This window comes from Melospiza georgiana, chromosome 17 (genome assembly GCF_028018845.1).
Source record: "Melospiza georgiana isolate bMelGeo1 chromosome 17, bMelGeo1.pri, whole genome shotgun sequence".
NCBI lineage: Eukaryota > Metazoa > Chordata > Aves > Passeriformes > Passerellidae > Melospiza > Melospiza georgiana.
Window position 1 is genome coordinate 14,236,228 of NC_080446.1, and position 243,858 is coordinate 14,480,085.

General features: G+C 58.2%; 5 protein-coding genes across 11 annotated transcripts; 3 read left to right on the plus strand and 2 right to left on the minus strand.

Annotated features, from left to right (window-relative positions):
• The first annotated feature begins 8,089 nt into the window (after positions 1-8,089).
• Positions 8,090-182,094, plus strand: DLGAP4 (DLG associated protein 4). 6 transcript variants are annotated; one of them, XM_058036412.1, is made up of 14 exons: positions 44,533-44,619; positions 108,667-108,757; positions 119,046-120,063; positions 120,588-120,641; positions 127,152-127,369; positions 131,779-131,893; positions 134,553-134,603; positions 135,657-135,903; positions 173,209-173,570; positions 174,869-174,960; positions 175,386-175,795; positions 177,620-177,711; positions 179,250-179,402; positions 180,465-182,094. In XM_058036412.1, the coding sequence occupies exons 3-14, from the start codon at positions 119,113-119,115 to the stop codon at positions 180,678-180,680; spliced, it is 2,961 nt and encodes a 986-aa protein (XP_057892395.1). In that variant the 5' UTR covers positions 44,533-44,619; positions 108,667-108,757; positions 119,046-119,112; the 3' UTR covers positions 180,681-182,094. The 6 variants fall into 6 exon arrangements, with proteins under 6 accessions (XP_057892396.1, XP_057892395.1, XP_057892397.1 ...); XM_058036413.1 differs by lacking the exons at positions 44,533-44,619; positions 108,667-108,757 and adding an exon at positions 8,090-8,153; XM_058036414.1 differs by lacking the exon at positions 134,553-134,603.
• A 4,183-nt stretch (positions 182,095-186,277) lies between these two features.
• TGIF2 (TGFB induced factor homeobox 2) lies at positions 186,278-191,111 on the minus strand. Its single transcript, XM_058036411.1, has 2 exons — positions 190,896-191,111; positions 186,278-186,790 (listed from the first exon to the last, which is right to left on the minus strand). The coding sequence occupies exons 1-2, from the start codon at positions 191,094-191,096 to the stop codon at positions 186,278-186,280; spliced, it is 714 nt and encodes a 237-aa protein (XP_057892394.1). The 5' UTR covers positions 191,097-191,111.
• A 5,351-nt stretch (positions 191,112-196,462) lies between these two features.
• Positions 196,463-205,748, minus strand: MYL9 (myosin light chain 9). The gene is made up of 5 exons (XM_058036192.1): positions 205,675-205,748; positions 204,153-204,227; positions 198,759-198,962; positions 197,557-197,718; positions 196,463-197,243 (listed from the first exon to the last, which is right to left on the minus strand). Exons 3-5 carry the CDS (start codon positions 198,940-198,942, stop codon positions 197,071-197,073), a joined length of 519 nt encoding a protein of 172 aa, XP_057892175.1. The 5' UTR covers positions 198,943-198,962; positions 204,153-204,227; positions 205,675-205,748; the 3' UTR covers positions 196,463-197,070.
• A 3,742-nt stretch (positions 205,749-209,490) lies between these two features.
• Positions 209,491-215,260, plus strand: RAB5IF (RAB5 interacting factor). The gene is made up of 4 exons (XM_058036149.1): positions 209,491-209,619; positions 210,987-211,090; positions 212,849-212,978; positions 213,540-215,260. Exons 1-4 carry the CDS (start codon positions 209,491-209,493, stop codon positions 213,579-213,581), a joined length of 405 nt encoding a protein of 134 aa, XP_057892132.1. The 3' UTR covers positions 213,582-215,260.
• Positions 215,261-219,313: 4,053 nt separating this feature from the next.
• Positions 219,314-238,244, plus strand: GGT7 (gamma-glutamyltransferase 7). 2 transcript variants are annotated; one of them, XM_058036277.1, is made up of 15 exons: positions 219,314-219,544; positions 222,306-222,532; positions 223,992-224,143; positions 225,341-225,455; positions 225,962-226,029; positions 226,734-226,807; positions 227,243-227,436; positions 229,442-229,529; positions 230,535-230,662; positions 232,989-233,077; positions 233,848-233,991; positions 234,576-234,693; positions 235,193-235,330; positions 236,662-236,761; positions 237,679-238,244. In XM_058036277.1, exons 1-15 carry the CDS (start codon positions 219,367-219,369, stop codon positions 237,840-237,842), a joined length of 1,977 nt encoding a protein of 658 aa, XP_057892260.1. In that variant the 5' UTR covers positions 219,314-219,366; the 3' UTR covers positions 237,843-238,244. The 2 variants fall into 2 exon arrangements, with proteins under 2 accessions (XP_057892260.1, XP_057892261.1); XM_058036278.1 differs by lacking the exon at positions 219,314-219,544 and adding an exon at positions 220,770-221,788.
• The last annotated feature ends 5,614 nt before the right edge of the window (positions 238,245-243,858 follow it).

Below are 243,858 nucleotides of genomic sequence, written 5' to 3' on the forward strand. Positions count from 1 at the left end.
TCCCCTGTCAGAGCTGGGGCAGCTCTCTGCTGTCATGGGGCAGTTTTTTCTTTCTCTCTCCCACAGCCAACCCTCCCTCCAGGAGATCTCTGCTGTCCATGGCCACTGAGTGTCCCTGCAGGGCTGATCCAATCCCAGCATCCCATGGGGAGATGCTCCGCCCAGGGGAGGAGCCAAGCATTCCTGCCTGGATCCAATCTGAGCCTGGCACAGCACAGCAGCCTTTGCCCCCTGCATTGCCAGAGGAGCAGCTTTCTGCTGCCCTGCATGGCCAGAGGGAGCCCAGGCCCATCTGCAGCAGCCCTGGAGCTGCAGAGGAAAACTCCCCCCTTGTGCAGGATCCCTGCTGCAGCAGAGCCACAGCTGGCACTGCAGGAGGGCTGAGCCCCCATGGCATGGGGCTGGGACACCCCCCTGGCACACAGGGGACAGGGCCTGCAATCACTCTGTGTTTTTTCTTTATTTGTAATATTGCCTTTGTATTTTTAATTTTTCTAGTAAGGAACTGTTATTCCTGCTCCCATATCTTTGCCTGAGAGCCTTTTAATTTCAAACTTATAATAATTCAGAGGGAGGGGGTTTACATTTTCCATTTACTGCCTTCCTCAGCAGACACCTGTCTGTCCAAACCCAGACAGAAGGGCAGCAAGGAGCTGGACATGGGGCCAGCAGTCAGCCCCAGGCTCCTGGGACAGCATAGCTTTCCTTTCCTCCTGCTTGGCCTTCCTATTCTATCCCCAAAATGTGCCCTGTGTGCTTTCTGTGCCTGAAAAACACAAAAAAAATTAAACAAACCCAAAACCCCCATGGCATCTCCACACTGCAGGGAGATAATTAGACTAATAATGATCCATGTTGTAAGTGATTTTAAAAACAAAGCACAGCTATTTCTATTTCTATTAGGCTTTTATAAAGCCTTTATAGGCTTTTATGAAGCTTATAGTTGGCTTTTTTGGGTAATTAACTCCAGGCCTGTGGGATGCTGATGCTGCACCTCTGAAGAGCCCTATCCCCCACCCCATCCTGCAGGGGACACCCCAGCATCCCACCCATAAATCCTCAGGAATGATGCTCCCAGATTCCCCCTGCACTGGGGTAGGGCCAGTGACCCCACAGGTTGTGTTTGCTCCTCACAGCCCCTGGAAATTTGACTTCTCTTGAGGGAACTCCAGCCTGACACCTGGAATCTGCATTTTTCCTCTCTCCAGCTAAAGGCTTGGTCTTTGCCCAGCTGTCTTTTCCCAAAGAACCCTGCAAAACAAGGAGCAAGTGCTGCTTTGTCTGTGCTTCAGCCAGGAATTGGATTTTGGACAGAATTTGGAGATTTTGGATAGGCCAGGAAGTGCTGAAGGATGAGAGTGGAGCAAACCCAGGATTAACTAAACCTGTCTAATTAGTTTTGTCCATTATGCGCATGATGGAAAAAGGTTCCTCTGTTAATTATTGAACACTTTGGCCTCACTAATTAAAGGATCATTTTATGGCATAGGGGATGTAAGACCCTAGGAAAAAAAAGTTCTTTTTGGTCTGTCTATGACAGAATCCAGACTGGTTTGGGTTGGAGAGGAACACAAATCCCAGGGATTTGTGAGGCAGGGACACCTGCAGCAGCCCAGGCTGCCCAGTGAAACATCTCCCACCCTGCCCAGCCCAGGCTCTGCTCTCACCTGAGGGAAATCAGGCAGCGAGGTCCCTTTGATAAGAAACCAGGCAGTGAGGTCCCTTTGATAAGAAAGTCTTTTCCAAGGAAACTGGGAGAACTTCAAAGCAAATGTGTTTGGCGTGACCTGCCAATCAAATGTCTCCTGAGATCAGCTGCAAGGAGACAAGGGAGGCAGAGGATGGAGAGATGAGCCTGGCACCACGCTGATCTGACAGGGCAAACCCCCCTGAGGGGCAGAGCCCCATGCCAGGCTGTGCTCTGGGGCTGCCCCGGTGCCCATCTCCTCTGGGTGGGCGCTGGGCACCCCCCAGCTGGGCACACTGAGCTCCCTCCAGTCTGAGCTGGGTAAACCAGCACCCCCAGCCACCCAGCAGCTGGAGCTGCCTGCCCACCCCTGCCTGGCTCCATGGATGACAGTTTCATCATTTTTTTGGAGCATTTTGGTTTGAATTCAGTCAGGTTGTAAAAATATTCATTTTATCCCTAGCTCAGATGTGGAAATTGAATGTCACTTGGAAGCAGAAACCCAGAATTATTCCGTGAGAAAATGCTAAAAAGAGGTTCTGCAAACTTCAAAAAATAAACTGGGGCTGTTTGCTTCTGTGAGCCCCGTGCTGGCCATGCCTGCTTGGCAGGGGGGCTGCACTGGGGCTCCCAGGGCCTTTCCTCCCTCTCCCTGTCACTCTCATGGAGCAAGAGCACAGAAATACAAATGCTGAAGGCTCAGATGCCAACATTTGAATTTTTAATCTCCCCAAAACTGCAATCCAATGACACGGATTTAAAAAACTAATTTCTTTTATTGCACTTTTCAGTGGGTTGAGTTTTTCATGCTCAGACTTTCCCATGGAGTCACTTTCTCCTTGCTGGGCTGGGTTTGCTGTGGCCCTGCCCAGAGGGACCAGGGGCCCTGGACAGGTGACCCCAGGTGAGCCAGCTCCAACACTGCAAACACCACTTCCCACAAGGAGCACCAGCTGGGCAGGGCTGGATGGGACACTGGGAGGGAATTGTACCCTCTGAGGGTGGGCAGGCCCTGGCACAGGTGCCCAGAGCAGCTGGGGCTGCCCCTGGATCCCTGGCAGTGCCCAAGGCCAGGCTGGATGGGGCTAGAGCAGCCTGGGACAGGGGAAGGTGTCCCTGCCATGGCAGGGGTGGCACTGGATGAGCTTTAAGGTTCCTTCCCACCCAAAATATTCTGAGATTTGGTGATTTCCAGGCATCACTGCCCAGCACAGGGCCCAGGGAATGCAGGGGTGCCCAAGGAGGGGCTGTGGTCAGGCTGGCACAGGGTGCTGGCACTGCCCTGGCACAGGGGCTGCCCGCTGCTCAATGCCCTCATCCCCACACCCAGCCCCCAGCACTGCCCTGTGCCGTGGATTCCCACCCCACTGCCCTGGTTTCTGTGCCTGGCACCCTGGCACCCTGCCATGTGCTCCAGGGGAGCTTTCCTCTCTCCTGTTTCTGGGTCACATCTTCCATCTCCCTTCTTTTCAGCTGGCATCTGCCTTTTTTAGCTGGATGCCTCCTGCTCAGGCCCTGCTGTGCCTCCCTGGCTCCTCCCTGGCACAGCCCCAGCTCGTGCCCAGGTGCTGGCACACTGTGGGTATTGCCATGCCCCCCCAGTGGGAACAGGGTACAAAATCGCAGGCTTTGGGGGGGCTGTGCAGGTTTTGGGTGCATGGTTTTAATTAGAAATTGACATTTCTAAGCCCGTGGCTGCCAAGCAACGAGCATCCAGCAGCTGATCTCTGCTGGGAGATGCAGGGACCCGTGTTCCCAGCCTGGGCAAGGGCCAGCCTGCCCCTCCTGCACGGGCACTGGGGACATGGGCAGGGGCACTGGGTGACACCCAAGGCACAGGGTGACCCAGGGCTCCATCGCCCCAGAGCCCTGTGTTCAGTGGGGTGAGGGTGAAATTCCCCACCACAGGAGCTGGATGCTCTGAGCCTGCAGCTGATCCCCCCATGGAGGAGCCCAGGATTCCCAGGGCTGAGGATCTGACCTGGTTCAGGGGGCAAACAGGAGTGGGTGGGCTGAGCTGGCACACCTGGGGCCATGGGGACAGGGCAGGAGTCAGGGCACGGGGCACAGGGGGGTTTGTGCACCCTGCTCTGGCCCCATCCTCACACAACAACCACCCTCCTGCTCCTCTGCTCCTTCCAGAAGGGATTCCTGCCTCCCACCAGCCATTGGCTCACTGCCCTCCTGGCACTGCCCTGCCCTGGCACCTCCCCAGGCTGGCAGCACAGGGCAGCACCTTGAGCTGGGCTCCAGGGGCAAAGCCCTGTGAAGATCTGGTGTTCAGGGCCATCCTGCAGGTGCTGATGGGCACAGCACGACCCCCTGCCCTGCCCTGGTGCCCTGCCCTGCCCTGGTGCCCTGCCCTGGTGCCCCTGCCCGGGAAGGGAAGGGAAAGGGAAGGGAAGGTTTGGGAAGGGAAGGTTTGGGAAGGGAAGGTTTGGGAAGGTTTGGGAAGGTTTGGGAAGGTTTGGGAAGGTTTGGGAAGGTTTGGGAAGGGAAGGGAAGGGAAGGTTTGGGAAGGGAAGGTTTGGGAAGGGAAGGGAAGGGAAGGTTTGGGAAGGGAAGGGAAGGGAAGGTTTGGGAAGGGAAGGTAAGGGAAGGGAAGGGAAGGGAAGGTTTGGGAAGGGAAGGTTTGGGAAGGGAAGGTTTGGGAAGGGAAGGTTTGGGAAGGTTTGGGAAGGTTTGGGAAGGTTTGGGAAGGTTTGGGAAGGGAAGGGAAGGGAAGGGAAGGGAAGGGAAGGGAAGGGAAGGGAAGGGAAGGGAAGGGAAGGGAAGGGAAGGGAAGGGAAGGGAAGGGAAGGGAAGGGAAGGGAAGGGAAGGGAAGGGAAGGGAAGGGAAGGGAAGGGAAGGGAAGGGAAGGGAAGGGAAGGGAAGGGAAGGGAAGGGAAGGGAAGGGAAGGGAAGGGAAGGGAAGGGAAGGGAAGGGAAGGGAAGGGAAGGGAAGGGGCTACAGCTCCTCAGTGAAGCTGCTCCCCAGCCTGCTGTGAGTGGGACAGCACCCTGAGCTCCTGAGCTGTGCAGGGAGGACAGGAGCTGCCTTATTAAATATCCTTCTGTTCTGGTACAGGCTCATTTCCTACAGGTATCACTCAGAGCTGTGCAGATGCCACATGCACTGCACAGTGTCCAGCTGTGTCCTCATGCCCAGGCCATGGTTTCCTGCTGTAAAATCCTGCAAACACCCCACTGGAGCAGACTGGTGCTCTGTCTGCACATCCAGCAGTGGCAAACAGTCCCAAGGCAGTCCTTAAATACACCTGAAGTTCCTCCCCCAGAGGGTGCTGGCACTGGCCAGGCTCCAGGGAATGGGCACAGCCCTGAGGCTGCCAGAGATGCAGGAGGGTTGGGACACTGCTCTCGGGGATTGCTGGGTGTCAGTGCAGGGCCAGGACTGGATTATGGCTCTGGTGGGTGCCTTGCAGGACATTCCTGACTCTGGCTGCAGCCCTGCCCTGAGGGGAGGTCCAGCAGGAGAGCTGCAATCCCTCCTGTGCTTCCTCCTGGGGCCTGACCAGGCTGCAGATGCTCCTGTGCTCCCTAAGCACCTAATCTTCCTCCCGAGCCTGTGGGATCTCAGCACCTCAGGACTGATGTGCAGTGACCGAGACCACCCTTGGGGGGCTCGGGAGTCCTGGAATGTTGCCAGAAGTGTCTGGTGGCTGGACTTTGATCCTGCACGGGAGATGACACCTGTATGAGGATGGGAGGATTTCACTGGGTGAATGGTGAAGGGATAAGTTAATTAGAGAGTGAAACACAGGGTTTAAGATTTCTGTACAGGGGGGTCTAAAGAAGTAAGATGGAGGAATTGGGGCATGTCCTGTCCTCCTTCTTCTTCTTGGCCTCCATCTTCTGTGGTGATGTTGGCACTTTGGGATTGGTTATTACTAAAAGTGCACAGGTCAATAAGGGTAAAAGGTATTGGGGAAAATTGATAAATATTGTATACATAATTTTGAGTATAAAGATAGGTGACCGCCCCGGGGGCTCTCAGTGTGCTCATGGCTGGCTGCTGTGCAGACCTCTGTCGGGCCGAGAGAAAATCTTTTAGATAAACAATTAATAAACACAGAGACCGAGAAAAAACCTGAAGCCTCTTCTCGTCCTTTGAATCGCGGGCTGTCCAAGGCCACCCCGGGCGTTTCCAGGTCACCCAAACAGCCGAGAAACCGACAGAGCCCCACTGAGCCCTTCCCTGCAGCTCCATCCCATTACTGCTCAGTGCTCCTCCCCGAGCACAGACACTCCAGCCCTGCTGGGCTCGCTCCTTGGCTCATCCTGGGTGGAACTGAATTTCACATGGGACTGCTGCAATGGCTTCCATTCACCCTGCTGGGAATTCAGCCCTTGCTGTGCCCTGTTTTGTGTGTGCTCCAAGAACGGGGCACAGGACATTTTTCATTCCAAGATCTCACTGACTGCAGGTGCTGCATTTTGTCTGCATGGAACATGTCTGTCCTCAGTAAGGCTGGCGGCTTCCACACAGGGCAAGAGCCCCTTGATCTGCCCAGAGCTGCCCACAGAATAAACTCCCATCTGTGCTCAGAGAGAAGTTCACATTTCTCTTCAGCAGAGCCACATGGCCTGGAAGGAGCCACTGCCTGCTCAGGAGGAATTCTGGGACAAAGGGTAGCACAGGCTGCTGTGGCAGAGGTTCCTCCATGTGGCCCAGGCTTTGGAGGGGCTGCCAGGTCAGAGCAAGGCAGGGGCAGGGGGACACTGAGGTTCTGGGCACCAGGCTGCCCCAACAGGCTGCTGCTCACCAGGGTTTGACTGCAGTGAGGAGCACAGAGGGCAAGATTTGACTTGTGAGAGGTTTATGGGCAGGAGAGCAAAGCAAAGCCAGGCTGAGCTTGGCCTGCTGGGGAGGAGGGGGATGTCTGACCCACCAGGCACATCTCTCATCTCTCACAGCCCACCTCAGATTTCCTGCCCTTCAGCCCTCAGTGGTCTCCAGAGGTACCTGCAACACCCTCAAGTGCAGAAGGCTGCAGGATCTCCCTGGAGGGGCTCAGAGCTTGCTGAGTCTGGGGGAGCCCAGTGCTCAGTGCCCATCCCTGTTCCTGCCCCTCTGGGGGCTGGGAGCTCTGCACCCTGCTCACCTGCAGTGCCCTCCCCTGCCTTCATTCACCTGTCCCCAGCTCCTGGGCCAGCCCTGGCTGTTTGTCCCACAGCCCCAGCAGTGCCTGGGCATGCTCAGCACTGTGGCCATCCCTGAGCACTGCCTCCTTCTCCTCTCACCTTCCACTCCACACATTTTCCCCAGTCGCTCCCCAGCTTCCTGGATGGAGCCAGAGCCATTGTTTCTCCTGCTGGCACTGAAGATCTGGCCCATTGTAACTGAAGTGGCCATTGTCACGTTTGACCCACTCTGTCACCCCTGGGGACAGCAGCAGTGCCATGCCAGGGGAGCTGTTCCTGCCTCAGAGCAGTGACTCCCCCAGCCTGTCCCCAGTGACACCACCAGCTGAGCCCTGCCATGCCAAAACCTGAAACCGAAGGGCCTTGCTGTGACCTGGGGGGAGGATCACACACTCCCTGTGCCCATGGGGCAAACCATAACACAAATCCCAACCTGAGCCAACTCCCCAGCTCCAAACAGCTCCTCTGGGAGTTGCTCCCCTCTCCTCCTCCCTCAAGGAGCCTGTTCCTGTCAGCCCTCCCACACAGCACCCTCCAGAAGGGCTGCAAGGGCCCCTGAGGTGCCAGCCCTCACCCTCCTGTGCTGTGCCCTGCTGCAGTGCTGGGGCTCTTCTGGATCCCCCTGTTTCTCCTGGCAGCACCTCAGCTCCAGCCATGGGGACAGCCTGGTCACTCCTCCCCCTGCTCTGCTGTCCCCATGGGCAGTGCCAGGCCCCTCAGGTTTCAGCACAAACATCTCTAAGGCTGGAGAAATGCCCTTGGACTGTTTGGATTGCTGCCCCAGCTCCCAGGCCTTCTCTTCTCCACCCCCACACTCACACTGTCCCTGCCTTCTGTCCCCCCTGGCCCCGTGTTCCTCCCAAAGGTTTCAAAGCTCTCTGATTTTATTCCTGCTCTGCACACACTCAGCCATGCTCAGAAAGGCTCAGAAAGCCTCTCTGGTGCCCTTCCCTTGTTTCCTACATGCCTCTGCCATCCCTGCCTGCCCTAGGCCTGGCTCCCTGTCCTGCTGGCTGCCTGTCCCCTCTCCCAGCCACGGCTGGGGATCCCCAGCACCCACCAGCTCCAGCCACATCCCTATGGTGACTCCCAGCTCCCCGTGCTGTGCCAGGCTCCTCTCTTCCCCTGACGCCCAGCCAGGCTGCCATCACTGCAGGGACAGCCCCTGGGCCTGGCTGAGCACAGAGCCACCACCCTGATCCCCGGGAGGACACGGGCCCTGCTCTGTGTGTCCCCTCATGAGGGACAGCCCTGGAGCCCAGAGGGACACACGGTGCTCAGGATGCTGAGTCTGGCCCAGTGCTGAGCCCAGCGAGCTGAGAGGTACGGGATGGACCCGGGTGGCTTTGGGATGGACCTGGGGTGGCTTTGGGGCTGGTCCCAGGGTGGCTTTGGGATGAACCTGGGGTGGCTTTGGGGTGGCCCTGGGGTGGATTTGGGGCTGGTCCCAGGGTGGCTTTGGGATGAACCTGGGGTGGCTTTGGGGGTGGACCTGGGGTGGCTTTGGGGCTGGTCACGGGGTGGCTTTGGGATGAACCTGGGGTGGCTTTGGGATGGCCCCAAGGTGGCTTTGGGGATGATCCTGGAGTGGCTTTGGGGATGATCCTGAGGTGGCTTTGAGGTGGCCCCGGGGTGGCTTTGGGGTGGCCCCAGAGTGGCTTTGGGGACGGTCATGAGGTGGCTTTGGGATGGCCCCAGAGTGGCTTTGGGGACGGTCATGAGGTGGCTTTGGGATAGCCCCAGAGTGGCTTTGGGGATGATCCTGAAGTGACTTTGGGGATGGCCCCGGGGTGCCTTTGGGATGGCCCAAGTGTGGCTTTGGGGATGGCTCCAAAGTGGCCTTGGGGACAGCCCCGGGGTGCCTTTGGGGATGATCCTGGGGTGGTTTTGGGATGGCCCCGAGGTGCCTTTGGGATGGCCCAAGTGTGGCTTTGGGGATGATCCTGAAGTGGCTTTGGGGATGACCCCGGGGTGCCTTTGGGATGGCCCCAGATGCCTTTGGGATGGCCCCAGATGCCTTTGGCACTCCCAAGGGCCCGGGGGGCACAGCCCCAGCTCTGTGCGTGCCCAAGGGCAGTGGAGCTCCTGCAGGGGCAGCCTGGGGCAGGGAAGCTGGAGGGTGATTCAATGACAGCCCTCCCTCCGTCTGCTGGCGGATCCTGCGCCACGCCCCACAAAATAAAGTTCTGAAATGTGCTGCCCATTGCCCATCCTTGCTGTGCAGACACTGCTCTGCTCCCCCTGCAGCCCAGCCACGCCTGAGTCCCTCCTGTTGTGCCATCAGTGCTCCAGGTGTGTCAGTGCCTCAGGACAGCCCTCCCCTGCTCAGGGACATTGGGACATTGCCCTTGCACTGGGGCTGCCCCCAGGTGCCAGCCTGGCACTGAACCAGGGCTCAGCACAGCAGCTCCTGCAGAGATCATTTCCCCTCTGCCCTGAGCTGTGTCACCCTCCATTGTCCCTCCTGGATCACCAGGAATGAGATCCATTTGTCTTCACTTGGAGAAGCCTCTGGAGCTGCCTGTGGCTTTCCTGCAGGTGCCCAAGCCCCTCTTCACTCTGGTACAGCTGAGAAATGGGGCTTTGGGCTCCTTCATAGAAAAACCTCCCCAGCTGCCCTTCATCCATAGAATCCCAGAATTCCAGAACGGTTTGGGCTGGAAGGGACCTCGAAGAACATCTTTGTTACAACCCCCCTGCCCTGGGCAGGGACACCTTCCACTGTCCCAGGCTGCTCCCAGCCCCATCCAGCCTGGCCTTGGCACTGCCAGGGATCCAGGGGCAGCCACAACTTCTCTGTGTCAGGACCTCCCCATTTTTACAGGGAGTAATTTCTTCTTAAACATTATAAAATAATTAATTCCTTAATGTCTTCCTAAATCCCTTTCTCTTTTTCCTCCACACGGCCTTGGCTGGGCTGCTGACTGAAAGCCCAGCAGGGGCTCCTGCAGCCTGCCAGGGCTGCTCCATGCCCCTGGCACTGCACCTGGCCTGGCCTGCTCAGGACACTGAGTGACTTTCCTGAGCAGCAGCCACCCAGACACTCACAGTGAAATCAGCAGCAAACATCATCACCTGTGCCTTCCTTTCCTGTCCTTCCAGCACTTGGAGCAGCCATGAGGCTCAGGATAGGCAGAGGGATGGCAAAGCATTGCTCCTCATAGCCAAAAGGTGCCAGGCTGCCTGGTGCCAGCCCTCCATGCCCTTGGCATGGCTGGAATGCCCTGCCCTGTCCCCCTGGGGTGCCCTTCAGCACCCACCCAGCTCCTGCTCTGGCTGCCCCAGTGCCTCTGCCCCCCAGGCTCCACCATGGACAAATAACCTGGAAAATTACAGTTTAAGAGGAAAAAATTACACATTTTGAAGCTGATAGCTTTTCAGAGAGGGGGGCTGGAAGCATGAGGAAAACCTTCACTGCCCTGCAAAGGGAGCCAGGCACCCCTGGAATTTGGGAGAGGAAAATTCCAGGGTTGAGAAAGACTTTGGAGGGTGCAGAGAGCACTGTGGGGCTCGTTGTTCCTCTCTGCTGGGCCATTTCCCCTTAGGGATGAACTGAATGGTCAATTCTGTATTCAGGACTGGGAAGGCAGCTGCACTTTTGCTGAATCTGCTACAGGAAGGAAAAAAAAAATCTGTATATTTCCATTTTCCTTAGAGAATGAAGCCTCTTCCCCAGAAAGCCAGCCCTCCATTTGCAAAAGCACCCGGGCAAAGGGATGGGAAAATGCCCGTGGTCGCTGCTCCCACCCCGTGCTCAGCCCCAGGCCGGGCTTTAGGCAGGTGCAGGCACTGACTGCAGAGGTGTTTCACAGAGCTGAGCAGTCCTGGCTCTGATCCCTCACTCCCACGGGGCAGCCCTGGCCAGGCATCCCAAACCAGCAAAATCCAGGGGTTTGGAATCCCCTCTGAAACCAGCAACACCTGGATCAATGCCTGGATCACTCATTGAGGGCAGTCTGGGATCCCTGGCACAGGGAAATCCAAGAGCTCTTGCTCGGTTCCTGCCTGGACCCATGAAGGCTCCTCAGCTGCCCTGCACACACCTCCAAGGGCAGCCAGAGGGACAGGCTGGTCCCCAAAGAGGCTGCTCAGCCCTCCCGAGGGCAGGGCTCTGTGCCTTGGGCATGGGAATGCCCTCCTGGCATGGGAATGCTATCAGGGCATGGGAATGGCTGCATGGGAATGGCATCCTGGCATGGGAATGGCATCAGGGCATGGGAATGGCATCAGGGCATGGGAATGGCTGCATGGGAATGCCATCAGAGCATGGGAATGCTATCAGGGCATGGGAATGGCTGCATGGGAATGGCATCCTGGCATGGGAATGGCATCAGGGCATGGGAATGGCTGCATGGGAATGGCTGCATGGGAATGGCATCAGGGCATGGGAATGGCATCAGGGCATGGGAATGGCTGCATGGGAATGGCATCCTGGCATGAGAATGCTATCAGGGCATGGGAATGGCTGCATGGGAATGCCATCCTGGCATGGGAATGGCTGCATGGGAATGGCATCAGGGCATGGGAATGCCATCAGGGCATGGGAATGGCTGCATGGGAATGGCATCAGGGCATGGGAATGCCATGGCTGCATGGGAATGCCATCAGGGCATGGGAATGGCTGCATGGGAATGGCATCAGGGCATGGGAATGCCATGGCTGCATGGGAATGCCATCAGGGCATGGGAATGTCATGGCTGCGTGGGAATTCCATGGCTACATGGGAATGGCATCAGGGCATGGGAATGCCATGGCTGCATGGGAATGCCATGGCTGCATGGGAATGCCATCCTGGCATGGGAATGCCATGGCTGCACGGGAATGCCATCAAGGCATGGGAATGGCTGCATGGGAATGGCTGCACAGGAATGCCATCAGGGCATGACAATGCCATGGCTGCATAGGAATGCCGTCCAACCAGGAGAAAACACCGTGGTCTCAGAGCATGTCAGAAATCTCAGAGCACGTCAGGAGCAGGCACTGCCCTTCAGCCCAGTCCATGGCAAGGTCACCTCCAGCCCACGGCAAGGATGTCACAGGGCAAGGATGTCACAGCCCATGGCAGAGTCACCCGCAGTCCATGGCAAGGTTGGGCATGGGAATGCCATCCCACCAGGAGAAAGCACCCTGAGATCCAAGAGTGTGTCAGAAGCAAGCACTGCCCTGCAGCCCAGCGCTGGCAAAGTCACCTCCAGTTCACATCAAGGACATCCCAGTCCATGGCAAGGACATCCCAGCCCGTGGGAAGGTCACCCCCAGCCTGTGGGAAGGGAGACACACGTGCACCAGAGCGACCAAAAGCCCTGAGCAGAAGAGGAGCAGGAAGTGAACAGTTGAGCCTAATTTGTGCGAGGCTGTAAATGAATTTCACTGTGGCAGATGGTCAGTGGATTATTTTCCAGAGGGTTAGGCAAGACCCAGATTAGGAAAAGCTGAGAAATTTTGATGTGGCGTGCAGGACGTTATCCTGGGGCTCAGGACCCTGTGCGTGTGAGGGGGTCCTGACTGTATGTGAGGGTCAAGGGGCCCCGCCTGAGCAAAGCTGGGCTCTGCAAAACTGCAGGTGTGGGGCCAAGCGTGCAGCCCCCGTACGCCGGGTTGGCAACACCACCAAAAGGTGCCCCCTGAGCTTTCCATGCCCCTAAAGCAAAGCTCCTGGCTGGGGAGGCTGGCGTCCCCCGGCTGGGTCAGCCCGGTCTCAGGGGGCACACCTGGGTTGGGCAGGGGGGCCGTGCCCTGCCCTGGCTCTGCCCGGGGCCGTGCCCACCGCCCGCAGCCCCAGCCCCTGGCCGGGCATCCTCGGGAGCGGGGCTGGGGCTGCCGTGCCGGGCTGGGCGGGGGGTGCTGCGCCGGCCCCGCTCCGCTCCCTGCCCTGATTTCCTGCTGGAAATCCCAGAGTCTTCTCCAGATCCAGCTCTGGTTTTGGGGGCAGCCATCTCCCTCTCCCTCTTTCCTCTTCCCTCCTTCTGCTCTCCTTCCTCCTCCTCTCCCTCCCTCCTCTCCGCACTGTGCTCTCCGGGGGCTCTGGGTACCGCTGCAGCATCGCCAGCCCCCTCCATGCAGGCGGCTGGGGCGCGGGGCGGAAGGGGAGGGCTGCGGGGGCCAAGCTGAATGAATGGGCATCGCCTCGGTGCCGCTCGAGCCTCCGCATAGGGGCGAGGCGGCCGCACCGCGCCGCGGGCAGGGGGGCAGCGGGGCCGGCCAGCGGCCGGGGCCGGGGCCGGGGCCGGGCCGGGCCGGGCCGAGCCGAGCCGGGCCCCCCGCCCAGCCCGCCGGGGCGCTGCGAGCAGCGGGCGCTGCCCCGCCGAGGGACCCGCACAGCCGGGCCAGGTGAGGAGGGGCTGCGGGGGGCGCCGGGAGCGGGGCGGGGATGGACGGTGCGGGGCCAGGGCACGGGCGGTGCGGGGAAGGGCTCGGACAGTGCGGGATGGAGCGATGGACGGCGTGCGGTGAAGGTCTGAGAGGTGCGGGAAGGAGCTGGATGGTGCGGGAAGGGGCCGGCTGGTGCGGCAGGGGTGGCCGGACGGTGCGGGAGGGATGGCCGGACGGAGCGGGGTGTGTGGCCGGACGGAGGGGACTGTGTGGCCGGACGGTGCGGCAGGGATGGCCGGACAGAGCGAGGCGTGTGGCCGGACAGAGCGGGGCGTGTGGCCGGACGGTGCGGGAGGAACGGCCGGACGGTGCGGGAAGGGGCTGGCTGGTGCAGGGCTGGGCTGGCTGGTGCGGGAACGGGCAACAAAGAGTTAAGTGGCTGCGGAGCAACCGGGCTCAGCGTGTGTGTGAGTGTGTATGTGAGGGTGAGTGTGAGTGCGGGTGCGTGTGTGTGAGAGACATCCCGCACCCCGGGGGCGTGGCCCAGCGCACCCCACGCGTGTCCGTGCGGGGCAGCGGGCGGCCGGCTGCGCTGCGGGCTGCGGCGTGGCGGGGCCGCGGCTGCGCAGGGGTGCGGGAGCCACGGCAGAGCCCGGCCCCGCCGCTGCCTCGCTGCTCCCCGCATCACCAATATCACCAATATCGCAAACATGTGCGTGTGCGGGAACCCCGGCCCGGCGCGTGTGCGGGGACCCGCTGCGGAGCCGCGCCGGCTGCGGGAGCCACGGCACAGAGCCGGGGTCGAGCTGCGGGGCTGAGGGCGGCCCCGATTCCCGGTGCGTGCCCTCCGCAGCGAGCCGGGGCGGGGGAGCGGCCCCAGCCCGGCCGTGCGGGTGTGCGCGGCCCGCGCCTGCCTGTGTTCCCATCGGCGAGCGTGTCTTCCCCTCGGATGTGTGTGTGCTCCGCTCTGGGTGCGTGTGCATCTCTTGGATGTGCGTGTTTTCCTCTTGGATGTGCGTGTGCTTCCCTTGGATATGCGTGTTTTCCTCTTGGATGTGCGTGTGTTCCCCTTGGATGTGCGTGTGCTCCCCTAGGATATGTGTGTGTTCCCCTAGGATATGTGTGTCCTCCCCTTGGATATGTGTGTGTTCCCCTAGGATATGTGTCCTTGGATATGTGTGTGTCCCCTTGGATGTGTGTGTCCTCCCCTAGGATATGTGTGTGTCCCCTTGGATGTGCGTGTGTTCCCCTAGGATATGTGTGTGTGTCCCCTTGGATGTGTGTATGTCCCTTTGGATGTGTGTGTGTTCCCCTAGGATATGTGTGTGTTCCCCTAGGATATGTGTGTGTTCCCCTAGGATATGTGTGTGTTCCCCTAGGATATGTGTGTCCTCCCCTTGGATGTGTGTGTGTTTCCCTTGGATGTGCGTGTGTTTCCCTTGGATGTGTGTGTGCTCCCCTAGGATATGTGTGTGTCCCCTTGGATGTGTGTGTGTTTCCCTTGGATGTGTGTGTGTCCCCTTGGATGTGTGTGTGTCCCCTTGGATGTGTGTGTGTTCCCCTAGGATATGTGTGTCCTCCCCTAGGATATGTGTGTGTCCCCTTGGATGTGTGTGTGTCCCCTTGGATGTGTGTGTGTTCCCCTAGGATATGTGTGTCCTCCCCTTGGATGTGTGTGTGTCCCCTTGGATATGTGTGTGTGCCCCTCTGGGGTTGGTGTGCCCCTCTGGGGTTGGTGTGCCCCTCTGGGGTGTGTGTCACACACACGCGTGTGCAGCGGTCGCTGGTGATGTCCCTGCAGGTGTGCAGGGCTGGAGGTGTGTGCCAGGGAATGCTCAGGGGTGCTGGAGGGAGAGGGCTCACTGTGTGAGCACGCCTGGGCCCCAGCCTGGCTGCAGCCTTGGGGGTCTGTGGGCACCTGTCCCCATGTCACGAGTGGCCACTGGCACTGAGCATGGCCTTGACCTGTGTTTGCCATGCCTGGGATGTGCCCTGTCCTTCCCCTGGCAGGGATGGTTTGCAGTGTGTGGGCAGTGGCTGCGGGCAGAGCTCCCTGACCCTCAGCCCTGTGCCCAACCTTCACCCTTCTCCCAGTGGGTTTTCCCATGTAAATGTGCTCCAGGTTGCCCAGAGCTGGTGGGGCTGTGGGCAGTGGAGCCCATGGGGAATGGAGCTGGCTGGCAGCGAGTGGCAGTGCCTGGCAGATCAGTGCCTGCTGTCCCTGTCCCTGTGTGCCACCCCTGGTTCCTCTTCAGCTGCACCACGGGCTGGGATCAGTCCCAGGGTTGTGGTTGGGTGGTTGCACTATCATTAGGCTTTTGGAGGGGCAGACAAATGTCCATCCCCGTGCCAGTCCCCTGCAGGAGAGAGGTGCCACATAACAAACTCTGCTCTGGGCCTTTGCCGTGACGCACTCTGGAAGCTCAGGGCCAGGATGAGGCCCGGGCAGGAACGGGATTCAGAGCCTTGTTGCCATCATTTCCATTGGAGCTTGGCACCAGCATGCCTTTGAGGAGCAGAGCCCTGCTGACTTTCCTGCCCCCGTGCCTGGTGTGGGGCTGGCACCTGCATTGCCAGGGGCAGCTGTGTCCGTGTAGAGGCGTGGGGCTGGCATTCCACAGGACCCGGGCAGCCTGGAGCATTTCCTGCAAAATGGACTCTCGGAGCCTCATGAATCCACCTCCACTGCTTCTCCTCCGAGGAAGCAGAGCACAGAGCCAGCCCAGGGGCTTCTCGCAGGAAGCTGTCACCTGGTAGGAGCCGCCACTCCTGCTCTGGGACAGGGAGCTGCCGCCTGTGCTGGCAGGAAAACAGGGCTTTTCCAGCTGTGGGCTTGGCAGATGTGGCTCCGTGTCTGCAGCAGCCCTGCTCCCTCGCTCCTCTCCGTGTCCGTGACGCACAGTACGGATGGAAGCATGGCTGTGAGTGGTGAGGAACAGAGCAGCTCCAGGGAAACGTGCCACTCTGCAGCAGGGGACTCCTGCACCTTCCCACACCCTCATGCTGGGCCCGGTTTCACCCTCCAAGCATCAACATCTGGTGAGCCAGAAAAAAAATGTAAATCGAATAACCATCAGGAGTAATTGGAGACCCGTTTGGAAATTGGTTTGCTACCTGCATGCCTCCCAGGCAAGCTTTTCCCTGTTAACCATTGTGCATCTTTGCATGAAAAACGAGGCTTTATTTCCAGCCTGGGTAGCGGCAGCGCAGCAGGATCGGGATGAGCACGCTGTGTCCCCTCTAATCTGCCCACAATCAGCACCGAGCGCTGCTGCCACGCCGCAGAGATGGAGAGCCCTGGATCCAGATGGCAGCTGCCTCCCCGCATCCTCCCGGTGCCATCCGCAGTGCCGGGCAGCAGCGCAGGGCACAGTGCAGGGCACAGCGCAAGGCACAACATGGGGCAGCAGCGCAGGGCGGCAGCGCAGGGCACAGTGCAGGGCACAGTGCAGGGCACAGCTCAGGGCACAGCACAGGGCACAGTGCAGGGCAGCAGCGCCAGGCAGCAGTGCAGGGCACAGCGCAGGGCACAGCGCAGGGCATCAGCGCAAGGCACAAAACAGGGCAGCAGCGCAGGGCATCAGCACAGGGCAGCAGCGCAAGGCACAGCACAGGGCACAGCACAGGACACAGTGCCGGGCAGCAGGGCACAGCACCGGGCAGCAGGGCACAGCACAGGACACAACGCAGGGCACAGCACAGGGCAGCAGTGCAGGGCATCAGCACAGGGCAGCAGCGCAGGGCACAGCACAGGGCACAGCACAGGGCACAGCGCCGGGCAGCAGGGCACAGCACCGGGCAGCAGGGCACAGCACAGGACACAACGCAGGGCACAGCACAGGGCAGCAGCCAGGACTGGCCCTGGCATGGCTCTGGCCCCGACTGGCACCTGCGTCCCTCATTTGCTGCCCAGCTCAGCCAGGGCCGCCAGCCCAGGGCAGTGCTGGCCTGCCAGGAGCTGGGCTGGCTCCCGTTTGCTCCTGGATGGGCTTCAAGGAGCTCATTCCGAGCTCGTGGGGTTTTTCTTGCCCTGTTTCCAGGGGAAATCCTGCCCAGGATCCACAGCTGGCTGTGCTTGGCCCAGCCATGCTGGGGTGGGCAGCCCCCAGCTGCAGCCCCCCTGCCCCTCTGTGCTGGGCAGCCGGGGCAGGCTGAGCACTGCCCACCTCCCACCAGGAGCCTCTGGTCACACTCACTGAGGCAAAGGGGCTGCAGGAGATCTCAGGCTGTCACTGGGGTGCTCAGGGGCAGTCATTTTGGGCACTGAGGCTGCTTTGTTATTCTCATTTCAGGAGTGTGTTTAGCTCTGTGCAGAATAAACAGAGGAGAAGGTTGTGCTCAGGTCTGTGAGGGAAGCCCTTGGCTCAGGGTTGGAGGTGCTGCTGGGTCCCTCCAGCAGAGTTTTGCTGAAGCCACACTCCGGAGGTTGGCACCAAGCTCCTGCAGGCCGGGCTGGGCCTGTGCGGCTCTCCATGGCAGGGTTTGCAGATGTCTGTGTTCCTCACCTCGTAGCTGCCCACAGATCTGCTCTGGAAAGTCCTTTGTGTCCATCTGTGGGCACAGACTGCGGCTACAGCAACCATGCAGCTCCCAGTGCACACTGCTGTGGGCTTTGTGTGTGACCCCTGGTTTGGGTGTGCAGGAGAAGGTCCTGAGCCTCTTCCTGCTGCAGAGACGTTGTAGAGGGAAGGTTCCCACCATGCTGAGCCCTCCTGTGCCACTCTGGCTCTGCTCAGGAAGGCTCCCATGGATGTCAGCCTTTCCTGTGCTTGTCTGGTGGCTCTGGACCATGGGCTGTCAGGAAAATTGTCTTTCATGAGAGCTTTGCCTGGCTGCGGCTCTTGGCCAGGAAAGCAAAGCTGCTGCAAGGAGGCACAGCACAACTTCCAGAGCTGTTGTGGAGATCTTGTGGTTGAGGATTGGAACTAGATGATATTTAAGGTCCCTTCTGACCCAAACCAGTTCCTGATCCCATGGTTCTGTGGTCTTATGGGGTTTATGCCCTCCAGGGTTGAATGTGATGAGGGCAAAGAGACAGACAGCCCCAAACCACACTGTGCTGGCTGTGGGATGGTTTAGATATCCCTGGGCTTGGCTTCTGCAGTCCCTGGGATGTGTGGACCCTTCTGCATATCTCTTGATCGACTCCCACAGGGAAGGACCCCATTTCCTCAGGCCTCCAACAGCTTTGGGTTTGGTGTCTCCTGCATCTCCCCTGCTGTCCATGGGGCTGCTGCTGAGGACTCAGAGCAGCTGAGCTCTCTGCAGGAGCTCTGAGGTGACACTTGTGCTGAGGAGGAGTGGTGAGGCCTGTGGTGAGCATCATGAGAGTCTCCTTACGTCAAGTGTTTAATATCCCAGTCTCTGAGCTGTTTGTCTCGTGTGTCTCCGCAGGACTGGGACCACCCACACCATTTTCCCTGGCAGGTGACAGACGGGTGACAGCACCTGGCTCCAGCCATTCCAGGGGGGCTGGACAGCCTGCCTGGGGGCGGGGAGCCTTGGTTCCCCTCCCCCCTGCTTCCCTCTCAGCTGGGCTGAAGGGTTTTCTTCACCCAGTGTCTCAGGGCCTTGGTAGAGGAGCAGGTGCAGGAGGTGTCACTGATTCCTCACGTTGGTCCTGGGCTGGCCCAGCTGATGGTCAGGAGTCCGCAGCGAGCAGCTTCCCTCCTCTGGGAGAGCTGGGAAATCCCTGCAGTGAGTGTCCCTGGGGTGTTCAGGGCATCCCCTGGTGCCCTGAGGAGCCTGTGTTGGTGCCTGCTGTGGTGTGAGAGCCCCTCTGTGCCTGGGGTCCCCCTGGCGAGGCAGAGATGAGCTGGTTGTGTGTCAGACCAGAGACCTTGGCTGCAGCCACAGAGACTCTCAGGGTGTGCTTTGGGAACCCCCTCATTCCCTCACCCCTGTGCTCCTCGGCTCTCTCTGTGCCCCCAGGTCCTGCCCAGCTCTTGCCCTGTGCCCACTGCCCGCAATCCGAGCTGGCACAGCCCTGCCGTGCTCTGCTGTTCCTGACCCTCAGGCTGAGCCCTCCCGGGGTGGGCAGGGCTGTCAGCACAGCAGCACCCCAGGGTATTTATAGATAATGGTATATTTATATAACATTATTTATATATTTATAGATAATGTTATTCCCTGCCAAACTCCCGGAAATGGCTCAGTGTGTGTCAGAGAGAGAGGGTTTGAATGGCTCCGCTCTCACTGCGGGAGCGAAGGTGACGCTCCCTCGCTGAGCCTGACAGACTCATCCTCCCATGCTGGAGGTGGGATGGGTGGCTGGGTGGCTGCTCTGGGGCTGGGCTGGGCCACCGTGGGCTTGGGCAAGTCCTGGGCACGGGCACCACAGCCAGGTGGGACAGGGACCTGCTGCCCTGCCCCAGGGCCACCTCCCTCCTGGGCAGAGCTGCTGGGGCAGCCAGGGCTCAGGGCTGGGGTTAGGACTGACCCAGTTGATGGACAAGGCCCTTTGTCCAGTGATTTTCTTGTTCTGAACAGTTTGAGGCAATTTTCTGAACAATCAGAAAAGGCTGGTTTGGCATTTCCTAAATATCCCAGCCTCCTTCCGTCTCAGCTGGGCACTGCTGATGGTTTGGGCAGAGCTCAAGGCCCAGTGACAGTGTTAGGAGGTGTTTCAGCTGGCTGGAGAACGGAGGTGCAGTTCTCAGCTGTCCCCTCACAGCCAGTGGAACCATTCCCTGCCTGCTGTGGGGAAAGCCTCTGGGATGGGAGCACGGATTTCATGGCAGGCCAAGGTTGGGGTTGTGCTTTCCAAGTAGGATACATGGAGGGACATGGACAGCCAGACCTTCACAGCACAGAGGTGTGTCCCGCCCTGCTCAGCATGCAGTGACACTCCCTGAGGGGGCGATGCTCATGGAGGGGATGATGCTCTCAGAATTGCGTGCCCTGCATGATGAGAGAAGGGATGGGCAGGGATGGGGCACCCAAGCTCCCCATGAGCTCCTCGGTTCTTTCCTGGCCCTGGGCAGGCTCGGGAGTCCTGTCCCCAGCCTGGGCTGGGGCTGTGAGGAGGGGACAGCAGCCCCCGTGTCCCCACAGGAGCGGTGGAGCCCGGCTGGGCTCAGAGCCCCCCATGTCACCTGGGGACAGGAGGCTGCTGCAATCTGGGGCTCCCCAGCTTTGGGGCCCCAGGGAATGGAGCGAGGCCTCAGAGCTGCAGGAGCCTCTGCCCATGTGCCCCATCACCCTCATGTCTGCGGGGCTCTGTTTGAAGCTGCGGGCTGGGATAATCTTCCCCCATCCCTGAGGAGAGAGCAGCTCCTGGGGCTGCTGCCCAGCCAGGGCCGGTGCCTGGGGGTCGGTGGCTCCCTGCAGCCCCCCGGCCGTGCTTCCCACAGGCACAGCAGCCAGGCCCTGCAGAGACAGCTCAGAACGGGGACCGGCTGGTGTGGAGAAAAACGCCCTTCCCACACAGCCCAGCCTGTCGTCCCCTCCCGTGCTGCTGTGAGGAGCTGCCGCTCCCTGCCGGGGCTGCTGCCCTGCGGGCTGGGCACGCCTGAGCCCCAGAGGGTGCCGTGAGTGTCCCCGGGCCCACAGGTTCCCTTTGCCTCCCGCCCTGGGGGCGAGGCCGCTGCGATGGGCCTGAGGCACCGGGCCGGGCTCCTGCCCTCCCCGGCACGGCTCCCAGCCCGGCTGCCGGCCCTCGGCCCTTCCATCCCGGCACTGCCCCGGCACTGCCCTGCCACTGCTTCCCCGCCTGGGTGGCTGCTGAGCCGAGATCAGCGCTGAGGCTCTCCTCCTCCTCCTCCTCCTCCTCCTCCTCCTTGCTGCACTGTCCCTCAGGACGGACCGTTCAGCCTGCTCCTCCTCCTCCTTTTCCACTTCATTAGTGAGTCTCTCTGCACTAGGAAGTCGTGATAGCTGCCGGGGGAGCTGGCGGGGCTGTGGAGAGCAGCGGGGAGGCCCCCAGCCCCGCAGCCGGGCTTGGGGATGCCGGCACTGGGGCTGGGATGCTGCGGGGCTGCCTGGGTGCTGGCTGAGCCCCGGCACAGCTCAGCAGGGCTGGGGGAACACTCGGGGCTCTTTTGCCCATAGGCAGTGGCAGCAGGCAGGGAAAGCAGCTTGGGGCAGCTCCAGCTGCTCTGCCGTGGTTCTGTCCCATTTCTGCCATCCGTGGTGCTCCTCCTTTGGGGCTGCCGTGGGCAGGGGGTGGCCACTGATGCTCCCACACAGCCTGTGCATCCCACAGGAGATTTGCACTGGCCCTGGTGGCCTTCAGATCCCGAGGGCTGCACGTGGCAGAGCACAGGGTCCTGGGCAGCCCCAGCTCGCGCCCAGCGCCCGTGCCCAGCACGTGCCCGCTGCCAGCAGCAGTGTGACACCTACACGTGGTGCCTCACCAAGGAAGCTGGACTTTGCAAACACGTTCTGTGGGCATTGCTTTAATTTCCCAGTGTCTCAACACTCTCCCAAAGCTGAGAAGCTGAGATGGTTTCTCCTCTGCGGAGAGGGAGGCTCCTGTTGTCGCACTCTCACATACGCACGCATCACACACTCACAGGGACTCTGATTCCTCTCCCTTCCCACTTTCCTCCTCCAAATGACTTCAAACACTTTATGAAAATGTTATTTTCTCCCAAACTGTTGCCTTTCTGCCTTGCTCTCCTGAGAAGCCTGTTGGCTTTCCCTGGGCTCCCAGTGTGCAGGGATAGGGATGTCCCTGCAGAAGAGGGAAGTTGCTGGGCTGCTGAGCAGTGCTGAGGGGGCTGAGCTATGCTGGGGGGCTGAGCTGTGCTGGGGAGCTCAGCAGGGGGGAACACCAAACCTTCCTTCACATCTAGTGGGGCTCATCCTTCCAAGTTGCTCTGATTGAATCACTGAATCCCAGAATGGGATTGAAAGGACCTCACGGATCATCCAACCCCATCTGCCTGCCCTGGGCAGGGACACTTTCCAGCAGATCAGGCTCCTCCAAGCCCTGTCCTTCCTGATCTTGGACAATTCCAGGGATCCAGGGACAGCCACAGCAGCTCTGGGCCGTGGGTCGCTGTACCAGGGCCTCCCTACCCTCACAGGGAAATTTTTTTCCAAAACTCCAATGCAATAGAGCAAATCCCTTCTGCAGAGCAGTGCAGTGAGGACACAGCTCAGAGGTGTTGTCCACGCTGCTGTGGGGGTCCTGTTCTCCATGACCACATGGGCAGATGGGCCAAGCCCCATGGCAGCCTGAGCTGCCCAGGCACGCCCTGTTCCCGTGTCCATGGCAGGAGCTGTTCCTGTGTCCATGGCAGGCCCTGATCCCCTGTCCATGGCAGGCCCTGTTCCTGTGTCCATGGCAGGAGCTGTTCCTGTGTCCATGGCAGGAGCTGTTCCTGTGTCCATGGCAGGCCCTGATCCCCTGTCCATGGCAGGCCCTGTTCCTGTGTCCATGGCAGGAGCTGTTCCTGTGTCCATGGCAGGCCCTGATCCCCTGTCCATGGCAGGCCCTGATCCCCTGTCCATGGCAGGCCCTGTTCCTGTGTCCATGGCAGGCCCTGTTCCCGTGTCCATGGCAGGAGCTGTTCCTGTGTCCATGGCAGGAGCTGTTCCTGTGTCCATGGCAGGCCCTGTTCCTGTGTCCATGGCAGGAGCTGTTCCTGTGTCCATGGCAGGCCCTGTTCCCGTGCCCATGGCAGGCCCTGTTCCCCTGTTCCCGTGCCCATGGCAGGCCCTGTTCCCCTGTCCATGGCAGGAGCTGTTCCTGTGTCCATGGCAGGCCCTGTTCCCGTGCCCATGGCAGGCCCTGTTCCCCTGTTCCCGTGCCCATGGCAGGCCCTGTTCCCCTGTCCATGGCAGGCCCTGTTCCCCTGTTCCCGTGCCCATGGCAGGCCCTGTTCCTGTGTCCATGGATCTGTTCCCGTGTCCATGGCAGGCCCTGTTCCCCTGTTCCTGTGTCCATGGCAGGCCCTGTTCCCCTGTCCATGGCAGGCCCTGTTCCCCTGTTCCCGTGCCCATGGCAGGCCCTGTTCCCATGTCCATGGCAGGCCCTGTTCCCCTGTTCCCATGTCCATGGCAGGCCCTGTTCCTGTGTCCATGGCAGGCCCTGTTCCCATGTCCATGGCAGGCCCTGTTCCCCTGTTCCCATGTCCATGGCAGGCCCTGTTCCTGTGTCCATGGCAGGCCCTGTTCCCGTGTCCATGGCAGGCCCTGTTCCCCTGTTCCCGTGCCCATGGCAGGCCCTGTTCCCATGTCCATGGCAGGCCCTGTTCCCATGTCCATGGCAGGCCCTGTTCCCGTGTCCATGGCAGGCCCTGTTCCCGTGCCCATGGCAGGAGCTGTTCCTGTGTCCATGGCAGGCCCTGTTCCCGTGTCCATGGCAGGCCTTGTTCCCCTGTTCCCGTGCCCATGGCAGGCCCTGTTCCCCTGTTCCCATGTCCATGGCAGGCCCTGTTCCCATGTCCATGGCAGGCCCTGTTCCCGTGTCCATGGCAGGCCCTGTTCCCCTGTTCCCATGTCCATGGCAGGCCCTGTTCCCATGTCCATGGCAGGCCCTGTTCCCGTGTCCATGGCAGGCCCTGTTCCCGTGTCCATGGCAGGCCCTGTTCCCGTGCCCATGGCAGGCCCTGTTCCCGTGTCCATGGCAGGCCCTGTTCCCGTGTTCATGGCAGGCCCTGTTCCCCTGTTCCCGTGCCCATGGCAGGCCCTGTTCCTGTGTCCATGGCAGGCCCTGTTCCCGTGTCCATGGCAGGCCCTGTTCCCCTGTTCCCATGTCCATGGCAGGAGCTGTTCCTGTGTCCATGGCAGGCCCTGTTCCTGTGTCCATGGCAGGCCCTGTTCCCGTGCCCATGGCAGGCCCTGTTCCTGTGTCCATGGCAGGCCCTGTTCCCATGTCCATGGCAGGCCCTGTTCCCGTGCCCATGGCAGGCCCTGCTGTCAGAGCAGCCCTGGGCACGCCGGGCCCGGGCCAGGCTGGAGCTGGAGCTGGAGCTGGAGCTGGAGTGAACCCTCTGCTGCCGGTGGCAGGGGCTGACTCACGGCACTCTCCAGTCACAAGCAGATGGATGATTTGATCACCTAGCAACCGAAATAAGTCTCGGATTAAACCATCATCCCCCTGGGTGGCAGGGGCCAGGCAGCCCTCAGCCGCTCCTCAGCCCCTGGGCTTCCCTGAGAGGGGCTCGGGGCTGTCCAGTTTGCAAGGTGGGGAGCAGGACCATGCCTGCCACCCACACCCCGGCAGCAGGGGCTCAGCTGGGCTCAGCTGGGTGCAGGGAGGGAGGGATTCCCCAACAGCAGCTCCCAGGGAGGCCCAAGGGGCATTCTCCAAGAGTGCACAGAGGGACCAGGTCTCTGGTACCCTTTGGACAGGCTACTGGCAGTGAGGAGCACCCAGAGATCCTCTGTCAGGAGAGAGAGGCTTGTGCCAGGACCTCCAGAGGGAAGTTTCTGGGAGATTGAACACAGAGAACTTCGGATGGGATCCGCTGACCCCTTGTCACTCCCTCCACCAGCAGCTCTGAGTGTCCTTGGCTCCAGCCCAGTCCTTTGCCTGCTGCTGTCCAAGCCAGAGAATGGTCCCAGCATAGCGTGTTCATTGCAGTTGCTCCATCAGGGGCAGGAGGGGTTTGCTCCTGGCAGAGCCCTGGTGCTGCCTGAGGTGCCATTTACCTCCTGATGGCTCCAGCCACCTCCAGAGGGTCTTGGCACAGGGCCCCTATCCATGCCCCATCCCTGACAGTGCCCAAGGCCAGGTTGGATGGGGCTTGGAGCAGCTGGGACAGTGGAAGGTGTCCCTGCCATGGTACTGGGTGGGCTTTAAGGTCCCTTCCAACCCAAACCATTCTGGGATTCTGTGATCCTGCCACAGCCCTGAGGGGGATGGGCTCTCCCACCACGGGCACAGGCTGAGCTGAGCTGGAAAGTGAGTGCTGGACTCGGAGAGGGGCAGGAGGAGGTGTGAGGGCACTGTCAGGTTTGGGGTGCCCATGGTACCCATTGGACTCAGGGCAGTCCCTGTGCTGCAGAGCCCTCCGTGGCTCCAGCAGCGGTGCCTGTGGCAGGTGGGGCACTGGGGACACAAACTGCAGTGTCCTGTGGGTAGTGGGGCACTGGGGACACAAACTGCAGTGTCCTGTGGGAGGTTGGGCACTGGGGACACAAACTGCAGTGTCCTGTGGCAGTGGGGCAGTGGGGACACAAACTGCAGTGTCCTGTGGGATGTGGGGCACTGGGGACACAAACTGCAGTGTGCTGTGGGAGGTGGAGCACTGGGGACACAAACTGCAGTGTGCTGTGGGAGGTGGGGCACTGGGGACACAAACTGCAGTGTCCTGTGGGATGTGGGGCACTGGGGACACAAACTGCAGTGTGCTGTGGGAGGTGGGGCACTGGGGACACAAACTGCAGTGTCCTGTGGGATGTGGGGCACTGGGGACACAAACTGCAGTGTCCTGTGGGAGGTGGAGCACTGGGGACACAAACTGCAGTGTGCTGTGGGTGGTGGGGCACTGGGGACACAAACTGCAGTGTGCTGTGGGAGATGGGACACTGGGGACACAAACTGCAGTGTCCTGTGGGAGATGGGACACTGGGGACACAAACTGCAGTGTGCTGTGGGTGGTGGGGCACTGGGGACACAAACTGCAGTGTCCTGTGGGAGGGCACTGGGGACACAAACTGCAGTGTCCTGTGGCAGGTGGGACACTGGGGACACAAACTGCAGTGTCCTGTGGCAGGTGGGACAGTGGGGACACAAACTGCAGTGTCCTGTGGCAGGTGGGGCACTGGGGACACAAACTGCAGTGTCCTGGGGGAGGGCACGGCTGCGCTGGCTCCTGTGCCCACTCTGGTGTTTGCACTCCTGTGCCCACTCTGGTGTTTGCACCTTGTGGCACTGTGGGGAGCCCGGTGTGAGCCAGGCCAGGGTGTGCAGGGTGGGATGGGGACCCCAAGCCACCCCAAGTGCCCCAGAGCCAGCAGCCATTCCTGCCCAGGGGAAGCTCCATCGGGGCTGTGCCAGGCTGTCCTGGGTGCGGAGCTGTGCCAGGGCTGTGCCAGCGTGGCGCTGCCGGCCCAGAGGAAGGCTCAGGAAATAGGGCAGCCCAGTGGCAGCTGCTCTTTGTGGGACACACTGATATAATTAGCTGGGACGCCCTGTTCCGTGCCCGCAGCCCTACTTTGGTGGCACTGCTGGTCCCAGGGAGGGTGAGCCACTTCCAGCAGGAGCTGCCTGCTGGGCTCCCCCTCGCCCTCTCCTGCCATGTGTCCTCTCCTTGTTGGCCTTTGGTGGCTTTGGGACACCCTGTGACCTGCAGGAGAGGTCAGGGAGGGGGTGGTGGGAGCTGGGTCAGCCCCTCATCCCACCTGGGCTCATCCCACTTCCTGACAGGATTGAAAGGGTTGAAAGGACCCCACAGACACCCAGCCCCATCTGCCTGCCCTGGGCACGGACACCTTCCAGCAGAGCAGGCTCCTCCAAGCCCTGTCCATCCTGATCTTGGGCACTGCCAGGGATCCAGGGACAGCCACAGCTGCTCTGGGCACCCTGTGCCAGGGCCTCCCCACCCTCACAGGGAAGAATTTTTTCCAAAAATCCAATGCAATAGAGCAAAGCCCTCCTGCAGGGCAGTGCAGTGAGGACACAGCTCAGAGGTGCTCCAAATCCAGTGCCTGCCACAGCTGCAGGACATGGGACTGGCCTTGGAGCCAAAGCCCCACAGGCAAACCAGGGACTGGAGGGGTCACTCTGAGCCAGGCTTTAACCTCAATAGAGAGCATCCTAAACTGCATCTGGAGAGCCCTGAACACCCATCCTGGTATTCAGAAGCACCCATGCCTGAGGCACCAGCATAGCTGAGCATCCCTGCTCCAGAGCATCCCACATGTCCTGGGCTGGACCCTCCAGAACTGCTCATCCCCATGAGGATGAGTTTTAGCTATTGGGGAAATAGCAGCTGGAGCTGTCAGGGAGGGTTGGGGTGGATATAAGGGAAAGGTTCTTCCCCAGAGGGTGCTGGCACTGCCCAGGCTCCCCAGGGAATGGGCACGGCCTCGAGGCTGCCAGAGCTCCAGGAGTGTTGGGACAGCTCTGCCAGGGATGCCCAGGGTGGGATTGCTGGGGTGTCTGTGCTGGGCCAGGGGCTGGGCTCGTGATCCTTGTGGGTCCCTTCCCATTCAGGATATTCCATGGTTGTGTAGGAACTCCTGCTGTGTGTGTCATCAGATCCATCCAACCTGGCCATTTTTGCCCCTGCCAAGAAGGCAGGAATGTGTTTGGTATCCCCATTCCTCCAGCCACCTCCACAGGGATGGGCTCAGACCATCCAGGATCCCTCTGCCAGGTTCCATCGTGGTCTGGGGTGGGTCTGTGGGTGCTCCAGGAGATCCCATGGCCTGTGGCAGGAGTACCAAGGCTCTGTGGACAGAGGCAAATGTCAGAGAAAGCCAAGAGGAATTTTATTTCCACAAACATCTGTTTACACTCAGCTACTGGTTTCCATTGGGGCTGGGAAGCTGCTGTGAGCTTCCTGCCTCAGAGGGGTGTGAGGGGACATTCCCTGTGCTCTGGCAGGAGAGGGGCAGCAGGGAGAGGGGCAGCTGCTTTGACATCTCCCCTGTGGGCAGGGAGTCACCCCCTGAGGGGTGTCTGGGCTGGGGGCACATGGGGACATTCTCCATGAGGACAAGTCACAGCACATGGTGGCCTTTGGGGAGCTTGGTGGCAGGAGGAGCCCTGGGTGCCAGCCCTGTGCAGTGCCCAGAGCTCTGGGGTGCACGTGGGGCTGTCCTGCCTCAGAGCTGGCACAGGGGGGGCTGGAGCAGCCTGTGGTGAGGCCCCAGGGTAGGAGGGTGTTGGGAACCTCCCAGGTTTTCCTGAGACCCTCTGGGCTGTGACAGAGCTGAGGGAGCAGTGCCAGAGGAGCAGGGGAGGCAGCAGGGTGGGTGCTGCTGGGGGCTCCCATGGCACTGGCACCTCCTGCCCTGCCAGTGCTGCCAGAGGCCAGGGCAGGCTGGAGGGAGAGGCAGGTTTGGTTGGAAAGACAGAATGGTGGAGAGCAAACCACTGGCGTGGCTGGAGAGGACTCAGCTCCGCCCTGGACCCAGCTCTGGTACCCCTCAAAAGGGTCTCAGTGGGGGCTTTGTGGGCAGGGAGAGCCCCAGGCCATCCCTCATCCAGGGATCCCACACCCAGGGATCCTCACCCAGGGATCCTCACCCAGGGATCCTCACCCAGGGATCCTCATCCAGGGATCCTCACCCAGGGATCCTCATCCAGAGATCCCTCATCCAGGGATCCTCACCCAGGGATCCTCATCCAGGGATCCTCACCCAGGGATCTTCATCCAGGGATCCTCATCCAGAGATCCTCACCCAGGGATCCTCATCCAGGGATCCTCACCCACGGATCCTCACCCAGGGATCCTCACCCAGGGATCCTCATCCAGGGATCCTCACCCAGGGATCCTCATCCAGAGATCCCTCATCCAGGGATCCTCACCCAGGGATCCTCATCCAGGGATCCTCACCCACGGATCCTCACCCAGGGATCCTCACCCAGGGATCCTCACCCAGGGATCCTCACCCAGAGATCCTCACCCAGGGATCCTCACCCAGGGATCCTCATCCAGAGATCCCTCACCCAGGGATCCCTCACCCAGGGATCCTCACCCAGGGATCCTCATCCAGAGATCCCTCACCCAGGGATCCTCATCCAGGGATCCTCACCCAGGGATCCTTCACCCAGGGATCCTCATCCAGACCATCCTTCACCCAGGGATCCTCACCCAGGGATCCTCATCCAGGGATCCCTCATCCAGGGATCCTCACCCAGGGATCCTCATCCAGGGATCCTTCACCCAGGGATCCTCATCCAGGGATCCTCATCCAGGGATCCCTCATCCAGACCATCCTTCACCCAGGAATCCTCATCCAGAGATCCCTCATCCAGGGATCCTCACCCAGGAATCCTCATCCAGAGATCCCTCACCCAGGCATCCCTCACCCAGGGATCCATCACCCAGAGATCCTTCATTCAGGGATTCCTCGCCCAGGGATCCCTCAATCCCTCATCCAGGCCATCCCTCACCCAGTTATCCCTCACCCAGAGATGGATCCCTCACCCAGGAATCCCTCACCCAGAGATCCTTCATTCAGGGATCCCTCACCCAGACCGTGACAGGAGCCCTCAGAGCCCCTGCCTGCCTCTCCTGGAGGAAATCTGTCCTGTCCCTGGACACGTTTGAGCCTCCAGTGCTATTGCTGCTCCTGCCAGGCTCTGCAGGTGGGATGGGAAGGTTTCTGCTCAGCTGGATGTTTTTGGGGAGGTGGCTGTGTGTCCTCCTCTGCAGGAAGGAGGGAGCAGCTCCCCAGGGGGCTGCTGGCGCTGGCACCTGGGCTGGCATTGCTGGCAGGGCACAGGAATTCCACAGGATTCCCAAGGAGAAGGGAGGAACAAATCCAGACCTGTGTGTTTGAGGAGGTCATGCCAGGTTTAAATCCAGCTCCAGCTCTCCTGTTTGAGAGTGCTGGGAAAGGTGGAACTGGAGAGGAGCCAGAGAATCAAACCCAGGGCACCCTGTCCAGGAGTAACAGGAGATTGGGGAAATGATCCTTATCTGGCAAAGCAGTCAGGGAGCTGCTGGGGGCTGGAGGCAGCCCCAGCACAGCTCCTGCTGAGAGACTGCCTGGCACCATGGGCTGGGATGGGAGCAGGGGGCACAGGCAGAGCCCAGGGCCAGGGGCTGTGCTGGGCAGGGGCTTCTCACCACCCCCTGAGCACCTCCTTCCGCCAGCACCATCTCCTCCCCAGCTGACAAAAGACAGTATCTGGTTTTTTCCCTGAAATTCACTGTTTTTCTAACTTTTCTCATAACGGGAACAGAGGATCTTGCTTTTCCTGGCAGGCCATGGATCTCCAGGTGTAACTGGCACAGTGGAGGGGCTGCAGCCTGCTCAGGGATGTTCTTCCCCCAGCTGCTTTGCTGGGAAATAGGTGGCTGCAAAAACCATGCTCAAATGCTGTAAAAATGTGGCTGCAGGTCCTGTTCTCTCTCAGCTCATATGTTTGTGGGCATAAAGAGCTTTTAGAGGTAGATTAACTTCATTAAAATGGAAAGCATTCATTAATGGCACTGTAGCTCCTCTGGTGATGGCTGGGCCCGGCTCTGTGATGAAGCTTTTCCTCTCTGGGTGCCTGTGCCTGCACCTGAGGCTTCCCTCTCCCTTTGCCTTCCAGTGGCTTTGCAATCCTGTGCTGAGTGATGCTGTGCCAGGGCTGTGCCAGGGCTGGCCCAGCGCCCAGGGGCAGCAGGCTGGAGAACCCAAGGGGGTCCCAGTGAGCTGGAGGGCCAGGGGATCCCTGCCCTGGTGCCCTGGGGATGTGGTTTGTGCTGCTGGCTCTGTGCTCTGCCCCATGGGAGCTGAGCCTCCTGTGCCCAGCCCTGGGGTGGTTTGGAAGGGCTGTGGTGCTGGGGAATGGATGAGTTTTGGGAAGGCCAAGGCTGTAGAGCTGTTCCTGAGGTGTTCCTGGGCCCCCCGGGCTCCTGCCTGACCCAGAGTTGGTTCCTCACCCAAGAGAGAGGGGCCTGGTCCTGTAGGAGCTACAGGGGACACAGGGGCCCTGCCAGGGACAGCGAGGGCTCTCCTGGCTGGGGCAGTGTCCTGTGCCTGGGCACCGCCTGAAGGAGGAGCCCCCACACACCTGGCATCACCCAAAGCCCACAGCCCCCATGCCAGCAGGCGGGCACAGGGCTGGGGGCTCCTCTCAGAGCCATGACCATGCCTGGCACCACCAGGGCTCTCGGGGAGCCCAGCCCAGCACGGAGCTTTGCTGCTGGAGTCCTGCCCAGGCAGGGGCAGCGTCTGTCACACAGCAGCCGGGGTGCCAGGGAGCTGCGGGCTTGTGCTGCTGCCCATTCCCGGGAAGGAGGGAGGCTCTGTGTGCCCCCACGGCCGCCGGGGTGGCCCCAGCCCGGTGCCAGGCTGCCCTTCCCGGCAGCAGCAGCGGCAGATCCGATTTGCCGGCCCCACTAAGCAGGGTTTAATTTTGTTAAATAAATACAGAGTAATGGCAGCGGGGCTGGGAGCCAAATGGCCCGGGGACATCCTTGGGAGCGGGGGGGCTCTGCAGCGGGGCAGGAGCGGCTCTGGGAGCGGGGATGGGGTCGGGCAGAGCTGCTGGCGGCAGGGATGCTCCGGGGGGTGCCGGGCGCTGCCGGGCTCGCTGCTGGAGCAGATGTGGCCGCTCACCGTGCGGTGCTCGCGGCCACGCTGCCTTCCCAGCCATCGCTAAATGGCTGCTAAACAGCACTGTCAGAGGCACACTCATCTTCCCGTCCTAATTAGTGGATCAGACAGTAATTTGTAATCCCTTTGAATAGGAGGATCGGAGTGTCTCGCCCTCGAGCCTGGGCAGCGCGTGGGGGTGGCAGCGTGGAGCAGGGCAGGGACGAGGGCTGTGCCCAGGGTCCTCCTGGTGCCTGCAGGAATTCTCTCTGCTCTCAGGCTCCATGAGCCTTCTGCTTTCTTCGGAGCTTCGGCATTTTCACTTCTCTTTGTGGTACCCAGCGCGGCGTCCCCAGCAGCAGGGTCACCTCCTGCTGTCCCCGCAGTGGTGGCAGTGGCAGGGCACTGTGCCTGGTCACCAGGGCCCTTTGCAGCACCAGCTGGGCATGGCCACACTGCGGCTGGGATGGGCTGGGGCCAGGGTAACCCCCCCGGGCACGGCCATCCCAGCAGGGCTCTGCTCTTAGGTGTGCTCGTGTTTGTGCACTCAGTGCTCAGGATACAATGAGCCTGGAGCAGAGGCATGGAAAAAAGCCAAAAGGTTGAAAAACAAGAAGTGAAAGAAGAGGGATTGAGGCTGTGAGGTGAGCGGACAAGGTGGAGAAGCTGAGCTGGGCTGGCCAGAGCAGCGTGTGGAGCGGGAGTTTGGTGTGAGGCCGCGGCTGAACCGTGTCAGAGCCTCTGGGTGGGCCTAGGACAGAGCTCAGGAGCAAGGCAGGGCTGGGGAGGGAGCTCAGGAGCAAGGCAGGGCTGGGGATGGAGCTCAGGAGCAAGGCAGGGCTGGGGATGGAGCAGCACTCCCAGGGCTGGGGATGGAGCTGGGTTCAGGGCTGAGGATGGAGCTCCCAGGGCTGGGGATGGAGCTGGGTTCAGGGCTGGGGATGGAGCTGAGTTCAGGGCTGGGGATGGAGCTCCCAGGGCTGAGGATGGAGCTCCCAGGGCTGGGGATGGAGCTGGGTTCAGGGCTGGGGATGGAGCTCCCAGGGCTGAGGATGGAGCTCCCAGGGCTGAGGATGGAGCTCCCAGGGCTGGGGATGGAGCTCCCAGGGCTGGGGATGGAGCTGGGTTCAGGGCTGGGGATGGAGCTGGGTTCAGGGCTGGGGATGGAGCTCCCAGGGCTGGGGATGGAGCTCCCAGGGCTGAGGATGGAGCTGGGTTCAGGGCTGGGGATGGAGCTCCCAGGGCTGGGGATGGAGCAGCACTCCCAGGGCTGAGGATGGAGCTCCCAGGGCTGAGGATGGAGCTCCCAGGGCTGGGGATGGAGCTCCCAGGGCTGGGGATGGAGCTGGGTTCAGGGCTGGGGATGGAGCTCCCAGGGCTGGGGATGGAGCTCCCAGGGCTGGGGATGGAGCAGCACTCCCAGGGCTGGGGATGGAGCTGGGTTCAGGGCTGGGGATGGAGCTCCCAGGGCTGGGCATGGAGCAGCCCTCCCAGCTCCCAGCAGCTCTCCTGCTCTGCAGGAGCCCTGGACAGGACAGTGGCTGTGGGGCTGAGCCTGGGGAAGGGGACAGGCAGTGGTGACAGCGTGGCCTCGGGTGCTGGGCTCACAATCAGCTCTGGGTTCCGGGGCAGGGCTGACAGGCAGGGTCAGGCTGTGACAGAGCCGGGGCAGCAGCAGTGGGACAGGGTCACAGTGCCCTCGCCGGGGTGTCACCGAGCAGCTCAGCGCTGGCCGTGTCTCTAGCGCCAATTAGCTGGGGAGAAGCACAAGTGTCCTGCATGCATTGACCTTTAGAAACGCCGCGGTTCGGGAGCAGCCGGGCAGCTCAGGGAGCGGGGCAGGCACGGGCAGGGTGCCAGCCCTGGGGACACGGCCTGGGCACAGCCACCCGCGGGCAGGCGGGGCGCACAGCCGTCCCGGAGGTGCCGGTGGAAGGCAGGAGCAGTGACTCCGAGGAGCTGCCCTCTCCTGCTGCCTTTGCCTGCCTTCAGCAGCGTGCTAATGGCAGCAGTGACTCACCGCGCTTTTCTCACCGCTAATGACGAGCGGGGCTCCGCTCGCTCCGGCTCACACAAACCCAGCCTCTCTCCCACATTGCCATTAGCAGGGCACAGCCGTCCAGGGCGTTCCGAGAGGCCAGCTGAGAGAAAACAGCCGTGCTCCCCCAGTCCCAGACCCCCACAGCTCCCCCGATGCTGAGGATCTGCTCCAGAGCCAGAGGGAGGAGAAAGGGGAAAGGAGAAAGGGGAAAGGAGAAAGGAGAAAGGAGAAAGGGGAAAGGAGAAAGGGGAAAGGGGAAAGGAGAAAGGAGAAAGGAGAAAGGAGAAAGAAGAAAGAAAGAAGAAAGGAGAAAGGAGAAAGGAGAAAGGGGAAAGGGGAAAGGAGAAAGGAGAAAGGAGAAAGGGGAAAGGAGAAAGGAGAAAGAAGAAAGAAAGAAGAAAGGAGAAAGGAGAAAGGAGAAAGGACATGATTTTGTGGGGAGGCTGCAGTCACTGGAGGCTTCAGTAGCCACATGCTCCACTTTTGGAGCTTGTTCTGGTAACCCACCCACAGCTGCACCCCAAGACGGGATAGTGAGAGCCCCCAGCTCCTGGAGGAGCAGCAGGAGGTGTCTGTGGGATGGAGGAGCAGCATGGCCAGAGCAGGGAGTGAGGAGCCTCGGGAGCTGCTCTCACTGCAGTCCCTGCTCCTACAGAAAGTTGTGGGTCAGGAGAGGAGAGCTCCTTTGGGGGTGAACTGGAAGACAAGCCTCAAGCCAGGCCTGGCTGTGGGTGGCTTGCAGGTGACAAAGCAGAGGAGCAGGGTCACCATATGGAGCACGGCCACCATGGAACAAGGTCAATATCCAGAGCAGGGTCATCATGGAGCAGGTCTCTGTCCAAGGAGCAGGGTCACCATGGGGAGCAGGGTCACAGTGTCACATCACCCCAGAGCAGGGTCACTGTGTGGAACCAGGTCACCCTGTGGGACAGGGTCACCCTGTGGGACAGGGTCACCGTGTGGGACAGGGTCACTCTGTGGGACAGGGTCACCCTGTGGGACAGGGTCACTCTGTGGGACAGGGTCACCCTGTAGGACAGGGTCACTGTGTGGGACAGGGTCACTGTGTGGGACAGGGTCACTCTGTGGGACAGGGTCACTGTGTGGGACAGGGTCACTGTGTGGGACAGGGTCACCATGTGGGACAGGGTCACTGTGGGACAGGGTCACCGTGTGGAACAGGGTTACTGTGTGGGACAGGGTCACTGTGGGACAGGGTCACTGTGTGGGACAGGGTCACTGTGTGGGACAGGGTCACCCTGTAGGACAGGGTCACTGTGTGGGACAGGGTCACTGTGTGGGACAGGGTCACCGTGTGGAACAGGGTTACTGTGTGGGACAGGGTCACTCTGTGGGACAGGGTCACTGTGTGGGACAGGGTCACTGTGTGGGACAGGGTCACTGTGGGACAGGGTCACTGTGTGGGACAGGGTCACTGTGTGGGACAGGGTCACCCTGTAGGACAGGGTCACTGTGTGGGACAGGGTCACTCTGTGGGACAGGGTCACTCTGTGGAACAGGGTCACTGTGTGGGACAGGGTCACTGTGTGGAACAGGGTTACTGTGTGGGACAGGGTCACTCTGTGGGACAGGGTCACTGTGGGACAGGGTCACTGTGTGGGACAGGGTCACTGTGTGGGACAGGGTCACCCTGTAGGACAGGGTCACTGTGTGGGACAGGGTCACTCTGTGGGACAGGGTCACTCTGTGGAACAGGGTCACTGTGTGGGACAGGGTCACTGTGTGGGACAGGGTCACCCTGTGGGACAGGGTCACTGTGTGGAACAGGGTCACTGTGTGGGACAGGGTCACTATGGGACAGGGTCACTGTGTGGGACAGGGTCACTCTGTGGGACAGGGTCACCGTGTGGGACAGGGTCACTGTGTGGGACAGGGTCACTATGGGACAGGGTCACTGTGTGGGACAGGGTCACCCTGTGGGACAGGGTCACTGTGTGGAACAGGGTCACTGTGTGGTACAGGGTCACTGTGTGGGACAGGGTCACCGTGTGGAACAGGGTCACCGTGTGGGACAGGGTCACTGTGTGGGACAGGGTCACTGTGTGGAACAGGGTCACTGTGTGGTACAGGGTCACTGTGTGGGACAGGGTCACCGTGTGGAACAGGGTCACCGTGTGGGACAGGGTCACTGTGTGGGACAGGGTCACTGTGGGACAGGGTCACTGTGTGGGACAGGGTCACTGTGTGGGGAGGGTCACTGTGTGGGACAGGGTCACCGTGTGGGACAGGGCCTTTGTTCAGTCATTCTCAGATCCCGAGAGGAACACTGCCCAGTTCTGTGGCAGAGCCTGTCCCACAGTGTGCCCAGCTCACTGCCCAGCTCTTGCCCCCACCAGGACCTGCTGTTGGCTGCCTGCTGGTGGCAGAAGGTGCCAGCCTGACCCCCGTGCTTGGGTGAGTGTCCCCCACACCCCCCACACCCCCAGCCCCTCCTGCAGTGCCAGGGCTGTGAGTCACGGAGCCGGGATGAGCAAGAGCCTGAGGCATCACACGGAGCCTCATCACTGCCGTGGGCTCGCCTGCCAGCCTGCCACGCTTGTCACGCTCCCCGGGGACGAGTTGGTGGCCCCAGGCATCACTGGCAGCTTTAGGCAAAGCAGGGCCCGGCCCAGCACAGGTCCTGCCTTCCCTCCTGCACTCTGGGTGCAGTGGCAATGGTGGCAGCAGCAGCGACAGTGGTGACACCAGCAGTGGCAATGGTGGCACCAGCATGGCACTGCGTTGGATGTGCCAGGGTTGGTGGCTCAGCCCCTGCTCCCCCTGTGCTGGCAGCACACACAGCCCTGGCTCCTGCAGAGGGGCCTGGGGGATGGAAGGGTCAGGGCTGTGCTGGGCTGGCTGTGGAGCCACTGCAGGAGCAGGAGGTGAGGATGGAAATGAAACGGTGCTGGGCTCTGAGAGGAGGGGAGGGGACAGGAGCTCTGCCTGCTTTCCTGGTTGGGGACTGGAAGGGCTCCCCACCCAGCTGAGCTGCTCTGTCCATCCCCCAGGGTCACAGGGTGCCCTGCCTGCATTGTGGTGTGACCCTGCTGGCACCCAGGGGAGACCTGGGGCTGTGGGAACAGAATTCTGTGTGTGCCCATCGATCTTTGGGTGCTGGATACATCCAAAGCACTCCAAGGATGGCTCTTGTCTGTGCTCATTCCAAGTTCCGAGGGATTGGAGGGGTCAGCACTTGGTCCCTGGGGAGGTTTCCTGGGGCTGGAGGCTGGAGCCAGGGCTGCTCCCAGGCTGGCAGGGCAGGGCAGGGGCTCATCCTCCATCCTACCCAGGAATGTGTTGGCTCACTTGGATCAGAGAAACCCCTCCTCAGGCAGAGAGAGCGGTGGAAAGTTCTGGCGGCTCCACAGGCCCCAGGGCAGGGCTGGAGAGGGATGTGGCATGTGGGGGTGCCAGGCTCATCAGGACAGCCCTGGCACCTGCCCTGCCAGCAGATGGGGGCTTCCTGCAAATCCATCCTCACACTGCCTTGGGCCAAACCTGGGGTGGAGCTGCTTGGGTTGCTGTAAGGGGGCACTTGGCAGCTGCCCCGCACCCTGCCCAGGCTGCAAGGTGGCACCTTTGGGCACAGGGACCTGCCAGGGCTGTCCCCAGGGTGCAGTGGATGGGGGTCAGTGGCACCCTGTACATCCCTGGCTCAGCCACTTGGGAAGCCCAGCCTGTGTGTGTGTGCTGGACAGCAAGAATTCATTTGAAGATGTCTTTTTGCCCCTTTCTCCCTGAATCAGCAGACGTGGGGCAGAGCTGGCTGTTGGTGTTTGGCACACAGGGCTGTCTGTTCATTAGCCTGACATCACAGGGCTGTGTGACGTGTCTCCAGTGGCAAATGTAGCCCCTGGTCTCTTCCCTCTATTGCAGCAGGGCAGGAGGGAGCCCCTCACGGCAGGGCCTCGGTTGTTGTTTTAAGGCAAAGGGATGTGCAGATGTGAAAGGGGGAGGGAGATGGGGGCTGTTTGGGGAGGAGTCAAGCGAGATGTAAGTTAGAATTAAGAAGGAAATATTTCACAGAAAGAGTGGTCAGATACTGGAATCATTTACCCAGTGAGGTGGTGGAGTCATCATCCCTTGAAGAATTCAAAAAAAGACTGGATGTGGCACTTGCTGCCATGATCTAGTTGAACAGTTAGAACATCGGCTGGACTTGATGATCTTACAGGTCTCTTCCAGTCTTGAACTTCTGTGATTCTGCGTGATTCTGTGATTCTGTGAAACCCCCCCACACAAACACAGCTGTGCCACGGTGGGCTCGAGGGGAGGGCAGCAGCCAGGCAGGAGGAGCTGCTGAGCTCCTGGGAGTGGGGACACACCCAGTGTGTCCCCTGTGTGTCACTGCCGGAGCCCCAGGCACTCCAGCACCTCCACACCGAGGTGTTTGGAGGGGGCATTTCCCCAGGTGCCACAGGAGCCTGGGAAGCTGCTGAGCCTTTGGCACCAGGACAGGAAGGTGTGAGACACCTGGCCAGGCACTGCCCTGGCCCTGGCCCAGCTCCTGAGGATGGGCAGCACCCAGGACCCCATTCTCTGGAGTCCCTCAGCATGTCCAGCCCCCAGCACTGCCTGTCCTGCCCTCCATCCCAGCAGGGCGGGGGGCAAGGTGCCAGAGGTGTCCTCACGTCCCCCCTGTGCCACAGGAGGGGATGCCCAGCTCGTTTCCACTCGTGTCCCATCACTGCCCATGACCTCAGCTGGCTCCTGTCCCTCCTGGGGCCAGCCAGCCCTGCCTCCAGCCCCAGGCTCTGCCTGGCAGCCGTGTGCCAGCTGACAGCTCCCTCCCATCCTGGGGAGCTCAGGGCTGTTCTGTCAGATGTCCCCAGGGGCTGCCACCCCAGAGAGCTGCTGTGTCTGCCTCCTCTCTGCTCCACCTCTCCCCACACCAGGGAAGACAGGCTGTGACAGTGGCAGTAATGCCACCCTAGGTGGCTCCCTAAAGGACCCCAGTCCTTGCTCCTCCCGAAGCTCTCTCCACTGAGCCCCCTCTCCTCGGCACAGCTGGCAGGGGATGCAGCCAGACCTGGCTCAGGGCAGTGCTGCCAAAAAACCGGGGTGGGAAACTGCAGGAGAAAGATCTCCAAACCTGAAAGTGGGAATTTCTGCAGGGAGGGAGCGCTGGGGGTCCTGGGGGAGGGGACAGTGACCCCCAGCATGGCAGGGAGCCACAGGTCAGTGTTCCTGAGCTGGGAGAGCAGAGCTGGCAGCAGGGCTGGAACTGCTCCTGGGGCTGGAAGTGTTCCTGGGCTGGAAGTGTTCCGAGGGCTGGAAAGGTTCCTGGGCTGGAAGGGCTCCTCAGGCTGGGAGGGCTCCTGGGGCTGGAACTGCTCCTGGGCTGGAAGGGCTCCTGGGGCTGGAAGTGTTCCGAGGGCTGGAAAGGTTCCTGGGCTGGAAGTGTTCCTGGGCTGGAAGTGTTCCTGGGCTGGAAGGGCTCCTGGGGCTGGAAAGGTTCCTGGGGCTGGAAGGGCTCCTCAGGCTGGGAGGGCTCCTGGGCTGGAAGGGCTCCTGGGCTGGAAATGTTCCTGGGGCTGGAAGGGCTCCTCAGGCTGGAAATGTTCCTGGGGCTGGAAGGGCTCCTGAGGCTGGAAAGGTTCCTGGGGCTGGAGGAGCTCCTGGGCTGGAAGGGCTCCTCAGGCTGGAAGTGTTAATGGGGCTGGAAGGGCTCCTGGGCTGGAAGGGCTCCTGGGCTGGAAAGGTTCCTGGGGCTGGAAAGGTTCCTGGGGCAGGAGGAGCTCCTGGGGCTGGAAGTGCTCCTGGGGCTGGAAGGGCTCCTGGGCTGGAAGTGTTTCTGGGGCTGGAAAGGTTCCTGGGGCTGGAAGGGCTCCTGGGGCTGGAAGTGTTCCTGGGGCTGGAAGGGCTCCTCAGGCTGGAAGGGCTCCTCAGGCTGGAAATGTTCCTGGGGCTGGAAGGGCTCCTGGGGCTGGAAAGGTTCCTGGGGCTGGAGGAGCTCCTGGGCTGGAAGGGCTCCTGGGCTGGAAGGGCTCCTGGGCTGGAAGGGCTCCTCAGGCTGGAAGTGTTCCTGGGCTGGAAGTGTTCCTGGGGCTGGAAAGGTTCCTGGGGCTGGAAGGGCTCCTGGGGCTGGAAGTGTTCCTGGGCTGGAAGGGCTCCTGGGGCTGGAAAGGTTCCTGGGGCTGGAAGGGCTCCTGGGCTGGAAGTGTTCCTGGGCTGGGAGGGCTCCTCGTCCCCCCTGCTGGAGGATCCTTGTCTGCCTCGGGGGAAGCCCAGCAGGCAGAGAGGCTCCTGCTGTCCTCTGAGCAGCCAAGGTCGTTTCTGGAGCCGGTGCAGATGCCAGCTGCCACGTGGCCCGTGCCCGCAGGAGTGGGGGTAATTAGCTGGAAAGATGGTCAGGCAGCATGGGAAATGGGAAATGGGAAATGGGAAACGGGAAATGGGAAATAATGGGAAATGAGAAATGGGAAATAATGGGAAATGGGAAACAGGAAACAGGAAATGGGAAATGGGCAAGGTGAGGAGGCAATGGCGGAGCCGTGCCTGGACCGGCGGCTTTCTGCTCCAGAGATGCCTCTCTGTGCCCAGGCCTTCCCCCCAGGCTGTGGGGAAGTGTGGGCACAGCTGACATGTGGCTGGGGGCTGGCACTGGGTGCCCAAAGCAACCTGCATGTCCCCACAGCACCCTGTGTGCCTCCACAGCCTGGCCAGCCTCCCTGGCCAGCTGGGTTTGTTCCAGCTCGGTGCCCTCAGTGCTGGAGGAGGGAAGAGCTGAACTGACCCAAGTGGGAACATGGAACAGCCACGCTGTGGGAGGAACAGGCAGCCATGGCAGTGCCCTCTGTAGTACCAGTGCCCCACGGCCATGGCAGTGCCCTGCAGCAATGGCAGCATCCCTCAGCAAGTACAGTGCCCATGGTGATGGCAGTGTCCCTCAGTGATGGCAGTGTCCCTTGGCAGTGGCAGTGTCCCTTGGCCGTGGCAGAAGTGGCAGAGCTGCTCCCTGGCATGGCGCCACCTCCTCCCTGGCTGTGCCCAGTGGTTCCTGCCTTGCTGCTCTCCAGCTCTGGAGCTGTGCTGCTCTGGGGGCTGGAGCTGGTGCAGGGCTGGCTGTGCCCTGCCCCCTCTCCTGGTTACATTTCTGTCGGGTTCAAGGGGAACCTGCTCCAGGGCACTGGCACTGGGGCTGTGTGTACCCTGGAGGTGACTCAGAGCCCAGGGCGGTGTCCCCAGGCTGGGCACACCAGGTGCTCTGTGCTGCCTGACTGGACTCCTGCAAAATCCCAGCCTGGGCTGTCGGTGCTCCAGGGCTGCTGTCAGAGATCCTGGGCATGGTGATCCTGGAGCTCTGCTCCATGGCTGGCTGGGGGCTGCTGCCCCTCTGCTGTGTGCCCCTCACTGCCCAGATGTGCTGCCCCTCTGCCCTGTGCCTCTCACTGCCCAGATGTGCTGCCCCTCTGCTGGGTGCCCCTCACTGCCCAGATGTGCTGCCACTCTGCCCTGTGCCTCTCACTGCCCAGATGTGCTGCCCCTCTGCTGTGTGCCCCTCACTGCCCAGATGTGCTGCCCCTCTGCCCTGTGCCCCTCACTGCCCTCATGGTGCTGGGCATGGCCCAGGGCATTTCTCCAGGCAGTGATGTCCAAGCCTGAGCACTGCCATAGCCCCTGTTCCCATCCCTGGGACATGGAGGCTCCTGGGCTGCTCCATCTCCTTGCCCTCATGTGTGGGACCAAGGGCCATGAGCCAGGACTTTGGGAGAGCCAGGCACACTCCCTGGCTCTTGTCTTGGCTCTCTGGCATCTCTTTGGCACAGCCTTGCCCCTCCATGCCCCATGATGTCCAGCTGCAGGCAGAGGGGGTGCTCACTGGCCATGCTGGGGAAGGGCTTGGTGCTGATGCTGTGCGCTGCTGGGACCTGCAGCGTGTGGGGGCATTCACAGTGTGTGGGGACAGCCTGGTGCCACAGTCCCCAGAGTGCCCACTGTCCCCAGAGTGCCCACTGAGATCAGTCTGCTTGTGGTTATCAGTCTGGGAAACCTCCTGGAGAATGCTTTGGGGTCTCCTGGGGTGTCCAGGGCACTGGGGTGAACTGGTTTGTTAAGGAAACCAAGTGGGACGGTGAGCTGCTGGGGCCAGCTGAGTGTCAGAGCTGCCAGGGAATGGTTTGGGAGGCTCTGGCTGCTGTTCAGGGATGGGGAACAGGAATTCCAGCTGTTGGAGATGCCTGAATCCTGAAAGAAAAGGCAGCAGAGTGTGGGAAGATGGGCCCTGGGCTGTGCTGGGAGGGTGTGGAGGTGTCCTGGTGGTGGCCTCATCCGGGCAGAGAGGGTGGCACAGCGCTCTGTGCCTTGTGATGGGCTCCAGTGACAGCTGTGGAGAGGCTGGCAGGGACAGGGTCCCAGAGGGGATGTTGGGGTGCTGGAGCTGTGATGTCCTGCTCTGACAGTCTGACCCTCCTCAGGTGGGCTCACCTTGGCTCCTCTGCTCTCCCCCAGCAGGGATGGGACCACCCCAGAGCTCTGCCTGGGGGAGCAGCCCCTGCTTTGGGTGGGGCTGGGTCTGCTCAGCCCCTCCTGCAGATCGGGCAATTGGGAGTTCTTCTGTCTTACAAATTCAATTTACTTTTCTCTGACCCAAATGTCTTTCCCACCTTGCCAAGGAAGCATCTGATCAGCAGCAATTAGCAAAGCAAGCTGCAGTGCCTCGGGGAACACTCGGCAGATGTTCGGGAGCTCTGCGGGGGCAGGGGCAGGCCCTGGCAGGGCAGGGGAGGCAGCACTGGCACCTGGGCACCTCTCCACAGGCACAGCCTCTGCAGCCAGGGCAGGGGATGAGCCTGGGAAGGGTCCAGGAGCAGCTGAGGGAGCTGGGAAGGGGCTCAGCCTGGAGAAAAGGAGGCTCAGGGGGCCCTTCTGGCCCTGCACAGCTCCTGCCAGGAGGGGACAGCTGCTGCAGGGAACAGGGACAGGAGGAGAGGGAACAGCCTCAAGCTGCACCTGGGGAGGTTTAGATTCAATAATATGGAAAATTTCTTCATGGAAAGAATGCTCAGGCACTGGCACAGCTGCCCAGGGCAGTGCTGGAGTCACCATCCCTGGGAAATGTTCAGAAAAGGTGGCTGTGGCACCTGGGGCCATGGGTTAGTGGTGGCCTTGGCAGTGCTGGGTTAAGGGCTGGATTCAATGATCTTAGAGGGATTTTCCAACCTTTATTTTTCTGTGATTCCAAGCCCCCACGGCTGCCCGGGTTTTTCCTGTGGTTAGATCTCAGCTCACCTTGCCTTGCTGCTGCTCACCAGTGCATCCAGGGAGAAGCTGGACTCGGGCACTGCCTTCCCATCCATCATCAGTGATTCTCTTTTCATTTGCTTTTTGGGCTTCACCTTTTTAATCCAGCTGTCTCCTGCCTTACAAATGTTCTTCCCTCAATTACTTACACCAGGCTGCAGGGCCGGTTCCATCCATCTCTGGCTGAGCTGGCAGAGCACAGGAGGGGCCACCCCAGCCCCTGTCCCCTCCTCCCCAGCCTGCACTGGTGTCCAGCTGTCCTGCCCTGGCAGGGGGGGCCTTCCCTGTGCTCTGAGCACTGAGCCCATCCCGGGGGGCTCCTGCAGGGGGTGGGAGCAGGCAGCTCCCCTCCTCCTTCCCGGGGATGCAGGGGGACCCTTCCCCTTCCTGTCCCCCAGTGCTGCTGTGGGGATTCTCTCTACAGGCACACGGGGAAGGTGCCTGCCTCTCCCAGAGAGCGAGCTGGAGAGCAGGCAGCTCCTTCCTGCCCTGTGGAGCAGCTTCTGTCCCATCCCATCCCATCCCATCCCATCCCATCCCATCCCATCCCATCCCATCCCATCCCATCCCATCCCATCCCATCCCATCCCATCCCATCCCATCCCATCCCATCCCATCCCATCCCATCCCTGGGAGGTCCCCAGGAGAGGATGGCTCAGGGGGAGGAGCAGAGCCCTGCCATGTGCACTGCGCCTCCCAGCTCCAGAGAGGCACTTCCAGAGAAGGGATCCCGTGGCTGCTTGGGGCTGAGGTGCACTCGGGACTGGTCCCCTCATGGAAGGAGGGGCTGGAAGACACATCCCACTGGGCACCGTGCTGTCCTTCCCACTTGGGATTCCAGCTGCTGCCCTTTGGAGCGGTGCTCTGGGGGCTGTGCCCTGTCCTGCAGCCATGCAGAGCTGCTCAGCTGTGGCAGGACATGTGGCAGGACCCTCCCAGGTGCCAGGGCATGGCACAGCCATCTCTCCCTCTGCCAAATCCCAGACGAGGGACCAGCCCCACCATCCCTGCACCAAGACTGCTTCATCCCCTCCTAATGCTCTTATCTTCAAGGCTCCTCTCAGATTAAAGGCCCAGCAGCCAGTTCCCTCCCTGGATTTATTGCAATGCAGTTTTCTTCCCCTAATCTGATCCGGGTGTAAGCTGCTCTTTGGGAAGTGCATGGGGAGGACAGATGTGCCTGTGCCTGCTGCAGCAGCCAGGCTGGCAGAGAGCAGCAGGGAGGTGCCCTGCCCTTCTTGGTGCCATCTCTGGCTCTTCTCAAGCCTTGAACCCCATTTCTCCTCAAACTGCTGAGAGCAGCTCTGTGGAGCTCCAGGTTGGTTTGGGCCCCTCACAACCAGAAAGACCTTGAGGGGCTGGAGCGTGTCCAGAGAAGGGACCGGGGCTGGGGAAGGGCCTGGAGCACCAGGAGCAGCTGAGGGAGCTGGGAAGGGGCTCAGCCTGGAGAAAAGGAGGCTCAGGGGGGCCCTTCTGGCTCTGCACAGCTCCTGCCAGGAGGGGACAGCCAGGGGGGCTTCAGGCTGTGCTCCCAGGGAACAGGGACAGGAGGAGCGGAAATGGCTTCAAGCTGTGCCAGGGGAGGTTTAGCTTTGGGTATTAGGGAAAATTTCTTCATGGGAAGAGTGCTCAGGCACTGGCACAGCTGCCCAGGGCAGTGCTGGAGTCACCGTCCTTGGCAGTGCTCAAAAGGCGATTGGCACCTGGGGACAGGGGTGAACATGGTGGCAGTGCTGGCTGGGTGTGGTAATCCAGCAGGTCCTTCCCACCATAACAGCTCTGTGCCCTGAGCCCGGGCAGAGTCTGGGGCATACCCACAGCTCCCTGGGCTCACGTGTGCATTGTCCCTCCACAGCCCAAGGGTCACCGAGCTGCCACCACCCAGAGCCGGCACATGGGCCAGCAGCGTCCCCCTGCCCGCCGCGGATGACGGCAGCGTCCTGCAGCAGCTGTGCCACCCACGAGAGCTGTGCCACCTGCAGCAGCTGTGCCACCCAGGAGAGCTGTGCCACCCACGAGAGCCACGCCCAGCCCGTGAGTGCTCGGGGCAGGACTTTGGGGACACGGGGTGGCTCTGGGGGTTCCGTGGGTGAGGGGCACGAGGAGGCTGTGGATGCTGGGGTTGTGTCCTGTCTGAGGTGCTGCTCTCTGCCCAGTGTGGCAGCAGACACACTGCTGGCAGGGCAGGGGCACAGGGCTGTTAAGGGCACAGGGCTGAGCTGCTGTGAGGTGCTGGCAGTGCCCCAGCGTGGGGACAGAGGGTGGCTGGATGACACTGCTGTGGGCACTGCAGGGCACTGTTGCAGGTGTCCCTGGGGCAGGGAGGAGAGCCCAGAGAGAGCCCCGGACTTGACCCAGGTGGGGAGCAGACCCACAGCCCAGCATGGGCTCCCTGGGGCTCCCTGGGTCTGCCCTGGCCGTGCTTTGCCCTGGGCTCTGCCCCCTCAGCCTGGGCTGTGCCCCCCGAGCTCTGGGCTCGCTGTGGGCATGCTGGGCACGAGTAGGGTGCAGGGGCTCAGCACCATGACTGGCCAGGGAATGTGCCAGCCCAGGGGAAGCCTGTGTTCCCCCTCAGGAAAGGACAGGGCTCTGGGCTTGGGCAGAGCTGTGGCCGCTGCTGGTCCATGGGGAAGGGACGTGTTCTGAAAACACAGGCAGGGTGAACACACAGAGCAGACCTGCAGAGGAATAAATCCCATGGCTTTCCTGCATCAGGAAAGATTTCCCGGTGTGTTCCAGAAGGTAACACCAGCTCCATCAGCCCAGCCCACCCAAACACACAAAGAGTTTGGATCTGGCCTCCCAAGGAGACAAGATGGGCAGAAAACCCAGTGAGCACCCAAAGCGTGTCAGGGGATTGTCCTACACAGCCTGGCAGCAGCTGTGGGAGCCCAAGGGCTGGGAGTGCTGCAGGGGCTGCTGTGGGAGCCCTGTCCTGATCTGGGTGCCCTGTCCTGCTGTGGGAGTGTGACCATGTTCACAGGGGTCTCAGGTTGAGGGAAGAGACGAGGATCTGACTCCATGTTTGTGAAGGCTGATTTATCATTTTATGATATATATTACATTAAAACTATACTAAAAGAATAGAAGCAAGGATTTCATCAGAAGGCTGGCTAAGAATAGACTAGGAAGGAATGATAACAAAGGTTTGTGGCTCAGGCTCTCTGTCTGAGCCAGCTGGGCTGTGATTGACCATTAATAGAAACAACTAACATGAGACCAATCACAGATGCACCTGTTGCATTCCACAGCAGCAGATAATCATTGTTTACATTTTGTTCCTGAGGCCTCTCAGCTTCTCAGGAGGAAAAACCTTAAGGAAAGGATTTTTCATAAAAGATGTCTGCGACAGTGGGAGCCCTGTCCTGCTGTGAGTGCCCTGTCCTGCTGTGAGTGCCCTGTCCTGCAGTGCCACCAGGCAGAAGTAAAGCAGAGCTTCCCCAGAGAGCTCACTGAGTGTGGGGAGCCCAGGCACTCCCAGCCTGTACAGCGCTTCCTCCCTGCAGCTGCTGCTGTGAGTTGTGTCACACGATAATCCATGGGGGTTTTTGGCCAAGCTGATCTCTTTGCCCCTCTTTGGGCCAATCAAAGGGGTCTTTGCAGCCTTCTGGGCCGTTCTGGAAGAAGAGCTCTGCAGGCTGCATTCTGGACGGCTCTCCCAATATCAAGGCTCTGGCAGTGGTGCAGGGATGTGAAGGAGATTTGGGGATGAGGATGGAGGTCAGACACACACCCATGGGGTGGCTGCTGTGCTGGGGTGAGGATTCAGGCCCTGCCCAACCCAATCACAGCCTCTGTATGGCAGGGAAGCCTTCCTCAGCCCTCCTCCTCCTCCCAGCAGTGTCAGCTGGGCAGTGCCTGCTGAGGGCTGGGACACAGCCACACTCTGGGCAGCACCAGGGACAGGGACAAGGACGGGATGTCGGGTGGGTTTGGGGGTTCCCTGGGGGTGACATCAAGAGGCAGCATGAGACAAAACTTGCTTTTGGGATGTGGGAAGGAAGACCTGGAGCAAATGGTGCCAGTCCCCATGGGGCACAAAGGTGAAAGGTTCACAGGGCCGTGATGTCCTTAGAGTGGGAGAAACCTCTGGGAATGCCCCTGGGAATTGAGGGGTCCCCAGACCCCCTGGGTGGGACCCTAACACCACGGTGGGAGCAGCAGCAGCCCCAGTTCCCTGCCCCCAGCAGCCATCAGCTGCCTCCTTCCCTTCTCTGCAGCTGCTGGATTTCTCTCTGGGCTGTTTTTTCAATGTATGTGACACATGTTTGGTTCAAAGCGCTTAATTGCCTCTTGGGATGCATTTCATTTATTCATTAAGAGAGAAATTGGAGTTGTTGGGTTTGCTTTATTTTGCTATTTTTTTCCTTCTTTTTTTTTTTCCTTTCTCTATCCTGTAAGGAAACGATGATTGAAAAAACTCCACATATGCCTCCAGCATGTGTGTGCCCACCCTCTCTCCTCGGTGCCCCCCAGCCTCTCTCCTCAATTCCTTTCAGCCTCTCCTGTTGCTCCTGACCAGGAGTGGTGATCCGTCTGCAACCCCTCTGCAACCCCTCTCCAATCCCTCTCCACCTGGGATGAGAGGGTACAAGAGCCCTGGATGGCTTTGCTTGTGTTGCTCAAGGGTCAGGCCAGGGCTGTGTGCATGGGATATGCTCCTGCCCTGCCCGTGCCACTGGGACACCCCTGGGTGGGAATGGTGCCAGTTCCTGCTCTGGGGACTGGGAAAGGCCAGGATGGATGTTAAGGGTTGGTGCCTGTGGCCTGGGCCATGCCTTCAGAGCAGGGTCTGTGCAAGCAAAGTGCTGCAGATCCATCTCCTGGCTGAGGCCAAAGCAGGAGTCACACACCTGGGAGAAACCCCTGGGCACTTGGGAGAGGATAAATGGGAATTGTCTGGGATAGGCAGAGATCCAGACAGGCCATGGACTTGGGTTGTGTGGAGATCAAAGAGGAAACTGGACAGAGAGATGGCTGGAGAACAGAGGCAGGCAGGGATGGATGGATGGATGGATGGATGGATGGATGGATGGATGGATGGATGGATGGATGGATGGATGGATGGATGATGGATGGATGGATGGATGGATGGATGGATGGATGGATGGATGATGGATGGATGGATGGATGGATGATGGATGGATGGATGGATGGATGGATGGATGGATGGATGATGGATGGATGGATGGATGGATGGATGGATGATGGATGGATGGATGATGGATGGATGGATGATGGATGGATGGATGGATGGATGGATGGATGGATGATGGATGGATGGATGGATGGATGATGGATGGATGGATGGATGATGGATGGATGGATGGATGGATGGATGGATGGATGGATGGATGATGGATGGATGATGGATGGATGGATGGAAGGATGGATGGATGGATGGATGGATGGATGATGGATGGATGGATGGATGGAGGGATTTGTCCTAAAAAGCTGCCTGAATCCAGAAGGGTGTGGTGGTGGATGCTGGGGTAGGAAGATGGGGCAGAGCCAGACCCACAGGCTCCACTGAGGGCAGGTGGATCCTGACCCCACATATCCCTCAGGGCTTCATCCCAGAGGCTTTGGTGCCTGGAATCCTCCCCGGGACCCTGCCCCAGACATGGATCTGCTACCAGGGTTTGCTGTCCCTTGTTTTTACGGTGTGATGTTTTAGTCTTCCTCCTCCTCAGCTCTCATCAGCATGAACATTCCCACTAGGGTGGGTGGGCTGGGCCAAGCCTGCAGGAATTTTCTGTCCCTTGTGAGAGGTACCCCCCTCCCTCCCTGCATCCCCTTTGCTGGGTCCCAGTGCCCAGAGCAGGAAGAGCCATGGATTTTAGGGGCAGATCTCCTCCTGAGGGGCTCCCTGCATTTCCTGAATCTGGGCTCCACAGTGCTCCAGCCCTGGGCTGAGTCCCCTGGAAACTTGTTCCCTGGAAAGGAGGATGCTGTCCCTGGATTTCTCCGTTCACCAGTCCCTGAGGAGCACAAATCCAGTCTCTGTGTTCCTGGAGAGATGTGCAAACGTTTGGGTGGTTCCCAAACCCCTGGTAATGAGGGATCTCGTGCACCAGCAGATGTGGGGGTTGTTTCTCTGTGGGTTCTGGGAAGTGCCATGAGTCTGGGAGGGGAATGAGCTGCCAGGGGCTGGCAGTGTGGGCATGCATCAGCAGGCTGGGATTGGCAGTGGATGGCTTCCAGCATGGAATCACAGCTCTGGGAAGGGGCAGCCCTGCTCCTGGGGTTCAGCACCGACCCTGCCCTGCGCAGGTGAGCAGCTTGCCCAACAGCAGATGCTAAAATGGAACAGATCCCCCCAGCCCCAGTCCAGGTTCCCCCAGACCTGGATCCGTATCCCTGTGGCCCAGAGCCCCCACAGCACCAGACCTGTGCTCCCAGGGGTGCTCTGCCCTTCCCAAGCCCTTGTCCTGCTTCCCGCCAGCTGCCGCAGACCAGCGAGCCTTCTTCCCTCTGCCTTCTCCTCCTCCTCCTCCCACTCCCCAGGTCTGGAGGGAGAGCTCAGCTGGGGCTGTCTGTGCCAGAGACAAGCACAGGGAAATGGGAACGGCTGGTGCTGCTCCCGCCAGGCTGCCTGCCAGGGAAGCTTTGGCTTTATCTCCCGAGCCAGGCACCCTGGCAAGGGAACCAAGGCCTGCCTGGGGCAGGAGGAGGTGCTGGTGCTGCTCCAGACCCCTGGGCTGGCTCCAGAGGGGTTGTTTTCCTCCCGAGCAGCACTGCAGCAGTCACACAGAAGGATTTGCAATGCAGAGGAAACCTCCCACCCGCACGCGGCAGCGTGGGCAGCGAGCGGAGCCGGCAGCGGCTGCGCTCCCACGGGCTGGGCCCCACACCCTGCCCTGCCCGGGCACCCTGGGCCTGGCCTGCCTCTGGCACCCCTCCCTGCCAGGAGGGACCATGGGGACCCTCTGGGCACTGAGGACAGGGCTCTGCCCTGGCACCATGGAGGTGATGCTCTGCTCCCTCCTGCTTTGGGCTTCTGTCTCCTTCCAGCACTGCATTCCCTCTGCCCGCTGAGCAGGGACAGGGTGGCTGGCACAGCTGGCATGGCTGGCATCACTGAGTGCCTTTCTTGGTGTCCTGGGCATGGAGAGCACTATGGGGAGTGCAGGTGTAGGACAGGAAGTCTGGGCTCTGGGATCCAGCAGATCCGTGTGTGATCCATGGCTGGGTGTTTGGCAGGAGGAAGGGCCCCGAGGTGTCACAGGTCAGTCCCACATCCAAAGGCAGGACATGGCTCCTGGTGCCCTCAGGTCTTGCTGGGAGAGTGAGGGTGGCTGGTGGAGATTTGTTTTGCAGGGACTGGAGCGTCTGGTCCTCCGTGAACCAGGAATTCCACAGGACTGGTGGGAATTCCCACAGGCTGGGTGGGAGAGGGAGCCATCCCTGGCCTTGGGGATGTTGGTCATATCCTTTCCTGGGAAGGCCACCATGCTCTGCTCCTTGCAGAAGCTTCAGTGTCACCCGTGGGGAGAAGGACCGCCCTGCCAGGCCCAGAGGAGCTGTTTGTGCCCTCCTCAGTCCCTCCATGGGGCAGGGAAGGTTTGGGTGATCCCAAGGTCACTCCATTCCTGAGGCTGGGCTGAGGGACATCACAGCGCTTTGGGCTGCTGATCCTGGTGAAATGGGCTCTGGTGGCTCCCATTGCTTCCCCCTGAGCTGAGGGGGGTGTGGGGTGATCTGGAGGGAATGCCTTGGAATTTCTGGGCTCTGGGTGTCTTGATCCAGGCAGGGCATTCAGGGTTGAGCAAGGAGTCCAGAGCACAGCCCCATCTCCTCCCACCCTCATTGCCTCCACACCCCACTGAGCAGGAGGCCTGAGCCCCATCCTGGGCAGTGGAGGATGCCCTGCTCTGTCCTGAGCTGAGTCAGGGTGGGAGCTGCAGGGACCTGTGCTGGAGCACTGGGTGCCACTGCTGGGACACTGCAGGACACATTTCTGTGGAAGCCCAGGGAGGTGAAGGGGCCTTCCCTGCTCTCCTGGTTTGCCAGCACTGCTGGGCTGCTGGATGTACATGGCAGGGGCTGGAGCTAGATAAGCTTTAAGGTCTCTCCCAACCCAAAATATTCTGTGATTCTACACCAGGAGCTCTTCTCCCTCACAAAGGGTGGGTTGGCAGGAGGGGAGGAATTTCTCCAGCTCCTGAGAGGAGGCAGAGCCCCCCCCTGGAGAGCCCTGGGGAGTGGGACCCCCGGGATGCTCGGCAGGGCTGTGTTTTCCTGCTCAGAGCACAACTGTCAATGGCAAAAGCCTCGGCACAGACTCCATTGCTGAGAAACACTGTGGGCTGGGACATTTTGGAGAAGATTTTTAGCTGCAGCAAAGAAATTTGGCAGCTTGGAAGCAATCTAATCATCCTCCTCCCATATGCTTGGTGCTATTTAAAAGGGAGCATGTACCCGATTCCTTCCGACCAGCACGCTGACATTTCCACTGTGCGTTTGGAAATAAATTTGGCATCCGCTGTCAGAATCTCAGACTGAGCCCAGAGTGGCTAATTTGGGCTCTGAGTGCCTCTGCAGAGCACCTTTCTCTGCTGGCAGTGCCCGAGGAGCCAGGGCAGGGTCTGCTTCCCACGGGCACTGCCAGCCTTGGGGATGGGGGGCAGCAGAGACTGGGGCCTGGCAGTGGCTCCAGCCCTTCCCAGCAGCCCCTCAAGCTGAGGAGGCTTCAGGGTGGGGCTGTGCTGGATCCCCTGAGGCACAGCACAGAGGCACAGGGAGCCCTGAAGGCATGGGCTCATCCTGAGCCATGGCTCTGTGCTGCTCCGGGCCCTGGGCTCTCCAGAAACCTCCCTGAAACCTCCCTGAAACCTCCCTGAAATATCGCTGACACCTCCCTGAAACCTCTCTGAAACCTCCCTGAAACCTCTCTGAAACCTCCCTGAAACCTCCCTGAAACGTCTCTGAAACCCCTCTGAAACCCCTCTGAAACCCCTCTGAAACCTCCCTGAAACCCCTCTGAAACCTCCCTGAAACCCCTCTGAAACTTCCCTGAAACCTCTCTGAAACCCCTCTAAAACCTCCCTGAAACCTCCCTGAAACCTCTCTGAAACCTCCCTGAAATCTCCCTGAAACCTCTCTGAAACCTCCCTGAAACCTCTCTGAAACCTCCCTGAAACCTCCCTGAAACCTCTCTGAAACCTCCCTGAAACCTCCCTGAAACCTCTCTGAAACCTCCCTGAAATATCCCTGACACCTCCCTGAAACCTCCCTGAAACCTCCCTGAAACCCCTCTGAAACCTCCCTGAAACCACTGAAACCCCTCTGAGACCCCTCTGAAACCACTCTGAAACCTCTCCTGCCCCACACCCAGGGCTGGCGGGCCATGGAGGGGCACTTGGGGGGCATTTAGGGACCCCCAACTCCCTTCTCCTGTCACACAGCTGAAGGGGGGTGCCCCAGGAGCGTGGGGGTGACAGCGCTGCTCCAGCTGTGCTGGGCTCTGCGCTCAGCTCCGGCTGCACCTGGGAAAGGGGCAGGAAAAAGGCAGGAAAGGGGCAGGAAAAAGGCAGGAAAGGGACAGGAAAGGGGCAGGAAAGGGACAGGAAAGGGCAGGAAAGGGCAGGAAAGGAGCAGGAAGGGGCAGGAAAGGGACAGGAAAGAGCAGGAAGGGGTAGGAAAGGGACAGGAAAGGGCAGGAAAGGGACAGGAAAGAGACAGGAAAGGACAGGAAAGGGCAGGAAAGGAGCAGGAAGGGGCAGGAAAGGGACAGGAAAGGGACAGGAAAGAGCAGGAAAGGGGAGGAAAGGGCAGGAAAGGGACAGGAAAGGACAGGAAAGGGGCAGGAAAGGAGCAGGAAAGGACAGGAAAGGGCAGGAAAGGGCAGGAAAGGGGCAGGAAAGGAGCAGGAAAGGGGAGGAAAGGGGCAGGAAAGGAGCAGGAAAGGGGGGCTGCTGCCACCTGCCTTGGGGGGACACATGTGGGGACCTGGGCACGATTGTGCCCATCCCGCAGATGTGACAGCGAGGATGGCTCCTGTCCTGTCCCCTCATGTGTGACAGTGAGGATGGCTCCTGTCCCCATCCCTCATGTGTGACAGTGAGGATGGCTCCTGTCCCCATCCCTCACGTGTGACAGTGAGGATGGCTCCTGTCCCCATCCCTCACGTGTGACAGTGAGGATGGCTCCAGGCACGCAGGATGTTTGGAGGCTGTGTCTGGTGTCCTGCCCGCCTGTCCCTGGCTCAGGTCGGGGTCCATGGGCTGTCCCTAGAGATGACACCGGGTGCCACGTCTCTGAGCGGGATCTGTCCCCTCCCCTCATCCACAATCCCAGCTCCCTTCGGGTCCCCAGCCCCACTGAGCCCTGCCCTGGCCACAGCCGGGACTCAGGAGACACAGGGCTCTGAGCCCAGCCAGCCCTGGGGACGACCTTCCTCCCCTCCTCTTCCTCCCAGTGCTGCTGTGCTGGGGTGAGGGAGGAAGAGGAGGGCAGGTTGGGAACACCTGGTGGGATGGATGGATGGATGGATGGATGGATGGATGGATGGATGGATGATGGATGGATGGATGGATGATGGATGGATGGATGGATGGATGGATGGATGGATGGATGATGGATGGATGGATGATGGATGGATGGATGGATGGATGGATGGATGGATGGATGATGGATGGATGGATGGATGATGGATGGATGGATGGATGGATGGATGGATGGATGGATGATGGATGGATGGATGATGGATGGATGGATGGATGGATGGATGGATGGATGATGGATGGATGGATGGATGGATGGATGGATGGATGGATGGATGGATGATGGATGGATGGATGATGGATGGATGGATGGATGATGGATGGATAATGGATGGATGGATGGATGGATGGATGGATGGATGGATGGATGGATGGATGATGGATGGATGGATGGATGGATGGATGGATGATGGATGGATGGATGATGGATGGATGGATGATGGATGGATGGATGGATGGATGGATGGATGGATGGATGATGGATGGATGGATGATGGATGGATGGATGGATGGATGGATGGATGGATGGATGGATGATGGATGGATGGATGGATGGATGGATGGATGGATGGATGGATGGATGATGGATGGATGGATGATGGATGATGGATGGATGGATGGATGGATGGATGGATGGATGATGGATGGATGGATGGATGGATGGATGGATGGATGGATGGATTGATGATGGATGGATGGATGGATGGATGGATGGATGGATGGATGGAGGATGGATGGGGGATGGATGGATGGATGGATGGATGGATGGATGGATGGATGATGGATGGATGATGGATGGATGGATGGATGGATGGATGGATGGATGGATGGATGATGGATGGATGGATGGATGGATGATGGATGGATGGATGATGGATGGATGATGGATGGATGGATGGATGGATGATGGATGGATGGATGGATGGATGATGGATGGATGGATGAGGGATGGATGATGGCTGGATGGGGAACCCGTGCCTGGAGCATCCCCGTGCCCCCCCTGTGCCATTGGCCTCTCTCACGCCGCTGCAGCGGGATCAGAGCCGGTGAGCCGTGAGCTGAGCCCGCCGGAGCCGCTCCCGAGGATTGGGGTGAATTATGGAGATGGGAATCACGCAGCAATCCAGGCGTGGACAATGTCCTGAGGGGCGGCAGGGCTGGAGCTTCGCCATCCTGGAGCTTTCCTGGGATCTAATTAGTGCTCCCAGAGCCCCTCCTGGATGGGCTCTGTGCCCGCCCTCAGCCCTCACCTGCAGCTCTGGCAGTGGGGACAGGGGACACAGGGTGGCACAGGGGACACAGGGTGGCACAGGGGACACGGGCTGGCACAGAGGACACAGGGTGGCACAGGGGACACAGAGTGACATAGGGTCAGGGGCCATGGACACAGCCAGGGAAAGACATTGGGGCAGAAAAAGAACAGATCCCTCTGGCCCCAGGTAGGAGGTGGGAGCTGATGTCTCCCCTGGGCAGGCTGAGCACTGGGACACAGGGACAGGCTGGGACAGGCTGGGACAGGATGGGACAGGATGGGGACAGGCTGGGGACAGGCTGGGACAGGATGGGGACAGGCTGGGACAGGCTGGGACAGGCTGGGGACAGGCTGGGGACAGGCTGGGACAGGATGGGACAGGATGGGGACAGGCTGCAGACATGCTGGGACAGGCTGGGGACAGGATGGGAACAGGCTGGGACAGGCTGGGGACGGGCTGGGGACAGGATGGGACAGGATGAGGACAGGATGGGGACAGGATGGGGACAGGCTGGGGACAGGCTGGGGACAGGCTGGGGACAGGATGGGGACAGGCTGGGGACAGGCTGGGGACATGCTGGGACAGGCTGGGGACAGGCTGGGGACAGGCTGGGGACAGGCTGGGACAGGCTGGGGACAGGCTGGGGACATGCTGGGACAGGCTGGGGCAGGCTGTTCCCCTGTTCAGTGCCTGGCAGCCCCTGGATGGGCGATGTGCTGGGCTGGGAGCAGCTCCTCTGGTCCACAGCAGAGCTGTGAGTGGGGCAGTCCTGCCCTGGAGCCCCTCCCTGTCCCCTGAGGGTGACAAAGGCTGGATTCTTCATGGAGGGCAGAGCTGGAGCTACCTCAGGGTTCTGATGCAGAGGCAGCAGCTGGTGCAGCCTTGGGCCCACGGTGGCCCAGCCCAGCCCCTCAGGGCTCACTCCAGGGCCCAGGGCAGGCTGGCACGGAGTTCTGTGCCAGGCTCTCTCCTGGAGCTCCGTCCCTGCCCTCGGCCTGCAGGGACCTGCAGTGTGGGATGTGCTGCCTCGGGAACAGCCCCAGGAGCTCCTCGGCAGGGCCAGCACCCCTGGGTGCTCTGTGCAGGGATCCCTGCAGGTGCTGGGGAGGCTCCCCCAGGGCTGGGGCTGCAGCTCAATCCGTGCCAGGAGCCAAAGCCAGTCTGGGCTGCGATGGGGGATCCTGATCCTGGCCAGTTTACATGTCCTTGGCTGAGGAGCCTCTCCAGGCACACCCAAGGCCTTTGCCTGGGAGCAGGACAAATCCTTCCTGCTCCAGGAGACATCTGGGCAGGGATTCGGCTCTGGAGGAGCCACAGCTGCTCCTCTGGGCTGGTGTCTGCTGGGGAAAAGCCGCTGTCCTGGAGGGGCTCCCCGGGGCTGACCCCTTTGTCCTGCATCAGCCCTGAGCACCCAGCCCACCCTGCACGGCTGGCCCTGAGCCCTGGGGGTGCCCCAGTGCCACCACTGCACCCAGCTCCCTCAGCAGGCACAGCCCTGGCACAGCACAGGGGCTGCACAGCCCTGGGGTCACTCGCTGTCCTCTGCTCTCAGCTTGGCTGAAAGAGTTCAAGTTGGGGAGGAGTGGTGAAGGAAAGTGGAGAATCAGGGAATTATGGAATGCCCAAATGGTTTGGGTTGGAAGGGACATTAAAGTCCATCCAGTCCCATTCCCTGCCCTGGGCAGGGACATCTGCCACGGTCCCAGATTGCTCCAAGCCCTGTCCAGCCTGGCCTTGGGCACTGCCAGGGATCCAGGGGCAGCCACAGCTGCTCTGGGCACCCTGTGCCAGGGCCTGCCCACCCTCACAGGGAACAATTTCCTCCCAATATCCCATCCAGGCCTGCCCTCTGGCAGTGGGAGCCATTCCCTGTGTCCTGTCCCTGCAGGCCCTTGTCCCCAGTCCCTCTCCAGCTCGCCTGGAGCCCCTTTTGGGCACTGGAAGGGCTCTGAGCTCTGCCTGGATCTTTCTCATCCCCAGTCTGAACATCCTCAGCTCTCCCAGCCTGGATCCATAGTGAGGGGCTCTGAGTTAGCTGGCTCTGGGAATGGAGTGGTGAACCCCTTCATGTGCAACCAAGAGAAACACTGTGGGTCCAGCTGATCCCCAATGGACCCACACTGGGGGTGGTTCCTCATTTTCCCCTGCCCCACACCCTCTGCAGCGACCTTGGAAGAGCCTTCTGCTCAGGTGGCCTCACACCAGCCCTGCAGGGCTGTGCTGAGCAGGGCTGGGTGCCCTGGGCAGGGCAGGGGCTGTGCCAGCTGCTGAGGCCCTGGCACAGGGTGCCCAGAGCAGCTGTGGCTGCCCTGGATCCCTGGCAGTGGGTGGGGCTCCAGGACCTGTCCAGCCTGGTGGAAGGTGTCTGTGCCTGGAACATGGTGATTGTTGTGATCCCTTCCCACCCAAACCATCCTGGGCTCTGTAGGGCCCAGCAGGTGCTGCCCTGGCTCTGTGCCCAGGAGCCCAGGGAGGGCAGGAAAGGCAGGGAGGGCACAGCTCTGAGTCCTGGGGCCACAGGGCCTGAGGGGAGCCTGGGCACACAGACACAGACAGGACGCACGGACAGGGCACATAGACAGGACACACAGACGCACACACAGGACACACAGACAGGACACACACACAGGACACAGACACAGACAGGGCACACAGACAGGACGCACAGACACAGACAGGACACACAGACACACAGGGCACACGGACATGGACAGGACACACGGACACAGACAGGACACACAGACACACAGGGCACACGGACACGGACAGGACACACAGACAGGGCACACAGACAGGGCACACAGACACAGACAGGACACACAGGACACATACACACAGACAGGACACACAGACACAGACAGGACACACAGACGCACACACAGGACACAAACACACAGACAGGACACACAGACACAGACAGGACACACAGGGCACAAACACACAGGACACACAGACGCACACACAGGACACACAGACAGGACACACAGACGCACACACAGGACACACAGACAGGACACACAGACACAGACAGGGCACACAGGGCACAAACACACAGACAGGACACACAGACACAGACAGGACACGCAGCCAGCCCTTCCCAGCTGTGATGTGCACACTGCACTGGATGGATGTGCCAGGACTCAGTGAGCAGTGCCACCTGTCCCGTGTCCCTCTGCTGTCACTGCTGTTCTCAGCAGTGTTTGGGGGCTCCCTGCCCTGCCCAGCCCTGGGGTGCTGCCCCTCCCTGGCTGCTGGCAGAGGAGCCACCCCAGCTGCTCTTTGGGGGTACAGTGGCATCACAGCAGAGGGGACAGCGAAATCCAGGGTGGGCACACAGCCCAGTGGGGAAGGCTGGGGTGACCTGGCTTCTTTGACAGGCCTGGGGAGAAGTGAGTGACAGATGTGACACATGTGGTCTCCATGACAACCCACAGCTGGCTGGGCAGGAGCCCCAGGGGCAGCAGCGCCGTTTCCCTCCTGCAGGGAGCCCGGGTCCTTACAGATGCACTCAGAAACGGCCATAGCCCGATGTGCTGGTGTTCCCAAACCTCTGGAGATCAGCGAACACGGGATAACCATCCCAAAGGCTGCTCTGCTGGAGCTCCTGCCCCTGGCACTGTGTGCCATGGTCCCCCAGAGCTGGGCTGGAGGGTGGGGATGGAGGAGGAAGAGGGGAAGGAGAAGGAGACGGAGATGGAGAAGGAGGAGGAGGAGGAGGAGGAGGAGGAGGAGGAAGGGCTGCCAGTGCCAGCACACACATTCTGTGGTTTGTGCTGTGTTGTTGCAACCTGGGGGTCAGGAACATGCACCAGGCTCAGAGCCAGCTAAACAGCTGGGAATCCTAGGGAAATGCTAAAATGGTTTGGGTTGGGAGGGACATTAAAGCTCATCCAGTGCCACCCCTGCCATGGCAGGGACACCTTTCACTATCCCAGGCTGCTCCAAGCCCCAGAGTCCAACCTGGCCCAAGACACCTCCAGGGATCCAGGGGCAGCCACAGCTGCTCTGGGCACCCTGTGCCAGGGCCTGCCTACCCTCAGAGGGGAGAATTCCCTCCTAAAATCCCATCCATCCCTGCCCTCTGGCAGTGGGAGCCATTCCCCTTGTCCTGGTATTCCAGGCCCTTGTCCCCAGTCCCTCTCCAGCTCTCCTGGAGCCTCTTTGGGCTCTGGAAGGGGCTCTGAGCTCTCCCTGGACCTTTCCCTCCTGGAAGCTCCTCAGGATCACCATCTCCTGATGGATCCCTGCTCCATGGCTTCCCTCCCGCTGGAGCCTGAGGGATTCCTGAGCCCAGAATCCTTCTCGAGCTGTGCTGGGCCCTGGGGCGGCTGGCACAGACCCTGCCCCACCGTCCTGGGGAGGGAAGGGGCTCAGCAGCGAGAGCAGGAACACACAGGGACAGCCTCTGCAGCCCCCTGTGCCTGCTATTGCTATAATAAGTCTCAGTCATGTGTCTGGAAGGGCTGAAGGGAAAATCTATTTTTCTCCTGTTTGCCGGCTCTGCCTGTGACAGGGGCTCTGCGGGCACGGGCTCTGCGGAGCCGGCGCCGGCTTTTCCTGGTGTTTGTGTGGGTTTGCACATGGCAACGGCACAGAGAAAAGCCTTTTTTTTTTTTTTTTTTTTTTTTTTTTTATTTTGAAGAAGAAAAAGCAAATGTGATTGTGAAAAGCAGCTCGAATTTGCAGGGAAAAGCCGGGAGAGGGGCAGGGATGCAGACAGGGATGGGAGCGCGCTCTGTTCTGGCACCGCTGGGGTTCCTGCTCGTCCCGCACAGCCCAGCCTGGGGGCTCCAAGGACACTCCAAACTCCCCTGGGCAGGATCCTCATGGCCAGGGGCAGCAGCTCAGCCTCAGGCTGGAATTCTGCAGGGAATTTCTGTGCTAGAAATGACTCGAGTTTTCAATGCCTCAGCCCTCAGGGGGTGCCAGGGAAGGTTTGGATTCGGTATTAGGGAAAATTTCTTCATAGGAAGGCACTGGCACAGCTGCCCAGGGCAGTGGTGGAGTCACCATCCTAGAAGTGTTCAAAAACCGTGTGGCTGTGGCACCTGGGGACATGGCTTAGTGGCGGCCTTGGCATTGCTGTGTTAAGGATCGAATTCAATGGTCTCAGAGGACTTCTTCAACCTTAATGATTCCATCTTTTGGGAAGCTGTGGTGGCAAAGGGAATGGAGAGGTCAGGCTCTGCCAGGAGCTCCGTGCTGAGCCAGCAGGAACAGCACCTCAGAGATCTGGTCAGCTCTGGTCTCTGTTGGTCAGCACTGGTCAGCATTGGTCACTGCTGGTCAGTGCTGGTTAGTGCTGGTCACAGCTGGTCAGCGCTGGTCAGCGCTGGTCAGTGCTGGTCACAGCTGGTCAGCGCTGGTCACTGCTGGTCACTGCTGGTTAGTGCTGGTCACTGCTGGTTAGCCCTGGTCACTGCTGGGGCTGTGGGACAGTGGGTTGTGGGGACAATGGGCTGTGGGGACAGTGGGCTGTGGGGACAGTGGCTGTGGGGACAGTGGCTGTGGGGTCAGCGGGCTGTGGAGACAGTGGGCTCTGGGGACAGTGGGCTGTGAGGACAGTGGGCTGTGGGACGGTGCCACCGCATCCCCCAGCTGTGCCAGGCCCTCGTGCCCCGCTGTCCCCCCTGTGCCCTCCGTGCCGTGCCCGCTGTCCCTCCTGTGCCCTCCGTGCCGTGCCCGCTGTCCCTCTGTGCCCTCCATGCCATGCCCCGTGCCCGCTGTCCCTCTGTGCCCTCCGTGCCATGCCCCGTGTCCCGCTGTCCCGCAGCTCCCGTTCTGCCCCGGCTGCAGCGCCGCTGCCTCGGGAGCGCTCCCGGCTCGGGCCCATCGCGGCCCTCCCACGGCTGCTGCATGCGTCACTTCGTTCCCCTTCCTCACACAAGTGCCCTTTAGATATTTATACAGCGTTCTCCTGTTCCCCTGCAGCGCTGCCTTTCTAGGCCATACAAATGAGATTCCCTCGCTCGCTGCTGTAGCTCATCCTCCAGCCCTGCCTCCCTCCGGCTGCGGTGCTCCGGCTTTTTGCTTTCTCCTTCTCCTGCCCGATGCCTCTGTCCCCGTAAGAGCCTCCCTGGGAATTGTAGGGCACGCTCCTAGCACGGCATAAAAATAGGATTAGGAGCTGTTTTGTCCTGTGAAGGATTGTTCTGGGCTCCCAGCTGCAAATCCTTCTGTGCCCTGTGCCCACACGGATGGGGCTGCTCCGGGCCAGCCATGCCCAGCTCAGTGCCCACCTCCTGCAGCAGCCCCTGGCACTGGGGGGTCTGTGGGACACCCCCAGCTCTGTCCCTGTCCCTCTGTCCCTGTCACAGACAATGCTCCATGAGCAGCTGGACAGGGGGACATCGCTGCCTGCTCCACCTGCGCCTCCAGTGCCCCACACCATTCCTGGGGTGGCCCTGCCCCATGCCAGACCCCAGAACAGCCCCCGAGCCTGGCTATGGCTCTTGTGCCCTCCAAGTGCACCCTGAGCCCTGGATATGCCAAAAAACCTCTCTGCCCCACATCTGAGGGTGATGGTGTCCCTTCAACCCTCATCTAGGGGCCCCTGCACCCCTCAGTCCCACACCAATGCCACCTTGACTCCTCTGTGTGTCCTTGTTCCCACTTAACCTCCCATCCAAACACCCCTCAGAACCAGTCTGAGGGGCCCAACACACCCCTGACCCCATCTGTGAGGTTCAAACCCCATCTAAGGATCCAAACCCTCCTCAGCTCCCCACTTATGTGTCTCAGTATTCCCTGACCCCCATCTGTGAACACAAGCAATTCCCCAAAGCCCATTTATGGGACCCAAACACCCATTTATGTGTCTAACACCCCCTAAATCCCCACTTGTGGGTCCTGACCCCCCATCCCTGCCATACTTATGGCTCAGGGTGACCCAGGCTGTGTGGTCCCACAGGCGGCACCCCATTACTCGATGGTGTTGGGGTGTCACAGGGACTTCACCTCCTTGTTATGTCCTGGCACCTCTCTGGGACAGAGCTGAGGGTCACAGGAAGGGAAGATGTGGGGCCTGGCTGTGGGCTCTGTCTCCTCCCTGGCTGGGGGCCTGGTGTGGTGCCAGTGCTGGTGTGCGGGCATCAGGAGCTCCTGCCTGCATCCCCCAGGGTGCCCTCCAGGCCTGAGGCAGCCCCGGGTGGCTCTGGGGCAGTCCCTCCCCTGAGCTGTGCCCAGGTGTGCCAGCGTCCCCCGGGCCGTGCCTGGCACCAGGGGCACAGCAGAGGCTCCTCCCTGGTGCCAGACCCTGGGCCTGGTGACCCGTGGCGGGGTTGGGGCATGCTGGACTTGCAGACAGTTTGCTTGGCAGCACTCGGAGAAGGGAAGGCCTTGTAGGAGGCAGGGCTGCAGGAGGCCACTGTGCTGTGCTGTGTGTGCTGTGCTGTGTGTGCTGTGCTGTGCTGTGTGTGCTGTGCTGTGTGTGCTGTGTGTGCTGTGCTGTGCTGTGCTGTGCTGTGTGTGCTGTGTGTGCTGTGTGTGCTGTGTGTGCTGTGCTGTGTGTGCTGTGTGTGCTGTGTGTGCTGTGTGTGCTGTGCTGTGTGTGCTGTGCTGTGTGTGCTGTGTGTGCTGTGTGTGCTGGGCTGTGTGTGCTGTGTGTGCTGTGTGTGCTGTGTGTGCTGTGTGTGCTGTGCTGTGTGTGTGTGCTGTGTGTGCTGTGCTGTGCTGTGCTGTGCTGTGTGTGCTGTGTGTGCTGTGTGTGCTGTGTGTGCTGTGCTGTGTGTGCTGTGCTGTGCTGTGTGTGCTGTGTGTGCTGTGCTGTGCTGTGCTGTGCTGTGTGTGCTGTGTGTGCTGTGTGTGCTGTGTGTGCTGTGCTGTGCTGTGTGTGCTGTGCTGTGTGTGCTGTGTGTGCTGTGCTGTGCTGTGTGTGCTGTGCTGTGTGTGCTGTGTGTGCTGTGTGTGCTGTGCTGAGCTGTGCTGTGCTGTGTGTGCTGTGCTGTGTGTGCTGTGCTGTGCTGTGCTGTGTGTGCTGTGCTGTGTGTGCTGTGTGTGCTGTGTGTGCTGTGCTGAGCTGTGCTGTGCTGTGTGTGCTGTGCTGTGTGTGCTGTGCTGTGCTGTGTGTGTGCTGTGTGTGCTGTGTGTGCTGTGTGTGTGCTGTGCTGTGTGTGCTGTGTGTGCTGTGTGTGCTGTGCTGAGCTGTGCTGTGCTGTGTGTGCTGTGCTGTGTGTGCTGTGCTGTGCTGTGCTGTGTGTGCTGTGCTGTGTGTGCTGTGTGTGCTGTGCTGTGCTGTGTGTGTGCTGTGCTGTGTGTGCTGTGCTGTGTGTGCTGTGTGTGCTGTGTGTGCTGTGCTGAGCTGTGCTGTGCTGTGTGTGCTGTGTGTGCTGTGTGTGCTGTGTGTGCTGTGCTGTGCTGTGTGTGCTGTGCTGTGTGTGCTGTGTGTGCTGTGTGTGCTGTGTGTGCTGTGCTGTGCTGTGCTGTGTGTGCTGTGCTGTGTGTGCTGTGTGTGCTGTGCTGTGTGTGCTGTGTGTGCTGTCTGTGCTGTCTGTGCTGTGCTGTGTGTGCTGTGCTGTGTGTGCTGTGTGTGCTGTGCTGTGCTGTGTGTGCTGTGCTGTGTGTGCTGTGCTGTGCTGTGTGTGCTGTGCTGTGTGTGCTGTGCTGAGCTGTGCTGTGCTGTGTGTGCTGTGTGTGCTGTGTGTGCTGTGTGTGCTGTGCTGTGCTGTGTGTGCTGTGCTGTGTGTGCTGTGTGTGCTGTGTGTGCTGTGTGTGCTGTGTGTGCTGTGCTGTGTGTGCTGTGTGTGCTGTGCTGTGCTGTGTGTGCTGTGCTGTGCTGTGCTGTGCTGTGTGTGCTGTGTGTGCTGTGCTGTGTGTGCTGTGTGTGCTGTGTGTGCTGTGCTGTGCTGTGTGTGCTGTGCTGTGTGTGCTGTGTGTGCTGTGTGTGCTGTGTGTGCTGTGTGTGCTGTGCTGTGTGTGCTGTGTGTGCTGTGCTGTGCTGTGTGTGCTGTGCTGTGCTGTGCTGTGCTGTGTGTGCTGTGCTGTGCTGTGTGTGCTGTGCTGTGCTGTGCTGTGCTGTGTGTGCTGTGCTGTGTGTGCTGTGCTGTGTGTGCTGTGTGTGCTGTGCTGTGCTGTGCTGTGTGTGCTGTGTGTGCTGTGTGTGCTGTGCTGTGCTGTGTGTGCTGTGCTGTGTGTGCTGTGTGTGCTGTGTGTGCTGTGTGTGCTGTGTGTGCTGTGCTGTGTGTGCTGTGTGTGCTGTGCTGTGCTGTGTGTGCTGTGCTGTGCTGTGCTGTGCTGTGTGTGCTGTGCTGTGCTGTGCTGTGCTGTGTGTGCTGTGTGTGCTGTGCTGTGCTGTGCTGTGTGTGCTGTGTGTGCTGTGCTGTGTGTGCTGTGCTGTGCTGTGCTGTGCTGTGTGTGCTGTGTGTGCTGTGCTGTGTGTGCTGTGTGTGCTGTGTGTGCTGTGTGTGCTGTGCTGTGTGTGCTGTGCTGTGCTGTGCTGAGCTGTGCTGTGCTGTGCTGTGTGTGCTGTGTGTGTGTGCTGTGCTGTGCTGTGCTGAGCTGTGCTGTGCTGTGTGTGCTGTGTGTGCTGTGTGTGCTGGGCTGTGTGTGCTGTGTGTGTGCTGTGTGTGCTGTGTGTGCTGTGTGTGCTGTGTGTGCTGTGCTGTGTGTGCTGTGTGTGCTGTGTGTGCTGTGTGTGCTGTGTGTGCTGTGTGTGCTGTGCTGTGTGTGCTGTGCTGTGTGTGCTGTGCTGTGCTGAGCTGTGCTGTGTGCTGTGCTGTGTGTGCTGTGCTGTGCTGTGTGTGCTGTGTGTGCTGTGCTGTGTGTGCTGTGCTGTGTGTGCTGTGTGTGCTGTGTGTGCTGTGTGTGCTGTGCTGTGTGTGCTGTGCTGTGCTGTGCTGTGCTGTGTGTGTGCTGTGCTGTGCTGTGCTGTGCTGTGTGTGCTGTGCTGTGTGTGCTGTGCTGTGTGTGCTGTGTGTGCTGTGTGTGCTGTGTGTGCTGGGTGTGCTGGGTGTGCTGTGTGTGTGTGCTGTGTGTGCTGTGCTGTGCTGTGCTGTGCTGTGTGTGCTGTGTGTGCTGTGTGTGCTGTGTGTGCTGTGCTGTGTGTGCTGTGCTGTGTGTGCTGTGCTGTGTGTGCTGTGCTGTGCTGTGTGTGCTGTGTGTGCTGTGCTGTGTGTGCTGTGCTGTGTGTGCTGTGCTGTGCTGTGCTGTGTGTGCTGTGCTGTGTGTGCTGTGTGTGCTGTGTGTGCTGTGTGTGCTGTGCTGTGTGTGCTGTGCTGTGTGTGCTGTGTGTGCTGTGTGTGCTGTGTGTGCTGTGCTGTGTGTGCTGTGTGTGCTGTGCTGTGTGTGCTGTGTGTGCTGTGTGTGCTGTGTGTGCTGTGTGTGCTGTGCTGTGTGTGCTGTGCTGTGCTGTGTGTGCTGTGCTGTGTGTGCTGTGCTGTGTGTGCTGTGTGTGCTGTGTGTGCTGTGTGTGCTGTGCTGTGTGTGCTGTGCTGTGTGTGCTGTGCTGTGCTGTGCTGTGTGTGCTGTGCTGTGTGTGCTGTGTGTGCTGTGTGTGCTGTGTGTGCTGTGCTGTGTGTGCTGTGTGTGCTGTGTGTGCTGTGTGTGCTGTGTGTGTGCTGTGTGTGCTGTGTGTGCTGTGTGTGCTGTGCTGTGTGTGCTGTGCTGTGTGTGCTGTGCTGTGCTGTGTGTGCTGTGTGTGCTGTGTGTGCTGTGTGTGCTGTGTGTGCTGTGCTGTGCTGTGCTGTGCTGTGCTGTGCTGTGTGTGCTGTGCTGTGCTGTGCTGTGTGTGCTGTGCTGTGTGTGCTGTGCTGTGTGTGCTGTGTGTGCTGTGTGTGCTGTGCTGTGCTGTGTGTGCTGTGTGTGCTGTGTGTGCTGTGTGTGCTGTGCTGTGTGTGCTGTGTGTGCTGTGCTGTGTGTGCTGTGTGTGCTGTGTGTGCTGTGCTGTGTGTGCTGTGTGTGCTGTGCTGTGTGTGCTGTGCTGTGCTGTGTGTGCTGTGCTGTGTGTGCTGTGCTGTGCTGTGTGTGCTGTGCTGTGCTGTGCTGTGCTGTGTGTGCTGTGTGTGCTGTGTGTGCTGTGCTGTGTGTGCTGTGCTGTGTGTGCTGTGCTGTGTGTGCTGTGTGTGCTGTGTGTGCTGTGTGTGCTGTGCTGAGCTGTGCTGTGCTGTGCTGTGTGTGTGCTGTGCTGGGCTGTGTGTGCTGTGTGTGCTGTGTGTGCTGTGCTGTGCTGTGTGTGCTGTGCTGTGTGTGCTGTGTGTGCTGTGTGCGCTGTGTGTGCTGTGTGTGCTGTGTGTGCTGTGCTGTGTGTGCTGTGCTGTGCTGTGTGTGCTGTGTGTGCTGTGTGCGCTGTGTGTGCTGTGCTGTGTGTGCTGTGTGTGCTGTGTGTGCTGTGTGTGCTGTGTGTGTGCTGTGCTGTGTGTGTGCTGTGCTGGGCTGTGTGTGCTGTGTGTGCTGTGCTGTGCTGTGTGTGCTGTGCTGTGTGTGCTGTGTGTGCTGTGTGTGCTGTGCTGTGCTGTGCTGTGGGGTGTCCTGGTCCCTGATCCCTCCCAATGCAGGATTCAGTCCCTGCTCTGCCTCTGCCCCACGCTGCCAGGCTGGGCAGTGCGGGAGCATCAGCAGCTCCGTGGGGTGACAGAGGTGACAGAGCCCAGCAGGGCTCCCCAGGGCTGCAGCCAGTCCCACAGCAGCCACGTTCCATTTGGTCCCTATTTTTCCTGGAAAAACAGATTCCATCTGCAGTTGCTGCTGCTGTTTCTCCCTGGCTGTGGAGCTGAGTGCCCTGTGCCCGTGGGGTGCCCACAGCAGAGCTGGCAGAGCTCCCTGCCTGGCACAGACCCCAGCTCCCACCACTGCTCTGGTGACCTCTTGGGAGGAATTTGGGCGTTCCCATCAACCAAAAAGGTTCCTGTAATTCTTGCATCCATCATTGCTGGGGTTTGTCCATGGGTTCTGCCAGGCTGTGGTTTCATCCAGGTGTGCTCCTGTGCTGGCTGGTGCTGTGGACAAGGGGATGAGCTGGGGTTTGCACCCACTCAGGGACAGGGTTTGTCCCTGCCCCTCCTGCTGCAGGATTCTGTTCTCCTGTGATGTCTCCTTGTCCTTTCCTGACCCTTCCCTGTGGGTGAGCTCAGGTGTCTCATGGCTGTTGTCTGCAGGGCGTTGAGGCTCTGCAGAGAGCTCTGGGGGATCCCCCACCCTGCAGCCCCCTGCAGCATTGCTCTGTGAGCAGTGTCCCCCTCCTGGCACTGTGGGGCTGGCTGTGGTCACAGGCACAGGGGAGGGTGTGTGGTCCCAGTGCTGTGGGGCCTCAGGAGTCCCAGTCCCAGCTTCTGGGCACTTGTTCCAAGGGTCCCCCCAGCTCCCAGCAGGCACGGAGGGCTCACCAGCACTCAGGCCCTGTCACACCTCAGGGTGCCCACGTCCAGCACTCCTGTCCTGCCAGCATCTGCCCAGCTTGGCAGAGGCAGCCCTGGAGTCAGCACCAGCCTGGAGAATGGTTTGGTACCCCCCGCCCCAGCACTGAACACCCTGCAGTGCCCTGGGCTCCCACAGCCATTCCCACCTCCCCATCCCACCCTGCCCTGAGCTCCCAAACATTCCCACTGCCCCCATCCCATCCCATCCCACCCCACCCATCCCATCCCATCCCATCCCATCCCATCCCATCCCATCCCTCCCCATCCCATCCCATCCCATCCCTCCCCACCCCATCCCATCCCACCCCATCCCTCCCCACCCCATCCCATCCCATCCCATCCCATCCCTCCCCATCCCATCCCAACCCATCCCATCCCATCCCTCCCCATCCCATCCCATCCCATCCCATCCCATCCCATCCCATCCCATCCCATCCCATCCCATCCCATCCCAACCCATCCCATCCCATCCCATCCCATCCCATCCCTCCCCATCCCATCCCATCCCATCCCATCCCATCCCATCCCATCCCTCCCCATCCCATCCCATCCCATCCCTCCCCACCCCATCCCATCCCATCCCATCCCATCCCATCCCTCCCCATCCCATCCCATCCCATCCCATCCCATCCATCCCATCCCATCCCATCCCATCCCATCCATCCCATCCCATCCCATCCCAAACCATCCCAAACCAAACCATCCCATCCCATCCCATCCCATCCCATCCCACCCCATCCCATCCCATCCCATCCCATCCCATCCCTCCCCATCCCATCCCATCCCTCCCCATCCCATCCCATCCCATCCCTCCCCATCCCATCCCATCCCATCCCATCCCATCCCATCCCATCCCTCCCCATCCCATCCCATCCCATCCCATCCCATCCCATCCCTCCCCACCCCATCCCATCCCATCCCATCCCATCCCATCCCATCCCATCCCATCCCTCCCCATCCCATCCCATCCCATCCCATCCCATCCCACCCCACCCCATCCCATCCCATCCCATCCCACCCCACCCCATCCCATCCCACCCCACCCCATCCCATCCCATCCCATCCCACCCCACCCCATCCCATCCCATCCCATCCCATCCCATCCCATCCCATCCCATCCCATCCCATCCCATCCCATCCCATCCCATCCCATCCCATCCCATCCCTCCCCATCCCATCCCATCCCATCCCATCCCATCCCATCCCATCCCATCCCATCCCATCCCATCCCATCCCATCCCATCCCATCCCATCCCTCCCCATCCCATCCCATCCCATCCCTCCCCACCCCATCCCATCCCATCCCATCCCATCCCTCCCCATCCCATCCCATCCCATCCCATCCCATCCCATCCCTCCCCACCCCATCCCATCCCATCCCATCCCATCCCTCCCCATCCCTCTCCCTGCCCAGCAGCTCTCAGGGGTCTCTGCTGCTCAGTCCCCTGAAATGCCACCGTGTCACTGTCTCTCATCCCTGGCACATCCATGTGTTCCACCTGGGAAGGGGGGATGAAGAGCCTCCCCTGAGGATGAGGAGGGCTGCAGAGGCTGGGTGAGCCCTGTGCAGCCTCCCCTGGAGCCACATTGCACTGGGCTGAGCTGCCCAAGGTGGTGGGACAGCAGGGACACGCACAGGGCAGCCCGTGGGGCTTGGACACTTTACCAGAACCTTGGGGGCAGCCCTGTGCTGATTGTCTGAGATGCTCCAAAGTGTCCCTGTCACAGCAGCCTCTGGCCCAGAGCCTGCCTGGCTTATATTCCCTAAATTCACTCACTCTGCTCCATGATCTGGTGTTGTGCATTCAGCCCAAGGGCTGATGGATGCCCTGTGGGTTTGGGGAGGGGCTGCAGTGGGTTTGGCACTGGAGGGTTGGTTGGGCTGAGTGGGAGGCACTGGGGGGTGCCAGGGCAGGGCCTGGCTGTCCTTGGGGACACCAAGCATGGCCTGTCCCCCGTGGGTGCCTCAGCCTGTCCCAGCAGGGTCCCCTCCCGTGCAGGGTGTGGCTCCGGGGTGTCCCTGGGGACAGACTTTGTGCTGTCCTTTGTGCCCCAGCCCCACCTCGCTCCTGCTGCTCTCTGCCTGTTCACACCCCGCCACCCTCGTGCTTCCATCCTTGTTTCCCTTGAAGGAGGAATCTCTGAAGGATTTGTCCTCTTTAATCTGACAGAGACTCTGCTGGGACTTGGAATGTCTGTGCCTTCCCCTGGCTCTGACAGGGCCTTTGATGTCTCTGTTTAATTCCCTCAGTGGTGCTGGGGAGGTTCCTGCCTGCTGGAGAGGGAAGGGTTTACCCCCTTGACGGCCCTGTAAGCCTTTGGGAAGCCTTTGGAGCTGGGGACATTAATCCTGACATGAAAAACCTGCATGGACAGGGCTGGCTGGAAAAGGAAACCACTGAACTGCTGGGAAGGCAGCGGAGCTGGGGCAGCACCTGTGGGGCTGGGAGCCCAAGGACAGCACAAAGGGGAGAGGATGTGCTTCCAAACTCCCAGATTCTGATCTCAGTGCAGGATTTCACTGGCAGTGAGGCTCCTGGGTGAGCCCTGCCATGCCAGACCTGAATCCCTCTGGATTTCCACCTGGTGGTTCAGATTTCTTTCCCTGGCACTTGTGCGTTTCTGCTCTGGGGAGAAGAGCAAAATGAAATTCTGCTTCCCCAGCTCTGGCAAAGCTGTCAGCAACAATGGGAAAAGCACAGTGAGGAGCAGGAGCCTGGAGACCTGGATTCCCAGCTGGAGCAGTGCTAAGGCTGGCAGGGCACAGCAGGGCTCTGTGGGGCAGCCTGGGACAGCACAGGGACAGATTCTGGCTGTCAGGAACAGCCCTGGTGGGACAGTGGCTCTCCATCCCTTTGGCAGCACATCCCCCATCCTTGGCTTTTTTTGGACATAAAGCATCACTGCCAGGAGGGAGAGTGGAGCCCATCACTGCCAGGAGGGGAGAGTGGAGCCCATCACTCCACACACACGGGCAGAGGGATTTTCTGCAAGGCTGGCATGGGATAACAAACAGATCAGTCATTATAAACTGATCTGTGCCCCTGGGCCCTCCCCAGCAGGGACAGTGTCCATGGGGGCCTGGGCCTGTCCCCTCACCATGGTGGCACCATGGCATCCCACCACAATGGGGTTTTCCTGATGTCTGGAGAAGGCTCCTCTGCCCAGGAGGGACATCACCCTGCACACCCTGGGCAAGAGAGACACTGCCAGGGAAGGGCCAAGCCAGGCTCAGGCTTGGAGACAGGAGGGATTTCAGTCAGGAATGGGGACTAGAGAGGGCCAAAGGCTGTCCATGAAAAACCTCAGAGAAGTCAGGGACATGTCCCAGTAAACAGGGTCCTCCAGAGGCTGGTGAGGACCTGACCCACACATCAGGCGGTGGGAGGGGAGCTGGGGCTGGGCTGTGGAGCTGGTCTGGGCAGCTCTGTCCTGTCCCACACTGATCGACCTCTCTGTGCTCCCAGGACATGGGGAAGGGGCTGCCAGGCTGGGCACAGCTGGTGCCACAGGCACAGCAGCCTGAGCTGACCTGTGGGCAGCACTGGGAGCGCTGGAAGGGACAGCTCTCCAAAGGCTGAGTGCTGGTCAGAGGAACCTTCTCCTTGTCAGAGACAGGAACTGCCCTGCACTAAGGCCAATTAAATTTTACAGGCATCTAAAAATTTGAGTATCATCTCCTTCGCCAGAGCCACAAGTCCCTGATAAATATTTTATTTTCCTCCAAGTAAAGAAGCTTTGGGATAATTAAAGCAAACAATGAGTCCTCTTCTCCTGTGAGCAGGGGCAAGGCCGCGGCTTGTTCCCGGTGTTCCAGGGCAGGAGGAGCTCCCTGCACTCCTTGTGCTGTGTGGAGCTTTGGGAATGCAGCTCCCAGGGAAACAGGAGAGTTCTGCAGCAGCAGGAGAGGAATGAATGGCAGGTGGGGAGGTCACACCTCCACTTTTGAGAATCCATTTTTCCCTCAAGGGAAGGAGTCACTGCTTTCTCAGCCCCATCCTGCGTCCTCCGTTGGTGCTGCTCGCTGTTGCCACATTTCTGTTCACAGAGAAAAGCAAGGCACAATTCTTCCCAAGGATTTCTGAGATTCACATTCTCTAAACCTCAGAGAAAGGGAAAACTCAATTCTTATCACTTGCTGTGCCTGTGTTGCGCCACAGTAGAATGCAACATGGAGATTGTTTACCCAGAGTGAGGATGTTTTATTTCCTTGGCCTATCAGTGCCAGGAGTGTGTGTGACAGTCACGAGATTCAGTGCAGTGTGTGCAGGGTTAAATACTTAGCAGATTCAGTTTTAGGTATATAAAATAATATAGTATAATAATATATAAATAACATAGTATAATAAAGTAATTAATTAACCTTCTGATATCCATGGAGTCAAATACATCATTCTCTCCCCTTCACTGGAGTCACCTTTAATTTACAACAGCTCACTCTCCTCCCAGTGGGACATTTAAACAAAATTCTGCTCCAAGCTCGTTGTAGTGGGAAATGCAGCAGCAGTTGGAGATGCCATAGGTGGCACTTCAGACAAGGAAAGCTCTTCCCACCTGGCTGAGGCTGGAAGGGTTTTCTGTACTCACAGCCAGGGTTCTGTGCCAGGTAACCGAGCAGCAGTCGCTGCAGGAAGATGGATGTGGGAGAAGCAGGTGTTCCAAAGGATTCGTGTTCCTGGCCTTGGCACAGCTGGGCTCAGTGCAATGCTTCTGTCACAAACTGAGCAGAGGAATGGGGCTGGCAGGAAACACCATCAGGAGCCAGGCTGGGAGAGTTGGGAATGTTCCCCTGGAGGGGAGAAGGATCCAGTGCCTTCTGGTGCCTAAAGGGGCTCCAAGAGAGCTGGAGAGGAACTTTGGACAAGGGTCTGGAGGGACAGGACACAGGGAGTGGCTTCCCACTGCCAGAGGGCAGGGTCAGATGGGATCTTGGGAAGGGATTGTTCCCTGTGAGGGTGGGCAGGCCCTGGCACAGTGTGCCCAGAGCAGTTGGGGCTGTCCCTGGATCCCAGGAAGTGTCCAAGGCCAGGCTGGGCAGGGCTTGGAGCAGTTTGGGAGGGTGGAAGGTGTCCCTGCCATGGCAGGGCATGGGACTGGATGAGCTTTAAGGTCCCTTCCATGAATCATTCCATGAATCTGTGATTCTGTGAAAATCTTCCACTCACCCAGGTGTCTGACTGTGCCAGAGAGGGTCAGAGCAGGATGGATGGATGGATGGATGGATGGATGGATGATGGATGGACAGATGGATGGATCCATGGATCCATGGATCCATGGATGGATGGATGATGGATGGATGGATGGATGATGGATGGACAGATGGATGGATGGATGGATGATGGATGGATGGATCCATGAATCCATGGATGGATGGATGGATGGACGGAAGGATGGATGATGGATGGATGATGGATGGACAGATGGATGGATGGATGGATTGATGGATGGATGGATGGACAGATGGATGGATGGATGGATGGATTAATGGATGGATGGATGGATGATGGATGGATGGATCCATGGATCCATGGATGGATGGGTGAGTTGGTGTCAGGGATGGCCAGATGCCCCCCATTATCCCTCCCCCTGCTTCAACCAAACTCAGGACATGGAGTACAGGCCAGGCCCCTGCAGGCAAACCAGGCAACCAGACCCCAGCTTCCCCCAGACCTTCCCCATGGAGGGGCTGGTGATGGGGACAGAGCCCTGGCACTGTCCCCCAGGGCAGGGCTGAGGGTGGCACACCCCGGTCTGTGGCTGTGCAGAGCCAGCTCTGTGTACTGTGATGGGGCTTTCTCTTTCAACTTTTTTTTTTTTTTTTGGCTCTCTAGGATCCTGCTTGTAAAAACAGCCATAAAGAAGTTAAAACGCAATGTGCTGGCTCAGAGGAGTCGTTCAATATCCTTATTAAAGATCCGCAGTGCTGGAGCTGGAACAGCTCCTGGCGCTCTGAGAACACCTTTCATCTCACGAGTTCCAGGCATTTACAAGCACTAATGAATTAAACTTCATAACAGCCCTGTGCACAGAGCCCCAAACACCAATTATTCATCTGGGGGCACAATGCGGGCATTAAATAAAAATAATAAGCTGGTTAATTCTGCCTCTGCTCCGGCCTGGGGATTGTCTCCAAGCTGATTTCAATTCTTTCCCATTCATCCAGTGCTAATGGTCCCTGGCTCTCCTGTGCAGGGGAGGGGAGCAGGAGCTGCAGCAGGTTTGGCACTCGGGGTCTGAGCTCTGATGGTCTGGGCTCTGCTCTGCTCCAGCCAAGCACCAAACCTCAGCTCCTCACCCTGGCCCAGGAGAGCTCTCAGCAGGTGAACCATTTCATGTGAGTGCTGGGGGTGTCCTGTGCAGGGCCAGGAGCTGGACTCTACGGCCTTGTGGGTCCCTTCCAGCTAAGGAGTTTCTGTCATTCTGTGAGTTTGTGATTCTGTGATTCTTCCCTCTTGCATTGCAGCAGGTTCCCTGGGGCAGTGCTGAGAGGGGCAGAGGGAGCTGGTTTGGTTTGGTTTGGTTTGGTTTGGTTTGATTTGGTTTGTTTGGTTTGGTTTGGTTTGGTTTGGTTTGGTTTGGTTGGTTTGATTTGGTTTGGTTGGTTTGGTTGGTTTGGTTTGGGTTGGTTTGGTTGGTTTGGGTTGGTTCGGTTCAGTTAGGTTAGATTGGTTTGGTTTGGTTTGATTGGTTTGGTTTGATTGGTTTGGTTTGGTTTGGTTGGTTTGATTTCGTTTGGTTGGTTTGGTTGGTTTGGTTTGGTTGGTTTGGTTTGGTTCAGTTAGGTTAGATTGGTTTGGTTTGGTTGGTTTGATTTGGTTTGGTTTGGTTTGGCTTGGTTTGGTTTGGTTTGGTTTGGTTTGGTTTGGTTTGGTTGGTTTGGTTGGTTTGGTTTGGTTGGTTTGGTTTGGTTTGGTTTGGCTTGGTTTGGTTTGGTTTGGTTTGGTTTGGTTGGTTTGGTTTGATTCAGTTCAGTTAGGTTAGATTGGTTTGGTTTGGTTGGTTTGGTTTGGTTGGTTTGGTTTGGTTGGTTTGGTTTGGTTTGGTTGGGTTGGTTTGATTTGGTTTGGTTTGGTTTGATTGGTTTGGTTTGATTGGTTTGGTTTGGTTTGGTTTGGTTTGGTTTGGTTTGATTGGTTTGGTTTGGCAGCTGGTGGGGCAGACAGAAGGTCCTTTATCCCAACTCCTGAGCTCCAGAGGGTGGTGCTGGCTCTGGGAGGAGGGAGCTGAAGGCTGGATGCAGTGGGGACATGACTGGGCAGCTCTTTCAAAAAATCTCACAGAATCATGGAATCATTGGGTTGGAAAAGCCCCCTAAGACCATTGAGTCCAACATCACCCAGCACTGACCCACATCCCCAAGTGCCACATGCCCACATCTGTTACATCCCCCCAGGGACAGTGACTCCCCCTTGCCCTGGGCAGCCCATTCCAGTGCCTGCTCTCCCTTTCCATGGGCAATCTCCCCAGCTCCTACAAAGAATCCCCGAGCTGTCCCTGGTGCAGCTGAGGGTGACAGTAATAACTGGGAGCTGCCCCAGCAGGGCTCTGCTGAGGTGTCCCCTGCCCTGTGCCCATATCCAGCCAGTGCAGAGAGACTGGGAGAGCCAGGGAGTGATGGCAGCGGGCACGGATGGCACCTGGCACCAAGGGCACAGCAGGTCGGTGCCAGCCCCAGGGGCTGTGCCACTCTGGGAAATAGTTGGTGCCTGCCCAGGCCCCTGTTCCTATCAGGCTGTGCTGGAAGCTGGGATGGGTGAGCCACAGCTGGGAGGTTGCTGGGACACCTGATCTTGCTGGTTGGCACAGGGTGGTGGGAGTGTGGACATCAGGGATGCCTGCTGTGCAGGCAGGGGCTGGTGATGTGCCCAGGCAGGGCAGAGCAGCATGGGTCACAGCCAGAGCCACCACAAAGGGATGGGAGCACAGCAGAGCTCTGACAGAGCCACCATGAAGGGATGGGAGCAGAGCAGAGCTCTGACAGAGCCACCATGAAGGGATGGGAGCACAGCAGAGCTCTGACAGAGCCACCACAAAGGGATGGGAGCACAGCAGAGCTCTGACAGAGCCACCACGAAGGGATGGGAGCACAGCAGAGCTCTGACAGAGCCACCGTGAAGGGATGGGAGCACAGCAGAGCTCTGACAGCCCAGGCCAGGCTCAGGCTGTGCCCTCAGGACACTGCTGCACACCTGAGGGAAGATGTCCCTGCCCATGGCAGGGTGCTGGAATGAGATGAGCCTGAGTGTCCCTTCCAACCCAAACCATCCTGGGATTCTGTGACCCATGGATGTGCTCTGTGGTGGCCTCTTGGTGTCCGTGGAGATGTGAGAAGTGTCCCTGCTCCATCCCCTGTGGCAGCACCTCTGTGGGGCCAGGGTGGGACCCCAGGGTAGCAATGGCAGCTGTGGGGACACCATTGCCCTGTCCCAGGAGGATGGGCAGCCCAGCCTGGCAGCGGGGTGGCAGCACCAGCCCTCTGCAGCCAGGGGCTGCCACCTCACAGACAGACAGACAGACAGACAGACAGACAGACAGACACACCCTGGGTCCCCCTCTCAGACCACTGGGGTGATTCCTGGGCACACTGGGAATGGTGCTTCCCATCCCTTCCTGAGCATCCCCCCTTTCTCCTGGTTTCCATGGCGAGGTTTTGGGCAGTAATTACAAGAGGAGGATGCTGAAGTCAGTGCTGTGTTCACTTGTGCCAAGAGCGCCGTCCTCACACTGGCCATAACTGTAGCAATGAACAGCCAATAAAATAAATCTCCAGCTGGAGCCTCAGTCTGAGGTCTTGGAAGGGACAACATCAGAGGCAGAAGATCCCAGGAGCTGTCTGTTTTGCAGGATGTGGGTACAGAAATGCTTCGCCTGCTATCTGCCATCTCCCCGCGAGCTGGAGGATGCAGGTGTCAGATTCCTGAGCAGGAAGGAGGGGCGCGGCAGGGTTTGGGTTGCCGGGGGTTCCCGCTGCCACGGCAGCCAGGAAAGCACATCCCGGAGGGATGCTGAGCTCCCCCCCAGAGGCGGGAGGCAGGAGCAGCAGCCCTGAGCCACCAAGAGCCAGCAGCTGCCGTGGGATGGAGCAGCCGTGTGTTGCCGGGCTGCTGTGGGGCCAGGCACGTGGAAGGAGGGGTGACATCGCTGTCGCAGGGCTGTGCTGGCCCACGGGCTGCGGCTGGGGCTGGGGCTGGACGCCTCTGCTCTGCCCCAAAGGATTCAAGGAATGCTGGGGAGCAGAACCCCCAGATTACATCTCTTCTGCCTGGTCATTTCCATGTCACTGACCAGAAACCAAAATGATTTCTGTGCCATTCTGAGCATAAAGAAGTGTTTGGGAGCCAGGAGCAGAGTGGGAGCAGAGGGTGAGTGTGTGGAAGTAGCGTGAGATTAATTACAGGAGCAACAACTACGAGTGTTGATAAATCCCTCCCGTCAGGAGCGTGCCCGTGGTCCTGTAACTATCTGCCATTCTCAAGCTGGGATGAATGAAGCAGCTAATTGTTCACTGTGCTGAGAGCAATCCTCGGGGAGCAGCACATGCCATGGAATGAGTCAGCTCCATGCTGGCAGGGCTGTTATCAAATATTAGAATATTTAGCTGGGCGATCTCTCCCCAGGCTCGCAGCCTCAGAGAAGGGTGTTGTTTTCGTCAGCGTGTAAAGCAAGCAAGAAAGACATCAGATACTGTTTGTTTCCTGAGGAGTGGAGATCTGGCAAAAAGCAGGATCGTTTCACTCGTTAGTGCACTTGTGAAATGAGTCATGTGTGCTTCAGCACCGCTTCCAGAAACTTAATTGAAAGTTCTGGTGTCTGTTGTTGTACGGGGAGAACCATATGCTAGTGAAAGACAGGGCTTGTTTTTTATAGTCCAGAACGATTAGAACTGCATCAAAATCCCAACTGTCGTGGCAAGGTGTGGGGAAGAGCAGGGATAAATCTGAGAGGTTCTGCTGGAAGGATGTCAAAAACCTGAACACAGCAACCCAAGAGAGGCTGTTTGTGAGAGCCCAGCTTTGCTGGGTGCTGTGCTGGGCATGGGCAGTGCCAAATGCCCTGTGCATGGGGTGGGACACTGCCCCAGGCTGCCCAGAGCAGCTGTGGCTGTCCCCTGGAAGTGTCCAGGGCCAGGTTGGACAGGGTTTGGAGCAACCTGGGATAGTGGAAGGTGTCCCTGCCCATGGCAGGGGGTGGAATTGGATGGGCTTTAAGGTCACTTCCAACCCCAAACATTCCCTGGCTCAGTGATTCAGGGCAGCCCCTCCAGAAGAGGATGGGATGTGGGACACAGCCCTGTTTGCCAGGTGCTTGTGCTGCCAGGTGCTGGCCCATCTTTCACAGTCCTGGTTAATCATCCCATGCCATCCCATTCACCCTGCTTTATTACTACTTGCAAAGCTCTTTTGGCTGGAGGATGGAGTCAGTGAATAACAGAAACAAACAGCCCTGGTGCTGCTAGGCTGCAGCCAGCCACGGCTCCCCAGGAACCCAGGGAGAAGCTTCCTGCAGAGGAGCTGGGCTCCCTCTGTGACCACCTCACTGTGCCTGCAGCGTCCCCACAGAGCCCTGCAAGCAGCCCCTGCACCCTGATCCCGTGGTGGCAGCAGGAAACCCTGGCCCTGCCTGTGTGGTGTGGAACACTCCAGCCCTGCTGTGTGTGGGGTGGGTGAGGACAGCAAGGGGGACTGGGGGGTCTGTGCAGCCCCATCCCAGACAGACCCAGCCCCTTCCCATCTCACAGAGACACAGCCTGCCAAGCATCAGGGTCACAAGGAGCTCATTCATCTTCACAGAGGGTTACTGGGGTTTGATTGTTGGAGGTTTTCCCTGAAAGTGTTCAAGGGCAGGTGGGACAGGGCTTGGAGCAGCCTGGCGTCCTGCCCATGGCAGGGGATTGGAACGAGAGGAACTTTAAGGTGTGTGGTTCTGTGATTTAGTTGGGATTTCAGCCTGGAGCCTGCTGACAGCTCCATCACTGTCACCATGACCCCAGCACATCCCTCAGCTCTCCCGTGTCCCCTCCACCCACTATTCCATGTTCAGTCCCTTCCACCTGCGAGTCACCTTCAGCAGCGCTCTGACAGGTGCAGGATCTCAGGTCTCTGCTGAAACCCCAAAACAGCAGCACATCCCACACTCAGTGTCCTGGGAAAGGACATTCCCAGAGGGCTCCCCAGAGCAGGACTGGCTGCAGGACCTGTCTGCAGGATATGGTAGAGGGGAGAACCTTTGCAAAGCCCTACAGTGGGTCCAGGAGCAGGAACAGCCCTGGCAGCTGAGTGACCTGCAGGAGCTCAGCCTTCCCCTAATTCTGCATTTGCCTGTATCAGACAGAAATCCACATGGCATAACAATTTATGACATATGACTTGAACACAGAGTTCCTATGGTGAGAGATTTCTTCTTATTTCTTTCTCTTTCTTCTCCTCCTTTTCAATGTTCATCCAACTCAAAATCCTCACTTCCCACAAAGAGCCAAGGCACTTGTGAGGCTTTCCTTGAAAAATTATCCAAGAAAAATAATACAATGAGTGAAACTGGGGAAATATGGCCAAAGGGTTTCAACTTCCACAGAGGGTGACAAAACAGAATGCACTGCTTCTTTCAGCAGGCACAGATGCCAGACATCCTCAAGATACAAACCCCGTGGAAAGAGAAATGGATCTGAGCACTTCTTTTATTTTGGGAGGATGTTTCTGGCCCTCAGAGACTGTTTCACCTGCTCCTGAGGTCATTTTAGGTACAGGTCACCTGTCACCTTAACACCCCTCTGAGATCTTATGGGAACTAAAAGGCTGCTGGTATTTCTGGAGCTGGAATAGGACACCCAGCTAGGAGGGGAAAAGTTGGGAGGTTCTACAAGTTTCTGTCTCAGGCAGAGGAGTGAAATGTCACCTCTGAGGGAGGGACTTTGTATCCCTGTGCTCTGTGAAGGTGGGGGGGCTCAGGACCGCCTGGCATGGGCTTGGCAGGTGGAGTGATGACCAGAGTAGAAGAGAGAGTAACAAAAGCCAGGTCTGGCCCCAAGAGACAGGGCTGTGACCCTGCAGGCTGCTCTCAAGGCAGGAGATGTTCTGCTGGCCCTGAAAGCCCCAGACACAGCCCCCAAGCACAGCTTTGGGACCCACTGACTCCCTTGCTCTGCTCCTGATCCCATCCCTGTCACCTGCAGTGGCCACCCCTGGCAGGGCCCCGGCTGCCATCTGTCCTCAGGCTGTCAGAGGTCCTCACAAATCCATCATTCTCCTTGGAAATCAAGCTTTTCCTCTTCTCACGCTGCCATAGCAGGGCTGAGAGAACTCATCTGCTGCCCCTGCCCCTGTGAGAGCAGTGGGAGCACCAGCAGGCCCAGAGATGGGTGAGGAAAGCAGGGTTGTAATGACCAGAGCAGTCTGTGGTTCCAAATTTATATGTATAAATATATATTAGTGCCATCCTGAGCCATGGCAGTGCTCTGGGAGCACAGGAGGCCAGGGAAGAGATTGTCTGACCTCCTGCCACTTTGGAGATCTCCCCCTGGGCCAGCTCTGAGCTGCTGCTGACCCAACAGATCACAGGAGTTTGGGGGCTCAGAGGGCATGGGCTGGACATCAGGAAATCAGGAAATCTTCCCCCAGGGAATGGGCACAGCCCCAAAGCTGCCAGAGCTCCAGGAGGGTTTGGACAGCACTGCCAGGGATGCCCAGGGTGGGGTTTTTGGGTTGTCTGTGCAGGGATGGGGCTGGGCTGGGTGATCCTGTGGGTCCTTCCTGACTCAGGATATTCTGTGATTCTGTGATTCAGTCTGTGCTCCTCTGGAAGCACACAGAGGAGTGGGAGCCCTTCAGGAGAGGTGCCAGTGACATCTGGCAACTCTGGAGGTTCCAAACGCTGCCAGGACTCCCATGGAGGGAGGGAGTTCTGTCCAGCAGAGCCATCAATGCCTGCCTGAGGAGCACAGGTGTGACCAGGAGCAGCTGAGGGAGCTGGGGGGGCTCAGCCTGGAGGAAAGGAGGCTCAGGGGGCACCTTCTTGCTCTCTACAACTCCCTGTGACAGGAAACTGCAGCCAGGTGAGGGTCAGGCTCTGCTCCCAGGGAACAAGGGACAGGAGAAGAGGAAACAGCCCCAAGCTGTGGCAGGGGAGGTTTAGGTTGGATATTATGGAAAATTTCCTCATGGGAAGGGTGGTCAGGCCCTGGAAGGCGCTGCCCAGGACAGTGCTGGGCTGAGCAGTGCTTTGCCCATGTGCCAGGGCTCCTTCCCTCACTGCTTGGTTCATGCTTGTATCTTACAGTGCTTAGAAGGGAAAATGAGCCCAAGTCCATCAGGAAATGGCTGAGCTGAGAGTTGTGAAGGCCACAGGTGATCATTTCCCTCGCTGTTTACCAGCTGTGCATTTCCTCCAGAGCTTCAAGACAATGTTCTTGTCCTTCGTCTCCTTTGTGGAGACGAAGAAATCACGAAGAAATCACTGAGAAATCACACACTCCAGAGTCTCCTTGCTCTCACTAAACCTTGCCTGCTGTAGCTGGTGCACACACAGCCCAGGGCAGAGGTTTATTGGCCATTTGCTGCAGGCTCCATGGCCACAGTGATCTCTGGGTCTTGCTGACACAATTGCTTGGTGGATTTGTGGAGGAGACCTAGGAAAGTGAAGTCCCTGGGAGAAATCACCTGGAATGAAATTCCTGCCCATAGGCAGCAGGGCAAAACTGCATTTTTGGAGTGGGTGGGGCAGGGATTGATGAGGAATTGTGTGAGGAAACGTCATTCAATGATCAGCAGTGATGGCACCTGCCATTGATCCCACTGATCCCACTGATCCCACTGATCCCACTGATCCCACTGATCCCACAGTGTTGTCCAGATGCAGAAACACCAAGCCCCTTCAGCAAGGTGTCTGTGCTGGGAACCCAGCCTGGGAGCCCTGAGGGGGCTCTGTGCCCACCCCCAGCTCCCCAGAGGGCAGGGACGGAGCGTGGCACACGGTGCCATGGGGTGGGCTGGCTCTGGGGACACCTGGCCAGCTGCAGGCACGAGGCTGAGGGTTCTCTTCACTGCAGGGACTTTCTGTGGCTCACCAGGGGTTATGGAACTGCAGAGACCCAGGCACAGCTGCCATCACCTCCCTCCTAAGAGGGGTCAAGCCAGCTCCTGAGCAGGGAGGGTGGCCATGTGGCAGGAGCACTGGTGGCACTCACAGCCTGCTCTGGGGACGCCTGGGTGTCTTGCTGGCTGTTTCTATGAGCATTGCCAAGCCCTGATCAGCAGGGTCTCATGGGGATTGAGTCTTGCAGGGGAGCTCTGGGAGTTCTCCCCATGAACAGGGCAGTGCAGGGCTGTCCCGGAGCTGCCCCAGCTCCATCCCTGGGTGTTTGCTCGTGTTTCTGCTGGCTCCTGCAGTGGTCTGAGCCCTCAGCAGGTCTGGCACCAGGTGAAGGTGGTGTGGTGTGAGCTGCAGGACCAGGGTGGTTATTTTGAGCCCTGTGGAGTCGCTGCTGTCACAGCCCTGTGTCCCTGGGCTGGCAGGGCAAGGGAGGCTCTGCTCCAGGCTGGGCAGGGGCTGAGCTGGAGCCCAGCGCTGGCTCTCGGGGCCCTGTGCCACCCAGCACTGCTGGCTCCGCCGCAGCAGCGCCTTCTGCCCACGCTGGAGCGGATGGGGGGCACTGCCATGGAACAACCAGGGCACACCTGTGCCAGCGGGGCGGGTCACTGGGAGCAGCCGGGGAGCCGCTCCCTGTCTGTCACCGCTGGCAACGAGCGGTGACTGCGGCTGAATATGGGGGTTCCTCCCGTTTGTGAGAATAACCAGAAGTCCCTGAGCTCCGTGCTGCAAGCCGTGCAAACACACCTCGTGCATCAGAGCTGTGTCTGAATGTCAGCGACGTCCCCGGAGCTGCTGCGGGATCGGGGCTCGGCAGTCCCTGCGTGCCCCCAGCAGCTCGGGGGTGACATTGAGCGCGCTGTGACCCGAACAGCTGGCACGGGCACTGTGGCACCGCGGGCCCTGGGCAGGCAGGAGCCGGGGCAGGCAGCTGGCCACAGTCCCAAGGGCAGCCGGGCGGGGAATGGAGCTGGCAGGGGCTGCCGGGGGCTGCGGAGCCCCTCAGCCATGCAGGGAGCCGTCACCAGCCCTGTGGCCTCTGCAGACTCCAGGGCGGCTCTCTCCGTGTGGGATGAGTCCCCAGCCATGCCCTCCCCTCGGGCCGCTCCTGGCACGTTCTGCCCTGGGCACTCCTGACTGCAGTCCCAGTGCTGGCACCCAGCCTGCAGCAGCTGGGCAGCGCTGGGGAACGGGGATGGAGCAGCCAGAGGTGAGCAGGAGGAGCCAGAAGAAGGTGAAGGAGTAGTGCACATCTGGAAGGGAGTCCCTGTTCCTGCTCCAGGAATGTCAGGGAGCTCCATAGGGAGCTCAGCCCTCTTCTTCTGGAGCTGTTACTCCAGGGAATGAGCAAAACCAGGGATTATGAGGAGAGGCTGGTGCTCAGAACCAGCTGAGTGGGACTGGAAAGGAATCTCCAGCTGTGGGAGAATTTGTGGCCAAAGCCTCAGCAGCTCAAAGCCACCCCCTCAGCAGGCACTGGGTCTGAGAGGGCTGGAGGGGCTGCTCCCATTCCTGGCAGAGCACAGAGCAGTGCCCGTGGCACCAGTGCTGAGCCCATGGCACTGCAGGATGCCAGAGATCCTGGGGCAGGAGGTGAGCTGAGCACTGCTGCAAGGGACAGCAGGGCTGCAGGATCAGTGCAGGGATGTAGGATCAGTGCAGGGATGCAGGATCCATACAGGGATGCAGGATCAGTGCAGGATCAGTGCAGGGATGCAGGATCCATACAGGGATGCAGGATCAGTGCAGGGATGTAGGATCAGTGCAGGGATAGAGGATCAGTGCAGGATCAGTGCAGGGATGCAGGATCAGTGCAGGGATATAGGATCAGTGCAGGATCAGTGCAGGGCTGCAGGATCAGTGCAGGGATGTAGGATCCATACAGGGCTGCAGGATCAGTGCAGGGATTTGGGATCAGTGCAGGATCAGTGCAGGGATGCAGGATAAGTTCAGGAATTCAGGATCAATGTAGGGATGCAGGATCAATGCTGGGATGCAGGATCAGTGCAGGGCTGCACAATCAGTGCAGGGATTCAGGATCAGTGCAGGGATACAGGATCAGTGCAGGCATGCAGGATCAATGTAGGGATTCAGGATCGATGTAAGGATTCAGGATCAGTGCAGGGATATAGGATCAGTGCAGGGATATAGGATCAGTGTAAGGATGCAGGATCAGTGCAGGGATGCAGGATCAATGTAGGGATTCAGGATCAGTGCAGGGATGCAGGAGCAGTGCAGGGCTGTAGGTCAGTGCAGGGACTCAGGATCAGTGCAGGGATGCAGGAGCAGTGCAGGGATGCAGGATCAGTGCAGGGATGCAGGAGCAGTGCAGGGATGCAGGAGCAGTGCAGGGATGCAGGATCAGTGCAGGGCTGTAGATCAGTGCAGGGCTGTAGGTCAGTGCAGTGTTGAGAGCATCCCCTGCACCCTCCCCGTGCAGATCCTGCAGGTCCAGGAGGGGTTGGCAGCTCTGGGACAAGGGGAAGGACAGGGCAGGATCTCTCAGGGAGCAGCAGGAGCCAGAGCTTTGTCACCTCCGTGGGCTCACGAATGGCTCTGAGGGACTGGGAGGAGCCCAGGGAGCTGTGCCCTCTCTCCTGTGCCAGGCAACAGAGGAGGCTGTGCCATCCCCTCTGGGTCCCTCCCCTGCACAGCCCCAGCACAGAGCAGACCACGGCGGGCAGTGATGAGAGGCAGAGAGCTCTCACCCAGACCCTGAGTGTCCTCTGGAATTCCTTGCTGGCCTCCCAGGCTGCAGAGCTGCTGGAGCTTCCTGAGGGACACCACCCTCCCACCTGCGCTGCTCCTCTCCAAGAGGGGGCATTTGAACAGGGATCAGGGACATTCGGTGTGAGGAAAGTATTTTCTATAGGAAGGGACTTGTAAAGCACTTTAAGAGCGAGGGTTGTTGAGCCCTGGCAAAGCCACAAACCTGCTCTATGCATTCCTGTATGAACAGGGCACAGAGAGCCCCAGGAGGGGCTGGGGCTGCACACCCTCCCCACCCTGCTGCCACCTGACCATTGTCATGCCTCTCCTCCTCCTGGATCACAGCAGGCACAGGCAGGATCCCACAGAGGCAGAAGCAGAGCCCGGAGCCATCCCTTGCTGTGCCCTTTGGTACCCTGCTCCCTTGTTCCTCAGCTGAGCCAAGGGCTGCCCTGCACTGTCACCTCCCTGCCAGCCAGGTGTGTGCTGGTCGGGCGAGCATGGGAGCCCAGGAGCAGCCCGGGTGTGTCCCCACACAGCTCTGTCTGCCCACTCAGCCCCCAGTGACAGCCTGGGCTGGGCCCTGTCCCCATGGGCTGGGCAATGTGGGGCTGGCAGGGCTCACAGAGAGCCTCGAGTGCCACACTTTGTCTGCAGGAAGAGAAAAAGGCCCTGCCTGGGCCATGTGCTGGAGAGGCTGCAGGCAGAGCTGGGGCTGATGGAGGGACTGGGCCTGACAGCAGGGACAGGGCTGGTGGCAGGGCTGGTGGCAATGCTGGTGGCAGGGCTGGTGGCAATGCTGGTGGCAATGTTGGTGGCAATGCTGGTGGCAGGGTGGTGGCAGTGCTGGTGGCAGGGTGGTGGCAATGCTGGTGGCAATGCTGGTGGCAGGGCTGGTGGCAGTGCTGGTGGCAATGCTGGTGGCAATGCTGGTGGCAGGGCTGGTGGCAGTGCTGGTGGCAATGTTGGTGGCAGTGCTAGTGGCAATGCTGGTGGCAGGGCTGGTGGCAGGGCTGGTGGCAGGGCTGGTGGCAATGCTGGTGGCAGGGCTGGTGGCAGGGCTGGTGGCAGGGCTGGTGGCAATGCTGGTGGCAGGGCTGGTGGCAGTGCTGGTGGCAGGGCTGGTGGCAGGGCTGGTGGCAGTGCTGGTGGCAGGGCTGGTGGCAGGGCTGGTGGCAATGCTGGTGGCAATGCTGGTGGCAGGGCTGGTGGCAGTGCTGGTGGCAATGCTGGTGGCAGGGCTGGTGGCAATGTTGGTGGCAGGGCTGGTGGCAGGGCTGGTGGCAGTTCTGGTGGCAGTGCTGGTGGCAATGCTGGTGGCAGGGCTGGTGGCAGGGCTGGTGGCAGTTCTGGTGGCAGTGCTGGTGGCAGTGCTGGTGGCAATGCTGGTGGCAATGCTGGTGGCAGGGCTGGTGGCAGTTCTGGTGGCAGTGCTGGTGGCAGTGCTGGTGGCAATGCTGGTGGCAATGCTGGTGGCAGGGCTGGTGGCAGTGCTGGTGGCAGTTCTGGTGGCAGTGCTGGTGGCAGTGCTGGTGGCAATGCTGGTGGCAATGCTGGTGGCAGTGCTGGTGGCAGAGCTGGTGGCAATGCTGGTGGCAGGGCTGGTGGCAGAGCTGGTGGCAATGCTGGTGGCAGGGCTGGTGGCAGTTCTGGTGGCAGTGCTGGTGGCAGTGCTGGTGGCAATGCTGGTGGCAGTGCTGGTGGCAGGGCTGGTGGCAATGCTGGTGGCAGTGCTGGTGGCAGGGCTGGTGACAATGCTGGTGGCAATGATGGTGGCAGGGCTGGTGGCAGTTCTGGTGGCAGGGCTGGTGGCAGGGCTGGTGGCAGGGCTGGTGGCAGTGCTGGTGGCAGTGCTGCTGGCAGGGCTGGTGGCAGGGCTGGTGGCAGTGCTGGTGGCAGTGCTGGTGGCAGGGTGGTGGCAGGGTGGTGGCAGGGTGGTGGCAGGGCTGGTGGCAGTGACCCCAGTATTTCTCTCCTGGGTCCACGTGCCTCCTGGGGCAGTAAGGGAGCCCAGAGGTGCCAGCCCATGTGGTGTCCTGGAGGGTCCCAGCACAGTGCCAGCCCAGGTGTGTGCGTGCTGCTTGCACTGGGACAGATGAGCCCTGCAGGGCCAGCTCCAGATCGGGACCATCTGCTGGGGCCCTAATGACAAACCAGGTTCCTGCAGGTGCTGGGTGATGCAGTGAATTAAACCCAGGCTGGGCTGAGGTTCTTTGGGAGAATTATCTCCCAAAATCAGAGCTTTGTTGTTATTTGGAGAGAGGGAGGTGTTTACTCTCCTCCCACCTCTTCTGACTCAAGCACAGAGGCACAGTAACCCTCAATGCCCTGCCCTGAGGGGATGCTGCTGGGGCACAGGGATGGCTCTTCAGGGGGCCCAAATTGCACATTCAAACCCTGCTCCCAGCCCTGGAAACTGGGCAGCTGCAGGAGAGGCCTCAAGGCACATCCCAAGGGATGCTGAGCCTCCAGGCTTGTCCCAAGGGATTCTGAGCCTCCAGGCACCCCCTGAGGGATGCTGATTCTCAAGGCATGTCCCAAGGGCTGCTGGTGCCCTTCAGCTCCCCAAGGAGGCAGAGGCTTGCTGGGCACCAAAGCTCTGAGCTGAGGGTGGCTGCTGCCCTGCTGCTGTGCCCTGCAGAGACCACAAAGCAGAGGAAAATTTAATGTAAGAATTGGGGTTCCAGAAGCTCCTGAGTCACGGTGACGCCAAGGGCCAGCTGTGTCCCCCCAGGCCCCAGCTATGTCAGATGTGGCCCCAGTGTCTCTCTGGGATGGGGGCTGTGTGGAGCTGGACTCAGAGGGAGGCAGTGCTGCCTCTCCAGGAATGATGCTCTCGGGATGCCACTGAGTTCAGCCCTGTCACTTCTCTGCCTCCAGTTCCATCAGCTTCTTCAAACCCCCCAGCTGATGGGGGTCACAGAGGGCCCCAGGCACAGCCCCTGGAGCTGGGGACTGGGTGCTGCTGCTGGGGAGGCAGAGGGAGGCAGAGGGAGGTGAGGGACTCCACGTCCTTGCCCCTTGCACTTTTGCACAGTCGTGGTGCTTTGCTCTGCCTGTGGCCATGCCTGGCGCTGGCAGCTGTTCCTGGATAACCCCAGATGGCCGGGAAGCTGAGGCAGCTGCCAGCACAGACATCCCAGCTCTGCTCAGTGCTGCTGCTCTCCTGGGCCTGCTCCCCTGGGCCTGCTCTCCATCCCAGCTCTGCCCAGTGCTGCTGCTCCCCTGGGCCTGCTCTCCATCCCAGCTCTGCCCGGTGCTGCTGCTGCTCCCCTGGGCCTGCTCTCCATCCCAGCTCTGCCCGGTGCTGCTGCTGCTCTCCTGGGCCTGCTCTCCATCCCAGCTCTGCCCGGTGCTGCTGCTCCTCTGGGCCTGCTCTCCATCCCCGCTCTGCTCAGTGCTGCTGCTCCCCTGGGCCTGCTCTGCATCCCAGCTCTGCCCAGTGCTGCTGCTCCCCTGGGCCTGCTCTCCATCCCAGCTCTGCCCAGTGCTGCTGCTCCCCTGGGCCTGCTCTCCATCCCAGCCGAGCTGGAGGAGCCCAGGCAGCCCTGATGAGATGGCCCCACTGCCAAAAAACTACTTCATACTCTTGGTGGGAAAATAATTCTTCCAAAGGTGTCTTCAAAGAGTCAGGCAGTGTTTAGAGTGGGATGCAATAACAGGGTGAGCAACGGGGGACACAGCCTGTCCCGTGTCCTGGGGATGGAGCACACGTGTCCCCTGTGGAGGGAGGGGGTGGCTCTGTCTCGCTCATCCTGCAGATGGCTTGTTCTGGGATTTTTGCTGATCAGTCACTCCTGACCGTGTGTTTCCGCAGAGGAGCTGCATTCACAAGTGCCACAGCCTTTGCCTGTGTCCCAGTGGGCTGTGAGAGTGTTCAGCAGGAGCCCAGGCTGCAGCAGGTCTGGAAAGAGGCACTTTGATATCTGTGGGTCACAAGAGGAAACAGGAAAAGGAAGAAAGGACAGCAGGAGAGCTGCTTCTGAGTGGCCGAGGGCTGAAATATCATCCCATGCCCTGAGCGTGGCCTCCCTCTCACCTTTGCTGTGCTGCTCCATGCTTGGCTCAGGCCCCTCTCCTGAGCCTCTGAGGGGGATCCTGACTTCATACTCAGCACAGACCCCTCTCCTGAGCCTCTGAGGGGGATCCTGACTCCATACTCAGCACAGACCCCTCTCCTGACCCTCTGAGGGGGATCCTGACTCCATACTAAACACAGACCCCTCTCCTGACCCTCTGAGGGGAATGATGGCTCCATACACAGCACAGACCCCTCTCCTGACCCTCTGAGGGGGATGCTGCCTCCCCAGGTCTGCTCTGGCCTGGGCTCCTGCTCACAGCTCCCTGGCCCAGGCTGTGGGAGCCCACAGTGTCCCTGCCTGTCTGGCCATGCTGGTGGCACTGTGGCTGCCATGCCAATAACACTGTGGCTGCCATGCTGGTTGCACTGTGTCTGCCATGGCAGTGACACTGTGGCTGCCATGCCAATGACACTGTGGCTGCCATGCTGGTGGCACTGTGTCTGCCATGGCAGTGACACTGTGGCTGAGATGCCAGTGACACTGTGGCTGCCATGCTGGTTGCACTGTGGCTGCTGTGCCAGTGGCACTATGGCTGCCATGCTGATGGCACTGTGGCTGCAATGCTGGTGGCACTGTGGATGCCATGCTGATGGCACTGTGGCTGCCATGATGGTGGCACTGTGGCTGCCATGCCGGTGGCACTGTGGCTGCCATGCTGATGGCACTGTGGCTCCCATGCCGTTAGCACTGTGGCTGCCATGCCGGTGGCACTGTAGTTGACATGCCGGTGGCACTGTGGCTGCCATGCCAGTGGCACTGTGGCTGCCATGCTGGTAGCACTGTGGCTGCTGTGCCGGTGACACTGTGGCTGCCATGCCGGTGGCATTGTGGCTGCAATGCTGGTGGCACTGTGGATGCCATGCCGGTGTCACTGTGGTTGACATGCCGGTGGTGCTGTGGTTGCCATGCCGGTGGCACTGTGGCTGCCATGCCGGTGGCACTGTGGCTGCCATGCTGGTGACACTGTGGCTGCTATGTCGGTGGCACTGTGGCTGCCATGCCGTTAGCACTGTGGCTGCCATGCTGGTGGCACTGTGGTTGACATGCCGGTGGCACTGTGGCTGCCATGCCAGTGGCATTGTGGCTGCCATGCCGGTGGCACTGTGGCTGCAATGCTGGTGGCACTGTGGCTGCCATGCCAGTGGCATTGTGGCTGCCATGCCGGTGGCACTGTGGCTCCCATGCCGGTGGCACTGTGGCTGCCATGCTGGTAGCACTGTGGCTGCCATGCCAGTGGCATTGTGGCTGCCATGCCGGTGGCACTGTGGCTCCCATGCCGGTGGCACTGTGGCTCCCATGCCGGTGGCACTGTGGCCGCCGTGCCCACGCTGCAGGAGCTGTCCTGAGCTGCCTGGCAGTGCTGCTCTCGGGCAGATGCAGGCACAGGCACCCAGCACTGCTGGGGGCACACAGGGCACTGCAGGGAGCTGCAGCTCCCACCCTCCCAGCCAGACCCCAGCCCTGGGACAGCTCCAGGCTGGGTGGGGGCTGCACCTGGGTATGGGGACGTGAATTTGCCCTGCCAAGTCCACTGGGTGCTCCCTGCAGGATCCCAAATGGGATTAGCACTGGCTGCTAAACCTGGGCAAAGGCAGGGTGGAGCCTCCTGCCCTGGGGGGAGCTGGGAAAGGAGCATCCTCGGTAGCAGCGTGTGATGAGATGTCACATCAGCCCCCACAGGGACCTGGTGGCTCTGACCACCTCCATGTGTGCAGGGGGCAAGGAGGACATGGTCAGGAGCCGTTTCCAGCTGGTGCTCTGTGGCATCCCGATGTTGGCCTGGCTCTGGAGTGTTCTTGGTGAGGTCAGCTCACACTGCCCTGCAGTCCCAGCCAGCAGCATGAGCTGCCCTGAAGACAAATGGTCCCAAAGACAGGGCTAAGGAGAGCTCAATAAATTCTCATCTCACATTCACACATCACTTTGAGCAGCAGCTTGCCTGGCGTGCTCACCAGGCTGCTGTGCCAGTGGGACAGTGACACCCTGAGCTGCAGGAGTCTCCCACAGCACCTGCCAGCCCAGCACTGAGGGGCTTCTCAGCCTCTCCTGCCCTAGGGCTCATTCCTGAGCTTGTCCTTGGCCAGAACTGTTCAGTGCTGTGGGCTGAAGGGCCCAGGGATGTGGCTGAGAAAGGGAATCTTCCCAGCACTGTGGCCAGGTCCCTGCTGGGCACGCACCCACAGCCAGGGCAGGCAGAGGAACAGGAACAGCCCATCCTGCTCCTGAGGCTCACAGCTCAGGGACAGAGCCCACCTGAGCCTCCTTGGAATCTGCTCCCAGGCCCTCAGACCCCTGGGTGTGACTCCAGCACAGCCTGCTGCACTCACAGGCCACTCTGGAGTTTGTGAACATCTCCAGTGACCACATGGGATGCACCAGACGGGAAAACAAGCAGGCAGGACAGCCTGAATGCTTGTTCCTCCCTTTCTACCAGGATCCCTCCCTTTCCACAGCTGTAACAAGTTTTGCACAATCCCCAGATTTCCCCAGGGGACACTTGGTGCAGCAGCCCCCTTACCCTGCTCACCCTTTGGGGAGTTTCTGCTGCTCCCCCAGGGGGCAGAGCAAAGGGGTAAATGTTCAGCTGTGATGATTTAGAGGTTTTTAGGTCTGAGGGGGGTTTTAGGGGTGCCTAGGGGCAGCTGAGGCCAGCACCACCTCGTTTCCTCAGGCTGATCTCTGGTTATTCACATCCTTACACACTATCCCTGAGGGACAGGCACAGGGACACAGCAAGGGAAGTGTGACAGGAGGGTGTTTTTAGGTGACCACCCCTCTCATTTGAGGTGTTGTACTTCTCTACAGTGTAAATATGTGTGAACACAGGAGCACTGTAGCCCCCCTGCCCTGGAAGGGAATTTTTCACCCATCAAGACTCCTTATTCCGAGTCTGTTGTCAGATAATGGCACGAGGTAAATTGGTGTCTGTGGATGCCTGAGCTGAGCCCACCACCCCCATTCCATGGGAATGGATCAAAATGCCAAGGAGGCCTGGGAAGTGTCAGCCCTGCTCCCCTGTCAGCCCCAAGCACAGCAGCACTCAGCATCAGGCTCTGCCTGCCAGACACAGCACAGTGAGCACGTTAGTCCCTAATGAGGCCGGGCCCCACTGTGCCAGGCACACAGAAATCCTCATGCACAGCCTTTTCCAGCCCTGCAGGGCTTAGGAGCTCTCCCGGTAAGCCAGGCAGAGGAAATGGGATAAGCCTCACTTTACCAACAGGGAATTGAGGCACAAAAAGGTTTAAGTGACTTAAAAGGGATTTGGAGGAGAACATCTCCAGAGCCCAGGTGCAGAATCATCCCTGGAAGAAGGCGTGACCTTTCAGTGTCACCTCATTAGAAACGCTGGGTGGCACAAGCAGGAGGTGCCCAGAGGAGAATTGCTGCTGCCAGCCCTGCTCCGCGTGCCCCCAGCTCCTCCATGAGCCCCCAACCCTCTGTGTGCCCCCAAACCCTTCAGCTGCCTAAAGCTCCTCCATGAGCCCCCAACCCTCTGTGTGCCCCCAAACCCTTCAGCTGCCTAAAGCTCCTCCAGGTGCCCCCAGCTCCTCTGTGTGCCCCCAAATCCTTCGCTGCCCCCAGCTCGTCCATGAGCCCCCAGCTCCTCTGTGTGCTCCCAAATCCTTCAGGTGCCCGCAGCCCCACCATGAGCCCCCAGCCCATCATGTACCCCTAGCCCCTCCAGGTACCCCCAGCCCCTCCAGGTACCCCCAGCACCCCCGTGCCACAAGGCTGGTGGGCTGCAGGCAGCCCCTGGGGCCGTGGCCGGACAGGCAGCTGTGTCCCCTCCTGCTCTGCTCTGTGCCCCTTGCCTGTGCAGGGCCACACAGGGACTGGCCCACAGGGGCAGTGGTGCCTGTGCCAAGGTTGGAAAGGCACTGTCCTGCTGCCATCAGTGGCTTTGGGGAGGCAGCCCCTTGGCATGTGCCCAGGAGGGCTCTGGAGAGGGAGCCAGGCGATCCCAGGGCACCTGTGTGCCAGGGGCTCTGTCACCCTGCATGTCCCCTGCCTGCTGCTGGCACTTGAGCCCTCCTGGGCAAAGGGTTTGTCTCCCTCTCCTTTGCTCCCCCTTCTCGTGGGCACTGTGGTGGCTCTGGCTCATTGTCACAGCCCGGGGAATTGTGTCAGCCCGTGCCCGGTGTGTGGCCCGTGTCAGCAGGGGTGTGTGGGCACGGGCACACGGGGACAGCGTCCCTGCAGGGCATGGCAGGGGCTGGGGGTGAGAGGGGCTCACCTGTAGCAGGGTGAGAGCTGCCAGCCTGAGCAGGGACAGGCTGTGCTCCCCTACCCATCCTGCTGACACCCAGGGCAGGGCTCTGTGCCCAGGGACGGGCAATGCAGGTGGCACTGGCTCTGTCCCCAGGGACTGGCCATGCAGGTGGCACTGGCTCTGTCCCCAGGGACTGGCCATGCAGGTGGCACTGGCTGTGTCCCCAGGGACGGGCAATGCAGGTGGCCCTGGCTGTGTCCCCTTGGACTGGCCATGCAGGTGGCACTGGCTGTGTCCTCCCTGGCACAGCCCAGCCCTGGGCCCAGCTCTGCTGTGCTCTGGGAGTTCAGGAGTTGCTCTGCAGAGGGGCACTGAGGTGGGTTCAGAAATGGGCACAGGACAAACATTTCTGGGTGTTGAGATGTCACATTCAGCCTTCTGGAGAGCCACAGAGGGAGGAATTTGTACACACCTCATGTCGAGGTTTATTTGCTGCCTTCTGACTTTCCAAGCTGTTTGGCACCCCAGAGCTTTGCTGATTAAGCACAGCACAGCAGGCTGGGTGACCCCAGGAGCTGGGCATGGGGACCCCACGCTGAGTGTTCATGCGCCAGAAAGTGCTCTGGGGAGGAGTAGCCTGAGCTCTGGGCTGCAGGAAAGGTTTGGTCGTTTCCTGTGGAATGCAAAGCTGCCCTGCAGCAGCGTCTGGAGCTCGGCTGAGAGAGGCTCCGGGCTGCCCTCAGGGATGTGGAGGATGCTGAGCCCTCCAGAGGGGGTTCTGGATGGACTCAGGGTGTGGGGGGATGCTCTCCCCCCCAGAGGGGCTCTTGGCTGGGCTAAGGGTGGGGGGGCATCTCTGTGGTGCCCAGAGGGGCTCCTGCACCCTTGGGTCTGAATTGCTGTGTGACAGAACAGCCCCTGTGCTTCACCCGCCCAGGCTGGGCAGTCTGCAGGGGTCTCAAGGCCCAACAGCATCAGGCCAGGTACCCCCTCACCTGTGGAGCAGTGGCCAGCTCAGCTTTGCAAACCAGCATTTGCAAGGCAAAAAATAGAATTCTGCTGCTGTTTTCTTCCTTTCCTTCTGTCTGAAGGCCAGGTGGAAGGTGCTGTAGCGACGGTGGGGACAGGAGGAGCGGGGGAGTTGCTGAGAGCAGGTGTGCCAGTGTAGGCTGGGGCTGTGAATGCTGGTTCTCAGACACTGTTGGAGGCATTTGAGGCACATCTGTTGCAAATTTGGGCTGAAAGGCTTTGGCTGTTTATAACCTGCCTGTCCTGTGAGCAGTCAGTGCCTCAGGTGTGTCCCTGCCCTGCTGGGGTGAGCCCAGGGCTGGTTCTGACCTCCCTGTCCTGTCCCTGACCCAGTGGATGTGGCTCTCCATGGTCAGTCCCTGCTGTCCTGGCTGGGGCACAGCAGTGCCAGCCCTGCAGGCAGGGGTTCATGCCAGGGGTTCATGCCAGGGGTTCATGCCAGCAGAGCCTCGGGACACTGCCCAGTGTTCAATGAGGGCACTCAGCAGAGCTCTGAGCCCCAGCACCAGGGAGGATCCACCTGAGCACAGGAGGTTGCACAGGGAGCTGGGCACGGCTGCAGGGTGCCCACAGAGGAGTGGGCAGTGCCAGGGAGCCCTCCTGCCACCCCAGCTGCACCCTGGGGCTCAGTCACTGTGCCAGGACTGTGCCAAGCACTGGGAGAGGAGAACCCCCCCCCAGCTGCCGGGACAGGCTGGGGATGAGGGCTCACATGAATTCCCTGTGATTCCTGGAGCTGTGTGTGTGCTGAGACAGCTGCATCCCTCCTCATCCCACAGCCTGTCCTCCCACTGCACCTCAGCCCTGTCTGCCTCGCCCAGGGCTGCAGGAGAGTCCCTGTGCCTGTTCCCAGGCTGCTGGTGCCCACCAGTGGCTGCCACCAGCCTGCCCTGGCTGCCAGGGCTGCATTCCTTGGGGCTGGGTGCCACCAGCACTGCCACCAGCACTGCCATCAGCACTGCCACCAGCCTGCCCTGCCCGCCAGGGCTGCATTCCTTGGGGCTGGGTGCCACCAGCCCTGCCACCAGCACTGCCACCAGCACTGCCACCAGCCTGCCCTGGCTGCCAGGGCTGCATTCCTTGGGGCTGGGTGCCACCAGCACTGCCACCAGCCTGCCCTGCCCGCCAGGGCTGCATTCCTGAGCTGTTGGGTGCCACCAGCACTGCCATCAGCACTGCCACCAGCCCTGCCACCAGCCTGTCCTGGCTGCCAGGGCTGCATTCCCAGGCTCTGCCAGAGGGTGAGTCTGGGGGCTGGTTGAGGCTCAGGGGTAACTCTGTCACCTGTGGGCCTGCTGGCACATCTGTGCCACCTGCAGTGGCATGGGAGCTCCTCTGGCTCCAGCTGTTTCCTGATCCCCAAACTGGAGCAGAGGCTGGAGCCACCTGGGCACCCCAGACCTCGGGAATGTGGGCTGCAGACCTGGGGATGGGGGCACTGATGCTCAACCCATGTTCCCCAAGCACTGAGGAGTGTGCAGAGGCTGCTGGTGTCCCCACAAATATTCTAGGACAGGAAGAAACAGCCTCAAATTGTGCCAGGGAAGGTTCAGGTTGGATATTATAGAATGTTTCTCCATGGAAACGGTGGTCAGGCAGTGGAGGAGTCTGCCCAGGGCAGTGGAGTCACTATTGCTGGGTGTGGATGTGGCACTGGGGACGTGGGTTAGTGGTGGGCTTGGAAAAATGGTTGGATTTGATGATCTTACAGAGCTTTCCCAACCCTGGTGCTTTTGTGATTCCGTGACTCCATCCCCTCCCCAGATCACTCTCCTGGAGTGGCAAACTCAGATCTTTTCCAGCTGCAGAACCCTGGGCTTTCCTCAGCCTCCCACCTCTGGCCTCAGCTGTGCTCCAGCCTGAGCTGCAGACACTGAGGGCTGCACAGCTGCCTTCATTCCCCATTTGCTGCCACAGCAGGGACTGAAACTGAGACTCTGCCATCCTGGGCTGGCAGGACAGAGGCACGGAGGGAGCTGGGGAGCTGCATGCAGCCCTGCACACCTGTCTGGGGGTGCTGCCTGCCTCACTTTCCCCCTCTGTGGTGAGGGGACGGCTGTTCCCAGCTGTTTGCAGGAGGCACTGCAGGGACTGAGCTGAACAGAGGAGATCACAGAGTGCTTTGGGTGGGGAAGGATCCTAAAACCATCCATGGGCAGGGCACCTTCCAGTACCCAGGGTGCCCCAAGCCCTGTCCAACCCAGCCCTGGACAGGGATGCAGGGGCAGCCACAGCTTCTCTGGGAGATTGTGGAAGGGTAAAAGGGTGACTTTAGCACTCCAAGTCCTTGGTAGAGGCCCATGGCCACACTGGGAAAGGCTCTTCTTTCCCTGTGTCCCCTCCCAGGTGGGACAGGGCTGTGTGGGAGCAGAGGGGAGCCCAGCACTGCCCTGCAGAGCCCTGCCCAGGTGGGCACAGAGGGGCTGCCTGCTGCTGGGCTGGCTGTGCTTTGGGTCAGGGCATGGTAAGAATGGGATCAGGCTGCTAAAAGCTGTCCTGTGAGAGAAAGGACAGCCCACAGCTCCCTCAGGAGGGCCTCAGGTCCCTGGAGCGTGTGCTGGCAGCCAGGGCACACATCCCTCCTGGCTGGGTTTTGCTTTGGAAACATCAGGGTTTGGGGTTTCATCCCTCTGTCTGGGGAGGATTTTGGAGGTCCAGTGTCACCACCCTGGGCAGAGGGCTGTCCTGCCACCCTGCACATGTCACCCTCCCTTTCCCACTGGGGTTCTCCTGAGCTGCACCAGACCAGCAGCTCTTGGGGAAACACAGCAGAGCCTCCTGTGCTTCTGGGGAGCAGTGAGGTGTCCCTGGGCACGGGCAGCTGGGCAGAAACCTTCATGGAGCTTTTCCCCTGGGGAAGGTTGGGACAGGAGGGAGGAATTACCCCAGAATCTGCCTGTGTGTGCTGGGGAACCAGAGCAAAGCACATCCCCCTCTGCCAAGTGCCTGTGTCAGTGTGAGCTGGGGCTCCGGGACAGCCCAAAATCCAGCCAGTGCCATGGCAGGGCTCTGCCAGGGTTCTCCATCTCCAGGAAACCCCCCAAGGGACTGAGACCCAGGGCTGTGTCTCTGCAGAGCTGGGCAGGGACCGGGAGGAGCCCCTGGGCTCTGGTTTTGCCTTCCCGTGCTGCTGTGTTCAAAGATTCAGCAGCTCTGGTTCCAGGCACAGCAGGCAGAGCTCTCCTGGAAACAATTGGACTGGAAAGCAGCAGGGCCTTGGCTGGGCTTTGGGGATCCCACCGGGCTGGGGACCCCTGGGCCAGGCAGGGTGAGCCCCAGGAGCTCAGGGGGCTGTGGGACTCCATCCCTAAACCCTCGTGGAGCTGCATCCCTTGGCAGGGGATGTTCCTGCAGCCAGGGCCCTTCCCAAGGGCTGCCTGTGGGACCCCTGGGTGCAGGGCACACCTGGGCAGCACAGAGGGGGATCCTGGCACGCAGGGAGCCCCAGGAGGGTTTAGGGATGGAGGCAAGGAAGCACAAATGCAGGATTCCAGAGAGGCCAATCCCAGTGAGGGATCAGAGGCAGGCTGCAAATCCCGGGGATGCCTGCCTTGTGTGAAAGGAAGGGGCTGCAGCAGCTGCCTGCTGATGCATTCCTGGGTAAACACGGGGGTGGAGAAGAAAGAGCTCAGCTAAAGGACACAAGAACTGGTGCAGTGTTTGGGGATGTTCAGGCTGAAACCCACGGTTTGATTTTCCAGATCCTCTGGGGAGCTCACCTGCCAAACTGAGCAAGTCAAAATCCATTTTTTTTAAAGTCAATGTGCTTCCTCTCAATACCTCCCTCCAGGATGCCTCAGCAGCAGTGTCAGGGCTTCCTTCCATTTCAGCTAATTTCATGATACTTACAAAATTCCATCAAAGCTGGAATTGGAAACAGAATGTCTGTCTGTCTGTCTGGACAACAGGGCTCATCTTCTTCCTCCCATTCTCATCCAGTTTCACTGTCTCTCATATTTCTGCCACGTTCCCTGCTCTGCCCTGCACCCCCCCTCCATGGCAGTGCCCCTCCATGCCAGAGCACAGGATCATTCCTGGCACGTGCCCTGCCTGCCCAGCGCTGCCAGGAGCAGCAGGAGGAGCAGAGGAACTCCTGTGACCTGCAGGTTCTGCCTGTCTGGCATCCCCTTGGGCCTCCCTTGGTGTTTATCAGGTGTCTGGAGCAGAGCCCTGCCATGTCTCTCCCTCCCGAGGGTTGGAGGATTAATGAGTTGATGTTTGCGTAGAGCTTGGCAGGGAGGAGCCAGGTGGGAGGGTGGCAGGAGCAGAACTGGATCCCTGCATCCCCCCATCTCCTTCCTGCCCTCACTGAGGGTGGCAGCCCCTGTGCCCTCCCTGTGCCAGCTCACCTGGGGTCAGGGCTGCTGCAGGTGCAGGGCAGGGGACAGCCTGTGAGGGAAACCACTGATGGGAAAGAGAATCATGGAAAGCTTGGATTGAGAGGGACCTTTACACTCGTCTCATCCCACCCCCTGCCATGGCAGGGACACCTCCCACTGTCCCAGGCTGCTCCCAGCCCTGCCCAGCCTGGCCTTGGGCACTGCCAGGGATGCAGGGGCAGCCACAGCTGCTCTGGGCACCCTGTGCCAGGGCCTGCCCACTCTCACAGGGAAGAAATTTTTCCCTATCCCCTATTTCATCTATCCCTGCCCTCTGGCAGTGGGAAGCCATTCCCCTTGTCCTGTCCCTCCAGACTCTTGTCCAAAGTCCTTCTTCAGCTCTCCTGGAGCCCCTTTAGGCCCTGGAAGGGGCTCAGGGGTCCCCCTGGATCCTCCTGCCCTCCAGGCTGAACATCCCCAACTCTCCCAGCCTTTCCTCATGAGTGAGGTTCCATCCCTCTAATCTAATGTTTCACCCACAGGACTTTCTTTTCTTCTTTATTCCAATCTATGCAAAAGGAAAACAAACTCCAGTTGTTTCCCCAATTTCCTTTCAGTTGTCAGTGGTTCTGGGGAGATGCAGGAGCTCTCCCCTTCCTGGAGCAGAGCTTTCCTGTCTGAGCAGGGCAGGTCCAGCATGCTGGACAGCAGGGCTGGGATTTCCAGCTGGAGAATTCCCAGCAGCCCTGGCCAGCCCTGGCTCCATGTCACTGCACCTCAGCAGGGGCTGGGCTGGGCTGAGCAGTTCGTGTTGGAGCTGGTGATGTTAATTAAGAGGTAACGAGCGTGATGGAGATTTATTTTCAGGCTGTGTACTTGCAACTGATTATGCACAACTGGGAAATGGAAAATTGACTTCCTGCTCATTTTCCTGTCCTCTTCACAGCAACAGTTAATTATTGTGGTGGGCAACACTGCCCTGGATAGGCCTGGCAGGGAGCAGCTCTGCCTCACCTCCCTCCCTCCATCCCATACCCTGATCCAGGCAATCTTCCCCTTCCTTGTCTCCCTCACTCCCAGCCTGTGCAGCCTCAGGGAGAGGGAGGCTGATCGTGGCTGTGGGGATGTTGAAGCCTGGAAAAGCAGGGCTGTGGTCAGCCTGGCAGGCAGGCTGGGCAGCTCTGGGCTCAGCTCTGGGCACTGGGTGGGCAGTGCTGCCTGCCTGGCATCTCCTTCCCCAGCTGGAGCACAGGGCAGCTCCTGACAGGGTTCAGCAGGCTGCAGCTCTCTCCCTGTCCCCATCCTATGCCTCAGTTTCTCCTCTATCAGTGAGGGTGATATCCAGCAGGATGCTGGCACAGCCCAGACACCCAGAGCAGCAAATCCCCGAGCTGGGGGGCTTTGGGAAGAGCAGATTTCACTGCAGAGCCCTCTCTGTGCCACACAGAGATGAGCAGAGCCCTGTTTGACCAGCACAGCATCTCCTGGGGCTGCCAACACAGCCCCAGGACCTGCTCAGCTGCACACAAACCACACCAACTCCTCACGTCCCTGCTGGAATCCCACAGAATCACCCAGGATTTGTTATCGGGGAAGGAATCACTCAGGTTTTCCCTTTTTTGCTCAAATCTGAGTTACACCGACTGCTGCTGCAGCGGCCAAACTGCCGCACGCTCCAACCCAGCAGCTTTCCCTCTGAATTCTTGCAAAAGCAGCCCCTTCCCCTTCATGTTCACTCTCCCTAACCCAGCTCTGATCCACTCTGATTTTGAGTGGGAGTGATAATTGAGTGAGGCTGGTGGGGTTTGCTTTAGCCAGAGTTCATCCCTGTGCTGCAGCACTCTCTCCAGAAGCAGTGGCTCCAGTGGGCACAGGGTGCTCTGGTTTCCCACATCTGTGCAACGCGAGCCAGTCCTTGTCATGTTTTGCTCCATCTGGCTTTGCACACAGCCTGGCTCCCCATCTCCCTGCCTGGAGCCACTGGCTGCCTGCGTGCAGCAAACGGGGCTGTGCTGGGAACTGCCCTGGGCTGGCCTCTGCGCCCCACACTGCTCTCTGCAGGGACACAGACGATGCCAGAGGGGTGCAGCAGCTGCCTGGACAGGCAGGGAAGGGCTCTCCAGCCTGGCTGGCAGTGCCCCCCAGCCCCATCTGTGCCAGCCTCAGCCAGAGCAGACTGGGGGAGAACGGGCAGCACTGGGGGGCAGCTTTAACCCTTGAGCTCCAGGTGGCCTGCAAGCACAGCCCCACACGGCCCTCAGGCAGTGCCAGAGCCCAGCACAGCAGGCACCTCTAATGCTTTTGTAATCTGCTTTCTTGTCCGTGACTGTTCTCCCAGGAAAGGGAGGGGGAGGCATGATTAATTTTCATTAGCCTGGTAAATAATAAGCTTGTTTCCGCTAGTCTTGCCCTGTAATTAGGGCTCTGGTGCCAGGGCCCAGAGAAGGAAGCTGGGATTTGCTGGTGACTCATGGGAAGCTGGGCCAGTCTGGACATCCTGCCCTGGGCAGGAGAAGGGGAGAGGCTGGGACCCCTCGAGAGACAGAGCTTCCAGAGGGCACAGGAGCAAGGGACAGGGTCCTCTGAGGGCAGGGGGAAAAGGCCACCTTGGGAGAGGGAAAAATCTACCCAGGGAGAGAGAAAACCCCACCTAGGGAGAGGGAAAAACCCACCCAGGGAAAGAGAAAAACCCACCCAAGGAGAGGGAAAACCCATCCAAAAGCAGGCTATAAACCCATCCAAAAGCAGGCTATTATTCAAGGGAAGATGGAAGCAAATCTTTTGGCCCAGAGCTGGATCTTGCCATGAATGTAGGATGAGCTCAGGAGGAGTTCAGTGATGTGGAGTTGAGGAGGGGAAGGAGCACTGGGGCGTTTGCTCTGAATGTGGGGCTGGGTGAGTCAGAGGCAGCAGTGCCCAGGGGTGCAGAGCAGCAGGGAAACCCCTGCACCATGAACAATGGCAGCAATGTGAACTTGCTGCCCTGAGATCCCAGAGTCACAGAGCTAAGGGAGTTCAAAGGAGAAATGGAAAAGGCTGGAAAGGGTGTGGATGAGGAGAAATGGAAAAGGCTGGAAGGGGTGTGGATGAGGAGAAATGGAAAAGGCTGGAAGGGGTGTGGATGAGGAGGAATGGAAAAGGCTGGAAGGGATGTGGATGAGGAGGAATGGAAAAGGCTGGAAGGGGTGTGGATGAGGAGGATGGCCCTGCCTGCAGGGGAGCCTCAGGAACAAGCAATGTCCAGGATGCCACCAGCACAGGGCACCTCCAGGAATGGCTCCATCCCAGCAGCAAGGGGCTTCCCAAGGGCGAGCAGGAGCTGTGCCATGCTCTGCACGTGAGCCCAGCCCCAGAGCCTCCACGGGAGGAAGCTCCTGCCAAGGAATGAGCGCACAGCCCCATCAGGGAGCAGTGTTTTCCCAAGCCAGCAGATGCAGCGAAAACCCTCATTGAAAGAGCTGTTTGCTAAGGAAAAAACAACTGGCACGCTAATTAAAAGCGACTGATTAAAGGACTGAAAGGGAATTACTCATCGTAATCGTTAAAGGCAGCACCTGCAGAGCTCTCCCTGCTCTCAGAACACGAGCATCCTCCGCACTGCCGAGGGGACACGGCAGGGACACGGCAGGGACACGGCAGGGACAGGCAGGGACAGGCAGCTCTGCAGTGACGGAGCTGGGGCAGCCCCGATGGGCACGGCACGGCCCCTCCTCTGGCAGGCACCAGCGCTGCCCTGTGGCCAGCAGCCCGACCCTGTGGCCATCAGCCTGACCCTGTGGCCACCAACCCGACCCTGTGGCCACCAACCCAACTCTATGGCCATCAGCCTGAACCTGTGGCCACCAACCCGACGCTATGGCCATCAGCCTGAACCTGTGGCCACCAACCCAACCCTATGGCCACCAACCCGACCCTATGGCCACCAACCCGACCCTATGGCCATCAGCCTGACCCTGTGGCCACCAGCCTGATGCTGTGGCCATCAGCCTGACGCTATGGCCATCAGCCTGACCCTGTGGCCACCAGCCTGATGCTATGGCCATCAGCCTGACGCTATGGCCACCAACCCAACTCTATGACCATCAACCCGACCCTTTGGCCACCAACCCGATCCTGTGGCCACCAGCACTGCCCTGTGGCCACCAACCTGACCCTGTGGCAACCAACCCAACCCTATGCCATCAGCCCAACCCTGTGGCCACCAGCCCAACCCCACAGCCACCAGTGCTGCCCTGTGGCCACCAGCCTGACCCTATGGCCAGCAGCCTGAGCCCATGGCCACCAGCCTGACCCTAAGGCCATCAACCCAACCCTGTGGCCACCAGCCTGACCCTGTGGCCACCAGCCCTGTGCCTCCTGCGCACTGCCATGACCTGATGGCCGGCAGGCGGTGACATCGCTGTGACAGCAGCCAGAGCAGAGAGCCCAGCCCAGCCCAGCCCAGCCCAGAGCCCAGCCCAGCCCAGCCCAGCCCAGCCCAGCCCAGCCCAGAGCCCGGCCCTGCCCAGCCCAGAGCCCGGCCCTGCCCTGCTCTCCTGGCTCCATCCCTTGTGCCCAAGGTGCTGCTGTGGCCTCAGCGCAGGGCTCGGGCCCAGCTCAGAGCAGGGACCTGCTCCAGGCCCGTGGGTGCTGCAGCCTCTCCCAGGAGTCACACAGGAGCTTCTTTGTCCCTTCCCTGCCAGAGGCAGAGCAGGAACAAAGCTGAGGCTCCTCAGCAGGACTGCATGAGCGTGGGGCTTTGTGGCACCTGTGTGGTGTGTCTGACCCGGTTTAGGGGTTTTTTGCTGAATTTGGTGCGGCCATGTCAGGTTGTACCCAGCCTCAATGAGAGATGCTGCCCTTTGTCCCTGGCCAGCAGACAGGCAGTGTCAGGGACAGGGAGCAGGACAGATCCCTCAGGTGTTCCTGCACAGGAGAGCAGGGCAGCTCCCAGCAGGGCCAGGACACGGGGCATGGGCTGTGCTCTGTCCCCTGACCCCAGGCGGGAGCAGGACCCAGGGTTCCCTGGTGGGGACAGGCTGGGGACAGGCTGGGTGCCACAGGAGGTGGCTCTGAGCCAGCCCTTCTGGCCTTCTCCTCCCTCTGCAGCTCAGGCTGGCTGTCCCAGCCCGCTGTGCCCTGGCTGTGCCGCTCAGCCCAGGGCTGCAGAAGGAGCCAGCAGTGCCAGGGACAGTCCCTGGCTGGGTGTAGGGGCACCTGTGGCACTGGAAATAAGCCTTCCTTTGGCTTTGGGGCAGTGTGCCTCCATTCTTTTCCACAGTCACTCAGACTGGATATTAGGGGAAGTTTCTTCACAGCGAGGCACTGGCACAGCTGCCCAGGGCACTGGTGGAGTGCCATCCCTGGAAGTGTTAAAAACTGTGTGGATGTGGCACCTGGGGACGTGGGTTAGGGGTGGACCCGGCAGTGCTGGGTTAAGGGCTGCACTTGGGGATCTCAGAGGGATTTCCTGATTTTACTGACTCCCTGATTGTGTGACCATCCTCCCAGACACCCAGCTGCCATAAACTGAGTCCCTTTTCCAATAGGGCACTGTGACCCTGCTCCTCTGCCTTCCCTGGCTGAGGCAGGGTCTCCCTTTAGCCAGGATTCTGTACAGATGTGTCCAGCTGTTGAGCCACCGTGCCCTGCACATCCCTGGTGGCTGCAGTGCTCAGCACTGGTCTCTCCCACAGAAGGGAGCCTGTTTTCCCTGCAGATCACAGAGCTGCTGGCAGAGCAGCTGCCAGCCTGGGAAAGGCCCTGTGCATTCTTGCACTGTCTTCCTCTGCTGGAGCAGATCTGAGAGCTTTGCAGGTGGGTATGACTCAAAGTGCTGACCTTGCCTGCCGTGACATCTGATGTCCCCTGGCGCCCTCATTCCTCCCTGGAGTTGTTGATTTTAGCATTTGCTGGGTTTAACACTCCAATTATGTGACGCTCCCAGCCAGGATTCAGGAGCACAACTAGGTCAGATCCTTGTCCATGTGTGAGCAGAGTGTGTTATCAGGCTCCCTGGCATCGCTGGGAAGGCACTTAGGGAATTTCTTCTCTCCAAGTCCCTTGTCTGGACCAATTTTATTCTCCTCATTGTTATGTCACTCAGGTGCAGGCTCCAGTCCCTCCTGTTTGTTCTCCCTCACTGTTTCCTGTCCTGTGGTCTGTCCCACACCCCATGCCCTCGGGAAGCCTGTCCCAGTCCCTGCAGCCCCAGCCCCAGGTGTGCCCTGCCCTCTCCTGGGAGCTCCTGTCCCTGGGCTGTGGCCCCAGTGGGGAATCCCTGCTCACAATTCCAGGCTGCCCAGCTTACAGACACCCCTGATGGCCCTGGGGAGGGGACGTGCCACCCCTGGGTCCCTCAGCAGGAGCACTGTCCTCCCTGCTGGGGCACAGCTCTCTCAGTGCTGGGGAGAGGCTCAGCTCTGCTCCTTCCAGCTCCTTCCAGCTCCTTCCCCCGTTCCTGCCCTGGGGTCTCAGGGCTCTTTGCTGCTGTTCCCATGGCAAGGACAGGTAACCCCCACCCTCAGTGCCCTCCCCTGCTCCCAGCCAGGGCTGCTGGCCTGGCCACGCTCCCTTCTCACAGAATCCTCAGCTTGGAAAAGACCTTTGAGATCACCAAGTCCAGCCATCAACCTGGTCCCACCACAGGCACCCCTAAACCCCATCCCTGTGTGCCACATCCCAGTGGCTGCTGAGCACTTCCACACCTCCTCCCTGGGCAGCCCATTCCTGTGCCTGGCCCTCTTTCAGTGAAACTGTTTGGTCTAACACCTAATCTGAACCAGCTGAGCAGAGCAGAGTTTATCTCAGTGTTTATTTAGTAAATTGGTGGCGGCAAATTTAATACAAGACCTTAGCAGGAGGGAGGGTGATGTTTCTTTCAAATCAAACAGATTTCAGGCACTCAAAGTCACTCTCTGCAAAGTCTTCTTCCTTTAGGAGATGTCCCCAAGGTCTGGCAGGTTCCCCTGTGTATAAAGGAGTGCTACTGTCAGGTCCCCACTCTGTCCCCCAGGTTCCCCTCAGTTGACATTGATGTGGGGTTTGATCTCTAGGAGTTGTCAGGGTCGATCTTTTGCCTCAGCTTCTCGCTGACTTCAACCTCCATCTCCAGCAGGATCAGTGTGTGTTGTGCTTGTGCTCAGGACAGCCTCCTGCCAGGAGAGCAGGGACAGGAGCAGGAACAGCCCACTGCATGTGCTGTAACCTCATTTCCCTGCTGCCCTGCCCCAACAGGACCCTGCTGACGAGGCATCTGCGTGGGAGCCTTGGCCTTGGGGAGGGGAGCACCTTCCTCACAGCTCAGCAGGACTTCCCACCTCCCACCTTTGCTCCATTGTTCCCTCTGCTGTTTTCACACACACATTTTCCTTCCATGCCTCCTCAGAAGGATCTTAATCCTGCCTACCAATCTCCTGCCCTATGCTCAGCCCTGCCTCACCTGTGCTCTCCCCTCTCTCCAAGCAGCCCCTTGTCCTTCCCTGGAGGTGCTGCCCCCAAACATCCTCCATGGTGATTCTTTCTGGGATGCCCAAAGGAGCTCAATGCATTTGTTTTACCCAGAGAAATGGTGCAGAGATTACAAAAGCACACAAGTATTTATTTTCATGACTTCTCTTGCTGGATTTGCACACAATGGCATTATGGCCAGTTTCAGAAGGGTTGGCAATGTCTGTACCTGATCTTTGAGTCTGTAAATGCAAGTGTTGGAGAGGGTTCAGTCTGGGGACAGCAGCAGGAGGGGTGGCAGCAGCAGGAAGGGGTCCTTGCTCAGCCCCTTGCCATTGCTGGGCACCTGCCTGTGGGGCTGTGCCCTGCTCCTCACCCTTTCCCCCTGCCCCTGTGCCAGGCCTGCTCATGCCCCAGCCCTGCTGTGCTCGTGGGGTCCCTCAGGGACTCTCAGCCTTTGCACGGAGCTCTGGGTCCAGCTCTGGGCTGGCTGCCAGCTCCCTGTGCCTGTTCCCTGGAACGGAGGCTTCATCTCCTCTCAGGTTTACCCAAGCAGCCGTGGGTGGTTTGCTGAGGCTCGTCCAAATCTGGAGGAGAACAGGGAGGAGCAGGAGGTGACAGCCCAGCCTGGGAGGGTCCTCTCTTCTCAAAGGGACCATCCCAAGATGCTGCTGTTTGACTGTAACATTCCACAGGATTTTCCCTGGAATTAGATCCCAGCCCACCTGCACCTGCCCGGCTCTGGCCTTGCTGTGCCCTGGCTGTGAACACACCAGGGTGCCCTGGAGTGGCAGAGGGGGAAGGACCACCCTGCCCTCCTCATCTGCTCACTGGGCTGAAACCCCACTGCCTTCCTCAGGAGGCCCCAGCAGACTCTGATGCTCCATATTTCATCACCAACCTGCAGCCATCTCTGGGGTGGGACCTGGAGCATCAGATCATCCCTTCAAGGCCTTCTCCAGCCCCACAGAACCACCCAGGCTGCAGCAGGGCAGGCTGTGGCCTCCTCCCTTAGACCAAGAGGACAACAATCACCAGCTGATGCTCCAGTGAGGCTTGGCTGCAGAGCAGCTGAGACCCCATTCACCAAAATTGTCCTGAAGGGGCATCAGCTCATCAGCAAGGCACCCCTGAGCAGAGCAGGGTCCTGGATGGACCCTTGATGGCTTCCTCTGGCATCCTGTGCCCTCATTGCCTGGAAAACCAGGGCCCAGCTTGGCCCATGCTCCCCCACCCTGCCCTGAGCTTCCAGCCCCTCTCCTGTCCTCCCATGCAGCAGCTTCCATCCCACCCCTCACAGCCAGCCCTGAGCACCCTGCTGTGAGCAGGCCAGGGACAGAGGGACAATGGAGGCAGGGACAGGGGGACAATGGAGGCAGGGACAGAGGGACAATGGAGGCAGGAGAGGGGGACAGTGGAGAGAGGCACAGAGGGACAATGGAGGCAGGGACAGGGGGACAGTGGAGGCAGGGACAGAGGGACAATGGAGGCAGGGACAGGGGGACAATGGAGGCAGGGACAGAGGGACAATGGCCATGTCTGGGTGGAGGGAGGAGGAAAGGGGCGCTGGAGGTGTCTGCCTGGTTGGTAACATCGGGTGCTTTGGCTGCTGACACAATTGCTCATTTGCATTTCCTTGGGCGTTGATGCTGATATTAATTAAAAGCAATTATGGTGCCATTTTCTCTGTGCAAGAGCAGCATGCAAAGGGGAGAACAGTGCTCCACACCAAAATGCTTCTTGCTCCAGAGCTTCAATGACCTTTTTTAGTTGGAGGAACCTGCTGGGTGAGGGGAGGCCTGGCACCCAGGCCCTGCTTCTCCCACCCGTTGGATGTGCCAGGGGTGCCAGGATTGGCTGTTCCTGGGGGCCTGAGGCACCCTGAGGGTGCTGGTGACACACACAGACGTGATGGGTGCTGCCAGCTCTGGGCAGGCACTTCCACCCCAATGGCCACAGGGTGCTGGTGCTGGTGCTGGTGCCTGTGCAGCCAGGAGGGTGCTGGGCCATTCCCAGAAGGTGCTGCTGGCTCCATGGTGGCCATCAGTGGCTCTGGTGGTGCTGCCCTCCATGCCAGCACTGTGGCACTAGAGCAGGGCCCTGTCACACAGAGGGTGACAGAGACAGCTGGGTGCTGGCACTGGGGGCAGCACTGGCTGTGCTGGTGGCTCTGTGTCTGCACCATGGGCACAAACTCAACACAGCTCCCAGTGCTGGAATTCCCTTGCCATGGAGAGTTGTGAGAGGGCCGGGCAGTGCCAGTGCGGTGCCAGTGCAGTCCCTGGCACCTGGCCCTGCCACAGCCCATCCTGGCACACACAGAGTGGTGGCAGCCACCGCAGGGACACCCCCGAGCCTGGGAATGTCTGCCTCTGGCCTGGGAGGTGTCCCTTGGGCCACAGCAGAGGCCTGGGCTGGGTGAAGCCACCTGTGCCTCCCTCAGCCTCAGGCTCTGACCTCACAGCCCAGCAGCAGCAAGGCAGCCAGGAGAGAGGGGATGTTTGCTGCAGGAGGCAGGGGAGCTGTGGGGACACGTGGGAATGCCCTGCCTGGCTGTCCCAGGACATGTCCCTTTGCTTTGGCATTTCCCTCCCCAGTGCTGGGCCATAGTGGGAGGATGATGAGGGTTTGTACCCACTTTAGGAGGCCAGACTGCTGCTCTGCCCAGGCTCTCCATCCTTCTGTCTGCTGGGATATCCCCCTGAGGGCCTTGGAGTGAACACAGCCCTCTGCTCTCTGCCTGCTCTGTGCCTCCCCCTCTTCCTTGGCACAGGTTCTGGGAGGCTGCTGGCCTGTCTGAGGAGGGCACGGTGCCCAGCCAGGCACCCGGGCGGTGTGTGCCCCTCTGGCTGGCTGTGGCAGGGGCACAGCAGTGCCTCAGGAGCCCTGCAGTGCCCATCTCTCCATCCTGGGCACAAAGAGCTGCTGCTTCATCTCCGGCTTTGCTCATCCTCTGCATCACCGGGGGGAGTCAAGCCCAGCACCTGGATCTGGCTTTCCTAAAAGAATTGCTGAGATTGTCCTTGTCCCAGCCTTCCATCTGAGCCCAGAAACTGGGGTTCACCTGTTTTCACCCCTCTTTGAGCTCTCACAGACCTTCTCAAAGCCAGATGGCCTCCTCCACTCAAGTGGGAATGAAAAAACTGTCCTAGGAAGGCTAACTCCTGTTTTGGCTCCCATGGCTTTTCCAAGCCCCCCTTTCCCTGCAGCAGGGGCTGCCCAGTTTGCCCCAGCAGCTCCCAGTGCAGGACAGAGAGGCTGTGGGTGCTCACAATCAATGCAAACCCCAACAGCCCTGAGCAGATAACTCAGGCTGTGTTCTCTGTGGGGTTTTGGGGACACTAACAAATCTGGGGGGTTTCCTCAAATTTATTCAGCTGGTTTTTCACAGAGGGAGCATTTCTGCCGTGGTTTGCAGCGTGGTGGGGTGGCAGGGAAGGAGGAAGCAGCAGCTTTAGCTGCAGCACAGTTGCACCCAGTGACCAGGTGGGCGAGGCTGAGGGGGAGCTGCTGTGAGCAGCTGGAGGTGACAGTCAGAGCAGGTTCTGCTGTGCTGGGACACTGCAAGGGGAGCACCAGAGGAGCCATCTGCCACCCCAGGCAGGGGGATTGTCCCCAGGATTGTCCCTCCTGCCTCCCTGGGCTCGGGTCAAAGGGGACAGCCCAGAGGCGAGGCACAGAGGGTGACAGGTCCCCCTGCCCAGCTCAGTGGCTCCTGGCATGGTGAGTCCATGATAAACAAACAAGGGAAGGGAAGACAAAGAGCACTGTCCCACAAAGGGGCTGTGCCCAGGCCTGAGCCCCCAGCAAGGAGCATTTTGGATGTTCTCCTCCCCACCTGACTGATCCCAGCTCATCCTCTCAGTCCGTGTGACACCAGAGTGACACAGGACCCACTGCCACATCTTTCCCTGTCCTGTGGGCACTGCCTCTGCCTCCCCCTCTGCCATCTGCCCTTTGCTGGGCACAGCCTGGGATCAGGCAGAGCAGTCGAGTGTTTGCAGCTTTGGGCTGTGGGATGTTTGTCAGGGAGATGAACTCTGACCACAGGGATCACAGACACCTCTCTGACCCCTGGGAGGACACGGCCCCCTTGCTCTCTGCCCTGCAGGTCTTCATGAGGGACAGCCCTGGAGCCCAGAGGGACACACGGTGCTCAGGATGCTGAGTCTGGCCCAGTGCTGAGCCCAGCGAGCTGAGAGGTACGGGATGGACCAGGGTGGCTTTGGGATGGACCCGGGTGGCTTTGGGATGGACCTGGGGTGGCTTTGGGATGGTCCTGGGGTGGCTTTGGGGTGGCCCTGGGGTGGCTTTGGGATGGTCCTGGGGTGGCTTTGGGGATGGTCACAGGGTAGGTTTGGGGATGGCCCTAGGGTGACTTTGGGGATGATCCCCAAAGTGGCTTTGGAATGGCCCCAGAGTGGCTTTGGGGATGATCCTGGCGTGGCTTTGGGATGGCTCCATGTTGGTTTTGAGGATAGCCCCAGAGTGGCTTTGGGGATGGCCCCAGGGTGGCTTTGGAATGGCCCAAGTGTGGCTTTGGGGATGGCTCCAAAGTGGCCTTGGGGACAGCCCTGAGGTGCCTTTGGGATGGCCCCAGATGCCTTTGGGATGGCCCCAGGTGCCTTTGGCACTCCCAAGGGCCCGGGGGGCACAGCCCCAGCTCTGTGCGTGCCCAAGGGCAGTGGAGCTCCTGCAGGGGCAGCCTGGGGCAAGAAAGCTGGAGGGTGATTCAATGACAGCCCTCCCTCCGTCGGCTGGCGGATCCTGCGCCACGCCCCACAAAATAAAGTTCTGAAATGTGCTGCCCATCGCCATGGTAACGGCACGCCTCCGCCTGACCCACTTTGAGACAAAGGAAATGTTCCGAGCTCCGAGCGCTGCGCACGGCCCAGCCCGGCCCCGCAGGGAGGGCACCGGGAGCTGCTGCCTCTTCCTCCTGCTCCTCTGCACCCCGGGACCCTCGGGCTACAGGAGCTGCTTTGTGGGAGGCACTGAGCAAAGCCGGTGCCAAGAGCATCTCCAGGCTGCATCCCGAACGCAGGCAGGGCCCTGCCTGGCTTCCTGAGCAGATTTAGGGAGCGGGAACCTCTGCCCTGGAGCACAGGAGGGCCCTTGCTCAGCTGGTGGAGCAGCAGTGACAGCCACAGCCTTTCAGAGCATCCTGTAACAACTCTGCCACACACATTGAGGGCAAGGAGACGGAGAATCGTGGAGTGAGCTGAGCTGGAAGGGACCCACAAGGATCATCGATCCAACTGAGACCCTGCACAGCCACCTCGACAGTCCCAGCCTGTGCCTGGCAGCGCTGGCCAAACACTCCTTGGGGAGCAGCCTGGGGCCGTGCCCATTCCCTGGGGAGCCTGGGCAGTGCCAGCACCCTCCGGATGAGGAACCTTTCCCTGATGTCCAGCCTGAGCCTGCCCTGGCCCAGCTCCAGCCATTCCCTGTCCTGTCCCTGGTCACACAGAGCAGAGCTCAGCACCTTCCCCCAGTGGAGACTCCCATGAGGTTTGACCTCAGTCTCCTCCTCTCCAGGTTGAAGTTCCTCCTCCTCAGCGTGGTCTTCGTGGTCTTCGTGCCCTGGGAGGGGCACTGGGCCATGGCCCTGGGGCTGCTGATGGCTCTGGCAGCACAGAGGGCCCAGATGGGGCCTGGGCAGATCCCAGCACGGGAGGCCAAGCAGAGTCTCTGCCTTGCCTGGGCCCAAGTTCTCAGTGCAGGGTTGGACACCTCCACCCTGGGAGCCAGCACAGAGGCAGCTCAAGGGCAGCCGTGGACAGGACTTTGCATTGAGGGCTCTGCATCCCACACTCGCTCCATGGGGGCTGTGCAGACACTCCCTCACCCCCTCCAGACCCCTTGAGCACCACTGGCCAGAACAGGTCAGCTTTGGGCCAGGATGTTCTCATTAGCTGCTCTTCCAGCCAAGCTGGAACATGCCCCATGTGGTCAGCAGCCTGTGCCCCGAGTGCTCTGCAAGGCAGCAGAGGCTGCACATGGGGTTCAAAGGCAACAATCCAGCTCCTGCCCTGGCCCTTCCCCTCCAGCCACCTCATCAGCTGTCCTGCTCCCTTCCTGAAAATTCCCTTCCTTATCTGTCTCATTTGTCTCATTTGACCTACTTAATGCTTTGCATTTCCTGATTCAGAGCAAATCCCGTCTCACGGAGAACTTTGAGAAACTTCTATTTAGGGACCGACAAATAGGTTGCAGAATTTCTGGGGTTTTGTTCCCTGGAGAGTTGCTTATATTACCAGTGACATCTGCATGGAAATAAGTTCTCTGTCTCTCTCAGGAGTTCATCTGCTCCTCCAGCTTAGACAACACCTGAAGTCAAAAAATCTTTGGCATATCACAGCCTTTGACTTTCACAGCATTTGGTTTTGCTGGTAGATTAAAAAAAGCAAACAAACAACCAAAAAAAAAAAAAAAGAGGTAGCAATTAGAGTTTTTAAGATAAATTACTCTTTGTCATTTTGGGATGGTGCCAGTCACATCATATCCTCTCATCACCCCAGCTGGCACCAGTGGGCAGAGACAACCTTGGCCTGAAGAACAAGCAGGAGACCACTGTTCAGCTGTCACGGGGCCTCAGGAGCTGTGTGTAGATGCCACATTCAAAGGGCACCAGCCAGGTATTCCCACATGAGGAGGGATGTGGGGAAATCCTTCCCCAGGGAGGCAGCTGAGGGATCAGACAGCCAAGCCCAGGCTGGCACTGGCTGTTTCCCTGCCTGGCAGGGTGAGGATGGGCAGGGTGAGCTCTGGACACCCTCAGGCACTGGGCAGCCCCACTGAGGACTCCCTGTCCCCTAAGCAGGACCCCAAAAGGTGACACACTTGGCTCGCTGGAAGCCGCCGTCCCCTCCATTGCTGTGCCTGGCTCCCTGGTGGCACTGTCACCCTGGGTGGCACTAACTCCTCTCAGGAGCCCCTGCCTCCATCAGGACGGGCAGTGCTCTCTGCTGCCCATCCCTGGGCACGGCTCTGCCCAGCATCCCGGCAGCAGCGTGGCGGGAGGGGGCTCTGTTGTGTAAGGAATTGTTCCAGCTATTTTTATCGGCCACGATCAGATTGTGAACTCTGAATCATCATTAATGCAGGGCTCTGGCAGGCAGCGGCCCCAGCAGCACATCCAGAGCTCCTGCTAATTCAGGGAACGCTGGGCTCGGCGTGGGCAGGCCCACGTCACCTGCAGCACAGCTCGCAGATCCCTGCAGCAGGAGAGGGAGGCATTTTCCCCCTGCAGGTGGCAAATCACCTCCCCGGATTGCAGCCCTGTTTACCGTGCTGCTGGCTCCAGGTACAAAAGGCAGCCCTGTGTGTGCAGCCAGCCTGGATGGCTGGGCTGAGATGTGCAGCTCTGGGGGAGCTGATGGGCAGAGGGCAGGACAGGCTGAGCCCAAGGGTGCCCTCAGCCCCATCAGCCCAGCTGGCCTCCTCCTGGAGGTGTGTGCTCTGGGCAGACCTTTCACAGGCTGCTGCATCTCCTGGGCATGACCCCAGTGGCTCCCAGCCCTTTCTGACCAGCCCTGCCTCAGCAGTACATGGAATCAGGGAACCAGAGAATTCTGGAATGGTTTGGGTAGGAAGGGACCTTGAAGCCATCCAGTCCCACCCCCTGCCATGGCAGGGACACCTCCCACTGTCCCAGGCTGCTCCAGCCCCATCCAGCCTGGCCTTGGGCATTCCAGGGATCCAGGGGCAGCCACAGCTGCTCTGGGCACCTGTGCCAGGGCCTCAGTTCCACCAGGAGAGCTCTTCAAGTGCCCTTTTCTGGGCCAAGGCATCACCCAGCCATGGCTGCATCAGCAGAGCAGGGTGGCCAGGGAGGGAACAGGGAGTCCTTGTGTGGCCTGTGTGTGCCAAGGGCAGGGGCAGAGGCAGCAGGGAGGCAGCACAGAGCTGCCCTGGAGGGTGAAATGAGCCCCCAGCCCAGCACGCCCTGGTTCTGCAGCAGCCCTGTAACACCCAGGGCACCCCAGTCACAGGTACAGGTACACCCCCCACAGCCCGTACACCTGGGCAGCCACCAAGTGTCACACACCCCTGTGTCACACACAGCAGTGTCACACAGACCCCTGTGTCACACACAGCACTGTGTCACACACAGCACAGTGTCACACACAGCAGTGTCACACACAGCAGTGTCACACACAGCACTGTCACACACACGGCACTGTCACACACAGCACTGTCACACATGGCACTGTGTCACACACAGCACTGTGTCACACACAGCAGTGTCACACACAGCACTGTCACACACAGCACTGTCACACACAGCACTGTGTCATACACACAGCTCTGTGTCACACACAGCAGTGTCACACACAGCCCTGTGTCACACACAGCACTGTCACACATGGCACTGTCACACACACCCCTGTGTCAAACACAGCACTGTCACACACAGCACTGTGTCACACACAGCACTGTCACACACAGCACTGTGTCACACACAGCACTGTCACACACAGCACTGTCACACACAGCACTGTGTCATACACACAGCTCTGTGTCACACATGGCACTGTGTCACACACAGCACTGTGTCACACATGGCACTGTGTGACACACCCCTGTGTCACACACACAGCACTGTGTCACACACAGCACTGTGTCACACACACCCCTGTGTCACACACAGCACTGTGTCACACACACAGCACTGTGTCACACACACCCCTGTGTCACACACAGCACTGTGTCACACATGGCACTGTGTCACACACACCCCTGTGTCACACACACAGCACTGTGTCACACACACAGCACAGTGTCACACACAGCACTGTGTCACACATGGCACTGTGTCACACACCCCTGTGTCACACACACAGCACTGTGTCACACACAGCACTGTGTCACACACAGCAGTGTCACACACAGCACAGTGTCACACACAGCAGTGTCACACACAGCAGTGTCACACACAGCACTGTGTCACACACAGCAGTGTCACACACAGCACAGTGTCACACATGGCACAGTGTCACACACAGCACTGTGTCACACACAGCAGTGTCACACACAGCACAGTGTCACACACAGCAGTGTCACACACAGCAGTGTCACACACAGCACTGTGTCACACACAGCAGTGTCACACACAGCACAGTGTCACACATGGCACAGTGTCACACACAGCACTGTGTCACACACGCCCCGCAGCCACACAGAACTGGATGTGCCCCATGGAAGCAGTGAGGTTGGAAGAGGCCTCCATGGAGCCTGACCATTGACCCAGCACTGCCACCTTCACCACCACACCGTGTGCCCAAGTGCCACAGCCACACCCCTGTGGGACACTTCTGGCTACAACATGCACATAGAAGGAGCAGAAATGTGGGGGAGTGTGGTGTGCTCTCAGAGCTCCCTGGGTCTGGCAGCCTTGGTGAGAGGGACTGAGCCCTGCCCAGGGCCTCTGCCATGGTTTGGGCTGGCACACGCCAGCCAGCTGCAAAGAGAGATCCTGGGGCAGAGGGGAGCAGAGAGCAGTGGGGTGAGGCTGTGAGAGGGCAGGGAGTCTGCCCCATTCTCTGCCTCCTCTGTGCCCTCAGGTAAGCTGGTCTAAGGTGGATTTGCAACACTGAGGACAATAGAAATAGAGCAGCATCCCCTGAAAGCCATGTCCACCCCAGGAGCTGAGGAGGGGGCATGGTGGGCAGTGGCATTGCCCAATTCCCCCGTGGTGCAGGGCCCCAGCTGATCACAGAAGCTGATCACAGCCTGTGGTGCCTGGAGACCCACTCCTGGCAGTGTCCAGGGCAAGTTGGTTGGGGCTTGGAGCAACCTTCCAGCTCCAGTGCAAAGTGTCCCTGCCCATGGCAGGGGGTGGCACTGGATGGACTTTAAGGTCCCTCCACCCCAAACCGCTCAGGAATTCTGTTCTGTGGTTCCAGGCCCTGCCTGGTGTCTGGAGCTGCTGGAGGTGCTGGGGTTGGGTGCAGCCCACCCAAAGGTGCAGGCTGTGAACCAGGCCCAAGCAGCTGCCTCTGGCTGGGCTCTGGTGCACACAAAAGTGCCATAAATCAGCTCAAGTCAGGTCAGTGCCTCCCCTCTAAACATCAGCAAAGCCGCTGGGAAGAGCAAGGGCAGTCCTGAGGAAACGGACTGAGGGGAACAGAGGTAATGGGGTGAAACCAGTCCCTTCCATGGGCTCAGGGGTCCTGTCCTGGCCCTGGCAGCCCCTGCTGGGACCCTCTGCTGGACAGATCTTCTCCTGCAGTGACCCTGGTGTCCCCTCTGCAGTGCAGGGCTGACCACCCCTGCTGGGGTGCCTGCCTCAGGGCAGGGTGACACAGCAGGGACACTGGAGACAGCCCCTGACAGTTTGTGAGCTGCAGGATCTTGGATTTGGGAGATGTAGTTTCAAGCTTTTTCCATTCTTCCAAATCTAAAAGATGGTGGGGAAGATCTTGCTGGACTGTTCCCTTCCCTGTCTCAACAAAGTGCCAAGGATTGCAGAGAGTGATTGAAATGTAGGAAAACAGTTTAATCCACCTTAGAGGGAGGCCAGCTGCCAGAGGAGGCAGCAAAGACACCATGGTGGGCACTGGGACGTGCCCCCAGCAGGGATGCACTTCACACCTCCCCTGCTGCCAAGGGAAGGGATCCTGGGGCAGGCAGGACAGGCTGCAGGATCACACCTGGAACAGGCAGGACAGGCTGCAGGATCACACCTGGAACAGGACAGAACAGGCTGCAGGATCACACCTGGAGAAGGTAGGACAGGCTGCAGGATCACACCTGGAGCAGGACAGGACAGGCTGCAGGATCACACCTGGAGCAGGCCAGGCTGCAGGATCACACCTGGAGCAGGACAGGCCAGGCTGCAGGATCACACCTGGAGCAGGCAGGGCAGGACAGGCTGCAGGATCACACCTGGAGCAGGACAGGACAGGCTGCAGGATCACACCTGGAGCAGGCCAGGCTGCAGGATCACACCTGGAGCAGGCAGGACAGGCTGCAGGATCACACCTGGGGCAGGCAGGACAGGCTGCAGGATCACACCTGGAGCAGGACAGGACAGGCTGCAGGATCACACCTGGGGCAGGCAGGACAGGCTGCAGGATCACACCTGGAGCAGGACAGGCTGCAGGATCACACCTGGGGCAGGCAGGACAGGCTGCAGGATCACACCTGGGGCAGGACAGGACAGGCTGCAGGATCACACCTGGAGCAGGCAGGACAGGCTGCAGGATCACACCTGGAACAGGGCAGGACAGGCTGCAGGATCACACCTGGAGCAGGCAGGGCAGGACAGGCTGCAGGATCACACCTGGGACAGGCAGGACAGGCTGCAGGATCACACCTGGAGCAGGCAGGGCAGGACAGGCTGCAGGGCAGGCAGGACAGGCTGCAGGATCACACCTGGGGCAGCCCCACAGCAGAAGGGAGCACTGAACTCTGCCACACAGCAGTGAGTGCCCACCCCTGGCAGGGGTAAACAAGTCTGGGAGAGAGGGAGCTCCCTGCCCTCCCCTGCTCCCACCTTCCCACCCTTTCTGCTCCTGCCCCTCCAAAACCTTCTCTTCTCTCCTTTCCCACTCATCCCCAGCCCCTCAGGGTTTCCTCCCTGCCCCTCTGCCTCTCCAGCCCCTGGAGCCAGCCTGGCCCTGGCCCTCCTGCTCCTCCTGGGCACAGCAGACCTTCACTGCGTGCATTGATCTGCATTGCTTCATTCCATTTCATGTCCCCACTTCCTTTGATTCCTAAGGCAGTTTGGGTTTATCTGGAGCCCAGTGAGCACAAGGCAGTCATGAGCTGCCTTAGGAGGAGATTCCTGCTTCAAATATCACCTGCTCTCAGAAGGCAAAGATCTATTTACTGTCAATACCCAGAGCCATCCCTTTGCAATCAAATCAGGTGTGGAGTCTCCTCAGGGTTCCTGTGGTGGTTCCTGGGAGCCTGGTTCCACAGCATCCCTCGGAGCAGGAGGGCCCTGGGCACAAGGGAAGGATTTCACTGGGATTTACTGGGGGAAAGAGGGGAGGGAGAGTGGCTGTGGCAGGCAGAGCTGGGCCTGGCAGGGGTTCAGGGAGGATCTGAGCTTCTGCCTCCTGCAGGGCTTCTGTCCAAGGTGTGCAGGTGGAGCTTGGCCATCCAAAGCCATCTGGAATTCAGATCAATAGCTCAGCCTGGAGCCTGTCCTACACCCCATCCTTCCCTTCTGCCTGGAGGGTTCCTCTGGGAACATCACCTGGGGCTCTCTGTGGGCACTGTGGGCGCCAGCTGGCTCAGCCTGAGCCTTCCTGCTGGCACCCCCAGCCAGCACCACCCCACATCCACCAGCCCAGTGGGTCCCATGGGCAGGGGACTCCAGGGAGCTGATGCTGCTGGAGAGCACAGCGGGAATTAGGATTGCACCCACAGGGGCATTAGGATTGCACCCACAGGGGAATTAGGATTGCACCCACAGGGGCATTAGCATTGCACCCACAGGGGAATTAGGATTGCACCCACAGGGGCATTAGGATTGCATCCACAGGGGAATTAGGATTGCACCCACAGGGGAATTAGGATTGCATCCACAGGGGAATTAGGATTGCACCCACAGGGTCCAGAAGCAGCTGGGCCCCAGTCAAGGCTAAGGCTGCATTTGGTGTTTGGGCAGACAGTTCAAGTTTGGTGTCAACTCTTCCCAGCTCAGGCCATGTCCCCATCCCCAAAATGCCAGGGCACTGTCTATGCTGGGGAGAGGGGCCAATCTTCACTCCCAGAGCAGCACAGCCCAGCAGGGGCAGGGCACAGCGTGGAGCAGGAGGAAAGGAAAGGAGCAGCCGTGGGGCAGGGCCCGGGCCAGGAGCAGCCCCATGGCCCTGATGCCCAGGGAGCAGCGCTGGGAAGTTGCCAGGGTGCAGGAGCAGTGGGCAGTGCCCAGGGCTCTGAGGTCACCTGGGCAGGACCCTCAGAGCAGGCTCAGGGGAGGGGGCTGGGGTCTCCATTGGAGCAGGGTGGGAAGCACAGGCTGTTCTCACTGCAGCTTCACAAAGCCCAGCTTGGCTCTGCCAACCCACTGGGAGTGACGGAGTTAAATGGAGACTGCAAAGCCCATCAAGCCGTGGAATAAATTCCACTTCTTTTTCTTTTTGTGCTTCCAAACAATTATTTAAAGCTCTGGCTGCTTTTCATTATTAATGCATTTTTCCCTGAGTGAGGAAGACAAGCCTGTGGATTCCTGCCACCCTGCAGTGGTCACTCCACTCCTTTGCTGGCCTGGCTGCACGTGGGGGACAAGTTCCTGGAGACTGGAGACCCATTCATGGCTGAAAGGGAGAAGGCAGGAGCACAGACTGCCACCTGTGCTCCTCACAGGGACATACCCTCTGCATGTGTTAAAAGTCACTCTCTCTTTTTTGGGCAACACTCAAACTAAACCAAAAAGGAACTAAGAAACTAAGCTAAAATGTAACAGGAAATAAGAGTTCATTTATACACTATGTGGTTTTAAGTTGGTTTTGAGTATGGAAAATCAACTTATTGATTGACAGCTCAATGCATATAAATGTTCATTGATTTTTCTTTTAAGCAAACCCAAAAGGTTTGTCATTTTCCCCTGCATGACACAGTAAAGATGAGGATCCCTCTGAACCAAGCAGGATGGGGCAAGACCACTGGGGAGATGTTCAGTGAGGATCCCTCAGGGGATCCCTGTGTCCCAGCTGCCATCCCACCACCCACAGGGATTCTGTACCTGCTGAAAGGAAGGGACCAACCCCAGCCCCTCACTGTGGCAGAGGGGACAGAGGGGCTGGCTGGGAGAGTGGCACAGGTGACACAGCTCCCCAGGAGTGGGGCAGCCCAGCAGGAATAATTGTCTGAGCAGCCAACAGATTCTCAGGTCAGGCTCTGAGTGCTCAGAAACACCTCAGCTCTTATGGAGCTACTGACACACTGTGCTCCAGGGCAGAACCTGCCAGGAAGGCAGCACTGGCTGCAGAGGAGGTGTTTGCCATGGTGTCACATCAGCACAGCTGTGGGAGCTGTGCCAGCCCTGGGATCCATCCCCTGGGAACACCTGGGAACACCAGGCACCCTGCAAAGCTGGGCTGCTCGGCTCCACACTGGCTGGGCTCAGCAGGACCTGCTGGGCTCTGACAGCAGGCTTTCCTCCCAGCTGAGCAGATGGACAGAACAGGGATCTGCTGGCAGTGCCTCTGTCACGCTGTCCAAACCCACATGCAGCAGCAGCGCAGCAGCAGCAGTGCTGTTGAGCAGCCTGTGGCTGGGCACTGAGGCACACGAGCGCTGCAGCTGCAGTGGGAACGTGAATCCTGCCCCTCCTCTGCTGGGCCTGCTCTCTCCAGCCCCTGGCCTCACATCCCTTCTCCTCCCCTCCTGCCTCTCCATCCTGCTTCTCTCCCTTGTCCCTTAACCATGGTGGCATTTGCTTTCAGAGGGGGACAGAGATGTGCCCCCAGTGAGGAGTGGGCCGCCAGAGGGGTTCACAGCGCTCTCTCAACATCTGCTCTCTTCCTCCAGCTGCAGGGAGGTCTGCGAGGGCTCTGCCACACCGTCCCTGAGCCATGGTCTAGGAAGCACCGGGACCATGAAGGGCTTAGGAGACAACAGAAGCCGCCATCTCTCCGAAAACCTGGACTCCCCTCAAGACTCTCTTTATGCCCCCCAGGACAGGAACCCTTATCTCCTCAGCCCCACCGACTCCTTCACCATGGATCCCCGATTCCCAGCCCAGAACACCGTCCACGGCGACTGTCTCCTGCCGCTCAACAACCAGATCTCCAACAGCAGCACCTTCCCCCGCATCCATTACAACTCCCACTTCGAGGTCCCGGATGAAAACCCTTTTCCGAGCCATGCCCAAGCCACAAAGATCAACCGCCTGCCTGCCAACCTCCTCGACCAGTTTGAGAAGCAGCTGCCCATCCACAGGGACGGCTTCAGCACGCTGCAGTTCCAGCGCAGCGACGCCAAGCACCGCAGCGAGAGCCCGGGCCGCATCCGGCACCTGGTGCACTCCGTGCAGAAGCTCTTCGCCAAGTCCCAGTCCCTGGAGGGCCCCGCCAAGGGCAACGTGAACGGGAAGAAGGGGGCAGATGACACCAAGCAAAACCGGAGGAGCAAGAGCAAGGACCGGGCCAAGACCTCCGAGCCCAAGCGCAGGACCAGGTCCAACATCTCGGGCTGGTGGAGCTCCGATGACAACCTGGACAGCGACACCTGCAGCTACCGCAACCCCATGGGGCTGATGACGCTGGGCCGGCAGCCCGACCACAGCCAGCCAAAGTACTTCATGCACGCCTACAACACCATCAGCGAGCACATGCTGAAATCCTCCAAGAGCAATAACGACCTCAAGGTCACCCCTTGCACCAATATCCCCATCAACAACGACTCCAACTACATCAAGCGGGGCTCCTGGTCCACGCTGACGCTCAGCCATGCCCGGGAGGTGTGCCAGAAGGCCTCCGCCACCATCGACAAAGCCTTGCTCAAATCCAAGTCCTGCCACCAGGACCTGGCCTACCACTACCTGCAGGTGGGTGCCATGGGGGAATCCGGGGTGCTCCGTGCAGGGAGAGCACAGGAGCTCAGGGACATCCTCTCGGTGGGCACCCGTGTGACCTTATCCAACATCTCCACATGGTTCAGCTGCCACCTCAGGTCACACTGCCAGGAGAGGGCTGGGGCGGGCCCTGGGAACAGACCCCTACTCCTCCTGCAGGGACACTGATGCTAATGGGGTCCATCTCCCACAGCTGTCCCAGCATGTCCCTGTGAAGGGGTCATGCCAGCCCACCCACTCTGCTGGGTGTGATCCCATTCCCTGCAGGCCTCCCACATGTCCCCACTGCCTGCCCAGGCCCTGCAGGTGCTAGGGGCACTCCTGGGCAGGTGGGGACATAGCTGCCCCATGTGGCTGTTTCCCCTGAGTGCCCACATGGCCGGGAACGCTGAGGAGCCACGTCTCACCGGGCACAGCCCCCAGGCCCCACGGAGCCCCCTGTGCCCGAAGATCAGCAGCCCTGACTAACGCTCCCCCCTTATCTCCGCGCATCCCAGGACGCGCCGGCGTGCCCGGCCAGCCCTGCCCTGCCCAGCTTCCCCGGAGCACTGGTAGGAGCCCAGCGGGCAGGGTGGGCACAGGGCAGTGCCAGCCCCGCTTGCATGGCCTGCATGGCTGATGCTGCTTTGAAACCCTGGCACCTGCAGCTCCAGCTCTGCAGCAGCTCCGAAAGCGGCGCTGGAGCGGCGTGAACCTGGTTGTGCCCTAGAGAGGAATGAAGGCAAATAAGCCAGGCCTGGGTGGGGGGAGAAGGGGACCAGCCTGTGCATGTAAATCTCTAGCATCCTTTTAATGCAGAGGTGCCAGGGGCTTAGAGGCTTTAAAAACTGATGAATTATTGAAGCACACTCAGCTTCCAATACCTCGCTGGCCATGGCTGCAAATCAAATTTCCAAGGGACTGAACTGACTGCATCAGGAACACCAGCAGGGAAAATGATCTTGGCCTGGTTTCTTTTTCTTTCCCCTGCTCCTTCCCGTTAAGCATTTGAGGTTCAAGAGCTGCAGGCAAGCAGCTGTTCCCTCAGGCTGCGGCACCGAGCCCAGCAGGCCGCCGCACAGCCCTGGGCTCCGGGTGCAGGGCTGCCCCGCTCCTTGCCCCCATGTAACGCCTCCGTTTCTCGACAGCCTGCCGCAGGGCTGTGGGCCCAGCTGGGCGGCACGGGCCTGGCCAGCAGCTGGGCAGCGCCACCGCTCGGCCGGGAGGACACGGCCGCCCCGCAGGGCTGCGACCCGCGGCCCCTCAGCCCCGCGCCGACCGACGCAGGCAGCGCCCAGGTAGGGATCTGCTCGGAGCAGGAGCTTCTGCCCAGCTCCTCCTGCTCTGATCCTCCTGGCACCGCTGCCCAGGGGCTCAGCCTGCGCCACCGGACTCGGAGCGGGCAGGGAGCGGCCGACAGCCACGAGTGGCGTGGCAGGAGGGACACAGGGGACACCAGGGTGTGACAACGTCCCTAGTGCTGGGGCAAGCCCTGTGCTCCGTTCACCTCTGGTTCATCTCCAGAGCAGGACCTCGGGCACCCAGTCCCAAAACCATGATGTCTGGTGTCCCCACAAGCTGACAGGGCACAGGTGCTTGGGCTCACCTTGTCCCCAGGTGTCCAATGCCAGCCCCAAAGATCAGGACACAGGGCTCAGGGACCTCACGGGAGGATGGGGCCATTGTATCCCAGCCCCTCCTTGGCACAGGAGAGGCGATGGAGAGGTCACCTCTGGAGCCTGTGTGTGTGGGGAATGTCCTTTTGCAAGGCCACATGTCCCCTGTCACACCTGGGGACAGGGTGAGGAACAGCAAGGATCTGCTTTCCCAGTGCCTGGGGGACACAGGGCCCTGCCCTGCTGCAGAGGGCACTGCTGCCAGGCAGAAATGCCCACTGGGTGCCAGAGGTGCAGGGACACAAGGGAGGGCAGGAATGGGATGGGGACAAACAGGGCAGCTCAGCCCCTGAGAGAATTCACCTCTCCTGCCCCATTTGAAAGGTCCTTTGGGGGTATTTTGGGGATTCATCAGCAACTGTTGGGGGTCCATGTGATGTTTCCAGGCCCTGGAAACATCCATAGCCAGATGTTGTAGCTGGTGATTGCCCAGCCCCAGGTCCAGCCCTGTCCCATCAGGGTGGGGAACTCTTGGATCAGTCCCTAGGATGACACAGCTCCATCCTCAGAGCACAGTCCCCAAGGAGGGAGGCTGTGCTCCACATCCCCGGTCCCCCTGTCCCCATGAGCCCCTTGGGCAGCTGAGAGTACAAGGAAAGAGGCTGAGGAGCTCCTTGGAGTGGGAGATGGCTCAGGCAGGAGTGAGCAGGAGCTGTGGATCCGCAGACAGCACTGAAGTGAGTGAGGCAGCGTGGTGGCTCAGAGGGGACAGTCCCCATTGACCTGATGCATCATCCAGACCAGCCTCCCCAAGCCCACCTACAGCCAGACCACCCCAGAGCTTCCTTAACCCCCAGGAGCCCTGAAAATAATTCATCACCCAGAGGGGGTGGCCTGAGCAGTGCCAGTGCTGAGTGCCTCACGCCAGCCCCACCGAGCTGCTGTGGAGCAGGAGCACAGCCCGGGCCCTTCCCGAGGGTGCCCTGCCAGAGGGACAGCCTGGCTGCAGCTTGCTGTTCGAGGGCATGGCTGAGCCTGTGGGACAGCATGAGGGACAGGGAGCAGCGCTGTGCCCGCAGCAGTGCAGCCTGTGCATGGCCCTGCAGCCCTGCAGCGCTCAGCAGGGCTTCTGTGCTGCATGTCCGTGTGTGCATGGCAGAGCTGGCACTTGTGTGATGGAAACTCTGTTTGCTCCTGCAGTCTCTCCCCCTGCCCTGCCCCGAGAGGAGGGAGCGCTGCAGCTCCTGCCAGAGCCCAGCTGGGCGGCTCCCCTTCCCCTTCCCCCTGCCCCTGCTCTGTCAGGGCTCCAGGGACTGCGGGTGCCCCAGGGGAACCTCCCCCGTGGCCCTTCCCTCATGGCAGGAGAGCAGCACAGGCAGACGGGGCTGCTGAACGGGGACTGTGCAGCACCCGGTGACAGTGCAGGGTGGTGGCACACCCGGTGACAGTGCAGGGTGGTGGCAGCACCAGTGACAGTGCAGGGTGGTGGCACACCAGGTGACAGTGCCGTGGTGGCAGCAGAGCCCAGCCCCAGGGGTGGACACATGCCTGGATCCCACACCCCTGCACCACATGGACCACGACTGAGCCCAAGGAAGGACCCACATCCTGCAGCCCCATAAAGTCTCTGCACCTGGGCATCCTCTTGCTCCCCCTCCTTCCACAGCAGCCAAAGCACAACGGGCAGAGCCAAGGCCACACCTGGCAGAGCAGCAGGAACAGCAGCAGGGCCCCACCAGCTGTGAGGAGCTGCTCTGTGCCCGGCCTGGGTGCCCTCACCCCACTTGGGCATGGCACAGTCTGTGCCCAGAGCCCCGGGTGTCACCTGCCAGGAGCTCTGCTGCCACCGAGGGGCTGCACTGGCCACTGGCAGGTCTGTCCTTGATCACAGCAGCCACTCTGGCTGTCACCCCATGGCAGAGCTGCACTCTGCAGGACAGGCTCCTCACATCCTCCTGCACAGAAGCACCCAGAGGACCCCAAACAGCACCCAAAGGACCCCAAACAGCACCCAAAGGACTTGCACTGCTTTGGCAGGGCCCTGAGGGCACCTGCTTGTCCCTGCAGGTGTGACACTCAGGAATCACTTGTCCTGCTCTCTATCCCACAGGAGCTGTGGCACCTGTGGAGATGCTCCAAAGTGGGGCAGTGGATTCAGGGCTGCCCTCCCAAGCATCTTCCTTCCCTTGAATTCTGAGCTGGGATGCAGAGCACCTTGAGACCAGCTCTGTGCCCTGCTGCCTTGCCAAGGCACAGAGCATAGGAGAGGCAGGGAAAGCAGGATTAAGGCAGCTTGGTGAGGGCCAGGCACTGTTGGGATGCCCCAGGGAGGCTGTTCCTGGGAGAGGGAAGGTCCCAGTGGGACAGGCAGTGCTGGGGCTGCACCAGCAGAGAGAGAGGCACTGGAACTGCCTTTGTGCCCAGGGAGCCCAAGGCCAGGGGGCAAATGCAGCAGCCATGGCAGAACTGAGCAGCCCCAGCCTGTGCCCTCGAGCAGTGGCAGCAGAACAGCTGTGGGACCCTGAGGTCTGAGAGCCCCCACTGTCCTGGGCTGGGCTCAGCACCCCTCACTGCCCCACACCATCCAGCACTGGCCCTGCACAGGCTGGATGCCCTCACCAGCCCTGCCTGCCCCTCTTCAGCCCTTCCTGCCCTCTCCTGCCCCTTCTGCCCCTCTCCAGCCCCTCCTGCCCCTCTCCAGCCCCTCCTGCCCCTCTCCAGCCCCTCGTGCCCCTCTCCAGCCCTTCCTGCCCCTCACCAGCCCTTCCTGCCCTCACCAGCCCTTCCTGCCCCTCTCCAGCCCTTCCTGCCCCTCACCAGCCCCTCGTGCCCCTCACCAGCCCTTCCTGCCCTCACCAGCCCTTCCTGCCCCTCTCCAGCCCTTCCTGCCCCTTACCAGCCCTTCCTGCCCCTCACCAGCCCTTCCTGCCCTCTCCAGCCCTGCCTGCCCTCTCCAGCCCTTCCTGCCTTCACCAGCCCTTCCTGCCCTCACCAGCCCTTCCTGCCCCTCTCCAGCCCCTCCTGCCCCTCTCCAGCCCTTCCTGCCCCTCTCCAGCCCTTCCTGCCCCTCACCAGCCCTTCCTGCCCTCTCCAGCCCTGCCTGCCCTCTCCAGCCCTTCCTGCCCTCTCCAGCCCTGCCTGCCCTCTCCAGCCCTTCCTGCCCTCACCAGCCCTTCCTGCCCTCACCAGCCCTTCCTGCCCCTCTCCAGCCCTTCCTGCCCCTCTCCAGCCCCTCCTGCCCCTCTCCAGCCCTTCCTGCCCCTCACCAGCCCTTCCTGCCCCTCACCAGCCCTTCCTGCCTTCACCAGCCCTTCCTGCCCTCTCCTGCCCCTCCTGCCCCTCTCCAGCCCTTCCTGCCCCTCTCCAGCCCTTCCTGCCCTCTCCTGCCCTTCCTGCCCCTCTCCAGCCCTTCCTGCCCCTCTCCAGCCCCTCCTGCCCCTCTCCAGCCCATGCTGGCCCAGACCCCACAGGCAGGAGGTGCAGCTCAGCCTGAGGAGAAGGCAGTAAAATGCGGTCTGCAGTCAGACCTGACACCAAGGTGATCAATGTAAAAGTGATTCTCAGGGTCCTTGTCTCCTCTGGAAAGGGTCAGAGCCAGGCATCCCAGTGACCTGTGGGATCCTCCCAGTGACCTGTGGGATCCTCCCAGAAGCAGGACTCAGCTGGAGCCAGTGGGTCCCTCCTGGCCTCAAGGCCACCAGTACAGACAGAGGCAGCACTCCCACCCAGCAGGGAAAGGGTTCTCAGCTCCTGCATTTACCAGGACCTGAGATTTGACAGCCACAGCCCCTGCGCTGGACAGAGAGCCATGGCCACCATAAAGATGGCAGGAGCAGAGTGGAAAGAGCTGGGAGATCCCACTCCAGCAGCAGTGAGCTCAGGGAGGCCTGGCCAGTGTGTGTGCCTCACGTGGGAGACTGGCTGCACTCGGGTCCCAGCTGGATCCCACACACCTGGATCAGCCCTGCCTCTGTTCCACGCCCCCAGGAATGTGGGTGCTGGGCCATGGGTGCACTCCAGGCAGGGGCCTGTCCCCAGAGCAGCCCCAGGGGTGGTTTGGGGTCTGTTCCAGATGGGCACATGGAGAAGGCTGGCAGGACAGGGGCTGAGTCCCTTTGGGCAGGATCAAGCCCTCAGCTGTGAGCTGTGCATTGAGCCTGCACCGGGACACAGCCTGCAGACCTGAGCCTCACCTGGAGGTGCTCCAACCCAGCAGCATCAGACACAGCCTCAGCCTGGCCCTGGCTGCCAGGGAAGCCCTGCTGGGAGCAGGGATGGGCACAGGCACTGCAGGGCTGGCTCCTCACAGCTGCAGCACAGCCCTGCATCCCCAGAGCACTGTGAGCTGTGGCTGCTCAGCCCCACGGCTCCCTGGGCAGCAGGGCATGTCCAGCAGCCCCATCCAGCAGAGCCAAGCTGGAATCTCTTGCCAGCACAGGCTGTGCTCAGCACAAGGGCGGGCACTGCTCCCCTTGGCATCCCAGCCGCTGCCCCAGTCTGGGCTGCCCTGGCACTGGGGTGGCATGGGCATGGCTGCAGCCTCACCTCTGGCCTGGCTGCTCCTTGTCCTCGAGGGCAGGACAAAGCCCAGCAGCAATACAAGTGAGCCACAAAGCCAAGGCTTGCTCCTGAAACCTGGGCTGACCCATTTCTCTCCTGACTTGTCCCACACCACGTGTGGCTCATCCTGATCTGTCCTGGGCACCTTGGCTCTGCTTCTGGTGCCCCCCACGGGATGGGCAGGGGGATGGTGCCTGCTGTGGCTGCTCAGTGCTTCAGGCCTCCCGTGGCACCAACAGCTCGCTCCTGGCTAGTGAGGGAACAAGAGACTGTGTCTGCCTTAAATTAATTGTGGAGTTGTCACTTGCTGGGGTTAGAGTGCTTTTCATGCCCAAGGTGCCTCTCATCTCTCAGCAGAGAGGCCAGCACAAGGTCTGTGTGCCCAAGCTGCTCTAGAGGGACTTGTGAGAGCCTGACTTGGTTTCAGAAAGTAATTTCAGCCACTCAGAGTCACATTCAACTCAAAACCTTAAAGAGCCCATGAAGGCCTGGGCTCTGAGCCCCAAGCCCTGCTCCACAGCAGCACTTTTATGTTGAGTGACATGGTCTGTGTGATGAACAGCCAGGTCCAGCCCTGTCCCAGTGCCCCACACAGCCCAGTGAGACCGTCCCCTCTCCCCCTGTGACGCCTGGCATTGTGCAGCTTGTCCTGGCCGTGTGAGCATGTCTGGGATGGAGGTGTCCAGCGGCAGGGAATGGCTGTGATGTGCTGAAACAGAGGCCACCAAAGCAAGGGCTGCCTGGCATGAACTGCTAAGGGAGGGTTGTGAAGGAATTGTGTCGCTTATTCCCACTACACCACAGCAGAAGCACAACCATGTCCCCAGCTCCCCACGATCCTGCTGGTCCCAGGATGGTGGGCTGTGCCCTCCCTCCCACCTGCTGATGCCGCCCTTCCTCCTGCAGGTGCCCCACGGGGAGTGGAACAGCACGCTGTCCCGGGACAAGGACAGCGAGATCCCGTGCCGGCGCATGCGCAGCGGGAGCTACATCAAAGCCATGGGGGATGATGACAGCGAGGACTCAGAAACCAGCCCCAAACCATCCCCGAAAACTGCAGCTCGGAGGCAGAGTTACCTCAAGGCCACCCAACAGTCCCTGAGTGAGCAGAGCACCACACAAAGGTAACGCTGGGGCTCCTCTGGGAGCTCTGCTCAGGCCCTCAGGGCCAGCCCCGGAGCAGCCCTTGGGTTGCAGCACCCCATAGAGTGTGGCACCAGAGCCCAGCAGGGCTCCTGCACCCCACAGAATGTGGCACCAGAGCCCAGCAGGGCTCCTGCACCCCACAGAATGTGGCACCAGAGCCCAGCAGGGCTCCTGCACCCCACAGAATGTGGCACCAGAGCCCAGCAGGGCTCCTGCACCCCACAGAATGTGGCACCAGAGCCCAGCAGGGCTCCTGCACCCCACAGAGTGCGGCACCAGAGCCCAGCAGGGCTCCTGCACCCCACAGAGTGTGGCACCAGAGCCCAGCAGGGCTCCTGCACCCCACAGAATGTGGCACCAGAGCCCAGCAGGGCTCCTGCACCCCACAGAATGTGGCACCAGAGCCCAGCAGGGCTCCTGCACCCCATAGAGTGTGGCACCAGAGCCCAGCAGGGCTCCTGCACTCCAGCCCTAACAGAGACATGAGGAGACAGCAGGACAGGAGAAGTTGTGGCACCCCATCCTGGTGATTCCCAGTAGCCCTGGTTAGGAGCTGCTTTAGGTCCCTGTCCCCTCACCTATGGGAGGAGCACTCCTCTGATGGAGCTGTGGGGATTTCCTCTCCAAGCATCCTCTGCTCTGGAGGAATGCAGAGATCCCAACCCCAGGAGGCCCCTTGGCCATGGAAGCTTCTCACCTGGCATGGCTGAAGACACAGCCTGCTGGGACTGTGCCTGGAGCTGCTCTGCTCCACAGGTGTGCAGGTGTTCCAGGTGTTCCACCTCTGGAACAGAAAGGTGGCACACTGGGCTGAAGGATATCCTGAAGGGCTGAGAGGTTTTTGAAGGAGGGAGACCCACAGTGGTTTGAGCCAAAGCCAGGGAAGCAGAGCAGGAGCTTTGCTGGGCCAGAGGCTGGTCCTGCAGGAGGGGCTCTGTGTGAGCTGGGCAGGGATGCTGGGCAGTGTCCTCAGCACCTGCTCCCCATCCCGGGACAAGGCACCTGGGGGCTCTCAGTGCTCCGGGTGCTGCAGCTGGGGCAGCTGTGGCTGCATCAGAGGAGCTGCTGGGGATGAACTGCTGAGGCTCAGCAGGCAGAGGGAAGTGGGGTGCAGGCAGTGCAGGGGCACCCCACAGAGCATTCACATCACGACCAGGTGCTGCTTTCTGCTGGGAGACAGTGGCAAAATCAGTTGTGGGGAGCCCTGGAAATGCCTGTTCTGATCCATCCCTGTTCCGAGCCCTCACGTTCGCCTCAGGGGAGCAGGGTGGGGTCCTGGAGTCTCTGGTGGAAAATTCCCACCTAGAGAGGCTGGGGCTCCTTGTGCCCATGCAGCCTGTCCCTCGGGATGTGGCTGCCCTGAGCGCTGGGCTCAGCAGGGCCGGGCCAGGCTGGGGAAGCTCTGGGAGTGCGGCACGTCGGGACAGAGGGATCGGCTGCGAGGGCTCCAAGCACGGCTCGGCCCTACAGGAGCTCTGCGGGGCAGGACCCGGCGGAGCCTGGCCGGGAACGGAGCCGGGAACAGAGCCGGGAACGGAGCCGGAGCTGGAGCTGGGGATAGAGCCGGGACTAGAGCCGGAACCGGGGATAGAGCCGGGACTAGAGCCAGAACCGGGGATAGAGCTGGGACTAGAGCTGGAACCGGGGATAGAGCTGGGACTAGAGCCAGAACCGGGGATAGAGCTGGGACTAGAGCCGGAACCGGGGATAGAGCTGGGACTAGAGCCGGAACCAGGGATAGAGCTGGGAACAGAGCCAGAGCTGGGGCTGGGGATAGAGCTGGGAACAGAGCCAGAACCGGGGATAGAGCCGGGACTAGAGCCCGAACCGGGGATAGAGCTGGGACTAGAGCTGGAGCTGGAGCTGGGGATAGAGCTGGGACTAGAGCCCAAACCAGGGATAGAGCTGGGACTAGAGCCAGAACCGGGGATAGAGCTGGGACTAGAGCCAGAACCGGGGATAGAGCCGGGACTAGAGCCAGAACCGGGGATAGAGCCGGGACTAGAGCCAGAACCGGGGATAGAGCTGGGACTAGAGCCGGAGCTGGAGCTGGGGATAGAGCTGGGACTAGAGCCAGAACCGGGGACAGAGCCGGGGCTGAGACCAGGGATAGAGCCGGGACTAGAGCCGGAACTGGGGATAGAGCCAGAACCCCTGTTATATAAAAATTTAATAACTCTGAAGGAGACAGAGGTGGGCTTTTGTCTTTTATGGCTACCCATAAAACTGCCTAGTCCAGAAAGCATCTGGATGCTTTCCAGTATATAGATGTTTTTCCCTCAAAATGTGTCCTCTTTCTCTGATGGATACATTAATCAAATCACATTTTTAATAATGTAAATACATTTAAGGATTAAATACTTTGGCCCTGGCTCTTTACCTAAATGTGTGGATTTTACACCAGTAACACTGGTGACTTAGTGTGGGTTCCTCATGATTTATTCCTGTGTTGCACAGATTGCAGTTTGTTTCTGTGACCCCTTCAAGGGTGAAACCCTTCACAGTGGTCATCTGGCTTAGCTGTGTTGCAGTGACTGCAGTCAGAACCATTGACACAGGGGATAGAGCCAGGACTAGAGCTGGAACCGGGGATGGAGCTGGGGCTGAGACCAGGGACAGAGCCGGGGCTGAGCTGGAACCGGGGATAGAGCCCGGACTAGAGCCGGAGCCAGGAATAGAGCCGGGACGGAGCCGGGAGTAGAACTGGGGATGGGGATGGAGATGGAGCTGGGGCCCGGCCGGAGCCGGGAATAGAACCGGGGATGGGGATGGGGATGGGGATGGGGATGGGGATGGGGATGGGGATGGGGATGGGGATGGGGATGGGGATGGGGATGGGGATGAGAATGGGGATGGGGATGGGGCCGGGGCCCGGCCGGAGCCGGAGCCGGAGCGGAGCGCGGCCGCCCCCTGGTGCCCGGCCCTCGCCGCCCAGCGCAGCCCCGAGCCCCGGCAGCCGAGGGATCCCGGGCTGGGGCTGGGCCGGGGGGGCCTCAGAGCCAGCCAGAGCCAGGGTAAGGCACAGGGCGTCCCTCTGCGAGGGTCTCCGCCCCTCCAAGGGCTTCTGTGACTCGGTTTCCCTGCGGGCAGGCAGGGGAAGGCCGGAGGGGTGGCACGGAGGGGAAGGCCGGAGGGACCTTGCCCATGCCAGGACGCGGCTGGCTCACAGCCTGAGCTCACGGATAAAAACCTCAGCATGAGGGAAACACGGCAGTCAGCAGAGAGCCCAGGGCTGGGGGTGTTGCACGGCCCGTCGTCCCCAAGACACCCCAAGGGGTGTCTCCTCCATCTCCCCTGGCAGAGGGGACAATGCCCCGCTGCCATCCCACCCCGGGGTGGACACCTCAGGGTCCCTGTGGGATGCCCACAGGCTGCACAGGGCCTGCCATGCCCCCAGCTCTGCTGTCCCCAGGCAGGTGACAATGGGAGCTCTGTACCCACGGCCCTGGCAGATGTGGGGGAGGCGGCCATGAGGGCCTGTGTTGGGATCCCAGCCCATTCCAGAGGGAGAGGCCCCACAGCTGCCCTAGGCCACTGTGGCTGGCAATGTCCCCCTCTGTGTGCACCCAGCCTGTGCCCGGGACTCCTTCACACACGGTCTTGTGGTGGAACAGAGCCCCAGGGGAGCCCCATCCTTCCCCATCCCTCCCTGCCCCATCCTTCCCCATCCCTCCCTGCCCCTATGTGCCTGGGTCTCAGCTGAGGTCTGGCTGGGTCAGGTTCAGTGAGAGCCCTGCTCTCCTCCTGTGCACAGCCTGCTGCTCTGCCCCAGGACGTAGTGACAGTTTCTCCTAGCAAAGTTGTACTGGAAATAATGATCCCCTGCTCGTGCAGCATTGTCATTCCAGCTAGGTTCCCACTGGACTTCTTCCAGATAATCTATACAAATGTAAATATATGTATCTTGCAGTTGTTTCCAATTGCAAAGTCCACAAAATACAAATTAAAAGTCATTGCTCACCTTGCCTCTCCCCCCTTTTCCAGCAATCCAGGCAGTGCTGTGGCTGGAGGCTGGCACAGATCCCACATGCTCCCTAGGGCTCTGCTGGACTAAGTTGGCATCTGCAGTGCTTTCCTGGGGCAGCAGGACCTGAAATCTTGTCCCTCTCCTTCCACTGCATCCCACAACCCTTTCCCTCTGTGCCATGCCCAGCCAGGGGCCAGCAGGGTGAGGAAGAGCTGCCTTCTCCACAGCCGAGCAGTGGGCACGGTGCCCAGCATCACCTCAGTGCTGCCACGCGTGCCTGTGCCCGTGCCTGGCAGAGGGCCCGTGGGCAGGGGGGTCTGGCTGTGGGCAGGGGGGTCTGGCCATGGCCAGGGGGGTCTGGCTCTGCCCCAACGCTGCCCCTGCCATGGGGACACCCTGACACCCTCTCTCTGCCAGCAGGAGCCTGGACCGCCTGGACTCTGTCGAGATCCTCCTACCTCCGAAGTTCCCCACCTGGGAGGAAGAATACAACCAGATCTCTGACAGTGCCAACGAGTCCAGCTGCATCAACCAGGTGAGGTGCTGGAGTGCTGCCCCACGGTGCTGGCACAGGCAGTGAGGGAGGAGGCCAGCTCAGGGGGGAAGGAGCATCTTCTTCCCTCATCAAAGCAAGGCACTGGCTGTGCTCCAGGAGCTGCACAGGCTGTTCCCTGGCAGCTTTACCACTGTCATGGCCAGCTCTTTAATCAGGATTCCTATTAGACCTCCTTCCTGCAGCTTTGCCTCCTCTCACACTGCTGGTGCAGCCAAAACCCCTCTGCCACAGATATGGTAACCCAGAGGGTGCCCCACCGTGCTAGGGGAAGCTCATGGCTGCTCTAGGTGCAGGGTCTCACTGTGCCACCTCCAGAACCATCTACAAGGCTGCTCAACCTTGCTGCAAGCACCTCATGCCCACTGGGTTGGTCCAGAGCCAGGGCCAACCTCACCTGGTGATGTCCAGCCTGGGATCCCACAGGGTCACCAGGGACAGTCACCCTGCTCAGTGCAGGACCTCACCCCTTGTGCAGCAGACTGGAGCCAGGAACAAGGAGCCCACAGCTGGGGAGGCTGTCCTGCCAGCCAGCTGGGCATGTCTCTTTTGGATATTCCTGGGCACCATGGCAAAGCCAAGGATGCCTGTGAGATGCTGGCAGAGGGTGGCAAACCCCTTGCCACAAGGTGAGCTCATGCCCCAACCACAACATTTGGGACACAGTTGATGCAAAATGGGTCTGACTTCCCACACTATGGTTGTGGGGTTGCTCTGGAGCTCCCTAGGGCTGGGATTGCTCTGGAGCTGCCTCCCAGGCCAGAGATAACTGGTGCCAGGATGAGCAGAGGTCCCGTGTGCTCATCTCAGCCCTTGCACTGCAGGGCACAATGGCCCCACAGCTTTGCCCAGTGAGCCCTGTCACCCCAGGCCTCTGTCCCACCTGTTCCTGTGTGTCTGCATGGGCAGCACCCCCACACTGCTGTGTGTGTGTGCAGGGGGCCAGAGCAGCAGGGTGGGCATCAGGAGCCCTGGGGGAGGGGGACAAGGGCATGTCCTGCCTGTGTTCCCATCCAGGCGTGGGGGGCACTGAGCCCCTTGGCTGGAGTCTGCTGCTGTCCCAGAGCGGTCAGAGCCTTGGAGGGGAGCTGGGGGAGCAGGGGCATTGCTGGGCATTCCTGTTGCCTGTGGCCAGTCCTGCCCCTTGTGCAGCAGCAGCAGCAGCAGCAGCAGCAGCAGCCTGTGCTGGGTGTCTCGTGCACAGCAGGGTCAGCACCGCCGTGTCCTCGTCCTTTGCGTGTCAGTCCGTGCTGAATCCCTGCAGGACACCATGGCTCTGTGCTCTGTCCGTGTCCAGAGCTGCTTCCAGGAGCTGAGTGCAGCAGCCCCACAGGGACATCAGGAGGGGCTTGGAGCTGAAGGGTCTGAGCAGCCGTGATGTGCCAGGAGCTGCCCAGGCAGCCAGCCCAGAGCCAGGCTGGTGGCACTGGGGTTGCTGGGGACGCCCCAAATGCCACAGCGCCCGCTCACACAGGGGGCTGCTGCCAACACAGGCACTCTGCCACTATCCCCTGAAAACCAGAGAGCTCAGCTGCAGCTGGTCAGGATTGAGAGGCCTCCCACAAACTGTGTGTCTGTTGATCCAGAATGGAGCTGGTTCATGGTCAGTGTGTGCTGGTCTCACCCATCCCAGTGCCAGAGGAGTTCCCGCCCTGCCCTCACTCAGTGTGACCTCCACCACCTTCCTTGTGTGTCCAGCCAGACCCCAGTGTCTCACCACATGGAAACACCCCCAGCTCTGACAGACAAGTCCCCTCTGCTCGGTCCCACTCAGCTCCACCTCTGGCAGTCCAGAGATCACCAGCTGCATGTCTCAGCACCTCCTGTCACACCAAGGGGGACAGAGCTGGTGACCCCAACACTGCCAAGCCCCACCATGAGCTGTGCCCTGTGCAAGAGGGCCAGGCCCTTTCCCAGAGCCAAGCCTCTTCCCTCAGGCACACTTTGAACCTAGATTCTCCCCGAGAGGGTCATCCAGGGCAGGTGGTGCCAGGCAGAGCCCCGAGAGTGGAGAGGAGGAGGAGGAGGAGGAGGAGGAGGAGGAGGAGGAGGAGGAGGCAGCTGTGCCCCCGGGCAGCGCAGTGTCTGTCAGGGCTCTGTATGCTCAGTGTGTGCCGTGGCTTTGCTCTGCTGGGGAGGCAGAACAGCTTCTGTGTGGCTTCTTCTGGCACAGGGGGACAGCAGTGAGGTGGCCAGGCCAGCCCTGCAGGCTGCAGGACAGTTCTCCCCACACGGAGCACTCGGGCTGCCCACGGCTCTGTGGGCTCTGGGGTGTGGCCAGAGCTGGGGGCTACCCAGAGGTGCCCAGTGCCACCTCATGCAGCTGCCCCTGTGTGCAGAGGGCTGTCCCAGCACGGTGTCCCCAGTGTCCCCTGTGGGTGCACACAGCAGGCTGAATGTTCAACAGCTTCTCCCGTGGTTGAGGTGTCCTGTGGAGCTTTGCCATGTCTGTGCCACTGTCTGAGGGGCGTGTGGCCTCGCTTGGCATCTTCTGAGCTCTGCAGTTTGTACTGAAGTGTCAGCAGCAGTGGCCCCAGGGGACAGCCCCCTGCTCCCCTTGTGCTCAGTCCCTGTGCAGTCACTGTCTGTGTGAGGGGCTCCCTGTTCTTGGCCTTTAACCTTCTCCAACTCTTTCTTCCAGATCTTTGGACCCCCCTCACTTATCCCTCAGATATTTACCCATGGAGAGCAGGTATTGTCCCGCTGGTGTTTCTCTCATCCTTCCTCACGGAGCTTTCTGGGGCCAGCCTGGACACCATGGCAGGGTGTGAGGTGGGCTCTGGGGTCAGCCCATGCCCAGGCCAGTGGCAGGAGAAGGAAAAGAGGAGGAGAAGGAGACAGCACTCCTTAGCCAGGCACTGTAAGACAGCTGAGGAGCTTGAGTCCTGGGCCCAGCAGGGGCTTAGGGACCCTCAGTTTTAAGGGGAAAGCAGATGAACTTCTTAAGCCAAACTTCATGGAGCTCAGATGCCAGTGCTGGGCAGAAACAATGTCCTTGTGTGCCAGGAGAAAGAAAGGGCCAGGAGAGATGGATGTGGGCAACAGGGCCAGTCTCAGCATCTCTCACCTGTATTTCAGACCAGACTGCTCTGGGCTGGGTCTGGTTTGACCTGGCTGAGCCTCTCCCAAGACCGAGATTCCCCAGCAGCTGCCAGGGGACAGCAAGGCAGGGCTGTGGGCAGGAGGGAGAAGGGGAGGGCAGGGGGAGAGCCAAGCCCTCTCCTGGCCCTCACCAGGGATGGGGCTGGGGTGGATTCCGAGACCCACCCTAGGCAAGTGTGGGGGCTGTTCCCCAGCCCACAGCTCTCCCCTGCTGTCTCCCCACGTTCCCTCCTGAGGAGCAAACATGCCCTGGTGGGCTACACTGAGGCTGAGGTATCCCAGCTGTGCTGGGACAGGGCCCTGGTAGTTTGCACAGGGATTTTGGCCACGGATGCTCTCAGCAGCAGGACTGGGGGTGTTTCAGGCACTGTGCTGGTAAGTGTCCCCTGCTCCACAAGCTGGGACCCTCTCCCCTCCAGGGAGGGGCCCTCTTCCCTCTCTCAGCAGAGAGCCCAGCAGCACTGACCACTGACCGCTGACCACTGGACCTGCCGTGAGCGGGACCTGCAGGAGCGGCCGGAGGGCGAGGAGCAGGACGGACAGACGGACGGACGGACGGACGGGAGGGGAGGGGAGGGGAAGGGAAGGGAAAGGAAGGGCGGCCGCAGGCAGGGGCTGACCGGGCTGCCGTGTCCCCGTGCAGGCACCCGAGCCGGAGCTGGGGGAGCAGTACGAGCCCGTCTGCGACTCCACCTACAGCGAGGCCGAGTCGGCGGCCGCGGAGGTGCTGGACCTGCCCCTGCCCAGCTATTTCCGATCCCGGAGCCACAGCTACCTCCGCGCCATCCAGGCGGGCTGCTCCCAGGAGGACGACACGGGCTCCGTGCGCTCCATCTCCCCGCCGCCCACGGGCAGCCTCAGCGGCAGCAGGACCCTGCCCACCAACAGCAGTGAGTGCCGCGCCGTGCGGGGACGGGGACACGCCTGGCACTGCTGGGGCATGCGAGGCGCTGGGCTCGGCTGCCTGCATCCCCAGCCGTAGCTGAGCGTGACTTCTGGGGCGTGTTGGGGCTTGCTGAGGATGGGCAGCAGCTGGATGTGGGTGCTGGAATGGCAGACGGGCTCTGGGTGCTGTGTCAAAGGAGGTGTGACCAGCAGGTCAAGGGAGGACATTCCTCCTGCTCTACTCTGCTCTCATGAGACCACTCCTGCAGAGCTGACTCCAACTCTGGGGCCCTCAACACAAGAAAGATGTGGAGCAACTCCAGAGGATACCATGGAGATGATGCTCCAAGGGCTGGAGCCCCTCTGATACCATGGAGATGATGCTCCGAGGGCTGGAGCCCCTCTGCTCTGGAGATAGGCTGAGAGAGTTTGGAATGTTCAGCCTGGAAAAGAGAAGGCTCCAGGCAGATCTTAGAGGTTAGGGAGGTGCTTGCACAGGGTGCCCAGAGCAGCTGTGGCTGCCCCATCCCCAGAAGGGTCTGAGGCTGGAAAAGGCTGATCCAAGGCTGGACAGGGCTTGGATCACCCTGGTCTAGTGGAAGGTGTTCCTGCCCAGGACAGGGGTGGGACTGGATGAGCTTTAAGCTCCTTTCAACCCCAACCATTCTGTGACTCTGTGATGACACACAGAGAGAAACCAACATCCCTGGCTGTGGAGTACAAACAGATCTTGCACTGAGTTTTAAGGCACCAACAAGCCCCAGAGCCCAGCATCCCTGTGCTGAGCCATAGCAGCATTTCCATGAGGCTCCAAGTCACTTGATTTGCTTTACTTTGCATCAATTTCTCCAAGGCAGCCTGTGCCCTCCCCAGCTCTGGCCAGCCCCAGTGCTCCAGATGGGGCTCAGGTGTAGCACAAGGTGTGAGGAGCTGAGGTCCCATCCTGGGGGTAATTTTGGGAACTGGTTAGCAAAGGTGATGCCTTGGTGTTCCTCAACATGGTAGTGCCTGTTCATGGTGCAAGGCAGATGGCAGAACAAGCAGGAGGAATGCAGAACCTCCCTAGGGCTGTCTGTGGAGGCAGCACATCCCATCCCACCCCATCCCATCCCATCCCATCCCATCCCATCCCATCCCATCCCACCCCATCCCATCCCATCCCATCCCACCCCATCCCATCCCATCCCATCCCATCCCATCCCATCCCATCCCATCCCATCCCATCCCATCCCATCCCATCCCATCCCATCCCATCCCATCCCATGGGTCCCCAGCAGGATGGGGCCTCTCAGCACCAGCCCTGGCACCAAGGGGAGTTCAGAGCAGCCTCAGCTCATCTACTGTGGGCAAAGCTGACACAGCCCTGGAATGGGATGTGGTGGGATGGGATGGGATGGGATAGGATGGGATGGGATGGGATGGGATGGGATGGGATGGGATGGGATGGGATGGGATGGGATGGGATGGGATGGGATGGGATGGGCTGTCAGTGGCAGACAGCACATCCCAGCTCTGGGTAGAGTGGGGAATGGGGAGGAGGCACTGCAGCCTTCCTGCCTGGCTGCAGGCCTTCCTCCCCAGGGACACGGGCATGGAACATCTCCCTTCAGTGGTGTGAGCTGCAGAGCCATCCCAGTCAAGGTCCCCAGGACGAGGCAGGAACTGGAGGACATCCCTGGGAGGGATGGGCTGTTTGCTCGGCCCTGTCCCTCCTTCCTGCCACCCTCTCTGCTCTGCTGTGTCCCACTGCTCTCACCTGGCTGCCCCTGTCCCCAGCCCTGTCCTTGCTCTCAGTGCTGCCACAGGTCCAGGCTGGCACTGGGCAGCAGCAGCAGGGACAGCACAGAGGGGGCTTCCAGAATGCCTGGGTGCCACCTCTTTCTGACATGACCCAGCACAGTTCTGCTGCTTCCCAGAGCATCCCCCAGCCCTTCACATTGGCTGCTGAGCCCTGGGGAGAGAAAGGGTTTTGGTGGAGGATTGAGGAGCAGAGAGGAGCATCTGTGGTTGTGCATGCACAGGATGTGGGAGGCAGGAGACACATCTGGACAGCACTCACACCTCTAATCAGCCATCTGGGCTCAGTTCCCTTGCAAATCATGGAATTATTTTGATTGGAAAAGCCCTTTAGGATCATTGAGTCCAACTGTTAACCCTGCACTGCCAAGGCCACCACAAACCCATGTCCCCAAGTGCCACATCCACAAGATTTTTGAACACTTCCATAGATGGAACACTTCCATCACTGGCCTGGGCAGCTGTGCCAGTGCCTGAGCACCCTTTCCATGAAGAGCTTTCCCTAATACCCAACCTAAACCTCCCCTGGTGCATCTTGAGGGCGTTTCCTCTCGTCCTGCCGCTTGTTACTTGGGAGAGGAGCCTGATCCCCACGTGGCTGCACCCTCCTCTCAGCGAGTTGTACAGAGTGAGGTCCCCCCTGAGCCTCCTTTATTGCAGGGTGAGCCCCTCAGCTTCCTCAGCTGCTCCTGGGGCTCCAGCCCCTTCCCCAGCTCCGTTTCCTTCCCTGGATACATTCCAGCCCCTCAGTGTCTTTCTTGTCACCGGGGCCCAAATGGACACAGCACATGAGGTGTCTCACCAGTGCCCAGCACAGGGGACAGTCACAGGGGACAGCCACCCCATGGCTGGTACAGGCCAGGTGTCATTGGCCTCTTGCCCACCTGGGCACACCTGGCTCATGTTCAGCTGCTGCCAGCCAGTACCCCCAGGGCCTTTCCTGTGCACCCCTGAGGCTCTGAGTGGCTGGTGGTGCAGGAGAGGGGCTCCCAACAGCAGGTGGCAGCTTGGTGGCATCAGCCTGGGCACACGGGGAGGGGTGGTGGGTGCACTGTCACCTGCAGCTGTAATGGTCACTCGTGGCCTCTGCTCCACGCAGGGCTCTGGGATGACACCATTAAGAGCCCGGAGCCAGACACATCCCAGGGACACCTTCCTTCATCCAGCATCTGTGCAGCAGCCCAGAGCACTGGGCACCACCCCGCTTTTGTCTGTGCAGGGACACATCCTAAAGCGGCCCCAGCAGCACTTCTGGGGCCAACACAGGCTCCTTGTTCCTTAAGGGTCGTGTGGGGGCTGGATGCTGAAGCAGGGGGATTTGGGCACCGTCTGAGGCAGGAGGAGGGGCAGCAAGCTGCACGGGGGTGTGTGGGGAGCACGGGGGAGAGCTGACAGCTGTCACACCCCTGCCACGCCGGTTCCTCCCACTGATGCCTGTGTCACCGGCACATTACAAGGCAATTAGCTCCCGTTTGACAGCCAGCGAGACAGATGATGAGCTGCCCTTGATCAGCCTTAAACAAAGCTTTGTGCCTCGCACAGCCGGAGACTCAAAAGCCCCAGTGGAACCCATTCCTCTAATTGCCAGGCGTGCAGTGACAGCCGCGCCCCTCCCAGCACCACAAAGGGCTCCCCAGACCCGGCTCCTGCTTATTAGAGGCAGCTCTGGGAATTACTTGTTTAATAGACTGCTTGCAATGCAGAGCAGAGTATTTGATGTCCAGGGGAAACAGGAAAGCAGACGTGAACAAGGAAATACAGCAGGGAAAGCTCACACCAAGCCAGTCCTCCTTGTGCTATCTGGTAACACCACCCTTGCTCAGAGCATCCTGCCCTGGCATTCAGCAGCCTGCTCCCAAAAAGCTCAGGTGTCCAGCTCCTTATCCTGTGTCCAGATCTCCTGCAGGGAGGCCAGGGCTGCACACACCTTGTGCCCTCCATGTACCAGAACTTTTCCAAGCCCAGGCTGGGCAGGAGAGCACTGCCTGGGAGAGATACTCCCGAAGGTCAGGACAGAACAACTGCTCTCTGTCTCCCACCTGCCGTGATCCCGGGCTCTGTGTGGGCAGGCAGTTTCTGTTGCACTCCTCGTGGCTGTCATGGCCTTCTCTGCTGTGTGGGGAAGCAGCACGGTGGGAAGGCACAGGGAGCTCACACCAGGCCAGGAGCCATGGCTGGGCTGGGGCTGAAGCACCACTGCTGCCCCTCACTAATCCCATCGGCCTGAGCTGACCCCACACAGCCTTTGCGAGGGACTGCTATCATTCCCTTCAGATTTTCTCCTTCTTTTTGACCTAGATTTCACGTTCCAGAAATAGCTTTCTCTGACATACAAGCAGGAAAGGGATTAGAGGGAGAGCGTGTGTGTGTGTATGTGTGTGTGCCAGGGAAATATTTCTGTTGCGTGCTCCATCAGTGTTTGCAGAGGAAAAAAGGGCACGCACACACGTTCTGGGATGTATTCCTGTGTCTGTAGGACAAAAAGAAATTCATGACAGCTGTTTCTGTCCACGTTTCCCAATTCATTTCTCACCTCTGATCTGTCCCTTGTTATGATGGAAACTCCAGCACCGCCCTGTGCCCAGCCAGAGCTCCCTTTCCCCCGGAAGCCGTGCCCCGGCCACAGCCCTGCTCTCGGCTCCACCCCCGAGCCCAAGCCATCCCTGCCTTTATGTGTCCTCTTGGTGCTGCCAGGTTTCAGCACTCCCACGGGCAGCACCAAGGGCTGTGAGCTCGCTGCCTGCTACAGGCACATGGCTGGCACCCAGAACCAGCTGCAGTGGGTTTGAGCCCACAGAAATGCCCAGGTCCCCGGGAAGGGGCGGCTGCAGCCACGCTGTGGGTGCTGTGCTGGCACAGACAGGAGGTGAGCACAGCTCCAAGGTCCTGGCCCAGCCTGCCTTCTCCCAGCAGGGATCATCTACAAAGGAGCAGAAACAAAGGCAGCTGCCAGCATTTCCCTTTGCTGACATGGTCAGAAAGACAAGTCCTTCTTGTTGCTTGCTTTTATCAGCTTTGATAGCAGGAAAGGGAGTTGGTGCTGTCCTCGTGGGAGAGGAGAAGCCAGAGCACCAAAGGGTGCCTCAGCTCGCTCAGAGCTCTGGGAGGGCAGCACCAGAGTCCGTGCACAGTGCTGTGCTCTGCCCGTGAGCAGAGCTGGCTGGAGGGCAGTGTGTCAGGCACACAGACTCCTGAGGTCTCTCCTCAGGCCAAGGGGCCTGGTGGCATCCCCACGTGCTGGCCGTCCTTGTGACCCAGGTGAGCACAGAGCTACCCTGACACCGGTCAGTCACAGGTGCCCCTTTGTGTCCCCTCTGTTGGTGATGCTCAGCCCCTCTGTGGCTCCCCAGGGCCACAGGGCTTGTGCCATCTCTGGGGGAGTCCCCACAGCAGCCAAGGACAGCCTTAGCTGAGACAGACACACATGTGCCAGGAGAGCAGGGCTGGGTGGGGTTGAGCGAGGCTCTGCAAACAGCCTAGAGCATTTTCAGGATGTCAGACAGTGCAGGCAAATGAGGGTTTCTTTGTGTTTGAGTTGGGTTTGGGTTGCTTTTCTTCTCCTTCATGCTTTCCCATTATCTTTTCCATCTCCTGAGCCATGACCTGGGTATTTCTGAGGGTTCAGGAAGACACTGGCAGTTCAGAGCTACCTGGGAGACCCTGAACTGAAAACACGTTTCTATTTTTCTTTGGTAGGCAGCGGAGTGGGGAGGCCCTAGGCTGAGGGTCCCAAAGCTCAGGGCTGACTCTGTGACCAAATTCTCCCTCAGCCCCATTGTGCTGCTGCTTCCAAGAGCGGTAGCAGCAAATCCGCAGCGATTCAGTTGCTGAACGCCGAGGGCGGCGGCGTCTCGGTCCTGCCTGCGGAGCCGGCAGCGCTTGAGCTCAGCGCTTTCCCGCGGCGCTTTGATCGCTCCTCGCTCCACACCAGCCCTTCTCAGAGTGCTGGGAGCCCAGCGAGCCATCAATAAATCCCAGCACCGAGGAGTGATGGTGGCAGCGAGGGGCCGGGGCAGGACACGTTCTGCTGGCAGGGGCTCGCACGGCCCGGCCCTGCCCAGGGCCCAGCACCGCCAGTGCCCGCACCCACTGCCCATCTCGGTCACACAGAGCGACTCCGGCCTCGCAGAGCTGTCCCGGGCCAGGGACAGCTTGTCCCTTGTGTGTCAGCGCAGCATGTGAGGGATAGAGCTGGATGCTCCTGCAGCACCCAGCGTGGCTGTGCCCGGGGCGCAGACCCGCGTGGCTCTGCCCAGCAGGTTCTTGCCGCAAGCCGCACGCTCTGCCAGCCCTGCTGCCCTCCACACCTGTATCCTCCATCAGCCCTGCTGTGGCAGCCCCAGGGGAGGCTCAAAGCACAGTCCCAACACACCGCCCGCACCCGCTGAGCCTCCGATCCCTCTCCCCACGCCCAGCGGGGCAGAACTCCACCAGCAAATCTAGGACCAGGGGAAAACACCCACAAAGGAAACCTCCTCGTCCCACTTGTTCATTTTCCACGTGTTTCCCTCTGCACCGGAGGGTTCCTCTCGGCGATGCTGCAGGAGGTGCGTGGGGCAGCGCTGCGCCCCTGCCCCGCCGCCAACGCGGGTCCCACCGCGCCCGCTCCGCGGCTGGAGCGGGGAAAGCGGGAGCGTTCCTTCAGCCAAACCCGCGTTCGCGCGTGGGTGGGACCGCGGCCGCGATGGGGAGATGTCACCGAGACAAGGAGACAAAGCTCCCGCGTGGGGTGGGAGCGGCGCCCGCTTTGTTCGGCAGCGCTCGGCTCCCCTCGCGGCAGCGGCGCTGAGGCAGCGGCCGCCGCCGCCCGTGTCCCCTCTCGGTGCCGCCGGGGGTCCGGCCGCGTGTCCGGCGGGGCGGAGGGACCCGCGCGGCCGTGGGAGCGCGGCGGGGCGGGCGCGGGGCGGTGCCGTGCCCGGCGCGGGGCGGTCCCGGGGCGGTCCCGGGGCGGGGCGGCCGTTTAATGCGCGGCCCCGCCCGGGCGCGCGGCCGGAGCGGCGGGCGGGCGCGGTGAGTGCGGCGGCGGCTCCGCGCGTCTCCTCCCTTCTCCAGCGGCGGCCGCACGAGCAGCCGGAGCGGCCCCGGACCGCGAGCGGCCCCGCCGGCGGCTCGTCCTCCTCTTCCTCCCCTCCGCGGGACCCAGGCCGGGCCGAGCGCCCTCGCCCCGCGCCCCCCCGTCTCTCCGGTCCCCTCCGCCCCTCTTTGTGTCTCTCATGGCTTTGTGTCTGGAGCTCCTCAGGCAATGTGAGTGACCGCGCGAGCGGGGGGCCGAGCCGGGCCCTGCATGGCTGCGGGCGGGAGTGCCGCCCCCTCCCTCCCTCCTTCCCTCGCTGCTGCCGCTGCTCCGCCGCTTGCCGGGCCCGCCGCCCCTTCCGCTTCCCACGCGCGTCCCGGGCCTCCGTGGGAGCGCCGGGGCCGCCCCGCTGGGCTCCGGGCCGGGCTCCGGGGGCCGCTCCATCCTCCTCCTCCTCCCCCGCATGCCGCCTGCGCCGCGAGAGCCGGGCCGGGCGGGGGTGGGCGCTGCCCGCTGCCAGCCCCGCTGGAGCCGTCCCCGGGGCCGCGCGGGGTCAGGCCGGTGCCCGGCCCGGGGCTTCGGGCCCTCACGGAGGCTCCGGGTGCCGCGGGGAGGGAAGCGGCGCTTCACGAAATGGGTTCCCCGCCGGGGGACACGGGCCCTTTCTTTGGAGAGGCGTTCGGATTCTTCCTCGCCTGGAGAAGAAAAGGGAATTGTCTGGGCGAGGCACGGAGCTGAAGGCTGACATTTCGCAGCGCAGCGAGCTGGCACCTCCCGCCCAGAGCTGGCTCTGAAAAGTCTCTTTTTTTAGCCTGGGAGAACAGGTCCTGGCTGAAGGTACCTGGTGTGGCAGCCCAGGCTCGCCCTGTGCAGGAGTTGAGGCTGAACCCCTGGGGATTTAACTGCAGGTGCAGCCCGGCTTTAGTGTGCCTTGCAGGACGGTGAGGATGTTGTGGTTGGCTGTGAGCAGTCTGTAGATGTAGCCCTTAAGTTGTACTCCAGTCTTGATTAAGAGGCTAAAAAGGAGGATTGTTTGCAGGATGCTGTTGGTAGTGTTAATATCACTTATTCTACAAAGACCTTGACCCCAGGGTGGGCAGGAAATGTCGTTGAGATGAGAATGGAATTAGGACCTCTGAATCCTAGGCTGTAGCTTGTCACTTGGGAGAGGAAAAGAAGAAAAGGGAGGAAAAAAAAAACCCACAGCATGTGGCATTGAATCCTAAAATAAATTCCAATCATGTGGGATGATAACAAGCCAGATTGCCAAGTCGTGTAAGTTGGCAGACTTGATTCCAGAGGGTCCAAATTACTTTGCTGGTAATTGCTCTTCCAACAGGCATTTGGTGCTATGAAGTTACATGTGCTTGAAGGCATGGAGAAAACTGAAACTATTGATCAAATTCAGTCTCTTTGGCTTTCAGATAAGTATTGATGTGTGTATGCACCCAGATACTTGGAGGAGGGTTATCTGCAGAATTTGTTGTTGGCAGGTGTGGAAAACCTAAAACTTAATCTTTAAGGTGCAAACGCCAAACTGCCACATGCTAATTTTGCATCTAGCTTGCTACTTCATCCCACTTCTGTCATGGCAGTGTAACTTTGGGGTGCAGCTGAGGACCCCAGGCTCTGGGCAGGTGCTGGAGTGTAACTGCTGTGCACTGGGCCAGCCTGGAAAGGACAAGGAGACCCTGGGTAGCAGAGGTGATAAGGGAAGTGTGGGCTGTCTGTCTGTACCGTCCAGTGGGATCGGCAAAGCACAGTGTGCTGGGAGCCCCACAGGTCCTGTGTGGAGATGTAGCTGTGTCCCAGCACACGTTGTCAGCTTGTTTTGCTCACAGCTCTGTGTGTCAAGTGGTTGGGTGCTTGATCTGTGTGTGCAGTTTGGGTTTGTGGACACTTCTGGCTGCTCAGCTCAAGGTTATTCTGCTGCCCCAGCTGATGCACGGGAGACCTGCTGCTCTGTGAGCGCGTTCCTGGCCGTGCGTGCTGCCAGAGCAGGAGAAATGTGAAAGCTTTCATGGGTAACTAATGACAGCCAGGCATGTAAAACAGCTGTGTGTCAGTTCTTGTCTCCTGTATGGATTTTCCTGTTGTTTGAGCCCAGACTGGGATGGTCTGGAGTGAGCTGGTCACTGGATTGTGTGAAAGTCACGGTGACACTTTTAATTTTTCTCACAACCCACTTCGTGCACGCCTGCAGAGCCAGGGTACAGCAGGGCCTGGTTGTGCCTCTTCAGCTGATACTCTTGCTCTGTGCAACCTGCACAACAGCCTCAAATATTTTTTAATGGATTGAGGAGGCATAATTGGATTCAGAGCAGTGCAAGTTACAGGGACATATGTGAGTTGGAAGGATTAAGACTGTGCAGGCGGGTGGCCTTGTTCAAGAAAAATCCCCTGTAATTTCTGCAGTGAAAAGTTGTCAGTGTGTTTTCTATCAGAGCAGATTTAAAAGGGAGGGGAGCAGTGCTAAGTATGATTGCTGTTTGCTGTGAAAGGCGATTAGAGTTCAGGCCTTGGATAAAGTTCTGTGAGGGCTGGAATTGGGAATTTGGGTCTCTCCAGAAGCTCATGGAAAAATGAGTTTCTTTCCCTTCTCCCTTGGTCTCCCACCTGGTCAGAAGAAGAGGGGTGCAGAATGACACCAGGGTTTAGCATAAGCTGCCTTTAAACAGGCAATAGTTAAACTATTTGCAGATGGGCCAGTTTAGGAGAGGAGAAAATATTCAGAAATTCTGTCCACTTCAATTTGTCTTGCAGAATTAATTAATTGCTGGCCCTTTGGTGCAGATCGGTGCCTTAAGTATCAACCTTCTGTCCCCTGGAGAAGCAAGAGGAAACAACTTCTGCTCTGCTAGGGTCTGCCTGGTGAATGCAAAAGGCACCATTGCAAAGTATTTGTGATTTTCACTGAAAACAGCCAGGTAAGTGCTCAGATCTGTCTGCCCACACAAGTCTGGTCTCTAATTAAATGGGCAGCATTAGGTAGGCCAGTCCCAGTGTTGCCATAGCCCAGCGAGGCTGCTGGTCTGCTGTCACAGAAGGTGACAAGCATTGCTGGGGGAGTTAATGGTCCCCCAGAACTGGAGACTGCTGCATTTCTGTAGAGGACAGGGCTGTGGGTTATGCACTGCCAGTCCTCTTCCCAAATTTCTGTACATCTACATCTCTCCTCCTTCGTTCCTCCTTAGCCTTGCAGTGTGAATTGCCAGTAAAGGCACCTGCTGGCACACAGGCAGGGTGCTTGATGCCTGCACAGGTGCTGCAGCATCCCCTGAGCAGACAGTGCATGCAGAACTGGGTTATCCCCTCTGCTCTGCAGGGTCTAGGGGGGTGAAGTTTCTCAGTTTCTCTGGGAACTCCAAGAACATGAAACCAGTCTCTAAGGAGACTCACCCGAGCCAGGCTGCAGCTTGGTGCATCAGACATCAGTACTTGAAAAGGAATGTGCATAAGTTTTAAACCTTAGCACTAGTATTTACATCAAGGGTGTGTTGACAATCAGCCTTGTGTATCCCGTTTAGTGCTCTTCATTAAGACATCCAGGTTTCACTGCAGTGAAAATCTTTTCACTGTGGTGGCATCTTTTCTGAACCTAGTTCCAAGAGATCAAAGCTTAAGCTGCTGTTTCGTCTCTCCAGTTTGAAGTTTGACCAAGAAACTTGAGTGGTGAATGTTTCAAAGGTAAATTCTTACCTGTGGTGCTGGTCTGTCAGAGCTGGAATTGAAGTGGAGATCAGAAGTTGCTTATGCCTTTCTGCTGATGCACTGTCATAGTGCAAGGTGATGTTTGATGAAAGCTGAAAGCTATTTAAGGGTTCATAAAAGGGAATTTTTATTACAAGTTCTCTTCATAAGATTAGTCAAACTTCTAAGTATTATTTGTCTTGTTTTGTTTCTATTCTGGGAGTGGTTAAGATCTACCTGAGCAGGGCCCAGCCAGGCATCTGCTGTGTGCAGGAGGGATCTCCAAGCCTAAACTTCATACCCAGAGTGGGCATATTTAGAGCTGCATTGAATTAGAAGTTAAAATTCGGAGGTTAAAGTGTGAATGCTGCATCCCTCTTAGGCCTTACACATAAGCCAGGTACAGTGTCTGAAGGCAGAGAAGGTGTCCCAGAGCTGCTGTGGGGCTGTCCCTGAGGGAGTGCCTGCGCCCTGCTGCAGGCCCTCGTTAGGAGCCGTGTCTGGGCTTGGCTGCCAGCCTGGTCCGTGCTGCCCTGTGGAGAACAATGTGTGCAGGACAGCTCATGGGCCCTGCCAGGGCTCTGAGGGCACTGCCGTGGCTGCTTTGTTGGGAGCCCTCCTTTCCCTTGTTTGAACCCTGAGGCTTTTCAGTCGCTCTGCGTGCCCCAAACATGGGGTTACAGCATTTCTGTGCAGGAGCTCTTCCAGGCTTTGGTGCGCTTCGTTGAGCAGCTGCCAGTGCTGCCAGTCCGAGCTGCCCCTCCAGCAGCAGGCCCAGACTGGGAATTCTGGCCTCTGAGCACAGCAAGCTCCATGGCAGTGCAGGACTGCTGTGATGCCCGGCCTTGTACTGCCTGGGCTGGTGCTTTCCTGGGGAGAAGGTGGCTTTGGGGAGATGGATACTGGTGGAATGGAGCTGGAAAACTTCTCCCAGTGCCTGAAACAGTGTTTAGTCTGATTCCTTGGAAGTACAAGTGCTTAGAAGGACAGTGCTTGCACTTCTGAGCTCCTGGTTCTGGACAAAGCAGCTACTTTATTTCCAAAGTATTGGGTTTCAGTGATGCTTAGGTTTGCAGCGTGCCAAGCGCCAGGCCTTGAGCAGGGAATCCTGGATGCTGGGAAGCAGAGCCCTGCTCACCAGCAGCCTGTTGCCTTGGCCACAGCGCTGCTGCTGTTGGCCTTTGTTCTTGGCACAGGTTCAGTGTCAGCGCTGCTGTCACCCTGCAATCTCCTCGCTGCTGCTCGACCAGCAGCGTGGTGCCACACATTAACTTTTATCACTGCTCCTTTGAGGGCCCTGCTGGAGATGAGTGCTGCAGAGCACCCAGGTGCTGAGGGGATGCTGCCAGAGCAGCCCTCCGGGCCCTGCTCCCTCCCTGGAGCTGTTCTCACACGAGTCAAGCACTGAACCAGGCTGGCTGGGGGATCAGGGCTTTGGGGAGGGCAGCCAGAAGGCCTGCTGGAGCTGTGGCTGCTGCCACCGTGCCCTGGTGGCTGCTGCTCGCTGTCCCAGCCATGCGAGGCTTTGCACAGCTCTGACAGTCACACGTTCCCTCTGACACACCGGGGCCCTGTGTGTGCCCAGCCAGGAGGGATCCCTGTCTTTTGGGTGTTCATCTGTGGGATGCTTTAATTCCTCTTTGTAGTGCATCGGGACTGATGAAATGTGCACGTTAAGAGATAAAAGGGAGAACATCTTCAGTGGTGTCCTCAGGGCAGCGACCAGCCTGGGCTCCCGGGCAGCCAGCAACAGGATGAGAGGACAGTGTCCTTAAGCTGCTTAGGTTGGACATTAGGAGGAATTTCCTCACAGAAAGGGTGGTCAGGCAGGGAAGGACTGGCTGTTGCACTGGGTGCTCTGGGCCGGTGACAAAGTGAGGACAGGTCACAGAGGTGTTTTCCAGCCCGAGTGATTCAGTGACAGCAGGAGCCGCCTGGGCCCCGGGAGCCGGAGCTGGGAGATACCCAGTGCCTGCTGGCGAGACGGGCCCAGGGCGGATTTCGCACGGGGGCGGTGTGCTGCTCCGGGGGCCGCACCGAGAGCGGCCGGGGAGGGGTCCCGGGGCCGGGGGATCCCGCTCGTCCCCGGGCGCTGCCCTGCCCCGGCCGCCGCCGGGCGCGCTTTGCGGCCGCCGCGCTTTGCAGCAGGGCCGTAGGGCGCGCTGAGCGCCGGCCGGGCCGCGCCGCTGCTGAGGCGCTGCCCGCGGGGCACAGCGGGGCCGGGCCGGGCCGGGTGAGCTCCGAGTGCCGCTCCGAGCGCGCTCTGTGCTGTGTCAGTGCGCAGGGACACGGCCCCAGGCTGTTACCCCGCTGTCCGGGGAAAGGAATGGGGCAGCCGGGAGAGGAAGGGCTCAGGGCTCAGTTTAGTTGCCAGGATGATGTTCGGTCACAGGTTGGACTCAGGGGTCTTTTCCAGTCTCAGTGATTCTGTACCGGTGTGCTGTCCAAGGGGATGGAGGCGCTGTCCTTTCCCTCGGACAGCAATGCCCGGCTGGCACTGTGTGCAGTGCCCACTGTGGCACAGCAAAGCAGAGCCCAGGCTCAGGAGCCTGCCTGAATGGAGCAGAAGCAGGCCAGCCATCGCTGCTGGTGGCAGCAGTAACTTTGAAGCCCTGTTTGCCTGCTCCTGGCAGTGCTATTTGTGCGCTTACCTTTGATTTATATTTTTTTTGAACGGCTCTGAATATCTTGGGTGTTGGGGGAGGCAGCTCTAAAAATAACTTTAGAGGCTGGTTATTTCCAAAGCCATTTTTTCTGCCTCTGCCTGTTTCTTTCCCTTCTGTAGCTGATGGCTTTTTCTACTGCTGCAAGGCCTGGTTCACAGAGAAGATCATGTTTTCTGCTCTGTGCTAGTTCTTGCTCTGTTAGCAAACATGCCCTGGGTGTGGGTGATGGTGTGTGCAGGCAGCAGGTGCATGTGATTGCAGATCTGGGTGAAGGAGCTGGTAAAGCAGGAGCACGGGGTTCAGAATGTACTAAAACATGAACACAAACCTTTTGAAGGGTTTCCACCATTTGGAAATTGGAGCCACTCAGGTGCAGCTCTGCAGAAGCTGTGTGCCAAAAGCTGTGCTTGAACCAGCTGTGTTCAGAGGTGACAGTGGCTTGAGGAAGTCCCATTGTCCCATTTCTCAGGTGTGTGCCACAGGATGGCTCATTTTTAATGGTGAATTCCCAGCAAGACCTCCTGTCACTGTTAGTGCCTTACCTCAGGTTCTGCTGCTGCATGTGAAATAACCTCACCTGACAGATGCAGGGGTACAAGGTTATGTACAAAGACTCACTTGAATGGATTAGGACCAAAAAGTGCTTCTGCAGAAATTGTTGAGGGCACCTGTTAAATCTAATTTATCCTAATTCTTATGGTGCTTTTCAGCATCTTTTTTTTTTCTGAGTGACTCCGTTTTGGGCAGCTGTGCCTCTTATCACAGAGCAGCTGCCAAGCAGATTGCTGCCCTGCCTCCTCATGCCATGAGGGTGCCAGGACCAGGGACCTGTGTGCTCTGCCTGCCCTGGCAGCATTGCATGCCTCCCTTTCCCATGGAATTGCAGGAGAGGAGCACAACAGGGCTGCTCCCAGGAGCTGTGGGAGGCAGTGTTTCCCGTGCAGGTTTAATCTCCAGTGTGTGCAGAGTTGCTGTGCTCCAGTGGCTTTGTTGGCTGCTCTCTCCTTGCTCCGGGTGCCCTGACTTTGTGCTGTGCCTCACACCTTCAAACTGCCTTTCTTGGGAACTTTGTGCTCAGCTTGTTCCCTCCTGCTGCAGCTTTTAGGCTTGGTTGAGAAAAGAAAAATCTGGTGAGTGTGCGGCATGTCGCTGGTGTTTAATGGGCTGAATGCATGGCCACAGCGGAGGTGCCTCAGGAACTGTGGAACACTCCAAGCAGCTGTTCTCCGTGGGGAATTCCTAGAGCTGTGTGTTGGTTCTGGCCACTCTGGAGCAGTGGAGCAGCTGCCTGATCTGTGGGACTGCAGCGAGTGCTTCCTGACCAACCTGTGCTGTAGGATGGGAAGCACAGATCAGCTGGAGTCAGACTTGGCAGTCGTGGTGCTGCTGGCTCTGCCTGAGATGGCTCCTGTGTGTCCCTCATTTGGAGGTTGAAAATAAATCAGAATAGATATTTAGAGGGCCCAGATCTTGTTCATGTCATCCATTCCAAACCCAGAATGTGCTTCATCCCTGAGGGGGGAGCCTTGGCTGACTGAGTCACTGTGCATTGGCGGCCTGGGCTGGGATTCTTTTGTGTGTGCCCCCGCACACGTGTGTGTGCTAATTGTGGAGGCTGAAAGCACCTCAGCTTGGGTGCTCTGCTCGAGCTCAAGGGCTGAGCAGGCTCCAGTGGAGAGGGGAACTCGACAGAGGGGAGATGGAAAGTGATCTCTTGGATCCAGGCGTTCGGTGGACCTGGGGATGCAGCTAGTGGTATCCTGGTTTCCTGGTTTAGAAGGGATTTTACATATAGATACGGTTTGGGGTTCACCTAGCAAGCTAAAAGCAAGCTTTTGATTGTTACAGCCATGTCTTTTTTTATAAGCTTCTCTTATTTCTGCTCATTACTATGGTTCCAGCCACAAAAGAGCTTTCTTGTTCTAATTGGCCTCCTCCTGTTTCAATTCAGTTGTGTTGCTGTGTCACCATGGAGACAGTCGTGATGTCACGAGATGTGGCATCCCTGAGAAGTGGCTGGGAGGCAGTGGCTCATGTTCTCCCTCACCCCATCCATCCCAGTAATCAATAGCTGGAGCAGAAAGCAGAACAGCTCAATAGACTTCAGCGAAGATATGGAGCTTTGAAATGAGCCTGAATTACAGCTGTGATTTCAAGGCTGTTACCAGAGTGGTGGTGGCAGAAAAGATCTCATGCACTCTCCTTCTCAAAACGGGCTCCATCTCCTCGTGTGTTGTTGAGCTCGCTTAAGTTAATGCCAGGAAGCCCCAGATGTCCAGCAGTTGCTGTGCTGTGGGCCCTGCTGTCAAATGCTTGTGGTGCCTCAAACCCAGGCCCCCACTGGGTCACATCCTGGCCATGGTGCTGCTGGGCTGGGGACAGGTACACCGAGCTGTGTCAGCTCTGACAGCAGTCAGAAAAGCTGGTGTTCCGCCAGGCTGTGACTTGGAAGAGCTTTTTTGGGGCCTCGTGCCTTTGCAGCACTCCTGAGGCAGCTGTGTCCTCTGTGGAAAGCACCCATGGCGTGAGCTGGGTGATGAGAGCAGGAGAGCCAGCACAGACTGTGTGAGCTCAGCAGAGGCAGGGGTTAGCAGAGAACTGGGCTTACTTCATGGCTTAATTCTACTCTGCAAAACCAGGGCAACTTCCTGTTTCCTGAAATACCCTGATTTGTCACCAAAACACTGTGAGTGTGTGTTCTGCCCTGTACAGTCTTTGCTGTGCATTTGTCTTCAGTTTTCTCTTGTTTGAACTGTTTTGTAAGGAGTCTGGTTGAGAGCATGGCACAGTGTACTCGATCCTCTGCCTTGAGCTGTAATAGCCTACTCAAATATTAACTAACTTCCTCCTGATTAATGGGAGGCAGGCTGGTGTCAGTGCTGGCCTGGCAAGCAGGGAGCTGATGCTTTCCAGTTATCTCTTGGTTTTGTTAGAGAGCTTTGTCATACAAAGAAGCACAACACACAGCAGCTTGTTACCTGTAACTGTTCTGTTTGTAATATCTGATACTGGGAGATGGACAAGCAGATTTCCCCTGTTTGTGGGGTGTCTCTGGGTGAGATTGGGGTGCTGTGTGCTGGTCCCACTGCTCAGCAGGGACCTGTGCATGGCACCTGCACAGTTTGGCTGGGGCTGCTCCAGGTTGTCATCTCTCAGGGTTGACACTTCCTTGGCAAGTCTATCAGCTCCCTTAGGCTTTGCTTGCTTTAAGCAACCTTGTATTCAGGCAAAAAGGACAGAACTTAGTGTAATGTGGAAGCTCGAACACGTTGACTTCTTCAGTGTGAGAGAAATTTTTGGCTGTTTTCCTGAAGAGATCAGAACTGTTTTCCAGCAGCTCTGCTGACAGACTCATCTTTTTTTTTCCTAATTTTTCTTCTGAGTTGCTGGGTCTTCAGGATGAAAGGCTACAGCAGCTCTTAGCATGAAGACAAAGGGGTTTTTTTACCTTGTCTGTTCCCCTGAAACATTTGATACATGTCCTGTTTAGGGGAAAAATGACTGAAAGGCCAGTTGCATTTGAATAATACTAATTTATACTGCTGCTGTTTTTAGAGTAGCTGTTGTCTGGCTAAAGATGCTAAAATCTGCTTTTTAACCAGCACTGCTTAAAAAAACAGAGGGTAGGAGATGTTTTCATTCTCTCCTGACACTGGTCACATCTGTCCTGGTGGCTGCAAGGCCATTCCAAGGCTGCTTGACTCTGCCTTCCAGCACTCAGGTTCCTGTAGAGGAGAAAACAACTGCCTGAAGGTCTGGGATTGACATTGTTTATGGCTGCAGTGGGCAGACAGAGGCTGTTCAGGAAAGGAGTTAAAAAACTCACCTACAAACTGTGCATGCTTTGTAGCTTTAGCTATATTGTGGCATATTTAATATTTTCAGTGTGTGTAGTGAACTACAGCCATGGGAAGGGTGATGAAGTTTCCCTTAATGCAGCAAAACAAGAACTTCCCAAGGATTTGGAGATTTCCATGAAAGGCTATGAGTAGGTTGCTTCCTGGAAGAGTAGGTTGCTTCTGTCCTTACTCATGGGCTTGTTTAAACAGTTAACTCATCAAATTCCTGTATTACATGAGCAAGTCACTGTGAAATGGTTTATTCTCTCAGAATAGGACTGTGTGGAGTTCCTCATCCCCCAGCTTTGAGCCCTAGAGGATTTGCTGTTATCTGCTTTTCCTTGCAGGGCTGCACAGAGCCCCCTGGGCTGCAGTGCAAGTGTTTTACCTTGCAAATGCATTGAGTGATGTCCCTGTGCCAAGCCCCTTCCCTCAGGACCTGCAGGTTCCTCACACCCCTCAGCTGAGCTCAGTTGGCCTCTGAAAAAGGAAAAGAAGGAAAACCTGAGGTGCCAACCAAGGCAGGCTGAGTGCTTGAGGACGGGAACAGAATCATAAAACCTAATATTCTGTAAATTAATGTGGTGTTCTGCTGAGTTCTCTGGACTTCAGACCACTGTTCACTTTTAAAATATGTCTTTGTAGAAGAGGGTCACCTGCAGGGTGGTAAACAGTGTCCAGACTTAAAAGGGAAGAGTGAGTGGACACTGACAGTGTTTACAGAATAGCTGCAAAAATATCCAAGATAAAGGGAAATGGTGTTCCTGCCTGAAAGATAAATTAGTGAAAATTGCTACAAGTTTCCCCGGGCATCTTCCCAGCACTGAAGTTTCCTTCATTCCTGCAGCAGGAGCTGGTTCAGGGTTGTGACACTGAGTGCTTGTTCAGATTGCAAGTCAAGAGATTGCTTGTCTCCAGGTCCTGGCTTGTAGCAGGCATCAAATTGTTGTGTGTGATCTCTGATAAAGGCTGTGAAAACAGAGCTGCCTGATCCTGTTGCAGCCATGGCCTTGTGTACTCATATACAGGTGCTGGCTCCTGCAAGCATCACCCAGAGATGGAGGCTAACAAATATGGGTTTGTGCTCAAAGCAAACAGAAGCAGAGGCTGCAGAGCTGGCAGATGAGTAGAAAAGTGAAGTTACTGAATGTGTGGAAGCCTCAGGTTCCCATGTGGACAAGCTGCCACACAGAACAGAGTTTTTCCCTTGGTGTATTTTTGCCTCTTGATAACTGGTCTGTGAGTGGTAAAAGTAAAGAGAGTCCTTCCTGCTTCTCTGGGCAGAAATGCATTTGCTTTTTTATTGTCTGTGCTCCTCTAAGCCGTCAGCAGAAGAAAGATAGCTCAGTGAGCCAAGGTACCTGAGCTCTGTACTGGTGAGCCCAGAGTGGGCAAGGGTGGCACTTGGCTGCTTTTCAGCCTTAAAGATCTCCTTGTCCAGCCAGTGACAAACTTCAGGCTGTGAATCACTTGTGTGTCAGTAATATTTGCATATTTTAGGCAGACTTGCTGCACTGTGTTGTGCAACACTGTGAGAAACTTTGGAGCTCGGAGGGAAGCACAGCTGGCAGTGCTGTCAGACACCTCTGTGCTCCTGGTGCTGAAAGCTGAGCTGACAGTTTAACTCTCTTTGGGCTGACTGGTGCTTAATCCTCTTGGCAGGATTGCCAGGAACTTGGGAATGGCTGGGAAGCTGGGAAGCCTGCACACCTGGCCACAGGGACAGGGCAGCCTGGCTAGTGGAAGGTGTGTGGGATGGATGACCTGCAAGGTTCCTTCCAGCCAGATCTTCTGGGATTCTGAGTAAACTCCAGAAGCCATAACCCCATGCCCAGGTTTTCCAAGTCCTTTGAGGTTTTTCTGGAGAGGGGATGTATTCAGGGGGAGGCTGGTCTGTGCTGGTTTGGGGATACCTGTGTGTGCACACCTGAGCTCAGCTGTTCTGCACGTTCTCTCTGTGCACTGGGCTCCAGGTTTCCAGCAGATTTCTTTATTTGAAGGGGAGGTGGCTGCTGTTCAATTGGCCTCCTGTGCTGAGGTTCTCTGAGCCATCCATCTGTACCACAGCTGATTCCTGCCAGAGCTGGCCCTGCTCTTGGACCGTGGTACTTTTGGCTGCCTGGATTTGGAGCTGGCCTTGTGTAACACATTGAGGTCCAGTGCACAGGCTTGGAAGGCTGCCAGTGGAGTTCTCTTGCTGGGAAGCACTGACTGCTGACAACCAAGAACTCCTGGTTGCTGTTTTCCTCCATCTCTAAGTGGGGAAGGTCAGAGTTGGGGTTTTCAAGTAGCTACAGTCAGAATTGTGGGAAGGAAATAGTCCAGCAGAGAGCTGCTGAAGGGGGAACTCTGCATGTTCTGCAGTGGAGCTTGTGCATATGGGGACTCTGGTCTCTGCACACAGTTTCTGCATGTTCCAGTAACTAAAAACTGAAGGCAGAACTCCTTTTTCCTCTTCAGGTGAGATTTATTAATAAAACTTAGCTGGCTTTATGGTGAACTCTCACTGATAGGACAAGCAGCTGAGTTTCCTTAGTAAGGAGTTTCTGATTGGGAGGTCTGATTTGTCTAGTATTGATAAAGCACAGTGCTTAACACCTCTGAACTGCTGCCTGATATCCTGTTAGGCACCAAGGCATGAAAATCTGGGCCCATGTTCTCATATGGGAAATGACTCTTCAAGTGCTGTGGTTCCAGCTCTGCAGCTGCTTTACAGGGTGTGCTGGTGCTGTGGTTGTTTCTGGTCTTGAGGGGCAGCAGGTGCTTGTTGCTCCCCTTGGTGGGCTGCACAGAGATCCCCACAGTACTTACTGGCTGGAAGGGGAACAGGGATGGGGCATCTTAATGGAGGAAAACCTACACTTAGTAGTGGTTTGGGAATTTTTGTGGTGTGCTCTCTCTCCAGGTTGAGCCTTCTTGTTTGCTCAGTTTGTCTTCTTGTTCCCTGGTACCCTCAGGGAGCCAGCAGGTCAACGTCCCTCATGCAAGGGGATGCCAGTGGGACATGGCAGGACAAAGTCTGGCTGAAGCCTGCCACAGCCAGACTGAGAGCTTCCACACTGCAGGAGCAATTACTGTTCCTTGGCATTGCTCTTTGCACTTTATGGCTCTTACACCTAACAGTAACTGAGGATTGTCTGACCCTTGCAGAGAACATATGGTGTATGGGGAAATCTAAATAACTGGAGGCTTTTGAAACTCCTGGCATCTGGTGTGCAAGAACCAAAGCCTAAAGCACAGTGCTTCATTCTGGCAGGGGCTGCTGAATCAAACCATAAAGCTGTTCCCTGCTTAGATTCCTGAGAGCATTATTCCTCTGATAACAGCCTGGATGAGGAAGTGCAGGATCATTTGCTCACAAGAGCCCCTCTCTAGCTTTAGGAAGTGCTGTTGTGCCTGCCTCTGTGTTCAGAGTGCTCCCAGGGCACAGGTGTCCTGGGATGCAGCTGAAGGAAGAAAAGGCAGCCTGCTAAGGCAAGGCTTCCAGCCATCATGTGAATTTATACCCTGTTAAAATTTCCCCTAAATCATGTTTGTGCTACAAAATCACGGCAGAAGTGAGCAAATAGAAAGCTCAGACTGAAGTCTGTGAGACAATTCCAGAGTGCTGTTAGTTTAGAAGGGGATACTCAGTGTCCCAGTCCATTCTTGGCCACTCCCTGAAATGCTGTGTGCCTGTCTGTGCCTGCAGAACTGGTGTGCCCTGGTGCTCCTGTGGGGGATTGATCAGCTTGGCCAAAACTCCCAGCAGAGTTGTATTGAGATGTTTCCTTCAGCCCTGCCATAGCACTGAACTGTGTCCCTGAGTTCTGAACAGGGAGCTCTTCTGAGACACTCCAGCTGAACAGTCCTGGGGGAGACTCTGTTCTGCCAGGCACATGTGCTGCCAGACAGCAGCCTGAGAGGCTGTGCTGGTTTGGGGATGTCATCCGGGCTTCCAGGGCAGCTGGTGCTTAACCTAGTACTGATATTTGTATTGTAAATTGGGGTGTGCTTGGTTGGGTTCCAGACCTAGAGAAACCCGAAGTTACCTGGATGCTCTGTCCCTCATAGTGGGATGTTAACAGAGCTCAGACCTGAGCCCCCATGGCCCCACAGTGGGGTGGGGCTGTGTGTCCCTGTGGCCCCTGGGTGTGGGCAGGGGCTGCTCAGCACTGAGGGAGTCAGGTGCAGGTGGGAGCAGAAGGGCCCTGGCTCTGCTGTGCCAGCTCTGCTGCTGTCCCTGTGGCTGTGACACTGTGCCAGTGCAGAGTGCAAGCACAGTTTTATGTTCTGTATTGTGCCACCCTAATCCTGGGCTATTTTTTCCGTTTTTCCTTTGAGCTCTGCAGTTCTGGCTGCTGCCCTCTGTCCATGGATGCCATCACAGGAATGCTGGCTGTGTTACCTTGTGCAGAACACCTGTGTTGGTGCTGGAGCCCTGCCAGCACTGCCTGCCTGCCTGCTGGGAGCTGCCAGGGCAGAGGCATCCTGCTGCAGCCAGGGCAGACCCATCCTCCTGCAGCCAGGGCAGAGACCCATCCTCGTGCAGCCAGGACGCTGTGCTGGCACCAGCTGTGATGGCCTGCTGTGGCTGAGGTGACTCACTGCTGTCACACCCTGTCCCCACGGATAAGGCATTCCTGCTACAGGGAGAAGGAGGCCCAGCTTCCACCAGGCTCTAGAGAAGCTGAGTCAGATGTCTTGCCAATTAATGTAATTAGCAATTAGCTGAGGAAATACCTCCTGTAACTGTCTCCTCAGTTGAGTCTGTAAGTGGCCAGAGTAGGAGGGGACGGTCCTGTGGTACCCAAGGGAGGTGGCACCCCACAGATTCTCCCAGGCATGTTGCTGCAAAGCTGCTGACATTGCAGTCCATGGAAATTTCCTGGTGGAGATGATGCAAACTGCTGTGAGCTTGCAGTGAAATAACCCTGCAAGTGCTCTGCTGCTCCCTCCGAGCCTACTCACATCCATGTTCCCACAATTAGATAACTGGCCATGCATCTGTTTACAAAGCAGTATCCAAAATAATGTGTTGCTGTTCTGTTTCCTCAGCTGGGCTCTGTGTCGTGGTTACAGCTAAAGACTAGTATTGAATCTCTTGCTAAAAGGGGATTGTTAGGTTTTTTTTCCTGTGGCTGCTTTAATGCAGAGCTGTCTTCCCCATCTCAAGCCTTGGGCTCGTAGGTATGAAGCCTGTCTGCTGTCATCTCACAGGCATCCTGTGTCTGCTGCATGTCTGGGACAGGAATAGAAACCCCCCTGAGGACAGGATTCATTGGGGTGATGGTGCCACAGCATCTGGAGAATGGCCACTGTGGGAAGGGCTGGCAGAGCTGCTGTGCCTCCCTGAAAGGCCACAAGAGGCTAATCCCAGAGCAGCTGGCACCTGCAGTGGATTTGGGATGCTCCTGGAGCAGGTGGAGCCCCACCCAGCAGCAGGGAGGGGGCCCTGTGGGGCAGTGGCTGCTTTGGGCCCCACACGTTTCTGGGGTGCACCAGCCCCCTCTGACTGGGGTTCAGGATCTGCCAGCTCTTCACCAGCTCTGTGCCTTTGGAAACAAGAGAAGTCAGATGTGAAAATTAGTGCTCTTATTTATTGATGTACCACTTCTTTGCCTCCTTCAGTTTACCCTTAATTAATCTCCAAAAGCATTTGTGGCTGGTTTTGGCCTTGGAAAGGCTGTTGGATAAAGGACTTTTTTTCACTTGCTATCACATAGTGACAGAGCTGAGAGCAGACTTGTTTAGGTGTATTGAGGAGGACAGTTATTCCTGCAGATGAGCTCCAGGTCTCCAGTAACCTGGGCTGCAGTGGGAGTTTAAGCCCTCTCTCTTTCCAGCACTGGACTTCTCCCTGCTGGATCAGCCTCCTGCTGACAGCAAGTTCACAGTGCTGGTGCTGCCTGGCTGCCAGAGCCCTACAAAGGAATTGTCTGCTGGAGTCATCCTGTTCCACTGACCTTCATCTTCAGTCAGTATCTGCTGTGTCTGTCTCGAGCCTTCTGACAGGGCCCAGATCCAAGAAACTTGACTGGGCAGCTCTTCCTCCGAGCCTGGGCCTCTGCTGCATAAACAACCCCGATGTTTCCTTGAAAGTGCTTTCCAGGAAAATGTAGCAGCATGGATACACTGGGTTTGTTTCCCAATGTGGTGTCCCAGACATTAGAAGTGACCCCAAGTCCCTGTACAGGTGACACTGGGACCACTGTGTGTGCTGAGGGTCCTGCCTGGATGTGCTCTGTGCTCCCCCCTGCAGTGACAAGGACAGAGCAGTGTCCTTCTGTCCTTCCATGTGCCCCCACAGTGGCACCATGTTCTGGAGCATTTTGCCATAGTGTGATGGAGGATTCCTCCTGGCAAGCAAACCCCTTGAGCAGGCAGTTTGTGACCTGCTCCTTGGTGCCACCCTCGTATCCCACAAGCTCAGAGCTGCTCTGGGGCTCTGCTGGTGCTCACTCTTGGGTTATTTTTGGCTGGTGACTCTTGCTTCACGAGGCCACTTCAGGTGAAAGCACTTGCTGGACTGCCCCCAAGTAGCTGACACAGTCAGTCTGTCCTGGGAGGCCACAGGAGCTGTTCTCAGCAATGCCTTGGAGCTGAGCACAGCAGAGGCCGGGCTGGTGGCTGCCCTGGAAAGCCCTGCATCCCAAGATTGGCATCTCACTGTTCCTAGGAATGTCATCCTCCAGCTGGTCTGGGGGTTGGACAACTGGCATGACAAGGAGTGGCTGCTTGAATGCAGTAATGCATTCCAAGTCTAAAATTGTTCCCAGGCCAAGTGTGGGGAGATGGCCAAGTGGAGGAATAACTGCAGCCTTGGGCAATCTTTGCAGTTTGGCTGGGATTTTCAGAGAAGTGTAGAGATGGGATTTTTCCTGGAGAACTGATGGCACCATCTTTTCCTTGGTGTGTCAGCTCTTGGTAATCAGGTATTAGAAATCTTGAGCTGGTTCTTTCCAAAACCATGTTGGCTTTGGTTGGGTGAGGAGGTGTCTGCAAGGAGCAGTTTGATTTGTTGCTCCATCTGCCCTTGCAGGAGGAACTTGCCCTGTGTGCTTTGGAGCAGGAGCTGCCTGGGACCTGGCTGGGAGCAGGGGGAGGGATGGGCATGGACATGGTTGGAACATCACCAGCCTGCTGAACCTCTCAGTGCCTTCAAAGGCTGGCACACAGCTCTTGGGCAGGGTTGTACCTCTGCAGACCTGTAACCAGAGCCACATAAATTCCTATCTGGAATGTCCCTTACTGATGTTTTCTGTTAAACTGAGTCCAGTAGATCCCACATTTTTGCTGTGCTTCCTGGTTAGGTCACTTCAGACCTGACAGAGGGTTTGTTTGGAGCAGGGGCTTTGCACTCCTGAGAACCCCAGTGCTCCTTGTGGTGCCTGCTGTGGGTGCAGGTGCCTCAGAGGGAGGGAGAGCTGAAGGTGAGCAGGAGGAGGGAGCATTGTGGATAGGCTTCTTTCAAGGCTGCCCTTGGTCTGTTCAGAGCTCCTTGGACTGTGGAATAGCTGGGCTGGTGTGTTTTCCAGCAGGCTCTGGGAGACCAAGGGAGCACAGTTTTGTGGGAAGGTCCCATTGCTGTGCTTGAGCAAGGAGTGGCTTCTTCCAAAGACACCTCTGGTGTTAGCTGTCTCTTTCAGGAGCACCTTCAAAACATGATCTGTCTGGATCATTCTCATCACCTTCCTTAAGCCACTCTAAATCACTTGTTACCTATCCTGCCATTCACCCTCTACCATCCAGTGCTGAGCACTGATCAGGAAAAGCCAAAATGCCTCTCTTCACCTGCTGGTTGGTACTTGGTGCTTACGGGTGTAGGGGGGAAGGAGAAAAGCTTGCTGGGAGGAAGCTTTGTGGAATATCCTGCAGAACACCCTGAGATTTCTGAATTTGGTGTGGATGGTTTTTATTTTGTAGCTGGAGTTACACAACTGCTGAGTTGAAAGGAGTGGAGGGAGAGAAGATCACTCATTTGGAAACAGGAATAAATATAAGCAAGGTGGGAAATGAAGCCAAGAAGGCTTTTGGCACAAAGCTGCCAAGGCAGGAGAATGGTCTGTTCCCCAGTGAGCAGGTTCCTGAAAGCAGCAGGGAGTGCTCTGGTGATGTTTAGTGCTGTTGCTGGAGGCTGGGCTTTACTGATAACCCTCCTTGGAAGGCCAGGGAGTCATTGTCACATCCTGAATTCCAGCCAGGGGACAGGAGGGAGTAGGTCCCAGTGCCATGGGAGCAGCATGACTAACCAGGGCCTTCAGCTGTGTGGCCTAGAGCTGAGTCTCTTCCCTGGCTGTGCTGAGCAGAGCTGGGCTCTGGCCTCTCCCTCGTGTCCCTTTCCTGCAGAGTCTCAGATCCTCAGCATTCCTCCATGGCAGGTTCTGCAGGCTGGAGGGGCTGGGCTGTGGGCAAACAGGTCCTGCACCCCTGAATCCACACCTGCTACCCATACTTGTGGCTAAGTGGTGGTCAGGGCTCTGAACTTGAAAGCTTCTGGGGACTCTTGAGGCCTGTGAACCAGGAGTGTGGTGCTTTGGAGCCTGCAGGGAAAGCAGAGCAAGCTGTGAACATGAGGACCCGGTGGTGGCTGGGAGCTCTGTAGGTCACAGGTACTGGAGCCCCAGACGAGGCTCTGCCTGCAGGCCTGGGCTCTGCTGTGCTCTCTGATTTCAGAGCTGGGGCTGCACAGTGGCTCTCTGGTCGGTCCTGCTCAATGCCTGAAATGAGGTGTTGCAGAAAGTGCTGGCTTTGCTCCGGATACCCCTCCCTTGGGGCACCCATTGTTCAGGGACTGCTTGTGATACTTGGAATTCTCAGGTGCTCAGAGCTGGGCACTCTTGGCCTCTGGGAGAGCGGTGGCACTGGGGACACCTGGCTCTGCTGCTCTGTGTGCCTCTGTCACCAGGGAGGGCAGCTCTGTGCTCTGCAGGCTCCATGGTTGGTTCAGGTGGGAGCCCTGGGCAATCCAGGCAATGAGCACAGCTTTCCAAAGCTTCCTAGCACCTACCCAAAGGGAATAAAAGGTTGGAATATTTGCTTAATTGCCTGTTCTGAGTCTGAAGACTTCCCTTCCTCTCCAGATCAGACCAGACTGTGCTGCAACAGCTGAACCACTGTCAAAATTAATGCTAATGAAGAGGGAGCAGCCTGCTACAGTCTTTTCTGTGCTTGTTCATGTGATTTTTTTTAATCTTATGGATAATGCCATGTTAAACAATGAAATAGAATATGGAGTAGCTTTCTCTAACATGCAAAGCTTGTCCTGTGCCTCAGCCAACAGAAGTTTCCCAGCAATTTTGACTTTGATTCTTCACTATTAGCATAATGTTGCCACATCTTGGTTTGTACATACTTAAGGGAGGAAATAGCTTCAACTGGATCTGGCTATTAAAGCCTCTTGAAGATTGTAGCTTTGAAGATGGAAATCTTGGGTGCTGGCTGCCTGACAGCCACTGTCCAAATGGAAAGTGTGTTGACTAAAGGCTGCAATTTTTCACTGTGAGATGAGTCCAGCCTGATGCCTTCCCATGTCCCAGGTGCAGAGTTTGCTCAGTGCTGTCTCCTCAGCTGCTGACACGTGTGCTTTCCCTGGCCCCATGGCTACAGGGTGGGGTTTGTTTTCAGCTTGCAAAGAATCCCTCGTCATCTGGGTGTGGGGAGGGAGGATTTTTATAATGTCCTGGGAAAACCACCTCTGCTGCTCCTCTGGTGGCATCACTAAATGCTTGTCCTTGCCTAAAACAGTGGAATATCTTCCCGTGAGCAAGGGAGAGCAGCAGATTTCCTGCATCAGGTAAAATTTGGGATACAGTAACTGAAAACTGTGATAAAAATCCTGATGCTGAGCAAAGTGATGGAGAAATTAATTCTTACCTTGAGGGAGGTTTTGTTGGCAGTGATGGGGGCAGTTTCTCAGGATTTTAGGTGGACTGCAGGACTGTTGGTTGTTTGTGTTCTTGAGGATGCAGCAATTCCCTGGGAGCCCCATTTGTGCTGGGGAGCTCAGTGATTGCTGCCATCAGCACAGGCCTGCTCCTGTTATCACACTCTGTGCTGACAAGCTGCTGGCTGCCATCAGTGTTTTCAGCACCCTCTTGGCCAGCTCTTCTGTGAACAATGTTTAGTGGCACACTTGAGATGATGGTGACCCCTCCACCCTGCTTCCAGGACTGTCCATGGGTGGGGATGTGCCAGTAATGCCTCAGCAAGCTGGGCAGTGTTTGCAAAACCTTCCATGCATCCCTCTGTGGGTTTGGTTGTCCCACAGCTTTGGGGGTGATTCTGCTGCAGGGGAGCAGCTCCTGGAGCTGTCACAAACTCCTGGGGTTGGTTCCTGGTGGGCTGGGAGAGGTGCCTGGGCTGAGGGGAGGCGCTGGGGAGTATCAGTGCTGTTCAGCCATGCTGGGCTGGCACTCTCACCCTTCTGAGATGGCAGCCCTTGGGATATTGCACCTGCTGTTGTGCTCAAGGTGCATCTCTGTGCCTGTGCATGGAGAGCTTGAGATGTCTCCTGGGACACGTGAGCAGATGCTTGGGAGTGACTGGGTTTGGGCTTCAGCAATCAGCATAACCTAAAATAGCTTGTTTCAACTGCTGAGCTCTGACACAGATAAGAAGGGATTGGGTTTGCCATGGTTTCCAGCCATTTCTGGCCAGATGGATTTTGACTGGCTGTGACTTTGAGGAGGTGTGTTGAGATTCCCTGGACTTCTGCAGTGGCAGGGAAGTGAGTTAAAAGCATCCACATATGCCATCCTCCAAGTGATGTGGCAGTGCTTGAAGAGATGGTGAAGGGAGAGAATATTTCATGCAGTGCAACATGAGCTGGTGGAACTTTCTTCTGCAGGAGATTCTAGAAACTGCTAGCTTAGAGAAAAACTAACAAGGGCTCCCTAATTGCACTAAACATGGATGATTAATGCTGATACCCTCAGTGCACTAGGAGTGGCTGCAGCGCTGGGTGCATGGAGGATTTGCCATCATTCCTTACGTGTCTCCTCCCAAAAGATCCCCTCCTCCCTGCAGCTTGCTGCTTTGCAGAGCAGCTGGAAACCATCCCACGTGGAGGAGGGATAGGGGAGCAGCCTGTGACCTGGTGGCACTGGCTAATTCCTGTCTGGTTCACATTTCTGCCCTAATTCCATGTCTGTGCTGGGTAAGCCTGGGCAAACCTTGCAGAAAGGGCAGCATTAAGCAGGGAGAGGGACACAGGGGCTGCTCACTGCTGTGGGACAGGAATCCTGTGGCACCCAGTTCCCTTCTCTGCCTGCTTCCATGGTCTGGCATGTCCTAGAGACACTCAAGCCTGCAGAGCCCAAAGCAGCCCAGACCCAAAGCTCAGAGTGCAGCTGGCAGAGCAGACCCTGCTGCTCCAGAGTGACAGAATCAACATTTTTGGACTGCCACTCAATGTTTAAAAGTGTTTAAAAGCAAGGAGGGATGGAGCCTGCCTGCAGTAAGTGCCACTCCTGGGAAATACTCTCTGGAATGCAATCTCTACATATCTCCAGCTGTGTTTTCCCTCTCCTGTTGTGCTGGCAGGTCCCTCTTGTCTCTGAGCTGCTGCTGTTAGAGCTGCCCTGGGCACTGTGTGCTTGTGCTGCTGCCCTGCCCACCTGTGTGTGTGCTTGAGTGCAGTGGACACCTCCTTGTGCTGCTGCTGAGCTTTATTTGCCACATCTGGATGAGATGCTGCAGGCACAGGACCCTGCATCAGGCAGGTGAAGTGGATGATGCTTCAGTGCAGCAGCAGAAAGGATTGCTCTCGTTGTGGCAGCACCTTGCAGCACAGCTTATCTCACTGGCTGAGGAGCTTGTGGCACACGGTCAGTAAGCTGTGCTCCATGGGGGTCTGAAGTGGTCCTGGGATGTGCTGGGAGTGCTGGGCAGGCTCTGTGAGGGGCTGTGTGCCCCAGTCTGTGCAGTCCTGCATTCTCTTACCTGCAGGAAGGTCCCTGTGCCCTGTTCAGTGCCAGGGGCTGATGGAAGTGCCTGTTCTCTCTGGAAATGCTCTGTGGCATGGATGGTTCAGAGCTGAGCCTGTGCAGATGTGTAGGCAGGGTGTCTGCAGGGCTTCCTTGCCCTCTGCAGAGGCAGGAAGAGCAGCAGGGTGGGTTCTCTCTGTTCCCCCATGTTCCACTTGTGTGCACAGAAAGGTTCCAACCCCTCCATCCTGGCATCCCCACTGCTGCAGCCCGGGAGCTGCTCCTTCCCTGTGCTGCCAGGGCTCAGGGCAGGGGCAGAGCCCCCTGGAGCTGGGAGTGAGGAGGAGGAGGAGTCTGTAGCAGACAAGCTGTGGGTGATGCAGCAAGCCCTGGGGCTCACAACTTGGTGCTCCTTAATACTGTGGGACCCCATCTCTGCGTCCTGTGCACAAAGACCAGCAGGGAGGAATGGTGTGGCCTTAAAGCCCAGCTGGGCTCCTGTTTCTGGGGCTTTGTACTCCTACAAAACCTGCCATGAGATCAGGATTCCCCTGGCCTTGCCCAGGCCTCTGCCCACCCTGCTGTGCTGCAGGGTGCCCGTGTGCAGGAAGGGGAAGGGCTGTGCCTGGGCACCAGGACTGAGCTCCAGGCCTGCCTGGTGGGCTCCCAGCTCCTCTGGCAGCCCTGGCTGTGCTGGAGGAGTCACTGGTGACTCCTTTGTGCCCACCTGGCAGGACGGTGCAGGGTCCTGGCTGGGTGCACAGCAGGAGTGTGGTGCTGGTCAGAGATGCCAGGGCTCCCACTGGCTGTGCTGCTTCACCCCTTCATTGTGAAAAGCCTCAGCCCTCATTAGTGAGGGTTTTGAGGGGATCAGCCCATCCTGAGGCCCAGCACAGAGCAGAGGAGCTGAACTGATGATGGAGCATCCCTTCAGCCCAGCCCCTCTGTGGGAGAAGTGTGTGCCAGCACTAAAGGGGCACTGAGCTGGCAAGGCAGCCACCCCTGGGCATCAGGGTTAGGGTTAGGGATCCCTGGGGATCAGGGTTAGGGTTAGGGATCCCTGGGGATCAGGGACCCCCACCCAGAGATGCAGGCTGCTCCTCCTGGCTCATGGCTTTTCTCCTCCCAGCTGGTGACTCCTTGAGGCAATGGTTGGGCCTTGCTGGTTGTTGATGGGTTCACCCCGGGGCAGGGAATGCTCCTTTGGGTGCTGCCCTGGGCTGGCTGGGCTGCAGACCTGTCTGAGCCCTCAGGACAGAGGGGACACTTGCTGGATGTGTGGTTGGAGCAGGGTGGAGCTGCTCACCATGGCTTCAGCTCACTCCAAACCCCCTGACATGGCCTTGGGGAGGGTGGGGGGCAATGCCAGTGTCTGCTGTGGCACACACAGCAGCCCCAGTGTCAGCTGCTGCAGCTGGCTGTGGGAGTGCCTGTGCCTGGTGTCCCTGCAGCATCTGCTGTGTCCCTGCTGACTGCAGCAGGCCCTGCTGCCCAGATCTGCAGGAGCCAGCACTGTGAGGTACCCTATTTTTAACCCCAGCATTCTTGGGGTGTGTCTTCTGTTGCTTCATGCTTCTTTTAAATCGGTGACCTTCTACAAGTGGCTTTTTTTTGGCAAAAAAGCAACCTGCTTTGCCTTCCCAGTGTAATAGTTCTCAGTATATCAGTGCTTATTATCATTTCTGTGCTCAGGAATTCCAAATTGGAGCATCTCCATGATGCTTAATCATTGAAAAATCCAAAGTCTCTCATGTAAAGAGTTCACAGCCCTCAGCCTTTCCTTCTCTGGTGAAAGTTCCCTCCCAAAGCACAGGGATGGCTCTGTGGTTGGAGCTGTGGTTGGAGCTGGGCCTCACGCAGCCCTGAGTGCCCCTGTGGCTGCCCCAGCACCCTGGGCACGCTGTGGTGGCTCTGAGGGGAGCAGGGCTGCAGCTCTCACTGAGGGCATCTCAGGCACGGCTGAGCAGAGAGCACCAACGGCTGTACTGAGCATTTTGTGGTGCATTTCTGCAGGAGAGCTCTACTGTTGGTCTACAGCTGATGTTCCGAGAGAACTTTGAGAGCTGCTCCCTTGAGTTTGAAGTCCTTTCTGTGCAGATGTGTCCAGCTCTTTCATTGCAGTGATGCACAGGAACGTGCTGTACCTGCAGTGGTCAAGTGCAGGGCAGTTCCTTTGTCCTGACACAAGTACCAGAAGGACACATGGATGATAAAATACTGCAGCAGAGCCTTTGGGGTGTGCAGGGGGACCTGAGCAGGAGCAGGGGGTGACAAACCTCTCCCAGCCATGGCTGTGTGCTCCTGCAGCAGCACCTGGGGGGTCACCCAGGGCAGCAGGGACCTTGGCACAGGGGTGGCAGTGCTGGGACAGCCTCTGCCTGCTCAGCGGGGGCTTGCACGAGGCCCTTTGCTTAAAGCTAAGAACTTATTTCTCTGTGTGACGAAATGCCAGATTGCTGAAAGGCAGTGTGCCAGCCTGGTGCCAGCTGTGCCAGGGAGCTGCAGTGTGAGGTACCAACTGTGCCAGGGCAGCTGCATTGTGGGGTACCCGCTGTGCAGGGTACCAGCTGTGCCAGGGAGCTGCAGTGTGGGTACCAGCTGTGCAGGGTACCAGCTGTGCCAGGCAGCTGCAGTGAGGGGTACCAGCTGTGCATAGGGAGCTGCAGTGTGGGGTGCCAGCTCTGCCAGGGCAGCTGCAGTGTGGGGTGCCAGCTGTGCAGGGTACCAGCTGTGCCAGGCAGCTGCAGCGAGGGGCTGGGTGGAGGCTGCTCCCAGAGGAGCCCCTGTGGGAGCAGGGGTACTCAGCAATGGCATCTCCCCTCTCTTGCTTTTTTTTCCCACCAGTGAATTGATGCTGTTCAGGGGGAAATAGCCACTTGCCATGGCCAGGAAAAGTGCCAGGGCTGTTGTTCTGAGCGAGGGCTGCTCATCTGCTGTAGCTGCTGGGAGCAGCTGCAGTGGTTGGAGTGGCACTCGTGCCTTGGGGGGCAGGCTGTGACCCCAGCCTGCTGCCCCTCTGTCCCTGCTGCCTCCTCCTGCCCTCTGCTGTGCTCCCTGGCCCTGCTGGGCTTCTCCTCCCTCTGCAGCCCCTGTGGGGTCAGGGTGTCCCATGGCAGAGCCCAGGGCCTGGCTCTGTCCTGGGAACAGGAGGATTCCATGGTGGGAGAGGTGACCAGCCTGCAGAGGTGCCCTTGTCCCAGCTGCCATTCCAGCCGTGCTGGGCTGGGACCTGAGGATGGGGAGTGTTGAGTTTCTTCTCTGACCTCCTTCAGAAGTACTCAAGGTGTCTGGGCTGGGTTTATGCAGGGCTCTCCCAACAGGTGAGAGGGCTCTTCCCTGGTGCTGCTGCCTGGGAGGAGCTCCTGGGGAATTCTCTGTCCATTTTCTGTCCTCTGACTCACAAGCACAGCCTGGCTTGTGTGTGAGCTCTGTGACAAGCAGAAGCAGCTGGTGAAGTGTTCATGGTGCTCCTTGGGATCATCTGAGAGTTACAGGGCTCTGCTGGGCTGGGCACTCTGCAGGGCTCCATGGCACCACCACGGAGGTGGCACGTGGTGGCACATGCTCTGGGAGCTGCTGTGCCAGGGTGCTGCTGCTGCTGGGGTCACCCTGCAGCTGGGAGTGAGGGCCCAGAGCCCTTCCCTGGCTGCCACAGCCCTCTTGTGTGTGTCTCTTACTCAGTGTACTATCCAGGGGAGATTTGTAGTTTTTCAAAGATCACTGCTGGTGAGATTCACAAAGGGAAAGCACTGAGGTAGGAGGTATTTATAGCATTTCCATAAACTGCCTCTCTGAACAAATGCAGTCACTTGACTTTGTTTTCTGGGAGTTGTTTTGTTCACTATAAAACTTCTTTTAAATCTCCTCCAGCTCTCTAAAGACATTCATTCTGTCAGAGCAGGAGGTGGCACTTCACAGGCATTTCCCATGGAAATACATGGGAGCCATGTGACTTTTCACATGGGCAGATAGTGATAGAACAAGCAGAAATTGCTTTAAAGAGGTGAGATTTAGATTAAATATTAGGGGGAAAATGATCCTTGTGAGGGTGGTGAGGCCCTGGCACAGCGTGCCCAGAGCAGCTGTGGCTGCTCCATCCCTGGCAGTGCCCAAGGCCAGGCTGGACAGGGCTTGGAGCAGCCTGGGCAATGGAAGGTGTCCCTGCCATGGCAGGGGTAGGAAAAAGATGAGCTTTAAGGTCCCTCCAACCCAGGCCTCTATGATTTCTGACTTGGATGATCTTACTCTTGACTAACAAAATGTGGTTAGGATTCTCAGCAGTGCCTCTAACTGGTGCAGGTATCTTGACCCTCAGTGTACAGAAGAACAGTCAGGTCTGAAGTGATTCTTGTGACCTATAAAATCAATGTGTCCATGTTGTCTTGGGTATGAATTGTCACTGGGGCTCATTTTCACTTGGACTCTCTACAAAGAAAACATCCTACAGTTCATTACAGCTCCAACCTTGAAGTGTTCCTGAAGCTGATGAAAATCAGAGGTCAGGTCACTTGGAATGCAGCTGTTCCAGTTCCCTTTGCTGTTGGAAAGTGCCTCCCAAAGCAGCTCCTTCCAGCCAGGACACCCTGAGGCAAAGGCCAGCCCAAAGCCCTGCAGCTGGGATCTCCAAGGGAATAATGCCACTGATGCCATTTGCTGCAAGATTATTCTATGGCTGTTTTATTTAAAAGGCAAATGAGCTTGCCTTGTAGGAGAGATTATTTCAGTGTTCTGCTTTCTGTGTGAGGAAATGAGGTCGTTCCTGCAGCCCTTCCCAAGGGGAAAGGGGGATGCATGGAGCAGGGCAGGGACAGCAGCCAGCCCTGATGGTTGAGGGCAGGAGAGCTCATCTCCTCAGCTGACTCTGGCTGGGGCCTTTGAGGTGATTTAACAAAAATAAGGATGGTTTGAGAAGGTCTGTGAAGTTCCTGGAAGGATTGGAAATGTCAGCAGGCTGTATTGAATCAGCAATAGCAGCAGAGCACTGGCACTTGAGGCCAGACACACTTGAGGGCAATGGTGGTGCTTAAATCCGAGCCCAAATCCCTTGGCTGCGATCCTGGTGGTGCTGCCAGGTACTGAACAGGTACAGCCTGGTGGGGGAACTGGGGCTGGAGTTCACATCCTCTTGTGGCTCTACTTTTAGTCTTCCAAGAAGCAAACAGCTCTGGAAGGAGAGGGAGAGGAGCCCAGCGTGCCCAGCTGGGTTTGAGGGTGCAGAGGGCTCTCCAGTGTGAGGCTCTGCAGCAGCTCCCCTGCCCAGGGCTGCATCTGTGGGCATTGCCCAGGCCCCTGAGGGCAGGTGCAGGGTGCTCATTTGGAAACATGCTGCTTCCTAAAAATAATTACAGGGGAAAGATTATAAACAAACATCCTCCTCCCCAAAATCAATCATCCACAGCATGCTGCGAATTCCAACTGCTTGCTGAAATAAGCCTCAGAAGATCCTGTGAGCAGGAAGAGCCTAGTGTGCTGCAAAACTGGAAGCTTAAGCATGACTTCCATGTTCTCCTGTTGTTCCACACCTTTTTGGAGCAGGGATGATGTTCCCAAGCAAACTGAGCTGATGGCCCTGCTCCAGTGCCCACAGGAATTGTAGTTCTACATTGCAGCACAAGCTGTGACCTCAGCAGATCGTGGCTGCTGAGCTGTAGCCCTTTGGAGGGGCAAGTCAGCAACTGGAATGCTCCTGACTGGTGGGATTGGCCTCAGAGCCAGGAGGGAATGCTGCCTGCTTCTCCTGCGGAAGCACTGGGATGTTCTTGTCTTCCTCAGGGTTTGTGTTCTCCCACAGATGCAGGAAGCACTGACCCTTGGTTCAGTGTTGTGCAGACTCTTCTGGAGGGCCTTGCTCTGACTTTGGGTTTTGAAGTCCATTCTAAGGTGTGGTTTCTGAGATTGCTGGGCACTCAGAAGTCCTGTTTTATATTTGCAGAGGGCTTCAGTGGGGTTAATTTGCAATTGCACTAACTAATGCATCCCCAGGTGTTCAAAGCTCCTGATCCTTTTGTGTTTGTCATTTGCAATATTTCTTAGAGCCTTAGACTTACTTTAGTAGCTCAGGCAGTGAACCCTTTGAGCACAGATACATGAACAGGGCTGTGTTTTGTTGCTCCTGGGCCTTTCCCTTCCAGCAAAGCCTGTGCTGCCTTCAGCCAAGGCAGGTGGCACAAAGGGATCCCAGGAACATGCCAAGGTTCCTGTGGTTTCCCCCTTTAGCAGAGCAGCACAAACAGTGTCTGTGCTGTCTCTTGGTAGGTGGACAATGACTTTGGGTCTGGCTTCCTGGCCTTGGACCCCACTGATCTGCCCCAGAAGCTCTGTGCTGCTGTGCCCTGCCCTTGTTCTGCCTGGCCAGGCTGTTCTGTGGCAAACAGGACAGTGTCCTGTCCCCAGCCTTGGCAGTGCCCACTGGGGAGCTGGGCTGGGCTCATGGTGGCCGTGCCAGCCGAGCCACCAAGGGCTGGCCAAGCAGGACGGTGGCACAGGGGCTGTGGGTAGCAGGGCACCCTGGGCACTGTCCCTGGAGGAGAACAGGGGCCACGTGGAGGGATTGAAGTGAAGGGACAAGTGACATGCTTTCAGCTCTGCCAGGTGGGGTGGCTCTGGCTTGCCCTGGCAGTGGCTGCTGGAGCCCTGGTGCAGTGACAGAGAAACCTTTTGAGTTGTTTTGGGGTGTAGGCACAGCTGCCATGGCCCTGCTCAGGCTGCTCCTACACTGCTCCATTGAGATGGGCACTGTGAGTCAGGCCCTGAGACTGGGCCAGGGAATTGCTGTCCACGTCAGGCAGGGGGACTGTGCTCTCCCCTCACTGTGTGAGGCAGAGGGTGATGTGTCCTGCCATCAGGACACTGCTCACTTTGTGCTGGACTTGGTGGAGTAGCTTGAGGGAACTGGGGTGCATTGGGTGCTCTCTGAGCTCCTGTGCAGATGCAGGCTGGAGGCAGCTGGGTTGGCAGCCCTGCACAAGCCTCTCACTTCTCCTCTGCCAGCAGCGCCATTATGGTGCTGCTCAGCATCTCTGGGCACAGAAACCCTGCTGGAAACACAGATCTCCTCCTCTGTAATTCCTCCCTTTTAGGTCCTCCTTTGAAGTGGAGCTTTAGCTCTTAATATGGTAAATAGTGGGATGTGTGAGTCCACAGTGTGTCAGTGAGGCTCCTGGGGCAGCTCTGACTGCCCCACAGGGAATGTGGCTCCCAGGGATGCTCAGAACTGCCTCTGGCTCTGCTGGCAATGGTGTGGAGTGGGCAGTGACTGCAGAGCTCTGGGACTAAGGAGGCTGCTGGCCAGGGCTGGGATGTGTTATGGGGTGCAGGGGAAAAGCAGTTTGGGATTGCACAGGACTTAATGGCAGGAGGGATAAGAGTCTAGTGGTAGGATAAGGGTGGAGGTAGGATAAGGAAGGGAGTCTGGTGACTTGGGGAGGACTGAGTGCAGGGGTAGGAGGGGAAAGGGGGTCAGGTGTGTGTTTGGCCATGCCCTGCCCTGCCCAGTGCAGCCTGTCCTGCATGCACAGCACCTGCAGTGGGACTGTGGCCTCTGGGGCCTGTATATCCTGGGCAGACTGAGAACCTAAACATGGCTGCTGCAGCATCCACATGGATTTTACTTGTATTTTACATGTATTTTCACTGGTGGGCTTCCATCCTGGCTAGCCAGACACAGGAGCAGGCTGGGGCTGTGGCTGCTGTCTGGGTTTGTGCAGCCAGCCATGTATCTATCCCTACAGGTGGGATATGTGTGTTCTGTGTCTGCTGGGCACATGTCCCCAGCCTTGCTGCCACTTGGAGCTGGGGCCATGGAGTAGCAGCCTTGCCACTCTTGGGCTGTTGCATCCAGATAATGCCTTTTCTTCTGGCATGGAGCATTTGGGCTTGTCAGGGGCTTCAAATGTGTGTTCCTGCCATCAACATCTAACAAATTTTATGGATTCTTTCCATTTTTATAGGAAAAACCATCACCCTGATCCAGACATTGAAACTCGTCAACTGATGGGACAAAGAGCTGAGACACTTGGCTGTACTAGGACACTAAAACATAGGGTTTAGCCAAAGAATATTTCCCCACTGTGGAGCCTTACACCTGCCAAGCCCTGTAGCATTCTTGGGAGGCTTTTCTATCCCTCTTCTCCATTTCCAGATTTCCACACATCATGGTATTCCTTTTGACTTCTTTTGCAAGCTAGCTCTGGCTCTGCCTTGGCTTCCCCTATGCTTTGGTGTGGGTCCCCAGCGTGAGCTGCTGCCTGTGGGCTGGTTCTGCACCTCTGCCTCCAGCTGCTGCTCGGAGGCTCCTCTTGGATGTCGTGACTGACCTGCTTTTTCTCTCTCTTCCACTGTATCTCTTTCCCTCCAACCTGTCTCCTGCCTTCTCCGTTGTCCCCCTCCGTCCCTGCAGGTTCATCATGCCTAGTGGCATATAAAAAGACTCCACCTCCCGTCCCACCTCGGACCACGTCCAAGCCCTTCATCTCTGTCACTGTGCAGAGCAGCACTGAGTCAGCCCAGGACACCTACCTGGACAGCCAGGACCACAAGAGTGAGGTCACCAGCCAGTCGGGGCTCAGCAATTCCTCAGACAGCTTGGACAGCACCAGGACACCCAGCGTCACCAGGGGCAGCGTCGTGACTGCAGCCAGAGACACTCCAGAGTTACCTCAGAAAAATGCAACTTTGAAAAGTGACAAAGGGACTCTGACTAACGAAGAGCCTAAAGTGGAGAATATCCCCAAAAGAAAGCTATCATCTATAGGAATACAAGTATGGAATAGTTTGTTCTCCTTTGTCCCAGGGAATGTCCTTGCCCCATCCCTTTAGCATGTGCCTTTGCTGTGACCGGGTGTGCATCTGAGCTCACTTAGAATAGCAAGGGACACTCCCTGCCTTGCCTGTGTTCCCAGGGTGAGAGACAGCAGCACTTTCCCTTAACAGCCCAGAAAGGACTAAGCTCTTTTAGTACAAATTTGAAATGTTTTCTAGAGCAGAGGGGCTGTGTTAACTGGGTGAGTCCCTCTGAAGAGGCCTTCTGCTGCTGGTCTGCCTGTGTCCTGTACTCTGTGTTGCTTCCAGTCATTCTGCTTCTTGTCCATCTGGTTGTAGGGACAGTTCTCCCCTGAGAGGTGGGCCCTTCTGCTTGGTGTCCATGTGGGAAGGGCTGCTGCAGTGTCAAATGGTCCCAGGGCTGCAGGAGGGTGCAATTCCTTGCTACCCCGTGTTCCCAGCAGGTTGATGCTTCCCTTGCTGGAAGCATTTAACTGTGGGAATAGATGGGAAAGAGCTGTGGATAAAGCAGTGAAATGAGAGCCCAGTGAGTAGTGTAAATTGGTGCTTTAGTCAGCAGAATGCATCCTCTGGGCCTGTGCTCCCCTCTGGGACAGGTTTCTCTGTCACAGGTGGCTGTGAGCTCTGGTTCTCTCCCAGGTGCTGGTTACCAGCAGAGGGGAACTTGGGCAGCTCCAGGTGCAGGGTCTGAGCTTTGAGCTGTCCTGTGTGTGCTGAACAAGTTCTCCATCAGCTTTACAGCAAGGCCAGCTCAGTACAGGTGACAGGGAAGGGCTCTCAGCAAGGCTGATAGGACAGAGCACCTGAAGGGCAGTGAGGGGAGGGAAACCCACTGGAGAGGCTGACTGCCTTCCATTGCTTTTCCTTTTCTGAGCTGGTTCTTAAGTCACCTGGATTTCTTTCCTAAAACCTTCTAACCCTCTTATCCAGAGCCATGGAGGGTGTCAATCCCTGGGAGAGAGGCTTTGCTGTCAGTCTCAATCACCTTGCTGCACTCCCTTGGATGCCATGGTCCCTGGCTGTGTGGAATGGCACAGGGACACTGCCCCAGCCATGCAGAGCCCAGGGCTCCTGGCACAGCAGCCTGGCAGGATGCAGCCCTGTGTCTGCTCCTGAGGTGGGAGCAGAGCTGGGCAGGAGCCTCATGCCCGTCCTTAGCCAGCCCTCCCATATGGTGTCAGCATGCTCTGTGTGTGCACACTCCTGCTCTACTAACGTGGATTGCAGCCACAAGTTCTTCTGTCTGTTTTTCTCTGTATTTTTTTTTGTTCAATAAGGTTGACTGCCTTCAGCCAGTGGCAAAAGAGGAGCCTCCTCCACCAGCCACCAAATTCCAGTCCATCGGGGTACAGGTAGAGGACGAGTGGCGGTAAGTGAGACACAACTTGTGCAGTTTCCTTTTCTTTAAAATTGTGCCTCCCCCACTTGTGCTTAGACCTTCTGCCCTGCTTTGTGCCAGTGAGTGATGTTGAATGGGGCCCACAGAGAGCTCTTCCTTCACAGTGCACACCCGCTTCAAAAAGCATTTGTTCTCTACCAGCCAAATCAATGGGAGCTTGAAATTAAATCAAAAATTAAAAAATTCCAAACTGTAATTATAGTCATGCGTCAGGCTCTCGTCTGAAGGGCCGGCTGCAGTAAGCAGGCAACCTTGTAATTGTGTGTGAGTGTGTGTGAGTGTGTCTGTGTGAGGAGAGGCAGGGGGGTTCTGCTGTGCCCATGGAGTTTGGTGTCAGTGTGGAAGGCCAGCCAGGCTGAGCCCTGCTATTGAACGATGGCTTTTGATCCCTGCAGGAACAGCCACTCCCGCAGCATGTCCTCCAAACAGGACACAGACTCTGACACGCAGGAGCCCAATAACTCCAGCTGTAAATCATCTGAGAGAAGCCTCGCTGAGTGCCCCCAGCACAACAACTCCGTTGGTGTTGATGCCTCCACCAGGCAACCAGCCAAGCCCTCACAGATTAAGAGAAACCTCTCCTATGGAGAAAACAACGACCCGGCCCTGGAGCCTTCCTCTCTCCCTCCTCCTGACCCCTGGCTCGAGAGCTCCTCCACGTCGCCGTCGGAGCCGGCGCAGGCGGGGCCCTGCCGGCGGGACGGCTTCTGGTTCCTGAAGCTGCTGCAGGCAGAGACCGAGCGCCTGGAGGGCTGGTGCCGCCAGATGGACCAGGAGACCAAAGAGAACAATCTCTCTGAGGAAGGTGGGTGGGGGCACCCGCCCGGCAGCTCCTCCCTCAAGGAGGGGCTGGATTTGGGTATTGGGTCGGTTAAATCGTGGCTGCCCCATCCCTGCAAGTGTCCGAGGCCAGGTTGGACAGGGCTTGGAGCAGCCTGGTCTAGTGAAAGGTGTCCCTGCCCATGGAATGAGATGAGCTCTAAGGTCCCTTCCCTTCCAAACCATTCTGAAATTGCTGACAGCCCCCACCCAGAGCCAAAGCATGAGGATGAGATGAGGAATGCTTTTTCCTTGGAAAGGGTAATGTAGCTTCCTGTAGCAAATGGAGTACAACGTAATGCTGTGATGCAGCGTGAAAGATGTACAGGGCATGGTGTGGCTTCTGACCACTCAAAACTGCTAAAAGCTTAAATGGATTTAATCTTAAAAAAGGTCAAATGGAAAAAGCTTTCAAGGAGACTGTGGGATATCTCCCTGCCTCACCCATTACTGTCAAACAGGCAGGGGAGACCTTAGCTGGCAGTGGGGCAGGAGGAACACAACTTTGGAGCCTGTTTGCTCAGTTCACTTGATGAACTGGTCGTTAAAGCAAAGAACAGCTTTCCTCACATGGGAAAGCCTCTGAATTTCTGCTGGGTCCACCAAAAGCATGGGACAGGGAGCAAGAGGCCCGTTGATTTTATGGGGTTCAGTCCCAGCTAGGCTTGTTCCTCTATTTTCAAACGCCTTGGCAAAACCCCTGGGCTTTTTGCAGTGGGAATCGTGCCTCTGGTGCATGCAGAGTGACAGGAGTGGGTGTCAAGGCTGCAAAAGGCAGGATCTTTGTGTGGAGCTTGGTTCTGATGTTTTTAAAACCTGAGAAAGGTGAAACAAAGGTGAGACTCAGTTTTAGCTCACTGTCACTGCGGAGCTAATCCCTAATCTGATTCCCTGAGGTGCTGCCTGGCAGGGAATCTCCCTGCCTTGGGGCTGGTCTGGCTTGACCTGTGGCAAGGAAAGGCAGTGAGACCTGCATGGCACTGTTCTGTGTGCCAGGGGCAGCTGCATGGCACTGTTCTGTGTGCCAGGGGCAGCTGCATGGCACTGTTCTGTGTGCCAGGGCCAGCTGCACGGCACTGTTCTGTGTGCCAGGGGCAGGCTGCTGGTTGTGTCACCACAGCCTTGGTGGGTTGGAGAGCCCAGGGTGTGCTCACCCAGCCAGGCTCTGCTGGGCAGGCTCAGGGCCAGCAGCAGGGCAGGACTCAGTGGTCCCTGTGGGTGATGCATCTTGCAGGCACGTGGGGCTCTGAACCTGCCTCTGGGAGGGAAAAGCTCACACTGTGTTTCCTCTAATGAGCAGAGGAACATGTCCATGCCCAGAGGCTGCTTGGAAAACCCATTAAGAGCAGCATGAAGTCCTGGGTGTTAAAAGCCCTGGCCTGTGTGTTAATCCCTGCTGGTACAGGGAGGCTGGAGAGTGGTCCCTGTGTCACCTTTGTCACCTTTCCTCTGGGCAGGGCTGGGAGAGCAGCATGGGGTCCCTAAGCAGGTGCCAGCAGACTTGGCTGAGGTGGTGCTGGTGGCTCTCTGAGGGGCTCAGGGCAGTTTGAGGAGCTCCCTGCCAGCTTGGATATTGTAATGTCCTCAGCCAGGTCTGTGTTTGGCCTGCCAGAAGGAGCAATGGCAGACAAATGTAGTCACAAAACATCTTGTGAGAGCAGTTGGTGCCTTGAGGATATCTGAAATTCCTTTTCTGATGACTCCAGTGTTTGCTCCAGAAATGCTGGAGCTCATTGCTACAATTAACAGTCTGTTCAATTCAGGTCTTTTTATTTCCTTTTATTTTATTTTCTTTTTTTGTCCTTCACAGTCTTAGGAAAAGTCCTGAGTGCAGTGGGCAGTGCACAGTTACTAATGTCACAGAAGTTCCAGCAATTCCACGGCCTCTGTGAGCAAAACTTGGTGAGTCTGGATCTCTTTTTCCTGGTTTCTGAGAGGATGCCTCTCTCTGAACAGCACTACAAGGACTTGGTCAGTGTTAACAGGCTGCAGTCCCTGTGGAAACAAAGCCACAGCCTGCAGTGCCAGCTGGGGAAGGCTGGGTTAGCACAGAGGTGTCGCAGACATCTTTTGTGAAAAATCCTTTCTTAAGATTTTTCCTTGTGAGAAGCTGCAGTTTCAGCAACCAAATGTAACCAATGGTTATCTGCTGCTGTGGAATGCAACAGGTGGATCCGTGATTGATCTCATGTAGATGTTTGGATTTACTGACCACTCACAGCAGAGCTGCTCTCGCTCTCTGTCTGAGACACAGATCTTTGTTATTCATTCTTTTTTATTCTTAGCTTAGCTAGCCTTCTGAGAACTTTTTCTTTCTATTCTTTTTAGTATAGTCATAATGTAATATATATCATAAAATAACAAATCAAGCCTTCTGATCATGGAATCAACATTTTTGTCTCTCTCTCATCCTGAAAACCCTTGTGACCACGGTCACACAGAGGTGCCTCCTGCTTCTGAAGGGCTTTTTGAGGAAAACCCCTGAGGCTGGGCTGGATAGGGGGGGACTGTTTGAAAGGTCTGCTCTTGACCACACATGCTCCCTTTGCGTGTGTGGCTGGTGCCACTGTCCCCAGGCCACTGGAATTGATTTCTGAAAGGGAATGCAGGGCTTTGCCCTTGTTCAGAGCTGACCTGGCTAATGGGTATTGATGGAATCTGTGGTTTAGTTTTCCCCTCAAGCTTTATGGTAATATGGATTTTGCAAACTTCCTCAGGGGTGAATTCCTCTTTAGATGTAAAATAATCTTGATGAGACTTGAGGAGCAGGAGAGGGTAAAGTGCTGATCCCAGCTGAGCAACAGCACCAGCAGAGCTTTGTATGAGCTGCTTGGATCTGATCCCGTGCTTTCCAGGGTCTGTGGTGGTGGTTCAGCTGTCTGGGAACTGGGAAAATCCTATTCTTGGAAGAAACTTAAGCTCCTTAAAATTTTTCAACCCAACCTGAGAAGTACTGATGCTTTCAGGTTGTTTTGGGCAGAAATGTAGCAAAGTAATTTTGCTCATGAAAGCTCAGTTTGGCTCCTTGGAGTGCTGCACATGCAAGCATCGGAGCTGGGTATCCATTTCCATCATTTATCCCCCTGAAATGAGGGTCTCTGTGTAAGAACCCAGTGTTGTCACTCTGATTGCCACGCTGGGCACCTCCTGTTGGAGGTTCCTGCTGAGGGGTTAGTGCCAGCACTGGGTGTCAGGTTCAGGATTACTCTGCTGTAAGGAGGAGTGCTTACAAGGAGTCAGGACTTGCTTCCTGAGCTTGGCAGAAGTTTTTTGGGCTGTAAATGATGGCTTTGTGTGTCCGTGGTCAGGGCTGGTGTCTCCTGTGGCTCCTCACTGAGTTTGGTTGCAGGCAGACATGAAAGGGGTGAAGGTGCTATTCATGCTGTTCTGCTGGGTGTGTTCTTTCTGAAATGGCGTTTTTAATGCTTCTCCCCTTGTAGAACCCTAATGCCAATCCCAGACCCACAGCCCAGGACTTGGCTGGATTTTGGGATCTCCTCCAGCTGTCCATTGAAGACATCAGCATGAAGTTTGACGAGCTGTACCACCTCAAAGCTAATAGCTGGCAATTGGCAGAGACACCGGAGAGAAAGGTGAGTGAGGGGCACTGGGGAGTGGCCACAGCACCTTGTTCTACACATTTGGGGTACCTGAGGTCTGCCTTTGTCTGCAAACAGACGCTCCCAAGGGCTTTTGCCATCCTGCACTTGTCTTCTCACAGCCTCATAAGGCACCAAGGCCATTCATTCCTCTTGAGTAATAGTGGGAACAGTTTTGTGCAAGGGGAAAAGGTGGTGAGAGAGCCCAGAGTGGTGGACAGTGGTGCAGGGGCCTCAACTATTCCTAGCACTGTGTAGATGGGTTTAACTATCTTTGTGCCCAAGTAATGTGAAAGGCAAGTTGAACCTTTGAAAAATGCAGGAGAGGTGGGGTCCTGGCTCTGCCTGTAAGGGTAGGGAGGACTGTGACTCAGGGCACAGTGGCTTATTAAAATTGTGCAGTTCCACGTGAAGTTATGTCTTCTTGCTGCCTGTGCTGAGCTCTGAGCTGCAGCTGAACCAGACAATCTCTGAACTCCAGGCCACTCCAGAGGAACCCTGTACCATGGAAGCTGCATGGAGAGGAGGGTTAGGCTGGATAACAGGAAACGATTCTCCCCCAGAGGGTGCTGGCACTGCCCAGGCTCCCTGGGGAATGGGCACAGCCCCAGGTTGCCAGAGCTCCAGGAGGGTTGGGACACTGCTCTCAGGCACAGGGTGTCCTGCAGGTGTCCGTGCAGGGGTTGGACTTGATGATCCTGGTTTTGGATCATCAGCCCCTGGGTTGTGGACTTCCATCCCAGGAAATGTCCAAGGCCAGGTTGGACACGGTCTAGAGGAGGGTGTCTCTGCCATGGCAGGGGGTGGCACTGGGTGATCTTCCAACCCAGACCATTCTGTGATTCCATGATTGTTGTGGGTGCCTTCCTATGCAGGACAGTCTGTGATTCTGTGAAATGCAAAACGGCTCCTTGTAGAAACGGGGCAGTTGATCTGAGGGGTGTCTGGCTGCAGAGCTGCTCTCCCCAGCGCCATCCCCGTCCCCCGGCGCTGAGCCGGCGCCCAGCCGCGCACATTTGTATCAGGTGTGGGTTTTTCCTTCCTGTCTCCCTAAAGGAAGAGAAGAAGCCACCGCCTCCAGTGCCAAAGAAGCCAGCCAAGTCCAAATCGCAGCTGGGCCGGGACAAAGGCTCCGACTCGGACAAGCAGCGGCAGGAGGCACGGAAGCGGCTGATGGCGGCCAAGCGCGCGGCCTCCGTGCGGCAGAACTCGGCCACCGAGAGTGCCGACAGCATCGAGATCTACGTCCCCGAGGCCCAGACCCGCCTCTGAGCCCAGCCACGGCCAGCCTGCGGCTTTTATAAGTCATTAAATGGGAAAAAAAAGGTTCTCTTGAAACCTGTGTGATTTATTCAGTCTAGAGACAATGAGCCATCCTTGAAAAGGGCTCCTGAGTTGGCTTTTTTCTCTCTCAGCTTTAAGTAATGAAGATTTTAACAAAAAAAAAAAATACAAACAAAAAAAAATTAAAAAAAAAAAAAAGAAAAAATGCCCCTCGTTTTCTCCCCAGCTGTGGTGTTGCTGAATGGACTGGACAGACTCCTGGGAACTCCAGCCCCTCGACTTGGAACTTCAGTCTTTTTACTTGTTCTATCTCATGAGAATTATTAGCTTGTTTACAAGAAGAGGACAAGAAAGCACGAAGCCTTGAGCACTTGCCATGCTGTGTTCTTCCTCCTCCTCAGATCTGTTCTGCCCTTCTCATCCTTTATTTTTCCCTCCTCCTGCTCCCGTTCCCCACCCTTTGCATGGTTTCGGTTCCCGCGTCCGGACCCCCCTGTCCCCGCAGAGAGCACCTGTGGTGTGTCATCCCTGCTGCCCTCTCCAGCCAGCAGCCTGCTGGGCTTTGTGTTCCTGGGATGGGGGTGCTGGGCTGGGGGAGGACGGGCACAGGGGGCCCCATCTTCAGCTTGTTGGAGGGAGAGGACGCCGGGGCTGTGGAATGTGGGGTTGAAATGCAGCCCAGAGCAAAATGTGCAATAAACCTGGCGCAGGGGACCCCGAGAGCCGGAACCCGCTCCGGAGCGGAACTGAAGGAGCAGAGAGCACGAGCACAGCACTATGGTTTCCCTCCTCTTCCCCTTCCCACACCGCTGTCCTTGGCTGGCTGGTGGAGAGAGGAGCTGCTGCAGCGGGGGCTGTGGGGTCAGCGTGTCCAGGAGGAGACAGGAGGGTGTACATATGCACATATACACTTAGTAGTACCTGTATAGTAATTCCTACACACGGATCCTGCCCACGCCACCGCGGGGGTGGGCAGATGTATAGCATATATTTTTACATGTACTATATCTAGATGTGTGTCCAAGTGTGTGTAAAAATATATACCCTGTGTGTAAGCAGATGACTATTTTTTCCTTATCTCCCTGCTCTCTGGGTAGAGGAAGGATTGCTAAATATTTTTTAGCCCATTTTTTCTTCCCCTTTGTAGGTCTCCTTTCTGGTCTGGCTCCTCGGAGCCAGAGCTGCCACCCCCTGATTCTTTGCCACCCTCTCACACAGAAGGTTTTTGTCCCATCCTGAGGGATCTTGCTGGGGATTTTTTTTTTTTTCCTCTTCACACGTTTGAACAAGTTGGGAGATTGTGTGCTACTGTCATGGGGGTGGAGGTGGAATCCCAGTGGTTTCAGTGAGAGTGTTGGTGATCCAGAAGGCAAAAAATAAATAAAAGTGAAATCCTGAACGATGCCTGCTGCCCGTTGTGTGCTGTCTGGGGCTGTCCATGAACACTGCTCTGAGGTCTCTGCCCTCAGCCATAGAATTCCCAAAGCTTGGCTGTGCTGGGATTCAGATTGGGCTGGAGGTGGGGGTCAGGCTCTGCTCTCAGGGGACAAGTGCAAGCAGCCTCAGGTTGCTCTGGGGGGGGTTACATTGGATACTGGGGGAAAGTCCTTCATGGAAAATGTGGTCAGGGCTGCCCAGGGCAGGGGGACAGTCCCCAGCCCTGGAGGTGTTGGAAGGGTCTGTGCAGGTGGCACCTGGTGGTGCGTGGCTATGGCAGGGTTTGGCAGCAGCTGGGACTCCTCTTGGAGGCCTTTCTCAAACCTAAAGATTCTGTGGGGGCAGAGACTTTGTTGGGTTGCACTGTTGGGTTTTGGGGAGGATGCAGCTTTAGGAATCCCTGGCAGAGACACAGGGAGCACCAAGTAGATGTAGGAGTTAATTTATTTATTTTATCATTTACTTTTCCCCGCTGCTGCTCATGGAGTGGTCAAGCTCTTCTTGCTGCCCTGGGCTGGGCTTGCTCATAATATTTATATTCTTATATAACATGGATTTGTATATATGCATAACATGCATTTGTATATATGCAATATATGTGCATATATTTTAACATGTAAGTGAATTTATAAAGATGTAAAAAATAATTAATTTTAATATGGTTTTGTATCTTATAATTAGTACAATATTTTAAATTCCCCTACATGTATTAAAATACATATACAAATACAGAGGTAGAGTTACATGCTTCTATATGCATATATATATAAATATGTGTAACACGTGTACAAAAACGTGTTATACGTATTTAGACACACCTTTTATAAATCTGGGAATTATTTGTTGCAGATATTTAACACCCCTTTTGTAAATAATTTCATGCCCACTCCTTGAATCCACCTGTTTCGAGCCCAAAGGACAAGGGCAGCCAATCACGGGGCTGCCTGAGATCACGTGGGGATGGTGGTGTCACGAGATGGCTGCCTGCCAATCACAGCGCGGCGTGACGTTAACAAAATGGCTGCGCCCTGCCATAAGATGGCGGGTGAAACAAAATGGCCGCCCCCAGTGGATACAAGGGGAGAGGCCGTGTGTCACAGTACTTCCGGGCCTTATCAACCAATCACAGCACAGTACCTGCTGCGGCGGCGAATGGCCGTGAGGCTGCTGGGAGAGGGCGGGGCTTGAGGGGCGGTGGGCGTGGCCTCCTTATGCTCTGTGCCGTGCTCGGGCAGGCGGGGCTGGAGCGCGCCGTGCCCGCCTGATTCCCTGTCCCGTGTCCCCGTCCCGTGACTGTGTCCGTGTCCCTGTCCGGGGTCCTTGTCCCGTGTCGGTGTCCCCTGTCCGTGTTCCGTCTCGGCCCCGCGCTCCGGCGCCTGTAGCCGCTCCCGCGTCTTCCCCGGGCCCAGCCCGTACCGCGCGGGGCCCAATCCCCGGGAACCCCCGGGAATGCCCCGCGGCACCGGCTCGGCCCGGCCCCCGCCCGGAGCGGGACCGCGCCCGTCCCGGGGCCACCTCAGGCCCGCTCCCGGCTCCGTCCATGCGCGGGGGTCGCGCTGCCTCCGGCACAACCGCGGGGCTGGGGACCCTCGGCAGGCACAGCGGTCCCGGGACCCCTCGGGGGTGCACAGGGGTCCCGGGACCCTCGGGGGTGCTCAGCGATCCCCGCTGCCGGCGCTGTTGTGGGCACAGCCCCGCCCCAGCCATGGAGAGCACTGCGAGGGAGGGTTCCGGGGTCTCACCCACTCGTGTGGGGCTTTGGGCGGGGTTGGCAGTGGCGGAGTAGTTTGGGAAGTAGGAAAGGCTGGGAAAGCTGGGAGTGTTCAGCCTGGAGAAGGGAACACTCTGGGGGCCGCTCAGAGCCCCTTCCTGGGCCTAAAGGGGCTCCAGGAGAGCTGGAGGGGGACTTGGGACAAGGGATGGGAATGGCTTCACATTATCAGAGATCAAGGATATTGGGAAGAAATTCCTTGCTGTGAGGGTGGGCAGGCCCTGGCACAGGTTACCCAGAGAAGCTGTGGCTGCCCCATCCCTGGAGGGATCAAAGGCCAGGCTGGACAGGGCTTGGAGCACCCTGGGTAGTGGAACGTGTCCCTGCCCATGGCAGGGGGCTGTGCCTAAATGGTCTTCAAGGTCTTTCCGGCCCAAACCATTCTGGGAAGTACGCAGGCCCTGCCCTGGCTCCAGCCCCCCACTCCCCATGGGAATGTGCCTCATCCCACGTTCCCACATCCCTCACCCCGAGCACAAAGCCCATGGACAGTGGGGGACACCTGGGTGCTCTTCCAGGGTGGCCCAGGGGTTCCTCCCAGGGGTGAAGAACCAAGTGAGGCACCCACAAAGGACACATCTCATTCTGACACACAGCTCATATTTAAAAATAACAACCAAAACTAAAAAAACTTTTATTTGACAATAGAAAAACAAACAAAAAGATATTTACAGTAGTTTGTTATTTCTCCATAAATTTAATTCCAATAACTCCTGCCCTCCCAACTCTCTGGTCCCTCCCAGGGCAGCAGCACCAGCCCCTGGCACAGGCACAGCTGGGGGAAGGAAACCACTGGGGTTTGACTGGGGCAAGAGCAGGAGGCCAAAGAGCCTCTCCCTCCCCCAGGGCAAGGGACAGAGCTGCAGCGGGTGACAAGGTGAGAGTCCCAAAACTGAGGACTTTCCCTGGGAAGGAGACAAAGGGAAAACAAAGGCTGGGTATAGAAATGGAGGTGGGAGTGAGAGGCACACGATGGGCACCCTCAGAACTGCACAGGGCACCTGCCCAGGTGATACTTTTGGCAAACCTTCCCACAGCTGCCCCTCCCTGGCACCTTCCTCTGAAGAAATGATGGGTGGGAACACACCAGTCCCCCAAATCAGCGCTTTTCCCTTCCAGCCCCTTCCTCCCCCTCGGTGCTCTCCCCCTGCCCTGCAGAGCTCCCAATCCTGCGGCTTTACCCCCTCCAATCATCTCATCTGGCTCGGGAATTACCGAGGGGATCAGCGCTGCCCGGGCCGGGTACAGTCACTGAACAACCCAGCTCCGCCAGGGCCCGGGACAGCCCGGAGCCCCGGAGCCCAGGAGCTGCCCCGGTCCCCGCAGGCCCGGCCGTGCCAGCTGACCCCAGTTTGTCACTAGAGGTCCCCAGCACCGCACAGCCGCGCTGCGAGGGGAGGGGACAGGGAGCGACATCTCCGTCCTCCGCCCGCCCCTGCCTGCAGCCCCGCGCTGCACTTGCAGGACGCACGTGGCCGTGCCCGCACCACGCCTCTTTCCAAAGGTTTTATGGAAGAAAAAAAAAGAATAAAATAAAATAAAATAAAATAAAAAAGGAAATGAAATCGGGTACAAAATTCACAGTCTCAGCTCTGCCCGGGCTTGCGCTCACGGCTCCGGGCACAGCGTGCACACATTCGGCATGAACGCGAGGGGAGCGCGGGGAAGGTATGGAAATGCTTACAGATTAAAAAAAAAATTTAAAAAAAAGTAATAATCATGTAATAAATCACAATTAAAGGGAAAATGTTTCAACAAAAAACTTGCTAAACAGCACCATAGAGATTTCTACTGGCAGCATCCAGAACCTAAAAAGGAAGAGGAGGGTCCTATTTTTTTCCATTATAAAATGCCACAGACTCCATGTTTCCAGTTCATCTGTCCTTTGCCCTTCCCTGGGCGAGGCAGGCCCCCTGGCCAGCACCAGGAAACAGAAAAGCCCCCAAAAACAAAAGGGGGGCCGGGGGGGAAGGGTGGCAGGGAGAAAGGATCAGAGATTTGGGAGACAAAGCTCTTCAGCCACAGTCCTTACACTGGCATTAAAAACCCAGGTTCTCTCTGTCTCCCTGACAAACGGCGCTGGACCCTTGTTGGCAGGAGAGGAGGAGGTCAGCAGGTTTTCCAGGGGAGCTCAGTGCCCGGCAGGGACAGGGCACGGCCAGCGCCGGGCTCGGGCACACACCGGGCACCGCGCTCGGCAGCCGAGGCATCTCCGGGGAGGATGGCGGGGTGGGACCGGCCTTCCTCTGCCGCCCCGGCTGCCGAGAGTCACCGGAGCCCCCGCGGGCAGGAGCCGCTCCTGGACGGGCCGTGGGGACGACGCAGAGGCCGGAGGGTCGGAGCCCCGGACAGGGCACCCTGCGGGACCCGGCCCGGGTTATTTGGGGGCTCCGGGGGGCAGCTGCCCCCCCTGCCGCTGCCGCTCCAGCTCGGCCGCCTTCTGCAGGGCCACCTCCACCAGCAGCTGGAAGCTGCTGAAGTCGTCCCCGAAGAGCTCGGGGGGCGTGGGGGGCGGCGTGTTGAAGAGTCCGGGTGTGGGGCTGCCCGCCTCGGCCCGCGCCAGCAGGGTCAGGGTGCTGCTGCTGCCGGGGCCCGCCCTGGCCTCGGGCCCGGGCGGCTTCTCCCACTCGGGGCTGTGGGCGCTCACCACGGCCAGCGCCCGCGCCGGCTGGCACAGCACCCGCGGGCACACCGACATGGACAGCACCTTGGAGGCGCCCGCGGGCGGCACCACGAGCAGCCCCGGGCCGGCGGCAGCGCCCCGCGGCACGGCCGCGTCCCCGGCCTTGCCCCCGCGGCGGGAGATGGTGAACTGGTTGGGGTCCTTGCCGTCCTTGCGCAGCATGTCGGGGAGCAGCCGCCGCCGCGCGTTGATGAACCAGTTACAGATCTGCGAGGAGAGAGGGCGGCGGGGTCAGCCGGGCCTGCAGAGCAGCAGCAGCAGCGGCTCCCCCAGAGTAGGTGAGCGGCTCCCCCAGAGCAGCAGCGGCTCCCTCAGAGCAGCAGCAGCGGCTCCCGCACAGCCGGACTCCCCCAGGCCCCCTCAGCCCTGCACCCCTTCCCGAGCGGCTCCGGAGAGGCACAGCCGGCGCTGGCACCCACGGAAACCCCAGCACCGGCTGCTTCCTGCCCGGCACCGCCCGCCCGGGGCAGCCCCTTCCTCCCCGGCCCTGCCAGCCCCGCTCGGGGCCGTGCCCGCTCTCCTGCGCTCCATGGCAGCCGGGAACGGGCCCAGCCCGCGCTGCCCCGGCCGAGCCCCCGGCACAGCAGCCGTGCCCGAGCCCCGGGGCTGGGGGGGCTCGGCAGAGTCGCCCTAAGGCAGGAGGGGCTCGGTGCCGTGCCAGAAACCCCGGCTGCAGGTACAGCACAGCCCCAGCCAGAGCCCCTGGCATTGCACAGAGCCAGCCCAGAGCCCACCCTGCAGGTCCCCAGCCTGGGGACAGGTTTTCCTTCTCCAGGTGCCCCATCCTGGAGCTCAGCCCTGTTTCCACACTGCTGCCAACCCGAACAGGAGCACTGAGGCTGCCAGAGCAGGTGGATGGCAGGAGAGCAGCACAGATGGAAAACCCTAGAAGCCATCAGGTGATGGAGCTGCAGCCCCTCAGCCCCCGACAGGGACAGCAGACACCTTCCTGTGCCTCTGCCCACAAGCAGGGTCACAACTCATGCTAAAGGCTCTCCCAAACTGCACAGCATGAGGGCTGCACGTCTGGCAGCCCTTTGCCATTATTGAGCCTTGGCCATGAATTGTTTCAGCATCTTTATATAAAATGCTGCATTTAAATAACCGCCTTCTTCCTAGAAAACAATTAGAATAAATCAAGGGGGGAAAAACGTCTGATCTTTCCTAAATCAACAGCTATGGAAAATATTTCCCCCAAGGAGAGAGAACTTGCCACAACTTCAACCACAGCAAGACCTCAGCTGTCGTTTTTTTTTTTCTTTATGACAATATTTGGCATTAAAACTCTCAAACACACCAGTCTTACTCCCTCTTCTGTTCCAAACCCCCTCCCTTGCAGGCCTTAGCTGGGTCCCTTTGACACAATCCTGGCCAATCCACCACTGTGATCCCCAGCTAGAGAGGTGGACTCCCAACAAAAAGCCCAACTCCTCAATGCTGAGAACCCCCAAAATCCAGCCTGTCCCCACCACCATGCTGCTTCCAGCATTCACTTCCCATTGGGGAACAGGGCACGGAAATGGGGACACACAGCCACTGTGACAGCAGGCACTGTCACAGAGCTGGGACATGCTCTGGCTCTGAAGCAGCTCATTGGGTTCATTCCCTCCCTTTTCCTCCCAGCAGCACGCCCTGCTCTGTCCCTTTGGGCAGTATCAGTCCCCTGGTGCCACAGCAGGGCACAGGCTGGGAAAGCTGCTGCTGTCCAGGAAGCCTCAGTGGGAGCAGGTGCCACTTTGCTAGTGCTGGAATTCCTGCAAGGGAGGCACAGGGCTTCCTGCTCCCCCTGATCCCTGGCTGCTGTGCACAGCTCCAGCTCCCCAGGCCACTGGAGCAGCCTGGGGGGCACAAAGAAACAGCTGGGGGGGTTGGCCAGTGGCTGTGGCAGAGCCCTGGGCCAGAGGGGCCGGATCAGCATCACGGACTGAACCCCACAGCCAGACCATGGGGTGTGCCACGCCTCCCTCCAGCAGGCAGAGGGAACCCCAGGGGTTGCTGCTGCAGCCCCTCAGGCTGGCACTGGGGATGCCACGGGGCTGGGACCCCTGCATAGCGGGTACAGGGGGCACATGCTGGCTCTGGGGTCACCTGGGGCAAACAGCAGCTGGCACCCAGCAGGGCCACACCCCAACAGAGCCCACCCGTGTGCCAGCCCCTGCCGGGTCCCAGGGGCTCCGGGCACTGAGAGCCGGGCACCTGCCAGTGCCCCCGAGCCCTGGGGGGCTGTGCCAGGCACTGCCAGGCCAACCCAGGCCAGCACCAGCCCAGCTGCCACGGGCCAGGCCTGTCCCTGAGTGAGCCCCAAGCCCGGCCAGGGGCTCCAGGCTGTCCGCAAGCAGCTGCTGGACACGGCTCTGGGGCACAGCCAGCACCCAGAGAAACACACAAAAGGGAAAGGGCAGGCTTGCCCTGCTGCCCAGGGACAGGGCAGGCAGACAGCCCTGCCCACACTCGCTGTCTGGGCTGGGACAGCTGGCCAGGACTGTGCTGAGCCACGGGCAGAGGAGCCAGAGGTGCAGAGGAAGCTCCAGCAGAGGAGCAAACCCCCCGGCCCTGCCTGCTGCCTGCACCCACTGCAGCCCAGGGAGCAGAGAGCACCCCACACCCTGTCAGGCTGGGAGAGGGGCACGGGCCCAGGGCACAGGGCCAGCAGCTGGGCAGGCCCCCCCAGACACCCCAAACACAGCAGGGACTACAGCAGAGTGGGAAGGACAAGCACTGCTCACCCCCAATGCTGCCCAGGGCTCCTGCCACATGGAGAACACCAGCCCAGAGCTGGGAGCAGGACAGGGGGACTCCTGGACGGGGCTCCCCTTAATGCAGCTGGTGTAACTGGGACCGGCCTGCCAGCCCAGGGCACTCCAAGTGCAGCCCAGCCTCTCTCCCTTCTGGCTAAAATCACAGAATATCCTCAGCTGGAAGGGATCCACAGAGATCATCAAGTCCAACTCCTGGCCTTGCCCACCCCAGGGCTGTCCTCTGCACCCTCTGTGTGCAGGGGGTGCTCATCCTGCTGGGGGTGTCCAGGGGAACAGGATAAAGAGGCACCCCCCAAACCCTCCCACCTGCGCAGCTCTGACTGACAGCATCCAGCCTGTCCCCACGCCAGCCCCGCCACCTTCCAGCTCAGCACAGCTGCTCCCAGGGCTCACTGTCCCGGGAAACACCCTCCCTTCACACAGGTGCCTTTCCTTCCCCAACATCCCTTCCTGGCTTCCTTTCTGCCCTTCCCTGGCGAACGATCCCAGCCTGCCCAGACCTTTGGGATCCTCGGAGGGGTTCTGCTGTCCCACACCGCATGGCAGTGTCCCCATGGCAGTGTCCCCAGCATGGCAGTGTCCCCATGGCAGTGTCCCCATGGCAGTGTCCCCACGGCACTGTCCCCATGGCACTGTCCCCAGCATGGCAGTGTCCCCATGGCAGTGACCCCACGGCAGTGTCCCCATGGCACTGTCCCCAGCATGGCAGTGTCCCCAGCATGGCAGTGTCCCCACAGCAGTGTCCCCACGGCAGTGTCCCCATGGCAGTGACCCCAGCATGGCAGTGTCCCCACGGCAGTGTCCCCATGGCAGTGTCCCCACGGCAGTGACCCCACCATGGCAGTGTCCCCATGGCAGTGTCCCCAGCATGACAGTGTCCCCAGCATGGCAGTGACCCCATGGCAATGTCCCCAGCATGGCAGTGTCCCCACGGCAGTGTCCCCACGGCAGTGTCCCCATGGCAGTGTCCCCAGCATGGCAGTGTCCCCACAGCAGTGTCCCCACGGCAGTGTCCCCATGGCAGTGACCCCAGCATGGCAGTGTCCCCATGGCAGTGTCCCCATGGCAGTGTCCCCACGGCAGTGACCCCACCATGGCAGTGTCCCCATGGCAGTGTCCCCAGCATGGCAGTGTCCCCAGCATGGCAGTGACCCCATGGCAATGTCCCCAGCATGGCAGTGTCCCCACGGCAGTGTCCCCACGGCAGTGTCCCCATGGCAGTGTCCCCAGCATGGCAGTGTCCCCACGGCAGTGTCCCCATGGCAGTGTCCCCATGGCAGCGTCCCCAGCATGGCAGTGTCCCCACGGCAGTGTCCCCACGGCAGTGTCCCCAGCATGGCAGTGTCCCCATGGCAGCGTCCCCACGGCACTGTCCCCATGGCAGTGACCCCAGCATGGCAGTGTCCCCACGGCAGTGTCCCCATGGCAGTGACCCCACGGCAGTGTCCCCACGGCAGTGTCCCCATGGCAGTGTCCCCACGGCAGTGTCCCCATGGCAGTGTCCCCACGGCAGTGTCCCCAGCGGTGTCCCCGCGGGCGGGGCCGGCTCGTACCTGCAGCACGGAGAGGCTGGTCTGCCCCGAGAGGCTGAGCTTCTCCTGCTCCGAGGGGTAGGCGTTGAAGCGGTGTTCGTACAGCCAGTCCCGCAGGATCTTCACCGACTCCTTGGGGAGGTTGCCCCTTCTCTTCCTCTTGCACTGCGAGGGGTCAGGGGATGTGGCGCCGTCCTCGTCCCCCGGGTCACTGTCCGACATGGTGGAGCTGCCCGCGGGGCCGCCCTGCCTGGAGCCTGGCGAGGGAACCGGAGGGAGCTCCAGGCGGTGTCCGGCCGGGGGAGGGGAAGGGGCCTCCCACCGGCCTCCCCCCGCCTCCAGCGGGGGTCTCACCCCCTCCGCGCCCGCCCGAGGGGGAATCCCGGGGCAGAGACCCCCGGGGGGGGACACAAACGACCGGCACCGGCGGGACAACAGGGGCACCGAGCAGAGCCCCGGGGGTGCGGGGGATCGCAGCGCCCGCAGGGGCTCGGGAGCACTCGGGGGGCACCGCAACGGGGGGGGGGGGGGGGGGGGGAATCAAGCGTGGGGTAGGGTGGAGGAGGGGAAGTTAAAAACAAAAACAATCTCAGCAGGAGAAAGAGGCCGGAGCTGGAGAGTGGGAGAGGAACCACGCGGGGTCATTGTGCGGCGGGGATGGAGGCGGGGGCGGCTGTCACGGGCCGGGGCTCGGCGGAGCGGGGCTCTGGGGCCGGGCCCCGCCGCCCCTCCGGCCGCAACAGGCGGCGAGGGGCCGGGGCCGCCCACACAAAGCGGGGCAGCGGCGGCCGAACCCCCCGGGCGGCGGGGGCACGGAGCGGCCGGAGAGCCGGAGAGCGGCCCCCGCGCTCCGCCGCCGGCCCCGAGCCGTCCCCGGGCGGGCAAACTCCGCCGTGACTCCGGCGGGGCCGGGCGGGACCCGCGGCCGCAGCTCCCGCAAACTTCGGGAAGCGCCGGCGCGGCCCGTCCCGCTCCGTCCCGCACAAAGGCTCCCCCCGCGCCCCCCGGGATCCATCTTTGCGCTCACCCCCGGGCCGCCGCCGCCGCCTGGGCGCTCGCATGGGCCGCGCCGGGGTCTCGGTGCCGGGGCCGGTGCGGGGCCGTCCCGCGGCGGCGGGCGGGCAGCCGGGCGCGGCGGAAAGTTTTGGGTGGGCGGCGGTGACAGATGCCGAGACAGAGTTCCCTTTGTTCCCGAGGAGGCAGGAACTCGCCGGGCCCCCCGCCCCCGGCCCCGGCCCCGGCCCGCCCGCCCCCGGCTGTCACCGGGCACCGGGGCCCCCCCGCCCCGCCGAGCCCCCCCGCCCCGCCGAGCCCCGGCCCGTACCTGGCGCCGGCGCAGCCCCGGGCTCGGCCCCGCTGCCGGACACGGCCCCTGGCGGAGGGGGCAGGGACAGAGCGAGCCCCGGAGCCCCCGCGGCCGCCCGGCCCCGCGGAGCTGCACCCGCACGGGGGCCCAGCCACGCACGGCACCCACGTGGGGACAGCCAGCCCTGGGGACACCCAGCAGGGACACCCCCTTTGGAACCCCCACCCTGGGACACCCCTTCGGAACCCTCACCCTGGGACACCCACGCAGGGCTGCCCCACAAGGCGCTGCACAAGTTCCTTCCCCTGGCTGAATGCTGCAGCTGGGCCCCAGGGGTTACCGGTGTCTGTGGGCAGGGGACAGGGACAAGGACAGGAGCTGCAGGGGCAGGTGTGGGTGACAACCCTGGGGACCTCAGAGCACCTTGAAGTTCCACCAGTGCCTCGTTTTGTCTTTACCAGATGGGAAATCAGAAGCCCAGCACATCACTGCTCCTGAGACAGAGGAAGGTGTCTCCAAGCAAAGGTGGTGACTGAGAAGGGACCAGGTGGAGCCCTTGCTGGGCCATGGCCATCAGGCTGGCCAGGGTCTCTGGAAGCCTTTCTGCTCTCCCTGTGCCTCTCCCTGACCACGGCACAGCCCAAGGTCACCTTTGGGGTTTTGGAGACCAAATTGCACCGTTCATGTGCTGCTGGTCCAGGGTGTGAGGAGCATGAGATTCCCCCAGCCCGGCTGTGTGCCCTGTGGGGCTGGCTAGCATTGTCACCCTCTGCCAGGAGCTCCGTGGAGCCCAAGGGGATGGGTCCATCAGGGGGGCCGTGGAGCCGCACCTTCATCAGTGGGAAGGAGAGAGAGGAGCTGCTCTGAGCGGTGGTGCCACATCCCAGTGCCCGTGACGGGCAAAGTGCCACCATGGGCGCCCTGCCCTGCAGCCAGCCCAGAGCCCCTGTCCTGGGGGGCATCTCCTGGGGATGTCCCTTTGGGGATGTCCCTCCCCTGTCTTGGGCACAGCGTGGGCACCCCCAGGGCCTGTGTGCTGCTGGGGCACAGCCCCCAAACCTCAGCGGGTCCTGCCCCACCTCTCCCCACCAACCCCGGGCATAAGGGATAAAATGGCAAAAGAAAAAGGAGAACTCCTTAAATCACTTATTTTGTTGCTTCTAAACCTTCCATGACCTGAGTGGACCTGTCGGGACCCGGTCCCTGAGCTCAGCACCCCGCCCCGGGCTGGGCCGTGAGCCACCCCCGGGTCCCTCCACCTGTCTGTGCTCCCTGTGGAACAACTTTGGAAAAATCCCATCGGGTGCCTGATGGGAGGAGCCCGAAATCCTGGGCAAGCCCGGCCTGGCATCCCGGAGAGCCCCCGGCTGATGGGGACTGAGGAGCCTCGGGGATGAGGGGCCAGGGAAGGGGCTGAGGAGCATCTCCCTGCCCTTCCCACTCCGAGCTTGTCGTGCTGAGCCTGCCCGGGCCCATTGACATGATAATACTGCTAAACTTCAGCAATTTGAACAACAATCGGCCAACGAGAGCCTGAGGGGGAATGCTGGAAACCCAGAGGGATTCTGGGAGCCCCGGGGTAATGCTGGAAATCCCGGGGAAGCTGGAGCTCCCAGGGGAAGCTGGAATTCCCAGGGGGATGTTTGGCACCCCAGGGGGATGCTGGAATCCCCAGCCAGCCTCACAGGTATGGACACTTCCCAGACCGGACTCTCTCCATCCTCTGCCCACTCTCTGATCTTCAATCTGCATTTTCAGCAAGGCAAATTGGATTTGTGGTTTGGCTGTGCTGGCTGTTTGCTGCCACCCTGCCCCTGGGGCCACTGCTCCAGCAGCAGGCCCTGATCCCTGCTCAGGGCCACTGGATCCCCCAGCAGGAAAAACAGCCCCTGGTCCTGGGAGCTGGGATGCAGCTGGAGCCCCTGTCCTGGGCACTGCAGCCCCTGCATCTCCTCTGCCCCTTCCCACGGGAAGCTCTGCTCTGGTTCCTTCCTGCAGGCCGTAGGGCAGGACAGACCCTCTCAGCAGGCACTGCTGTACCCTCTCCCTCTCTGAGCTTCCTCTGATTCACATCTCTGGACACGGCACGAGGAGTGTGGGGACACCAGGAGCTCACAGCACTGCTGAGAGCACTGAGAAAAGCAAACACGGGGGTCAGGGGGTCCTGGGCTGCCCTGGAGTGCTGGGCCCAGAGCTGGGCTGCCCAGGACGGGACACAGGGACAGACTGGACAGAGTCCAGCACAGGGCCATGAAGCTGATGGAGGGACTGCAGCGTCTCTGCCATGAGGAGAGGCTGAGAGAGCTGGCACTGCCCAGCCCGGAGCAGAGCAGGCTCAGGGCATCTCATCCCTGGGCATGAAAAGCCAGGGGGAGGCTGCAGAGGGGACAGGGCCAGGGACAGCCCCGGGGCCTCGGGCACAGAGTGACCCACAGGAGGGGCCCTCCGAGCTCAGGAGACGCTGCTGCACTGGGAGCAGCTCTGCAGCTCTGCTAGACTGGCCAAAAGGTTCCCCTAACTTGGTGTCCCCCTGCCCCAAGTGAACATTTCTGAAATGAATGTCTTTATTTTGCTGCTATTTGATACCTTTGGAACGAGTCAGGTCACGTCCTGCTGCTGCCTCTGCTGTTTCTGATGCAGCCCAAGGACAGGGGACTTCCTGGGCTGCCAGTGCCCATGGCCGGGTCACATCCAGTTTGTCACCAGCAGCACCCCCAAGTCCTTGTCCCAGGGCTGCTCCCCACACAGCCATTCCCAGCCTGTGCTCTGCTGGGGCTGACTCAGGGGCAGGCCCTGCCCTTGGCCTGGCTGAGCTCCATGAGGTTCACGTGAGCCCAGACAGTTTTGGAGTTTCACAGATGGATCAAATCCCAGAATGGTTTGGGTTGGAGGGGATGTTAAAGCCCATTTCATTCCTCCCCCTGCCATGACCAGGGACACCTTCCCTATCCCAGGCTGCTCCAAGCCCTGCCCAGCCTGGCCTTGGACACTTCCAGGGGTGGGGCAGCCACAGCTGCTCTGGGAAACCTGTGCCAGTGGAGTAAGTTTATTTACTCTTCCCATAAATACCTCAGTGTCCAATAACAAATTTGTTCTGCTTTGCTGCCTCAGGGTTGAAGTCCCACGGTGCCACCACAGCCCCAGCAGTGGAGAGGCAGCTCAGACCCTGCAATTTTGGCAGCTGCTTGGGGCAGCAGCTCTGACAGCCCCGGGCTGAGCTGTGGCACTCCCAGCTGGAGCAGCAGTGAGTCCCTGAGCCCATCCCTCTCTGGCACTGCCAGGACCTGGGCTCACCATGCCACATGCAGCTGCCCTGGGAGCCCCTCTGCCCCCAGATCCAGCACCAGCTCCTCTGCCCCAGAGGGATGATGTTCACTCTGCTGGGTGTCCCAGTGGGGGTTTTATAAAGCATCCAGGCCTCCAGAAGCCCTCAGGCCTGGGAATTCTCTCTGGCTGTGGGAGAACTGTAGTTTTTCCCTGGCACAGCAGTGAATTAAGGAACAAGCTTGGTACCCATGAGGCTGGAGGTGCTGGTTTGGGGCTGCTGCTGCAGAGCACAAGCCCTGACCCTGGGGAACTCCCTGGAGATCACAGGTCACCCTTTCACATCTGACAATTTACTTCCTTTTTCCTGGTGTTGGTAGTGCCTGCAAAATAGGAGCACTGAGACCAAGGAGAAGCTTCTCATGCATGGATCATCTCCCAGGTGAGAGAGTATCAGGGGCCTGGAGTGTCTCTGGTGCCTCTGAGCCCAGCAGATGCCCACGGAGCTCCCACAGACCCTACCCAAGCCTTCCCAGCACTGGTGGCATCTCTGCCATGCACTATGCCCTCAGCAGGTTTTGTAGGTCTGTCCCCCCATAATTTTAAATAAAGAATTGCTGAAAACTCGTGCCTCCCTCCAGGGCAGCCTTCAAGCAGCATTTTAAGACCAGAGCTTCACAAGGTGGGAGCGCCCCATGCTCCCACAGCCCTGTCAGGGAGGTGACAAATAACCAAACCAAGGGGACAAATAACCAAACCAAGGGGACAAAGCTCCTCCCCATTTCTTTTCCTCTCTGATCCTTGCTCCCCCACCCATGCAGGGTGACACAGAAGGGGGCCAAGCCCCTGGGACCCTGGGCCAGCTGATGTGGGCAGCGTGGCTGGCACTGCTCATCCTGACACAGGGGCTGAGCAGAACGACCTTCAGCCCACCAGCTAAGGCAGAAAATGATGTTCAAGCTGATTTTGCATCATCTGAGAGCAATTTGGCTTCAAAGCCAGGCTGCCCCATTGCCAGGGGCCCTGGGTGACAAGGGCAGCAGGCTGAGGAGCTGCAGTGCCCAAAGGCACCATCCCAAAGGCCCGGGCACAGCACGGGGGGCGCGGGGCAGCACACACAGCACACGTCTGTCACACCCATCAGCCTTTATACACCCTCCAGCTTCCTGAATCCCCCAGAGCTCAGGCTCTAGAGCCATAAAGCAGCCGGGGAGGAGGGACAAAGTGGGGGTTCTCTCCTGAGGGGGGAGTGTGGAAGGAGAGGGAGAGAGGCTTTTCCTCTGTGCTGTGGCCCTGAATGGGGCTCGCTCAGGCTGGCCCCAGACAGATCCCTGCAGGGCAGCAGGGGATGCTCACCCCAGCCCCGGGACCAGTGGCACGGTGGCTCTGAGGGGGAGGTCACAGCAAGGCTGGGGTGCCCGGTGTGTGGCAGAGGTGATGGGAGGGGAAGGCCGGATGGGCACAGGGCAGCACGGTGATGGGAGCGCGCCCCTCCAAGCGTGTCCTGGTGCAGGGTGATGGTCCTGGGAGGTGTTTCCGTGGGTGGAGTCTGCGGTGGGGCAGCAGGGGGGCCAGGGGGCGGGGGATGTGCAGGGCATGGGCACAAGGGGTCAGTGGCCGCGGGCTCTAATCGTCCTTGTCCTTGGCGCCGTGCTTCAGGATGCGAGTGAACTCCACGTAGTTGAAGTTGCCCTGCTTGTCGATGGGCGCCTCCCGGTACATCTCATCCACCTCCTCGTCGGTGAACCTGTCCCCCATGGTGGTCAGCAGCTCACGCAGGTGGTCCTCGTGGATGGAGCCTGCAAGGAGAGCGGGGGGCAGCGTTAGCAGGGGCACCAAGAGGGCTGGGCACAGCTCTGCAGCTGCCTGGGGACTGTGTGACTGTCCCTGCAGTGCTGTGTCTCTGCAGCTGTCTGGGGACTGTGTGACTGTCCCTGCAGTGCTGTGTCTCTGCAGCTGCCTGGGGATTGTCCCTGCAGTGCTGTGGCTCTGCAGCTGCCTGGGGACTGTGTGACTGTCCCTGCAGTGTGTGGCTCTGGAGCTGCCTGGGGACTGTCCCCGTGGTCCTGTGGCCCAGCCCCGTGCTGCCTGGGCACAGGGGCCGGGCTCTACCTGAGGCCTCCTCGTCGAAGCAGGCGAAGGCGTTGCGGATCACGTCCTCGGGGTCGGTGCCGTTCAGCTTCTCGCCGAACATGGTGAGGAACATGGTGAAGTTGATGGGCCCCGGCGCCTCGCTCATCATCCCCTCCAGGTACTCGTCAGTGGGGTTCTTCCCTGAGGACACAGGCAGGGCTGGATGCAGGGCCCTGCTCCCCAGCTCCCATGCAAACAGCTGCAATGGCTTTCATCCATTGCAGATTGATCTGCTGGTTCCTGTTCCCTCACCCCACGAACAGGGGAAGGGAGATTCTGCCCAGTGCTGCCCCCTCAGCGCCTCTCCTGGTGCTTTCATCTACGCCTGGGAACAAGCTGTGCCTTGGGGGAAGTGCAGTAATAATTTGGGGTTACTGGGATGAAACCCGTGGCTATTCCCATCCCCTGGCAGCTCCGAGGAGAGGGGCAGCAGTGTCCTCACACCAGCCCCGTGCTGCTGATGTCCCCAGCACTGCTCCCGCCATGGGTGCAGCGGGGAGGGTTCAGCTGCTCTGCTGAGGTCCTGCCCCCAGCGCTGGCCCCTCTCTGCTCCCAGAGCTCCCTGGAGGAGGGAGATCCCTCCCGTGGTCAGGCAGGACCCCCAGAACAGGTTTGGCTGCCAGGTCAATCATTAACAGACCTCCCAAAGCGCACTGGGGGTACCACGGGGGTGGGAGGAAGGAGCCAGGGTCTGCAGCAAAGGAGAATGGCTCGGGGCAGGGAGTGGGTACAGAGCTGCAAGCCTCAACCAGCCCAGGTGTCACACCAGCACGGGGACCCGCCTTTGTCACCCAGCTGAGAGCAACGGGAGGGCTTTGTTCCATGTGGGACAGCCCCAGTGACATGCTGGGGTGAGACCTACTCAAACACTCCATGGCTGCAGCTGGTCATTGCTCCCAGGGCAGAGCTTCTCCAGCTCCAAGGGTCCCTTCCCTTCTGGTGAGTGCACCTGTGAGCAGCACCCAGAGCTGCTGCCCTCAGACGCCTCACAAACACCCCTTGTGTCAGCTGGTGGGGCAGAGAAATCCCACCCTGGGCTCTGAGGCATCCCAGCACAGGCAGTGTGGGCATGAGGTCACCCTGGGTGTGGGCACGAGGTCACCCTGCAGCTCTCCCTGCTCCCGAGCTGGTGCCAGGGGCAGAGGGACCTGCAGGGGCACGGGGCACAGTGTTGTCCTCACCCATGGAAGCCAGCATGTCGTGCAGATCCTCCTTGTCAATGAAGCCATCTCTGTTCTGGTCGATCATGTTGAAAGCCTCCTTGAACTCCTGGATCTGGGACTGGTCAAACATGGCGAAGACGTTGGAGGTGGCGCGCTGGGGGCGCTTCTTGGTGGTCTTGGCCTTGGCACGTTTGCTGGACATCTTGGTGGCTGGGGGAGTACCTGGGGGCAGGAGCATCAGGAGGGCTGGGGACAGGCTGAGCCAGGGGGCCAGAGCAGGGACACACCATCCCTGGCACCTCCAGGGAAACTGAGGCTGTGCCTCAGTTTCCCCAGCTGTCACAGACTTGGGCAACACAGGGAGATGAGACAGACACAGGGCCAGACGTGGGGATGGACAGGACTTGAGCTCTGATGAGTCACAGAGCAGGCAGAGCTCACTGCAGTTCCCCAGGACCATCCTCCAGGGCTGAGCCCCCAAACCCCCTCACTGCCTGTCCTCTCTCCATATCTGGGCACAGGAGAGACACCTAGCCCAGCACCCGCCTGGGTGCCAGTCCTGGGGCCATGGGCATGGAGGTTTCAGCACTTCGGTCACCGTGGCCATGCCTCTCCACCTGCCCCTGCTCTGACAGCCTCTCCAGGCCCAGCACATTATCTGCTCCAGGCTGCTTCCCATGTCCCTCCCTCCGTCCATCCATCCATCCATCCATCCATCCATCCATCCATCCATCCATCCCTCCATCCATCCATCATCCATCCATCCATCATCCATCCATCCATCATCCATCCATCTATCATCCATCCATCATCCATCCATCCATCATCCATCCATCATCCATCCATCCATCCATCCATCATCCATCCATCCATCCATCCATCCATCCATCATCCATCCATCATCCATCCATCCATCCATCCCTCCATCCATCCATCCATCCATCCATCCATCCATCCATCCATCCATCCATCCATCATCCATCCATCCATCCATCCATCCATCCATCCATCATCCATCCATCCATCATCCATCCATCCATCCATCCATCCATCCATCCATCCATCCATCATCCATCCATCCATCATCCATCCATCCATCCATCCCCCATCCATCCATCCATCCATCCATCCATCCATCCATCCATCCATCCATCCCCCATCCATCCATCATCCATCCATCCATCCATCCATCCATCCATCCATCCATCCATCATCCATCCATCATCCATCCATCCATCCATCCATCCATCCATCCATCCATCCATCCATCCATCCCTCCCACCTCTTGCTGCTGCCCTCCCTGTCCTGTGGGACACTGCGGGACAGGCTGGGATGGTCCTGTGGGACACGGGGACAGTCCTGTGGGACAGACTGGCCCGAGGCCAGCCCAGGGAAGGGACAGTGCTCTGAGCCCTCGTGTTGGTGCTGCAGCCATTCCTCCCTCACACACATTCCTGCCTCTCCTCCTGGCCAGCGTCTGGCTTGGGCAGCAGCTGCTGGGGCCATAGCAAATGAATGGATCATGAGGGGTTCCACGGTGCAAGAGCAGAGAATCACTCCTGTGCTCCATGTGCCCCATGCCTGGTGGGCAGCAGGACCTGGGCTCCCCATCAGTGCCCAGGGATGGAGCAGTTCAGGAGCCACATCCTCTCTCATGGGGACACAGCCCAGGGAGTGCAGCAGGGCTGTCCCTGCTGGGCTGGACACCCCGAGAGGGCTGCCCTGGGATCTGCCCTGGGATCTGCCCTGGGATCTGCTCTGGGATCTGCTCTGGGATCTGCTCTGGGAGCTGCTTCCCAGCTGGGTCCTTGGTGCTGACCCAGAGGGACCATGGGGACCTGGGGAACATCCCCTGGTGCTGGCATGGACCAGAGAAGAGCAAACAACTCCAGAGAGCCTCCCCCTGCCCTCCCCACACCACACCCACTCTCCAGGTCTCTCCTTGCCCTCCTGCTGTCACTCCCTCAAGGGGTAGCAGGGGTAAGGCCTGGGGCAGGGGACCACCAGCCAGGTCCTCAGCCTGCTGTGGTCTCCAGGTTCCCACAGCTGGGCTGTGCTGGAAGGACGTTCCAAGGGCATCAGGCAGCGCCAAATCACAGCCCAACACACCATGGTGACCAGCAAGCTCAGAGAGGGCTGGGCACTCTTCCCACATCCTGACAAGGCTCCCATCCCACTGTGGGTGCACCCACAGAACCCAGGCAGGGCCCTTCATCTGCAGGGAACATGCCTGATGTCCCCAGGAGCCCTCCCTCATCCCCCCTATGCCCCCCATTCCAGGATGGAATCCACACCTCCCTCAGCCCCTCCCTTGCACTGACCACACACCTGACAGCAGCCACCAAACCCCCCCACATCCCTGAACCCTCCCTCCTTCCCCAGCGCCCAGCAGGGAAGAGATGTTTGTCACCAGCCAGCCAAGGGGGCAGCAGGACTGGGAGCCCACCCTGGGCGAGCAGAGACCTCATCCCCCAGTCCATCTCTGCCTGCTGCTTCCTCCAGCCCCACAGAGCTCTTTGCAGGAGGCCAGCCCCTCTCTTCGTGCCCTGCCAGGCACCACCAAGCACCAGGGACACCCCCAGGTGGCACCAGGGACACCCTCAGGTGGAAAGGGCCGGTGACATCCCATGGCAGCAGCATGAGAAGCTCAGCTCAACACCACAACACCACCAGGCAGAGTCAGAGCCAGAAATAAAAGCCCTGCTGCTGGCCCATGGCACTCGGCTCAGCTTTCAAAACACATCCAATTATTAGCAGAATTATTAGCAGAAGACTATAGAAATAAGCAGGAGTTTTGCTCTCACCACATGAATTAACATAATCCAAATATTTACCCTGCTCTGACTGTGATTAGCAGCAGCACAGCTTGGCACCATCTCCACAGAGACAGTGCTCTTCAGCAGGATGGAGTACAACTTTGACAGCACGTGGATCTGCAGTTTGATCCAAAATGTGCCTGGAAAGATGCTCAGTCCCGAGGTCCAGCTCAGTCATTCTCTCTGTGCTGTTTGACAGCTGGCTGGGACTTGAGAAGATATTTTTGGGTCAGTGTGGGGAGAGGTTCCTGTGCATGGATTCTGTGCAGGGATCTGCAGCCAGAGCTGATTCAGCTGGAGCAGTCCCTGCTCTGCACAAGGGCTTGATAGCCACGCTCCCCTGGTAGCCACTCTTTGTGGGATTCCCAAAAACTCAGGAGCTCCAGGAGCACTGCAGGGAATGCTGGGCCACAATGCCCTGCAAGCTGGGCTGGCCTCAGCTCAGACCAATGGTGCAGCCCCCACAGCTCCAGCGTCCCCTCAGCAGGAGGGACACACAGGGACACAGGTCCTGCTCCCATGCCAGCACTGCCCCAGCCCAGAACTGTGGATCCTGGTGGTCAGTGCTGGGTGACAGCCACACACTGATCTGGTCCCCTGCTCACCCTGTCACAGCTGCCCTTGTTCCCTTGTCCCTCTGCCACTGCTCCTGCCAAAACAATTTCCCAGCCTCCTGCAGTGGAGGCAAAATGATCTCCTGCCAGGCTTGTGTCTCCCCACATGAGAGCCAGGCCCAAGGGACCATGGGCTGACCTAAAGAGCTCATAAATTAGTAAATAGTTTAGTTTGAAAGAGGAAAGGACCCATAGTTATCAGAAATATAAACTGCCATGTGTTTCCTCCTTGGTAAAAATCAAGCAAGCAACTCCATCCTGGTGCTGCTTCCTGGCTGTGCTGGGGAGGGTGGGACAAGCCAAGGGGACACCAGAGGCAGTGCCACCAGGGCAGGCAGCCTGTCCCAGCCCCATCCTTCCCTCTGCCTGTTCCCAGCCTCCCCTGCAGCTCCTGCCGTGCTGCCTGTCCCGGCCGGAGCTCACGCTGGGCTGAGGGCGCTGTGACAGCCCGGGGGGCACAAAGGAGGAGCAGCAGGCAGGGGACAGGGCAGAGGTGGCAGCAGCCTGTGCCCAGTCCCGGGGGTGTTCACATGGATCCTGAAGCCGTCATCTCCCAGGATATGCTGCTAAGGGTTTCCCAGGGGGGCTGCTCAGAAGCTGCTCCAGCAGGAGCAACTCTGGATGCGCTGAGGGGGCTGCAGTGGGACTGCCCTGCTGTCCCTGTCACAGCCGGCAGGGACATTGCTCCAGGGCCATGTGCTCCAGCAGCTCCTCCCCAGGACTCTGGCACCATGTGCCCAAAGCTGGGTGCTTTGGGTCAGGGAGGCAAAGAGCAATTCCAGCAGCCTGGGCTGTCCCTAGGGACACTCCTGCAGGGCAGGAGACTGTGCTCCTCAGGGGAGACTGTGCTCCAACCTCTGCCCAGGCCTGAGGGACACTCCTGCAGGGCAAACATCAGCTCCTCAGCAGGGACTGTGCTCAAACCTCTGCCCAGGGCCGCTCCCCAAGGAGAGCTGTGAGTACCAGCAAGCCTTGAGCAGCCACGTTCACTGTGGGCAAGCGCTGGCCCCAGCACGGGCAGCCCCCGGCAGCCTGGGGTGGCACAGGGCTGGCAGGGTGAGCCGGCGCCCTGTGCGTGCCCCTGGCACAGGAGGGGGAACATCGGGGTGAGCTGGTGCCCTGTGCATGCCCCTGGCACAGGAGGGGGAACATCCTGAACATCCTTCCACCCTAAAGCTTTGCCAGCCTCAGGCACCTCTCGCAGCCCCGGGGCTGCTCACCGGGGGAGGGAGCAGGGAGCAGCTCATCTTCCCTGCTTTTTTTGGTGTTAAACCAGCCCTTTCCTCCAGCACAGCCCTGCACAGGATGCCTGTGCGATGTGGCGTTGCTCAGCTTCACCAAGAAGGGTTTCTGGTGCTGGGGGAGCCCCACTGGGAGCAGAGGCACCGGGAGCTGCAGGAGGACTCCTCAGCCCACTGGCCACTGCAGGAATGCAGGCAGCTGCCGTTCTGCTCCTTTTATGGCCTTATCAGAGATGTGGGAAAGGGAGCCTGGAGGTGAGAGGAAAGCAGAGCCTGAGCCCTGGGCTGTGTCTCCAGCCCAGCCCCAGCCACCGGCACTGGGCCAGGGCAGCACCAGTCCGAGCAAAGTGTGCAGCGAGCCCCGGGGAGCCGAGCTCATCCCAGCCCTCCCCAGCTCCCAGCGCACACTGGGGACATGGCCAGGCCCACGCACAGCTGTGGGGCTCAGCTGCAAGTTCAGCAGATGGTTCTGCACTCGTTGCTTCCCACCGAGGGCAGGAGACGAGGAGCTCACTGTGTGACACACGCACACACACACACACACACGCACACACACCCAAAGCTCAGGTCCTGCAGCCCCCAGGAGAAGCACTGGCACGGACACCTCGGTGTGCAGAGCACCCAGCCCCTCCCCAGGCCCGGGAAAGGCACCACAGGCACAAGGTCCCCGTGGCCTCGGGCAGCCAGCAGGGCTGTCCTGGCCGGAGTTTGCTGTTTTCCCAGGGGAATTAAGGGGCTCACCTCGGCGGGGGAATGTGGCCGCAGCGCCTCGGAGGGGGGAGGTGGCCGCAAACTCCTCCTACAACCGCACAGAGCCTGCCAGGGAGAGAGGAAAAAAATTCCAGCGATTGAAGGAACCCAACCATCTTTGGTCAGCAGCAGCGGTTGTTAACACTTGGGGATGTTCCACTCCAAAGAATTCAGCTCCGGCCGCCCCCTTCTCCTACACATCCATGTTTTAGAGCTTGCCTGGCTTTTATCACAGTCGAAACATTTTGTACCAAAAGGGCATGCTGGGAGGGAAGCCAAGAGGGCTTCAAGTTTTCATGGGAAAGACTAAACAAAACACAACATCCCTCTGCGCTTAAGGCTGAAGGAAATGAGCTAAATAAAGCTTTTCTGCCTTAAAGAAGTTTATTGCCTGAAGTGGCTCCCAGGCCACTGGGGAGATATCTGGAGCATCATGCATGCATCCAGATCTTAGCCCTGGTCATCAGCAAAAGGACTTGGAGGAAAAGCAGATGTTCCAGACTGGAACAGTCTCAAAGATCAGGAGGTGGGTGAAGGCACGGGCAGCAGGACCTGCTCCTGCAGCTCTGCCACCCCGGGGAAGCCGGGCTATCCCAGCTCCAAGGCACTGCAGACAGCCACCCTCAGCTTGGCTCGGGACCCATCCCCAGCTGCCCTTGCCGGGACAGTTCTGCCAGGCCAGAGTTTGCCCGGGCACAGGATGCCCGGCGGGGCACACCGGGGATCCTCCTGCAGCCCGAGCCGTGCCTAGGGCTGACCTCGGCACCAGCTCCAGCACCACAGAGGTGGAGGAACGGCGGGGCTGCCTCTCTCTGCTCCCCGAGGCAGCGGGGCCAGCTGCCCCTGCTCTCCCGGGACGGCTGGGGCTGTTCCCCCGTTCCCCCAGCTCCGTCCCTACCGCTGCATCCCTCCAGCTCCGTCCCTCCAGCTCCGTCCGTACCGCTGCATCCCGCCTCCCTCTCTCCGCCGCGGCCGCTCGTTCCCGTCCCGGGACAGCTCGTTCCCATCCCGGACCGCTCGTTCCCGTCCCGGGGCCGCTCGTTCCCGTCCCGGGACAGCTCTTTCCCATCCCGGACCGCTCGCTCCCGTCCCGGACCGCTCGTTCCCATCCCAGACCACTCGCTCCCATCCCAGGGCTGTCCCGTTCCCATCCCGGACCGCTCATTCCCGTCCCGGGGCGGTCCCGTTCCCATCCCGGACCGCTCGTTCCCATCCCGGACCACTCGCTCCCATCCCAGGGCGGTTCCGTTCCCATCCCAGACCGCTCGTTCCCATCCCGGACCGCTCGTTCCCATCCCGGGGCCACTCATTCCCGTCCCGGGGCGGTCCCGTTCCCATCCCGGACCGCTCATTCCCGTCCCGGGGCGGTCCCGTTCCCATCCCGGACCGCTCGTTCCCGTCCCGGGACAGCTCGTTCCCGTCCCGGGGCGGTCCCGTTCCCATCCCGGACCGCTCGTTCCCACCCCGAACCCCTCGTTCCCGTCCCGGGGCGGTCCCGTTCCCGTGCCCTCACCTGTCCCTCCCGGGAGCTGCCGGAGCTGGGGCCGTGCGGGTTGTGCTCTGCGGCTCTGCGGACGCGGCTCGGCGGGGCGGGCGGGCCCAGGGTCCCGGCCCGGCCCGGCCCGGCCCATACAAGGCAGAAGAATGCGGCGGGGCCGGGGCCGCGGGGCCGGGACGCCCTTATATAGACGAAAGCGGCGGCCACGCGTGCCCCGTGCCGCGGGGGATGCGCAGCACCGGCACCGGCACCGCCGAGCCCGGTGACACGGGGGACACGCCCCGAGGGTGGCACTGCCGGGGGCACACGGGCACCTGGAGCAGCTCCGGCTGTGGGGGGCAGGTCCCTGCTGGTGCGGCTGCTGCAGGACCGGAGCCCTGGGGTGTCTGGGAAGGCCAGAGAGCGTCCTCAGGCTGCACCGTGGGGGCCACACGGGGAACGGTGCCCAGAAGGGTCAGGCAGCCCCTCAAAGGTCTCTAACAAGTGGCCTGGGGCAGAGAGCAGCTGGGAACTGCCCCATTGCCGAGCAGGGATGCAGAGCCTGCAGAAACAGGGATGGGGAGCTCCTCCATCCGAGGCAGGACTCACGCTGACCCTGGGACACCTCTCCAGGGCAGCAGCTCTTGCTCACTGCTGCCTTCCCACCAGCAACCCTGAGCCTCATCACAGTCCTGCAGCCACCAAGAGGAGCTCCTGGTCCTGTGGGATCCCCCTTGAGAGGGGGAGGCCCTTCCAGACATCATCCCAGAGGAGGTTTATCTCTGTTTTGTGGGGTGCCAGAATTGAACCTGCAGAGGAGCAGGAAGGTGCAAGAGGGAGACCCAAGGAGTACTTCTGAGAGGGATTGTTCTCCTGGGGACTCAGCCCTGAGTGGGCAGCTGTGGCAGTGTTCACAGGGGTCTGAGGATGAGGGAAGAGACAGGATCTGACTCCATGTTTCAGAAGCTTGATTTATTATTTTATTATATATATTATATTAAAACTATACTAAAAGAACAGAAGAAAAAAACTTCATCAGAAGGCTGGCTAAGAATAGAAAGAAAAGAATGATAACAAAAGCTTGTGTCTCAGACTCTCTGTCTGAGCCAGCTGGGCTGTGATTGGCCATTAATTGGAAACAACTGCATGAGCTAATCAAAGATCTACCTGTTGCATTCCACAGCAGCAGATAACCATTGGTTACATTTTGTTCTTGAAGCCTCTCAGCTTCTCAAGAGGAAAAATCCTAAGGAAAGGATTTTTCATAAAAGATGTCTGCGACAGAAGCAGGAGCAGGACTGCCCAGCTTCAGCATTCCCAGGAATTCCATCACTGCCCATGGAGATGTGGGAACCTGAGGCTGAGGACCAGACCCTGATCAGAGGGGACAGCAGGGAGCACACAGGCTGCACTTGCAGCAGCACAGATGAAAAGAAATGAGCAGTGGCACAAATTAATCTTCAGCTGCCATTCTCCTGCAGGGCATCACTGCAAACAACAGCTAAAAAGCCAAAAAAAACCTGTTTCAGCCCTGATATAAAAGCAGTGGCTGTGCCCCCTGGCAGGCTGGCCAGACCCTGCCCCAGGCACGGAGCTGGCTCCCACTGGCTCGGAAGGCTGTGACCTGCTCTGCCTGACCTGGGGACATCCTCCCGTGTCCCTGTGCTGCTTGGATGAACTCTGCAGGGGCATTGCCTCCCCTGGGGAGCCACAGAGCTTCCTGACCCTTGGCTGGAAGCAGGGATGCTGTCTGCAGCCCCTCCGAAGGACAGGCTGTGGGCTCAGAAGCCAGCAGAATGCAGAAGTAGAGTTGGAAACCCTGCTGGATGCTATGCCAGGGTGGAGACAAGCCAGGGAAAGCACAGAACCTTTGCCATGCTCGTGAGCTGGACAGGGAGGCCACAGAAAGTTTGCCTTTTTAATAAAAAATATAAGAAAAGAGGGGGGGGAAACACACACACACAAAATAAAAATTAAAAAAAAAAAAAAAGGAAGAAAAAAAGAAAAAAGAGAAGAAAAGAACACCACAGAAACCCCAGTCGGGAGTCAGGCAGCCTGAGCTGCCACCCCGTGGCTGGTCCCAGAGTTTTCCCAGCCCCAGCAGGGCCCAGGTGTTCCCAGGAGCCCCGCAGGAGCAGGGGGTGGCTGCATCCCTCACTGAGCTCTGCATTCCCTGGGCAGGAGCTGCTGGAGGGGGCTGCAGGCACATGGCAGCTCCTGCAGCTTTGCAAGCCCTGCAGCCCTTCCTGCCTTCCCTGCCTGTGCCCAGGGCTGCCCATGTCATCCTTTGTCCCTGCTTCCATGTACCTGCCACACACATCCCTTACCAGGGCCTGTCTGTGCCCTCTGGCACCTCTCCTGCCTCCCTCTGGCTCTTTCAAGCCCAAATTCAAATTGCTTCTCTCTCTCTCAGCATCAGGCAATGGAAATGGAGTAAAACAAGCCGTTTTTTTAAAGAGTGTGAATTTTAGGTCAGTTCCCTCACCCAGGTGTCATCATCACCAAGCAGGCATTTCCATCCCTGTGAAGTGGGGACAGGGACAGGGATAGGGACAGGGACAGGGATAGGGACAGGGACACTGTTTCCACTCTCCCCAAGCACCTGAGGAGTGTCTGGGGAGCAGGGCTGGAGCCAGGACACGTCTGGCCTGGCGCTCCCGTGGGGGTCAGAGGCAAAGGAGCTGCCAAAGACACAGCCATGACCCCACATGGCCCCTCCCTGGCCATGCTGCCCTGGTTTGGAGCAGCTCCTGGCTTCTGGCAAATGCTCAAGGGGCTGGAGGTGATCAGGGCCTGATGGCCTTGCAGGAGCAGGGCAAGATATTTCTCCACAAGCCCATTAGAATATTGCATAATCTGTATTTAAATTGCACTCCCCAGCTGGAAGTGATCAGAGCTCTGGGACAAGGACCCCACACAGGGTCAGCCTGCACCCACAGCCTCCAGGCCCTGCTGGCAGCAAAGCAGCTGCTGCTGGAGCCTTTGGAGCTGCAGGCAGGCTCTGGAGATGCTCAGCACATCGAGTTTGCAGGCTGTGGGACAACAAGAAATGCAGCACCTCGAGCATGGGGCTTGTTACTGGGAGAAAGGAGCAGCAGGGCTCATGGTGTGCCTGTGCCAGGGGGATGGGCACAGCAGGGCAGGGAGGAACGGCTCCACACAGGGCTCACTGAGGATCCCCACAGGATCCAGGGCTTCCAGCAGTGCCCACATGGCCCCAGCAGCACCAGTCAGCTGCCAGGGACAGCTGGAATATGGAATATTGTCACTGAGGCCCCTCTCTACACACAATCCATGCTGAGGAGGTTACAGAGAGAGAGCCAAGCACACCCTGCCCACAGCATGCAGGAGTAATTCCTGTGTGCTTCCCCAGGAGTGCAACTGGCCTGAGTGCCTCTGTTCTTGCAAGGCAAGGACACGAAAAAGAGACAAATCTGTACGGCTGCACCGGTGATAACTCTCCCCACAGCCCCCACACGTTCAGCTGCTCTGAGGTCAGCTGAATAACCAGGTAAGGAGCTGCATGACCCTGTGCATCCTACAGATACACCCAAGCCTGTGGAGCCCCTCAGCCTGGCTGAGCACCGGGATCCCCACGGCGGCCTGTTTGAGGGCTGGGTGGCCCTGCAGGGCTGCCAAGGGCTGCGCCCCTCCCAGCCAGGCCAAGCGTGGACTTGGATTTCCCTTCGCTTCCCTCCCCTCCCGGCCCCTCTCGGCCGCCGTAGGGGCAGCCCCGCCCGTGTCACGTGCGGCGGGGCCGCGCGGCGATTGGCGGCGCGCGCGGGCCGGGCCGGTTCCGGGCCGGGCGGGCGGACCCCGGCGCAGGATCCCGGCGGATCCCGGCGGAGCGGGATGAGCGGCGGGCGGCGCCGGGACGAGCCGCCGCACCCGCAGCACCACGCGGTGGCCAACGGCGGCGCGGCCGGGCGCGGCTCCGTGTGGGGCAAAGCGCTGCGCAGCGACTCCGCCTGGCACGACAAGGTGGGACCGGGGCGGCGGGGCCGGAGGGGGCCCGGGGGGGGGCGGGACCCGCCCGGCGCGGCGGCTCCGTCCCGCGGGGTGCCGGAGGAGCCATTCCCGAGCACGGCTGAAGCCCGTGCGGGGGCCGGCGGGCTGAGGCGGTGCCGGGGCCGGGGCCGTGCCCGCAGCCCGGGGGCGGCTGTGCGGGGAGTGCTCGCGGAGCGCAGCCGGGTTCGCCGGTCCCCCGTGCCGGCACATGGCTCTTTGCTCTTTGGGCGTGGAGCCAAGGGAAACACGGTGTTGAGACACCTCCGTTACTTTCGGCTTGTGGTTTAACCCTCTGCTCGGATACAATAAAAATGTCCCTCGTGTGGTTCAAGGGCAGCAGCCGGAGCTTTCCGAGGTTTCCCCGTGCCCGTGTGCCCCTGCGGTGCCTGTCCCGTGCCCGGGCACACAGCGCGGGTTCGGCCTCTGCTCCCCGCTGCTGCCTTTGCTTTCGGCCTGGGGAAGGGGCTCGCTGTTTCCCTGGGGCTCAGACAGCAATTTGAGTCGCTTTTTCCTTACCTGGGGCTCGTGTGTCCCTGCCCCCTCGCCTCTGGCACACGGAGCTGGAATTTCAGAGTCAGCAGGGGAGCAGGGACGGCTGTGCCAATGTTTTGATTCAGTAGGAGGCGAACTGAAGGCTGAGCTGCCTGTCCAGTGCAGTGACCAGAAGAGATGTCTGTGTCTTACATGGATTCCCATCTTCTATGAGGAGCTGAACAGCTGGCACATGCCACAGGCTTTGGGGGATCACAGAGGCTTTGGTGTTTGGGGGAATGCTGGGACAATCCCAGTTCTGGGGAGGCTGGGAAAAGAGATGTGAGCTGAAGTGACGCTTATTGAAGTGTGAGCCGTGCTGCTAGGCTACAGTAGCTACAGGAGTGTGGCCCTTGGACAGAGGGATGAGCAGAGCCCTGCTGCTCAGGAAGCACAGAGCTCTCATGGCACCAGTGAGGTACAGCTGTGCTTTGGAGCTGCCCTGAGCCCCAAAAGCTCTTGGGTGCAGGAGGGACTGGGCCAATGTGAGTAGAGCACTCTCAAAGCATAAACAGTTCTTTAAACTTTTATTCCCGGGGATTATTATTGCTCCTTTAGTAAATAAGGGGACTAGAGACTTGTTGGCCTCTGCAGTTGGCCCATTGGAGGACAGAGCTGTGTGTTTAATGTGGAAGCAGAGGAAGCACAATGCCTCAGGCTGCTTTATCTGTTCTGAGTGCAATGTTTTATACTCTGAGTGGGGAACTAAGTGTTCAGTATGCTGAATTTTCACCTGTTAATTGTGTGGTGCTTTAAAAAAAAAGAAATGGAATAAATGCCAACATTTTTCTTGTGCTTTGTCTCCTCAGGACGAGTTTTTAGATGTGATCTACTGGTTCCGGCAGATCATCGCAGTTATTCTGGGAATCATCTGGGGAGTGGTTCCACTGAAGGGATTCGTGGGAATAGCAGTGTGAGGTTCATTTCCTTTTCTGTCTGGTGTGTGTTTGCACGTTTGGGCTGGCCTGGGAGCCCGTTTGAGGCTGTGCTGTGAGCAGGGGGCTGGCTAAAGGCAGGCTCTGCCTGCTCGGGGTCTCACAGCCAGCCTGTGGTTAGCATGAAATTCACCCAAATCATAACATGGCCAGCAGTCTCTTTCTCCTCAGCCTGATTAATACTTCTAAACACTGTTATTTGTTTTGCTATTAAAAGGGGCAATGGCAGAAGAAGGGAGCTAGCATTTCAATTGCCTTGGAGTGTGTCCTGCACGTGTGGGAGGGGCTGGCAGTGTGGTGCCTGCTGTGGTCACCCAGGAAGGAGCATCCAGGGGGAAAGGTGTGCATGTCCTGGTCTTTGAGCCCTGCTCAGACAGGAGGTTCTGTCAGCAGTCCGGGACAGCTGCTCTGAGAAGATGAAAAGATTTGCTCACAACATGAGAGGCTGGAGGTCCCAAGCAGGCACAGTGGCACCAGCAGAGCTCAGCAGCACTCCTGGCTTCCTGACACGGCCCTTTGAGCCATGGGGTGGGGAAGGCAGTGCCTGAAGGGGGTGTGTGTGCATGGAATCCCTGGGAGCCAGCTCACCTCCCCAGAGGTGTCTGAAGGCTGCAGTGAGTTATGAAGAGAAAATCTGTTTGGGCCTGACACGTGCCTGGAAGTGTTCAAGGGCCAGCAGAGGTGGGGACACAGTCCTGCTCTCTGCACATCTGCTCTGAGAAGATGCTGGATCTGCTCTGGGGAGCCTCTGTTTGCAAATATCTCTGCCTAGCCAAGGCCTCAGTGGTCAAGCTCCAGCCTCACAGCTTTTCTTAGGCAAAATTCCATTGTCATCTTGTCCCTCGTCCCAAGTATTCTGGTTTTGGCAAGAAAGGGGAGGGGTGATGCTGCAGCAGGAACCAGGTTAGCTACAACAAACAGTTCAATCTGAAGTGCCCCCAGGAACAGTTCATTATTCTTACTTAGTCACCATGAATTGACAAGGCACCTTCAGGCACCTGAGCCCATTCCTGTGCTAAATGTAATCAGGAAGGATTTGGTTACAATGGAAAACTAAAAGTTTCTGGAAGTGTGTGTGTGGTTTCTCTGTGCTGTGCAGTGACACAGCTGCTCCAGCCTGCTGCTGGTCACCCACTTTGTGTGTGTGTGTGGTCATCCCACCCTTCCCACACAGCCTTCCTTGCAGGGCATGGACCTGTCCCAGCCCCAGGCAAACAGAAGGTTGTGTTTGTTCTCTCTGCTCAGCACAGACTGGAGAGCACTGAGGTGTCTCAGACTGAATCCTAGTGCTGGAGCCTGAATCTCTGTGGCCCTTGTTTCTTCCCTGTTTGGTGCTGGCATGCTCACAGAGATCATGGAGGTGAGAGTTTTCCCTCTCAGCTGCCTGAGAATCAAGAAGCACACTCAGGTTCTCTCTGGAGGCAGAGCTGCTGCCAATCTGCAGGACAGGAGAACCTGCAGGTTTGCATATCTGACGATACTTCCAGCTTTTGACTTCTGCCTCTTGAGCCCTTCTAGGAGTAGGTTGTGCCTTGTCAAGTGAACTTCATCCCAACCTGGCAAGCTCACCTGGAGGCGCTCTTTGGAGGCAGTGTCTGAGCTGCCTGGGAAGCATTGCAGGAAAAGAATTCCTCTTTGCTTCCTCTCTGTTGTGGATGGAAGGTATTTCACTGTATGGCATGTGGATACCCACAGCCTGTAGCACTGCAATGATGGTTCCTGGCCTCTCTCTGCAGATTCTGCCTGATCAATGCTGGTGTTCTGTACCTCTACTTCAGCAGCTTCCAGCAGATAGATGAGGAGGAGTATGGTGGGACGTGGGAGCTAACGAAGGAGGGATTCATGACATCTTTTGCACTGTTTCTGGTAATGCCTCTTGCTGTCTTTAAGATGATTTGTGAATTGTGTTGGTGCACTTTCTGAAGAGCTGGGAGGAGAGCAGGGGAAGTGGTGAGAGAAGGCAGATGTGTTAGCACCAAGTGCCAGTGGTTGGGATTGCTGCCTGTGAAACACAGTGCTGACACCTGGGGTTTCTCTGTAGTAAAGGATGCATCAACCACTCCCTCCTCTGTCCCAGATTCCCTGGTGGAGTTCCTTCCATTCCATCTCAAACTAGTTACACCTGGACTGGTGCTTTGGGTGTCTTTGTTTTTCCTTTGCTCCCCTCCCCCAGGTATCTGATCACAGCCCTTGATTAGCTGGTGCCTCTAAATCCCTGGAGGGGCTGTGGTGGGATTTTCATGTGGGGAGGCTGGCAGACAAGTTGGATGCCACCATTTGGGGCAAGTGGTGATCCTAAGATCTCCCCAAGATCACCTCAAGCTGGAATTCAGTCCCCTGTTGAGAGCAGGGCCTGAGGCTCGTTTGCTGTGTCTGACACCTCTCCAGAGGCATCCAAATAACTTTCCCTTCCTTTCCTCCCCACAGGTGGTCTGGATAATCTTCTATACTGCCATCCACTATGATTGACACAGTCTGCAGCATTTGCCTGGTAAATCAGTTGTCAATAAATAAGAGAAGGTTTTAATAAATCCTAGTCTTTAGTGGACTGGTGGCAAAGTGGGGAAGTCAAACCAGCTCTCCTCTGTACCAGTGGTCTGGGTAGCCTGGAGGAGCCCCAACTCTTCTGCTGGAGAAGCCTTTGTCTGTTTTATATACCCGTGAATTATTGGAACTATTAAAAAGCCATTGGAATTTTTGGAAGTGGTTCAAGACTGTTCAAATTTGGAACTTTCTGTGACTCTAGCCAGTAACTCTTATCAAACTCCTGTGCCGAAGGTTGAATCTGTTAATTTAATGTATGTATGCCCTTCTGTTTGAAATCTGTCATTAAACTCTGACTTGTCTTCCATGGTTGTCCTTTAGACAAACAGTGTTTCAAAAGCAGTTGTAGGTACATGGGCAGAAGGCACAGCAGCACCCAGGACATGAGCTGGTGGCTGTCCTTAGCATGTTTTTGTAGTAACCAGATCTGACTTGATTAAACAGACTGTGTTGTTACCATTTCTAATTTTTTTTTGTTTTATTTTACTTGCAAATCGGTTGTCGATCTGAATTTTTAAATGCTTTTTGCTGAAGACGAATTTTTAAGTGATTTTGCTAGGAAGAACTGATTCATTTGGTGAACCAAGATGTATTCAGGAGGCTCAGAAGCTCCACTGCACTCTGCCAGCCTGACTACCAAGTTGCCATCACATACCTCAGAGCTTCGTAGTCTCGAAGGAGTCATTCTGGAGATACCCTGTTAAATGTTAGTGTTTCAATTTGGTTTTCAGCTCTTGAATTCAACTGCTCTTTGTTCATAAATGCAGGGCACTAAAACACAATCGAGGCAGCTATTATCTTAAATGCAGAAGTACCAACTTGCAAACTGGGCAGAGTATGCAACCTGTGGTTTGGGAGGTACTTGATCACTCATAGCTCAGTCCCTCCCTAGTCATGCCCTTTTTGTGCATCAGTGGGGAGTCTCTGCTTTAAGGTATTTTTTTAAGAATGTGTCTTTCAGAAATAGTTCTTGGGAAACACGCACAGTCCTTGTTCTTGTCACAGGACCTTGTAGTCTTGTTGCCATGTGGTCCTTGCTTCTCTAAACAGCTCAGGCACCCAAAAAGAGTCCTGACCTAACGCTGCCTTATAGTGAGGGGTTGGTAGTTTAGTGTGCTCTTGCTGCAAGCCTGCATTGCCTCCTCTCTGGTGGAAGTGCCACAGCCTGGCTCTCACTGGGAGTGCAAAGGCAGGGATCTCAATCTCCAAGTGCTGAGCCTGGGTGAGCCTCCATTCTTACCAGGGAAAACCTGTCTGTTCTTGGGGAAGAAACAGCCCTGGTTATTTTAGGTCCTTGGGATGCCAAGGGAAGAGTGCAATAGCAGACAGCGTCTGCTACTTGTGAGTGGCCAATTTAAGTAAATTATCTCAAAAAAACTTCTTTATTTTCTCCTCCCTATCCCCAGACTTGCCCAAACTTTTAGTCTGCTACTTTCTCTTCCTCTCCTATCAGCTGAAATCACTAACTTTCTATGAGAATTACATAACCTGCTAGTGCTAGGTCACCCTTTCCTGCTGGCATCTGTCTGCATCTTAGCTGCTTACAGCCATCAGTAAAACCATTGTATACTTGAAATGCTCCAATAAATGTTGCCTGAATAATCCACTGTGCAGCTTCTGTGTCCTCTGGTCTTTGATGTTTTGTAAAATGGTGGGAATGTGGGATTCCTTTCAGAGTTTGGTTTTTTGGTAAAGTTTTTGAGATTCTTAGATCTCTTGTGCGGCACTTTGAGAAGAGGCCAGAAGCATTTGCAGTGGCAGCTAATGCTTAGATCCATGCTTCAGCTAAGCAGGCTGAGCCATGTTGCCTGTTCAAGCTGTTCTTTTAGTGACTGTCCCTGCCCTGTGACACTGAGCCAGTGCTCCCTCCAGAGTGCTCAGGTGTGCTCTGGAGCAGGACCTGGAGCACTGCTGCACAGTGTGCAGAGAGAGTGCAGAGCTGCTTCCCTGACCCTCTGCTCTAGTCCTTGCTTGCTGTGCTCCCCCCAGCTCAGCTCCTTGGACAGCTCAGTGCAGTTCCAGGGGCTGGAAGCTGAACCTGAGCCAAGGAGGATCATGACCATGAACAGACATTGGCCTCTGGTATCTCTAAGGCTCCTTGTAAAGAATTTACTGATTGCTGTTGCCCAGCTGCAGGCTTTTCTCTCTTCAGGTTCCTGTTTTAAGGGGTGCCTCAGGGGCTAGGAGCTGGTATTGCCTATGCTGGTCAGCAGGAGAACTAAATCTCTGGTGCCTGCTCATGAAGGAGGGAGTTCATTTTATGCTCAAGGCAATGTGGCAGCCAGCAGAAGGGAGCTGAGCATCTTGCAAACGATGAGAACTGTAAATACAGGGAGCACTTGCAGAGATTTGAGAGGCTGACACAGGAATGGTGTAGCAGAGAGCACGGTTTGGTGCTGGGAGGACAGGAGAGCCTTGGCTGACAGGAGCAGGGAATGCTGTGGGAGAGCAGGGCCTGGGCAGCACCCCTGCCCTCATTTCTGCACTGGCACAATGAGTTTACTCTGCACTCCTTGGTGGGAAAGAGCCAGTGGCTGGTGGGGCTCAGTGCTATCACAGAGCCTCAGCTCGGGGAGAACAATGTCCTTCCTGCTCTGCAGAGCTGGGCTGTGGGAGCCCAGCTGCTGGGACACACTTCCAGCAGCAGCTGTACCCTCATGGAGCTGACACAGAGGCTGCACTGCCCACAGTGCAGCTCCCTGCCAAGCTGCAGACCTGCAGAACATCACCTTGGCTTTCAGCAAAGAGCACCAGTCCCTGGCAGGAGAGAGAGATCCCCTGGTCTAACCTTGTTGAGAGGTGAGCAGCAAGTGTTCTGTGTGGTGGAACTGGTAAAGGAGTTTCTGGTGTCCTTGGCCTCCAGGCACATAATGTGCTGAAATTAATGCAAGTTACTGTGGGTGTTAAAGGGAGAAAACCGGGGTGGGTGCCAAGGGGTGTTGGAGGGTGGCTGTGCCCCCAGGCATCCCTAGTCCTGCCAATCCCAGCTGTCAGAGCCCAGCTAGACCTGCACTGAGCAGTGCCTGTTGGGGTGGCAGCACCCCCCAAGCAGCCTCTGTCCTCTCCATGGGGTGTCACCATCTCTGCAGCTCCCCAGGTCAATTTCCAAGCTTGCAAAGATTGCTCACAGCTGTTGGCTTTCCCCTGCTCACAGGTGTCACAAAGCTTGTAACACTGAGACTATATTCAAATGAACTTCTTTTATAAACCAATTAAACTAGATAAACCAATTAAACCTCAGCCAACAGATGTATACAGATTCGTGCTGTGAAGTAGAATTGGAACCACCTGACTGAAGGAATTCTCAAGATTTCAGAAGGGTCCCCTGGAATGCACAATCCCTATGCAATGAGCTGAGGGCTCTCAGCCTCAAGGAGCTCTCAGGGAGAGTCCTCAACGTCTGACCCACAGCTCTGAGGAGCAACTCCACTGTCCCCCAGCGTGGCTCCTTCCAGAGCCTGTGGGATCTGATCTGTGGTAGGACAGAGCCACATTAACCTTCCCTGACCGGGGCTCTTACCTTCTGCCCCAGCACAGCCCCAGGGCCTGGTCAGGCTGGAGCCAGCCGTGACACAAGGGGGTGGCAGAGGGGCTGAGGTGGCTGCTCCTGCCACAGCCAATTGCTTTGGGCTTGTCTTAAACACCAGAGAGGCAGAGGCTGGGCTGGTGGGTTGATCCTCTGCCAGGCAGTGGGTGGAAGAGGATGCAGTATGGACATAGCTCCTGGCCTTGTTGAAGATGCAGTGGTGGGGAAGAAACCCCTCCAGCTGCTGGGGATGGGGAGACTGGACAGATGCCTGAAAGTGGAGCAGACTGAGACTGGTTTGCAAAAGCCAAACTATCCTACTCCTGTCCCTATTCCTATTAATTTATTTACTATATCTGGCAATGGTCATGATGCCCTCAGGCTGCTGGAGGCACAACCAAAACCTTGCCAGTGCCTCAGCAAAGGAAGATTTACAAATCCCTGCGTTGAGAAGCACTGAGCCAGTGGAGCTGCTCATGCAGGGGATTAGCTGGCTCATTGGAGGATGAGAAAGTAGGACACGTACCTGTCAGGTGACCTCCCCAGATCCAAACAGCACTTCACATGCTCTGCCTCCCAAAACAACAGATGTCCAGGATACATTGGGGCACTAGATGGATTTTTCAGATCTGGCAGCCAGAGACAAGTTTGTTGTGCCAAGTCGAGAGAGGCCAGTGTTGTTGCAGTGTCGGGAGTTTAGTTCAAGCATGGCTTAAAGAAAAAGGCCATGAAGGCATACAATTGAGAGAAAAGTAAAAGGTAGTTGCAAAGCAGTTCCAAAGCAGTTCCCAGCCTGACTTCTATAAACAATTAAAACAATTAGACTCTTTCAGGCATCATTGTATAAACAATAAAGTTCTCAGGCAGTCTTCTCATAACAAGTGTAACACTCTCTCTGGGAAAAGATGGCACCCTGAGAACAGATGTGGAAGTTTTGGGAACCGTTCATATCACAGTGAGAACACTGGTTTTGTTTTGTGTAAACAATCAACGGTGTAGTAAAACAAAAGGTGTGGGTAGAGTTTTCTCTGTTAGCCTATCATAAACCTGTATTTCGGAATATGCATGAAGTTCGTTAACACTATTATTTAAGCTGACTGATCGATCAATAAATCGAGTTCGATGCATCACAGGATGGTCGCTCTCCCCTCACTTCAACATTGCAGGGATAAGGAATTTACACAAACTTGGACCACAGAGAAAAACATCTTCCATCTTACAGTTATTTTACTGGTGGTTTTTAGGTCAGTCTCTGGAAGAAGCGCAAGGGAAAATTTAAATGTTTCAGCCGATTTGATCTCAGAAACATCCATGTAATCCAGGCCCCTCAAGGCATATAAGTCCACCACAACTCTGCCAAATGGGAGAGCTGTTGGTAAGCACAGCTCAGGCCTGCCCCAGGCATAACTGGCTCTGTGCCCCCATTTGGGTTCCCCCTGGCTTTGTGCTGGCTCCCCGTGCTGCCCAGTAGCCTCAGCCCCTCCTGATACCTGTGCTGGTGCTGCTGGAGCCAGGAGCCGCCAGGGCCAGGTGAGCCTGGCCAGCTGCACCTGCAAAGGGCACCCAAACCCCTGTGCTGCAGCGGCGTCCCGCTCTCATCCCCGAGGGCCACAAGCCACAGAGCAGGCAGCGATGGAAGGCAGAGCAGAAACCCGCCCGCTCGGCGGCAATGTCACAGCATCTCCTGCCGAGGGTCCCACTGGGCGCTGGTGGCCCTTGCCCCGTGACAAGGGGTGACACGTGAGCCCCCTGCTCCGGGCTGGCTGTGGCAGCGACATGTGGTCCATGCACATCCCCTGCAAAACGCTTCCAGCCTTCTGGGGGCGGACGGAGGAATCTCAGATCCAGCTCCCCGGAGGCCTGGCCCGGAACCCGCCCGGTGCGGCGCGGCCGGGACGGATCCCCCTGTGTGGGTCAGGGGAGCTCGGGCCATGGAGCGGCCCCGGCTGGAGCGGGGCCCGGCCCCTCCCCGCCTGCCCGTGCCGCCTGTCGGTGCCGGCTGCCGGAGCGGAGCGGCCCCAGCGCCGGGAGGAGCCGCCCCTGAGCCCGGCCCCTTCCGGCGGCGCCGCCCGGCCGGCGCGGGGGGCTCCGTTTGACGGGGAGCTGTGGGCCCGGCCCGGCTGTGGGTCCCGGCTCGGCTCGAGTGTCCCGGCTCGGCGTGACCCGGTTCGGGGTGAGCCGGCGATGGCAGTGCCCGAGGCGGTGCCGGGCCGGCAGCGGGCTCTGGCCGCCGGCTCGCCCGTGGACTACATGAGCATCACCAGCTTCCCGCGGCTGCCCGAGGAGGAGCCGAGCGGCGCGGCCGAGAGCGGCCTCCGCGCCCGCAAGGAGGAGGACGCGTTCCTGGGCGAGCAGGACACGGGTGAGGGGCGGCGGCAGAGCCCGCCCGCGGCCCCCGGCACCCCCGGCCCTCGGCCCCGCGCCCGCAGCGGCGCTCCCCGGCTCCCGCCGTCCCTGCGCCCCGGCCCCGCCTTCACCCCGAGGCACGGAAGGCGGCCAGAGATGCGGGGGCTCGGCACAGAGCTCCCAGGGCAGCCTGGAATGTGCTCTCCCACAGCCTGCTCGGCCTTCCGGCCTGGACCACTTGTGCGTGGCCTTCTTGCATGCTCCTTGAGCGGCTCTCCACCTGGGATGCTCCTTGAGCATCTCCCCGCCCTGGGGTGCTCCTTGCACATCCCTCAGCTCGGGATGCTTCATCCCTCCGGTGCTCAGCTGGAATAAAGTCAGGTGATCGTTTGATCTGTGAGAAAATCCTCTGCCTATTTTTAACTGATTGCTTCTTCCTCCATAGTTGAGAGAGATGCTGTTTCTCCCCCGTGTCGTGTTTCTTCTGGCGGTGTTGCCCTTCCCCCTGGGGCTGGTTCCCAGTCTCGGTGCCTGTCAGTCCCCAAGCCCGTGTTTGCACAGCCCCAGGCTCCCCTTGCCCTGTGCCCTGTCCCGCCATGCCCACGGGTGAAGCTCCCATTGCCCATTCCCACCCTGTGCTCTCCCGACCATCGAGGCAAAGCCGCTGCCTGCACAGTGTGGGAACAGCTCTCTCCTGGCAGCACGAGGCCTTTTGTCACACAGACAGAATCTGGTGCAGTTTTGGCAGTGCCGATGCCTGCAGGTGGGGTGGCTGGAGAAGAGAGCTGCTGCTCTCCTGACACTTGTTGCAGGAGCACCTGCAGAGCTCACCAGCAGCTCCAGTCTCTGCTGTCTCCTCTGCAGCAGCTCCAGACCTGAGGTGGCTCTGGTTCTCCAGGGCTCCCACATAAAGCCACGAGTCCTTCATGGCCCACAGAAGCCAAGTGGGATTTGGTGGCTTCTTTTTCAAAGCGTGCACATTGGTGTTGGGATGGGCAGCTGTGCACTGGCTATGCAGGCTGCTTCTGATCCCAAGTAACCCCTTCCAGCTGCTCCCATCCCCACACCACAGCTCTGCTGTCCCTGTGCAACACCAGTTGTCACAGAGACTAAAAACAGGATGTCTGTGGCAGAGAATGGAGGTGCTGCATGGTGGGAGGGCTGTGGTCTGCCCTCTTCTACAGTTGCTTCCTAGGTATTCGTGTCCCCCTCATGCTGGGCTGGCCTGTCACCAGAGCAGAGGGATGGTGTCCTGGAGTCCTGCTCACTCCTCACTGTTTCCCTGCAGGTGGGACTGGGGCCTCACTCGAGTGTGCCAGGGGCTGTGTGTGACATTGTGACATCCCACCCCAATGGCAGCCCCTGCCAGGCCGGTTGTGGCCCCCACTGAGGCCACCAGCCAGTTCTCCTGCTCAGTCCAGCTCACTTGGACCAGAAGAGCCCATGAGGGGCTCAGCGTGTGCTCAGAGGCTCAGGCTGCAAAAGCTGAGCCTTTCCCAGTCCCACTCCTAAACCACCACAGCACAAATGAGATTAAATTCCCTCTGAGGGGATTTCCTGGCTGTGGGAATTTACTCCTGGTTGCAGCATCACTGAAATTAAAACTCCTTCCCTCCCTGGCCTCAGGAGAGCTGCAGCCAGGTCAGGTTAATGCCTGGCTGGGCTGGCAGTGCCCAGGGTGGTACCCAGCACCTGCCAGAGCAGACAGGCAGGCAGTTAATGGGGGATGTGGGCTTTCCTGCTCGCTCCCCTTACCTTTTCCAAGCCCAGGAAACATCTGTATGGAGGGACAAGCTTCTCATCTTGTCTTTTCCACTTGGTGCCTCTTCTTCCACTATGGATGCACAGAGTACTGCAGCCCCTGAAAAAAATTCCTCCAGGAGCCCTGGATGATGCCCTGAGCTGCTGGGTCCCCTTCAGAGCCCATGAGGGATGGGCACAACCTCACAGCTGCCCCAGCAGCTCCACGTGCCTGGCAGCGCCGGGACAGGCAGGGCATCCTCAGCCGGTGGCCTCCCAGCACAAGGGCAGCAGCTGACACTCACAGACATTCAAGGCATCTTTCAGAGCAAAAAAGAGACTTTTTCATCCTGCTGAGGCCCAGCAAACTCCTGCCCCACTGCTTTGCCATCTTGAAGCTGGGTGTCCAGTGTGTGGCTTCATTTCACAGTGGGCCTCATCTGCCAGAGGAAGCAAGGAATTAAAGCAGAGTCCTTCCTGCAGAGGAGTCAGTGGATGTTCCAGGGCCTCCGGTTTGCAGGTTTGCTCCTCCCTGTCCTCGCTTCCCTAGAGGGATTTTCTCTTCCCAGGCCAAATGTTTCGCTTTATCTCTGTTTTGCTCAGGTGCTTTAGCTCAATCACAGCTCCGAGTTAAGCTGCTGCATCTTTTTCCATATCTTTAATTTCCTCTTCTTCAGTCCTGCTGCATTTCAAAGACCTATTTGCTGTGTTAAGAACCCCTCCAAATGGAGCGTAAGAGTGGGCCTGTCACTAAAGGCTGATGAATAGACTGAAATGGAGTAAAAATTCAAGGGTTTCTTGTCTCTCTTAATCTCCAGGGAAGTCAGTTTGGAATAACCAGAGCTAAAGAAAGGGATCAGCAGAATGACTCAAAGCAGTATCTGAGCCAGAAAGGCTCCTTATGGCTGGGATCAATAGGGAAGGTGATAGCCGTGCTGGAAGGGGCTCAGTGTAATGTTAGTGCTGGGTAAACACTGCAATAAGAGCCCCAAGTTGCTCAATAACTCACACCTGTTTTCTCCCTGTTGCCCACAAAGACCCAGAGTCCTTCCTGAAGTCCGCGCGCCTGCAGCGCCTGCCCTCGTCCTCCTCGGAGATGGGGAGCCAGGACGTGTCCCCTCTGCAGGAGACCAGCAAGGACCCCTTCTCAGGAGACTGCAGCTGCCGCCAGGACGGGCTCACCGTCATCATCACCGCCTGCCTGACCTTCGCCACGGGCGTCACCGTGGCCCTCATCATGCAGATCTATTTTGGGGACCCTCAGGTAAGACAAAACTGTGGCTTTGCGGTTGGGCTTTGGCTCCAAAGATGGGAGAGCTCCCTGACTTTCCTCCTGGTCACAAGTTCAGCAAGGGAAGTACTGGGGAGCCATGGCTGGTGTCAGTGAGGCCCCGGGTGCTCAGTCTCCCCCTGGTTCCACCCCAAATTGGCTTGAAAGGCGTTTCCTGCACCTGGAGGTTGTGCTTGGAGAGCCGAGCCAGACTCAGAGCTTGCCCCATGGCCAGGTGTGGGGGGCTGTGTCAGGCAGGTTTGGGGGTGCTGCTGGGGGGGAACAGAAAACCCCACTGCTGTGACTGCAGCTGTGGTTTGAACCAGATGGGAATGCTTTCAGGAAATAATCCTTAGTTAAACAGTAGGCATCTTGTCCACGTGGACAGAGTTTTATGGATTATGGGCATACATGCCCAGATTCACCTCTGGAAGATTCATCCAGGACTAAGCAGGGCAATAGCTGAAAACAGAGGTGAACCTCCTGCTAATCTGTCCCACGGCCCAGTGCTAGATTGCACAGCCAAGGCAGTATGGCCACAGGATTGGATCCTCCTGCAGAACCTCTGCCAGGGTCACAGTCAGCCAGGAGTCACCATCATCATCTCCACATGTAGCCATGGCCTTTCTGTCTTTTCATGTCCCCAGGCCAGCCTGGCTCTTGTTGAGATGCTGCAATTTGTGCCATAGGGACAAAATCAACTCTCTAAAATATGGCACTGTCACTCGTGCACCAGGGTTGGGGCAGGAACAGATGAGAGGCAGGATGGTAGCAAAGGCAAAGAAGGCTTTATTCAAAAGAACCGTGGGGTTTTTATGGAGTGGTATGATAGATTCTATTCTATTGGCTAACTGACAGAAACGTCTTTCTCATACTGTCCTTGAGAGGAACAGAAAAATAAAGTAGAAAAACAGCACCTGCAAATTGTTTATAGTCAACAGGTTATAGCATCTTTCTAGCTCCCTAAAATTTCTCACAAGCTGCTGTGAGAAATGCTTGCCATTTCTCTCTCTCTGTCCCATGGCATCCACAATGGCACTGCATTAGCACAGCTCTGGCACAAGGATGAGAACACGCTGTGGTCCTGGGGCCCTGCTGCATTCTTTACAGCTGTATCCCCATTCCTGGTGACTGCCTGGCTGCAGCACAGGGACAGCTCTGGGCTGGTGAGGGGCAGAGGGAGACGTGGCCCCAGCCTGGCACACAAAGTGTGGAAAGCTGTCTGAACCGGTGGCCGTGGCTGCCGGGCATGTGCCAAGGGATGCACGGTGCCCACTGGCATTGGTTGGATCAGCCTCAGGCCTCAGGTGGCACACGGGTGGGTTTGCACAGAGGCGGGCAGCAGCAGCAGTGCCCGGCAGGAGCAGCAGTGCCCGGCAGGAGCAGCAGTGCCCTGCAGCAGCAGCAGTGCCCGGCAGCAGCAGCAGTGCCAGCTGTGCCCTCTGTCCCGCAGCTGTTCCACCGCGGCGCCGTGGTGACGGACGCGGCGCGCTGCACGGCGCTGGGCACACACGTGCTGGCCCGGCACGGCTCCTCGGTGGACGCCGCCATCGCCTCGGCCCTGTGCGCCGGCATCGTCAACCCGCACAGCTCGGGGCTGGGAGGGTAAGTGTGGGGCACTCCCCCTCTGCTCCTGGCCTCGGCGGTCCCCAAGGGAGGGGCTTCATGGAATCCCGGAATGGTTTGGGGTGGCGAGGCCTTAAAGCCAATCCAGTGCCGCCCCCTGCCATGGGCAGGGACACCTCCCACTATCCCAGGGTGCTCCAAGCCCCGTCCAGCCTGGCCTTGGGCACTGCCAGGGATGAGGCAGCCAGCACCAGTGCCTGGTTCCCCTACCTCCTCCTCAGACAGAGGAATATTTCTTCCAAATACCTGATGTAAACCTGCCCTCTGTCAGTGTAAAGCCATTCCCTCTTGTTCTGTCACCATCTGCCCTTGAAAAAAGTCCCTCTGCAGCTGAGAAATGCCTCCATGGCAGTGCCAGGCTCAGGGTGTGGTGCCAGGGCTGTGACATGAGGCAGTGGATGTGTCCACATCTGTCACGGTGACCCTTCTGTGCTCCATGCTGTCTGCACAGGACAGAAGCCCCAGGCAGGGAATTGTTTCTGCTGAAGTGGTTGCAGGGAGCCCCCGAGCCCCAGGCTGGAGAGGGCTGGTGAGGGGCACAGGGAGACATGGCCCCCAGGCAGGGGAGCTGTGCCAGCAGCTACAAACAGCCTGGGCTCAGCCCCAGTGCTTTCAGAGCCCGAGCTCTGCCTTCCCCAAGCTCTGCTCCTGGGGCCAAGGGCTGAGCCCAGCTCCAGGACGCTGCCAGGGAGGGGTGTCCTTCTCCAGCCCTCATTCCCAGGGTGGCATCCAGGTGAGCCTGCTGCTCCTGGCTCTGCAGGAGGGCTCAGCAGCCTTGTATAAACCCAAGCCACCTGATCACCGCTCCAGCTGCACCGCCCATTGCTGCTGTAAGCAAACACCGTCTTTTGTTGCAAAACCGCTCAGATTAGAAAGAAAATCCCAGATGGTCCCAGCCTGGCAGTGGAACAGAGCCATGGCTGCATGACCAGGCAGGCAGGGACTGCTCCAGCCTCACCAGGCTCAGCACAGGGCTGCCTGCGTCCCACACCAACCCTGCCTTGGCTGTCCTGGCGTGTGCCCTAGGCAAGGCCAGCAGCATTCGCTGCTGCTCCGGCCACCTGGTGGCCCTGCTGGGGCGGGTGGCCTGGCACAGCGCCCCTTGTGTCACCGGCCGTGCCCTCGGTGCCCCCGAGCCGTGCGGCCGTGCCGCGCCCTGAGCCCGTCTCGCCGCAGGGGCGGGGTGATGCTGCTCCACGACATCCGCAAGAACAGGAGCTGGGTGATCGACTTCCGTGAGGTGGCTCCGCTGGGCACCCCGCTGGAACGGGACCTGCAGCAGGACACCAAGGTGAGAACCTGTCCCGCAGCCATTGTCTCCAATCCAACTCTCCTCCCTCCAACTTGCGGGCTGAGGGGCAGATGCCCGGCAAAGCTGCAAGAGGTCTCTCTCATCATGGGAGATCCTGGGCCCTGCAGACATGAGGAATCTAGGGAAAAACTTCTTTATCAGCCCCGGAATGCCTGCAGAGGTTTGGGGAATAAAGAGGTGCATCTCTGTGGCACCAGGGTGCTGGGAGGACCAGAGCCCCAGGAAGGAGCATAAGCCCAGGTTGTTCTGCTGAGTTCTCTCTCCTGACCAAACTGGGTTGAGAACAAGATTGAATTTGCCTCTCTCCTTCCAAAACCTTTTATTCCATAGTAAAGTGTGTTGCTACAGACTCTTCCCGTCAACTAACTATGCAGATAATTCCAAAGTAAACATGATTTGCACCTCCCCCTGCAATTGGGGTTCGTGTCCCATGTCGTCATGGAAAGGAGACTACTCTCTTCCTTTTTGTCCTTCCTGTTTTGCAGCCAGGTCTGCTCGTAGGGGTGCCAGGCATGATCCTAGGAATGCACCAGGCACACCAGTTACATGGCAGGTAAGACATGAGGCTGGCACAGGCTGTGCCCTGGGGTCCCTGTGGGAAGCTGGGACCACATGAGCCCTTGCCATCAGACCATGTTCTCTGCCACCAGTCAAAACCATCAGCAAAGAGGTACTTAGAGGCTTGTGTTGAAAGAGAGTTGTGTTTATTTTTTTTGCTATTTCTTGTACAAAAGATAAAATTCTGCAAAGTGAACTGTTGGCTAAGAAGATGTACAGTGAATGTTCTGTTAGAGCTGCAGCACATGGCCCTGAATGTCTGTGCATTTTCATTGTCTCTTGAGCTGCACCCCAAGAGGTGTGCCTGTCCTTGGTGCTCTGTTGGGATACAGAGGGATCTGAATGACTTGCTCACCACCAGAGCCTGGCTTGAGCTCTTGATGCTGGCACAGCCCTTCCCCATTCATGCACTGCCATTCCTCTCTGGGGTACATCCTGGAGCACTGACATGATCCTGTTAAGGAGAAACACTGAAATCTCAGTGCTCCTTTTGGCCACTGCTGGTCCCACAGCCTGGTGTCCCAGGAGCCCCTGAGTGCAGAGCCAAGCCCTGTGCCAGCCCCCCAGCACCCTGCCCCACTGCACCCCACAGCCTGGTGTCCCAGGAGCCCTGCCTGCAGAGCCAAGCCCTGTGCCAGCCCCCCTGCCCCACTGCAGCCCCCCAGGGCCCGTTTCTCCTTGTCCTCTCTCCCTTGGCAGGCTCCCCTGGTCCGAGCTGCTGGGCCTCACGGCCGATGTTGCCCAGAATGGCTTTAATGTCACACATGACCTGGGTGAGTACCTGATGGGCAGCTCAGGGCAGTGCACTGTGCAAGGCAGCTGGGGATGCAGGGGGTTAGTCATGGGAAATCAGGGCTTTGTGAACATGGAGATTGGATGCTGTTGGGAGCTGAGCAATGTGTGAGCCACAGTCTGCCAGGGACAGCGTGGTAGTGGCTAAACAGGAGCCCTTTGCCATGGCTGGGCAGAGCCAGGGCAGACAAACCACACTGGGCAGTGCCCAGGGCCAGGCAGGGAAGGGTTTGGGGTTTCTTTGGGTTTCTTTCCCAGTTCCCAAGGACCAATGGTCCAGCTCCCCTCTAGTTTTGCAATAGGGCCAGAGGCAGCAGCAGGTTTCCAACATCCCCATCAGGTGCACAGTGACTGCAGGTCCTTTGTGCCTTCCTGAGCCCTGCTTTCTCTGGATGTCCTTCCCCTTGTCACTGCAGCCAGAGCCCTGAGTGAGCTGAAGGAGCTGAACCTGTCGGAGCGGTTCCAGGAGCTGTTCCTGCCCGGGGGGCAGCCCCTGCTGCCCGGGATGTTCGTGCGGCGCCTGGACCTGGCGGCCGTGCTGCAGCTGCTGGGGGCACAAGGGGTGGCAGCCTTCTACAGCGGGAACTTGACCCAGGAGATGGTCTCTGAGGTGAGCCAGGACTGCCCCTGGCACCTGCCAGCCTGGGGCTGCCACCTGCTTAAGGTGACAAACTAGAGACAAGCCGAGTGCCAGCACAATGATGGGGACAGATGCCTCCTTTTCCTTTCCTGTCCCTGCAGTGGTGGCAGTACTGACACACAGGCCATTCCCACAGTCTACAGAAGTGAAACCTCCATTTCCTCTATAACCAGGACAGTCTGTGAGGAAAACAAAAATCATTTTGGGCTCTGTTCACTTGGGTGACAAAGCCTTTTCCCCCAGGACAAGAAGCTGTTGAGAAACAAATTGCTGTGGTTAATGGGACTGTAGGATACAGACTTCAGGAAGATGGTTTAAAAAAAACCCTGAGTCTTGTGAGCAGAGGATTAGAAAGGTTTGGTCCCACTTGGGGTTGCCCTAGTTTAACTCCTGTTAGAGGTGCTCTGGAAAAAATATCAGAACAGACAAAGTAATGCTGGTGAAAAAAGTCCCCAACAAACCATAGCAACTTTTATATCTGTGTGGCTGCACTAGGGGTAGTTGGAGCACCATTTTATTGTGCCACCATGGCTCAAGTGGTGCTCCTTTAATAGCTCATCAAGAATCTGGAATGTGTTCATTCCACTCAAGCCTCTGACATCTGTGGGCTCTGTGTTTGGAAATCTACAGTTCACCTGAACTACAGCAGAGGTGAAGGATGAGAGCAGGAGGAGTCCCAAGCTTGTGAGCATCTCCACAGCTAAACCCTGCTTTGTCACTGTGTTTCCCTGACCTGGGGGCTGCCACAGGGAAGCACAAATTCCCTCTGGAGGAGCAAGGCCCAGGGTTGCCACATCAAAGATCCTGACAAGCTCTGGGATCCAGTGCACAATTCCACCTTTGGCTGCAGAGCAAAGTGCTGCCTTCACAAAGTGGTTATTGTTCCAGCACAGGGGGGGCATCCATCTGGTGCAATCAACAGCTCCAAAACACCCACTCTTTGCTTCCAGGCACAGGTGCAAAACAGTGCTCTCTTGGGAATTTGGGATGTCTGCAGAGTGTGGCTGACTGGGGCTTCTTCCCCTTTCTCTGCTCCTGGTGCCCCATTCCCACTGGCTGGGCCTGGGGAGCCAGGTCCTGGCTCAGCACAGCCCTGGGCTCCCACCAGCCTTTTCTCTGGGAAGGAAACAGGGATCCCAAGTAGGAGAGACAGCTTTAGCAGCTTTGGGGTTGCTTGACATTCTGGCCCCACAGCATGCCCTGCATCAGCTGTCCTGCTCCAGTGATTCATTCGGTTTGGCCAGGGGAGTTTTCCTGCCAAGGGAGCCAGCTGGGTTAGAGATCAGAGCATGCAGGCATCCCAACAATCCCACCTTCTCCCTGAGGGCATTGTCCAGACACTCCTGGAGCTCTGGCAGCCTTGGGGCCATGCCCATCCCCTGATACCCTCTGATAGTCCTCCCTCGTGTCCATCCTGACTCAGCCACAGAAGACCTGCAGTGGAGAGGATGGCCCATCTTTCCTGAGCCAGCCCTGGTACATTGGACCTCTGACAGGAATCTTACAGGAAGACCAAGGCTACAGCAGACCCACTGTCAGATGAAATAATTTCAGATAGGGTGAGAACAGTGATTTTTTTAGTTGATATTTCTAGTGATGGCCACCTGCTACACCCAGCTCTTTGTCTCCTGGCCCCACAGTCCTGGCAGTATTCAGTGCCCTTTAACACACTCCTGTTTGCCAGCCAGGGCAGGGAGGCTGCAGGGCAGGGCCAATCCCCAGGGCCCCAATTCCTGGGCAGACAGAGTGTCCTGGGAGCACCCTTGGGGTGGGTGAGCTTTGGGAGGGGAGTGCAGGGCACCCTGCCATGCTGAACAGTGAGCCAGGTGCCAGGGCTGTGAGAGCACAGATTTCCAGGGTACCTGAGGAGCCTGGCCCCTGCTCAGGGATCCCAGTGGGGTGTTTGAGGTGAGGGTGTGATGCACACAGAGCCTTGGCCAGGCTGCTCAGGGTGCTCTGCTCTGCTCTCGTGCAGGTCCACAGCCACGGAGGAGTCCTGGTGGAGGAGGATTTCAGCAATTACAGTGTCACTGTGGAGGAGCCTGTGCACACAACCTATCGAGGTACACCCTCACCCTGCAGCCAGGCAGCTCCAGGGGAAGCTTTTCTTCACCTTGCAAGGGGTGGCAACAGCATTGAGCAGGAGTTGAAGTCAAAGCTGTGCTGAAATGCTGCAGAAAGCCTTCCAGGCAGTTTCCTGCTATTTCCTGCTGACACTGATGCATCATGGGTGGCTCAGGAGATTTTCAGTACTTTGAAATGTTTTTTCCCTTGGAAGTTTAAAGATGCAACATGGTAATATCTTCATGCAACATCTCAATAGAAGCTGGACCTACAGCTGAAAGCAGTTCCCAAAGGGGAAAAAGCTAACTTTATGCAAGAAGTTTCTAAAATGTCAATATTTTCTAGCAGTCCCTGTATTTACCCTCCTTATAGCTGTAATGTTGCAAATTTTTTAGGTAGCCTTCCAGTATGTAAAAGAGGTTTATAAAAAAATGAGGGAAAGTGACTTTTAGCATGGGCAGAGAGTGACAGGACAAGGGGAATGATTTCAGACTGAAGAGAAGAGATTTAGAATAGATGTTAGGAAGCAACCTCTCCCTGTGAGGGAGGTGAAGCCCTGGCACAGGGCCCAGAGCAGCTGTGGCTGCCCCTGGATCCCTGGCAGTGCCCAAGGCCAGGCTGGACAGGGCTTGAAGCAACCTGGGACAGTGAAAGGTGTCCCTGCCCAGGGCAGGGGGTGGCCCTGGATGGGCTTTAAGGTCCCTTCCCACCCAAACCATTCTGGTTTTTTACAATTCCATCTCCATTCCTCCATACTGCAGTCTGGAAACCAATGGCCAACCAAGGAGAACTGAATTTCAGAAGTAAAAAAGCATCCCTGTTTGGGCTTCCTTCATGAAGAAAGAGAAAGATACACCAGGGATGTTCTGGGAAACCCTTCTCAAATCATGTTGCTCTCTGATTTCCCCTTGAATCAGAAGGGTTTCCCTGCCCTCATGGATGAGTGCTCTCTCTGGATGGTGTCTGACAAAAGCAGCTTCATTCCTCTTCTCTTCCCTCCACAGGGCACCTGGTTTTCACCCCCCCACCTCCACACGCAGGTCCTGCACTGATCTCAGCACTGAACATCCTCGAGGGCTTTAACATCACAAGGCAAGGATCCAGAGGGAATATCTTGCACTGGATGGTGGAGGTAAGAGGAGGTTCAACATTTGGCTGAATTGCTTGTGCTGCTAGTGAATGATTTATTTATTTTGTGGTTGTACAAAAATGTTTGTATGTTATTCCCAGAGGAGAGTGAGCAAATAGACTGCTAAGGTGTAAAACTGAGCAGTGCTGCTGTCTCAGAGGCTGAGCTGGAGGATCTTACCTGCTTAGGAAGAGCTTTCTCAGAACAAATGGTGGCTTTGTCCATTCTTGTGTGCAGTCATGTCTGCAGAATGACCCCACAGCACCTGAGGGTGGTCCCATCAAGTTCCTCCACCTCTGAGCTCCAGTGGTCCTGGCCACTGCAGAGCACCTGAGGGCACTGCAAGGTGTGCTGCAGGAAAAGCCTCTGCACGGTGATGACAAGGAAAACCTACCCAACACTTCACATTTTTTAAAAAGTTTACATTTTTGCCCACCTCCTGATCGCTGAGGTCCAGAATTTTGCCAGTATTTAAGACTCTCCTGCCAAAACCTTGCAGCTTTCCAGGAGGCTGAGCAAGTGTTCTGTCTCCTGCTCTGTAAGCAGAGTTGTGATCTTAGATGTTCCACAGATGTGGTTTATGACTTGGGAATTTACAGATCCACAGCTGGGCTTTATCAGCTGGGAATTTTAGTTGAGGATTTAACTGCACCCTTGTAGCAGACAGGACAATGTGTGCTTGGAAGTGTCTCAGCAAAAATGCAGCAGCTGGAGATGTCACACACTGTGCAGAGGCACAGGAGGTTGACTCACCTGAGTCATTTTGAGCTCTCTTCAGGAAGCTTTGGGTGAGTCTATTTCCTCTGCCAAGAGTTTCACCTGCTGGTTATCCTGGAGCAGCAGCCTCCAGCTCCAAGGCAGCCACTTCAGGAGATGTGTCACCCTGATTGCCTGGGTCCCACAGCTCAGCATGGGGCTGAGGGGTTCAGTGCTAGGCCAGCTTCAGGCACTCAGCCCTGGGACAGCCAGGACCAGGGTTAAGAGCTCCTCAGGCTCTGGGGTGAACCTGCTCTGCTGTTCCATGGGGCTCTGGCCTGGCCTCCAAGCCCTTGTCCCCCTGACACAGGGTGGTCGGGACCCTGCTCCATGGGAATGCTGCCTGCTCCAGAGCTCTGCCACCTTCTGCTCCCCACACAGCTGGTACCCAAGGAGAGGCTGTTGCTGTGTGGCACATTCCAGAGCAGCAGCCACATCTCTCTGCAGGGGAACGGGCTGTTCTGGATGCTGGAATGAACATGGCCCAACCTGCAAGCTGAATGCTGAGTGTGTTTCTGCTCAGCCTTTCTCTCTCAGGGCTGGCTTGGCTGAGGAGCAGCTCTTTCTCTCCTCCTGGCTCTGCCCTGGCTATGCAGTGGTCCCAGGGCTGGATAAATCCTGTCATTTGAAATTGCATCTTCCCATTTCCAATGGACTGGCTCAGGCAGGGTTCTGCATGTCTGAGAAACCAGATCTTTTCCTCCTTTTGCACCATCATTCTCTGGTGTGTGCTGGGACTGATGCTTTCTTTGAAGCCCTTTGGATGGTTTACAGCCAGGAGCTGGGCAGCAGCTGGAGAGCAGAGCAGCTCATTTCTGCTCAGCACTGGCGCTGGGCCAGCAGAGCTGGGGTCCAGAGGCAGCACGAGCCCAGCACCTCTGTCCCACTGGGATTCAGTCCAGTCCCTGCTGTTGTTGTGGCCATTCAGGAATGGAAAGAGAAGGTAAATGGCATCCTGGAGACCCTGTGTGCCAGCTGGCAGTGAGGCTGAACCACTGAGCTGGACATCAGCTCCTGCCAGGGATGTTGCACTTGTGGCTTGCTATTGCCAGAGGGCAGGTTTAGAGGAGATATAGGGAAGAAATTCTTCCCTGTGAGAATGGTGAGCTGCTGGCAGAGGTTGCCCAGAGGAGCTGTGGCTACCACATCCCTCATAGCACTCAAGACCAGGCTAGAGAAACATGGGAAGGTGTCCCTGCCCATGGCAGGGGGATGGAATGTGGTGAGCTTTAAGGTCCTTTCCAACTCCAGCCATTCTGTGATTCTGTGGTTGTACAAATACTGCTGGATTCACTTGGCTCCTCCAGCACAGTTTGCCATGCTGGACTGAGGCTCCTTGGTTCCCATACCCACATGTGACAGCCCTTACTCTGAGGTATTCCCAGAACCCAGACTTCTGGTTATTTTTCTTCATAAGCTTTAGCCAACACACCAGGACACCAGATACCTCTTCTGGTTTGGAGTATTAGCAGCTGTATTTCCAGGGCAACATAAATGTTTTTCCTTTCCTTTCCTCTTCTCTCTTTTCCTCTCCTTCTCTTCCTCTTCTCCTTTCTTTCCTTTCTTTCTCTAGACACTAAAAATAGCCCTGAGTCTGGCAAGCAACCTGGGAGACCCATCTGGTGACGTGTCTGTCACTCACACAGCAGAAGGCATGGTGAGGTATGTCTGAGGAGGACAGGCAGGTGAAGTTGCAGGATGTGTGAGTTGGATATCGTTCCTGGCTGTGCTGTGCCCTGAGCTTTCTCTCCCTGTGTTTTATGAAGGAAAGGTCAGACCTGAGTGTCCTCCCAGGGCTCATTCTTTCACAAGGATCACAGCTGAGCACAGGCACAGGGCTCTGGGGATGGGTCACAGGATGTGCCCACTCAGAGGTTTCCTGGAGCCAGCTTGAGCTTGAGGGTTCCTCCCACTTTGCCACAACTCCGAACATTCCCTTTGAGTGGGTCAGACAGACAGACAGACAGCCATCCCTGTGGACATGGCCACACATGCCGCTTCTGCCTCTCCTGGCCCTCTGTGGGGCTGGGGGCCTTGCAGAACAGCCAGCTGTGCAGGAGAGGCCAGGCCTGGGCTTTGAGCACAGCTTCCACCTTGCCACCTCAGAGCCAGGCTGAGCCATGGCTGCTGTTTGGGCTGACTTGTCCCTCTGCTGGAGACTGCCGTTCAGCTGGGGTTGTCACCTTGGCCATCGAGAATGGCTTTACTCCTGGTGAGGGCAGACAGCCTTTGGGGACTCATGGCAGACTGAGTGCCTCTCTGTGCAGACTGAGCCACCCTGTCACCCCTTCCTACCTCGGGGTGATCCAAACCAGCCCCCTGTGCTTGGGCAGCCCCTCGGGACCCCCAGCCCCAGCTGTGTGAGACACCAGGACACACCCAGCTCCCCAGGCTCACAGCTTGCTTTCCTCTCTCCCTCCTCCTCGCTGAAGTAAATCAGAAGCCAATTCCCTGCGCCAGCTGATCAATGACTCCCAGTCCTTCCTGTCCATGCCTGCCTCCCCCCCGGAGAGCGAAACCGCTGCCAGCCAGGTCCTGGTCATGGGCCCTGATGATTTCATCGTCGCCGTGGTCAGGTGAAGGATGGGCCTCTTCCTGCTCTGCAGCTGGGGTGGGAGCAGGGAGGAGGGAGGGTGGGAGCAGACCTGCATCAGCCAGGTAAAGGATGGGCCTCTTCCTCCTCTGCAGCTCAGGTGGGAGCAGGGAGGAGGAGTAGGCTCAGCAGGACAGGGTGGGGGCAGGCCTGGATCAGCCATGCTGCTCTGTCCCAGTCAGCCCTGCAGCAGAACAATGGGAGAGTGGGGCTGAGATGTGTGGGCTGGAGCTGCTGCTCTGCCCTGGGCAGCCTTAGAGCCCTCTGGCTATGGAACTGCAGTGGCTGGACCTGCTCCCTGGGGAGGGGGTGGCAAATGTGGGACTGATGGAGGCAGATCCATCTCAGCAAGGGGAATCCTCAAACACGGGGAGGGACAGACTGCTGTGGCATAGCTGTGTCCTGCTCCCAAGTGCATTGGTCTCTCCTCAATCTCAGCAGCCCTAGAGAACCATCAAAGAATCTCTGTCAAGACAAGGTGGGACAGAAAATTGGAGCCCTGAAAGCCTTGAGGTGGACAAAAATCTCTGGAATGATTTTGATGAAATTTCCTGTGTTTCTTTTCAGCTCTTTGAATCGTCCCTTTGGCAGTGGAATAGTAACACCCTCTGGAATCCTCCTGAACAGCCAGATGTTGGACTTCTCCTGGCAAAATCAAACAATGAACCACTCCATTCCCAGGCCGGTAATGAATGGCATGACAAATTCTTTATTTACCTTTTCTTTTTCCAGTATAATTCTCATCTTCACAACAGGGGAACTATTTAATGCCTTATTAATAATAGAGATAACAGCCTGTGGAAAGCTGCTATTTGTCATTACATGAGCCCCTGAAAGTGAGAAAAGAGAGGGCTCCATGTCCATAAGTTATTGTTGCAATGCAAAATTATCAAACAACACTGCTACCTACTTTCCCTGCAGCCCAGATGCACTTTAAGTAACAACGTGGACTTGTATTAAGCAGTTTCTTCATGAATTGTTGCCTTTTACATTAAAAAGTAACAAGTAGCAGAAAAAAATGTCTTCAGGTCTTGGAAAGAAACAAATGCAGACCTGTGCTGGTGGCTTCCAGGGCTGCCTTGTGCATTGTAAAACCCTTTTCTTTGGAGAGGGTGAGCTCCACGTCCCTTCTGTGGGAGAGTTGGCTTGCTGACATTTTTGGTGCTACTTTTCCTCACCTGCAGCCCAACGCGGCTCAGCCCGGGAGGCGGCCGCGCTCCTTCCTGCTGCCCACCATCGTCAGGCCCTCGCAGGGCATGTGCGGCACCTACCTGAGCCTGGCAGCCAACCACGGCGACAGAGCCCTCAGCGGCATCGTGCAGGTCGGTGCCCCGTCCATCCTGGGCAGCTCTCGCTCCGGGCTGGGGAGGGTCCCCCCTTTCCCTTCCTGACTGGGTCAGAACTGGTGGCCACAGGTTACTGGTTCAAACTTTGGTGTCACCTATTGTGACACAGCTCTTGGCTGTCTTATCTCAATCAACTATCACTTCAGGGATCACGTCGGGGTCACCACTATTGTAACCATACTGTTATATTATTTCTAGAGTCCATACCTTCTGGCTGGTTTTCTCACATGCAGCTCTTTTCAGCAGTGTAGTTCCTTGTAGCTTCATCAGGGCTCCTCCAAGGCACTCAACTCAACTCAACCCAACCCAACCCACCCCCTTTTTATCCTAGTAGCCTTCATGAGCCACAGCTGCTGCCCAACTAAGGACTTCACAGCTGTAGCTCATCTAGAATAACTAGGACTGGGGCAAGGCCACTTATACAGTACATAGATATTACAGGGATTCCTACTACAGTCACCAGTTCCACACTTGGGTCATTTCAAATATCTAAGGGTTACCAGTTCACTGTTCTTGTACCTTTCCTGGTGGCACCACTCATAAGTGTAGAGGAGAAGCACTTTGGCAAAATCTATAATTCTAATGCCTGCTCAAAACTCATCTTAAGGATGATTAGGAAAAAAAGGAGTATTTTTTTTATTCAGCAAATTGCATTTTTTTATTCAGCAAATTGCAGGAAACTGGCAGCCCTTTAACCCTTTTCCACATGAAAAGCTCCTTTTAGGCCATTCCCAACTGAATTCTTCCAGCTCAACAATGAGTATAAATTGGGCAGTTCCTCATAATTTATGATTTGTAAGGAGGTGAAGGGCTTGCCAATAGCTTGATTGCTTGTACAGTGGTAATAATGGATTGCTGAAAAGAAAAGCCTGAGAAGGGCTCCCAGTTTCCTTACCTTTTGGAAAGCATTCTCCAGAGCAAAACCAAAGCCAAGAACTGCTTGCTAGTACTTTGTTTGGAGAAGTCACATGCTGAGCTTTTGGCTGTAACAAGCACTCCTTTAGAGCTTACATCATGTTCCAGACACACAACTCTGCTGCTTTAGCAGGAGCTGTGTGACAAAAAGCCCATGCTATCCTGAAAATGTCATGCTTTACAAACAACAGCATACAGGCCACATTCCAAGGACCTGTTAGTGTGTGCACAGCCCTGCAGCAGTTCATGCAGTTCAGTAAATGGTCCAAAATCTCCTTTGCCTGCTGCATGTGCAGATGCTGGAGCCACCAATTTTGGGCGATGTTCAGGAAATTGGCTTCTCCTATTCTCATAGCTTTTTTTATTACTGAGGATAATTTGTTCTCTTGCAGGTTTTGGTAAATGTTTTAACGCTTAACAAGAATCTGAGTGAAAGTTTGTCACTTGGTCGGCTTCACCCCCAGCTTCAGTCCAACACCTTGCAGGTTGACAGTGAGTATGGACACTGGGTGGGACACAAATGGGCACAAATCCAGCAAGTTTAGGAAAAGAGCAGGATTTCCATAGCACAGTGCAATGCAAGCACCACAGGTCACCATGTTCTAGGGTCCTCAGGGGTGTGGAGGGTTTTGGGGAACACAAAAATCAGAATTCAACATCTTCAAAGCTTGTGGCCTTTGCTGAGCCATGTCCCTTCCCTCTTGTCCTGGAAATGCTTCCTGACCCCTCTGGCACCACCTCTCCAAGCTCTTGCAGGTGCTTCTCCCCAACCCTTCCTCTGTCCAGCTCATCTCCTGGCAGTGGCCTTGTCCTGTCCTCCAGTCCTTCTGGAGATCAGATGCCATGGACAATATCCAACTCAGCAAGACTGCAGCCTCAACTTCACCCAGACACGGGCTCAAAGCTTCCTGCACTTTATTCCACTGACATAAATTATATTCCTTCACTTTTCAGTCCATGTCCCTTAATTCCAACAGCTGGGAAGAAGGCAAGGCTCATGGAAAGGGCTGAAAACACAGCATCAGTGCTGGCACTCTGCTGTCTGTACTGTCAGCTCTTGTCCTTGTTACTGTCAGTCTTGGTCTATTTGGTGCTTTTCACACTGCCCCAGACTTCACCAGAGCCAACCAGAAGTGAAATTTGGTTTCTCATTCCACACCAAATAGCCAAAGTTTCTGGGCTTTTCCCATTTCAGAGGAAAATCTAAATAGGATCTGTCCTGTGGTGTGCCCTGCAGACTTGGAAGTTAAAATGGAATTAAATCTGAAACTCCACAAGGTCCTAATTTGTGAGTTTGGACATTGTGAAGGAGCAGCAGGCAGGTTCCCCCACTGCAGGGAGGAGAACAGACCTTTGCATCAGGGGCAGCGCTGGTTTCAGTTACCAACTTTCTTTTCAAATCCCTGCAGGTGAGTTTCCTGAAGAAGATATTGCATTTCTTGTGGCCAGGGGCCATCAGGTGGATAAAGTCCCAGTGGTGTCCCTGGTGCACGGGGCCAGGAGAACCAACAGTTTCATCATTGGCCTGAAGGACCCCAGGAGTGCAGATGCTGCTGGAGCCACAATCTTGTAGCAGCTCCCAGGGCAGTGGGCTGTGGCAAGGCTGACACACAACCCTGTGATGTGCATGTTCTGCAGTGGCCCCTTCCCCAGCCCCCACACTGCTGGGAAGGTGTTCTGCCCTCCCCAGAGGAGCCAGCAGCAGCAACATTCAGCTCTCTTTTTATTTTTCAGTCCTTGGGCCTGGTTACAGGAGTGGCAGGAACACTTTTCTTTTGGCAGTCTTGCTAATCGTTCAGTCTTTCCAAAGCTCAGTTCTAGCCAGCATTTTACTTTTAGGGGTCAGGAACATGAGCAAGGGAAAAAACAGCTGCTGTTATTATTGATGGTGATTATCCTCATCTCCCTGTCTTTCCCAAGCTCCTTCTTTGCTTCCAGTGCAAGCCAGTAATTAATAGAGCCTGGTGGAATGTTTGTAGGAATATTGGGGAGTGCTCTAATGCTCCATCTGGGCCAGCTGATTTTTGCCAACGTGCAGCGTCCCAGGGAAGTTCCTGTGCCCACATCACTACCTACCTTGAATTCTGGCAGTAAATATTTTGAATCCAGTTGCTGCACAGACTCACTGGCAGGCTGATTTTGTAACCAGAGCAATGGTTTTCACCACCTCTAACAACTTCTTCCTCTAACAACTTGTGCACCCCCCAGTAGTTTTCTTACAGAGGTTTAACCTCCTCCCTGGTGAATTTCAGATTAATGGTAGCAGGTTTAACTTTCTTAGACACTCTTTGGAGATATTTTAGCAGTACTCCACAGTGAAAAACCACAGATCACAGACTGAAGACCACATGTAGAGCATTTAGGTGGGTTCAGAGCTTTTCTTCCACTGCATTATCTCAATCTGTTCCAAAACCCTGGGTCACTCCTACAGAGAGGCTTGGGAATTTCTGCTGGCTGAATGAATGGCTGTACCTTAGCTCTGTGTTTTAGTCCTAGTGAATCTATTGGAAAAGCTGAAGAGAGTGAGAGGAAAAGTAGAAACCAAACCAAACACTACTGAGATAATTTTCTGTCCACAGCATGTAGTGAAAATAAAAGAACGCTCTTGCATTTTGTGTCTGAAATTGAGAAGGGAAGAATACCCCAGCTGACATCTGTACCAGGTCATTCAGCCCACATTTGGACATTTCCTGTTCTTTTTGCTGGCTAGTTAGAGACACTTGGCACTGAAAAATCCAGAGATTGATCATTTTCTGCAGTCTAAAATGTCATGTTTTCCTTCATGGTGCAAATGCAGCCATGGCCACTGTACATATTATATATGTATGTCTGCTTATGGTTGTGTTGCTCTTTGATTTGGTGATGACACCACTCACCCTGTGGCTCCCTGTCTGGGCCACCTCTGGCACTGGAGGGCATGGGCTGGTTTTGGGGAGGTTGGGGCCACGGGGCAGATGATTGGACTGGATAATTGGACTGATTGTTCCTGGGCTGTGGCTCCAGAGCAGCCCAGTGCAGCACGTTGGGCTGTGTGGGAACAGAGGTGTTTCCATGCTCTGCTGGAGGGCAGCCACCCCTGAGGGAGCAGAGCAGCTCCCACTGACAGCACCATCAGCATTTCCTGATCCAAGTGCATCCATGCCCTCAGCTGGGACAGGGGAAGCACAATGTTCTATCTGTGACATGCTCTGTGCCACCAAGAAGAGACTTTCTTCACCACCGGGACACCAAATCTATTTATTTCTTTGTCTGTCATCAGCACTGGAGTTGGTCACTGACCAAGGATGGACAGATGTAAATGTGTCTTGGAGCAGAGCTCTTCAGGCTCTGTGGGAAGGCAAGGAGGCAGTTCTGTGGGTTGAACCTCTCTGGAGATGGTCTGGGGTTTTCTGCTCTGTCCCAGCCCTGATCTATCCCTTGGGCATGGAGGTTCTCTATGAGCAGCTGCAAAATATGTGATCGAGTCATTGTCAGTGCAGAACTTTGCATGAAATGTCACAAAACACTTTGAAAGATTAAATTCCTCCTTATTAACTGAATTCACCAACTTCTGATGCTGGATACCGTGTGTATGTTTGGGAGTAAAACACTTTGGTCTTGATTCAAAAGGGCACTCCTATATCCCAAATTACAATTTCACAGCAATTATCCAGAATCTTAAAATAAAGCATGTTCTGAAGTGTTCTGCTCAATCATGGCCTGCATTGCAAAAAAAAAAAGAGAAAATTGAAAATAATTGGAAGATGAGACCTATGCCCCTAGGTTTTAGCTAAGAGAAGTAAAGGTATTCCAAATAATTTCCTTTTTTCTTTTTCTGTTTAAAAGCAACATCAGTATAGCACAGATATATCCAACATGGACACCTTTAATCTGCTAATTGGCCCAGTGTCTCCAGTATTTTGAGCCCATCTGTTGTGATCTGATGAATTTAACATCTAATGAATTTAAGATCTGATAAATTTAACATGAGGCACCAAGAAATACCTGGTGTTTGCCTTGGTACAGGTGAGATGGGCACAGTGAAATAAAGGGCTGTATTGCAGAGATGTGTGTGTGTGTGCAGAGTACCTGTGCTGATTTCAGCCTGGCCCTTGTGGGCATCTGACAGCTCTGAAGCAGAATTTGTCCTGAAACTTTGTCATGGAAGCGTCAGTGAGGAGCTCAGAACACAAAATATAAAGGGCCTGGGGAAAACAAAAACGATTATAAAAGGAACAAAATAAACACAAACAAAGCAAATAAATTTTTAAAAGATGCCTTTACTAAACGTGACAAATGATGATCTGGAATGTGGCCGGCTTGTTTCTGCCCAGGTTTGCAGTGCTCCCCGTCAGTGTGTGCTGCTTTCACACGAGGATGAGCTGGAGCCAGGCTCTGCCATGGAGCTGCAGCAGTTTATTCTTGTTTTTCCCTCTCGAGCACGGGTGACAAACTGCCCTCTGGCCTTGGGCACTGCTGCTCACCTGGGCACAGCCCGAGGGGAGAGCAGGAGCCAGCCTGCCCTCCTGCAGCAGGATGAGGGTGAGGGTGAGGGTGAGGATGAGGGTGAGGATGAGGATGAGGATGCTCTGGCCTTTGGGCTGTGCCCTCCTGTTCCCTCAGTGTCCCATGTGTGCCCAGGCACGGAGCAGGGCCACAGCCAGTCCTGCTCCAGGCGGGGCAGGGATGATGGGCTGGGATGATAGGCTGGGATGATGGGCAGGGATGCTGGGCTGGGATGTTGGGCAGGGATGCTGGGCTGGGATGCTGGAAGGGATGCTGGGCTGGGATGCTGGGCTGGGATGTTGGGCAGGGATGCTGGGCTGGGATGCTGGAAGGGATGCTGGGCAGGGATGCTGGGCTGGGATGCTGGGCAGGGATGCTGGGCTGGGATGCTGGAAGGGATGCTGGGCTGGGATGATGGGCTGGGATGCCGGAAGGGTTGTTGGGCTGCCCGGGGCACCCGCAGTGCCCAGTCCATGCTGCCGTGGCCGGGCACAGGCCGAGGCACCCCCGGGCACGGCTGAGGGCAGCCCTGGGCACCGCTGCTCTGCCCGCCCTGCAGCAGCTCCGGCAGCGCGTGCTGCCCGAGCCCGGGGCACGGCCGGGGCAGGGCGGGCACGGAGCAGCCGCCGCTGGGCCAGCAGCGCCGGGTGCCCGTCCCAGGAGCGATGAGCGCCGTCCTGCAGCTCTGCAGTGTCACCTGAGGGGTCCCTCAGCTGGGGCAGCAAGTCTGGAAGTGCCACCGAGTGCGATCCAGCTGGGTCACCTCGTGGGTACCCGCTGGAGACTCTGCCCAGAGTCTGATCACCTCAGAGCCCCCTCCCGCTGCCCGGCCCGGCAGCGCTGCCCCGGGCACACAGGGGAGCCAGACTCGGCAAACACCCTGCGAGCAAACCTGCCTCGCTTCTATCAACACCCAAACCACGCACGGGTTGGTAAAGTTTTGCAAAGAATCGGACGGAGCAGGAAGAGCTCCTGTAGCCCCCAGGAGTTTCCAGTGGCTTTGGAAAGCTCTTCCATGGCTAAGTGATGGAAAGTGGCCCCCAGGCAGGGAAAGTGTGGAAAACGCCAATCACTTGTTTTTAAAATTTTAAAAGTTTAGTAGTAATAAAATGGTTATAAAAATAGTCATACAATGAGAGTAATAATAATTTGGACAATTTGAATTAGGACAATATGAGACAATAGAGACAAAGGGTTACAGACATCTGGGTACCTTTTCTGGACAGCACAAGCCCGAAAAAGGGCACCCATTAACAGAGGATTAACCCTTAAAAACAACAGCCTGTTGTATATTCATACACCTTATACATGATGCATAAATTCCATTCAAACACAGGATTCTGTCTGGGCAGTGTCAGCTTCTTCCTCTGAATCCTAACAGCACCTTCAAGGCGGGAAGAAGTTCATTTCTTCTGATAAGGGAGCAATAAATTATTTTTCTCTGAAAGATTTAGGTGTCCTGTGGCTGCTATCTCACTGCAAGTCTTTTCTTTAAAAAAAGCATCCTACATAGCATCATTTCTATTTTAAAATTTTTTATAACCTAAAAGTACATTTAACACATTACTTAAGAGAATTAACACAGCATTACTTTCTAACGCAACACATAAAATATTCACTTTAATATTTGCAAAAAGCCAATCATAAAATTGGCATTTTTCACAGAAAGGAAAGCTGTGCCAGGCAGAGCTGGTTTCAGAGAGGCAGGCGCCTGAAATGAAGCCCACTTGTGTGGAGGGCAGGTGGAGGAGGAGCAGCAAGGCCCTGACACGGGCTGCCCTCGGAGGGCTCAGCAGTGTCCCAGCACTCTGAGTGCAGATTGTCCTGGCAGGCTGGCCCTGGCTGCCTGTGGGGAGCATCCAGTGTTACAACAGCTCCTGGGCAGCCACGACCTTCACCCAGCAGGAGAGCTCCTGGCCCAGGCAGGAGTCCCCAGCCAGCAGGTGCCACCTTTCCATGTCCTCGGAGCACGGGGGGAGAGATGAACTCCTCTGCAGCCCTGCCCCACCTCTGCCCAGCTGCCCACCTCTCTTTCTCACCTCACTCACAGTTTAACAAAACGCCAGATCCAAAGTGAGAGTGACTGCAGTGCAACACATCTCCTTCCTTCTCTCCAAGTGAGCATTGTACTAGTGTTAGAGGGAAAATTATCTTGTTCAAGTCATTTTTCTGTGTAATACCTGTCATTTGAAAACACTGCCACATGAAAATGAGTGTGAATAAACCTACAGTTTTGATTGTCATGATATGAAATGCCTTTGTGTTCTGTTGTGGACAATGAGGCAGTTAAACACCTGTCTCTGCTGCAGGGAGCCCTCCTTCCCTGCAGGAGCTCTGGTCTCATTCTGTGTCATTGTTTTATAGCAAAGATTCAGCATCCCAAGCAAACTGAGGGTCTGCTCCTGCATGAGTTCCACAAACAGAATGACAAAAAAATTACAGAATAGTTTGGATTGGAGGGGACCTTAGAGACTATCCAGTTCCAGCAGGGACACCTTCCACTATCCCAGGCTGCTCCAGGCCCTGTCCAGCCTGGCCTTGGGCACTGCCAGGGATGGGGCACAGCTGCTCCTGTGTTGTTTGTGCTGTGCAGGGCCTGGGCAGACCCAGGCTGTGTAGTGAGCTCAGCCTGCAGCACACAGGGATGTGATGTGGCACGTCTGGAGCTGCCCTGTGTTTCTTCCCTCTTGCCCCTCCACATCCCGTTGTCCCTTTGTCCCTCTGCCAACGGGTGCCAAGGCCACCTGGGGGTCCTTCAACTGCCAGTGTCCAGCAGAGATGCCTCAAAAAGGTCTTTAGTTGTGCCCTGTCACCCTGGTGTCCCTTCAGCTCCCCTTCCCTTTTGCTTCCTTACCCTTGTGACAAGGCTATTCTAAGAGATTTGGGGTTGACTTTAATTATGTGGAGACTGAAGCAGTTCTGCTCTTTGCCAGCAGTGAGCAGAAGCACCAGAGGCCACGGGAAGCAGCGTGCTCTGAGAGTGAGGTGGATGTGAGAGGGCTTGTCTGCAAACTCCCTTTGTGATTAGGCACAGGAGAGTTGTCCCTGTGGGATCCCTCAATCCATCCCAGAGCAGAAAGTCAGAGCACTTGGAGGGCTTGAGA

Coding starts and splice junctions, on each gene's coding strand:
- TGIF2 (XM_058036411.1), bottom strand. CDS start 191,096: ATGTCGGACAGTGACCCGGGGGACGAGGACGGCGCCACATCCCCTGAC. Junction 186,791..190,895: donor CCAGCCTCTCCGTGCTGCAG/GTACGAGCCGGC, acceptor CTCTCCTCGCAG/ATCTGTAACTGGTTCATCAA.
- RAB5IF (XM_058036149.1), top strand. CDS start 209,491: ATGAGCGGCGGGCGGCGCCGGGACGAGCCGCCGCACCCGCAGCACCAC. Junction 209,620..210,986: donor ACTCCGCCTGGCACGACAAG/GTGGGACCGGGG, acceptor TTGTCTCCTCAG/GACGAGTTTTTAGATGTGAT. Junction 212,979..213,539: donor CATCTTTTGCACTGTTTCTG/GTAATGCCTCTT, acceptor TCCTCCCCACAG/GTGGTCTGGATAATCTTCTA.
- MYL9 (XM_058036192.1), bottom strand. CDS start 198,942: ATGTCCAGCAAACGTGCCAAGGCCAAGACCACCAAGAAGCGCCCCCAG. Junction 197,719..198,758: donor CGACATGCTGGCTTCCATGG/GTGAGGACAACA, acceptor CTGTGTCCTCAG/GGAAGAACCCCACTGACGAG. Junction 197,244..197,556: donor CTTCGACGAGGAGGCCTCAG/GTAGAGCCCGGC, acceptor CTCTCCTTGCAG/GCTCCATCCACGAGGACCAC.
- DLGAP4 (XM_058036413.1), top strand. CDS start 119,113: ATGAAGGGCTTAGGAGACAACAGAAGCCGCCATCTCTCCGAAAACCTG. Junction 127,370..131,778: donor GAGCAGAGCACCACACAAAG/GTAACGCTGGGG, acceptor CTCTGCCAGCAG/GAGCCTGGACCGCCTGGACT. Junction 173,571..174,868: donor TATCATCTATAGGAATACAA/GTATGGAATAGT, acceptor TTGTTCAATAAG/GTTGACTGCCTTCAGCCAGT.
- GGT7 (XM_058036277.1), top strand. CDS start 219,367: ATGGCAGTGCCCGAGGCGGTGCCGGGCCGGCAGCGGGCTCTGGCCGCC. Junction 222,533..223,991: donor TCTATTTTGGGGACCCTCAG/GTAAGACAAAAC, acceptor TCTGTCCCGCAG/CTGTTCCACCGCGGCGCCGT. Junction 233,992..234,575: donor TTCATCGTCGCCGTGGTCAG/GTGAAGGATGGG, acceptor GTTTCTTTTCAG/CTCTTTGAATCGTCCCTTTG.